This window comes from Bombyx mandarina, chromosome 11, assembly GCF_030267445.1.
Source record: "Bombyx mandarina strain Sakado chromosome 11, ASM3026744v2".
Lineage (NCBI taxonomy): Eukaryota > Metazoa > Arthropoda > Insecta > Lepidoptera > Bombycidae > Bombyx > Bombyx mandarina.
The window spans coordinates 261,068-549,425 of record NC_143218.1 but is presented as its reverse complement, the minus strand read 5'-3'; the positions used below and the strand labels follow the sequence as shown (position 1 = coordinate 549,425).

The following is a 288,358-nucleotide window of genomic DNA, read 5'->3' as shown; positions in this document are numbered from 1 at the left end:
CGAATTTCGACTACTGCGGGACCTCTAGTCTTATTAAAATGGAGTACCTGCTTTGAGACGCATTGCTCCAAAGTCCCGTCCTTCGAAGCGAAACACGTAACAACTTAGTACGAATATAACCAAGCATAGGGCATTACATGTACTTTTAGGTTCTGAATTTGACTGATTTTTTATGTGTGTTATACCTCAAAACTTTTCTCTTGGTCAAACGATTTCGATGATGCTTGTTATATCCGAAAGCTGGTTAGGGCTTTTATCAAGATCCGACCAGTAGTTTTTAGTTATCTTTAATAATGAATACATTCAAGAAATTATCATTTGTTATACCAATTAGTTGAAAACTGTATTATTATTATTGAAAATTGAAAATTTTTCTTTAACAGAAGCACCAAAAGATGTATTGTTTATAAAGGCGAAAAACAATGAAGACATTGAAAAAACAACCAAAGCGGAAACCAGAAGACATGGCACTGATACGAGAAAACTCAAAATCAAATCCTTGAACTGTGCGGAGCTGGACTGCAATAACACACAAGATTCGGTGTGCGGCAGCAAATTCGAGCATAAGCAGTTGAAATACAGACTATTTTTAAACGAATGCTATTTTCGTAAAGTCAATTGTGGCTTTAAACACGAAATCAACAGTGAGTTTTCAATAATGTTTTATACCTTTTTTTTTTTCCTTCGAAAAGTCTGAAAAATATATTTTCCTTTCAAGTCACTATCTTCATTTTTAAAGGACATTGTCTGTCTTGAATACTGTTCTCTGAAAAACTAGTCTTCTTCTTTTATCTTTTCCTTATCCCACTTTAGGTGGGATCGGCTCTCCTAATTCATCTGAACCAGGAATTTCTATTCTGAATTGTCACACTGACAAGCTGGGCCTTACGCATCGCTGATGGCTTACTCCCCTTCAGGAAGACCGCAAATTTGTCTGTCACACTTGGCAATAAAGGCCGATCCCCCACCCCGTCCCTTAATTCCTATTACGATCAAATTTGTGGCAATAGTATTCTATAACAGTACCTGAATTTGCACAATCACCCCTTTTCGACCAGCAAGCTATTATGAGTCTAGATTTTTTGTTTTCCGACAAGCTAGTCCAGTCCAACCAGAAATTTCAATTCTAATTGTCACACTGACAAGCTGGGCCTCTTTAAGTATTCGGGTCATATTTGTCCATCATGTACCCGCGGGGCGCCCTCTTCGGAGCTTTTATCAGGCCGGTCCAATGCCGGCCGAACGGCGTAGTCCTTGTCCCTCCGGACTTACGGACTTACGTCACGGGCAGGGACCCTTCAAACTATACTCACTCACTTCAAAGGTAGAATTGGGATCGTGGTGTTTCCTTCTTATCTCTGCTTTCTATTTATGTTAACGCCTACAAAATTTTACTGAGCAATATTGAAATTTTTATTTATGTTCACCGACACAATTTTAAAACACTCTAATTATTAATGGCCGCGCCAAGCTGACTTGTTCGCAACGTAAAAAAATAACAAAAACCTGTATAAAGGAAATACAAGCACAAAATCGATTGTGGAAGTCTTATTGAAGAAACCCAAGCATCCAACAATTTATTACTATATTTATCCCTTCCTTACAATTTTCTCTCACCCGTACCTTAACGCTCGGTTGAGCAGAGTATGGCTATTGCCATACGTGCCGTTCTTACTCATTATACATAAATTAAAATTCACTCAGAGATAACGCTTTAGGAAGCAAAAACTAGCCGATCGTCTATTTCCAAAGGGCGATGGCAATATTTGTCGCAGGGTACTGCAGTCTATCCCTGGTTGCTATCGTACAAGATTGTTCTATTTTGTGACCATTTATGCACATGATTTGTCCCAGATTATTTATTTATTGGAGTTTACTCCTTTAGAATCGATTTACATATATAGGCCCGGGGTATGAAAATTATGGGGACCAAAATCGTACTAGCATGTCACACGAAATGCGTTATGCGCATGTCACACGAAATGCGCGCCGGGCTGCTGCGCCGGCAGTCCGCCACAAAGCCTCGTACTGATCGCGCGTTTCTCTCATTATTGTATTTTCATATATTTGTTAGTCGTTTGTTTTGTGTCTCGTTAATTTGTTAATAATCTGTAGTGTATCGTGTTGTCGTAATATAGAACTATTTCTCGTATTGTTTCGTTTAATTTTTTATATCCAGTAAACTCCAGTCGTGCGTCGGAGCGGACACACACACTTTTTTTTAAGATTAACAACCGAACAACCAATTTCCGAAACAGTAATTATTTAACAGACGCAGGTTTATCGCAACGCACCGACTATTGGTAATTAGTAAAATGATCAAGTTACAATTATTATAAACATCATTTATCAGGATATCAACAGGTCGATTTGGAGAAATGCAACAATACAGCCGCACGATATAATGAAAGACCGTTACCACTCAAACCGATTCCTGTGAGATCGGATGTGGCCAACTGGAATAATACAAGAAGATTTGGGTCGAGACGGTATATGGGTTTTTTTATTTTCTCTTGTGTTATGGGTTTCAGGAATACGTATGGGATAAGCACACCCAAGCAAAACCGTGGTCCACCTGGAAAACTCTGTTATATTGCTATATAACGGCTGCCCCACCCGGACATACCCATGTGCCCAATACGTCCATCCGCCGCTAATTACGCAAATATAGAGTTTCTGCGATCTTTTTTACTACGATGTTTATATATCTCTTAACAGAGATGTTAACTGCTTTTAAATTCCCCCTTGAGTGAACGAGCTAGTGAATATTACCCTACTTTTCCCGGATGGGCGACTGGCGTGAGTGCCGTGGAGTCCTTTAGTGGGTGGACCTCTGTTATCTTCTACTCTGCCTTAGCATCTTCGCCCACCAAATCCCACACAGCGCGGGAGCCTCATAGGAGGTTCTATTACGGGGACAGTCAAGCAGCTCTTTTAAAAAAGGAAATTTTAAATTGACACTTATTTCACATAAATTGAAATTTAAAAGAAATTATATTATACAAATTAGAAAGAGTCTTCTAAGCAAATTTAAATAATAATCTGCTTACATCAGAGACTGCCTAGTCTGCGATTTTATTGATATTAGGTTGGTATTGTATGTACGTGTACCAGCTCAACCCCTCGGACAAAAATAGATAGGATTGTTATACCGATCCGAGTGGGCTCTCTATATCTTCCAATACCGGTTAATAGCTTTTCATCACACGACCTTGTCCCTTGTTATAATCAATATTTCTATTCAAATATTTGCAGAATTTGAACACCTACATTTACGGTCCCCATGACTTCGGAGCGAATCCAACTCTGTTATATCTTCCAGGTCATTAAGCATGGGCATAAATGGGCGATATTGCACGCACACTTGTCCGGCATCATGCCCGGATTCCTATGATCCTCAATGCGCTGTATCCCAAACTGGGCAGAAGAAGGTATTCGCAAACCACTGCAAAATGGACTACAATTCCTGTTTGTACGGTGTTGGTAAGTTTATTCCTTGTAGCCGATTTTGCGGACCTGCCCTGTCCTGCATTGTCAATTTGATTTTAAGAAGTTACAAAAGGTCACAGATACTTATAAAAACCTCAAGTCTTTAGATCGAAGTCATGTTTATAAAACAACGTCTGTTCGTAGCAGACCTTTTCAAGATAATGATGCTACTTGTACGCAAGTTGATGGACAGCGTATTTATTTTGTACATAGTAATATTATTTCCTTGGGGGTGTCTTTTCTGATTTTCTGACTCAGAAGGTTTCGAAGTCTGGTAAGATCTTATCACTCGATACTTGCTCATTATTGTGCCTGTTACGTCACTGATATTTCTGTATGATAAAGTAAAGAAGACGTGAAGAACAGAATTCCCCTACACAATGCTTTGTATTGTAAGGCCCACATGTATAGGTACAAGCACCCTGAATACGTAAGCTGCTGGTTATACGTTCGTATACAATTAGACTTCGAGGTCTTCAACCTCGTTTCTTAGTTGTGACTACAGGTCTAGTCTAGTCTGTTACTCTGGGTAACAAGATCAGATTGGTCTACAAATAAAACGTAATTATTTCAGCCTGGTACATGCGACCTCTCTCCGAATGCGTTGGCGGCAAGAAAGCTGACCTACAGCAGAACCGAGCTTTCGTAAACTGGATGCAGAGAGTTGGCATTGTTGACAATAAAGGAAGACTGGTTTTGAGTTGATTTTAAAGTTCTGTTTGAATTAGTGAATTAGTATTAATGTTCGAGCCCGTCGCGAATATATCTGCTAGGAGTTTTAAACTAGCAAGGCTAATCTAATCTGGGAACAAGTCATACACGGCAATCTGCCCCTAAACTAATATTCCTTGTTCTGTGAGATCCAGAGACTATTATGCATACTTATATCAGTTTTAATAAATAAATACATATATCAAATATTTAGACATAGAGAAAACAAAGCTGTACATCGCACGAATTAGGAATTTAAGCTACGACCTTCACCCAAATAGTTAAGGGCGCTTAACGATGCTAACCATTCACCATTGGCTGGCTTATAGACAAGACCTTAAAATTTCGTACTAATAAAACAAGACACATTTTGAACATGGCGCACAGAACCCTTTCAAAATTAAAAGCTGCGATCTAAGCCTAAGTCTCTTCGACAGGCTTTTAGCAAGACCTATGGACTCGGTAGAGTGCCAAATATTTAGACTAAACCTAAATCTCTATCTATCTATGTATGCATGTATGTATATGTGATTGTGTATATATATTTTTTGTGTATGTATTCGTAACTTAATATAAATTTCATTACCTACCACTATTTACTCTGCACTACCTTTGGTTGACTGGTAGAGAATGCCTTAGGCATTAAGTCCGCCAATGTAAAATTTACATGAAGTGTAATAAATAAAGAAATAAATCTAGATTTTCCTTAAAAATAAACACAATTTAATATATTTTTTTACTATCAAAACACACTGTTACGACGTTGGGCTCGGGATAAATGAAAATTCTTCACCGAAATACTAATTAAAATCCATTTTATTTATTACGACAATAAAATTAGGCTATACTATTAAAATTCATTTTTCCGCTATCTTGAGGGGATCTATTCGTTGCTTCGAATCGAACTGCTTCGCGTAACTCACGTCTTTATGGTCGTTTCGACTGTCTATAATTTTCCAGAACATTCCCGATAGAAATAGAACATTCGAACATCCGTTTTAGCTATTTGACGACAGATGGCGTTATTCGTACCGACATTAAAAAACCATACCATATTTGGAACGAGTCGAACGAACGATTGGTACATAGTCCAGCGCGTTAATTAGTATGTTCTTGTCTGTACTCCACTTCAGTACATACGGGCAATAATATTATACATAATAATACATCAGTTCATAAGATCACACGATCGATGAGAGAAATCGCTAATTGTTAGGAGCTAAGCTGCGATATACTTTCTTTTTATTGCTTAGATGGGTAGACGAGCTCACAACCCACCTGGTGTTAAGTGGTTACTGGAGCCCATAGACATCTACGACTACTAACGAAAATTTGTGGTAGTAGTATCATACATGTGAATTTTTGAAATTTGTGGTAGTACATCTACAACGTAGATGCGCCACCAACCTTGAGATATAAGTTCTAAAGTCTCAAGTGTAGTTACAACGGCTGCCCCACCCTTCAAACCGAAACGCATTACTGCTTCACGGCAGAAATAGGCAGGGCGGTGGTACCTACCCGCGCGGACTGACAAGATGTCCTACCACCAGTAATACGATGATATATATGTACAAAATCATTGAACAAAACAAATTCGTTTTGGCTAAGCTGCTATAGGCAAACAATTTGAAGGCAGGTATACCAAAAATCACTTCCAAATCGTAATCAAGAGCTATGCATCCTCAGCATCCGTAAGCAACAAGGACCTTGAAACGCACGAATGTCATATCTATAGGTTTTCTAAATAAATAAGCCTCATCCAGTAGTGAATAAGCATTAAAACAACAATATAGTGCGGAAATGTATAATGCAGCCTGTTCTGCGAAGCCCCTTTTGCAGACTAGATGTAATTAACTTTGTTTTAACGGGATCTTAAATTCCAATTACCCGGGATTACACCCACTAAAGCCGGGGTTTTCGGAGATAAAGGAATGTAAATTTTGTTGAAGGTGTTAAAGATAAAGGACTTGCATTCGATTTGAGGGCACGGTGAATTAAGTAGGCAGCAACCTGTCTGCTGTGCTCGCGTGTAGCGACGTGTGTGAGAGAGTCAGTGTCGACAAGGCACACAGTGAGAACGTCACCGAAGTGTGTCTGCTGTGCTCGCGTGTAGCGACGTGTGTGAGAGAGTCAGTGCCGACAAGGCACACAGTGAGCACGTCACCGAAGTGTGTCTGCTGTGCTCGCGTGTAGCGTCGTGTGTGAGAGAGTCAGTGCCGACAAGGCACACAGTGAGCACGTCACCGAAGTGTGTCTGCTGTGCTCGCGTGTAGCGACGTGTGTGAGAGTCAGTGTCGACAAGGCACACAGTGAGCACATCCCCGAAGTGTGTCTGCTGTGCTCGCGTGTAGCGACGTGTGTGAGAGAGTCAGTGCCGACAAGGCACACAGTGAGCACATCCCCGAAGTGTGTCTGCTGTGCTCGCGTGTAGCGACGTGTGTGAGAGAGTCAGTGCCGACAAGGCACACAGTGAGCACGTCACCGAAGTGTGTCTGCTGTGCTCGCGTGTAGCGACGTGTGTGAGAGTCAGTGTCGACAAGGCACACAGTGAGCACATCCCCGAAGTGTGTCTGCTGTGCTCGCGTGTAGCGACGTGTGTGAGAGAGTCAGTGCCGACAAGGCACACAGTGAGCACGTCACCGAAGTGTGTCTGCTGTGCTCGCGTGTAGCGTCGTGTGTGAGAGAGTCAGTGCCGACAAGGCACACAGTGAGCACGTCACCGAAGTGTGTCTGCTGTGCTCGCGTGTAGCGACGTGTATGAGAGAGTCAGTGCCGACAAGGCACATAGTGAGCACGTCACCGAAGTGTGTCTGCTGTGCTCGCGTGTAGCGTCGTGTGTGAGAGAGTCAGTGCCGACAAGGCACACAGTGAGCACGTCACCGAAGTGTGTCTGCTGTGCTCGCGTGTAGCGACGTGTGTGAGAGAGTCAGTGCCGACAAGGCACACAGTGAGCACGTCACCGAAGTGTGTCTGCTGTGCTCGCGTGTAGCGACGTGTGTGAGAGAGTCAGTGCCGACAAGGCACACAGTGAGCACATCCCCGAAGTGTGTCTGCTGTGCTCGCGTGTAGCGACGTGTGTGAGAGAGTCAGTGCCGACAAGGCACACAGTGAGCACATCCCCGAAGTGTGTCTGCTGTGCTCGCGTGTAGCGACGTGTGTGAGAGAGTCAGTGCCGACAAGGCACACAGTGAGCACGTCACCGAAGTGTGTCTGCTGTGCTCGCGTGTAGCGACGTGTGTGAGAGTCAGTGTCGACAAGGCACACAGTGAGCACATCCCCGAAGTGTGTCTGCTGTGCTCGCGTGTAGCGACATGTGTGAGAGAGTCAGTGCCGACAAGGCACACAGTGAGCACGTCATCGAAGTGTGTCTACTGTGCTCGCGTGTAGCGACGTGTGTGGCAGAGCCAGTGGCGACAAGGCACACAGTGAGCACGTCACCGAAGTGTGTCTGCTGTGCTCGCGTGTAGCGACGTGTGTGAGAGAGTCAGTGCCGACAAGGCACACAGTGAGCACGTCACCGAAGTGTGTTTGCTGTGCTCGCGTGTAGCGACGTGTGTGAGAGAGTCAGTGTCGACAAGGCATATAGTGAGCACGTCCCCGAAGTGTGTCTGCTGTGCTCGCGTGTAGCGACGTGTGTGAGAGTCAGTGTCGACAAGGCACACAGTGAGCACATCCCCGAAGTGTGTCTGCTGTGCTCGCGTGTAGCGACATGTGTGAGAGAGTCAGTGCCGACAAGGCACACAGTGAGCACGTCATCGAAGTGTGTCTACTGTGCTCGCGTGTAGCGACGTGTGTGGCAGAGCCAGTGTCGACAAAGCACATAGTGAGCACGTCACCGAAGTGTGTCTGCTGTGCTCGCGTGTAGCGACGTGTGTGAGAGAGCCAGTGTCGACAAGGCACACAGTGAGCACGTCCCTGAAGTGTGTCTGCTGTGCTCGCGTGTAGCGTCGTGTGTGAGAGAGTCAGTGCCGACAAGGCACACAGTGAGCACGTCACTGAAGTGTGTCTGCTGTGCTCGCGTGTAGCGACGTGTGTGAGAGAGTCAGTGCCGAGAAGGCACACAGTGAGCACGTCACCGAAGTGTGTTTGCTGTGCTCGCGTGTAGCGACGTGTGTGAGAGAGTCAGTGTCGACAAGGCATATAGTGAGCACGTCCCCGAAGTGTGTCTGCTGTGCTCGCGTGTAGCGCCGTGTGTGAAAGAGCCAGTGTCGACAAGGCATATAGTGAGCACGTCCCCGAAGTGTGTTTGCTGTGCTCGCGTGTAGCGACGTGTGTGAGAGAGTCAGTGTCGACAAGGCACATAGTGAGCACGTCACCGAAGTGTGTTTGCTGTGCTCGCGTGTAGCGACGTGTGTGAGAGAGTCAGTGTCGACAAGGCATATAGTGAGCACGTCACCGAAGTGTGTTTGCTGTGCTCGCGTGTAGCGACGTGTGTGAGAGAGTCAGTGTCGACAAGGCATATAGTAAGCACGTCCCCCAAGTGTGTTTGCTGTGCTCGCGTGTAGCGACGTGTGTGAGAGAGTCAGTGTCGACAAGGCATATAGTGAGCACGTCCCCGAAGTGTGTCTGCTGTGCTCGCGTGTAGCGCCGTGTGTGAGAGAGTCAGTGCCGACAAGGCACACAGTGAGCACGTCACCGAAGTGTGTCTGCTGTGCTCGCGTGTAGCGACGTGTGTGAGAGAGCCAGTGTCGACAAGGCACACAGTGAGCACGTCACCGAAGTGTATCTGCTGTGCTCGCGTGTAGCGGCGTGTGTGAGAGAACCAGTGTCGACAAGGCATATAGTTAGCACGTCAACGAATTGCCGTGCTTGCGTGTAGCCTCGGGTGTGGGAGACACAAAGAGAATAAGTTATCGAATTGTACAAAAACAGACAGTCCCTTTTAGTTTAACAAAGAACTTTTTCCCTTTTAAGCCTCGGAAAAGATAATAGAGAATAAATGATGTTTAATCCATTAAATATTCATTACGTCATGAATATTCTAACATCTCGTTAGTAGCTTTAGGAAGCGGAGTTTTTGTGTTCAGCTTATGCCGGCACTGTGTTAGTTCACTACTGACGTTTCTATGGGCAGACAGAATTATTTAAAATGTTTTCATAGCAAAGACACTGGATTTTGTGTAAATAAACAAAAATAAGTACTAATACGTACTTTATGAATGACTTTAACTAATCAAATAGCGTTGTGAGTAATGAGAGGCATTTAACTAATTAATTTTCGGAATTAGCTGGTCGCAGGATATTTTATGAGGGTAGCTCACGCTATTATTGTACCGCGAAGCAGTAGATAGATTATACGATGGGGCAACCATTACACAAGAGGATTGAGACGGTAAATTCTAATTAAGTCATATTGACATTTTTATTTTTGGAACAAATCACGCACAGTCATCCGACTCCAAATTAGGATTGGGTACCAGAAACTGGTTTACATACTTATAGTATCTATATATTATTACGTGAAGCAAAAACTTTGTATCCCTTTTTACGAAAATTGCGCGGACGGAGGAGTATGAAATTTCCCACACTTATAAAGAACATAGAGGAGTGCAGAATGTTATAATTTTTAAAAAATAATACATTAAAATACATTAAATCAATAAAGAAAACATTACACACACTACCATGTATTTGACACACACACACACACACACACACACGTATTATATACTCTTTGATTATTGTCAAACTTTTGTTGTTGCTTAAAGTATGTGGTCAAATTGAGAATAGGTTAATATTGTTTATCTATAATATTTTTTGTCTATAGTGTAATCTTGGCGAAATCTGTGACTATAGAAGTATAATAGTCTTTGATAGTAAAACTATAATAATAAATATCATGCATGCGTGTGTGCGTCAAATACAGGGTATGTAGTGTGTGTAATGTTTTCTTTATTGATTTAATGTATCTTTTATGCATTATTTTAAAAAAAATATTAGCATTGTGCACTTCTTCTCTGTATTCTCTGTAAGTGTAGAAAATTTCATACTCCTCCGTCCGCACAATTTTCGTAAAAAGGGATACAAAGTTTTTGCTTCACGTATTAATATATAGATGTTCAAACTTATAATTTCGATTAATTATAATCGAATTTCGACTACTGCAGGACCACTAGTATATTTAAATATATCTTCTTCCTTATCGTATCACTCTTGTCAGAGCGGTCGTGGTCGTCATTCAGTAACATTGCTGTGGGCAGATGTTATGCGCGTCGCGAGTAACCGCCACTTTTTCTGACTTTTGGTGAGCCTGGTACATGCAAACAACCGCCTGCCGAGTTGACTTAGTCGGTCCACCGCATGGGCAACTTTCCACTTAAATATATACATGTTCATATCAAAACTAGACTTTCCACTATATGCCTTCGTAGGGTGCTGGAATTCTTCGGAAATATTGCTCGTAAAGAGGGTCACAATCTAGAGCAGCAGATAGTGACAGGAAAGGTAGATGGTAAACGTCCCAGAGGACGCAGTCCCACGAGATGGTCGGACCAAATACGATCTTCTCTAAATATCAACTTCCACAATGCCCTTCATGAAGCTAAGGACCGCAGCAGATGGAGTGGAATAGTAGGGGTGAAACTGATGCAGCGGGGGATTTACGACCCTCAGTAATGAGAAAAACGACGCGAGGAGGAAGAGGATATACATTTTTAGTTAATAAACACCATGACAAAGAACAAATAAACCTGTTCATCACACGAATGCTTGCCCAATGCGGGAATCGAACCCGCTAACTACTACTACAACACGAAGTCAGTCATCGAGTGACATTGTAATCGTCATTTGATAAATTAGCATTGAAACACAATATTTAACAATTACGATATTTAAATTAGAACATTTAACATCATATTATCACTTACGAAAGATGAGATTATTAGCTGCCAACAAGTCTGGTTTTTTTTTGAAGTTTTGACTACACATTCCGAACAAGAAAGGTAAGCATTATTTATTCTTCCTTCAACAACATAATATGTAGTTTGAAACGCAATTTTTATTTTTATTGCTTAGATGGGTGGACGAGCTCAGAGCCCGTCTGGTGTTAAGTGGTTACTGGAGCCCATATACATCTACAACGTAAATGCCGCCACCCACCTTGAGATATAAGTTCTAAGGCCTCAGCATAGTTACAACGGCTGCCCGACGCTTCAAACCGAAACGTATTATTGCTTCACGGCAGAAATAGGCAGGATGGTGGTACCTACCCGTGCGGACTCACAAGAGGTCCTACTACCAGTAGACCTCGCACCATCACACGACTATTATTGACTCTTACGTCTTAAAGCCTTCATGCACAGACTTTTAGAAGTACATTTAAAGAGACCTACTCTCATTGGTTGGAACACGAATTGAAGAAGAGACACGTACGAATGCGGTGAGGGCGGCTAGTATATCAATCGTCATATAGAAACGCCAAACTCACAAAGTATATTACGCGCTACACAACCCTAGCGTAATCAGCTGTGCCCTAGCTTCATCTCGTCACGACATACGAGTGATTTTTCCCACGAACAGATGTTACGCGTCCAAACATTATTCTCAAAGTTGTCCAGTTTGACAAGCACTGTGTATCGTAACATTTTTAGCAGTTCAACACCTCAACAGTCTAGTTACGATCTTGGCAAGACACCAAACGGTCTGCCGTTTGATTTATATTTACACTGCGGCCATCCGTCTGAACCACCACTAAGTATGATTATTATTAACAAACAGAAAAATCCTATTCATTTTCAGAGCTTTACGCGATCAATACGTGTTTAATGTACAAGTAAGTTAATCTTGCGTTTCATCATCATTTAACGGTAAGCAGCGGCTTGGCTCTGCTCCTGGCATTGCTGAAGTCCATGGGCGACGGTAACCACTTACCATCAGGTGGGCCGTAGGCTCGTCTGCCTACAAGGGCAATAAAAAAAAATTAAAAAAAAATCATCATCAGCCCACAGTTGTCCTCTGCTGGACATTGGCCTCTCCCAATCCACACCACTGGTCTTGGTTTTTCACTTGCCTCATCAACCTCTTGCCGGTCACCGTTCGGAGGTCATTGCATCACCTAGCCAGGGGTCATCCCACGCTACGTTTTCCGTTGCGCGGTCTCCACTCAAGAACTCGTCTGCTCCAGCGATTATCCGTGCTACAGCATATAAAGCCAGCCGACTGCCACCTCACTTTCTCATCTTGCGTTTAAACCACTTCAAAATTTTGCCGTGTCGATTTGAAGCTAGTAGGTAGATTAAAGGTAAAAGCGGATATAGAGGAGAATGACCTCACCCAGAAGAATACCGAAGACCGGGCAAAGTGGAGGAGTTTAAATAAGAAAGCAGTCCCTGGCACTAGATCGGGATAAGACTAGGAAAAAGAAGAAGAAGGTGGACCAGCTCATGTCTTGCTCGATATTTATTGGTTCCAGAGCCCATAAACATCTCAATGCGAAGTTCACGACACACCTGGAGACTTTCCATCCTAGCTGAACCTTTGCTAGCCCACCTGTCTAATCCTTCCTTCATAAAATAAAATAAAACCTCGAAACTTGCATCGAAGAATGGGCATTGACCATTTTTATTTATTGATTGATGATTGAAAAACAATTTCGCGAAATAGGTTTATTACCATTACTTTTAATCAAACACCAAAGAATTCCCACAAACGACATCATCGTTGGCTTCATTGAAACAGAACTTTAACCTGTATCTTTTATATATGTACATAAGTATATACTGAGATTTTAGGCGGGAACGCGAGGAGTGATATTGTGTGATTTGTTTTATTTTGTCTATTTAGTGTTTCTTCAGGCTTAAATTTCTAATAACGGTGGTTTATTAACTGTTTAGTATATGTGAAAGTGCAAAAATGTGGGAAAATCAAACAAAGCCGCTGAACGTAACTTCTCGGGATCCTCCAAAAAGTTCAGTGAAAAAGTCTCAGTAAATGACCACCATTTTACTGAGATTATATTTCATCCCATATCATCTCATCTCATTTCATTTAATTTCATCCCAGTTGATTAATGTCTCAAACTAATCATCTTCATTTCATTTCATTCACTCCATTTTATCATTTTTCATAAAAATAAGAATATAAACTAAAATAAGATATGACTTAAAGGTCTTAGTTACCAGGTCATAAAATCCGAGGATCATAAAATCAGAGGAGTATGGAACGAGAAATAATGTTGCGCCGACCCCAGGTGACTGAGAGAAGGACAAAAGAATGATTAATCATGATTTTATTATATTCTGCACGACGCAATATTGTTATTAATTTATTGATAACCTTAAAACCCTTTTCTAAATTCAACTCAAAGCATAAAGGCAGTCATGGCTTGAACATTTCTAATACTTGTCTACTATTACGGTATATAACAATGCGAACGTGGTTTCAGAGATATTGTGCTTAGTTCATATAAAAAATAGATATTATAGAGATTAAATGAAGGAGTGAAATTGATGGAAGGAGTACCATGTCACAAGATAATGTGTGCATGATGTATTTTCTTTCATGTTGTCCTTATAGGCATAAGGCTCACCTGATGGTGAGTGGTTACCACTCACCTGATGGTGAGTGGTTACCATCGCTCATGGACGTCAGCAATGCCAGGGTCCAGGGACAGAGTTAAACCTACCTTAGCTGTTCTTTTACACCGAAATATACTATTGACTTCCAAGATTGTGGTACCTATCGGCGTAGACTCAGGAATCCTACCAACCCTATCAATATATAACTCATTTATCTGGTTACACCTGAAATACCCTCAGACACAGCCCACTGAGTTTCTGGTCAGATCTTCTCAGTGGGTCGCGTGGCGTTAGCCATCATACAACACAAGATATTTGACAGATGCCTTAATCTCGCTTACGACATCCAAAATAAGCTTGCATATGTACAAGTTCCGAATAACAACGTTCGGACCGTCGGTCTACCGAACAATTACACCCGCTCGGTGGAAGATCTTCTTCAGTCGTCTATACCCCACAGATCGCGTTTCCGATCCGCTGGTACATTCAGCGAAGCCCTGCTCTGGCTAGGGCTAGTGTTAGCAACGTAGCTAGCTATGGTTAGAGCCCCGTGAGCTCACCTACTCGCCCGGCTACGCTGGCATAGCCTCCTAGATTAGCAGCATAAGTAGGAAAAACTCATTTTATTTACCATATAATATATAGTAGGTTTAACAAACTAATTGTTGCTGCAATATTTTCTATATCATCCTTGGTTGTCTGGTAGATAATACTTTAAGCACTAAGTACACCAAATTACATTAACGAGCAGGAATTATCTATATATATATATAAATGAATTGCTGTTCGTTAGTCTCGCTAAAACTCGAGAACGGCTGGACCGATTTGGCTAATTTTGGTCTTGAATTATTTGTGGAAGTCCACAGAAGGTTTAAAAGGTAGATAAATATGAAAATACTCGGAGTTAAATAAAAATAACAATTTTGTTTTTCCTTTGATGTGTCTCCCGTCGGACGGATTCCTTTTGTTTGTTTTAAGTTTATTTTATACATTATCGATTGAGGCACTACGAAGTCTGCCGGGTCAGCTAGTTATTAATTAAAAAAAAACTCTGAATTGTGACGATTAGATTAGGGTTGATGATAGTATTCAATAGGATATGTCAGTTGAATCCAATATCGATTTTAAAACACAAAGGGTTCCAGCCCTAGGGGAGGGCTTGGAACCATAAATTTCGTATTTCGGTCTAAAACCACCCACGGTAAGTGGCCCTAAATCATATGAGCGAATTAAATATGTCAGACGCAAGATGGAAAAACTGTGTGCTTTGAAATAATCGGTTCAAGGGAAGTTTGGCCTGTGGTTCGATGTTTGAGTAATTATTATTTTTTTTATTCATTTTTTTCTCTGTTTTACTTGGCCGTGAGGTTTGAAGCTTGAGGCGGAGCGTCGAAAGCTCAATTGATGCGACAATTTCGTTTTTATCATTGTATGAATATTTTTGGACATAATATATTTGCGGAAATACTGAGAAGAAGCGAGTGACGATGTGAAAGGGACTATAAGCAAAGAAGTCTCCATATCCACACACAAATTAGAGATTATGAAAATATTCAAAATAAAAGGCTGGGGTCTCCTGGTCAATGACCCTGGAAGAGTCTGGACGAAGCCTGAACTGGGCTTATCTGGGGTCATAATTTGCGGAGAGTACGCAATGGTAGGCAGCGGCTTGGCTGTGCCCCTGGCAGATGTCCACGAGCGACGGTAACCACTTACCATCAGGTGGGTCGCACGCTTAAAGGCAATAAAAAAAGATGTGTGGTGTCGTGGGACACCGGATAAAAACAAAGTTCCTTAATATAAAAATATTAATTTTAAGTTATATTCGAGGTATAAAGAAAATAAGACTGGAGGTTTCGCAACAACGTCATTCGGTAACGTGCGAACTTATTGTGGTACACTTCATTCACGGTTGTTTGCATAAGAGTTAGTGTATTGCGCAAACGAACGCTCTCAGATCGTGGTCAATGAATGATAAAAATATATGTTATTTTTTGTACGTTATTACCAAGTTAAGTCGTACCCTGTGTGCATTACTAATAAAAATCTTACGTTACGGACGTTTTTTCCGGTTAGGGTACCCCTTCGCATCGCCCCATAAGGAACTTCGTTCCAAAAACATAAAAAAACACATATAATTTTTATTATTATTGAATTTCCGGTTAAAAATAGCTAGTAAGCTAGCACTACCTACTTCTTTATCTAAATGTTGAATTATCAATAATTCATAACATCGCTGCCCGCCCTGGCGGTGTACCGTGCAGAACAGTTCACGGTTGAGCTGGTAATTCTCCGAGACTTGGCGACGAGACGTGACGCGGTCCGATCCCGGAACGAGAGCGGACGAACTCGCTTTGATACTTTAACAGATTTAGTGTGGCTTCGTATTTGTATCGCGTGAACATGTACCGATTCGTGTACGGCTCTGAGTGAGCGAGTGTCTTGAAAGACGGGGAGTGCTCTGAGGAATCGTTTAAGATAATACCAACATCTCATTTTTACCATCGCACCGCCTGCTACCAGAGTAGAGTTCATTCATACTACCTGGAGCCACTGAGTTTGTCGACAGCGCGCTTCCAGATATTGTTTGCCACGTAGGTAACGGTATACAGCGGCTTGGCTCTGCCTCTGGCATTGCTGAAGTCCATCAACGACGGTAACCACTCACCATGAGATGGGCTGTACGCTCGTCTGCATACAAAGGCAACAAAAAAAAACGAGTGTCTTAAAGGGAGGGTGCTCTGAGGAATTCTTTGAGATGATACAATCATCTCGTTTTTACCATCGTACCGCCCGCTATCGGAGTAGACTTCATCCATACTATCTGGAACCACTGCGTTCATCTAAAGTGCGTTTCCAGATATCTTTTTTTGCGAAGTACCATCCTACTTTGGAAAGAGCTCCTCTTTACAGCGCTATAACATATCCTTCTTCAAACGAGGCTTGGGGAGAGTACTCAACGGTAGGCAGCGGCTTGGCTCTGCCCCTGGCATTGCTGTATTTACTGCAATAGTGTTTTTAAATTGTGTCCATTTTGAATTGTATCAATTAGGATATAATTTAAACACACAAATACTATTATTAATATTAGAATTGAATTAGCAAGTATCAAAACAATTTAGTTGTAGTATCGACATCCGCGAGGGCCGCTGCTTTCTTATCTCGGGCTGTAGCATGAATTTAAATATTTAATTAAAAACTTTACCCTTCAGGGCTGCCAACACCCATTACAGTATTCATAAGATATTGTTCTACTGCTTTACATATTTTATGACTAATTTTCGACAAAAGATATAAGAATAATAGCGTTCGTTTTACTTGTTGTGCATATAAATTTCATTTGCCACTATGTGCCTTGTCGACACTGACTCTCTCCCACACGTCGCTACACGCGAGCACATTAGACACAATTCGGTGACGTGCTCACTGTGTGCCTTATCGACATTGACCCTCTCCCACACGTCGCTACACGCGAGCACAGTAGACACACGTCGATGACGTGCTCACTGTGTGCCTTGTCGACACTGACTCTCTCACACACATCGCTACACGCGAGCACATTAGACACAATTCGGTGACGTGCTCACTGTGTGCCTTATCAACATTGACCCTCTCCCACACGTCGCTACACGCGAGCACAGTAGACACACGTCGATGACGTGCTCACTATGTGCCTTGTCGACACTGACTCTCTCACACACATCGCTACACGCGAGCACATTAGACACAATTCGGTGAGGTGCTCACCGTGTGCCTTATCGACATTGACTCTCTCACACACGTCGCTACACGCGAGCACAGCAGACCCACTTCGGTGACGTGCTCACTGTGTGCCTTGTCGACACTGGCTTTCTCACACACGTCGCTACACGCGAGCACATTAAACACAATTCGGTGACGTGCTCACTGTGTGCCTTATCGACATTGACCCTCTCCCACACGTCGCTACACGCGAGCACAGTAGACACACGTCGATGACGTGCTCACTGTGTGCCTTGTCGACACTGACTCTCTCACACACGTCGCTACACGCGAGCACAGTAGACATACGTCGATGACGTGCTCACTGTGTGCCTTGTCGACACTGACTCTCTCACACACATCGCTACACGCGAGCACATTAGACACAATTCGGTGACGTGCTCACTGTGTGCCTTATCGACATTGACCCTCTCCCACACGTCGCTACACGCGAGCACAGTAGACACACGTCGATGACGTGCTCACTATGTGCCTTGTCGACACTGACTCTCTCACACACATCGCTACACACGAGAACATTAGACACAATTCGGTGACGTGCTCACTGTGTGCCTTATCGACATTGACCCTCTCCCACACGTCGCTACACGCGAGCACAGTAGACACACGTCGATGACGTGCTCACTGTGTGCCTTGTCGACACTGGCTCTCTCACACACATCGCTACACGCGAGCACAGCAGACACACTTCGGTGACGTGCTCACTGTGTGCCTTGTCGACACTGGCTCTCTCACACACATCGCTACACGCGAGCACAGCAGACACACTTCGGTGACGTGCTCACTGTGTGCCTTGTCGACACTGACTCTCTCACACACATCGCTACACGCGAGCACAGCAGACACACTTCGGTGACGTGCTCACTGTGTGCCTTATCGACACTGACTCTCTCACACACGTCGCTACACGCGAGCACAGCAGACACACTTCGGTGACGTGCTCACTATGTGCCTTGTCGACACTGACTCTCTCACACACATCGCTACACGCGAGAACATTAGACACAATTCGGTGACGTGCTCACTGTGTGCCTTATCGACATTGACCCTCTCCCACACGTCGCTACACGCGAGCACAGTAGACACACGTCGATGACGTGCTCACTGTGTGCCTTGTCGACACTGGCTCTCTCACACACATCGCTACACGCGAGCACAGCAGACACACTTCGGTGACGTGCTCACTGTGTGCCTTGTCGACACTGGCTCTCTCACACACATCGCTACACGCGAGCACAGCAGACACACTTCGGTGACGTGCTCACTGTATGCCTTGTCGACACTGACTCTCTCACACACATCGCTACACGCGAGCACAGCAGACACACTTCGGTGACGTGCTCACTGTGTGCCTTATCGACACTGACTCTCTCACACACGTCGCTACACGCGAGCACAGCAGACACACTTCGGTGACGTGCTCACTGTGTGCCTTGTCGACACTGGCTCTCTCACACACATCGCTACACGCGAGCACAGCAGACACACTTCGGTGACGTGCTCACTGTGTGCCTTGTCCGCACTGACTCTCTCACACACGTCTCTACAAACCACATATTCTTTATCGTCGACTGTGTTGCTACCCCTGCCTGAAGCAGCCCTGTAATTAGACCTTAATTAAAAATAACATGCAATTTGTCGAACGATTGAAATCCACCCGAGCGTGCGGTTCCGTTGAGAATACAAAGTAATTACAAGAGATATCTTGGGGAGGGCCGCCAGTAATTCCGTCAGTCATCTTTGTCTATTACCTTATCGTATCTTCACGGTTGATATCGGCTGTTGTGTGAACAGTGAAAGTGCGGGTTCTTTGATGTTCGTATGTAGAGTGTTTAAGGATTTCGCGAGCCGCCTAAACGATTCAAGTCTTAATTGATTTTACGGCTGCCTTTTCATTTTGGGATGCTTACTTACCAACCCGCATGCCGATGACAGAGTCTACTTTTTTTTTATTGCCCATGTAGGCAGACGACCGTACGGCTCACCTGATGGTAAGTGGTTACCATCGCCAGGGGCAAAGCCAAGCCGCTGCTTACAATTAAGTACTCTCCACAAGCCTCGTTTGCAGAAGGATATGTCATAGTGCTCGGGAAACACCATGGAGGGGAACTCATTCCAAAGCCGGCCGGTACGTGGCAAAAAAAATCTCTGGAAGCGCACTGTGGATGAACGCAGTGGCTCCAGGTAGTATGGATGAACTCTACTGTAGTATGGATGAACTCTACTAAATACTAAATTACTCTACTAAATTAAGTAGTACATTTTACCACATTAAATTTTGAATAGCGTGGCGAATGTATTCTCGTACGTATAAAACGTGGTTACGGTTTTTCGAACGGAGCTAGCTCATCCTTAATGAATTAACACTTAATATTGAAATATTTTCCTCGGCTTTCGCGGGTCCCGTGGGCATAATTAAAGCTGCTTCAACGGCTTAACCTCCCGTTTATTGTTGCTGTATTTAGAAAGTTTCGATTAGTTTGCAGTTACGTGATCGCGGACGTCCAAACGCGTTATCCGTTGATATTTGAATATAGTGCCGAGTGCCAACTACCGTCTGATTTTCAATAAAAAATACATATTTCTTGACATTAAAGTTTCTATTCACTTGTAGCATGAGGAATGGCTGTTTTTTCTAAATTCTTAAGCGACCAAGCATAGGATAAGTTTAAATTAATAAGGTTAAATAGGATAAGTTTTATTACTTGGATGGATGGACGAGCTCACAGCCCACAGCCCACCTGGTGTTAAGTGGTTACTGGAGCCCATAGACATCTACAACGTAAATGCGCCATCCACCTCGATATATAAGTTCTAAGATCTCAGTATAATTACAACGGTTGCCCTACCCTTCAGACCGAAACACATTACTGCTTCACGGTAGAAATAGGTAAGGCAGTGGTGTGGTGTAAGGTGGTGGTAAGGTGTAACATATCCATCTCCACTTCAGCGTTCTAAATTTGCGTGCTTTTTTAAATTATATTAATCTCTTTATCATAAAGACTAAAACAAACGAAATGCTCTAGGAATCATTTCAAGAAACATTCGATTGAATTTCTACCTGGTAACAGCCGGTTAACCTCAAACGGATCCGGTATTAGCAAAGAAAACACCGCACGTACGTCTGTGTGTTTGCGTTGGCTAATTGGAACGCACCGACGCCTGCGGCGGTCTAAGGGTAGATCGAATTATGCATAGAATTGTCGATATATATTTTTTTGGGGCTATATCGTCGCTCACGGACGTTAGAAATGCCCGGGGGACAGCCGAGTGGCTGCCTATTGTTGAGTACTCTCCACAAGCCTCGTTTGAAAAAGGACATGTCATAGTGCTCGGGAATAACCGATTCGGGTAGGTTCCTTACAGTGCCGGGTGACGCGCCGAAAAGAAAGATGTCTGTAAACGCACTGTGGATGAACGCAGTGATTTTAGGTAGTATGGACGAACTCTGCTCTGGTGGCGAGCAGTCCGACTTAAGGTACGAAAAAGTATAGACACACCTATTTATTTAAGCTCCTCTCATTATACCAAACGAACATTACTTCAACCATTGTTCAAGTTTAAATAACAGCTCTAACGTATTTCATCACGATTGGCTCGTAAATGCACCGCGAACAAACATACAATAAAATTCCATAATTATAATTATAACCGACAACAATCAATGCGATACTGAGGGGAAGAAAGGCCTTCCCTTTCTTCCTCTCAGAAAGGGAAGCAGAAAAACGAAAAAGAAGGAGGAGAGAGACTAGGGTAGTTTTTAGCTTACATCAAAAAGGAAAGATGCTCTATATTCTACTGTGAACCGAATCTGAAAATAATCTTACTATTTGAAAAAACATAATCTTAGAGCCCGTTCTTAAGTTAAGTTTATGCATATGACTATTCGCGATGATCAGAATGGGGTCACCTTAATTAATTACCCAGGGCACTTCAAAACCTCTTCCAAAGTCACACCAAAAGATTTTAAGCTACCGAGGTTTCCGAGATACCAAAAAAAAAAACATCGACACTACCACATCCCTATTTGCTTCTTGTTTAAATATTAATCGAGTAGGACAAAGGGTCGATTGTGGAGCCGCGGCTGGCGCTATAGCTTTGTTCTCGTTTCACAGTCATGTTCATAGAGGCAGCAGTTATTACATATTGGAGGCTTGCTCCCTGATACCAGCGTGATACCGCATAGATCGATCGTGCTGTCGGAAATTAAAAAAAAAAATCGGTTGTCTGTAAAGTCGGCTTACTGACGATAGTTGAACGTGACAACGTCATAAGAAAATACTGATGGAATGAATGGTTTCATTTTTCAATTATCGCAATTATCGTTGCTATAAACAATTGACACCACATTCACTTTTCACTGAACTTCATACTAGACGAAAACATGTAAATGTAAATTGTATAGCAGCTGTTGTAGATGTCTATGGGCTCTATTAACCATTTAACACCAGGTGGACTGTGAGTTCATTCACCCATCTAAGCAATAAAAAAACACGTCCTTATTTCGATGAATTTTGAAAACATTACTTAGCGCTGCAGTGACCATTCCTCCGACCCGATGAACCACATGCGCATCAACGTTCAAAGAACCTGTCATCGGAGATCTGCTCTCTTTGTCATTATTTCACAAAACATATTGAAACGTTAAATACAGTCGCAAATGGCGTTGAAATCCCCGATTTCCTATTAACTGGCAGATGTGAAAAAACCACAGAGGAGCTGAGCGTGGGAGGCGGGAGGCTCCGATTCTGTCCATAGCGATATTTTTCCCATTCACTGACCTTTAATTACGCCGTGAACAGATTGTATCTTAATCACAAAGTAATATTGCTGATTGTGTCTTCATTATTGATTTGAAGAGCTTTGACTGCGCGTATTTGTTCGCTTTTTTATTGTCGACTAGCTGACCCGGCAAACTTCGTAGTGCCTCAATCAATAATTAAAAGACCTAAACTTTTGTATAAAATGAACATAAAATAAACAAAAGGAATCTGTCGGACGGGGTGACATCAAGGACAAACAAAATTGTTATTTTTATTTAATTCCGAGAATTTTCATATATAAATACCTTTTAAACCTTCTCTGGACTTCCACAAATAATTTAAGACCAAAATTAGCCAAATCGGTCCAGCCGTTCTCAAGTTTTAGCGAGACTAACGAACAGCAATTCATCTTATATATAAAATTCTCATTTCACAATGCTAGTTACCATACTCCTCTGAAACGGTTTGACCAATTTTTATTATATGCATGTTCAGTAGGTCTGAGAATCGGCTACTATCTATTTTTCATACCCCTAAGTGATAAGGGTTGTCCACCCCTAAAATTTATTTTTATTTTTTGACATTTTTTTTGTTATAATGAGGCATTACCTGGGTGATGGGAGAGATGTGCTCCGCACTAAACGCTTCACTTTCCCCCCTTTGCCTTTTCATGAGTTTTGTCTCATGCGAGGTTTGGACGTTGGTTGTTGAGAGACAGGAGGTTTTAGTCGGTTCGACTCCGACATGCCCCGCCCTTCATCCCCAGTGAAGGGCGGAAGTCCGGCGATTTCCTCCTGACAAAAAAAAAAAAAAAAAAAAAAAAAAAAAAAAAAAAAAAAAAAAAAAAAAAAAAAAAAAAAAAAAAAAAAAAAAAAAGGTATGTTGTTGAATGAGGTTTTGTTATTTTTATACTCCCTAATCGTTCACAGCGCTACATGCCTCTTTCACTCATTTACCACATCCTTACACACTTACAATAAGTTACTTTTTTCCTACACTAGAAATTCCCTATAAATCTTATATATGACAAAACAACGTTTGCCGGGTCAACTAGTTTTTATATATATAGAAGATTTAGACAGAAGAGTACACAGCCCGACCGATTGTAAGTACCAACGCCCGTGAATATAAGAAATGCAGAGCCGTTACCTACTGATACTAAAACAGTTATAATAACAGGATAACTTTTCGATGAATATTTTAATTAATGATAAAATATTTTATTCTCATAACAAAAGCATACATTTTTTACAACATAACGTGTTTCTCTCGTATAAATGAAATCTTAAACGCATTTAATATGAACGTAGAAAAAAGAGGTTTTTTTTTTCTTCTTTTTTAATTAAAAATTCCTTTTTAACGAAACATTCAAAATCCCGACCCCCGTCGAGGGCGGACTTGCATTTTTCACGTGCCGACTCGACGGGGTTAATTGACACATTCAACCCCTTCGGAATTACAAGGGTAGGTTGCGGGCAGTACACGATCCGTGGGTCGGGCATACTGACTGCCTCGAAGTGAGCTGTCGACGATAAAAAGTCTCTTAGGATTGGCGCGCACGAAATTCTACAAGTCAATTACTCGAAGTTATTAAGTATTAATTGGTGGTATTTAAATAGAAGCTTTTAAATAAAATACATAAATAATTAAAAATAATTTTATGGTTTAATCTCGAGTTTTTTTTACCTGATAAATACGTGAAGCAAAAACTTTGTCCCCTTTTTAACGAAAATTGCGCGGGCGGAGGAGTATGAAATTTCCCACACTTATAGAGAATATAGAGAAGGAGTGCAGAATGTTAATATTTTATGAAATTATGCATAAAAAATACATTAAAATAATAAAAAAATCATTACACACACTACCATGAATTTTTTTTTTTTTCCATAGGAGAAAATCGCCGGATCCCCACCCGCGCGGCAGTGGGGGTATGTGGGAGTTGAACCTCACTAAAAACTCCTGCCGCTCATAACCGACGCCCTACCTCGGGCCGGGCCGGAGCCCAGTCGTGGCTATTGAGACGGCGGGACAGGGTTGACGCAGAGCACATTACATCCATCCCACCGTCCCACGGACGCCGGACCGGCGCGGCGGCCGCCAGCGACACGACCACCGTTCCCTCGTTCAGCGGGCCGAGAGCTCGCCTTGATGGCGCCGCGTTACACCTTCCCCCAGAGCGGTCGGGGGAACGCGGTCTACCATCACCCGGCTTCCTACTGCAGGTGAGCGTGCAAAGCACGCCACCCCACGTCTGGGTCTCTCCCCGCACAAAACGGGTGGGATCCCTAGCTCTTAGGGGGCCAGGTCACGGATACGACCCCGGTCCCGACCCCCTGCTCGGCGACGGCGGGTTTCTGCGTAGTGAGGAGAGCTTTGCCTCACTCGCCCCGCCGCCTCCTTCTGCGAGATACACTACCATGTACTTGACACACACACGCATACATACTATTGGTTTACCGTCAAACTTTTCTTCGTCTTTGGTCAAATTAAGAATAGATTATTATTGTTTGTCTTTAATATTATTTGTCTATAGTGTAATCTTGGCAAAATCTGTGAATATAGAAGTATATTAATAGTCTTTGACAATAGAACCATAATAATGTTCAAACTTATAACTTCAATTAATTATAGTCGAATTTCGACTACCGAAGGACCACTAATTTAATTAATTAGAGCCGAATAAAGATTAGTTTTTTTTTTTAACATTTATGAATGGTTTTGGGAAATCAACGAATTAGTTAAAGATTCCTTGAAATGAAAATAAATTGTGGCCTAATAAAGAAATGCTTCGACTATCGACCGTATACTGTATGGTCCTGTCTTGTTGCCCGCAAGTTGACAGACCTGAATGACGTCACGGTTCTTCGTCGCGGCGACCTCGAGAGCAGCCTCTACTAATTGTAACATCAACGTAAATATACGAAAGAAGTGAAAAAACATCAAAGAAACACTTCTCCCGCTCCCCTAATTTGATACGGAGACATTGTCCAGACACACAATTTGACAACTGACGTTCTGGTTAAGCGAGGGGACAATTGATCCGTGTTGAGTTATCGATAAACTTAAGTACAGTGCGCAAAGTTAACTCAAATTTGTATGGAGTTGGAACAGCTTCCCTTCGTTTGCCGCTAGGGGCGCTGTTCCAACTCCATACAAATTTGAGTTAACTTTTACGCTATCGAGAACGTTAAAAAGTTCGCACTGAGCACACTGGTCAAGCAGACATTGAACAGATCTCGCGGAATCTTTAGTCAAATACCAAAGGCTTTAGCTGGTGGCACGGTATATGAGTCGACTATTATCAAAGCCGGCAATGTGACTTTTGGACAATTATTGGTAAATCAGAAAAACGAATTATTGACTTGTATTCCATTGGCAGTCACAAAACTCTTCTGAACGACATCTTAGATAAATAACAGGTTAAGTATTAACCTTTATTTAATGCAGTTTTTGAACCGTATTCTTTGAAGGAGACGATTATATTCAAATCAATCTGTATTAACGTATCAATAACATTTTCTTGTCCAAATGCACAGATTGCCACCTTTCACGGCCCAAACGTTGTTAAGCAGTTACCGGAGCGAATGGACATCAACAACGTGAATGCGGTTAACTGACCTAGAGATATAAGTCCTAAGATTGTGTGAAAGGCAATAAATTATTTTCTTATCGGTTTATTATTCTTTTTTTTAATTTCGCCCCGTATTTCGCTCGTGATACCACCACCTTATTAGGTATATTAAATTACCATAATTTAAAAAATATTGCGGATTTAATTTTTATTACACGATATTATTCCTTCATCACGTACTTTTTTTTACGAAAATTCGTAATTATTTACGATAATTTAATTTAGGCATAGTCGAAACACCGAGCGTATATCAAATCTTACGACTTCATTCACAATTATTATTGAATATACACATCGACGGGTAAAATGCTATTTTATTTAAGCGTCATAATAATATGTGCAACTTTACAGGAGAGCCATTTAAAGTTTAAAATTTGGAAAAAATATGCAGACAAAAAAAAACTTCTTCAGCTATTTGAATGCGGTAAGCAGAATTGAAGTTCAATTATGAACATCGAACTGTTAATGCTGATACCAAATAAAACGAACTTTAATTTACATGGATAAATATCGCTTATATCAAATAGTTTTTCACCCCTCCGAAAAGGCTGGACCGGTGTCGAAGAAATATTCACGATACCTTCAGATGGCCTGTGAAGTTTGGCAGCGATCAGAATCAAAGATCGTCCATCAAACCAAAACTCGGTTTGGTTAGTCATCGATAAAACTTAAAAAAAAAACACTTTCCCATCACTACGGTCTCGACGTTGTAATTTTTTCATCGTTTTAACGCCAGATGTCGCTTCGTCGCAGTGCGGAACCGACGAGGGAAAAAATAGTCTGAACCAATGCGTTATTGCGTATATTATACGATCGTTAGGCAATTTAACTACAATCGATTATTTCTTTATTGTAAGTCGTCGTGGCTTAAAGGATAAATCGGCCGGTGCATTCGTATCGAGCGATGCAACAGTGCCGGGGTCGTGTGTTCAATGTCCATGTTAAGCCTACCGCAGTAAATTTTGGGAACTCTACTCTTGAAGTCGTAGACAAATATATACCCCTGGGATAGGCAGTTCGATTAGGTAAGTCCAACTTCGAGAGAGGCCAGTAGGCGGATCCAACTGGGCTGAGCAGCGTCCAGTAAATTAAAAAATGTGTTCTTCTTCTTTTTCTCCACATTATCCCACTAAGTGGGGTCGGCACAGCGAATTTTCCTTTTATCAACCGACATCTCAACACCCACTCCTTTCTCTCTCATATGGTTATTCACACACTCCATGCACGTTTTCTTCGGTCGACCTCTTCCCCTTCCACCTTGCATTACCATTTACATACATCTGCTAGTCACATGCATCTCCTCTCTACGCATCACATATCCATACCACGCAAACCCTCCACTCTTTAATTAATTAATTATCGGGGCTACTTTCACACTTCCTCTCATATAAATAAAAAAATGTGTTCTCGTACAAAATCCCTCAGTGCCTTACAAGTGCCTTACAGACAAAGGTTTACAACCAATGTGTGGATCTTTTTAGGAAACTTAGTGTCATGCTGCGAGCTATGGAGAGGGTTATTTTTAGTATCTCTCTACGAGACTAAATCAGAAATGAGGAGATCCGTAGAAGAACCAAAGTTGTTGACGTGCCTGTAGGATTAGCAAGCAGATGTGGCAGTGGGCAGACCACATAGCGCGAAGATCGGACGGCCGATAGCGCAGAAGGATCCTCAAGTGAAGACCGCGTACTGGCAAGTGCAGTGTGGTACAGCCACCTACCAGATGAACCGACGACCTGGTGAGAATCGCTGGGTCACGTTGGATGCAAGTGGCAACGGACCGGCCGCACTGGAGATCAGTTGGAGAGGCCCAGTTCCGCTGTTGACAGTGGACAGGCGGAGGTTATTTAAATTTAACAACAAAATTGCACTAACACATTCGCCGTGAATTTATGAATTTTGACAGAAAATGAATTTCGACTAAAAAGCTTCTAACAGCAATGTTATTGGCCAATGGTAACAATCTCATCTGAGCTGGCCGGAATATATCGTATCTTACTGGTGGTAGGACCTCTTGTGAGTCCGCATGGGTAGGTACCACCACCCCGCTTATTTCTGCCGTGAAGCAGTAATGCGTTTCGATTTGAACTTATATCTCAAGGTCGGTGGCGCATTTACGTTCTAGATGTCTATGGGCTCCAGTAACCACTTAACACGATGTAAGCTGTGAGCTCGTCCACCCATCTAAGCAATAAAAAAAACTGTATTTATTTAATGAAACGTTTTTCTTTTTTTATATAATGTAATTCCCAAAACATAAGTTAAACGATATACATAATATGTATGTATATGTAAATGATATTAGGAATACGGGGAATATTTCTCCCCACAGCACATGTGACTCGATATGATATATTCATTTCGTATTCTTCATATTAAGGTTCGTCCCCTTGCATTGACAATTCATATGCGAAAACGAGAAATCGTTAGAAGCTAGATTTATGTGAAGAAAATAAATTGATAAGTGTGAAAATAGTAATAAAAGTATAGTATTCTGTAATGAAAGTACCGGAAAAACAATCTATTCTCTTTTTCAGCGATTCGCTGAGGCCAACAGACATTTTTTTTTCCTACCTATGCTGATAGCCTTGATAGGCTATTTCGGCTTCGCCCTAATGTGTAGGTGAGCTCACGGAGCTCAAACTGTGAGTGTCGCTAGCACTGGCCCTAGCAAGAGCATTGCTTCGCAGAATCTACCACCGGATCAGAAAGGCGACCCACTGAGAAGATCCGACGAGAAACTCAGTGGGCTGAGTCTATGGGTTAATTCCCTCGTCGAGCCCTTCATCGCAAGCGATGGGTTCGATGAAGACGGTGACCGGTGCTTGTGGTACCTAAAAGCACCGTTAATGGATCGGGAGGATCCTTAATGACGTGTAATCGCTAACATTACAAGGTGAACGAATCAACAATATCTCTAATATTGTTACCGGAGACATCAGAATTGAATACCGCCACCAATGAATACATAACACATGAATTTTTAAGTTGGAGTATAATTAAATGGGATGAAGTTAAACTAGAGGAGATGAAATGAAAGAGTCTCAATATTATAACCTTCTGACACTTCTGTGGATTATTCGGGAAGACCCGAGAAGCCATGTCCGATTTTACTTCATTTTCCACACTTGTACACTTAAACATAGTGTTTTTCTATTGATATAACCTTTAGGTACCTGGTCAATAATGTTGTCCATTATTTTGCGTTTCAGCCGCGTCTGGCACCCCGCATCTACCCGGAGCTGCTCTGATGTAATAAAATGCACTAAAATGAGAATTCTTTACATTTTAAACAGATTGAACAGAAATAAAAATAATAGGGTACTTCTATGTTCAGATCCGAATTTGCATTTCGAAGGGGAGCGTCTTAAATATACAAGATTGAATCATTCTTACAGTTTAACTTTTTTATTTTATTTTGTGCGTTGAGCGAAACGTGGATAGCATAAATTACGAATTTTGTATTTAAACAAGACGTAGATATTTCGATCGTTCTATGAGGGCTCAGAAAGTATGCACGACCAATAATTCCAACAATAATATGTATGTTCCATGAGGAGGGTTCTGAGGAATTGTTTGAGATGATACTATCATCTCATTTTTACCATCGCAACGTCCGCCACCGGAGTAGAATTCATCCATACTACCTGAACCTGCTTCCAGATATTTTTTGCCCCGTACCCTCCAGCTTTGGAAAGAGCTCCCCTTTGTGGTGTTTCCCGAGCTCTATAACATATCCTTATTCAAACGAGACTTGTGGAGAGTACTTAACGGTAGGCAGCGGCTTGGCTCTGCCCCTGGCATTGCTGAAGTCCATAAACGATGGCAACCACTCACCATCAGGCGGGTCATATGCTCGTATGTTTACTAAGGTAATATCTTATTACTAAGAAGAATTAAAAAAAAACCACAATAACATGTTATTTGGCCTATTATTATCCGATCACAACCGAAATACTACGAATTTTGGAACGACGATGCGGAGGGGTACCCTAAACGGGAAAAAATGTCCGTAACGTAAGATTTTTATTAGTAATGCACACAGTATATGACTTAACTTTGTAATAACGTACAAAAAAATTACATATTTTTTATCATTCATTGACCACGATCTCAGAGCGTTCGTTTGCGCAATACACTAACTCACAAATGTTGCACGTAAATACGTCACCTGTATAGCCCCAGATACATTGCTATTATGTATGTCGGTGACGCGAACTCACAAGATTTAACCCATCCAAAAACCGTCCACGGTCAGGTATATTCCAATACGTTTATATGTAAAAATGTGTGTCGGTAACGCGAGCCTATAAGATTTCCCCCGACTAAAAAATGCTCAGCGCGGCTAGAGAAGTTTTCACTTTAATAAAATTGGAACATCCACATTATACCTTCGTGCACCTTACGTCTGATCTGTGAAATTGTGTTCGTCCTTGCGTGTGATTCCGTGTTGGTTTTTATTCGTGAAGAACGCGAGCGGAACGAGTATCGAAATATTGTAATGTACTACGTACAGTGCTCTATAGCGAATAATTACGTATAATTTTAGGTGAAGGCTGTTTTAACGCAATATTTATTTACTATTTACATAGCTGCGTTGCGTGCGTTGATAGATGTTGTGGCGGTAGCCATTAGAGAACACATGTTATTTGAGAGCTGCCTGAATCTTGCTTACGACATTTTCATGATAAGCTTGCTTAGATAAAGTTCCGAACAACATTTGGACCGTCGGTCTATCGAGCAATTTCACTCGTTCGATGGAAGATCTTCTATTGGTCGTTAAACCTCCCAAAAAGTAAAGACAGTAAAAAAGTTGGTTTTACTGGTGGTAAGACCATGCGTGAGTCCACATGGGTAGGTACCACCGCCCTGCCTATTTCTACCGTGAAGCAGTAACTGCGTTTCGGTTTGAAGGATGGGGCAGCGGTTGTCACTACACTGAGACCTTAAAACTCATATCTAAAGGTAGGTGGCGGCATTTACGTTCTAGATGTCTATGGGCTCCAATAAACATTTAACACCAGGTGGCTTGTGAGCTCGTCCACCCATCTAATCAATAAATAAAAAATAAATAAAAGAGGGTAGTTTTGCCACGCGAGCTCATTTACCCGTCTATTGATTGAATACGTTAAGAGATAAAAACAGAAACAAGAAGAATAGAGAAATGAATGTTAATTTACAAATTAAACACTTGTATCAGATTCGTAGTTTTCGTCAGTTTCTTTGTGAAACGGTAATGCAACATCAACTACGCTGACAGCGCCGCGGCGCTCGAGGTTAATGACCCTCTATGTTAGCTGTTTCATTTCAGATAGTACATGACTGATAGTACTTGTATAAGGACAACGTTGCTAATAAGTTTTAAACGAATCATAATTTAGACGATTGAAAGATATTATTACATTTCATGCACATTTATATACATTGCTTAGTTTGCGTAATCATTGGTGGTAGAACGTCTTGTGAGTCCGCACGATTAGGTACCATGGTTGCATTGTAGAACTGACACTAAGAACTAATGTCTCTGTGTGGCGGTATTTACATTGTGAATGAAAAACAAAATCACCTAATTTTTAATTCACCAAAAAACTGTATAACTTTGACTTACACTAACATCATCATTTACGTAATCTTTATTGTTATTTTACTATATAAACAATTTTAAAAATAACACGTTTAAAACTCCACAGGACCTACGGACGTCCGCGATCACTTTTAAAACTTTAAAATATTCAAAAAGTCTGTTATTAGGACAATAAAAATCGCGAGATTAAACCGTAAAAGAAGTTTGAATTATACATAAACTAATTCTACAAGTATTAGTACCGCCTGCGGGATTCGAACACCGTTGCATCGCTTGTAGGCAGCGGCTTGGCTCTGCCCGTGGCATTGCTGAAGTCCATGAGCGACGGTAATCACTCACCATCAGGTGGGCCGTATGCTCGTCTGCCTACGAGGGCAATAAAAAAAATAAAAAAAAGATACGAATGCACCGGACGTCTTTTCATTTAGGCCACGATGACTTCAAAACACTACATACTATAATAGTAAATAAATTATAATAATACTAAATAAGCTAGAACTACAAGTTCAACTAGTGCGAGCGTCGCTATGAATATTGACGCAATTATTACCCTGTACAGTTCCACTTATATGCCCGAATAGATGAGTATTTCCTTTTTTGCACGCGATCTCAAACAAAACGTTCCTCGTTACAAAGATATTTCAGAAGCTATAAAATGTTCTTAGTAATTAGGTTTTATCGCTTTTTTTCTTCCTTAAAGCTTTGGCGTTTGGTACAAATCAAAAACCAATGAATATAACTAATACGTTATAGCACTTGGGAAAAATACGTCGCGTATTTTCGTCGTCTATTCTATAGAGTCTAAAGATTAAACTCTTCAATCAGAGCATCCTGCCAATCATGACATATGGAGCCGAAACGTGGACACTCATGATTGGACTGGCCCACAAGTCTAAAGACGCTCAGCGAGCTCTGGAGAGGGTTTAGAGTTTCTCTGAAGGTTCGGATCCGGAACGAGGTGATCCGACAAAGAACCAAATATATCGACATGAGACAGTTGATAAATAAGCTGAGTAATAGGCTGGCCATGTTAGCCGGAAAACCGATAGCCGTTGGAGTAAGCTTGCTCTTGAGTAGACTGTGAATTGGCAAACGTGGTGCAGGACGCCCTCAGGCTCGAAGGAGTGATGATCTATGAAGGGTGGCTGACAAAAGCTAGACGAGAGAAGCCAAGGATTGTGCTCAGTGGCGTGCAATTGTAGAGGCTCATTCCCGATCCTGCAGACCAAATGGTAAACAGTCGACGTCGCCCAAAACACGTTATTTCGGATCCTCCCGATCCACTAACGGTGCTTTTAGGTACATCAAGCACCACTCATCGTTCCGTCGAACCCGTCGCTTGCGACCGCCGGATCTTCTCAGTGGGTCGCCTTTCCGATCCGGTAGTAGATTCTGCGAAGCACGGCTTGCTAGGGACAGCGTCAGGTTTGAGCCCAGTGAACTCACCTACTTGCCCGGTTACGCTGACATAGCCTCTCAAGGCTATCAGCTTAGGTAGGATAAAAAAAATAGGAGAGGCCTATGTCCAGCAGTGGACTGCTATACGCTGATGATGATGATGTTGAAAGCATTGCACCTACAAAGGAAGCACCTTCCATACGACCCTTGGTTGACCCAGGGCAAAGGCCCACCTCAGGCAAAAACTCCGCCGCGTTAAACAAATAATGTTTAACAAATTGCTAATCAACTCTTATAGCTTGGGCCGTATTTTAAACGGGGGAACTTTTGTCAAGTGTCCGGAGGATCGCTAATAAGCATACAAATGGAGCCCTTTACAAACTTCAAGCTAATCACTGTTCTTAGGGGTAGACAGAGGCAGGGCGTTACAAATACAGGCGCGTACCTACTTAAATATCTATTTTAACAGCCTCAGCTTATAAAGTCCGGGAATAGCTCAGTTAAAATCTGAGAAAAACAGATCAATATACTGTTATTTTCGTTCGTAACAAGGAGCTGTAATAATTGTTTATCTTATTATAATTTCTTTTACATAAATCTGGTCCTGACAGTAACAAACACAAAAAAAGAACGTAACGAACAAAAAATCTAATCTTTCCTCTTCATTATATTCATGGTTTACACACATGGTTTACACATTGCCGTGAAGCAGTAATGCGTATCGGTCTGAAGGGTGGTAGGGCAGCCGTTGTAAATATACTGAGATTTTAGAACTTATATCTCAAAGTGAGTGGTGCATTTACGTTGTAGATGTCTATGGGCTCCAGTAACCGCTTAACGCCAGATGGACTGTGAGCTCGCCCACCTATCTGAGCAATAAAAAATAAATAAATAAAAAATATACTTTTTACTGGTGGTAGGACGTCTTGTGAGTCCGCACGGGTTGGTACCACCAACCTGCCTATCTCTGCCGTGAAGCGGTAATGCGTTTCGGTTTGAAGGGCGGGGAAGCCGTTGTATTGTTAAAAGTGAGACCTTACAACTCATGTCTCAAGGTGGGTGGCGGCATTTACGTTGTAGATGTCTGTGGGCTCCGGTAACCACTTAACACCAGGTGGGCTGTGAGCTCATCCATCGATCTAAGCAATAAATAAAAAAAAACATAAAAGATAGATATATTTTATACTGTCGCAGACTTTTATTAGGACTATTTAAAATAAACATTTCTATTTTACATTACATACTTTACTACACGTATTGTGAGTATTACTACTTGTAACAAACATACATCCATACATTCTTACAAAATTTCGCGTTTATAATATCAGCAGGATTTAAAACTAACTTTAGCGATAGAGAACGGCTCAACTGTGCGTGGCCAAGGCTTTGCTGACCTCCTCGAGCTAGACCACAGAGCATCAAAAGACTAAAGACTTAAGTTATTCTTTACCAGCTAATAAATACAGTAAATACATTAATAAATAAATTAAAAACATGAAAATACATAGGTACACACCTTCTATTCTATTATATTCTATCAGCCCACGGAGGTCCACTGCTGGACATAGGCCTCCCACAAGCCTCGCCACAAAGACCGGTCTTTTTTTACGTTTGAGTGATTATTGGTGGCCCAGAGGCCTTTCCAGTTTTACCAGAGCAAGTGGGCGAGCAAGGGCTCAGCCATGAAGGGTAGGATTTGCTAACAGCTACCCGAGCGCCTCCAAAGGAGACCTAACACCTCAAGAGTAGCTACTTCGCGAATGAATCTACTACCGGATCAGAATCGGGACCCGCTGAGAAGATCCGGCGAGAAACTCAGCGTGCTGATGTTTAGGTTAGGTTGCACGTCGAACTCTTTGCCGAGTTCGACGAGTACGGTTACCGGGGTCCCTACTCCTAGGGTTAGAGCTAAAGGTGTCTAATGCAAGGGTTATTGGATCTGATGGATCCGTAACGACGTATCTAGGGCTAAAGATCGGTCCTGAACTGCTTGTATACAACGGATACTCGCGAACCTCAATAGTTCATCGGTCTTCCGGTACACGGTTGCCACACAAGAACTTTTCAGCCCCAACGGCCTGAAAGCAATGGACCCTGCCCACTGCCACGTCAACGTCGCAATCCTTTGAACTATGCACACATGCTTAAGTTTAATTATTTATTTTTATTTTTATTTGAGGAATGTTTTAACGTAAACTTTATAATAAAATAACCTTAAAAATCCAAGATAGTCTGTATTTTTTTCTAAAAGCACCGGTCACGTTCCAATCTAAAATTCACTAACAGTTAATGGGATAATTGTATTTTGAAACTAAGTAAAATTACGTAAGCACGAGATAAAACCACAAAAGCCTTTTGAACACGCACTTTTTTTTGTCAAAAAAAAAGCTTATATCCCCCAAAAGAAGTGGGTTCGTAAAAATAATATTTTCTTCACTTTGTCTGCAGTCGAGTGATAGCGGTCACTTTGATCCTATTGTATCGGTACAGTCGAGAACGAAAACATTAAACATTCCAATTTTTTTTTCTTTGGGTGCCGCCATATTTTGCATTCCAAATTATTAACATACTATTTTACACAATATCTAAGTACAATTGGTCATACAATTGGTAAGTGACTATTGTCGTACAATTTTAGCCTACTGAGTTTCTCGCCGGATCTTCTCAGTGGGTCGCGTTTCCGATCCGGTGGTAGATTCTGCGAAGCACTGCTCTTGCTAGGGCCAGTGTTAGCAACCCTCTCGGTTTGAGCCCCGTGAGCTCACCTACACGTTAGAGTGAAACTGAAATAGTCTCTCAAGGCTATCAGCATAGGTAGGAAAAAAAGGAAAAAAACGCACAATACATTTCGACTCCAGCAGTTGAACGAAGCGGCCCTCTCTGATGACGCCAGTCACGCCGTCATATATTTAAAGCTACATATATACTAATATACCTATATAAATCTACAGTGGCTGTAAAAGCCACTGTAGATTTATATACCCGTAAAGGGTGTTCCGTTAAAACACTTATAACTGCTGGACCATGCATCCGATTGACTTGAAATTTGGTATCCATGTAGAAAATACATGTACTTAATGGATAGGATAATATTTATATGAGTGTTGGACTCCCTAAAAATAATGACAATAAATAATAATGTTAATTTTAAATGCCCAGCGGAGGGGGTGAGTACGGCTAGTAAGTTCGAAAAAGTATTAAAAAAAACTTAGTTTTTTTTTTATTGCTTAGTTGGGTCAACGAGCTCACGGCCCACCTGGTGTTTGCTGGTTACCGGAGCTCATAGACGTCTACAATGTAGATGCCGCTACCCATCTTGAGATATGAGTTTTAAGGTCTCAGTATATTTACAACGGCTGCCCCACCCTTCAAACCGAAACGCATTACTGCTTCACGGCAGAAATAGGCAGGGTGATGGCACCTACCCGTGCGGACTCACAAGAGGCCGTAACACCAGTAATAATTTCAATAAAAAGCACTGTGCGCGTCTGTACCTACACCCTTCGATGTTTCGTCAAAGGGCCTGCTTGACCGCAGATAAGGGTTGTAATAATACAAGGGACACCTGTTCCTGACGGGGTCACAGCCCGCCATTCCGCCATCTTGAATTCACATCAAAAAGTATTTAGAACGCTTCTGTTAGATGAACCTGTAGAGGAATCTAGTTTAATTTTCACAAACCTCAAAACATTTGATCGTCTAGAAAATTCGAAAACGTATCAACGAACCGATAAGAAAATGTTAATTTTTTTAATTTGTTAAAGATTAATAGTGTTACATTCGGTAAATAAAATTACTTTCACGGTTTTATCTCGCGACTAAGGTCGTCCGTGTGTACCTATAGAAAAACGTAAATGGTAAAGATTAAAAAAATCAGCAATTACATAACGATAATATGAAAATAATTTTACCTAAGAATGCCCATTTAGTATCCTACTTATTAACGAATTACCAATGCTAATTATGTTTTGGTGTGTCATATAATACTGATGGAAGGAAGTCTGGTGAGTCCACAAGAGTAGGTACCGTCCTGCCTATTTCAGCCGCGAAGCAGTAATACATTTCCGTCTGAAGGGCGGGGCAGCCGTTGTACTGTAAAAACTGAGACTTATAACTCAGGACTCAGGATATACCGCTGAATTTACATTGTTGATCCGGCAGCCACTGAATACATCAGCTCACGGGCTGGGCCCAAACATCTAAACTATAAACAAAAATTACGTATAAGCTCTCCCTCTCGCACGCCCCTGATGAGACACCACGGCTCGTATTCTGAGCTCAGACCGAGCGTTCTGGTGTTTTCAAAAACTCTCATCATAATAAAGCTGTAACACATTCGCGGCACGAAATTTAGGAGTGCATAAAGCGTGCCCAAATCCACACACCCCGTATATACAGGAGGCTCGTTTTCTTCTCATTTATGAACGTGAAAATCGAAATGAACAAACTGACGTGTCATAGTAATTTTGTTACTTTTGATTCGATTTCGCCGAGCCCTGAATCTATACTAATATTGTAAAGCTGAGGAGTTTTTTTGAACGCGCTAATCTCAGGAATTACTGGTCCAATTTGAAATTTTTTTTCCGTTATAGCTAGCCCGTTTATTGAGAAAGGCTATAGGCTATATTATAACATCACGGTAAGACCAATACAAGTGGAGCACCAATAAAGAATTTTCAAAATAGGGGTTTAAATAGCTCCTTCACATTCTATAATTCAAAAATATCTTTACTTTCTACTTAAATGAAATGGGGGGGTTAAATTTTGCGTTATGCCAAAGTAACTATTCCACGCGGTTGGAGTCGCGGGCAAAAGCTAGTGTAATTATAAATCGAGGTGTGAAAGACTAGTAGACTAGTAAACGTTTACTTTTGCAATTAAAAGTTCGTTTTTATTGGTACTAGAGGTCCCGCAGTAGTCGAAATTCAACATAATTAATTGGAATTGTATAATAAGTTTGTACACTATTATGATTGTATTTTTTACTTCCTATAATTACAAATTTCGCCAAGGCTACACTATAAAAAAATATTAATAAAGACAAACAATATTTATTCTATTCTCAATTTGACCACAGACGTCAAGAACAAAAGTTTGACAGTAAATAGTATGCATGCATGTGTGCTTTAATTACATGGTATGTAGTGTGGGTAATGTTTTCTTTATTGATTTAATGTAACTTTTATGCATTATTTAAAAAAAATATTAGCATTGTGCACTTCTTCTCTATATTCTCTACAAGTGTGGAAAATTTCATACCCCTCCGTCCGCGCAATTTTCGTAAAAAGGGATACAAAGTTTTTGCTTCGCGTATTAATATATAGATTAGTATCAACAATTCGATGTTTTTAAATGAACTCCAATTATGTTTTTCTATCCTTTATCGTATAACTCTGGTCGGAGAGTTCGTGGTCGTCATTCAATATCTTTGCTTCACGAGCAATCGCCACTTCTCCCGGTTTGTGGTGAGTCTGGTACACTCATGCAAACAACCGCCAACTCCCGACTTGACTTGATCGGTTCATCGCATGGGCAACCTTCCACGCGGTCTGGTGCCTTCTGTTTTGCCCTTAACGATAAAGCGCTCCATGGAGTAATTTCCTTACTTATTACACGATGCTATATTCCTTTATCATGGAAGTCATTCGTGAGCTTCTGTCAATTCTCATAGATCTTAACTCTATCTATAGTTAAGTTACATACATAATTTCGCAAGGCTATAACGTCTCCATGTTCAAAGTTTGAAGTGTCCTTTGTAAGAGATAACGGTTTAGGTGCGGCCCAGGCTTTTTGGGTTTCTCGAGCCACTTACCGTTGGCTCTTAATGCTGTTCTGCTTTCAAAAGCAAAAAGAAAGATTACGATAATTTCTCTGCTTTGGTCTCTACTGCTCACAACAACAAACTCGGTCCCTCGCATTGGCAACCTTCAATTATGTTTACCGCATTCAATTAGCTGAAGAAGATTTTGTTTGTCATAATATTTTTTCCAAATTTTAAATTTTAAGCGGGTCTTCTGTAAAGTTGAAAAATTTCGCTTAAACCAAATTATCTTTCACCCGTCGAAATAGTTTTACGACTTTGTCTAGTGTATTTTGGACATACTAGTTCCCTATCGGCCTATTCGCGTGGGGAAGGTTACATCGAGATAAGAGTAATGCTGGGGCTACATTAGCGAGCGAAGGTACGTGTCGCGTTGACGCGATACATCGTACCGGGTTGTGTTGTGGTGTGCTGCTGTGCGACAGAGACGTATTTTAAATACAGTTGAATGAATTTTTAATACCAGCCAGATGTGCCGCGTAGTGCACCGGTGACCTACACGGCAGTCAACGTGTTAAGAGTTAAAATTCTTTTTTTTTTGTTTTGTTTTCAGTGTTCAGTTCAGTTCATTGAAATAACAAATGTTTCACTTTAAGCTTACAGGAATAAGCTGGACGGACTTTCCAACAGTGCACGCATATCTAACTGTAACTAACAAATAAGCTCCGGGACAATAGCTCGAATTCAACGAAATATTAAGTAAGCTACCTATAAGTGACACGCTGTATTACACGATGTTGCCAACTCAAAAGACGTTATAAAACCACTCGTGACTCGCTTTATTACACTTACGTGACTCTTTCTCGGCTGGCAACATTATTTATTCATTTCTACCTGCCGTTTTTATTCTTTGTAATACATTCAAGTTTTACAATATATACGGAGCCGGCGACGCTTCTCCGATCGAATTTTCAATACGTATACGGATTTTAGGTTTTGTTGTTTTGGATGGACGGTTTTTTGGAACGAAGTTCCTTATGGGACGATGCGGAGGGTTACCCCAACCGGGAAAAAACGTCCGTAACGTAAGATTTTTATTAGTAATGCACACAGTGTACGACTTAACTTTGTAATAACGTACAAATTAGTAACGCACACAGTGTACGACTTAACTTTGTAATAACACATTACAATGCGTTTGGCGTGCCATTTTCTATCGCTTAGTCGAAAATTTTATTACTACTCCTACTACTCATTCAGTGATTGGAGTGGCATTAAAAATAAACTAGCCAAACCGTTGATTCTGGGCGAATGAGAGTTAGAACTAGTATCCAAAGGCGTGTCTCTATCCCATCCCAATACTCACAATGTAGCAGATTGATTGAAAGTTAGCCCACAGAGTTTCTCGCCGGATCTTATTTTATTGTTGTTTTAATATTAAATTATTATTGTCGATATATAATTGCATAAGTTGATAAAAAATGCTATGCAATAGCTTTACCGCGGCAGTCTCCGAGTGCCAGACGTCTTTTTTTATCATTCATTGACCACGATCTCAGAGCGTTCGTTTGCGCAATACACTAACTCTTATGCAAACAACCGTGAATAAAGTGTACCACAATAAGTTCGCACGTTATCGAATGACCGTGGATTGTTGCGAAACCTCCAGTTTTATTTTCTTTATACCTCGAATAGTACTTAAAATTAATATTTTTATAATAAGGAACTTCGTTCCTATCCGGTGTCTCACGACGCCACACATATTTTTTTTATTTGCTTTTCTCCGCGATGCGATCCTGGCCCTGCTCTGAGCGACCGCTCAAACCGTTTGCCCATCTTCTTGTCGATGAACTGCATCAGATCTAAACAATTTATTGCTTAGACAGGTGGACGAGCTCATAGACAACTATCAACAAAGTAAATGCTCTCATCCACCTTGAAACATACATACTTTCTCTCTTACATTTTTTACGGTAAAACGGCTACCATGCCATTCGAACCGATAGGCATTACTGCTTCACGACTAAAATAGGCAGAGCGATGGTACTTAACCATGCGGACTCATAAAACGTTCTACCACCACTAATAGTGTTTTTATTCTTGTGATCGCGGACCAGGATACAATGGTCAGATCATTGATGCATCGCATGTTTCCATGTTAATCGGATGTCTTGACGACAATTACATTTAGACCTTTCGTAATTGATTTTTATTGCACGATCGTAAAAGCTTCTTCATCGAAGAAGTCATTTGTGAATATGTGTAGTACGTATGTAATTAGAACAATTGATACCTGCCTGCGGGATTTGAATACCGGCACAGTAACCCACTGAATTTCTCGCCGGATCTTCTCAGTGGATCGCGATTCCGATCCGGTAGTAGATTCAGCGAAGCGCTGCTCTTGCTAGGGCTTGTGTTATCAATTCTGTCAGGTTGAGCCCGTGAGCTCACCTACCCGTCCGGGCGTAAGTGGAATAGCCTCTAGGCTACCAAAAACTAAGGACTAGGGGGAAAAAACTGACACAGGTGCATCGCTCGATACGAATGCACCGGCCGTCTTAAGCTTTAGGCCGCGACGACTTCTGGATTTGTTTTCTAGAAAATTCTCCAGTATCTACTTCCCCTATCCACTGACGACTATGAATCGTGAGATATCTGTATACACACATATTATTATACGTAACAACCCCATACATTTCCCATGCTTCATAAATTTTAATCCACTCAAATTTTATTCATAGCTTTCTCTACGCCCCGTTCTATTTTGTTTCCGAAATACTTATACATATTGTGTGCTGGTTGCGACAATTGAATGTATTTAAAAGAAAATTTAAAAAACAACAATAAGAAGTAAATAAACTTTGAATTCGCATGTTTCAAAACTAAATCGTTAAATTGTGTATTTTCATTAGTTTCACTCCTTAAATAGTCATTAGATGGTGAACTATTTACAAAATCAGAACTGTTTATAATTAAAATTACTTTTAAGTTTTAGGAACGCGTTCTTTATTGACATCACAATATTGCTTTCAAAGTTTAGAATACTTTACAGATTTCGTGATCGCGGACGACGCGGAAACTTTGGAAATATGTTAATACTAGCCGTACTCGCTCGCTTCGCTGTGCATTTAAAATTAACATTATTATCTATAGTCATTATTATTAGGGAGGCCAATACAAATATAAAGATTAGCCTACCCATTAAGTACATGTATTTTCTACATGGATACCAAGTTTCAAGTTAATCGGATCCATGGTTCAGTAGTTATATCGGAGCATCCGTAAAAACCACTAGATTTATATTAATATAGAATATACCTATATAATATCATAATATCTTGCACTGAACTAAAATTCGCATGTCAAATCAAAGCATACACGCTTCTTTTAATTTATGTAATAACAGATTTTCACTACATAATATGCTTGGTGAATAACAGGTTTCTTTCTTTCTTTCTTTCAATGTTGTGAAATAACTTCTACTTCTTCTTTTGAATCGTGCCACTCTAGACAGAGTGGCCATGATCGTCGTGTAGTATTGGAAGGGGCAGACTTGATGCATCTCACGATGTCCCGCCATCTCTCCCTGCTCGAGGCCATTCTACTGCACTCATTTAGGGGACCTCCCACTGCAGTTTTAATTAGATCGGTCTACCATATTTGTTTTTTTTTATTACCCTTGTAGGCAAACGAGCATACCACCTGATGGTGAGTGGTTACCGTCGCCCGTGGACTTCAGCAATGCCAGGGGCAGAGCCAAGCCGCTGTCTACCATGACATAATAATTATATACATAATTTAATAACTATACCTCGTGAGTGTTGTTTAAGTTCTAGGAAAAAGGACAAACGAAGAAATAAATTGTAAGCGTTACCTTCATGACACTTATTAATAATTTTTTTCAGTTTTCGCAAGCCACAGACAATTAAAATTTTATTTTTACGTTTTAATCTCTCATTTTTATTGTCATTACCTAGTCAGGTCATAAGTATTGTCACACAGTAAAAACTTTTCTTTTAGAATGCTGGCCACAAAACAGTTTATTGAATTCGAATTTAGAATTGTTCATGAAAATAAAAATGTATACTTTATAGAATTTTACTCATTTTTAAATATGGAGTGGACGCTTAAAGAAGACCGTGTTGCAGTTATTGCGTTGCATCGTTGCGGTTACGCGTCAATTCAAATTTTTAACATACTGAAAAATTTGAATGTAACCAAAAGATTCGTTTATCGTACCATCAAACGATACAATGAAGACTCTAGTGTAGATGACAGGTCAAGAAGTGGTCGCCCTCGGTCTGTTAGGACTCCAGCAGTGATAAAAGCTGTGAAGGCGCGAATTCAAAGAAATCCCAAACGTAAGCAGAAACTGTTGGCCCTTCAGATGGGGTTAAGCAGAACCACGGTGAAAAGGGTGTTAAATGAAGACTTAGGGCTTCGGGCATATCGAAGAAAAACAGGACATCGTTTGAATGCTCGTCTAATGGACCTGAGACTGAAGAGATGCCGCGCTTTGTTGAAGCGGTACGCCGGAAAAAAATATCGGGAAATTCTTTTTTCGGATGAAAAAATTTTTACCGTAGAAGAGAGCTACAACAAACAAAATGATAAGGTGTACGCACACAGTAGTGAAGAAGCGAGCAACCGTATTCCGCGTGTCCAACGAGGTCATTTTCCATCCTCGCTCATGGTATGGTTGGGAGTTTCTTATTGGGGCTTAACAGAGGTACATTTTTGTGAGAAACGTGTAAAAACGAATGCAGTTGTATATCAAAATACAGTCCTGACGAACCTTGTGGAACCTGTTTCTCATACCATGTTCAAAAACAGGCACTGGGTATTCCAACAAGATTCGGCGCCAGCTCATAGAGCGAAGAGCACACAAGACTGGCTGGCGGCGCGTGAAATCGACTTCATCCGGCACGAAGACTGGCCCTCCTCCAGTCCAGATTTGAATCCGTTAGATTACAAGATATGGCAACACTTGGAGGAAAAGGCGTGCTCAAAGCCTCATCCCAATTTGGAGTCACTCAAGACATCCTTGATTAAGGCAGCCGCCGATATTGACATGGACCTCGTTCGTGCTGCGATAGACGACTGGCCGCGCAGATTGAAGGCCTGTATTCAAAATCACGGAGGTCATTTTGAATAAACTTTAGTGTCATAAGAATCTATGTTTCGTTAAGTTCATTTTGGTATATAAATGGTTACATAATGAATAAACTTGTTTCAATTATTTTACATTAAACATGTGACAGAATTTATGACCTGACTAGGTATACTATTTCGGGCGTTTTAAATACTGTACGGTTTTCGTGAGCGGGTGTGAACCAACTAACCAATACGTGCCGATGATACTTCCAAAAACACACGTCACTCTAAAAAACACTTATCTTAAAACCGGATGAAGTATCTATACCGGATGAAGGATTTATAGCGAGCCGAGCGAAAGTGCCGTTATCCGGTTTCTCCCGGATAACACGGACTTGTATGTAGTGATTTATTTATCCAAATAAACTAAAGCGGAGGCCAAAGACGGTTCTTTGTAGGTGTGAATGCCTTTAACATTTGTAGGCTGGTTTCAAATGGCAGGTATTTTGTGTTTATTTAATGTTTTTTGTGTACTGTGTATCCTATTTAACTGGTGGTAGGATCTCTTGTGCATCCGCACGGGTAGGTACCACCGCCCTGCCTATTTCGGTCGTGAAGCAGTAATGCGTTTCGGTTTGAAGGGTAGAGCAGATGTTGTAACTATACTGAGACCTCAGAACTTATTTTCAAGGTGAGTGGCGCATTTTACGTTGTACGTGTCTATGGGCTCCACTAACCACTTAACACCAGGTGGGCAGTAAGCTAGCCATCCATCTAAGCATAAAAAAATAATTAAAGATTACGACAATATATCTCCTTTGGTTCTATACTTTGGTCTGGTCACACGTTCGAGACAAACACGTTCTAGAAGAAAATTGCTTTAGCAGTTGTAAATCAACTTTGTCGGTACTGGAAAGAGCTAAGGAATGACCTACAGAAAAGAAAGTATGTATAGTTTAAAAACTTAAAAACTTAAAAAACACAAATAGCAAACCGAACTATTGACTGACTAATTGACTTCATATGTTTTTTTATTCATTTTGGTGATAATGCAAATTTTCGAATTAATCGGACTTCTTGAAGTCGGTGAAAATGACTTTCAATGATTTCGTTACATACATACAAACATACCAAGCTCCACCCTACTGAGTTTCTCGCCGAATCTTCTCAGTGGGTCGCAATTCCGATCCTATGGTAGGTTCTGCGAAGCAGTGCTCTTGCTAGGGCTGCTGTTAGCAAATCCTCTAAGGGTGAGCCTGTAGGCTCACCTACCTGTCAGGGCGTAGCTGAAATAGCCTCTTATGCTACCAGCGAATAAGTAGGGGGAAAAAAACGAAACTAATACAGGCGTGTTCAAAAGAATAATTAATAAATAAAGCTTACCGAATCGGTGACTTTGACGGAAGGCTTAATTAAGTAAGGTATGCCAGGAACAGGGCCGTAAATAGAAGGCATCATTGCTGGTGCGAATATCACTTTGACGGGCTGACTTTGACAGTCGCACTTCACTTTACTAGAGCACTTTGGTTGGTCACCGACACTTTCGCACGGGCACTTTGGTTTTTCAATTTTGCGTTCGGTCACGTTGTCGCGTACGCCGTTCTCGATAGATTTACTTTGACAAGCGCATTCTGGCACATCGCTTTGTTTGTTCGAACAATCACAGGATGGCATAGCGGTTTGACGTTTATTTACGACAATATCTGCTTTGGAACAGGTTTGCTGGGTAGTTTTACTGTGACAGGAGCTTTCTGCACGACAGCAGCAGTGGTGGCAATTCACAGTGCTTTTGCAGTCGTTGGACGCTACAAGTTTTACCATTTCACCGGCTTCTGGTATATTCGGATCATTTTCATCTCTGGAATTCTTTGGTTCGTACAGTTTAGGTTTCTTAGCGAAGTCTTTGGGTATTTCCAGAAGCGGCGCTTTCCTCTTTATAGTCGGAGTTTCCAAAAGATACTTGTTGTTTTTATCGTTTCTTTGACAAGTAAACGGATGGACTAATAAGGTTTTTGTTGACTTTTGAAGTAACCCTGAGGCCCCTAACAGGGGCCCGTTCGATTGATTGTTCGCAGCCAATTTGACAGTTTTTGTGTAAAATCCAAGCTAATGTCGCCAATTCATCAACTCTTAAAGTTTAACAAATAATTTAATTTTTAATGTCAGTAGGTTAATTGTTTATTGTCGCATTTTTAATTAAAACAAATGTCCCTCTTAACGTTTTTCACTTGATCACGAAATATATCGTTATTATACAAACGGTTTAAAATTTTCAATCTTCGATTTCAAGTTATAAACTCACTGATTTACGTTGCACACTGTAAATTAGTGAATCCATTATATCGTCACAATTATACTTCACCAAATAACATGGCTATTTCGTATCAAAAGTTTCTCCATCACAATGTTTACAAAAGGATTGAACTTATTTGACCTCGAATAGCGGTCATGTTTACAAACAAACAAAATTCACAAACAACATCAGTATTATTATAGAATATTCACAGTGAAACTTTGAGTGTCGTCAACAGATGAGGTCGTACGCATTTTTGAGTTAATTTCGCGTGAGCATTAAGTGATAAGTTATTAGTTTTGATTGAAAAATCTCCGGGAGCTTTTCGCGGGCGTGTGAGCGTCTCGACGTTCAGCTTTTCACTAAAGAAAATAGGAATAAGGGGAGTGGTCTTAAAGGAGGAGTTTCAGACCACGCCCAGCGTATTCATTTTCCTAATATATTTTAGTGTCTAGACTATAGAAAATGGCCGTTGAGACAGACAAAAGTATAAAACAAAAAAAAAGCAGACTTTAACATTTTTCGCTCGCCTGATGTTAAGTGGTTACCGAAGCTCCAAAGATGTGAGCGCAATTGTACAAATTAAGATGAGTTGAGAGTTCAATTGCATTAATGCAAACCTCGATTAATCTTTAAAATCGACACGCATAAGCGACACTACATTTGACTATTTATATATTAATACGTGAAGCGAAAATTTTGTATCCCTTTTTACGAAAATTGCGCGGACGGAGAAGTATGAAATAACCCACACTTATAGACAATATAGAGAAGGAGTGCAGAATACTAATATTTTTTTTTAAATTATGCATTTGTAATACATTAAATCAATAAACAAAACATTACACACACTACCATGTATTTGACACAGCCATACATACATACTCAGTCTGGCCATAAATACTGTTACAAAGGAAAACAAAAAAAAATGGCAATATACAATGGCAATATGGCAAATAACATTTATTACTTTTACAGTGTGTTAGTTTAATACATAAATATAAAACAATTTAAAGTATAAAAAGCTTATTCGAAGTGCTCTCCATTGGCTGCAATACATTCCTTTAAACGTTGAGGCCAGTTATCAATAGAAGCACGCACTCTTTCCATGGGAAAATTTTTCACTGCCAATCGTACGGATTGTTTTAGGGACTCCAAATTATCATGGCGTTTAGAGCAAACCGTACTCTCTAAAACTGACCATAAATCATAATCCAGCGGATTAAGATCGGGACTAGACGACGGCCAGTCTTCAGCTCTAATGAAGTCCGAAACGTTCGTTTCCAACCAAGACTGCGTAGACCGAGCTTTATGACCTGGCGCCGAGTCTTGCTAGAAGGACCATTCTTGATTATTGAACATGGTGTGGTTCACTACCTTCTCAAGAATGGTATCTTGATACACTTGTGCCGATGTTTTGATACCTTTTTCACAAAAGTATGGCCCAGTCACTCCTTCATAGCTAATACTATTTATTTATTTATTTTATTTATTGCTTAGATGGGTGGACGAGCTCACAGCCCAAATGGTGTTAAGTGGTTAATGAGCCCATAGACATCTACAACGTAAATGCGCCACCCACCTTGAGATATAAGTTCTAAGGTCTCAGTATAGTTACAACAGCTGCCCCACCCTTCAAGCCGAAACGCATTGCTGCTTCACGGCAGAAATAGGCGGGGTGGTGGTACCTACCCGTGCGGACTCATAAGAGGTCCTACCACCAGTTAAACCCCACCAAACCATCACTGAAGTCGGATAATGCCCACGTTACACTCTGTCGACTAATTGAGAAGCTTCCTTAGAGCTTTGAACATAAATACGGTCATTTTGTTTGTTAAAATGTTGCTCAATTGTAAAAATTTCTCATCCGTAAACAAAATATTTCTATGACCTCCCTTTGGGTACCACTTCAGTAGTTGTTTCGATTTGACCACCCTATTCTCTTTTAAATTATCAGTTAAGAAATGACCAATACGTCTCTTATAGGCTGCAAGTCCTAAGTCATCTTTTAAAATACGCGACATGGTTCTGGTGCTATCTTCATCTCCCGAGATAAAATGTTTTGCTTTCGGACAGGATTTCTTCGAATTCCTTCCCTTACTGCTTTGACCACCTTTTTCGTACGAACACTACTTAGACGGCCAGATCTTTTTCTGTCACAAGCAGAGGAGGTCTCATTGCACCTATTAATAGCCCGGTACACAAACATTTTACTAATACCAAGCGTATAGTTTTGAAAATTGCATTTGGCTCCATACCTACTTTGTGTAATGCAATTACAGCGATTCGGTTCTCTTTATCACCCCACTCCATTTTAATATCGCAAAATATTGTACAATGTATTGGCGCCAAAATGAGGAAACTCAATGAGCAATCATATAAAAATGACAGATTTCAAATTCAAATGTAATATTTTGTTTATTTTTAATTGTTACAGTATTTATGGCCACACTAAGTATATACTCTTTGTTTATTGTCAAACTTTTGTTATTGCTTGATTAAAGATGTCTGTGTTCAAAATAAGATTAAGTTAATATTGTTTATCTTTAATATTATTTGTCTACGGTGTGGTTTTGGTGTAATCTGTAACTAGAACCATAGTAATGTTCAAACTTATAATTTCAATAAATTATAGCCGAATTTCGACTACCCCGGGACCACATATGTATAATTAGTTCTATTTAATTACACTTTATGTTATTGTATACATTGGCGGGCTTAATGTCCCAGGCATGGTCAACCGAAGGTAAAAATATATTACATTAAATAAATATATAATAATATGACGGCGCCAGGAATGGTTGAGCGTCAGTTCCGTCATCATTCGTATTCGGCAGAACTCCGTTTATTGCAATAAAAGTCAATGAAACCTTTTGAATAATAATTATTGATTCTCTCAAAATATAGTTTTCACAACGACAGGGTAAGCCGACAGTTTCGTTCTGACTGACCCGGCTGGACCCGGGTTGTAAGACCTCTTGTGAGTCCGCACGGGTAGGCACCACCACCCTGCCTATTTCTGCCGTGAAGCAGTAATGCGGTTTTAATGGTAGGACAGCCGTTGTAACTATACTGAGTCCTTAGAACTCATATCTCAAGGTGGATGGCGGCATTTACGTTGCAGCTGTCTATGGGCTCCGGTAACCACTTAGCACCAGGTGGGCTGTGAGCCCGTCCACCTATTGATGCAATATAAAAAAATCTAAATTCACATTACACTAGCGCTATTTCGCTGAATCTTCCAACAATAACTTGCTGTTTACACGCTTTTTTTTTACAATAAAATAATTTTTTCTTACATTCTTTTTAATTCAAATCTATTAAAATTTATTTTCTATTTTTTAGTTGGATTTTCTATAAAAGCGTATTTTGTTAGTTTATTAAACTATTATTTATTTTATTTCAATTGAGTAGACAGCGAGGACTACGCCAAGATCAATTTTTTGTTGACTTTTTCTAAACAATACTGGGGCCATCCTCTTACACGCACGACACGTCCAACTTCGTCGCGTTTAAGCTGGCAATTGCTTCAGTAACTGAATTAAGAACAGTGTAATCAAAAGGTTCTAACTTATTTCTAAATTTGCTTCTGAATTCAGTCGACTAAATTTAGCCAAGTGTAATAAGCCTTTTACCTCTAATTTTTCAAATGACGCACACACCGCGATAACGCGTAGCGCTAGTATGGCGCTCAGTTGGTCGCGCGGTCACCGGACTGCTTGGCGAGAGATTACAAAATACAAACCACAGAATTGAAAATTCCACCCATCGAAATCCACCCGAATCTCCCGTTACGATACCAATAAAAATTAACGTGTTTTCGATACGGTTTTACAGAGGGCCGTATTTATATAGAAACTAGCTGACCCGGCAGACTTCGTAATGCCTCAATCGATAAACAAAAGACCTAAAGTTTTGTATAAAATAAATTTAAAACAAACAAAAGGAGTCCGTCCGACGGGGGACACATCAAAGGAAAACTGTTTGTTTTTATATAATTCTGAGCATTTTCATATTTATTCACCTTTTAAACCTTCTCTGGACTTCCACGAATAATTCAAGATCAAAATTAGCCAAATCGGTCCAGCCGCTTTAGAGTTTTAGCGAGACTAACGAACAGCAATTCATTTTTATATATATAGATAAAAGATGTCAACGTCCTCGTCGAAACCATCGCTTGCGACGAAGGGCCCGACGAGCGAATTAACCCATAGACACAGCCCACTGAGTTTCTCGCCGGATCTTCTCAGTGGGTCGCGTTTCCGATCCGGTGGTAGATTCTGCGAAGCACTGCTCTTGCTAGGATCAGTGTTAGCCAGTTTGAGCCCCGTGAGCTCACCTACACACGTTAGGGTGAAGCTAAAATAGCCTCTCAAGGCTATGAGCATAGGTAGGGAAAAAAAATCATTATTGTCTGCTAGCGACCTCTCGTTTCCAAACTTGTGTAACTAAACAAATAAACACGATAATTTAATTTGTTGCTGTTAGCGGCATTAATTTTGCGATGGTGAATGCGGGATAGCTCGCGGCCAAAAAAAACTTAACTTTTCCAATATAGACTACACCACTATTAGAATTTACTAATCTAATGAAAGTATCTCTAAATAAAAACTAATTTTCTAAATTAACGTGAAAAAAAGCTAATATTCGTAATCTAAGTTGGAGAAATCTAGTAAAAATACTAAGTAAAATTGTAGAACACAAAGCTATATTAATATTTTCTTTATTCAGAGGATAATAATAATACCGTTGATAAAATTGACAAAAGATGAAATCCTAACATTTAATTTAACTAGTAATAAGAATTATCAGTAACAAAGATATTAAGGTTATTTTTTGTTAATAGTTGAACTTAGAGTAATGGCGGTAATTAGGTAGACACGAAATTACGCTGTGTATATTTCCAACAAATTCGAAATTATTTTTAATATTGCAACGAAAAGATTACTAAATGCCTGAACGTACGTGTATATTATGAATTATTCTATGAAATCCTTTACTGTAAAACACAAAACTGTATTAATTCACAATTACGCGCGAAGCCGGTACGAATTTTTATTTTTTGTACGAACTGTTTTTATAATAATTTACGTTTTAAATTTACACTGAATCACTCATATTTGATTTCGTAACGGGTATAATCGGGCCGATTTGATCATAAATGTATTTTAGCTGTGTTTTATTGAATTTTAAAGTTTAAAAAAATGCCGCCTTGCCGCCAACTGCTAATGATTTCGTGACTCACTTTTTCGAATGTTGCACAAGCTGCGTCGATGCGTGGCGCTAGTGTTTTTATGGCCTGGTATGGAGTGAAATTAAATGAAGATGATTAATTTGAGACATTAATTAACTAGGATGAAATTAAATGAAATGAGATGAGATGAGATGATATGGGATGAAATATAATCTCAGTAAAATGGTACCTAGTAATTTACTGAGATTTTTTCAGTTGACTTTTTGGAGGATCCTGAGAACTTACATCCAGCGGCTTTGTTTCATTTTTCCATATTTGTGCACTTTCACAGATATTAAACAGTTAATAAACCGCCGTAATTACACATTTAAACCTGAAGAAACACTAAAAAGACAAAAAAAAGACAAAATAAAACAAATCACACAACTTCACTCCTCGCGTTCCCGCCAAAAAGTCCTAGTGTCGCCTTCAGTTGGTAGCGCCTAAAGATTAAACACGTAAGTCTCGCGCATAGATCGAGTCGCGCGGTTACCGGGCTAGTTATCGGGAGATATCGAAATTTATATCCCAAAATGAAACGGACACAATAAAAATGTAATTAAGGTAAAAACGAGTAAATAAGGATTACGAGTTATGTCGCGATTGCAATGTGAACAAAAGAACGCACGACTCATTGTTAACTTGAACGCTTCCGCTATGGAAATTTTGATCTAAAAAATTTACTCCGTTGTCGCCGTAAAATAAAAGTCAACAACGGCGAATTAAAGGTCGATAGTGGAGGCTGACGATAATCAATCTACCGCTGAAATAGCACCAACTGTCAACCTTGGCATCAAAACAATTTTGCTCCATTTACGTCAAATTGGGACGGTAAAAAGTATTGACGAATAATATTATAATTTTTTTTATTAGTTTCTCATAGCTGGACCAAATCTGCACACATAAACATTGAAATTATATAGAAAAAAGATGTGGTGTCGTGGGACACCAGGTAGGAACGAAGTTCCTTCGGCTAATGTAGAATCGACACAATTTGCAAAAAAAAAATCGTGCTCAATTTTATGTAGATTTTCTTGATTTTTCTCTTAAATTTTGCTGATTAGTTTTTATTTAAGTATAGGAAAGTATTTAGGAAATTCAGTATTTTAGGAAATAATAAATTACGTAAAATAGAAAGAGAATGGATGAGAGAACGAAAAGAAAGAGGGAGAAAGAGAAAGGTATTATACACTACTCGCTTGTGTATGCGACTGTCGCGCCTGCGCACGTCTCATTTAACGGTTTTATTCCACGCACTTTTTTCCACGGATTTTTTCACGGAGTTTTTCTTACGGATTTACTATCACATTTCTTTCAGTTCGGTCGCGCAGCAAAATCCCTATCCCCTCCAAGCCTGCCGTAAGGAACTTCGTTCCAAAAAAATTATTAATTATAGAATTCACTCTTCTGGGTGTGAAAACATCTTGCATAAGAGCGGCTGTGAATAAGATAAAAATATCGATAATAAGATAACATAAAACAAAAAAGAAACAAAAAAAAAACTACAGATAAAAACATACAAAAATATTTATCAAATTAAAAGACTAATGTGTTTATTTAAACTAAATCGTAAGTATCGTAATCAATCGTACATAAGTAAGACCTAACATGATAATAGACCACTGATGTGTGCAGCATCAATGCTTTCCCAAGTACTCAATCTAGATTGGACAACTTAAGAGTTTTATACGCCAACGTCTCAACTAAACAAAAATTTATTTAAATACAAAACATTCAAATCACGGCCGTTCCCGAAATGCACGAAATCTATATCTATACTTATCTATATATTAATACGTGAAGCAAAAACTTTGTATCCCTTTTTACGAAAATTGCGCGGACGGAGGAGTATGAAATTTTCCACACTTATAGAGAATATAGAGAAGAAGTGCACAATGCTAATATTTTTTTTATATAATGCATAAAAGATACAATAAATCAATAAAGAAAACATTACATACACTACATACCATGTATTTGACGCACACACGCAAGTATTCTATTTATTGTCAAACTTTTGTTCTTGACGTCTGTGGACAAAATTGAGAATAGATTAAATATTGTTTGTCTTTATTAATATTTTTTTATAGTGTAGCCTTGGCGAAATTTGTGATTATAGAAGTATAAATTACAATCATAACAGTGTACAAACTTACAATTCCAATTAATTATAGTCGAATTTCGACTACTGCGGGGCCTCTAGTATAAATAAATCTACAGTGGTTTTTACGGATGTTCCGTTATAACTACTGAACCATGCATCCGATTGATTTGAAACTTGGTATCCATGTAGAAAATACATGTACTTAATGGATAGGCTAATATGTATATGAGTGTTGGACTCCCTAATAATAATGACAATAAATAATAATGTTCATTTTAAATGCTCAGCGAAGCGGGCGAGTACGGCTAGTCTATTTATATATTTAGTTAAACAAGAATTGCTCGTTTAAAGACATCAATAACTCTTCGAAGGTCCTAAATGAAGCTACAATGAAGCAGGGTAGGGTAAATTGAACTCATTACACTGTCTGCTTCGCGGTCTGACTTGAATAAGGGTGCGTTCACGTTGCGGTCCCAATGGGATCCCATTAGTGATATATTTATTTTATTGCATAGATGGGTGGACGAGCTCACAGCCCACCTGGTGTTAAGTGGTTACCGGAGCCCACAGACATCTACAAAGTAAATGCCGCGATCCACCTTGAGATATGAGTTCTAAGGTCTCAGCATAGTCACAACGGCTGCCCCACCCTTCAAACCGAAACGCATTACTGCTTCACGACAGAAATCGGCAGGGCGGTGGTACCTACCCGTGCGGACTCACAAGAGATCCTTACACCAGTAAAAAAATTCTCTTATATTCATGGTTCGCTAATTTTGAGATAATTACTTAGACATGAAAAATAGATATATGCTGTCGCGGGCTTTTTTCTAGGACTACTTAAGAAAAACATTTCCTAAATACATTTTAAACTACACGTATCCAACGGTTATTGGGGCGCACACAAGATTCTCTCGCAGATGGCAGATTTTATGCCTACTTACTTGACATTTCTCGTTATATTTTGGCTAATTCACACTATATCTTTATAAATTATAGTCTATGTGATTTTTTGATATGTCGGCTATGCTAATGTAAAGCTTCATCAAAATCCATCCAGTAGTTTTTGCGTGAAATAGTAACAATACCATACATACACTCTTACAAACTTTCGGGTTTATAATATTAGTAGAATTAACCATTGTAATTGACCGTCTAGTGAAGGCTTATGTCATAGTACTAGCTGATAATCCGTGAATACTTAAAAAAACCTATGATTTTCGACACAATGAACCATCACTAAAGTATTTCTATACTCAGTATTTATAGCTATCTTTATATTAATACGTGAAGCAAAAACTTTGTATCCGTTTTTACGAAAATTGCGCGGACGGAGGAGTATGAGTTTTTCCACACTTATAGAGAATGTAGAGAAGAAATGCACAATCCTAATATTTTTTTTAAAATAATACATAATAAGATATATTAAAACAATAAAGAAAACATTACACACACTACATACCATGTATTTGACGCACACACGCATGCATACTATTTATTATCAAACTTTTGTTCTTGACGTCTGTTGTTAAATTAAGATTAAATATTGTTTGTCTTTGTTAATATTTTTTATAGTGTAGTCTTGGCGGAATTTGTGATTATAGAAGTATAAAATAAAATCATAATAGTGTACAAACTTACAATTCCAATTAATTATAGTCGAATTTCGACTACTGCGGGACCTCTAGTAAGATATAAATACCTATTAGCAAAAATATTGTTAACCTTTAAATCATGTACTATTTTACATTAATGTAACATTAAACTGGTCCTTAGGAAAGGGCGAGGGTTACCGTTCAAATTAACCGGCTATTACGTCACACGGGTCAGTTTTAACCAAAGTTAAATTGCTTTCCCGAAAACGACTTCTTTGGATTACAACAGTACCTGAGTATAAGGTCGAATTGATCTGAATCTCATATCAGAGATGCGACTTTGCCAAAACGCAAATCCTTAAATAATAGATTCATAACAGAATTAAATATGTATCCAACATTTACTACTTTAAATACTACTTAAAATAATATGGTTTTTTGGAACGAAGTTCCTTATGGGACGATGCGGAGGGGTACCCTAACCGGGAAAAAACGTCCGTAACGTAAGAGTTTTATTAGTAATGCACACAGTGTACGACTTAACTTTGTAATAACGTACAAAAAATAACATATTATATTTTTTATCATTCATTGACCACGATCTCAGAGCGTAAAGTCTATTTGCACAATACTGCCGTGTACCATACTCTTATGCAAACAAGCGTGAATGAAGTGTACCACAATAAGTTCGCACGTTACCGAATGACCGTGGGTTGTTGCGAAACTTCCAGTTTTATTTTCTTTATACCTCGAATAGAACTTAAAATTAATGTTTTTATAATAAGAAACTTCGTTTCTATCTGGTATCCCACGACACCACACATATTTTTTTCCAAATAGATAACTAGACACAGAGACGTGCGAACGAGCTCGCGGCACACCTGATGTTTATTAGTTACCGGAGCCGATAGACATCAACAGCATAAATACCGCCACCCATTTTGACACATGAGTTTCAGTTCTACAGGCAGATCTCCTACCCTCTAAGCTGCTTAGACACAACTGTCTCGCGAGAGATTTCTCTATTCTCTCTTCTCTCTATTCTCTGCCTACTTAGGCAGGGTGGTGGCACCTCTCCGTGCTGCCTCACAAGGTGCTCGACCAGTGATTGCGCAAATCATTCCGGTTCGGTTCCGAACACCTGCACTGTCGCATTGCTCGATACCAATGCGTCGGGCGCCTTATCCTTTAGGCCACAATGAAAAGTCTTTAGAGCAAGTACATCAATTCTCACGTTTTCTATTATCGTCCTTGTTTGCAGACAAGTTTACGACCCGCCTGATGGTGAGTAGTTACGGTTGCCCATAGACTTCAACAATGTCAAGGGCAGAGCCAGGCCGCTGCCTACCGCTTAACACACTCCACAAGCCTCATTTGAAAAAGGACATGTCATAGCGCTCGGGAAACCCCGTGGAGGGGAGCTCATTCCAAAGCCAGATGTTACGTGGCAAAAAAGATCTCTGGAAACGCACTGTAGGTGAACACAGTGGCTCCAGGTAGTACGGATGAACTCTACTCCGGTAGCAGACGATGCAATGGTAAAAACGAGATGATGGTATCATCTCAAGAAATTCCTCAGAGCTCTCCCCATGGAACATACAGTACAAAATGCAGAATGAACTGAAGTCCCTCCGCAGACCCAGAGATTCCAAACGAACCATGAGAATAGGATTATCGACTTGCCGTATGTCATACAAACTTTATACGAAGGCTTTATTTTCTGTAAACACACTGAGCATTATCTTTCGATTCTATAAATAAATGTGGCCTAAAGTGACATCATCTATTTCAGTGTTCTGGAGTCAGGAAGTCATTACATTATTGCCAACGTTACGAATAATTAACAATTGTCGTAGTAGCAGACGACAGCCCACAAGTTTATCCCCGGATCTTCTCGGTGGGTCGGGATTTTTATCCGGTAGTAGATTCTGCGAAGTACTGCTCTTGCTAGGGGCCAGTGTTAGCAAACTCTCTCAGGTTGATTCAGTGAGTTCACCTAACCGTCTGGACGTAGCTGGAATAGCCCCTTAGGCTACCAGCGAATGGGTAGAGAAAAAAACGTTAGGCGAGAAAAAAGGCGTTAGGTACCGTACGATTTCGAACCGCCATTCTAATATATTTGAGACTACGACCTCATGTCTCAAAGGACAGCGAACATTAACCATACGACGAACGCAATTCCCCCTTGACCTGTGTGCTTAGTGCGAGTTTTTTAACGTTCTCGATAGCGTAAAAGTTAACTCAAATTTGTATGGAGTTGGAACGTTTGCCTATGTTTGCCGCTAGGAACGCTGTTCCAACTGCACACAAATTTGAGTTAACTTTTACGCTATCGAGAACGTTAGAAAAACTCGCACTAAGCACACTGTTAGCCATAATGTAGCCATAAATTTCGTTCCGCAGCAAAAAATGTTTCGACGCAAAAACATCACCCCCAAAATGAAACTACAATTCCAAAATACATACATATGTTTTATTTGTTTACCTATATAAATAACATCTTAGAATAAAGACTAACAATATACGTGCGACTGTAAACAGTCAAACATAAGGTTTCAACTTCACAAGTGACCCTATCTAACGGGGAGGAGACTGAAGACCGGGCTCAGTGGTGTGGATTGGAAGAGGCTTGTTTCTACAGGACGACTGTGGGCTGATGATGATGATGAAACAACCCTCTTATATAGGGTGCTGCTTTTTTATTAAAAAAAACACGTGTGGCACTCGGGGACTGCCGCGGTAAAGCTATTGCATAATACTTTTTATCAGCTTATGCAATTATAATTAGACAATAATAATTTAATATTAAAACAATAATAAGATAAGACCACGCTATATTTATAAACATGAACAAAAGCAAGACATTAACTATCTTCTTCACTAATAAGCTAGACCGCGCGAGAGAGAGAGATGGATAGACTTTTCATGATGCGCATGCAGTGCGACGTCACACCGCACTCTTGTTTACAAACACTACACAAGCGCAACGTGTGTATGTGTTGAAACAGAGCTACATGGTAGGCGGAGTGTGGGATGCTAGGTTTTATTTTCGTTACGGAATTTCTTGATTCGGTCGTCGCGCTCAAAGCCCGCGATAAAAGCTATGCAATAGCTTAAAAATGTTTATAGCGACCCACAACGACTTTGTAAGTTTGTACCGCTAAATCAACAATATTGTGCTCAGAGTATATTAATTATTCATAATAGTGATGTATCAAATGAAATCTCAGTAATATTTATTTATTGCTTTATTCAATCTTGAATGAGGGCAGAGAACTTGTTCGCCATCACCGCCGTCTCAGCGCTGTCGTCGTCATCATCGTCGTCATCGTCATCATCGTTGTCATCTGTGTCGTCATGATCGCTGCCGGCGTCGCTGCTGACCACGGGCGACGACTCGCCAGCGTCCCCTTCGCTCAACGATTGGACCCACTTCACGTATTTTATCTCATCGCACTTCTCGAAATATTCTGTAAATGACGATCACAATCAGTATCAATCCACAATCCACCTATTGTACAAATCTATCTCCTTTTTTGAGTGTTTTTAAATGGTAAATGTTGTTTTGGTGTGCAATAAAGTGTACTCTCTCTCTCTCTCTCTTCGTCCCCACCCAGTTTCCCTGTCCCTGTCCCTGTCCCTTCCCCTTCCCCTTCCCCTTCCCCTTTCGACATTTTAAAAAACTTAGCACCCGTGGAGTACCGTGCTGGGGCTCAGGGATGTAGCCCCATTGGGGTCCAAGGGCGAGAGGTCTGACGGGCGTTTGGGGGGGCGGAACCCCCACTCATAAAAAAAACAATTTAACTGTTTTTTAATTTTTAAATAAATTACTTCTAATTGAATAAGAACTGTCTGATGAACACATCTTTGTTTAATACTTCACTATAAAATTGTATTGCCTTTTGTTTATTTCACTTTTACACTAAACACAATATTGCAAATTACCCGAGAACAACCATGGCGGAGAATTTTAGGTGCGTGAGAGCAGACGTAGACACTAACGCGCATGCGCACTTTTCAGTACCCAGGGACGAAAAGTTACACTTTCTTCCCTGTACAGCGGGACGAAAACCGAACTTTTGGCGTAGGTAGGAGAAAAATAAAATATCAGAAGTAAAACTATAAATGAGAAATTAACAAAAGAAAAGTTACCTTTTTTTTCAGTGTAGCCGGGAGGCCGCAGCCAAAGGCATATTCTACCGTCCAGCGCCATCCTGAGCAGGCTGTTCGCTGCTCTGTACGTGTCCAATCTGTAACAAGTGTTAATTATATTTCTTGATCACTAGTCGACAATATTCAAAGTTGAAGCGAGAAAGGCACAAATAAATAAATCAATTGATTGTAAAGTCGATCTACAGACGATAGTTTTATGTGATAACGTCAGTAGCAGAACTATTCGAACGTCGACCGCTAGATCTCTTGTTATTAGTTTCTCATTGCCCCTGTAAATGTCAGTAACACATTAAATATCTTATATTTTATTTTTTACTAGCGACCCGCCGCGAAACTGTAATTTATTATTGATTTCTCCACTACTTAATGGATGTTATTATACATACAAAACTTCCTCTTCAATCACTCTATCAATTAAAAAAAAACCGCATCAAAATCCGTTGGGTAGTTTTAAAGATTTAAGCATACATCGGGATATAGGGACAGAGAAAGCGACTTTGTTTTATACTATGTAGTGATGAAGGATTTCAAGCAATATATTATAAATGGTGAAGAGGTCGTTTCTCTTATACGCAGCATTCGCTGTTACAAGAGCAATTTCATTTAATGATAAAAATGAAGACAACCACAATACTGTAAAACACCGCAAAAGAAGTTTCACTTCTTTCACGTGTACCAAGTTTCACGTTATAATTTCTTTAATTAAAGTTAAATTACGCTACAATACTCTTTGCTTTACGAACACCCGAGTTCTCATTACCTGGCAGATTTCGCTGTCAGATAACTGCGTTTCTTCGCCCAGCCATCGCAGATGTCCCTGGGCGACCACGTGTCGTCGTTGTCCGGGTGCTCGATGCGCAACAGCTGCGGTAGATTTAGCCTCTCACCCAAGTACCTGCAAACAGGCCGGGCTAGTGTCAGTTATTCAGGAGACCAACTGTTGTTAAGTGGTTACTGGACCTTGAGATATAAGTTCAAAGGTCTCAGTATAGTTACATCAATATAGTTACAACGGCTGCCCAACCCTTCTATTCAAGGCGAAACGCATTACTGCTTCACGGCAGAAATAAGCAAGGCGGTGGTACCTACCCGCGCGCACTCACAAGAAGTCCTACCACCAGTAATTACGCAAATCATAATTTTGCGGCTTTGATTTTTATTACACGATGTTATTCCTTCGGCGTGGAAGTCAGTCGTGAACATTTGTAAGTACGTATTTCAATAGAAAAATTGGTACTTGCCAGCGGGGTTCGAACACCGGTGCATCGCTACACACGAGGCACCGGACGTCTTATCCTTTAGGCCACGACGACTTCAGCATCGAGCGGCTGGGGCTGGCTTACCTTATGGCGGTGTACGGCTCCCTGAGCTGGGCTATGGGATATGAACCCATCAGGATCTGTATGGGCCTAGGCACCTTCGACGGAAACACCAGCCCGGGACAGTCGCAGAGACGTACCTTCAACAAAATACATAAAGAGGGATGAAAGACTATTTGGGGTTAAGCGAACTTTTTGCAACTTTACAGGAGAGCCATTTAAAGTTTAAGCATTAGAAAAAATATCATAAATAAATAAAAAAGTTCAATTAAAAACACTGAATTGTTGATGCTTATCTATATAATATATTAATACGTGAAGCAAAACCTTTGTACCCATTTTTACGAAAATGGCGCGGACGGAGGAGTATGAAATCCCCCACACTTATAGAGAATATAGAGAAGGAGTGCAGAATGTTAATATTTTTTTTAAATTATGCATTAATAATACATTAAACAATAATAAAAACATTACACACACTACCACGTATTTGACACGCATGCATAGTATTTGTTTAATGTGAAACTTTTCTTATTGCTTATAATCTGTGATCAAATTGAGAATAGATTAATATTATTTGTCTAAAGTGTATGTAGTTGCAGTAGTTGGAAATCGTATTAGAAGTTTCACTTCGAAATATATACAATTTCCGAACAACAACATTCGGACTGTCGGTCTACCGAGCAATTAGCTTTCAAACAGCTCAGTGGAAGATTTTCCCTTTATCGTATACCTACACTGTCGTCGTGGCCTAACGGATAAAGACGTCCGGTGCATTCGTGTTGAAGCGATGCGCCGGTGTTCGAATCCCGCGGGCGGGTACCAATTTTTCTAATGAAATACGTACTCAACAAATGTTCACGATTGACTTCCACGGTGAAGGAATAACATCGTGTAATAAAAATGAAACCCGCAAAATTATAATTTGCGTAATTACTGGTGGTAGGACCTCTTGTGAGTCCGCACGGGTAGGTACCACCGCCCCGCCTATTTTCTGCCGTGAAGCAGTAATGCGTTTCGGTTTGAAGGGTGGGGCAGCCGTTGTGACTATACTGAGACCTTAGAACTATATCTCAAGGTGTGTGGCGCATTTACGTTGTAGATGTCTATGGGCTCTAGTAACCACTTAACATCAGGTGGGCTGTGAGCTCGTCCACACAGCTAAGCAATAAAAAAAAAAAAAAAAAAAAAAAACACTGGGCACGCACCTGCGGCGTCAGGTACACGGTCTGGAAGTGCTTGGTGTGGCCCGGGGTCCGCGACACGGAGACCACCTTGCGGCCCATCACGGAGTTCATGAGCGAGGACTTGCCGACGTTGGGCTGGCCCACGCAGCCGACGGTCAGCGTGCCGTTCCTGTACCGCTCGTGAGCAAAGTACGTGGTGTCGGCCTTCTGGATTATCGCTTCACCTTTATAATAACAATAATAATACTGCACGTATTGTGAGATTTCTCACTCTGGAGTCCTAACCACTGGTGGCTTGTGTCGTAGACACCACCATCAGCAGCAATCTATTTCTATACAGTGTTTTTAAAAAATTGTATTTTTAATATATTTTTAAAAAAATATTGTGTAATTAATAAGATTTTAAATAAATATAATAAAATGAAAAAATCGTATAGAGATCTTTGGTCGTCTTATAAAGGTCTTAAAAGCCATTTATCAGGCGGAAACAAGATCCGAGCGTTTAATGGTTGGGTCATGCATATTGTTACGCCGGTAAGAGTAACGCCATCTATCGCCGAATAGCCGAAACGGATATCAAAGGATCTAGTAACATCTAGAACGATCGATAAGTACAACGCCATCTATTGTCAGATAGCGGAAACACACATCGAAAATACTCGACTTGTGAGGAATGTTCTCGACAATTCTAGAGATGTATCGACTATAAAAGCGTTGCAGAGAGGGCACGCAGTCAGTCAGTAATCGGCTCTACTTGAATCGAAACAATGAACGGATCACCTGAAGCGAAGCGGAAGAAGTGAATTGAGAATCTTAAAGTGTTCGTTAGGTGTTTGTGAAGTGTTTTAAGCGTTAATAGTTTTAATTTACACTTCGGTAGAATTTATCCCGAAATCCAGCGCGTAACAATATGTTAACATATTCCTTTGGTATATTAAGGTGGACGCAATCAAGCCGGAATGTTGCTAGCACTGGCCCTAGCAAGAGCAGTGCTTGCCAGATCGGAAACGCGACCCACTGAGAAGATCCGGCGAGAAACTCAGGTCCAGAGACTGACATACATACTTATATACGTTTAAGCATATAAATATTATTATATAGATAATAAACACCCGGACAAAGAGCAAACAAATCTGTTCATCACACGAATGTTTGCCCAAGGTGAGTATCGAACCCACGACCCTCGGGACCACTGCCCCACTGCACCACCGAGTCAATCACACAAGGTAAGAAATTTCACTGCACACAATCCCGCTTATTACTATCGCGACGCTATCATATATTCTAGTTTAATAGGTGAGACACAGACCTCAATTGAGACTCATGACGGGTGGCGGCATTCACGATATGATATCTATCGGACTACTTAACATCAGATGGGCCGCGTGTACGTCCATCTTTAGCACCGTGAAAAGCTCACCAATCTCTTTTTCATCCTCGTCAAAGTCGATTTCCGTCTCGTCCCGTATCTTCTTCTCCCACGATGAAAGATCCACTTCTCCGTTGACTATGTCCTTGCATGCTTCTAGAATCTTCGTGGCCCCTTCCGAACACATTCTCTGTCTCCCTTTACGACGACGGACCTGTAGACCTGAATAAAATTAACATCTGATTAATAGATTATTTACATCCGTTTACTGGTAGTAGGACGTGTTATGAGTCCGCACGGGTAGGTACCACCACCCTGCCTATTTCTGCCGTGAAGCAGTAATGCGTTTCGGTTTGAAGGGCGGGGTATAGCCGTTGTACTGTAAAACTGAAACTTTCTAATTTCTAGCTAACTAATTTCTCAAGATGGATCCTTTCGGTGAACGCTTAACACCAGGTGGGCCCGTGAACTCGTCCACCAATATTAGCAATAAAAATAAATAAAAAGATAATTTGTGCCAAATACGGTATGTATGGTACACTTTATTAGATTTTACTAGACTTTATTAGATTTAGACTTAGAGATAATTCTTTACAGGCTCTTGTATAGGAAACAACAAAGAAACGTGTCAAGTTCAGATATAGTTCAGCAAGCTGTATGTATCTACACAGAGCCCTATGGCAATTGTAGATTTTAACGGAATAAAAAATAAAAAAATACATGTGTTCACCAATTCACACGTGGTAAAGTGAAACCTTCAAAAATTTAATTATCCTAAATGTCCTATCCTAAATATAAAATATGTAAAATTTTGTCATTAGTAAATAATTATTGTAAATCATCTTTTATAGTATGAGGTAGCGCCCTCTGTGAATTGATATTTTAACTTCATGTATAATCCTAAATTAAAATTCACTACAAGAGGTTTCATACACACTTTAGTATTAAAAAATCTCATAGATGGCGCTGTATTAAAAAAAAAAACACTACACTGAAAACATCTAATGTGTTCTATCTCATTCTCTCGCCGGCTGAATCCTATACATTCATGTGTTTGTGTCTCTATGGACTTATTTTTTCGTTTCATAGAGTTTGAAATCACAACGTTTCTAAAGAAGTTTCACTTCAAAAACAGTTAAATTGACAGAAAATACCTGCTTTATCGCTTGACGCTCCCCTCAGATTGTAACTGGGGCACGAAGTGAAGTAAACTACCCTCAATCCAGGATATTTCTCCACGAAATACTCCTTCCAGGCTGCGACCACGCCGGCCGGCACCAAGTCTATCTTATTCATTACGACTATCATATTCTTGTGTTGATCTTTCACTATGTATTCGTATAGAGACGGCGGGAACATCATGCCCTAAAACGATATTGAAAAAAAAAGACTTATTCAAAGGACAATGCCCAAAAGTGGGCCAACTTCATGACAAAACTATTTGTACTTGAAAAACTATGCCTTATTTTTTCATGTTGTTTAGTTTATGTATCAACATTTCTTTCACCCTGGCATTGTTTTACAAAAAAATAAATTACTTATTTGATAACATCCCAAAACTGAGTGCCATAGTTTTTAAATTCGCCAATAGACAAAGGGAAAATTAGCCCATACAGCCTTATAGTAAACTTATATGCTAACAAACGAAAGAGTTGTCTGTGACTTGAACAACAAATTAAAAAAATTGCTAATGGTTATATTTCACAGACTTTTTAGTTTATTGTTGTTCAATTCAATATTTATGTATTGTAATAATAATTATTACTTAAAACCATGAATTATTTAATATTTTTAGATATTAATGATTCCATTAGTAAAAATCTCAATGGCCTACCATTACTCTATTCTTATTATATATGATCAGAGAGTTTTGGCAGCAACCCGAGTGAAGCGTCACTTGAAGTTTTATTTTATGTTATTTTAATAGCTTATTGTGATGTATAATATACAAATTGGGTGTTGTTTTGTGTATTAAATGTCAATAATCGTTGTTCACGATTATTGAGGCATTAGAATAAAACTGTGGCTAACATAGCAGTAACTGTTTTGTTTTTTCAAGATAAAAGGTCTGCGGAAATTCACGCTCACTCAATGTGCTATTCATCAAGTTGACGTCAATACTCCCAAAAAGCAATAAAAAGAAATACACCGGATTTTTATTAACATAAAAAATATAACTATGACAGACTAGGCTGTATAGGCTACGCTCTTTGCCTGCTTGTTGGGGAATTTAAAAACAACAACAACAATATCGTTGCCGGCTTCCGGATTTCATTTTATTATTATTACTAGCGACCCGCCCCCGCTTCGCTTCGGAAACATTAAAGCACACATGAAAGCAAAAAAAAAAAAAAAAACAAAAAAAAAAAAAGTAGCCTATGTTCATCAGGGACAATGTCGGCTTCTAATGGAAAAAGAATTTTTCAAATCGGTCCAGTAGTTTTGGAGCCTATTCGAAACAAACAAACAAACAAATCTTTCCTCTTTATAATATTAGTATAGATGAGGATATAATAATAATAAAATGATATAATAATATAATAATTGATTTCGAAGAAAACAATTAACAACTTAATTTTAGCTGCAGAAAAAAACAGATTTCTCTTAAACCTGGGTGAGAATATAAAAATCGTTTTCTGAATATGAAACGATATTTCTTTGTCTATCAAATTAAGTTAAAATCATCATCACCCGACAACTTTTTTTAGGGGCCCAAACGCCCATAGAAAATGGGCATTGTCCTTTAATTTCATTGTGAGCGAAGCTTAAAATCCAGATAATCTATATATTATTACGTGAAGCAAAAACTTTGTATCCCTTTTTACGAAAATTGCGCGGACGGAGGAGTATGAGGTTTTCCACACTTATAGAGAATATAGATAAGAAGCGCACAATGCTAATATGTTTTTTAAATAATGCATAAAAGATACATTAAATCAATAAAGAAAACATTACACAAACTACATACCATGTATTTGATGCACACACGCATGCATACTATTTATTGTCAAACTTTTGTTCTTGATAGAAGTATAAAATACAATCATAACAGAGTACAAACTTACAATTCCAATTAGTTATAGTCGAATTTCGACTACTGCGGGACCTCTAGTATGTCTTTATAGGCCACCAGTCACCTCATAAATTTCACAATGTTAATACCTTGATACATACAAGCTTGTGCTTTTAATTGTATTGTAAGGTGGAAGTCCTAATACTAGGCCAGCGGTTCTCAACCATTTTTTACTCAGTGACGCGACTAACATACTCTACAAATTCACGACAACCTTATATATATATACATATACTATCTTATATTATACTCACATGCAAATTTTTTATAGCTGAAGTGAATATAGTTATAGAGTTACATTTATTATACTATCCACCATTAAAAATTGTTATACAACTCATACCTAGCAAACAGTTATATATTTATCGCATATGGACCCTAAAGAAGCTATTACCGCATGTCAGCTTAATTAAAAATATGCTGTTTTTTAATCCTGTGACACATGATACTTGACTTACAACATTGTGGTTGAGAGCCACTGGAAGTGAACCATTAAATAAGCAGTGCTTTACTTCCAACATACCATTAGCTAACAATGATCTTTAGTGAGGGTATCTATTCTCCTTACAGTTAAGTAAATAATAAAACACAATATAATAAAAATATTCTTACAGCATATCTAACATCGACGATCAAAAGGAGAATGTCACACATTTCTAGAACCCTCCACAATTGACGCCATGTCTCCAGATTCATTTCAAAATAGGAAATGTCCTTCCAATGTTCCGAGGCTTGCAGTTTATCTATGTAGTTCTGTAAGAAAAAGTTAGAGTTCCACAAAATTTTTGAAGTTAAACTTCTTTAGGCGCGTTATGAAAAATTGATGAGAGTGAAATTTTACGATGCGCGCGCATCGTGACACAAAAATAACAGAATGAAGATGCCCACTAAATCGCTCATAACAATACGACCGACGTAACTTGGCGAGTCTGGCCTCAGGTGAACTTTCGCACATGTACACTCGTATAAAAAAGTGTTATTAGCATTCATTTTTTAGTAATATAAATGACAAAATTATTATTTAATATAATTCATACTAAATATTATTAAATTATTAACGTTAAATATTTATTATTAATTATTTAATATTTAAAAAAAAAAGAATTAAATTTAATAAAAATAAAGTATAACTTCTTACGTGCGTACATAAGTACACGCACCCTTTTTTTTTACAAGTAATACCATAAACAACTGTGTTATAGAGATTTTAATGAATAAATGTTCATTATTAGTGTCAATTTACTTATTAATAAAGAATAAGTCACCTTGAAATATCTATGCTCTTGTGCATCTAATTGTGCCGCTGTCATATTGAAGTCCCACGGTGGTCTTCTAGGGAAGGACAAGTCGACAGGAAAATAATCTAAGGAGTTAATCTCCGTTTCTTTCTCTGGAACAGGACTCAGAGCTCTCCTGAAATAATTAGCCAGCCTTCAAACCAGAATTCATGACAGCGTCGTGGCAGAAATAAGCAGGATGATTGTACCTATCCGTGGAGTCTTAAAATACTACCTAACAAAAGAAATTAGGCATATTATATTCTACCTTATCGATGGTATTGTAACAGTTAACCTATGTAGATTAGCTGTCTACAATACTTAATACGTTTTTAGTAGAGGTAGTTACAGACGCGGTAATACAAAGATATTTGACAATTGCCTGAATCGCACTAATGACCTTTACATACAAATTCTGAACAATAACATTCGAACCATTGGTCTACCGACAAATCTAGCCTGCTTGGTAGAAGATTATCGTTACACCCAAATTGGTGTCCCAACACTTACATGTAAATTTTAAAGTACAAACAATTTGAATTTAACAGAAATAGCCTCAATTGTTATACAAAAACTGAAAAAATTCTCTATTTTATTCATTTTCACTGAACTCACAGAGCATCTTCCTTTTTAATTTTAAGCTCATCTTCAGTTTCACGGTAGAACTTTAGTGCATATCTGTTTGTGTCCCGTCCTCCGCGTCCACGACTTGGCTGGTAGTTGACGGAGACCACATCGTATGCATTTGTTCCTGTCGATGCTGAAATAAAGGGGAAACAATTGCTGAACGCTATATGATGTGGCATCTGGTGTTAAATTGTTTTTTTTTGCTTAGCTGGGTGGACGAGCTCACCGCCTACCTGGTGTTAAGTGGTTACTGGAGCCCATAGACATCTACAACGTAAATACCATTCTCAGAGCTATCCTAATTCACAATTGCTGAAACTCATCTTGAGAATCAGCCTTGAAAGTATATACTTAATCTTATTTTCCTAGTTGTGTAAATCTAAGCAAACATCATAATGGCTTTGGAGCAATAGATAGGGATCACTGTGCACCATTAAGATCTCTCATAATATGCCACAACAGGGTAATTACACTAATAATAAGACATGGCAGAAACCCTCCACTTTTCTGTTTAACCTAAAATCACTATTCATCATTTGTCAAACAAAATAAAATCGTTTTTTCTGTATTAATAATGATATAAAATTAATTTATAAGCAACTATTTAGCAGTTCATTAAACAATAGCCTATAAATCAGCTTGACTCTTAGCATTAGCTTTGCGTTTTCGCACATCATCATTATCTTTAAAACTAACCTCTCCATTTCTTTATAAGTTACAACAAAATGCTCAAGTGACTAAATCAGTCCTTACTGAATGACGTTCTCAGCAATGACCCATCAATAAAGTGCTAAGACAAAATCTTGAATCCAGCTAACCTAGAGTAAAATTGGAATGTCATTTAGAATGTTTTAAAGTTTAATGTCGGCCTCCTGATCTAAAACTATCTCTTTAAAAAAATATCCCAATCTGTTGCTTTGCTTCAAAGTTTTAAGTTAAACAAACACACTTTCACTTTTTTAAGATATATGGACTTGGAACCCCCAAAAAGGCCAGTTACTTCTGTGGTAGTAGCTAATTCAATTTTGTATAAATTCAGGACGAATATGTGATAATACGTACTAGGCATAAGTAAAACCTTGTTCTGCTTCTTAGACTGCAGTTGTTGTTTTTTGGCCTTCCCGCTGAACGGGGTCTTCCGACGTGCTTGGGGCATGACGAGTAACTCTGTTAATTGTGGACAATGTTAATAAGAAGTAATCATCTTTACAACTGTTTTAATATTTTTCTAGGTATTTTAATTCTTTTATTGAATAATATAACGTCATAGTATTTTATCATTATACTTTTTCTCGCTCTGATGACCAGATTTGAAGATACAAAAGTAACGCTTACATGTGAAAGTTTAAAAAAAAAAATTGGTACTGGGTAATGTATTATTGATCGTATTAAACGATTAAGAATCTGATTTTCAAAAACCGTAACCGATTTTTAGCCGTAATTAAATCAAGAATTAATAAACTTAACTAATTAATAAAGAGAAAAACTAAAATTTGGAACACGAGGTCTCCTTGGAATATTATGATTGTACAGAAAGTTTCAAACTTACGTTAGACTCAAAACAAGCAATCTATTCCTAATTTCTCACTGAAGGGCGTGAGCTTATTATCTTCGTACCTATTTAATTGATTTTCGTGTGAATATGAAAATTATTCTACCGACCGGCTAATAATCATAAACATTTTTTTCACAGGATTGTCAATTGACAGCTGACCGACAAAATAAAGCAATAAAGGCATTGAACTTTGTTTTTTTTTCAAATTTAGGATAGTTTTTAAGGGATTTTATGACCTAGTAACTAAAACCTTTAGGTCAAGTCTTATTTTAATTTATTTAATTCTTATTTTTACGAAAAATGATAATATAGAGTGAAATGAAATGAAGATGAAATGAAGTGAGATGAAATTAAATGAAATGAGATGAGATGATATAGGATGAAATATAATCTCAGTAAAATGGTGGTCATTTACTGAGACTTTTCAATGGGCTCTTTGGACGATCCCAACAAGCTACGTCTAGCGGATTTCTTTTAATTTCCCACATTTGTGCACTTTCACAGATATTATACAGTTAATAAGCTACCGTTATTACACATTTAAACCTGAAGAAACACTAAATAGACAAAATAAAACAAATCACACAACTTCACTCCTCGCGTTCCCGCCAAAAAGTAAATGATAATTTTGACAGCTCACAGTTAGGATGCTAAAATCATTGACTTTGGATTATCGAACATAGATTTATTCTCATGGAACTAGAAATTGATAGTTGCATGGACAGTAAGCTATATGGTCAAATTAAAACAAAAAAGTTACATTACATTTAACTATTATGTTCAGCAACAAAACCCTTCAACACCAGTTTCGATACGTTCTTTTTTTTTCATCATTTATCCTATTCAATGCAATTTTTGTAGACGGGTTCACCTTTAGAATGAATTGAAACAAGGAATGAGATTTCTAATTATTTATTACTAATACAATGGTGTGCAACGTAAATTGTTTTATTATTATTCGTCATCATCACAAGATTCACTACTACTAGAACTGTCCCTTAACTCTCGAGTTAGACTCGTCTACTTGTAAATTCTTGTTCACAAACTTCATTACATTACCATTGAAGCAATTTTCACTTCTTCTCAAATATTAAGTGTATTATCTGTGCGTCTTCTGAGAACTGAGCACTGTCAGTGTCAACCTAAAGTAACCTAAAAAAACAAGAAGTTGACAATACACCAAACAACGCGAAAGTAGGAAAATAAACTTCTAATACAAATAAATAATAAACTTCGAAACGAAGTTGATCATTACATCAAAATGTTGCCGCTGTCTTTGTTACGGACAGCGCAGAACCACCCAATGCTTGTCGAATTGAAAAATGGCGAAACTTACAATGGTCATCTCGTAAGCTGCGATAATTGGATGAACATTAATTTACGTGAAGTTATTTGCACGTCGAGAGACGGCGACAAGTTCTGGAGGATGCCGGAATGTTATATACGTGGTAGTACGATCAAATACTTGAGAATACCGGACGAGGTCATCGACATGGTGAAGGAGGAGACACAGGTGAAAGCGCGCGGTCGTAACGAGGTTTCCAAGGGACGCGGGCAAAACATGAGGACTGGTGGCCGTGGTGGTAGCCGAGGCGCATTCGGTAACCGTGGCAGAGCACCTCCACTAGCGCGTGGCGGCGGGAACCCGCGACCACAGAACAAAAATAAAAATAAAATGTAAGATAAGTTTTTTAATAAATTAAGTTATTTGGCTAAGGAATAGTTTTGTTTCATTTAAGGTTCAATATTCCTCCGTACATACTGGTACAAAGTAGCCATATATTTGACCAAATCCAAGATTAGTTATTAGCCATAATTCTGATGCAGAATTAATTGAAAGTCAATAATATCCAAGTAATTTGGAAACTGCAGATGCACAGGTAGTTATAAATTCATCAATCCATTAATATAAAATATTTGAGCTACCCATATCTCTGTAAAATCTAAAATGGGATACAACTTTATAATTTCTTGATATTTTAAGAAAATACTTTTTTTTTATATCTTTAATTGGTTTTCACACTATTCAATTCGTGTCAATATATATAAAAAATCAAAGTATACTGAAATCATTTAATTACAAAAACACTTAAAGTAATAATACTATAGTATAATATGGCAATACCCATTATTTAATGAAATGGTAATAAACAGAGTAAAAAAAAACAGTTTAAAAGCAATATTTTAATGATGATCCTTGAAACTTGATACAGATAGTTATCACATTTGAATGGAACACTTATTTAATTTCTAAGCTGCTAAGAGATGAGGAGTTCCATAGTCAGGATGTTGATCCTGATTATCACAGTTGACAGACCATCAGACTATCTCATCAGAGTTGTCTAATTGTAACCATATCATTGTTAAACTTAATACCTCATTACGTTTTTCGTAATGTCTTCTAAATATTGAAAATTTAATTTAAAGTTAAATATTCATATTGCTGTTCACAATAAGAAATACTATTTTGAATTATTTGCAGCCCCTACATCAGTAACCCAAAACATCTAAAAATTTGTTTCAAAGATAACATAATCATTTGAGGAGTACATATTGAAGAGATAAATGATTATATTAAAATTATTCCTCTTGTAGAATGTTCAACAGTTTATCTTTTAACATCAATAAAATATTTCATCATAAAATGTGGGTACTAATAACAACTTATTAATTTTAATTTGATTCCTTTTTTTCAATGGATAGTCAATGAAAATCTTGTAATAATTAATCAATAAATAGGCAATAAAAAATTGAATTTTTGTATACTTTTCTGGGGAATGTTTTTAACAGGTACAGTGCAGTGCATACATGTGATAGTTTAGTAAACATTTCAATCATTATATCTATTAAGACTGCTTTTACGATTTAATATGGTGGGTCGTTCAAGCCAATGAAAACCGTAAAGTATTGAGCCAATGAAAACAATAACAAATGCGAGACAAGTACGAGTAAAAGTAAAATATAGTCCCAGTAATGTGTAATATTTTCCTGGTAATTTGGCACTGCTGCAAACCTCATGGTTACTGATAGACTGAGGACTGATGAATCTGACTCCCTCTTCCTATTACGATTTGGGTGGTGCCACTGCAACTTGAAGATTCACCCCGACAATACAAAATTACGGTATTCACAATAATTAAATATCGGAGTCATTTAAAGTCGAAGTTTTAAATAGTGTTTAGGATCCATTATAATTATTCTTATAAAAATGTTTATTTCATATGTTTACATGGTCACAACAGAGCGTGACTTGTGTTGATTAGTTTGGAACATTTGTAGACACATCTAATTTAACAAAAGACGGTCACTGGGAAGAGACACTAAAGTCTTTCAGAGGAAAAATACCTAAACTTTTTTAACCTAAATTGTGAACTACCTCCAAGGGTTGCACGTGTACCGACTGTACAATGTTCTGCATTAAATTAATATTTTGTTGGAAATAGTGATCGCGGTTCGCCAGTTCGATACCCGGATACGGATCCTCCTTCTTAACTGGTTGAGACCTTGTTTGCTGAAAAAAAAAAGAATTTTATTTTTCAACATAGCAAGCCTTATTTAACACCAATATATATGTACATCACAATATGAGCATTCACGTTATAGTGTTCTAGTACCTTGAGACATGATGTCAAAATCTGAAATATATTCTTCTCCCATTCTCCAGACAAATTAGAGCGCAAGAGTAGTTAGTGGAAAAAATAGTCAAAACATTGGATTACCAGTGAATAGTGATAGCTCCTATACAGAAATATGTCAGAGACAATTTCTCAATTTCCCCTATTTATCCAAATCGCTCTCATAGAGCATCTATTACTTTTTAGGACATGGCAACAATGCTCATGGTCCACATGAAAGGAACACTTTTTTCCGACCTATTCTAGTAGCTTCTAGGGATTCATAGAATTAGGAGGAAAACAGTTTAAATTTTTGGGCATGACGTTAAAACGGAATGTCTTTGACTACATTTTTTTTATAAAAATTTCCAGTGGTTATCCATCGTTATAGCCTACTATTGAATTTAGTGAGTGTTTACATTAGTTCATATGTAACTTTTTTTTATTGGCCTTGTAGGCAGACGAGCATACGGCCCATCTGATGGTGCGTGGTTATCGTCGCCCATGGACTACAGCAACGCCAGGGGCAGAGCCAAGCCGCTGGCCACCGCTCTCTTGTTGCATTACGACCTCACCTTGTTCCTCTTGCTGTCGTGCATCATCTTCATGTGCTTGTATATAGAGGTCTGCCAAGTGAACGTGGCCGGGCAGAGTTTGCATTTGAAGCTCTTCGCCGTCGACCTCTTCGTGTGCATCGCCCAAACGTGGCCTTTGAGTCGTTTCTCTGTCTTAAATAAAAAAATCTATATATTAATACGTGAAGCAAAAACTTTGTACCCCTTTTTTACGAAAATTGCGCGGACGGAGGAGTATGAAAGGAGAATGACCAAAAGTCGTCTAGCAAAGTTGCATGTTGCAGAATCAAAATAACATCGAAATAGTTTTTTCATTTGTTACAATCTATTTCACTACAGAAATGTTTTGTACAGGACCGTAATTGTGGTTTTAAGATTAATAGTAAATCAACAATTGTTCGCATCATTTCCGTATTAAAGTCATGACATGGAGTTTCGTTCTCTCTACTTAGATTACTCATGCATGAGTTTTTAGACTCAATCATCACAAAAATTATATCAATATCTTGTACAGTTAAATAACTAGGCATATTATATTCTTATATTTTACAACGTATTGAATTATGATTTTATCATTAAGTTAAAATAATTATTTTTTTGTGTTACGTTTCACACAGACGGAACTGTCAAGCTATATTATGATATTGTCGACTGACGAGTCAATTGTGAAACTTTTATTATTGTTTAAAGTCTGTGATCGAATTGAGATTAGATTAATAATGTTTGTCTTTAATATTATTTATCTATAGTACAGTTTTGGCGAATACTGTGTTTATATTATCGAATTATAATAGTGTTTGACAATAGAACCATAATAATGTTTAAACTTATAATTTCAATTAATTATAGTCGAATTTCGACTACTGCGGAACCACTAGTTAAAATTAATTCGCTTTGTTTGAAAAAAAACACATTACAGTGTATAGTTGTACTGTAAAACCTGAGAACAGTTAGAACTCATATCTCAAGGTAGGTGGCGGAATTTAGGTTGTAAATGTCTATGGGTTCTGTCTATGACATTGAGGTTGTTAAGAGAGTTTTAACTGTGAATGTGTAAGGCTTTAGAAGAAGAGGTAGACCTAAGAAAAAGATATGGATTGCGTGAAAGACGATATGTGTCAGAAGGGAGTGAGCGGAGAGATGGTGTGTGATAGAGGAGTATGGAAGGAGAAAGTATGTTGCGTCGACACTAGGCGACTGGGAGAAGGGCAGGAGAATGATGATGTCTATGGGCTCCGGTAACCACTTATCATCAGGTTAGCCCAGAGCTCGTCCATCAACCTGAACTAGGCCACGCTCCAGCTGGTATAAAGTGTTTACCGTAGTCCGTATCGCAATGTTAAGCGTGTCAAGCACTGGCAACATACCTGCGTTAAATATGCACAGACCTACCTTATAAGACTTCCCGCAGATATCACAGAGACGTTCGCTTTCCTCCTCCTTCTTTTTGCCGCCGTGAATATTATTGACGTGGGCCACTAATATTTTTGAAGTTTTGAAAGCCTGCAAACAAAACACGCAATGTAGACTGAGATACGTGTAACAATGAGAAACGACATTAAAACACTGAAATATTTTTGCAGTAGTTTTTGAGGCACTCCCCGATCATGAGGGAAACTTAAACTTTTCTTCTATCGATTCAACTTACCCTCAGTTTTGGAAATATGCAATTTATTTTATAATATATTTATAATTTATAACTAGCGACCCGCCCTCGCTTCGCTTCGGAAACATTAAATTTGATTATTGATAGGCGAAGCCCGCAATGTTGCGCGCGGTATGACAATAACTGCGGGTGACGCCGCGGGGCGAAGCTAGTCTAAAAAAAGTAGCCTAAGTTACTCCTTATATCATCAGCTACCTCTCAGTGAAAGTCCCGTCAAATCGGTCCAGCCGTTCCAGAGATTAGCCGGAACAAACAGACAGACAAAAATTGTTAAAAATATTATTTTAGTGTATGTAGCGTATATACATATATTCATATGTATGTAGTAAAAAGAGGCTATTTCAATATTACAAACAGACACTCCAATAATCAAAGTTATCGCTATTTTTAAATCTTTATTTCAGTAAAGAAACCCTATATATTTTTAGTAAGTATTATTTATAATCTATGTTAGTAGTATCTTAAAAACCTAACACATTACTATCTGACTAATTATTGCAATTTTTTTTGAGTCTTTCCCAAGTGCCTGTTGCAAAGGCTATTCATTATTATTAATTAGTTATGTTGCTCGGTATGATTAAATAATTAAATCGTTTTTTTTTTCTTACCTAAGCTGATAGCCTTGAGAGGCTATAACAGCGTCGCCTTAACTAGTAGGTGAGCTCACGGGGCTCATACCTGACGACGTTGCTAACACCAGCCCTGCTAAGAGCAGTGCTTCGCAGAATCTACCACCGCATCGGAAACGCGACCCACTGAGAAGAACCGGCGAGAAACTCAGTGGGCTGTGTCTATGGATCAATTTACTCGCGGGTTCGTGACCGGTGCTTGAGGTACCTAAAAGCACCGTTAGTGGATCGGGAGGATCCAAAATGACGTGTATTAAATAGTGATAATTATTCTTTTGTAACTAATATTCCAGAAATTCATCGGCAACACCTGTTTTAATTCTCATTTAATGAATCGTTTCATTATTTCATACAGACTTTTTATTGTACCACCACCCTGCCTATTTCTGCCGTGAAGCAGTAATGCGTTTCGGTTTGAAGGGTGGGGCAGCCGTTGTAACTATACTTGAGACCTTAGAACTTATATCTCAAGGTGGGTGGCGCATTTACGTTGTAGATGTCTATGGGCTCCAGTAACCACTTAACACCAGGTGGGCTGTGAGCTCGTCCATCCACCTAAGCAATAAAAAAAAAGTCATCAACCCCGTCACATACATACATATAGTATAATATGTTTGTTGTTTACCTTAAAACAAACGCTGCACTGATATTTTATGATCTTCAAATGTTCCCAGTCCACGTGGTCGACCATACACCATTTAGTTGCAAACTTCTTACCGCAGAAACTGCATTCGTGACTGAAAACAGAAAAAAGTGGATAAATTAAGTTACGACCACATCTGCGCTGGACCTGTGGTTTTTTTTTCTACCTATTCTGGTAACGTCAAGGGGTTCATCTAGATTCACCGAGCTAGTAGGTGAGCTCACGGGGCTCAAACCGGGAGTGTTGCTAACACTGGCCCTAAGTCCAGCCATTGCTTGGTCTCTCTCTCACTTGACTAATATCATATCGAGGGGCTATTTGGTTTAAGCGACATGTTTACAAGTTTACAGGAGAATCATTTAAAGTTTAAAATTTGGAAAAAAAAAAAGCTTCTGCTATTTGAGGAAACATACTTGAAGTTCAATTAAAAACATCGAGTTACTAATACCAAATAAAACCTTTTGCACCTTTAATTGCAAAGATAAATGTCGCGTATTAAGCAACAATTTCGCTTTCACGCCTCGATATGCTACCTGTTTTCAGTGATTTTATTCAACGATCCTGGCTGTATGGGCTACGTTCCTTTTGCCAGCCAAACTGGTACAATCGAAAAAAAAAAAAAAACGTTACACGTAGGAATCTGGCGGGGCGTGCTTCTTGCTCAGCCTAAGATGGTTGGCGTAGCAGTCACGGCTGGCGAAGGTCTTGTTGCACTCCCGGCACTCGTACACGGCGCCCGTGTCCTTCTCGCGGTGGTTCCTCGTGTGGCGGGCCAGGTTCCGCTTCCACTGGAACAGCTTCCCGCATATCGGGCACGGATACGTCATCCCCGAATGCACCACCCTGGAACGTCGCGTGAGCGGGTGAGAGGAATTCATTAACCTTATGATTGCCGTGTGACCTACGCGGCACATGATTATATTTAGGCAGCGGCTTGGCTCTGCCCCTGGCATTGCTGAAGTCCATGGGCGACGGTAACCACTCACCATCAGGTAGGCCGTATGCGTGTCCGCCTACAAGGGCAATAAAAATAAAATAAAAAAAAAAGTGGCACACTGAACTAATTATGTCAATTTCTACCGCAAGGCGAATCCTGCTATTTAGTTAACTAAGATTAGTTAGAGTTAACTGTTTCCTCAGTGCTAAAATTGTTGGTTAACTGTTAGAAGTCCAACGCAAGTCATCAATTGGTTAAGACGGTATTCAAGAAAATTAATGAAACTACCCCCATTGTTCTACTTAAAGTAGTTACAAGTATAATTTAATCGCACAACACATTTCGGCTCATAGATAATACACATAAATTAGTTATAACTCAAGCACTCAACAAAAATGTTTACGGACGTCGACCACTAGATGGCTTCGCTTCGATTAGTTTCTCATTGCTCCTGTAGATGGCAGTAACATATTACCTATCCTATATTTTATTTTTAATGAAGGATTTTATAAATTTTCAGAAACCATAAATTGATAAAATTTAATCAATTTGTCTATAACAAATAAATACATTTATATTTATAATTTTATTTTCCGTGTTTAGTTATACAACAATTACAATTAATTAAATGCCTTATAAGTTTAGGGGCATTTGCTACAAGATGTCGCTAGTTTCCATACAAAAAATATATGTCTTATAGATTTTTTTTATTGCCCTTGTAGGCAGACGAGCATACGGCCCACCTGATGGTGAGTGGTTGAGTGGTTACCGTCGCCCATGGACTGCAGCAATGCCATGTATCGCAGTTTCAGGGCCCTCTTTCGGCTCGAGCAGCAGAACGGTGTGGAGCTCTCTTTTATGTGTATTATCTATGGAGCTCTCTGTTGTTATAATTGTACACTTGGAATGTAATAAAAGGAATTTATTGGGAATGTGAGTCTTAATTACTGTCACTATGGAAGTCAATGGATAATGATAAAGAGAATGGGTCAGCAACCTGGAGGTTAACATTTTAAAAACACCATGGAACCAGCCACTCCGTCATTTTTTATCAATAAAAATATTGCTCAGATGGGTGGACGAGCTCACAGACCACCTGGTGTTAAGTGGTTACTGGAGCTCATAAACATCTATAACGTAAATGCGCCACCCACCTTGAGATATAAGGTCTCAGTATAGTTACAACGGCTGCCCCGCCCTTCAAACCGAAATGCATTACTGCTTCACGACTGAAATAGGCAGGGTGGTGGTACCTACCCGTGCGGACTCACAAGAGGTCCTACTACCATTAACTATACATAAATGCTTGGATATGGTAGGTACCCACGCGTGAGCCCTGTAGCTTTTCTTCGAGTGGAACACTTTGCTGCATCCCTTGCACGGTATATACAGTTTCTCCTTCGGCTTCTCCTCTTTATTTTGAGGCACTACTCTGAAACAATTTTAATCATTTATAATTTTGTTGATGATCAATTGAATAATTAACTATTTTAAATGTAAAACAAAATATACATTGTGTGAACAAAGCTAGGCGATGTTGCTTTGCCCGCATCGACTAACTGGCCGGTGCAGTGGTACCGCTGCTAGGGTCGTGGGTTCGATTCCCACATTAGGAAACATTCGTGCAGTGTGCAGGTTTGTTTGATCAAAGTAGCAAAATTATCATTATTTTGTCCATATTTATAAACGAGTATTTATAAATATATTATTAATAATTTTTTTACCTAAGATGATGGTCTTGAGAGACCATTTCAGCGTCGCCTTAACTAGTAGATGAGCTCACGGGGCTCAAACCTGACGACGTTGCTAACACTAACCCTAGCAAGAGCCGTGCTTTGCAAAATCTACCACCGGATCGGAAACGCGACCCACTGAGAAGATCCGGCGAAAAACTCAGTGGGCTGTGTCTGTGGGTTAATTTACTCGTCGAGCCCTTCGTCGCGACGGGTTCGACGAGGACGGTGACCGGATTTTCAACCGATAACTACACTGACACTTCGCCTTGAACAAGGGAGTGAAGCCGCCGGTAAGAGCTATTTCCACAATATAAATATAATACATAGTATTAAGAGTTCTATCTCAAGTCTGGCGGTGGCAACATTCATATGTAAGGTTTGTTGTAAAATAATTAATTTATCATTTTAAAGTTAAGGCAATTTTCGGATTGCCAAATAGCAACACTGTTGGTGAGAGCAATGGCAGTTGCTATAAGGTCTTGTAACCATTGGCCGTAAATAAATTAAGCAATGGCAGTAATGGCGACGTGACATAATAAAAAAGGCGGTAGTCTAAAAAAAAGGAAGAAAAAGCAGTGTATTCTGTAGCGAGCAGATATCTAAAGATTGTACAAGTGGAATTACAAATAAAGCAATGCATAATTAAGCGAACTATCACTACAATCTGTGTATTTATAGGCACCACAAATGTCCCCATAGCAACTAACAATTATATGTATGTGTTAGCGGTAATTATATTGCAATGATGCTACGTCAGTCTCGGGATTTTCGGGCTGTCGATAGCACGTTAGGTTAGGTAATAATATACGTTACTCACTTAACTGAACACGTGTCTTATTAATCCTTGCCCGATATAAAGACTCAACATATTCATTTCCTGGCTGTAGAAGCTAAGTCTACACATATCTACGCGTTCCGGTGACCACTGAACACCGTCTATGCTAATATTTGCACTCAAAAAGTATACTCACCTTAAATGATATTTTAATGTCATCTTACTGGCGAAGACTTTACCGCAGCAGTCGCACTGTGGCTTCTCCTGATGCCAAGCCGCTTTGTGGTAATTCAATTTCGATTTTGTCCTAAACAGAAATAAATATATTAACTGGATTTCTACTGAACTAGGATTCTGTATTCTTCGAAAGCAACTTCATCGAGTGTTACATAGTTCGGAGCCAACCAAGCACAGGTAATAATAGTTAAGCTCGTGTGACACTAAAGCATCGATGTTTAGTTTGGAGCCAACTAAGCACAGGTAATAATAGTTAAACTCGTGTGACACTAAAGCATCGATATTTAGTTTGGAGCCAACTAAGCACAGGTAATAATAGTTAAGCTCGTGTGACAATAAAGCATCGATGTTTAGTTTGGAGCCAACTAAGCACAGGTAATAATAGTTAAACTCTTGTGACACTAAAGCATCGATGTTTAGTTTGGAGCCAACTAAGCACAGGTAATAATAGTTAAACACGCGTGACACTAAAGCATCGATGTTTAGTTTGGAGCCAACTAAGCACAGATAATAATAGTTAAGCCCGTGTGACACTAAAGCATCGATGTTTAGTTTCGAGCTAACTAAGCACAGGTAATAATAGTTAAACTCGTGTGACACTAAAGCATCGATGTTTAGTTTGGAGCCAACTAAGCACAGGTAATAATAGTTAAACTCGTGTGACACTAAAGCATCGATGTTTAGTTTGGAGCCAACTAAGCACAGCTAATAATAGTTAAGCTCGTGTGACACTAAAGCACAGATGTTTAGTTTGGAGCCAACTAAGCACAGGTAATAATAGTTAAACTCTTGTGACACTAAAGCATCGATGTTTGAAAATTAAAATAAAAAGATAATAATAAAAAAAATAGTTTAAAAAAAATTTATTCAAATTATGTGAGGACCCCTCTTTAAATTAAATTGAATAAATAATTTTAATTATAATATGATCCCATTTGTAACTTAATTTAATTTTATAAAATAACGTATATTTAAACAGTTTCGGTTTCCTTCGTTCCTCTATGGTATGTTACCAAAATAAATTGATTATAGGTATAAAAGAATTAATAGCATAATGGATTTTAATGCGGATTTTTTTAATAGATAGAGTGATTGGAGAGGAAGGTTTATATGTATAATAAAATCCATTAAATAGTGATTAAATCAATAATAAATTACAGTTTTCGAAGCGAAGCGAGGGCGGGTCGCTAGTCTTATATATAAAATTCTCGTGTCACAATGTTAGTTACCTCCTCTGAAACGGTTTGACCGATTTTTATTAAATTTTATATGCATATTCAGTAGGTCTGAGAATCGGCTACTATTTATTTTTTATACCTCTAAGTGATAAAGGTTGTCCACCCCTAAATTTTTTTTTTTATATTTTGGACATTTTTTTGTTTGTTATGATGGGGCATTATATGGTTGAATGAGGTTTTGTTATTTTCATATTCCCTCATCATTCACAGCGCCTCTTTCACTCATTTACCACATCCTTACACACTTACAATAAGTTAGTTTTTTTTTCTACACTAGAAATTCCCTAGAAATCTTATATATGGCAAAACAACGTTTGCCGAGTCAGCTAGTATAATATAAATTAAAAAATAAATCTAACTAGCTAACTAACTAATTTCTCACCCGAATTCACTGCCACAAATCGAACAGACGTATTCTTCTTTCATACCCTCGTTGTGGGTATAAAGATGCTTCGACATAATCTTCTTGACGGTTGTTTTGTAGGCGCACTTAACACACATATACGCGATCTGGTGCAAGGACCTGTGCAGCAGTAAATTATCCTTCGTGAGCAGATAAACGTTGCACACGTCGCACTTGTGGCTGCCGGCGCCCTTCTGAAATTAACGAGCCGTTACTGGACGTTGATTTCAATAGTTTCATAGCAGAAATAGGCAGGACGGTGGTACATCACCACCATCAAGCCATGTCAAGTGGAGACCGTACAGGGATGCAGCATAATGTTACGCCGGTATGAGTAACGCCATCTATCGCCGAATAGTCGAACGAATATCGAAAGATTCAGAATGCTCGAGAATTACAACGCCATCTATTGACAGATATCGGAAACTACGGCTAGAGATGTGTAGAATATTCTCGATGATTCTAGTTTTTTTTTTTTTTTCCTACCTATGCTGATAGCCTTGACAGGCTATTTCAGCTTCGCCCTAACGTTTGTAGGTGAGCTCGCGGGGCTCAACCGGAGAGTTGCTAACACTGACCCTAGCAAGAGCAGTGCTTCGCAGAATCTACCACCGGATCGGAAACGCGACCCACTGAGAAGATCCGGCGAGAAACTCAGTGGGCTGTGTCTATGGGTTAGTTCGCTCGTCGAGCCCTTCGTCGCAAGCGACGGGTTCGACGAGGACGGTGACCGGAGTTGATTCTAGGGATGTCGTATCGACTATAAAAGCGTTGTAGGGATGGCACGAAGTCAGTCAGTAATCGGAACTACTCGAAGCGAAACAGCGAACGGATCACCTGAAGCGAAGCGGAACAAGCGAATTGAGAGTTTTAAAGTGTTCGTGAAGTGTTTAAGTGTTCTAAGTGTTGAATACAGTTTTAAGTTGTACTTTGGTGGAACATTTTTATTTATCCCGAACTACTGCGCGTAACAATAATGAGAGTATATGCTGTGCCGACCATGTCAAACACACATGATTGTGTGGGACAAGGGCAAGATGCAGGATTTTTTCCGTTGTAGCTCACGGCCCATCTGGTGTTAAGTGGTTACCAGAGCCCATAGACATCTACAACGTAAATAACGCCACCCACCTTGAGATTTGAGATCTTAGGTCTCAGTATAGTTAGAACGGCTGCCCCACCCTTCAAACAGAAACGCATTACTGCTTCACGGCAGAAATAACAGGGCGGTGGTACCTATTCGTGTGAACTCACAAGAGGTCCTACCACCAGTAATTACGCAAATTTCAATTTTGCGGGTTTGATTTTTACTACACGATGTTATTCCTTCACTGTGGAAGTCAATCGTGAACATTTGTTAAGTACGTATTTCATTAGAAAAATTGGTACCCGCCTGCGGGATTCGAACACCGGTGCATCGCTACATACGAATGCACCGGACGTCTTATCTTAGAGGCCACGAAGATAATGGTAGCTGACCCCTGTGACCTCATTATATAGGACCAGTGTTAGCAATTCTCTTAGGTTGAGCCCGTGAACTCACCTGATCATCACAATAAATAGCCCCTTAGACTACCAGAGAATTAAAAAATAATGACATTCAAAGATTCCCTTACATAGATAAATACAGGTTAATCTGGCATTATCGCACTGTTTAAAATGACTCAACTGAAAGTTTTAGCTTTTATGCTTATATACACTCACAGGTCTGTGCTTTCCTTCCATATGATCACACATGAGTCTCGCCGTGTTGAAGCCGATTAGACAGTCAGAGCACTTATACTTCAACGATTGAAAGTATTCGTTCTCGACATCATTTTTTCTCACTACCCACATTTCGCTTTCTTGCATGTGACACAGTTCAACTTGGTTCACGGGTAGATTCTTCAATTTGCGGGATATTTTTTCTTTTTTCTCAGGCTGAAATCATAAGAGAAATCTTTGAATGCAGATCTAGATGGATTCTAAGCTGCACACTGATTTGTGGACTAACAATGAATGTTTCACAGGACTACATATCGATAATGTTAAAAATTGAACAATTTGTGTAAGTAAATTTGAATAATATTCTCTAACTGTCTCACACTATCAAACAGTCATGATCATCATAGCCCACTGAGTTTCTCGCCGGATCTTCTCAGTGGGTCGCGTTTCCGATCCGGTGGTAGATTCTGCGAAGCACTGCTCTTGCTAGGGCCAGTGTTAGCAACACTCCCAGTTTGAGCCCCGTGAGCGTACCTAGCCTCACCTCAATTTCACTAGCTCGGTGAATCCATCATCAGCCCACAATATCATCATTGCAACTACATACATTTTATGATAAAACTCACTTTTGCCATTTTTCTATTCTTCTTTCTCTTTTTCTTTTCCTGCTTTTCCTTCTCCTCTTTTAACAACAAAAGATTGACGTCTTCCTCGGACGAGACTCCAGCGTCTTGAGATTGAAAATCATCTGCATAATCTTCCTCTTGATCTTTTTCCACTTTCAATTCTTCGTTCAGCAATGCATCAGGTTCTGAAATTTTTGTTGTACAGATAGAAAAGCCAAATATGTTGCCAAAAGGAGAAACCCCATTTTGGGCCTAAGCGTTACACGAATGGAATATGTGCCAAAAAATTCGTCTATTTTGCTTGATTAACCTATTGAAATCTTAGCTTCATTGACAATGGCCAAGTGTAGAAAATAAGTTGAATTCAATTTTTTGTTTTAAACAATCTTTGTAAACATCTGCAACACTTATTTCAATATACGTAACTAGCTCCACAAACGTGCGGATTAGAATTAGAGCATCCATAAAATAGGATCGATTTAGTGGAAATCGAGTGTAAAAAATAATTAATACTCTTTTGCTTTAGGATAAATGACTGTTTTTATAGGTATTTTAATCAATGTAAATAGAGTATGACCATAGAATCGTGACACAACTACTTACAATGACGGCAATTCAAAATATCTACAACTGACAACATTAAATATAGCATGAAAGGGTAGTTTTCCATTTTTTTATTAATATGACTATGCCATAGAAAAACACAAATGTATCAAATAGTGTTATGTTATCTTTAATGTTGCCAACTGAAGATATTTTGGATTGCCGCTATTTAGTTGTGCCATGATTCGCTGGCCAGACTATAAACTTAATCTCATTGAATAACGTAACGTAAAGCTCCAAAATCTACTAACAAAAATCGTTAAAAGAAATAAATAACTGTGCCATTTAGCTATGACACGAAATCATATCGGCAACTGCGGCAATTCAAAATATTTTCAACTGGCAATCTTAAATATAACATGAAAAAGTCGATTTGGTACTTTGAGTTTTTCTATGGTGTAGTTACATTAATAATTTTACTGGTGGTAGGATCTCTTGTGAGTCCGCGCCTCCCGCCCGCCTATTTTTGCCGTAAAGCAGTAATGCGTTTCGGTTTGAGGGGCGGGGCAGCCGTTGTAACTATACTGAGACCTTAGAACTTATATCTCAAGGTGGGTGGCGCATATACGTCGTAGATGTCTATGAGCTCCAGTAACCACTTAACATCAGGTGGGCTGTGAGCTCGTCGATGGGTATCTAAGCAATAAAAAATAAAAATAAAAAAGGCATGAAATAAAATGAAATGAAATGTGATGAGATAATATGGGAGCACGTAATGATTTATATTTTATATAAAAAAGTTATGATATAAATATAGTTTTTCATATAAAAAAGTTTTCATTAAAATTAAAACAAGACTGACCTAAAGGTCTTAGTTACCAGGTCATAAAATCCCTTAAAAAAATCATTTCGTGCGCAGCGCGTTTCGCATTAAGTTGTTTTTAATTTTTGGCTTTCGTTCGTTTTCGTAAACAACCTAACGCGCGATTTCTCGTAACAGGTTCCATTTTTATTTTAAAGCAACCTGTTGCTGCAACAGGTTTCGTAAAAAAATACTCATCTTTAGTAGGAAACAGCCTCAAAAATATCGTTTTTATTAAAATATCTCGAACAATAAACATAACCTAAAATGTAAACATTGTCTGATTTTACCAATTTGGCCATTGCTGGGAGACCTGAAAATTGGGCTCATGAAACCTTCTTAGGTATTGTAACTTGTGCCCAAATTCTAGCACTGTAACGCCAGGCCCAAGTTTGTATGGATTTCGGGTTTGTCCTTTACATCTCAGAGCGGACATCATTCAAAGAGGCCTTAAGTAGAACTAGCTCAAAATAAGCAGTGATATCCACGAAATTAATGTGTCGTTACTGATCACAAGGTAAGTAGGAACAGCAGGAAAGAATAAAGATAGGAACTACCATCGTGCCACCTTTTACTATAAAGCAATGAATGTTGTCTTTTGAAAAACTCAACACATAATAACACATGAAGAGACTTCAAGTAGACATCTTGATATGGGTATGGTGAACATAATATTTCACATCATGACGTCTATAGGGTCTGGTGAGTACTAAGCTACCGAAAGCTGTTCAAAAAACAATTAATAATATAAGTTTACTCCTATAAATTACAGAATATTATTATATAAAAACAAAAGAGAAAGCAAAAATATTGGGGTCTGAAAAAGGTTATGGTCTCAACAATGCCTAATAGTGATTTAATCAGTAATTTGAAGTCGTCGTGGCCTAAAGGATAAGACGTCTGATGCATTCGTATCCCGCAGGCGGGTACCAATTTTTCTAATGAAATACGTACTCAACAAATGTTCACGATTGATTTCCACAGTGAATAACATCGTGTAATAAAAATCAATCCCGCAAAATTATAATTTGCGTATTTACTGGTGGTGGTAGGACGTCTTGTGAGTCCGCACGGGTAGGTACCACCACCCTGCCGATTTCTGCCGTAAAGCAGTAATGCGTTTCGGTTTGAACCGTTGTAACTATATTGAGACCTTAGAACGTATATCTCAAGGTGGGTGGCGCATTTACGTTGTAGATGTCTATGATCTCCAGTAACCACTTAACACCAGGTGTGCTGTGAGCTCGTCCACCCATAATAAAAAATAAATAAAAATAAAATTACTAGGGATGCCTATTAGATTTTAATGGAAAAAACTAAGATTGTCCCTAAAATCATTTTAAAAATATTTTATCACATTAAGAAAGTCTTACCAACAAATGCATCACCATTCTCACGTTCAATTTTCACTTGAACTTCATTCGACAGATTACTTTCATTGTCTTGTATTGTTGTGAGCTCCATTGGGGTCATAACCAGTCGCGAAGTCGCATGTTTTGTTAAATCCTTCGGTGAATTTAGAAACATGTACTGTAATAACAAACAATGGTAAAAATTTCTTTATATGGCTGCACTTTACTGCTCATGTTAAAATACAGTTAGTATTAATGGCAACATTCAATGGGCTACATCCAGAAATCTGTTATGAATGCGAACAGGAAGGTTTTTACCAGGAAAATCCCAGTGCATCTTTACGTTTAACCATTCTAGAAATCGGTTGCCTACACTTACGACTGATACTGAATCATTTGATAGTACAACAAACAAACTTCAAGGGTTTTTTCACATTTTATAGTTAACAATATTGATTAGGTCTTTGTACCTTTTTTTCTTTATTTCAGATAACTTATCAGAAAAGTAACAATACGAATGGTACTAATTAAAGTCAACCTTAACCAAAACATAAATTCTTATGATAATTGATTACAGCCCGGTTTCGGTAGATTGCTGACTAAGTTTTCCACTTCTAAATGCACACAATTGAAACGGTACTAATTTCTGCTTTATTATTTACACATACAGACTTAATTATTTTTAATCAAACTTTTTTTTATGAACATTAAGCAGCAATAATTACAACTAACTTATTTTTATATCTGTTAAGTATATATACTTCAGTATGTGTATGTATATTCCTTAGAGATTAAGGAATAACTGGGTTGATTTTGATGAAATTTTCAGGGAATCTTCAGATTGACCTAGCCAGTGATCCTGTGAAAATCAGTAGCTATTTGATCAAAGATCAGCCAGCAAAGCAAGTCCGATTTGACTAGTAAAAATATAAGTTGACAATCTTAATTAATACAGTAAAAATAATTAAGTTTCTGTGCGTCAGATGCATCTTAATGAATACTATATATTAGGAAACTATAATTGTTATTATAATAATTTTTTTATCAAATTATAACAATAGTTTTTTTTTACCTTTTTAGAATAATCATAGAGGATATCGTAGGATTTTAAAATTTGTTCTTGAAATCTTTTTATAGTTCTGATGGCAGCAAAGCACTCCCAGCATACTTGAACTGTTAAACCGTCTGGTACCTAAAAGTTTGATTTTATTAAATTTTTGGTGAATCATACACATTTTAATGCAACCATACATTGATGGTATAGTAAAAACTCTTTATTCGTGGGGTATATGTTCCATTAATATACGAATACGGAAACCGTGTATAAGCAATGGGAATTTAAATATATGGGATTATATTATACATAGGGGATACATTTCGTACATGATAAAATAAAAAATATGCACATATATAAAAAAAATTGTTTAATTGAAGTGTTTGATAATATTGAGTAACAATGACGCATTTACAATGTGTTTATACCGATTAGATCTGCAAATAAAGAAATCTTTAGCTTGGTAAAACTGGAATGGCCTCTGGGCAACCAGTAATCTCTCATACAAAAAAAATTCCAATCCTATTGGTTCCTATTCAGTCTATTCTGTTTCCTATTTCAGTTTTTTGAGGTTTTTTTATGCAACTTAATTTTTTATGTATATTATTGCTTTAGATTGGAAGACAGATCATGGGTTACTCAGTGTGAAGTCAGGTCAGTGGTAGTGACTGTTTCATTCTTAGTTAATGGAGAGATTATATGTTAAAACAACATTGTCACATTTACAAGATAAATCAGATATTTCAGTTTTGTGAGGTCCTATTAGAAGAAGCAAGTTGGAGCTTCTAACTACTTCATAGAATCATTGTCATCCCGGAAGGATATACAGAAAAAAGTATGTTTAATTTTTTTACAATCTAATTTCAAGGACCTCTTTCTAAATTTCAGGTTTATTTGAGCAGTTGCTAATACTGTTGTTAGTGATTGTTGACACAGTGAATGACAACACACATGACGAAGTCTCATACTTTGAGACATGAGTAAATTTCATGAACCTCAAACCTTATTATGTAGTCAAAAGCTTGTTTTTTTTTACACTAAAGGCAATGCAAAGCAATCCCGCCATTGAATTTTATTCGCGGATTCAGTTATTACTTTTAACTCATGGCTTATCGACAATAATGCGCTCAAGAAAAACTGCTTTAAAAAAACATTTTTTTTAAGAAAAATGTCGTATCCAATGAATTCTGTTCTTGTTTATTATTAAAAAAACTCTTGATTTATGACTAAAAGAGTAGGCGAACTGACCAAGATATCCTTTAAAAGTCTTAATGTAGATAGATTAGTGATAATTGTATTGAATTACAGTACTTACGTCGATATTTCCTAATAGTTTATAGCATTCCTTAACATCGTTGCAACAGAACATCCTGCGATTGTAGTTCAAACAACCGACGCAGATACCATTTACATTGTAACCTTCTATGTTAATATTAATTTCTTTCATTTTCGTTTGGGCTTTTTCTTTTTACAAAAAATTAATAAATATTTTTCAAAACAATGGAAGCTTCACAGCTTTTTCTTGGCCATTTTGATAGATTTTTTTTCAATTTGACATTCAATTGCAGGTGACTGAAGTTAGCCCCTCAAAAAAACTTTTCTTTCCTGTTTTCTACTTATTTTCTATTAATTCGTTTGTTCATCATTTGTTCTTGATTGTTCACTGTTAATAATTGTTTGTTCTGCATTTATTTATTTAAAAAAAAATATTAAAAATATATGTACAAGTTAGCCCCCCGATTGCAATTTTTAATATTTTTTCGTCCTTAATGACTCGTAAATATTCATTTTAGATTGTTCTTATATAAAATACGTTTGTTCTCTTTCGAAATTACTCATTTTTTGTTTAATTAACTATTTGTATTAGTTGAATAAATGTATGCAAAATATGTGTACTGCGCATGCGTCAACTATAATGCCTCAACTTTCTACGCGGTTTTAATCGTGAAAAAAAAAACAATTAAAAATCCTGAAGGATCAATTAATTGGTATACAGTTTAATTAAAAAAATTTAAAAATAAATAAATGACATAATGTGCATTCGCGTAAAGTTAGACCAAATACATTTTTTCCATCCTCTTACCTATCGTATTAAAATGTTATTTTACTAATGTTAGGAATATAATTTCGACTGTGTAAAAAAGTTATTATAATGTATACCTACATTATCTCTTGAAAGATAAATAATGAACATATTTACTTATTTGTTTATATTACCTATGTGAACACCCTATCTTTATTATACCTTCATAATGATAAGTAGGAGGATGGAAAAAATGTATTTGGTCTAACTTAACGCCAATGCACATTATTTCATTTATTTATTTTTGAATTTTTTTAATTAAACTGTATACCAATTAATTGCTCCTTCAGGATTTATATTTGTTTTTTTTTTCACGATTAAAACCGCGTAGAAAGTTTAGGCATTATAGTTGACGCATGCGCAGTACACATATTTTGCATACATTTATTCAACTAATAAAAATAGTAAATTAAACAAAAAACGAGTAATTTCGAAAGAGAACAAACGTGTTTTATATAAGAACAATCGAAAATGAATATTTACGAGTCATTAAGGATGAAAAAATTTTAAAAATTGCATTAGAGGGGCTAACTTGTAGGTATATTTTTAAATATTTTTTTTAAATAAATAAATGCAGAACAAACAATTATTAGCAGTGAACAATCATGAACAAATGATGAACAAACGTATTAATAGAAAATAAGTATAAAATAGGGAAAAAAAAATTTTTTTAGGGGCTAACTTCATTCACCTTTCAATTGCGCCTGTAAAATGGATATAGTCTATGCCGCCGTTTTTCCTGTCATTACTTTACTCTATCTATCTATCTATCTCTTAAGCTTATGGCCATTACTTTACTCCTTCATCACACTGCTGCGTTAACTCTTTTTGACGTCGAATATTGTAATAAAGAAGCAACAAGCAACAAGAGCCTTATTTGATAAAATAATTTGCAGAATATGTTCTTCTCGATTTAAATGGAAATAAGAATTAATTTTTTTTGACAGTGGAATTCTATGTCGTGCTGTCAGGCAATGACCTCTAATTTAACTAATGAAGTATTTTAAATTAACACAATTTCGTTCGTAGTCCTGTATCCTGTATCTGTATCACTTTTTAAATAGATTTTGGTGACTACTATGCTGAATTTCAATAAATAAATAGATCACAAGAAAAATAAATCACACATGCTCCTAAACGATATAAAAAGAACCGGGCTGGTAAAGATAATTATATTTGGGTAGGTATTATATTATATATGTAAATAAGCACGCAGAAAAGGAGCAAAACATTTTTTACTTCAAAAAAAGAGGTTAACTGTGTTTAATAGTATTTAAGATACATATAACTAGCTTCCCCCAATCTCTCCCAGACCCTAACTAGAGCGGGGATAGGACGCAAAAAAAAGGTTTTAAACAACAGAAATTTTAACATCTTTACTTGAAGCCCATATTTTATGTACGGTAGTAAGTTGCGTTATGAAACAAAAAACAATAGAAAGAAAACAGACTCGGTCAATATTTTTATTTATTAATTGAATAAAGCGCTTAGAGTCATACATCACTGTCTGTTTTTGTAATGTATTAAATGATCGCAATCTCTCAATCTCTTGGCGGCTTGTTCGGGGGTTAGGTCCCGTTGCGTTTGCGCTAGCATCTCGAAGCCGACCATGAACTTTTTGATGGTGGCCGATCGTAGCAATGGCGGCAGGTACAGAGCGTGAAGTAGCCAGTGCGCTGAATCACCAGGAGTCGTTCCCGGGCCCGTTGGAGCTCCTGTTTTGCACGACAATTAGAATTATATTAGTGTGATATGTGCCACTCAAAGTTCCTAGCTGATCGATATCGCACGTAATATTCTGCTGCTGTATGTACGTAAGTAGAAAGTATTCAATGTATTTGTGAGCCCACTGAGTGTCCTGTCGGATCTTCTCAGTGGGTTGCGTTTCTGATCCGGTGGAAGATTCGGCGAAGCACAGCTCTTGCTAGGGTTAGTGTTAGCAACGTCGTCAGGTTTGAGCTCCGTTAGCTCACTTAGTAACTCGGTGAATCTAGATTAACTCCTTGAGGTTAGTAGAATAGGTAGGAGAAAAAAATATTATTTATTAATTACAATGTGAGGACCTGCGGTCCGTAAAGCAACACCCTCATAACGGTCTAGTGGTAAGGCGTCTTGTGAGCCCACACGGGTAGGTACCACCATCCTTTTCTGCCGTGAAGCGGTAATGCGTTTCGGTTTGAAAAGTGGAGGAGCCGTTATACTGTAAAAACTGAGACCTATAAACTCATATTTCAAGGTGAGTTGTGGCATTTACGTTGTAGATGTCTATGGGCTCCGGTAACCACTTAAAATGAGGTGGTCCGTGAGCTCGTCGTGGCAAAAACTAAATAAAATGTACCACCACCCTGCCCTTATTCTGCCATGAAGCAGGAATGCTTTCCGGTTTGAATGATAGGGCGGCTCTTGTATTAGAGAACTGAGACTTAAATCTCATAATTTTAAGTCACGTTATGTTCTATGTATAACACAATGAATCCTTTGCTCAACAAGATAAAGTCTTCAAACATTTGATAAATAAAACATACAGCCAATAAACACGTTTTAGATTGCGAAATATTAACCGTGCCATCCCATGCTGTACGGGAAGCTGCACTCGAACAAATTATCGTATTTCGTGTTCAATTGCTTCATGATTTCGGCTAAGCCTTTCTTCTGGGCGGGGTTCAAGTCGGTCAGCCGCTGTGGGGCACCGTTCAATGGCAACAGCATCGTTTCGTAAGGCCAAACCGCCCAGTACGGGACTATCGCCACCCATTCTGAATTTTTTAACACTATCCTCTCCTGAAAGTTCAACAGAATTCTTATGTTATTTGAAAGGTATTTGCGTGTATTGAACGAGCACGTGTTGAAAAAATTCAATGAAAAAATAAAAAAATAAAATTGGATAAAAATCGAATAAGCAGCGTAGACGTTTATTGAAAAAAAAAGAATGCAAGCTATGGCCAGTTCGTAAAAAAAATACACCTGTTTTGTTTTTTATGAAGCCTCTCAATGGTGTAATCGTACCTTAAATTCTAATTCTTGTTTCAAATAATCGACAAGCAGAGAGTTTCCGTATTTTGCATAATATTCGCTTTGGCATCTGAAATAAATATTCACAAAGTTGTGTTAGAAACAGTATATACCTCAATTTTATGGTTAATTTCCGAAGGAGTATTTTCTTAATTCTGGTATAATTGATATTTAACCCTGTTTTTAAACTACAAATACTGTTTTCGTTTGAGCCGTCTCTGAGGAAACATTGAGATTTTAAAAGTACGTAGAGCCATGAAGGCGGTTTTTTTCAGTTTTCGTGCGAAAAAGCTAACGTGCGAAAAAAATTGTTACCTATCCTTAATCCTGGGCTCGTTCGGTAAGAAGCTGGACGCCCATATTTGGCAGTGAGGATGCGGATTAGAACAACCCATAATGGCACCCTTGTTTTCAAATATTTGTACCCATGTATATCTTTGACCTAATTCGTTCAGTTGATTTATCCATCTGTGAATACAAAATGTAGGTCTTAACATGGAAAATAGGGATAATTGGAAAGGAGTTTTTCATAAAACGTGGGAGTTATTATTTTTCAGTATGGCAATTGGCTTCTGGCGACGCCATCCTTGATCGACGCTCCTCACTTTCCCGCCAAAATGTTTACATACTGCTAAGTTGATTGCGACAAAATACTGTGTTATTAATTTTTTGTTGATAAAATGATGTAGTGAATTTTAATAAATATGGCGCTCACTCTTCGATGACTTCTTGAATTTCTTCAACTTTCATTAGAGGTATGGTCATTGTCGAATCGGGATGAAAGCACATAACTCTGAAAAAAATAAATAAATATTAAAAATGTGACCCATGACGTATTTTGTACGAAGAGTATATAAACGTCAGTTGTTCATGGATGTGGCACCCCTCCCGACTAGGCGCGTCAATACCCCCGCCCCCGCCGTTCGCCCGACCACGATGTTCGACCAGCCCATACCGTGGGCCCCGAAGGTCAAATATTTAGGCGTCACCCTCGACAGTAGGATGACATTCCGCCCCCACATCAAGACGGTACGCGATCGTGCCGCCTTCATTCTAGGACGTCTCTACCCGATGATATGTAGGCGAAGTAAAATGTCCCTTAGAAATAAGGTGACACTCTACAAAACTTGCATACGCCCCGTCATGACCTATGCAAGTGTAGTGTTCGCTCACGCGGCCCGCATACCCTTGAAATCATTCCAAGTCATTCAATCCCGTTTTTGCAGGATAGCCGTCGGAGCCCCGTGGTTCGTCAGGAACGTCGACCTCCATGACGACCTGGACTTAGAGTCCACCAGTAAGTATCTGCAGTCGGCGTCCATGCGCCACTTCGATAAAGCGGCACGACACGAGAACCCTCTCATCGTGGCCGCCGGTAACTACATTCCCGATCCTGCGGACAGAATGGAAAGCAGTCGACGTCGCCCAAAACACGTCATCTCGGATCCTCCCGATCCACTAACGGTGCTTTTAGGTAATTCAAGCACCGGTCACCGTTCTCGTCGAACCCGTCGCTTGCGACGAAGGGCTTGACGAGTAAACTAACTCTCAGACACAGCCCACTGAGTTTCTCGCCGGATCTTCTCAGTGGGTCGCGTTTCCGATCCGGTGGTAGATTCTGCGAAGCACGGCTCTTGCTAGGGTTCGTGTTAGCAACATCGTCAGGTTGAGCCCCGTGAGCTCACCTACTAAAGTTAGGGTTACGCTGACATAGCCTCTCAAGGCTATCAGCCTAGGTAGGAAAAAAAAAAAGGAAAAAAAAAAAAAAAAGGATGTGGCAATTTGTCGAGATTTGTATTTTTTTTGCATAAGCCGGTAGTACAGGGGAAAACACTGTGTATTTGCACATCAAGCCAATAGATAACAAATTTAAGGAATTTTAAGGGTAAAAAAAACATTTTGATAGCAAACCGATTAATATGGATTATTTTATCCTACTTTTCCTGGTCGCAATATTCAACCACATTAATAAAACTATTGTATTGTCATCGGCCATTTTCAAGTCAATCGGACGTCTGAAATTAGTTAGAGCTACGTTCAAATATTCCGGTACATACATAGTTAATATAAGCCAAACCATTAAAAGATGTAGAGAAAAACTGCAAAAACGCGCTTAAATAGAAAACATAAATAATCATTGATTTTAATAGGATCTTAGATTGAAGTTATGTGATGGTGGTATAATATATGGTGGTGGTATAATGTGGTGTCATCGGTTTCTGATGCGAGTGCAAATTTTTAAATTAATCGGAGATCTTGAAAGTTTGTCAAAATTGCTTTGGTTCTAAGATTCTATTTTAAAGATACAACACCAAGGTAAACCGTGCTTGTTAAAAGCTTTATTAACATAGACCGTGGTTATTATCTATGGAGGTAATTGACAGTGACGTGGCGATCTTAATCCGCGCCCGGGGCACAATAACTTTTTAGCGTAACATTTTCCAGAAATCACTTAAAAATATATACATATTCAGCAATTTTTTGTTTTGTGGGCCATTCTGCGCCCCTTTGTGGGGCATGATGCTTGATTGCTCCCCCTCGCTACACCACTGGTGCTTGAGATACCTGCATGTTCCTTTGGCCGGTGCAGATTGGAACAATGGGTGTTCCGGTTCTGGAGGCTCTGGCACATCCTCGAGAAGCGCTGGGAAGTCGTTCGGGAACACGTATGTGGATGTATAGTTTGGGTTTCGCTGGAAATTGAAGAATATTGAGAATTCATTAACCCATTACCGTAATTCTTAGATTATCTCTTTCGTCCCATGAAATATTAATTATTAAGATGTTTTAAAACGAATAGCGTTATTGTTTACCAAAATTTTATTGATTTTTTTTACTTATTCACTGTTTTCATGGCTAAAGGACCAGATGTGCAGGGTACTCAATCAAGCGATGAGATTATGATGATCCAATCTCGCGGGCAGTTAATAAATTTTGATAACACGTACTTAACACCAGTTCAGCGTTTTGCGATGAAGGAAAAAATATATCAAACCGTTACGTTTCTGGAATTTGCTTAATTAATGGTACTAGGGTTTTTGTGTTGAGTCCGCCATCTTGTTTTTTATGGCGCGAAATGCAAATGCCCTTTTTTTCTTTTTTTTTTTTTCCTACCTAAGCTGATAGCCTTGAGAGGCTATGTCAGCGTAACCCTAACTTTAGTAGGTGAGCTCACGGGGCTCAAACCTGACGATGTTGCTAACAAGAACCCTAGCAAGAGTCGTGCTTCGCAGAATCTACCACCGGATCGGAAACGCGACCCACTGAGAAGATCCGGCGAGAAACTCAGTGGGCTGTGTCTGAGAGTTAATTTACTCGTCGAGCCCTTCGTCGCAAGCGACGGGTTCGACGAGAACGGTGACCGGTGCTTGAATTACCTAAAAGCACCGTTAGTGGATCGGGAGGATCCGAGATGACGTGTTCAAATGCCCCTAGTGACAGTAATACACAAGATTCCTTTTCGCCTTAAACTTGTGGTGTACCATCCGAAACTACTAGGCTGAAAAATTTACCTTTCCACTGGACCGTAAACCACCAGCTCTGAGCGGATTATTCGGGTCTGGAGGCTGATCTTCCGGGGCCGCTTCCGTCTGCCCGCTCCAAGGTCGAAGACACCGATGCGGAGACACCAATACCCATTCGTCTTTCAGAGGGTTGTACCTGATGTGCTGGTGTTCTGAGGGATAATTGAAGACAGCCGTTTATTTTTCTCCAATGAACAATGGCTCCGAAACTGCTTCATCAGCTTCTGATGGCATTGGTATGTTAAATTATTTATGAATTTGATAAAAAAAAAAATCCTACCTAAGCTGGTAACCTAGCGGGCTATGCAAAGAGGGGGTGAGAGATTTTGATCTGGTACACAATAAAACACGAGAAATAAGCCGTAAAACTAGTTTTAATTACGTATGTAGATGACTCACGAAAACCGATGAATATACTAAAGTTTTTATTTTTTATTTAATTTTTTTATTCCTTAGGTTTGTGGATAAGCTCACGGCCCACCTGGTGTTAAGCGGTTACTGGAGCCCATAGACATCAACAACGTAAATGCCGCCACCTACCTTGAGATATAAGCTCTAAGGTCTCAGAAAAGTTACAACGGCTGCCCCACCCTTCAAGCCGAAACGCATTACTGCTTCATGGCAGAAATAGGCAGGCAGAAATAGGCAGGTATAGGCAGGGTATCTACCCGTGCGGACTCACAAGAGGTCCTACCACCAACAACAAGTCTAGAAGTTGCAAAATTAAATAAATGATCCCAGTCAATCGTCGTAGTCATAGTCAATCGACTAAGATCCCCCTTGACACGGCGACTTGTCATCAAAACTAACAAAAAGCTTTACAAAGCTCACCTTAAAATAATTTGAGTAATTAATTCAATGTAGTAAGCATCGTTTTTTAGTCACTCACTAAAAATTTTAGTCGATCGAGAAGATACCAAAAACGTGGCACGTCCCTAGTGCTTAATTAGCCTTCCAATGATTCACGATCAAGTTCTAATGAAATTTAATTAAAGATTTTCGATAAAATATTATGATGTTATTCTAACCTGTTGACTTAAATTCCATTTTGTTTTAAGAGCGCGTGCACTCCCTGCCAAGTGTGATGTTAGACTAGTGATATATTAATGAATCGAGATAAGAAAAGTAGAATATTAATATCCAGAGCGTTTGCTTCTGAGAGTATTTTGCCTAAAATATATTTGGTGACGTTTGGTTTTCACAATGTTGCCAATGCGCAATTTCAGTCTTAGATTCCGCGCTTCGGTTGTTTGTACGTGTAATTTTCAATGCAAAATTTTTTTGTTTTTTTTTTGTTTTTATTTTTTTATTGCATAGATGAGTGGACGAGCTCACAGCCCACTTGGTGTTAAATGGTTACCGGAGTCCATAGACATCTACAACAAGTCAACGAGTGAGTTCTAAGGTCTCAGTATAGTTACAACGGCTGTCCTGCCCTTCAAACCGAAATGCATTACTGCTTCACGGCAGAAATAGGCAGGGTGGTAATACCTACCCGTGCGGACTCACAAGATGTTCTACCACCTGTAATTACGAAAATTATAATTTACAGATTTTTATCACACGATGTTATTCCTTCACCGTGAAAGTCAATCGTGAAGGTATCTTTTTCAATCTCTGGTACCTATCACACAGGGAATCCTGAATTGAGTCCGGATGACTGTGCATGATTTGATTCCCAGTAATTGAAGTAGAACTTCTTTAGGTGTGTTGAGAGTAAAATTTAATTCGCGACAGATTCGTTACGGCTCGAGAGAAAAGATACAATTTAGGTCGAGGGAGAGTGAGAAAATAGACAGAGCCTCTCGCGAACCACTCGACATTGCAGAGAGGGAGAAAGCGAGCTAGGTCGTGTCTCTTATACACATTCCGTTTACGGGCGTCGGCCACTAGATGGCTAGTTATTAGTTTCACATTGCTCCTGTAGATGGAGTAACATATTAACTATCTTTTATTTTATTTTTAAGTGGTTGCATAGCTTTTATCGCGGGCTTTGAGCACGGTGACCGAATCAAGAAATTCCGTAACAAAAATAAAACCTAACACCCCCACTCCGCGTACCATGTAGCTCGCGTTCAACACATTCACACGTTGCGCTTGTGTAGTGTTTGTGAATAAGCATGCGGCGTGACGTCGCACTGAATGCGCATCATGAAAGTCTGCCCATCTCTCTCGCGTGCGGTCTAGTTTATGAGTGTGAAGGGGACAGTTAATGTTTTGCTTTTTGTCTCATTTTATTATTGTTTTAATATTGAATTATTATTGTCTAATTATAATTGCGTAAGTTGATCAAAAAATGCTATGCAATAGCTTCACCGCGGCAGTCCCCGAGTGCCACACATTTTTTTTATGTAGTATTTCAAAAAATATATTATACATGGTGAAGAGGTCGTTTCTCTTATACACAGTATTCCGTATTACAAGAGAAAATGAACAGACATTGACAGAAACAGTGTCGAGAGCCATTCAAATAAAATTGCTACATCTACTAAATAATCTTTGCCAATATTGAAGTTAGGGGTTATAAAACATCGTATTCTCCATTTATCGTACAACATAAAACAATAAAAAGATAAATAAATCGTGAAAACTTAATTTTCGGATTAACTATTTTATAAATTTGTAAGTATATCGTATATCAGAGAGATGACGCGTTAAATTGCTACAAAGGGCAATATGGAAACTCTGTCATAGCTTCTTCTTCTTTCTGCTCTTATTCCTCATTATACGGGCTTGGCGCAGCATGTCTTCTCATCATGCTGCATAGGGATTTGGCATGAGTTATCCGACCGATATCAACTGCCGGATATCAACCCTCAGGTTATATCTTCAGTAGTATATCCACTCCGACGTGCCGTAGGGATGGAGTCTTCTGTTACTTCTTTTAGCGTTTCTTTTACTTCATATGTCTTTGGTTCTATGCTTGCACAATAATCATAAATATTTACAATTAAATTTAGATTTTCATATGCGAGCATGCATTAGAAGAGAAACCTTTAATAATAATTAGACACAAAAGTAAGCTCCTAACGAAAACGAAACAAACAGAGAAACACGTGAAAACATTTTAACCGACTTCAAAAAAGGTGGAAGTTCTCGATTCGACTGTATTTGTGTTTTTTTTTGTTTGTCACCTCAGAGCTATCTACTGTGTGAAGCGATTTCGTTGATATGAACGTTTTTTATTTAAAATTTGGCCAGTTCTGAAATTGGCATCCTTGAGAAAATCATATAAGTCTTAAATTTGCACTAAATGGACTAGTAGAATAGTCTAGAATTGACGCCTTGAATTAAATTGAGGAGCGAATGACTATTTGGTTTAAGCGACATTTCACTTAATAGGCGACAGTTACTTTGTAATTAGAAGTCCGTTTTGTTGGTATTAGCAGCAACAGTTCGATGTTTTGAACGCTAATTAAGTTTATTGTGTAACTATACTTGAGACCTTAGAACTTGTATCTCAAGGTGGGTGGCGCATTTACGTTGTGGATGTCTATGGGCTCCAGTAACCACTTAACACCAGGTGGGCTGTGAGCTCGTCCAACCATCTAAGCAAAAAAAATAAAATATTCCATTCGAATTGCTAAGAAGTGTTTTGTGTTAGGTTTTTTTTTAAATGTTTAACCTTAAAATGTCTCTCCTGTAAAGTCGCAAAAATGTCGCTTAAGCCTCTTAATTAACCTTTCACCCTACGTAATAGATTCTGAACTATTTGTACTGTCGCAAAGCTGTTTGTTATTAGTTTGCGTGAAGGCCTTTTGAATTCCCACTAAAATTCAGCATTGCAGTATACGCTTCTGCGGTTGCAATGCGCGAACCTTTTTTATGTAAAACAGCGCCATCTAGTGATAGATTTTTAAAGCATTGAAAAACGAACTAATTGCTTTTAAATTTATGATAGTAAAAATAATAGGGAAAGGTCTCTTTTAACAATAAATTACCGTTAAGTGATTAGCGGGGCTCATAGACATCTACAACGTAAATGCCGCCACTCACCTTAAAATATAATATATACCTTGTTTACTGCTTCACGGCAGAAATAGTGTCATTCCCGATCCTGCGGACAGAATGGAAAGCAGTCGACGTCACCCAAAACACGTCATCTCGGATCCTCCCGATCCACTAACGGTGCTTTTAGGTACTTCAAGCACCGGTCACCGTTCTCGTCGAACCCGTCGCTTGCGACGAAGGGCTCGACCAGTAAATTAACTCTCAGACACAGCCCACTGAGTTTCTCGCCGGATCTTCTCAGTGGGTCGCGTTTCCGATCCGGTGGTAGATTCTGCGAAGCACGGCTCTTGCTAGGGTTCGTGATAGCAACGTCATCAGGTTTGAGCCCCGTGAGCTCACCTACAAAAGTTAGGGTTACGCTGAAATAGCCTCTCAAGGCTCTCAGCTTAGGTAGGGAAAAAAAAAAAGCAGAAATAGGTAGGGTGGCGGTACCTACCTGTGCGTTACTCACAAGACGTCCTACCACCAGTAATGTTTATCGAAATTATCGCCCTCATTGTGTAAATTTTATAATTTTTCTAAAGTTAATTAATACCCTTTTGGGACACATTAAAGTAATCACTGGCCTCAGAATACAGAAAAAAGTTTTTTCTGTATTCTGAGTCACTGGCGCTATATTTCACCACTAAAATACAGAGGTATTTGTAGTTTTATAAATAGCCCTACCTATTTACAGTGTTTTTTTGTTAGTAAAAAAAAACATGTGTGCAATTCACACGTAGTAGAAATTTTAACGAAACCTCCAAAAATGTTGGCTTCAAGATAATTTGTAGGGCTTGGTAATGATAATAGTGATACAAAAGTTTGATAATTATTTTTAATTTTATTCGTATATAGATTTATTCTGAATGTATTAAGTACGAATATTAGGTACGAAGCAGAGCACTTAAAGAATCACGAATATAAGAAGCACTATATAATTATTCCTATCTCATTTCCTCTCACGTTAAATCTTATGAATTTATATGTCTGACTCTTTTTACTGTCGCTGTTCCGTTTCAACGGCTTTCGAATCACAATATAATGCTAAAGAAGTTTTCACTTAAAAAAGTAAAAATTTATTTTAGCGCCATCTAGTAACAACACTCGGAACCATTTAAGAGTCCGGAAGCAAACACCGCTTACACCCCATCAGCTGAAGTAATGATTATCTCATCCTATATTTATGCGTATGTATGTTTGACCGACTGACTTACTTAGAAATTTGGTATTCTCAGCCTTCGTAGGTACTGCAATGCGCGACGGCTGTTACGTCACGACCCTCCCCTATCGGACATGTAACAAAACGCGCCTTTGCTGCCTTGGAAAATAAAGTGATTTTATGATAACTAGTTAGTGGTCTCCGGTAGTCGAAATTCGACTTTAATTGATTGAAATTATAATTTTGTTACACTATTATGATCTTATTGTCAAAGACTATTATACTTCTATAATCACAGATTTCGCCAAGACTACACTGTAGACAAAAATTAATAAAGACAAAACAATGATCTTTTCTCAATTTGACCACATACCTACTATAACTGACAGACTGCAATAAGAAAAGTTTGACAATAAACAAATAGTATGCATGCGTGTGTGTGTCAAATACATGGCAGTATGTGTAATGTATTTTTAATTGATTTAATCCGTTTTTTGTGCATAATTTAAAAAAATATATTAACATTCTGCACTCCTTCTCTATATTCTCTATACCTAAGTGTGGGAAAATTCATACTCCTCCGCCCGCGCAATTTTCACAAAAAGGGATACAAAGTTTTTGCTTCACGTATTAATATATAGATATTGACTACAAAAATTCTTTAACGAGCTTTCTTTTTCTCGGCACATATATGAAATGTTAGAACGGGTATTTAATTTATAAACTTAAAATACACAAATCACTGTAATTATTTTGAAACTTTAACATCAATGTATTCTTTGACGGCAATTCAAACAACGGTTAGGTATGGTAGGAACAAAATGGCACTATATATTTTTTTATTGCTTAGATGGGTGGACGAGCTCACAGCTCACCTGGTGTTAAGTGGTTACTGGAGCCCATAGACATCTACAACGTAAACGCGCCACCCACCTTGAGATATAAGTTCTAAAGTCTCAAGTATAGTTACAACGGCTGCCCCACCTTTCAAACCGAAACGCATTACTGCTTCATGGCAGAAATAGGCGGGGTGGTGGTACCCACCCGCGCGGACTCACAAGAGGTCCTAACACCAGTCATATTCTTGTCAAATACGTCAATTGCAGCGAAGATTACGACGTACAACCTAACCCGACTGCATTTACTGCCGGATCTTCTCAGTGGGTCGCGATTCCGATCCGACGGTAAATTCAGCGAAGCTCTACTCTTGCTTGGGTAAACGTTAGCAAGTTTCCTTAGGCCTGACTGTGACCTCGTCCATCAATCAGGGTGAAGCCAGAATAAACCCTCGAGTCTACTGGCAGATAGGTGGCCACAAAAAGAAGATACAGCGTATTAAGCCAGCACAATTAGTTACTTGATCTAACATTAAGATAGAATTATTTATTTTAGATCCTCTTGAACCTTAATCAGAAAAAAAAAGATAAAAATTGAGGTTACACAGCAAGCCGCGTAGTATTGTGTCCGTCAGCCCGAATCTTGATATGACGACTGTGCTCGTTCAATTAGAAAGAGACAGACATAAAGAGATTTGCCGACGGAGCACGTTAGACGTTTTCGTTACGTAACGATTTCTACTCCTACCGCAATCCACATTTCTTCTTTTTTCTCTACCTTAGCTGATAGCCTTGAGAGACTATTTCAGCTGCGCCTTAACGTGTAAGTGAGCTCACGGGGCTCAAATCGGAAGTATTGCTAACACTGGCCCTAGCAAGAGCAGTGCTTCGCAGAATCTACCACCGGTATCGGAAACGCTACCCATTGAAAAGATCCGAAGAGAAACTCAGTGGGCTTAGCCGCAATCCACGATAAGGAAAAAACGTTCAAAAAATTATGAAGAATATAACAGGTATATTGAAGGAAACTTATAACATACCTAACGCTTCAAGTTTTAGATAAAGATAGAGAGAGAATGCCCTGTCTCATTCCCGAAAAGCGAGATCATCACGGAATTAATTCACTAACTCTTAAAACAATTGTTATGGGTTACTTTTTTTTTGGTTGTAGGGTCTAGAAAATCAGGGTGTCGTAAAAAGCGACTATGGAATAGACAGCAGCATTCTTTGAGCGTCATACCAGGGTGCTGCGGTCGCCAGGCCGCGTTTACTGGTGGTAGGACGCATTGTAAGCCAGCATGGATTAACTTGAGACACACAGCAAGAGGTGACGACATTTTCTTTCCCTACCTATTCGTTGGTAGCCTAAGGGGCTATTCTAACTACGCCTGAACAGGTAGGTGAGCTCACGGGCTCAACCTAAGCGAATTTGCTAGCTAGCTCTAGTAAGGGCAGCGCTTCGCTATATCTACCGCCGAATCGCGACCCACTGAGAAGCGGCGAGAACCCGAGATGGATTAGGTTCTCATGCCAAATTCCTATGCAGCGTGATGAGAGAGCAACCTGCGCTGACCACACAGAATGTGGGATTAGGACAAGAAGAAGAAGAAGCACGTAATGAAACAAAAGCAACAGCACCAGTTTCGTTCACGGTGTGCATTGCAGTATCAATGTAATACTAATATCGCTGACGATAAAAACTTATTTACATTTCTTTCAGCAAATTCAGATCAGCTGCCAATTAATTACTTATTCACCAGCCCCATACAGAAGTTTTTTTTTTGTTTTTTTTTTTTTGTCATACCAAAAATGTCTTTAGTGAATTTACGAAAGGAAAGGAGAGAAAAAAAATAAACGAGCGAAAGAGAAAAAAAATCGGGTAGCTTTAACGCAGTTGCGCGCGCACTCCGATCGACCCAATAGATATGTGTTATCGTGTAGTCGCGGAGTAGCAGTGTTGGCTAGGCCGCCGCCACGGCCGGTCTTAGATGGGCGAGCTACAATATCCAGGCGCTGCCAGCGTCACGGACGACGAGAGGCAATACCGCGCCCCGTTCAGGCGAGCGCCCCAGTACAGGTGGCCAGCGCCCGCGCCCCCACAGCCCTCGGCCTTCGCCCCGTGGCGTAGAGCGCCCGCTCCGCCGCGACCGCCCGACTACAGACGCAGTGCGTCTTACCCAGGAAAGCCTGATGAAGGATTCCAGGTAAAGTCACGTTTTAAACGTCATTTCAAACATTAATGGAGTCACTCAGAAAAATATCGAGTTAGGGCGTTTTCAGCTTTTTTTTTAAGTCAACTAATCGTAACGTTTCGTGACGTGATATCAAAGTAACGAAGAAATTTTTACGTTGTTTCCCATTGGTTTTAACACAATAACATTACAATTTTTTTTATTTTTTATCGTTTCCACTATACTATAATATTGTAATGATTACAACGCGTATTTGTATCGGTGATTTTTCTCTAAAGTTTCCGAGATTTTGGCGTGGATGTGTGGGTTATTTGTCCACGTCACATCAGATACATAAAATGATACGCCATGAAATGGAAAATTAGAATTACGTAGGTACGTAGCTTTATTGAATGAAAAACGTATAGTGTCAGGTGAAAATGCAACGTGATAATTAAAAGGTTTCCCCACCGGCCGTGAAGCGGCATGTAATTTTATGTTTTATTATTGTTTCTTTGACAATAGATTGTTTGCAATTTAAAAGGTATGGTCGGTACGATTGGTTTCCGACGCGATATTACGAATAAATCATTATTTAAAAGCCTTTATATACATTTAAGTATGCCTTAAAGAAAATTAACCTAAATTTTGTCCTTAAAAATATGAAAGATCTGAATTTTTATTTCACAGAGAAGTGTAGCGTTAAATTTATATTTATTTAAAATCATTTTGTTTCAAAATCCACATGGAATCCGCCTTCAAAATCAAATTTTATCTTAATATTGATGAAAATTTAATTACGAATCATATACCTACATAATTATTGATATGATGTATCTGAAATGTTGTTAATAACTGCCTATTTTCTTTTTGAAGCAGCGAAAACACAGTTTCAGTTGCATTTTTAGTAGATTACTGGCGAAAATCAGAAAAAAAATTACGTTATTCATCTTAACAAAAAAATATACTAAAATCATCGTAGTTACGTAATAATTGTGTTATTTAAAATGTTTATTACATTAGTTTTTTTTAAAAATAAAAACGTAAAACATAAACAACAATAGTTTGGACTGTCAGCAGTTTTCTTTTATAAAAATCAAAATCATTGTTAGATGATGTGTAGCTACAATCTTCAGACGGGTGTTGGGATGAAGTAGGAGACATCTCTCTATCTCACTCGCACTTTCACGCCGTAACATTCATTCTTAACCGACTTCAAAAAAGGAGGAGGTTTTCAATTCGACTATGTTTTTTTTATGTTTGTTACCTCATAACTTTTGACTAGGTAAATCGATTTGAATGATTCTTTTTTTATTAGAAAGCTGACGCTTCCCGTGTAGTCCCATTACAATTTAGTCCAGTTCTGATAATGGTATCCACGAGAAAATCACATAAGTCTTAAATTTGCATTAAGTACGTGCGCGACAAATAGATGAATATAACTCAATATCACGCCAACCGAATTCGATGATTATTGTTTTTAGTGTATATTCATTTGTTTTGGAATATATATTTTTTTCTATTTGAAGTCGGCTTTCGTTAAAGCATGTCTATTTACAATTGTATTCATTATACCGACAATTAGATTAAAAAAAATTGCAATTCATCGATTTCCAAACCGAAATTTCATTTTCCTACCAACCTTCAAACAAAAATCGGAACGCAAACAATAATTACAATTTTATGTCTTTAAACCTACATGGCTGTTGTCTATCGTTTCTATGGCTGTTTATCTAAAAAATAGTTAAAGGTTTTTGTTTTTAATTAGACTATATTATATTAGTTATCGTATATTTTAACCGATACCTCCTTCATTAGTACATCGATTTGATTTTTTATTTATTTTAAAGATACACTTACTGTTCAAGATTCTGTTATTTTAATTAATTACGACATGAATAAGAAGGTGGTTCCCAATTCGACGGTATTTTTTTTGTATGCCGTTCACTTCTGAGGCAAAGAAATTTTTAAATATTTCTATATTTGAAAACGACTGCTTTTGGTACTTATCTTCTGGGTCCCAATTAATTTAATAAATAAAAAAATAATAAGATCCCATCAGTGGTCTTTGCATTATCTTTAATAATGCATACGAATATAGTCTTCGGCTACATAGGTTCAATCAAAAAAATCGAACCGTTAATTCTAATTAATTAATATTACATGTATTATTAATGCATAATTTAAAAAAAAAGCTAGCATTCTGCACTCCTCCTCTATATTCTCTATAAATGTGGGAAATTTCATATTCCTCTGTCCGCGCAATTTTCGTAAAAAGGAGTACAAAGTTTTTGCTTCGCGTATTATAAATCCTACTAGAGGTCCCGTAGTAGTCGAAATTCGACTATAATTAATTGGAATTGTAAGTTTGTACACTATTATGATTGTATTTTTTACTTCTATAATCACAAATTTCGCCAAGGCTACACTATAAAAAATATTAACAAAGACAAACAATATGTATTTAATCTATTCTCAATTTGACAACAGACGTCAAGAACAAAAGTTTAACAATAAAATATAATATACATGCGCGTGTGCGTCAAATACATGGTATGTAGTGTGTGTAATGTTTTCTTTATTGATTTAATGTATCTTTTACGCATTATTTTAAAAGGAGTACAAAGTTTTTGCTTCACGTATTAAATCCTATATATTCGTAGATATTGTATAGTCAACGGTCCTTGACGCGTGTGTTAATTTTAGAGTTCATCTGACATCTTGAAGTCGATGGAAATGACGTTCATAGATTTTGTTACAAACAAACATACATACCTAATGAAAACATGATAAAAATCCACGTTTGTCCTACAGAGCCCAAAAGATGGGGTACCTACCAATGTAGGGGAGGGTGATGGGAGAGATATGCTCCGCACTAAACGCTTTACTCTCCCCTCTTTGCTTTTTCATGAGTTTCTGTCTCATGTGAGGCTTGGACGTTGGTTGTTGAGCGACAGGAGGTTTTCGTCAGTTCGACTCCGACATGCCCCGTCCTCCATCCCCAGTTGAGGGCGGAAGTCCGGCGATTTCCTCCTGACCAAAAAAAAAACTACTAGTGTAAAGAATGCACCCCAACTAAAAGTGATATTGGTAGCGTGTTTAATACACTAGCGTCTTTGTTTTTGAATAGTGATTGCGTACGGTCTCCGTGGAAAAAACCGGATAACTCACGTTGCCTGAAGCGGTCACCGCCGTGAGAACCACCTTATAACCCATAGACACAGACCACTGAGTTTATCGCCGGATCTTCTCAGCAGGTCGTTATTCCGATCCGGTGGTAGATTCTGCGAAGCACCGCTTTTCTTCTCCTACCTTATCGCTGGTAGCCTAAGGGGCTATTCCAGTTACGCCCGGACGGGTGGGTGATCTCATGGGCTCAACCTGAGAGTCTGCTAACACTAGCCCTAGCAAGAGCAATGCTTCGTAGAATCTACCACCGGATCGGAATCGTGACCTACTGAGACGATCCGGCGAGAAACTCATTGGGCTTACTTGGAAGGGCCAGTGTTAGCAAATTCTCTCAGGCTGAGCCCGTGAAGTCACCTACCCGTCAGGACGTAGCTGCTTGGGCTACCAGCAAATAGATAGGGGTTTTTTTACGCTTACTTGGAACGTAACTTTGAAAGACAGACGACAGTAGACAGGAATGCACCACGATTCATAAGTGTAGTAAGAGCCGTGTAACGTGATGTCAGAAAATATCAAATATTATTAGACAAATAAGTTAATAATTACAATTAGAATACCATAATACGTTCATTTCTTATAATAAAAAATGTTGTAATGAATTTTTAATTACAATTTACAAAATAAATAGTAAAACTGAACACTTGTATTGATTAAATAAAGGTGTGACCTCGTACGGTGTGTCTGAAAACTCTCGGCTAGATGTAGGTCGGATCTGTGTCTGTTTGTGTACGAGACGAGCTCGGGATCAGTACAGAGCCGCAGAGGACTGTCTCTATAGTAGTGTGGTATAGGACCCTCGGCTAGATGTAGATCGGATCTGTGTCTGTTTGTGTACGAGAAGAGCTCGGGATCAGTACAGAGCTGCAGAGGACTGTGTCTATAGTAGTGTGGTATTATAGGACCCTCGGCTAGATGTAAATCCGATCTGTGTCTGTTTGTGTACGAGAAAAGCTCGGGATGAGTACAGAGGTGAATCAAGCTAAAAGAATCCTGAAGTCATCAATATTAATGTAGCAAAACTCATTAAATTCCAAAAATAAACTGTATCATTGGTAATGATCACGCAACCTGCTGGCAACACCGGTATTGTCATCGTTAATTCGAATGTTCGCATAATTTTTAATGTTGCCATTTGCACGTCCGACGCCGGCTGAAAATGCAAACATTCGCCGAAAACAATAGCGTTGTTTGTAAATTTTTTATGCTTTTCCTTTTTTTTTATTTGTAACTGGCGGCAGGACTCTAGTAAGCACTTTGAGTGGAACATCAAGAATGAAATTATTTTTGTTCCATTTTCTACGTACATTTGATGGACATTAGAAAATTTTAGGAAGTAAAACGAATTGAACATTGGTGAGGACATCAGCAGTGTAGCCGAAGTCAATTACATATGCATCATAAAATATAGCTCGGAAATATTTTATTTTTAATTAAAAACAAAACAAGTGATTTTTTCACTAATATTCCAGATAACTGCAATACTTGTAGGCAGCGGCTTGGCTCTGTCCCTGGCGTTGCTGAAGTCTATGGGCGACGGTAACCACTCACCATCAGGCGGGCTGTATGCTCGTCTGCCTACAAGGGCATTAAAAAAAATTCATTCGCATTTCATGATTCGTTTAATTATTTCATACAGACTCTTTGATTTTTATTTAATCTTTACTTTTTTTTCCTACCTATTCGCTGGTAGCCGAAGAAGCTATTCTAGCTACGCGCGGATGGATAGGTGAAGGTGAACTCAAGGGCTCAACTCGAGAGAATTAGCCAACACTATAACACACTATATTATAGTCCTAGCAAGAGCAGTGCCTCGCAGAATCTACTACCCGATCGGAATCCCGATGCGCTTAGAAGATCCGACGAGAAACTCAATGGACTGTGCCTATGGGGATCCAAACACAAAATGGATATAGTTCCAAGTCTCTCTTTTTAAATAACTACCCACAGGCGGCCCTACCACCGGTGCAGGGTATGGGCGCAGCTGCGTTATGGGTCACCAGCAACTTTCAATGAACGTGTCACATTTGTACCCTATACCATTTTGACTGCGCGCTTATTAGAGGAGCGCTAGGGTAATAATTGCACACGGGCGTTACGCGGACTAGAGGCGGCTTAGTAACTACTACTCCTAAGTCCCAAGCCCAATGAGTTTCTCGCCAGATCTTCTCAGTGGGTCGCGATTTCGATCCGCTGGTAGATTCAGCGAAGCACTGCTCTTGCTAGGGCTAGTGTTAGCAAATTATCTCAGGTTGAGCCCGTGAGCTCACCTACCTGTCCGCGCGTAGTTGGTATAGCCCCTACCTACCAGCGAATAGGTAGGGGACAAAATAATAGTTAAAATGTACATTAGAATACTCACGGCTACATTTCACTGTGATTTCATGCCTAGTATTTTATATATCGCTGCAAAATGAAAAAACATGCTTATGCCGAAAATTCCCGTCGAACCCGTCGCTTGCGACGATGTGCTCGGTGAGCAAATTAACCCACAGCCTACTAAGTTTCTCGCCGGATCTTCTCAGTGGGTCGCGTTTCCGGTCCAGCTGTCGATTCTTTGAAGCACTGCTCTTGCTAGGGTTAGTGTTAGCAACGTCGTCAGGTTTGAGCCCCGTGAGCTTACCTGTTTGTTAGGTTACACTGAAATAGCCTCTCAAAGTTTAGGTAGGAAAAAAATGCCGAAGATTCTGTTAACAAAATACTGCGATGTGCTCTACTTTGTTTCCCTATGCGTTGCATCCGCGGCCCAATGACTTGTTCCGGCTAGGGCCGGAGGGGAAAATTAAATTAATTTAAACGAAGCGATCGACAGTAACTATGATGATTTCAATGTCAAAATAAATATCAAACTGTTGGTAGGACGTCTTGTGAGTCCACACGGGTAGGTACCATCGCCCTGCTTATTTCTGCCGTGAAGCAGTAACTCGTTTCGGTTTGAAGGGTGGGGCAGTCGTTGTGATATACTGAGACCTTAGAAATCATATCTCAAAGTCATATACAAAAATAAAAATACTGTGACTAATACTGGTGGTAGGACGTCGTTTGAGGCCGCGCGGATGCGTACCACGACCCCGCCCATTTCTGCCGCGAAACATGATTGCGTTTTAATTGAATGGCAAGTTAGTCTTTGTCCTGTAGAATCGAGACTTAGAATTCGCGTCTCAAGTCTCGCATTTACTTTGTTGATGTCTATGGGCTCCGGTAACCACTTAACATCAGGTGGGGCATGATCGCGTTCACCCGTATAAGCAATAAAAAAAATGTCTAGCTCTTCCTTTAATCGGGAACGCCGTTTACAACAGTAGCGTTATTAGGTCTAGCGCACTTTAGAACCATAAAGACGGATAATATTGGTTTTATGTAGTTAAATTCATGTTAGTTTATATAGTCATATTTTTTATTTATATCTTAGATAAGCCAACCGGCTAAGCAGTAAGCTGAGACATCTACAACATAAATGGCGCTACCTACCTTGAGATGTGAGTTTTTACAGTTACAACGGCTGCCCCACCCTTCAAACTAAAAGGCAATTGCTGCTTCACGGCAGAAATAGGCTAGGCGGTGGTACATACCCGTGCGGACTTACAAAACCTCAAATTGAACAGCATTGTAATAGAAATTAAAGACGGTACTGAATGCAGTAGAGATGTGAATGTTGGGATGGATGTGTGGAGTAACGAGAATGGATAGAATACGGAATGAATATGTTAGAGGAAGTCTGAAAGTGGCATCTGTAACAGAGAGGCTGAGAAGTGCGCGTTTGGGATGGTATGGACATGTGATGAGACGATATGAAAATGAGGTTGTTAAGAGAGTGTTAACTATGAATGTGGAAGGATATAGAGGAAGAGGAATACCTAAGAAGAAATTGATGGATTGCGTGTAAGAAGAGAGAGAGAGTGAGCGAAGAAATGATAGAGGAGAATGGAAGGAGAAAACATGTTGCGCTGACCTCAGGCTACTGGGAGAAGGGCAGGAGAATTTTAATGACTGAATGCGGGTAGTCGAAGATTATTTGCCCCTATAACAATATATAACAATAACATTAAGACTGGTACTGGTGGGTCCACAGTTTTTGTTGTATCTTCTAAAATATAAAGAAATCACTTAAAAACCAAGCTGAGTTGACCTACATTGTCTGGTCTTGTTTCAAGGCGACTGAATCCACCCTGCTCGGCCCGTGTGACCCACTTCCGCAATGCGGCGTCCCCATTGGCTAATGCTACGACAGTGTTGCCGTTTTTATAAATCATGTTCTTTTTTGGTAGTTTTATTTATTTATTATTTATTTGCAAGTGTTGAAACAGTTTATAAAGTTACTTTTGTTTTTGTTTTCGTACAGAAATAGGTTCCGTTTGATCAGAAGGGCTGAAATAGATTGGAACGGAGATTGCACATAAGTCATTTTAATTTTGTAAAACTAATTGGTGGTTCGCATTAGCGATTATAGTTGAAGTCGATGTTTGCTTAGAAGAAAAAAACGCTTGTAAGCAGATAGGTGATTGGTTACTATCGCCCATGGACGTCAACAATGCCAGGTTCAAAGCCAATCCGCTGTCTGACCTATAAACATTACGTCTGACCTATAAACATTACGTATTTTATATATTAAGAATTTCAGTATACTCGTGTTTTCTTGTGTGTGTATTCCGGGTAAAGAAAATTCCTTATTTCGGGCCGCTATGCGCTGAAGTTCGTGATAGGCAAATCCGCGTTGCTTATCTAGTGAGCGCGCTATAAATCAAAACATATGAATTTACGTTTTAACTACACAGTTTTTATTTATCAACAACATTAGTCTTATCAGGGACAGAGAGGGGGAACGAACAATCAGTGTGTGGTTTTTGTCAAATGATAACGGGATAATTTTTTATTTATTACGATTTGTTTTTTGTTTTTTTTTTTTTGTTTAATGTATAATTTTAAATTAAATTGGTTTTTAAGTACCTTTTATTTAATAGTGTTGTTGGCTGAATTATCGCGCGTAAGCTGAGGCCTATGTGTATAATGATACGGAATGTTCTAAAAGTGGATAAACAGAAACAAAAGATTTCATTGCATTTTCTGTACATACAACATTAAGAAAACAACATTTAAAGCCTTTATTTTCCACAAATTATTATTAACAAACTATTCTTGAATTAAATAAAACTGATCTCGTTTTTTTTCTCAACGACAGATAGTTTAGTCAATATATACCAATATATAAGAAAAATCCTTATTTAAAAAAGCTAAAAAGTATTTTTGGAACGAAGTTCCTTACGGGACGATGCGGAGGGGTACCCTAACCGGGAAAAAACGTCCGTAACGTAAGATTTTTATTAGTAATGCACACAGTGTACGACTTAACTTTGTAATAACGTACAAAAAATAACATATTTTTTTATCATTCATTGACCACGATCTCAGAGTGATCGTTTGCGCAATACACAACTCTTATGCAAACAACCGTGAATGAAGTGTACCACAATAAGTTCGCACGTTACCGAATGACCGTGGGTTGTTGCGAAACCTCCAGTTTTATTTTCTTTATACCTCGAATAGAACTTAAAATTAATATTTTTATAATAAAGATCTTCGTTCCTATCCGGTGTCCCACGACACATCTTTTTTTTTTTATAAAAATTAGTACATAAAAAAGGTTTTTTTTACATGTATATCACGATAGCCCAAATAACGATATATCTACAAGATAACACAACATTTGTTTGACCCTTTGACTGCCGTGTAGGTCACTGGTGTCCTACGCGGCGCACTGAAGTAATTATGTCGATTTCTCTTCTATATCTTTTTACTACGACGCTGGATTATCTAGTAGAGACTGGAAAAGACGAATCCGCAGATACTGAGAATGAATCTTTTTCTGAGAGACCTAAAAGACTAAAAAACATACAATAAAAACAAAAGAAGGCAAAGCTTAATAACATAAATCGATATACCTACATAATTACTTCAGTGCCCCACGTAGAGCATTGGTGACCTATATGACAGTCATAGGGATATGAAGTTCCAACTCCACTAATGCAGTTATTAGACGCCTGCAGCTCTAGCTCTAGGGGCGTTTTTTTTTTGCATAGATGAGTAGACGAACTCACAGCCCACCTGGTGTTAACTGGTCACCGGAGCTCATAGATATCTACAACGTAAATGCGCCACGTACCTTGAGATATAAGTTCTAAGATCTCGCGATAGTTACAACGGCTGCTCCACCCATCAAACCGAAACGCATAACTGCTTCATGGCAGAAATAGTTAAGTCGGTGGTAGCTGCTTGTGCGGACTCTAAAGAGGTTCTACCACCAGTAATACCTAAGCAATAAAAAAAAGTACAAACTGGAGTTAATTGAAAATTACAATTTTTTCGTTAAGTTAATTCGCTTGTTCCGCGCTCTCGCTCGCACGCCCAGGTTCAGGCGGAACGTGACACTTTTTCGTGCGTGCAAGCGGTGTTCATCGATTTATAAGACTTTATCAAGTCAAAAAACCATCCGGATAGTCAATCTTCCCGTTTGTCTGTACGTCCAAGTCATCAAATAAACTAAATTTGGAAACGTATCCAAGAAACATTCGGAACAGAATGGCTCATACGTAACAAACACATGTAGGTCTTATCTGTTCGGAAAGAGTAATAACCGATAATGTTGCAAATTTTTGTTAATTTGTTCACGAGTCAACGAACAGAAAGTCGTATTCTGAACCCGAATAGTCATGCTTCGAACAAATATATGATATAGTTTGCTTGTTGTTTGGCGGGTAGTCATCATACAACACAAAATATTTTTGACAGATTTACTGGTGGTAGGACCTCTTGTGAGTCCGCGCGGGTAGGTACCACCGCCCTGCTTGTTTCTGCCGTGAAGCAGTAATGCGTTTCGGTTTAAAGGGTGGGGCAGCCGTTGCAACTATACTTGAAACCTTATGTTGTAGATGTCTATGGGCTCCAGTAACCACTTAACGCCAGGTGGGCTGTGAGCTCGTCCACCCATCTAAGCAATAAAATAAAAAAGATGCCTGAATCTCGCTAACGACATTTTCAAGATAAGCTTGCATACAGGACCGTATTTAAACTTAATGCCGCTCCTGGGTACCGGAAAAAAACACTAATATATTTTGTTTTTCAAAATTAAAATACCTAGTTTATTGCAGAAACTTTATTATATTATGTTATAAGTTCCATAAACATAAATAATTATTTGGTTTTTTTTTCCAACAATTATAAATTTGGCACTAAGGGTGACTCATAATTATATTACATAAAAAAAAACTAATTACATTTCTTTAATTTCAGAAAATAGAAAAGTCGATTATTATTTTAAATCTCCAAGGAAATAAATTGATTAAATTATTTTGATTATTACGTTTTACCAAAACTGCCAAAATTATAATTCACAAATAATGGATGAATTGAATTTCTTGAATTATCAATTAAACAGATAATTATTAATTAGTAGAATTAACTAATTATATAGAGCAATCTTTCAAAATTTTGCCGCCCTATAAAATATGCCGCCCTGGGCACTTGTCCCGACTGACCTTAGTGTAAATCCACCATTGCTTGCATATGTACAAGTTCCGAACAACAACATTCGGGCTCCCCGGATCTTCTCAGTGGGTCGCGTTTCCGATCCGGTGGTAGATTCTGCGAAGCACTGCTCTTGTTAGTGCCAGTGTTAGCGACACTCCCGGTTTTAACCCCGGTGAGCTCACCTACACGTTAAGGAGAAGCTGAAATAGCCTCTCAAGGCTATTAGCATAGGTAGGTTTGATAAAAAAACATTCAGACCATCGGTCTGTCGAGCAATATCACCCGCTCGGTGGAAGATCTTCTCTCTGCCGTTAAGCCTTCCACAAGTTATGTAATTAAACTCGATGGCGCAGAAGTTGGAACCCCTGATGGGATTCGATTCCCATGTCGGGCAAACATTCGTGTGACTGACTTATTCGGTGTTTTTCTGGGTGTTTAATTTCTTTTATGTATTTATTTATTTTTATAATAATAAATAATAATAATAATAAATATTTACTAACAATCACGCCACGTCAACTGGTCCCGGGGTAAGTTCGTAAAGAACTTGTGTTACAGGTACCAGATAACGGAAATAAATTTAAGATTTTTATTATACACATACATATATTATTTAAGATACATCCGTAACCCTGGAAAAGACATTTATATTTATCATTCAAATATCCTCCCTTGGCGGGATTCGAACCCGCGACCCCCTTGTGTAGTGACCATGTCACTTACCACTACACCAGACGGCCGTTTTAAACATAATATATTTTTTTTTTTTTTTTTTTTTCCTACCTAAGCTGAGAGCCTTGAGAGGCTATATCAGCGTAACCCTAACTTTTGTAGGTGAGCTCACGGGGCTCAAACCTGATGACGTTGCTAACACGAACCCTAGCAAGAGTCGTGCTTCGCAGAATCTACCACCGGATCGGAAACGCGACCCACTGAGAAGATCCGGCGAGAAACTCAGTGGGCTGTGTCTGAGAGTTAATTTACTCGTCGAGCCCTTCGTCGCAAGCGACGGGTTCGACGAGAACGGTGACCGGTGCTTGAAGTACCTAGAAGCACCGTTAGTGGATCGGGAGGATCCGAGATGACGTGTTTTGGGCGACGTCGACTGCTTTCCATTCTGTCCGCAGGATCGGGAATGTAGTTACCGGCGGCCACGATGAGAGGGTTCTCGTGTCGTGCCGCTTTATCGAAGTGGCGCATGGACGCCGACTGCAGATACTTACTGATGGACTCTAAGTCCAGGTCGTCATGGAGGTCGACGTTCCTGACGAACCACGGGGCTCCGACGGCTATCCTGCAAAAACGGGATTGAATAATTTGGAAAGATTTTAAGTGTATGCGGGCCGCGTGAGCGAACACTACACTTGCATAGGTCATGACGGGGCGTATGCAAGTTTTGTAGAGTGTCACCTTATTTCTAAGGGACATTTTACTTCGCCTACATATCATCGGGTAGAGACGTCCTAGAATGAAGGCGGCACGATCGCGTACCGTCTTGATGTGGGGGCGGAATGTCATCCTACTGTCGAGGGTGACGCCTAAATATTTGACCTTCGGGGCCCACGGTATGGGCTGGTCGAACATCGTGATCGGGCGAACATAATATATAATTCTTCTGTGCGTATATATGTAACTGAACTCCTCCTGACAGATTTTTGTGTGTTTGTGTTCAGTTGGATTCGAGTAGGCTTTAGTTTCACATTTCGGTCCACTATATAGGTGTTGCGTTTTTTAATTTATGAATTTTCATTTTAAAAACATATTCGGATTTTACGCGCGTATACAGAGCAACATCTGTCGTTTCCGCTGGGATATATACCGCCACCCACCTTGAGATATGAGTTCTGAGCTCTGCTGTCGGCTGTCCCACCCTTCAAAAAGAAACGAATTACTGCTTCACGACAGAAATAGGGGTGGTGGTATAACGCAAATTGTAATTTTGTGGGTTTGATTTTTATTACACGATGTTATTACTTCACCGTGGAAGTCAATCGTGAACATTTGCTATGTTCGTATTTCATTAAAAAAATTAGAACTATATATCCAATAAGTTTTTTTAACATTAACAATGAAACTAAATGCATAATATTACTTACTATGCGATCGGCGTATAAATATCAGCGTCCCTCTCTACCCTACAAGGTTAGAAAGAGACGAACGTCACACATAACTCGTAGCCTTGGAGCGATAAGGCGATGCTGAAAATTATTTACAGGTATGTTTTTGTGTGGACGCTTTTGTTTGAGATTTAGCGGTGGTTGGGCACGCCGCTATGGAATGAGCAATATTTCATACATTGCGGTTTGAATACTGGGAAGATTTGGAGTTAGATTTTTGCATGGTGATACCGGTGATGTGTCTATGGGCTCTGGTAATTATTGAGGGTTTATCTATTCCGCGAGACAGCTAAGTCGCATTTCTAGAGCATCGTTGTGATTTAAAAGTCGATGAAACAAAAAAGCGACAATAAAAAGAGACAGACTCATAAAGTCATAAGATTTAACGTGGGAGAACATGAGATAGAAAGCATTATACAGTGTTTCTTATATTCATGGTTCACATTCTTATGCTGCAAAGGGATTTGGCTTGAGTTTCTTGGGGGATTGAGACCCTTGGGGGTATATCTCGTAATATCTATTAGATGCTGCGATACTGGTAGTAGAACCTCGCGTGAGTCCGCACGGATAGTTACTACCATCCCACCTATTTCTGCCGTGAAGCAGTAACGCGTTTCGGTTTGAAGGGTGGGGCAGCCGTTGTAACTATACTGAGACCTTAGAACTCATATTTCAAGGTGGATGGCGGCATTTACGTTGTAGATGTCTATGGGCTCCAGTAACAACTTAACACCAGGTAAGCTGTGAGCTCAGCCACCTATCTAAGTAATAAAAAAAATACATTTGTAGTTGTATAATATGCGTGCTATTATAAAAAAAATGTTTGCATTAAAAATAAATCTAATATATAAAATTATCGTGTCACAATGTTCGTTCCCATACTCCTCCGAAACCGCTTGACCGATTCTCATGAATTTTTTTATGCATATTCAGTAAGCCTGAGAATCGGCTACTATCTATTTTTCATACCCCTAAGTGATTAGGGTTGTCCACCCCTAACATATTTTTTTTTATTTGGACATTTTTTTTTGTTATAATTAGGTTTTATTTTAAGGAATTATAATGAAGTTAAAAACAGCATATAAAGAGAGCAAGAGGGCAGCAAAAAAGGCTGTAGCTATTGCCAGGGCCAAGGCACAGGATGCTTTGTATGAGTCACTAGAAAGACCTGAAGGACAAAAACACATTTATAGGATAGCCAAAGCAAGAGAGAAGGATGGAAGAGATTTTAACCACATTAAGTGCGTGAAAGATAGTGCTGGAAGAGTGTTAACAAATGATGAGGAAATAAGAGATAGATGGAAGAGGTATTTTGAAAGGTTGATGAATGAAGAGAATGACTGGAGTGGTGAACTGCAAAATGTTCCAATAAATACTGGGGTAGTAAGGGAAATAAGTATGCAAGAAGTACGAAAGGCTGTACAAGATATGAAGAATGGAAAATCTATTGGACCAGATGGTATTCCAATAGAAGTGTGGAAGTTTCTGAAAGCAGATGGATGCACGTGGCTGACTTTATTCTTCAATAAATTGGTTCAAGAAGAGGCCATGCCTGACGAGTGGTGCAAAAGTTCACTCGTGCCTGTATTTAAGAGCAAAGGTGACATACAGGTATGCGACAATTATAGAGGAATAAAGCTCATGTCACATAGTATGAAAGCTTGGGAGAAAGTGATAGCGAGAAGAATGAGAGATGAGAGTGAGGTATCACAAAACCAATTCGGGTTCATGCCGGGACGCAGTACAACGGACGCCATTTTTTGCCTGCGCCAATTGTGCGAAAAATATCGCCGTGCAAGTAAAAATGTGCACATGGTGTTTGTTGATTTAGAAAAAGCGTATGATAGGGTTCCCCGTGAGGTTTTGTGGTGGAGCATGAAAGTGAAAGGAGTGCCAGGGAAATACCAACGGCTTGTTCGAGCTATGTACGGTAGAGCTAGTACGTACGTACGCTCCGCAGCTGGCGATAGCGACGAGTTCAGTGTGGCGGTAGGCTTACACCAGGGATCAGCTTTAAGCCCTTACCTGTTCATCCTAATAATGGATGCCCTAACATCGGACATACAGGAAGAGGCGCCTTGGTGTATGCTGTTCGCCGACGACATTGTTCTCGTTGGAGAGGAAGGGCCTGAGATACAGAGGAGATTGGCAAAATGGAAAGAAAGGTTGGAAAACGTGGGTTTGAAGATCAGTCGAACAAAAACCAAGCACATGTTTTGTGATTTTGGTGGTTCTTCAGACTTCACGCCAATCGCCTTAGATGGTGTATCCCTGCCAGTCTGCTCCGACTTCAAGTACCTCGGCTCTATACTCCAGAACGACGGCAACATAGACCGGGACGTCACAAATCGAATAAACGCTGGTTGGATGAAATGGCGACAGGTCTCTGCAACAGCATGCGATCGTAGAATGCCCCTTCAGCTCAAGGGTAAAATTTACAAAACGATCATTAGACCTGTCGTGCTGTATGGATCTGAGTGTTGGGCGACGAAAGTTAAGCATGAAAGAGGAGTGCATGCGGCAGAGATGCGAATGTTGAGATGGATGTGTGGAGTGACAAGAATGGATAAGATAAAGAATGAGTATATCAGAGGAAGTTTGAAAGTGGCCCCGGTAAACAACAAATTAAGGAGCAGACGGTTAGCGTGGTATGGACATGTGATGCGTAGAGAGAAGATGCATGTGACTAGGAGATGTATGGAAATGGTAGTGCAAGGTAGAGGGGGAAGAGGTCGACCGAAGAAGACATGGATGGAGTGTGTGAATGACGATATGAGAGAGAGAGGAGTGAGTGTTGAGATGACGGCTGATAGAAGAGAATGGAAGAGAAAAATTAGCTGTGCCGACCCCACATAGTGGGATAAGGTGGAGAAAAAAAAAAAAAAAAAAAAAAAATGAGGTATTATGTGGTTGAATGAGGTTTTGTTATTTTTATTATATATTCCCTCATCGTTCACAGCACTACATACCTCTTTCACTCATTTACCACATCCTTACACACTTACAATAAGTTAATTTTTTTTTCTACACTAGAAATTCCCTTGAAATCTTATATATGGCAAAACAATGTTTGCCGGGTCAGCTAGTATTCTTATATAGTTGTTGCAAAGTACAACTGCGCGCCGCCCATAATTGTGTGAGTGACCAATCTGTATACGCGTCAATGTGGGCGTGAGAACAAGTACGGTCAGCAAACAAAAATACAATAAATCATATTATGGATATTACCCATTTTTATATTTTAAGTATTTTTTAATTTACCCATTAGGAGTGGTCAAAATAACTAACATCATTAAAGTAACTACTAATTTATTATAACTATAATTGATTCCAGGTGATTGAAAATTAAAATAAACACAACAAGAAACGTAATCCTAAACAATACCTTAACTGTACACGAAATAAAAAAAAAGACGTGTGGCACTCGGAGACTGCCGCGGTAAAGCTATTGCATAGCATTTTTTATCAACTTATACAATTATAAATCGACAATAATAATTTAATATTAAAACAACTATAAAATAAGATCCGGCGAGAAACTCAGTGGGCTAATTTTCAATGAATCTGCTACATTGTGAGTATTCCATTTTGACCGCGCACTCACTAGAGGGCGCTACATGGGATAGAGACACGCCTTTGGATGATAGTTCTAACTCTCATTCGGCCAGAATCAACGGCTTAGTTAGTTTATTTTTAATGTCACTCCAATAACTGATTGAGTAGTAGGAGTAGTAATAAAATTCTTCGACTAAGCGATAGAAAATGGCACGCCCAACGCATTGTGATATAATTTTCTATTTTACAATTCCGTTTGTCGCCGATAGATGGCACTTGACGCAAAATCTGAATCGCGCTATCGTTGTGTTACCCACGAAATTATATCACATATTTTGATAGTACATAAATCGGTGTTTAGACTTCTTACTTTAAACACTTCACAAGCGCAACGTGTGAATGTGTTGAATGCGAGCTACATAGTAGGCGTCGTGAGGGGTGGAAGGTTTTTTTCGTTACGGAATTTCACGATTCCACTCTCAAGCCGCGCTCAAGGCCCGCAATAAAATCTATGCAATAGTTTAAAAATCTCACTCAGTTATAATTAATAATAAATCATGATTAATAATACCAAAAGGATCTTAACGAAATCGTCTAAGCGAATTCATGAGAAATTCGTCGGAGAATCATAAAATAGGTTATCTCTAAGCACTTGTGTGTTACGACAATATCGTTATCGCACAGTGATAACGCGGCCGTGTCTCGTCTGCATGTGTTTCGGGTTTGAGTCTGTGGAGGCTACAGGCTGCGTCCCCGGCATAGCTCTTTATTTATTTATTGCCCTTATAGTCGGACGAGAATACGGCCCATCTGATAGTGAGTGGTTACCGTAGCCCATGGACTTCAGCAATGCCAGGGACAGAGCCAAGCCGCTGCCTACCGATAAGTATCCAGACAAACGATCCAGACGTGCACCACGATCTGAAAATTTGAAAATTCATCATCAGTCCCCTGCTAGATATAGGCATCTCCAATTGCTCACCTCTGAGCAGGATCCTCTGCTTTTCTCATCCAGCTCTCGCCAGCCACCCTGCACCACCACTCACTCCACCGAACCTGAGGACGCCCTGCACTAGGTTTGCCAATTTGCGGTAAATTGGGGTATAACAAATGGTTTGAAGTTTTAGACTGGTATTAAGAGCGATTCTGTGTCTATAACCCGCCAAATAATGGCTCTACACTGACATTTCAATTCTTCTTTATAATTGAAATCTCAGTTAAAAATTCTCTGTATGTAGGATAACATCAAAACGGTCATTACATTCTTATAGGACATGTTTTGATTGCCGGATAATTCTGGTACCCAGATTCTGATATAAAATCATATATCGTCAGTTCGTGGTTTAGTCATTCGTATGTCAGTAAATATATCGATTGTGGCAGAGCTAATAGTCGTGATACCCTAAAACCGTCTTTACTCCATTGGAACAAATGTCTAATTCCTTCCTTTCAGTCGGGACTCTGATGCAAAGATAGACGAATCACTGATTTCAACAGACTTTCTTCTTCTTGCTCTTGTGTCTCATGAAGCCTCATTAAGTTAAAGCAACATTTCCTTTTGTCATGCTGCATAGGGATTTGGCACGAAGTGTCTGACCGGCTCCTCCTCAACCCTCCTCATGTTATATCTCCCAATGGTGTATCCACTGAATGCGCCGTTGACAGGTACTTTCTGTATCTTCTTCTAGTGTTTCTTTAACTTTCTTTAATTATAATTTGCCTAATTACTGGTGGTAGGACCTCTTTTGACTCTGCACGGATAGGTACTACCAGCCCGCCTATTTCTGAGGCAGTAATAATGCGTTTCTAGTTGTATCTATATTGAAACCTTACAACTTATATCTCAAGGTGGGTAGCGTATTTACGTTGTAAATGTCTATGGGCTAAAGTAACCACTTAACACCAGGTGAGCTGTGAGCTCGTCCACCCATCTAAGAAATAATAAGATAAATAAAAAAATTACAGTATTTTTTTTTTTTTTATTCTCAAACAATACCACCGTATATTCTCCGTTGGTATGTATTTTCTTTTTAGTTTTCTCATTTTAACAGACCATACGTATTCAATAAAGCGATCCAAATGTAGACATTATTTATTAAGCCGCAACATACCTCTTTTTAAAGATGCGAACGTCTTCATTTAAATCAAATCTCCAACGACACTTTCTGCATGATTCCTTCGGAACTCCATCATGTTTATCAGCGCTCGAAGATAAGAAAATCTTATCTCCATCTCGTGTTTTATCACGAAAACCATTTTTTTTTTGTACATCTAAAACGCACATATTTGCTATAAAACCTTTCATTTTCTGTGGTTAAACGTTTATCTGTATCTTTGGCAATTTTTTGCTTAGAAATTTAGGCGCCAATAATGTTCTAAATTACAACCTGCGATAATATTTGACGAAGCGAAATCAGTCGCTTGATAAACGAATTAAAAAAGTGTACCCATTAGACTAACAATTTATATGGCTAGTATTGTGGTATATAAGTCAAATACATTGTGAAGCTACCTGCCAAACGAATAAATAACTCTTATGCACCAATATATATCTATATATTAATACGTGAAGCAAAAACTTTGTATCCCTTTTTACGAAAATTGCGCGGACGGAGGAGTATGAAATTTTCCACACTTATAGAGAAAATAGAGAAGAAGTGCACATGCTAATATTTTTTTTAAATAATGCATAATAGATACATTAAATCAATAAAGAAAACATTACACACACTACATACCATGTATTTGACGCACACACGCATACATACTATTTATTGTCAAACTTTTGTTCTTGACGTCTGTTGTCAAATTGAGAATAGAATATGGTTTGTCTTTGTTAATATTCTTTATAGTGTAGTCTTGGAGAAATTTGTGATTATAGAAGTATAAAGTACAATCATAATAGTGTACAAACTTACAATTCCAATTAATTATAGTCGAATTTCGACTACTGCGGGACCTCTAGTATTAAGAAAATAGTCATTACTTATCTAGAGTTTTACATGAGTAGTAAGCATAATTAAAATTACTTTTACGTTTTAATGTAGGTAATAAATCTTAAAATACTTGTGACAAGTGAAGCTAGCACAGACAATGTATTCAACTAGCCGATTAGTTCAGAGTCACTCAAAGGGACTATTCCAGCTACACGCAGACAGGTAATTGAGCTCATTGGTCCAGTCTGAAGGAGTTTGTTAACACTGGCTCTAGCAAGAGCAGTGCTTCGCCGTATCTCCCACCGGGTCGGAATCGCGACACTCCGAGAAGATCTGCCGAGAGACGTAACTCTATTTCGTCGTTCGCTAACACGGAAACTATATTATATTCGAAACTTCAAAAATAATGCGAATAAAAACCGTAAAAGTAATCTTAATTTATGCCTCGGGTAAAATTCGAACAAAATTACTATTAGTATTTTCTTACCGAACTACCCATAGAGTGATCGTACCGATTTCTTGGCTTTTATTTTTTTGCATAGCTTTTATCGCAGGCTTTGAGCGCGACGACCGAATCAAGAAATTCTATAACGAAAATAAAACCTAACCCCCACTCCGTCTACCATGTAGCTCGCGTTTAACGCCTTCACAAGTTGCGCTTGTGTAGTGTTTGTGAAAAAGTCTGCCCATTTCTCTCTCGCGCGGTCTAGCTTATGAGTGTGAAGGGGACAGTTTTGCTTTTGTTAATGTTTATAAATATAGCGTGGTCTTATTTTATTATTGTTTGAATATTAAATTATTATTGTCTAATTATAATTGCATAAGTTGAAAAAAAATGCTATGAAATAGCTTTACCGCGGCAGTCCCCGAGTGCCACACGTGCTATTTTTCATTTCTCCACAACGTGACTTACATTCGACCGCTCTCTGTATTAAGTATGCATCGACAATGACAGCGTTAGTGGCAAGTCGTGCGCAGTTGATCCTTGAATTAATTTATAATAGATAAGCAGCAATGGAGTTAATGAAACGAACACGAGAATGTATGCAGATTGGCGTTTAAATATTCAAAATGGTGTTACGGTTATGATTAAAGGAGGGTAGGATTACGCGCTCCATGGAATTAAAAGTTTATCAACGCTTACCGCAGTGGTAATTAGTAATAGAAGGACGTGACGTGGGGCTAAACTAATGTATATCGCGAATCTATCGCGAAGGCGTTTCTGATTTGAAGTCGTCGTGGCCTAAAGGATAAGACGTCCGGTGCATTCGTATGTAGCGATGCACCGGTGTTCGAATTCCGCAGGCGGGTACCAATTTTTCTAATGAAATACTTACTTAACAAATGTTCACGACTGACTTCCAAGGTGAAGGAATAACATCGTGTAATAAAAATGAAACCCGCAAAATTATAATTTGCGTAATTACTGGTGGTAGGACCTCTGTGACTCCGCGCGGGGGGTACCACCACCCCGCCTATTTCTGCCGTGAAGCAGTAACGCGTTTCGGTCTGAAGGGTAGGGTAGCCGTTGTGACTATACTGAGACCTTAGAACTTATATCTCAAGGTGGGTGGCGCATTTACGTTGTAGATGTCTATGGGCTCCAGTAACCACTCAACACCGGGTGGGCTGTGAGCTCGTCCACCCATGTAAGCAATAAAAAAAATTATATATATATATATATATCGACCACGTTCCGGTATTGGCGTGATGCCTATGAGCTCTTTGAATACCAAGCCGTCATCAAGCCAATAAAACCCATTATAAACCACACATGCCACACAAGAGACAGATGAAACAATAAACACGCAAAAATCTCTAAGAAATTTTCGAGCTCAACAACAACTTCTAGCTCTGAGAGTTGCTTATCACAATATTATCAATGTACGAGAAACGGATCTTATCAGTAGACGTCGGATATTTCTGGCGAATCACCTGTGCTACTTGCTATTTGCTGCTTGTGAGTCGTTTTCAATTTACGCTACTCTTCTTCTCCTCCTACTCCTTACGTAGATCCTACTCCGAGGGTCGTGGCTTCCTTTGATAAATCTCTGCTGGATTACCCTGTGCAAGTCCTGCCTATCTTCAACTACGCGGATGGCTTTGTAACCTGAAGTGTTCTCATCTCATCGTTCTCTTTCTCTTTCACTCATCAATTAACACGGTTTTAGGTTTTTATTACCTCTCAATGCTATTTTCTCGGGTCTTCGACGGGTCGAAGGTACAATAATGACGTCACTGTTCATTAAAATCCAAAGCATTCCCTTCTCAATAATATGTGTAATTTAAAAATACATTCTTAAACAGGAAAATAAACTAGATTACGATAAAAAAAAATACAACCTAAAAACATTATCATTCGGTCCTAAATTAGAATTCCCTGTGTTTATTTCCTGTCATTCTTACCAAAGAATGACAGAAGTACTTATATACGTTTAAATGTATATATACATTTAGAGAAAACTAGCGGCCCGCTCCGGCTCCGCTCGGGTCCTTAATAAAAATTTCAACGACTTTTTTTTATTTTTTTAAATAAAAGAACGCTTACTGCGCCATAACTATAATAGTTAGACATATGCTGTTGCGACACTTTTTGTAAATAATAATGTGTTCTACAAAGTCGTAGTACATTATTTTATTCTGTCATCAACAGTTTTCGCAGGGCACGCGATGAAAAGAATATTTTAAGTATTTTTTTTACACCTTAGGATAACCCAAGGGTCGGCTGGTGGAGGGAACCCAAAATACTACAGGGACGGGGTTTTTGTGCAAATCCTCCTTTTCAAATCAAAGCCGCAAAATTATAATTTGCGTAATTACTGGTGGTAGGTAAACATACATGATATATTTTTATATATTCCAGAATTTCTCTAAATTAAACGGTTGTCTGGAAGAAACCGCCTTTAGCGATAAGACCGCCTATCGATATATCTGCTTTTTGACTGTTTTTGAATATAAATTGTGTTTCGGTGTGTAATAAAGTGTATTTCTCTCTCTTTCTCTCTCTCTTTACTTGTATAATTTTTCTGTATGTCTGTTCGTCACACCATTTTAAGCTGCCGGACATATTTTGGGAGGGCGTGTCAGGCTTTATTTTTAATTTTCACGGCAGATCTTTAGGCTCGCCAGTAATATTGTACAAGATACATTAATAATAACAAAAAGCTTACGAATAGGTTTTTTTAGTGTTACGATACAGCTTTAATTGGTGACGCGCTCATAATTCACTTAGTTACGAGGTTACAGGAACCTATGAAGATCTAGTCAGCGTCAAACACAAACTTGAATCATCAAGCAGAAGCTCAAAGCTTTTCATGAAAGCTGACCTACCATTCGAACCGGTAAATTTGTAGCCGCCTTTATAAACTAAATCATAAATTACGCTTTAATCATACTGTATATGGAAATTTAGAAAATGACCTACCGAAAAACCAAAAATGCTTTCCTTAAACGTCCCTCTGAAAACTATGAATTATGCCAAAACCTATTTTAAATATTTTTACACAGGGCATAAATTGCCTTCAACAATGTCACGGGGGAAGACACGCCCATTCCTGAACTTTAAACTCTTTAGGCTAAGGTTGGATTTTGCCTGTACATCATCAGCATTCGTTGCGCATTGGCGTTGTGACGTCACACTGCGTAACCGAATATAGGTCAGTAGGGCGGCACAGGGAAACGTCCAAGTTGCCTTGAGCTTCCAATTCTAATGGCCGTTATATGAATTAAGGTCTCGTTTAATTTGGCTACAGCAGGTAGTAGCGCCATTATACTTTGAACCCGCAATTCGAAACAATGCTTCCAGTTGCAAGCTCTCTTTAATTTAGACCCTAGTTCGATGGAAGTCCACTTAACGTAGAACCTCCGTGTTTTGTACAAATAAAACCAAATAAGAATGTTTCAGAGAGGTCTTCCAATTTGGATTTTTCGTGTAACACCATTAATGACGGGCTCTCGTATATTATTACATCAAAACAATTTTACAGTACGTAGAGGTCGACTTAAATTGGATAATACGTCAATTACAGGGTGTGCTATTTGGCAATGTATTATTAATAGAAATTTTGTTATTGTGCTCAAAGACGCTGTTTGGATTTAAATTTACATACATATGTGTGTATACAATAATTAAAAACGGATTATGGATTTTCTTATTGGCTTAGACGGTTGGACGAGGTCACAGTCCACCTGGTGTTAAGTGGTTACTGGAGCCCATAGACATCTACAACGTAAATGCGGCACCCACCTTCAGATACAAGTTCTAAGGTCTCAAGTACAGTTACAACGGCTGTCCCACCTTTCAAACCGAAACGCATTACTGCTTCACGGCAGAAATAGGCAGGGTGGTGGTACCTACCCGTGCGGACTCACAAGAGGTCCTACCACCAGTAATCATGAACATGACCTAGTTTTTGGTCAAGTTAACATCCCCAATAACAGGTGACTTGCTTGCTATACATAGAAACGCCCTTTGCAACTAAAACGGCTAGATATATAATCATCTTTTTCGTCTTCGGTTTCCTAATGCTGAGTATAGGCTTTCCCTTATTTACGGCATAGTATTCTGTCACCCGCCGCTCCAGTCCACGATTAATATACAAACACAATCCACGGAGTTTCTCGCCGGATCTTCTCAGTGGGTTGCGATTCCGATCCGGCGGTAGATTCTGCGAAGCACTGCTCTTGCTAGGGCTAGCTTTGGCCAGTCCTCCTAGGTAGAGCTCCATAAGCCCCCAGTGCTACCAACGATTAAGTAAGTGCAAGACAATCGCAGTTATACTTAAAATACCAATTATAATTTGTACATCTGGACTAATCCCAAACACTACTAAGCACATGTAAATTTCTTGGAACCTTTCTATCACAGCAAGAGCTAAATGGCTTAAACACGTTTTTACTGATCCATTAACCTCAGCACTGGACGCCTTCCGCTCTAAGACTAAGAGCAGACTTAGGGACCCCGGTAACCGTACTCGTCGAACTCGGCAAAGAGTTCGATGTGCAACCTAACTCATACGTCAGCCCGCTGTGTTTCTCGCCGGATCTTCTCGGCGGGTCGCGATTCCGGATTTCGCGGATCCGGTGGTAGCTTATGCGAAGCACTGCTTTTGTTAGGGCTAGTGTTAGCAAATTCTCTTAAGTTGAGCCCGTGAGCTCACCTATCCGTTCAGGCGTAGCTGGAATAGCCTCTAGCGAGTGGGTAGGGGGAAAAAATACAAATAAAGAAATCTCAGATCACGATTTGTTACAGGACCGAAGCGGCTTGGACAGTATGCGTTCATTAGAACACTATTTAACGGACATCATGAGGGCAGACACGTCTGAAAATATGAAAAGTAAGTTTAGTTTTAATTGCATTATCTATACTATTCTATACTATAATATTGTAAAGCTGAAGAGTTTGTTTGTTTGAACGCGCTAATCTCAGGAACTACTGGTCGGTCGATTTGAAAAAATATTTTCACATTCTACGTAAATGAAGAGGCGGGTAAAATTTTGCGTTATGCCAAAGTAACCATTCCACGCGGACGAAGTTACGGGCACAAGCTAGTTAATAATATATTTGTTTTGTCTTTGACTGCAAATATAGTTAGAGAGGCAACCCTACGAAACAATAATTGCGTTCAAATTGACTTAAAACTCAAAAAGGAACGAAGAAAATTAAAGAGTAATGAAGGGAGGAATGAAGTTGAATGCTGCGCGAATACGCGACTGGATCTGTGGCGAGGATTGGGGGGTCCTATGTCCAACAGTGGACGTCTGTGGGCTGAAATAGCAACACAATATAGGGATGGTGAGGATTATTACTTGCCTACTATGCTTACGTAATTAAATATAAGCCCACTAAGTTTCTCGCCGGGCTTTCTCAGCAGGTCGCGATTCCGATCCGGCGGTAGATTCTGCGAAGCACTGCTCTTGCTAGGGCTAGTTTTAGCAAACTCAGGATGGGCCCGTGAGCTCAGCCACCCGCCCGACTAGATAGGGAATAAATAGAATAATAAAAATGAATCACATGATGTACTTGAAAAACAGAACTCCGTGACAAAAAGATATGATTACGAAAAATTAATCTGTTTCTTTTTGTAATGTGTATACAGAATTTTTGGAACGTAATAATCGACGTACTGAAACTTTTAATAAATGTACAAAATGTAACGGCCTTGTCTCTACAAATATCGCTAAAAAGGACATCACGCCACCGACCCGTGCCGACGAAGACTATGTTTCACAATACCTATCTCTACGTAGAGACGACGCGCGTTCACGATTTTAACCGACTTCAAAAAAGGAGGAGGTTCTCAACTCGATTGTATGTTTTTTTATGTTTGTTACCTCATAGCTTTTGACTGGGTGAATCGATTTTGATGATTCTTTTTTTATTGGAAAGCTGACGCTTCCCGTGAGGTCCCATTTCAATTTAGTCCAGTTCTGATAATGGTATCCATGAGAAAACCTTATAAGTCTTAAATTTGCATTAAGTACGTGCGCGACAAATAGATGAATAACTCAATAACTCAATATCACGCCAACCGAATTCGATGATTATTATTTTTAGTGTATATTAACTTGTTTTGGAATATATTTTTTTTTTATCTGAAGTCGATTTTTGTTAAAGCATGTCTATTTACAATTATCGGAGTGTCCTATTCGAGTTATCATTAAAATTACGACGGCCGTATTTGAGAGCGAGCTATCGTGTAATGATCACACATTAATTATTTGTTTATTACGATTATGGTATTCCCAAAATTATAAATCCATCGACCCAAAACTATGTCGTATTGCGACGTTGTTCTGTGTGCTCAGTTCGAGTTTTGTAACGTTCTCGATAGCGTAAAAGTTAACTCTAATTAGTATGGAGGTGAAACGCTTTTTTTTTTATTGCTTAGATGGGTGGACGAGCTCACAGCCCACCTGGTGTTAAGTGGTTACTGGAGCCCATAGACATCCACAACGTAAATGCGCCACCCACCTTGAGATATAGTTCTAAGGTCTCAGTCGGGTACCAATTTTTCTAATGAAATACGTACTCAACAAATGTTCACAATACATTTCCACGGTGAAGGAATAACATCGTGTAATAAAAATGAAACCCGCAAAATTATAATTTGCGTAATTACTGGTGGTAGGACCTCTTGTGAGTCCGCGCGGGTGGGTACCACCGCCCCGCCTCTTTCTGCCGTGAAGCAGTAATGCGTTTCGGTTTGAAGGGTGGGGCAGTCGTTGTAACTATACTGAGACTTTAAAACTTATATCTCAAGGTGGTTGGCGCACTTACGTTGTAAATGTCTATGGGCTTCAGTAACCACTTAACACCAGGTGGGACTAGAGCTCGTCCACCCATCTAAAAAAAAAACGGACCTGCACAGATAAATGTTGCGTATTAAGCGAAATGTCGCTTAAACCAAACAGCCTTTCAACCCTCGTTAAGTATACAAGCGAAGCTAATAAGGGTTAAAAATGTCGAATACATAGAAATTATCGGTTTGCACTTTAGAAAATGCGATCGGAGTTCGAGATCTAAACGATTTTATTTTTGTAAAACCAGTACGAAGCTATAGTAATTCTAATTGTTTTCAACTTGACACAGTTCCTATTGTTGATAGTGTTCGCCAACCAAGCATTGCGGCTGTGACACAGATATAAAGATTATGGACTAGGCAAACAATAGAAAGAGACAAATGTATCTAGAGTAATCTAGACTATATAAATAAGGAGCGATCTATGTTTTGCAAAAATTTTTTTCTAGTTAATAAGGACGATTTGTGCCGCGTAATAGTTATACCATAATTAATTTGTAATGTCTATGGACTTCAATGACCCCTTTACTCTAGATTACTAGTTCACTTATTTAAAAAAAATACAAATTTAATTTTTGCTTATTGCTATTCCAAGAATAAGTAGCTGTTATACATAAAATCCGTGACATTTCCCGGTAAACGCTTAACGCGAGGTAGACCTAAGTTAGTCTACCTATATAAGGAAATCGGCAATCTATTAACCAATTTCTTTGTTAAAATATCAAATTAGACTTTAGTTTTACAGAAAATGACCGAAATCACACTACAAAACATGTTTTTTTTTATAGCTTAAATCGCCACCCGCCTTAAGATATAAGTTCTAAGGTCTCAATATAGTTATAACGGCTACCCCATCCTTCAAACTCTAACGGCTACCCCATCCTTCAAACTGAAACGCATTGCTGCTTCACGGCGGAAATAGGCGGGGTCGTAGTACATACCCTTGCGGACTCCTAAGTAATTCCGAAAATTATAATTTTGCGGGTTTGATTTTTATCACACGATGTTATTCCTTCACCGTAGCACGTATTTCGTTACAAAAATTGGTACCCGCCTGCGGGATTCGAACACCGTTGTATCGCTCGATACGAATGTACCGGACGTCTTATCCTTTAGGCCACGAAGACTTGTTTTTAACAATCTCGCCGTCTCTTTCTAGAAGCCAATGCAGTCTCTTCCATTGAACGCTATATCATTCGAAAAACTTACGCAACGCTTCGTAGCCTTGGTCATGTTTCGGGTCGGAACAAGGCCTCCTAACAAATGTCATCGTTTTTGTATTAAAACCAACGAACTAAATAAGATCACTTAGTTAACGTTAATTTATTATTACGAGCTTTTGTAACTCAGAATCGGGTATATTAGCCGGACGCTTTATATTAGCTTCACTTGTATGTATGTTTGTAACCGGCTCCTTCAGACGCGATTTTGACCCACTTTAAAGGGCCAGATTTCATTCAAACTTTGTAGATTTATCGAGGACTGATGACAATACACTAATTTGATAAGATTATTCCATTATTCAATTTGCAAAATAAGATTTTTGCCAATTTATATAAGTAATTTTTATCTATAGTCGATAAGGCAGGAATTGATATTAAAGTACTTAATAGTTTTAAAAATACGCTTTTATAGAAAATTCAACTATAAATAGAAAATAAATTTTAATAAATTTAAATTGAAAATAGTGCAAAATATATTTTATTTAAAAAAAAGCGTAAGGTGCTTTTTAAGATATTATTGAAATAATAATTTCTTACTTCTTCTACTCATATCTGTCAGAAAAATATTTATAACCCATAACACCATGCACCATGTATGCCTTTCGCAATCGCATTACAATATTTTCTCCTTCAAATGTGAACCGAATTTCTTCTTTATTTAGACTTTGACAATTATAGTAATTTAATGAAACGGAAGGGTAATTTTTGAAGTTATACTTCTTTAGGCGCGTTACGAAAAATTGATGAGAGTGAAATTTTACGATGCGCGCGCACCGTGACACAAAATTAACAGAATGAAGTTGCCCACTAAATCGCTCATTACAATACGACCGACGTAACTTGGCGAGTCTGAATATAGCCGCAGGTGAACTTTTCGAACCGTACCGAGAATTACCGAATTTATACGATGTCAAGAAAAGGGATGTCCAATATGCGTGTTTGAGGATGTTGTTTAATCGATTTTTTTTTCAAATTGATTAAAATAAAAAAATAAAATAAAAAATAAAGTATAACTTCTTACGCGCGTACATAAGTATACGCACCCTTCTTTTTTGTTTTTCGACACAACAAATCCATATTAATAGTGTGTTTGTTAGTCCTTTTTTCACATTGAAACGAATCATCAACTTGACGTGATTTTTTTAAAAGTATTTAGTGTTTAGTTCAAAAGTATTTAGTATTTAGTTCAAAAGTATTTAGTATTTAGTTCAAAAGTATTTAGTATTTAGTTCAAAAGTATTTAGTATTTAGTTCAAAAGTATTTAGTATTTAGTTCAGAAGAGTGACAAAGGCTATAATATTTTATCCCGAAAAAACATTTCACTTGTACAGGAAATTCATTTTATTATCTTTAAAGAAATTACGTGATTTTCACCGTTAAAATTCAAAGATAGATACTGATTCGCGTCCACGTCTTGGAATATTTCATCATTTTATCAATATGTAATTCGTATTTAAATATAATTTCTAAAAAACACAATTTATCAAAAAAAAAACCGAGCAAAGCCATCGGTCATCGTCTAGTGTAGTATCTAACACACAACTCATTGGCAAATTTCTCAGACCACGCGAGCGAAACCGCCGCCAACAAAATAAACGTTAATATGAGTATTTGTTATCATTAAATAATTGAATTACCGTTTTAAACAATAAAACAGGGACTGGACTCTTTTGGCTTAATTACGCTAATAGCCTTACCCGGTATTTGGTGGTTGTGACTTATGTCAAAAATGTTCAGGACGACCCTTTGAAGGGAAATGATCGCGCGAGAGTTACCACCGCCATGCCTATTTCTGCCGTGAAGCAGTAATGCGTTTCGGTTTGAAGGGCGGGGCAGCCGCTGTAACTAGACCTTAGAACTTATATCTCAAGGTGGGTGGCGGCTACGTTGTAGATGTCTATGGGCTCCAGTAACCACTCAACACCAGGTGGGCTGTGAGCTCGTCCACCCATCTAAGCATTAAAAAAAACCTCATGGTTCGGGTGGGGTGGTGTTGTCCACGCGGATATTATCACAAATACGTTTCTCGAAATTTCCAAGATTATCGCGTGTCGCTCACGAATTTATCCGTAACTAGAGGTCCCGCAGTAGTCGAAATTCGACTATAATTAATTGGAATTGTAAGTTTGTACACTATTATGATTGTATTTTATACTTCTATAATCACAAATTTCGCCAAAACTACGCAATAAAAAATATGAACAAAGACAAACAATATTTAATCTATTCTCAGTATTTCTCAGTTTGACTCTGTTGTCAAGAACAAAAGTTTGACAATAAATAATTATAGTATGCATGCGTGTGTGCGTCAAATACATGGTATGTAGTGTGTGTAATGTTTTCTTTATTGTTTTAATGTATCTTTTATGCATTATTTAAAAAAAATATTAGGATTGTGCACTTCTTCTCTATATTCTCTATAAGTGTGGAAAATTTCATACTCCTCCGTCCGCGCAATTTTCGTAAAAAGGGATGCAAAGTTTTTGCTTCACGTATTAATATATAGATTACATCTATTATACGTAGATACCATAGATTTACATCGCTTATTTATGATTTTCATTTGAAAATTTCGTATTTAATCGAGATCCCAGAATGGCATTTTGCGTTTTAAATAATTTTATTATTCATTAATTCATACATTACGCAAGTAAGTTTTAAATTAACTGAAAAAAACTTACTAATTATCTTTACTAGCTTATAGATAACAGTTAAAACAATGCAAAATAACCACATTAGCTGCTGACATTTCAGTTTTGGATGCTAGACAAACTAAAATTAACATAGACTCGATTCTAAAATTACTTCACCTCGGGATTAACCGTCCAGAAATTTCTGAACCGCGGCTCTTTGCAGCTAAAGCCGATCTGGAGGTCGTCGTTATTCGGTCGATTTCGACATAACCGCCTAAGCTACTTAATTACAGAGACGCACGAACGGTTTGACTTTAGTACTGAGTGCGGAAATTTAATTTAGTCGTATTTTCTGGTGTTTCGGTGCTGTCAGTTTTCTTCTGATTTTTGTCAGTAAGTGTTCAAAAGTGGGTGGAGGCGGTTGCTTATTTCGGTTAAAACTAAAGTGTCCGGTCGTTTATAATAGAAACAACTAAAAAAAAAATAAAACTAAAATCCTGGAGTGCAGTGACCTGTGTTTTTTTTGTTGTGTATGTGGAAAAATGTGAATTATTAACTAACGCGATAAGGTTCACTTTTAATTAAACTCAAAAAAAAATATTTTACAATTATTATAAATCACACTTTTTATTTTAGCGTAGCACAATTAATATAATTATTCAACAATAATATAATTGGGGCCGTTTTTTTTAAATACTCACACTATGGAATTTCCATATAAATAATATACAAATCGAATTGATTTCAGTAAAGGCAAACCAACAAAAGTTTATACATAAAATTGTGCGTGTCTTTTAATTACAATTTCCATTGGCACTCAAACTTTATTGAACTGAAATTTATTTTATAATTTAACTTTTTTTTTTCGCCCCTCCACTTAGTAGGTAGCGTTAGTAATGCTAATAAATAGCGTAATAGATACCAACACTTCGCTTATTACTGCCACGAAAGCTGTCGACAAAAATTTTTTTTGCTTAGATACGAGGACAAGCTCACGGCTCACTCGGTGTTAAGTGGTTGCCGGAGTCCATAGACATTAACAACGTAAGCTTTAAGTCTCAGCTCAGCTTTTAAGGCTGGTAGTACGCTGCATAGTAAATAAACGGGGTGGTCATACCTACATATGTACGTACATGTCCGTGTGGGCTCAGTATGCTTAGTTCGAGTTTTTTAACGTTCTCGATAGCGTAAAAGTTAACTCGAATTTATATGGAGTTGAAACGTTTGCCTACGTTTGCCGCCAGGGGCGCTGTTCCAACTGCATACAAATTTGAGTTAACTTTTACGCTATCGAGAACGTTAAAAAACTCGCACTAAACGCACTGAAGACTGTGACTTCCCATTTAACCATTCAATGTCCGGTGAGCCGTGAACTAGTCTGTCCGTGTTGAGCAATATTTGCATTGCTTACTTGTGCGACAATTTGTGATTTAATTTAATTAATAATTGAAAAAATATTTCGAACTCTATCGAATGCGTTTTTACGTTATTTTGTATGTATTTATATTGAAGAATAGGTGAGTCCCGCGATGTTACTCGCGGTTATTGTCGTACCGCAGGTGACGCCGCGGGGCGAAGCTAGTCTAAAAAATCCTCCTTATATCATCGACTATCTGTCAGTGAAAGTCCCGTCAAAATCGGTCCAGCCGTTCCAGAGATTAGCCGGAACAAACAGACAGACAAAAATAGTAAAAAAAAAAGTATTTTGATGTATGTACCGTATATTATGTATATTATTATATTCATATGCATGTAGTAAAAATCGGTTATTTCAATATTACAAACAGACACTCCAATTTTATTTATATGTATAGATCTACTCTACGCGTTCTGGTTGGTAACAAAAAGGGCTTTGGATTTTTAATAATAAAATTGAAAACTATGGTTTGTAAATAATAATTGATATTTCGCATCTATACAATTGAAGAGGCATAATCCAAAATTCTTGTTTTTTTTATGTGAAACATCTATAGCCGCACGTAAAGCCGATTTCTGGCGTGGCGACGCATGCCGTGGCGACGCGTCGCCATGCGCAATCGACTGTGCGATTCTCTCCCACTCGATCCGGCGTTAAGCCATCTCTCTCGCTACACTGAGCTCGGATACCTATAGTGTATACTCCGTAGTGTATACAGTGTTGTTTACTACAGTGCACATAACCTGTGTTTTACTTGAAAACAAATTATTTTTTCGTAATATTTTATTTTATCATTATAACATATTTAGTTCCTATCACAATCTGTTCATTTCTGCATATTAATTTTACAAAATAATGTCGATGTTTCACATCTGCCAGGCGTCCCGTGACGGCTCACATTTTTTTTTTAACGCCAAAAATGTAATTGAAAAATTGTAATTTTTTTCACTTTCGATTTTAATACTTTAAGTCTTAAGTCGCATACCTTAAATGCGCTTGATTTAAATGAGACGGAAAAAGTATCTTTGTCCTTTTCTAGACTAAAAGAGACTTTAATTTTATGAAATGATAGAATACAATGTTTATAAATCGCTCAAACTATAAAAAAATCATTTTCTTAAAATTTTTAGTTATGCCACTTACTTCAATTCGAAAAAGGTGCGATTTGTTAATTATTAATGAGTTAGTTTCTTAATGTCTTTAAATTTTCTCGAAGTTTCTCTAGTGGCGTAAACTTTTGAAACCAATTATTTTTTGTACAATGAAAATAATCTTTCCCCAAAAATGACATTAAAATCGATTACGTTCTGTTGAGAATAGTTTGACAGGTGGTAATTAATGATTTGGGCACTAAAAAACAAAAAAAATTTTTTTGTCAAACAAAAAAATTGGTTGATAAATAAATGTGTGATACATTTCAAATTTGCTGCTCCAACCAAAGCGATGTCCAAACTGCTTAAAGAGTTAATTGATTATGGTAGATAGATTGTAGATAGTTATGGTTTTAATTACCGGCTTCAATTGTAACATAAATAAATTTTAATTAATTTGAATTAAAAATAGTGTAAGAAAAAGTGATTTTATTGTAAAAAAGCGTGGGGTGCTTTTCAGGATATTATCAAAATAACCCTTCTACTCATATCTGTTCATAAAATATTTATAACTACTGATAACATGCACCCCTCACTTTTTTTACAATAAAATCATTTTTTCTTACACTATTTTAATTCAAATTAATTCAAATTTATTTTCTATATTTTAGTGGGATTTTCTATAAAAGCGTATTTTGTTAGTTTTTTTTTAATTTTTTAGTTGAATTTCAATTTTTCATTTTTTGTTCATTACTTATTTTAATATTGATTTGTCATCGGTCCTTAATAAGTATACCAAATTTCGTTATCCGACGTTTTGAAGGGGGTCAAAATCATGTTCAAAGATTCCGTTACATACTAACATACTAACATACATACGTCTGAAGCTAATAAAAGCGTATTAAAAAAGAAATTCCAGAAAAAATAATTTAAACTAAAAACAATATCGAAATCGGTTGGCGTGATATTGAATTATTGAGTTATTCATATATTTTTCGCGCACCTACTTAATGCAAATTTAAGACTTGTATTTTCTCATGGATACCATTATCAGAACTGGATTAAATTGAAATGGGACCACATGGGAAGCGTCAGCTTTCTAATAAAAAAAGAATCTAATAAGAAAAGAAAAAAAGAATCGATTCACCCAGTCCAAAGTTATGAGGTAACAAACATAAAAAGAAACATACAGTCGAATTGAGAACCTCCTCCTTTTTTGAAGTCGGTTAAAAAGGCCGGCTAAATTAGAGCCGCCAATTCACACATCGCGCCCGACCTTGCGGATGCGCAGTGAAAACGTATTGTTACGCAACGTGTAGTGCTGCGACACGTCGATAAGGGGTTTCAAGGTCGATATATCGATTGTGGAGGTTCGTTTCGTAATTGATTTTGTATTGTTACGCGCTAGTGATCTAGTGTTGTCCGTTGTGAGTGCATTAAAATTGTCGATAAGAATAAATCGCGGGTGTTGAAAACAATTGGCAGCTGCTTGGCTGTGCCTCTCGCTCTCGCCTCTGGTGTTCGTGGGCGACGTTGACCACTTACCGTCAGCTAGGCTGTATGCCCGTCTGCCTATAAAGACGATTATCTTGTCGGAGACGGTAAAATATAATTGATAAATCTATGCACGTCACTAGTGAATCTACCCGATTTTTTTATGATATTTTTGAAAGATCACTTTGCAAAAACAATTTAAATTAGTTTCACAACGAATTTTGATGCATTTTTATTGGATTTCGGTCAAGGCGCCACTTAATTATGTTTATCAATCTATTTCGACGTTTTTGGTACAATAATAAATAAATAAATAAGATGTTAACATTTTGATGTGAGCTAATTAAATAATTATTTACCCTTCATTCACGGACTTCCCTTTTCCTTATTCTTTTTTATACATACATATTATTGTTTTTCCGCTAGAAGTATGTGATTTTTTATTTTTTATTGCTTAGATTTGTGGATTAGCTCACAGCCCACCTGGTGTTAAGTAGTTACTGGAGCCCAGTATTTACGCAAATTATAATTTTGCCGGTTTAATTTTTATTGCACGACGTTATTCCTTCACCGTGGAAGTCAATCGTGAACATTTGCTGAGTACGTGTTTCATTAGAAAAAGTGGTACTCGCTTGCGGGATTCGAACACCGGTGCATCGCTAGATACGAATGCACCGGGCGTCTTATCCTTTAGGCCACAAAGACTTATATTTTTATTTATGGTTTATTTGACACTAGTGATCCGCCGTCGCTTCGCTTCGGGGCCCATTATTTACGATTGATTTTATTGAATTTTCTCTTATACAAATCTTAACTTGAGCTAGTGCTTTGAAAATTCACATTACGGATAAAACGATAACGATAATGGCTTACACATAAAAGATAGATATATGCTGTCGCGGACATTTCTTTAGGACTATTTAAGATAAACATTTCCTTTATACATTATATACGTGTAACTCCAACGGTTTTTGCAGCGCACGCCAGAATGGCAGTTTTTTTTCCTACTCACTTGACACTTATCGTTATATTTTGGATAATTCACACTGTATCTTTATAAATTATAGCCTATATGCTATTTTGATGTTTAATATATATTAATGTAAAGTTTCATCAAAATCCATTAAGTAGTTTTTGCTTGAAAGAGTGACAAACATACTTCCATACATTCTTACAAACTTTCTTTTCTTTTCTACCTAATCTAGTAACCTTGAGGGGTTATTCTAGAGGTTCTCTATTCTAGAGGTTATTCGGAGAATATCCGAGCGAGTAGGTGAGCTCACGGAGCTCTAACCTGAGGACGTTGCAAATACTAGCCCTAGTAAGAGCAGTGCTTTGCACGTTGAGTTTATTATATTAGTAGGATATTTGGACTTGTGTCCATACGTAAAATTAATAACAATAGAAAATGTGAAAACGTGTGTTGTTTATCCCTCTTTCACGTGGAAACGAAGCAACAGATTGACGTGGTTTTGTTTTTAAATGATAGTATTAGTTACTTAGTACCCTCTGAATTTCCCGGGAAACTCTTTAATTATCTTTAGATAAGAATGTTGATAATTTTCCTTGATCACGCATCCTAAGCTACGCGGACCGCTAGTATAGGTAATATCGCACCTTTAGAACTATAGAAACTATTTCGAATTTTTTAGATTTCGTCGATTCAAAAATTCAATTCAAAAATGGACCTAGAGCGACCCTTATCAGCGACTCTTGGTAATCAAATGACCAGAAGTAGCTTATAAAGGGACAAAGCTATCCATCGGTCTCTTTCACTCCGTCCCCTTCCTCTACATTTTTTTCGTTTTGAGAAATTTAATCGTTGTTTTCCAAAAAACACATATTTTGAGTTGGGTCTTCATAATTAATTCTAAAGGCGCGATATATAAACAAATACGATAGGAGGGTTTTTGTGTCTTTAAATCACATGATTCTTCTTCATCGTTGCCTCACTACTGAAGATCGCGATCACATGTGACTTTCAACCAAAGTAGTTTCTTATTAAAAATTTCAATAACTTACATTGCACAAAATAATACAGTAAATATGTACAATCTCAAAGAATGATTACAAGAAAACGTGCGTCGATAGTGTTTCTATTTCGTAAATTGTGAATGGTTCATTTATTGATCATCATCTTAGGCCTTAGAGTACAGGGTGGGCCTTAACCTGGTCCAGTATGCCTCTCCAGACTGCTCAGTTCAGGACTTTCTCCTTTCAGTTCCTGACAACTTTGAGGTCGTGCTCTGCGCTATCTAACCATCGGAGTTTGGACATGCCACGACATCAGCGGCCCTTTGGTTTACCATATAGTAGTCGTCTTGGCATTCTGGTCTCGTTCATTTATTGATGTACCAATTATGAATCCCAAGTGGAATTGGAAATATTTCTGACGCCTACAACTTGTCTTTAGCAGGCGCTAACTTTTCTTGTTTCCCTACCTACCTATGCTGATAGCCTTGAGAGGCTATATCAGCGTTATCCTTACATGTAAGTGAGTCTTCGGGGTTCAAGCCGAAGGTGTTGCTTACACTGGCCCTAGCAGGAGCAGTGCTTCGCAGAATCTACTACCGGATCGGAACCGCGATCCCTTGAAAAGATCCGGCGAGAAACTCATTGGGCTCAGGCGGTAACATCGCTTCGAGTTTTAACGCCAAACACTTCTTATAAACGAAGTTACGCGATTACGATATTGTCTAAAAACACGTATCCATGTAACGATAAACTTATCGATTCAAGATAGCATCTCTCGTTGATTCTCAATGCTATATCACGTCACGGAATTGACTGTCGGCAAAAGCCACAGTAACTAGCCTGCTGTGTGTATGCCTAGTGTGCTTAGTGCGAGTTTTTTAACGTTCTCGATAACGTAAAAGTTAACTCAAATTTGTGTGCAGTTGGATCAGCGCCCCTAGCGGCAAAAGTATGCAAACGTTCTCAAGACGGGTGTCTTCACAGAAAATTTGCATTTTATCATCATACTATCTTTTCTACTATTTATTTTGATTTAATCTTCAAAGTAATTTTAGTAAGACCTACATATTCACGGTATACTTATAGAAAATATATATAAACTAGCGACCCGCCCTCGCTTCGCTTCGGAAGCTGTAATTTATTATTGATTTCTCCACTATTTAATGGATGTTATTATACATATAAACCTGCCTCTTCAATCACTCTTTATCTATTAAAAAAAACCGCATCAAAATCCGTTGCGTAGTTTTAAAGATTTAAGCATACATAGGGACAGAGAAAGCGACTTAGTTTTATACTATGTAGTGATAATTCACGTTCTTCCACGAAACCGTTCCTATATTAATTTGTCTGTTGCGTTCAAAAGTGTCAAGATTATGTTTCTCGTGCTGTGAACGAATTCTCGCGGCTTTAGAATGATTAACGAACATTTTGTGAGCAGCATGACGTACTACGGTAAGTTTGTTTTTGTTTTTTTTTTTAATTAGAGGGTAGGTATGTTTCTGCCGTGAAGCACTAATGCGTTTCGGTTTGAAGGGTGGGGCAGCCGTTGTACTGTAAAACGGAGACCTTAGAACTTATATCTCAAGGTAGGTGGCGCATTTACGTTGTAGATGTCTATGGGCTCCAGTAACCACTTAACGCCAGGTGGGCTGTGAGCTCGTTCGCATACGTAACAAAATTCACAACCTAATAGTGTTCTCGTTGCGTCGCTATTTAGGAGGTTGGGAAGTATATTCTAAGGTATCAGTATAGTTACAACGGCTGCCCCTCCCTTCGAACCGAAACGCATTACTGCTTCACGGCAGAAACAGGCACGGCGGCGGTGCCTACCCGCGCGGACTCACAAGACACCCTGCCACCAGCATAAATGGTGCCGTCGAAGCTGAAAACTGAAACGTCAATATACTTAATTGATTTATTACGAAGGATACATATAACTTGGACGCCTCTTGAATCTAGGTCGTGTACTGCTGTGGCCTACATATCCGAGTTGCCATGGTAACGGCGGCCATGTTGTCCCCTATATAGCAACGCGCATGCGTGCCCGGACACCGAGGCGTGGTTTTACGGTCACGTCAATGCAATAAGTGATATTTTTATTATATACAATAAAATGTATTGTCCTTAGGCGCCCGTAAATAGATTCGACCTACATCTAGACTAGAGGTATTCCGGTACAACAGACAGTCCCCTGCAACTATGAATTGGTCACCAGCCCTTCTAAAATACAAATCGACACATCCGACCTACATCCAGCCGAGGGTCCTATACTACACTACTATAGATAAATTCATCTGCAGCTCTGTACTGATCCCGAGCTCTTCTCGTACACAAACAGACACAGATCCGACCTACGTCTAGCCGAGGGTTGACACAGTCCTCTGCAGCTCTGTACTGATCCCGAGCTCTTCTCGTACACAAACAGACACAGATCCGACCTACATCTAGCCGAAGGTTCCTATCCCCACTACTATAGACACAGTCCTCTGCAGCTCTGTACTGATCCCGAGCTCTTCTCATACACAAATCCGACCTACTTCTAGCCGAAGGTCCTATACCACACTACTATAGACAGAGTCGAAGGCATCTCTGCACTTTTCGTGCACAAACAAACGCAGATCCGACGCACATCTAGCTGAGTGCTCCAAAACTCTAGTCTTCGATAACAATTTTATAACGTTACACTTCGAAGCGGAAAAAATAGCAGCTCTTTTCTATGTTACTTCGGTTCAGATGCGCAGCGGGTAATCGGGTCGGTCGAGCTCGCGAACTGTATAATTCGACCTAGTTCTATTCAGGTCATGCAGTTTGAACACAATCTTCTATAAGCGTACTGAAACGTTGGTATTGTTTGATTACAACCTTGTATCCTCGCTTCCGAACGCGTAAAGAGCACCTTGAATTTGACGCGTTTGGATCTGTTCAATGAAATCTTTTTGAAGTGAAACTTCTTTAGAATCGTTGTGATTTCAAAATACCCGATGAAACGAAAAAATAAGTCCATATATCTTATTTCTATTTAGTTTGTTATTAACAGATGTCGCTGCACGTAAATTCAACAATTCCTGAATCGCGGTGACAAGATGTTACACAGTTGATAGAGGTGCTCGTATTTCTCATACTAAATCATACTCGCCTGACGTAGAGATGCCGTGAGCAATGAGCATCCAGGCAGTTCCCCGAGGGTGAAGCTGCTCCATTGCACTGCACTGCGGTGTGGTTTTGACCCTTGCGATTATATTTGTTTTGTAAGAGTTTCACTTCTATCGTGTGTGAATTGCACACACACACACACACACTTTTTTTTAATTGCTTAGATGGCTGGACGAGCTCATAGCCCACCTGATGTTGAGTGGTGGCTGTAACGTAAATGCTGCCATCCACTTTGAGATATAAGTTCTAAGATCTCAAGCAGTTACAACGGCTGCCCCGCCCTTCAAACCGAAACGCAATTCTGCTTCACGGCCGAAATAGGCAGAGTGGTGGTACCTAAACGTGCGGACTCACAAGACGTCCTACCACCAGTCAATCAAGTTTTAGCGGGATGACGTGACCAAAACAACCTAATCTCGGACAAGATTTTCAATGTCGCCAATGGTGTTCAAGCTAAGCGTCAGTAGCCACTTAAACAGAGAGAGGCTAGTTGATGTAAAAGATATGAAGACATCATGGACAAACAATTTCACGTCAGATAACCTTTACGCAATTGGATAATGAAAATCGAAGCAACTATATATAGCAAAAACTTTGTACCCCTTTTCATGAAAATTGCGCGGACGGAGGAGTATGAAATTTCCCACACATATAGAGAATATAGAGAAGGAGTGCAGAATGCTAAAATGTTTACAAAATTATGTAAAAAAAAAGACATTAAATCAATAAATAAAACACTACACATACTACCATGTATTTGACACACACACGCATATGTATACTCTTTTGTTTATTGTTAAAGTCTGTGGTCAAATTCAGAATAGATTAATATGCTATTCTATTCTGCTATTTCTGCTGTGAAGCAGTAATGCGTTTCGGTTTGGGAGGTGGGGTAGCCGTTGTAACTGAACTGAGACCTTAGAATTTATATCTCTCAATGTAAGTGGCGGCATTTACGTTGTAGATATCTGTGGGCTCCAGTAACCACTTAACACCAGGTGGGCTGTGAACTCGTCCACCTATCTAAGCAATAAAAAATAACCAGTTGACTGACGTCTGAATCGCTATAACGACATTTTTAAGATTGCATAAATATAAGGTCCGACTTATAATCGGGTCTCCTTTCTGGTTGAGCCTTTGCTCGCCCACATCTCCTGTTGAAACCGGGAAGGCATTGAGGCCAACAGTAATTCTACCTTCCTAAAAAAAACATTCGGATAATTAGCGCATTCTTAGCTTTAGACTTTCTAATTGAAGGATATTTTTTTAATGTAAATTTTTTTTGTTTATTATTATATACTTAGATGCTTTAAATATGTAAGTCTGTAAGTTTGTATTGTTAAAAGTGAGACCTTACAACTCATGTCTCACGGTGGGTGGCGGCATTTACGTTGTAGATGTATATGGGCTCCGGTAACCTTTTAACACTCAGGTGGGCTATGACATCGTCCAACCATGTAAGCAATAAAAATAAAAATCAGGTATTTTCCGTCGGATAGGTCCTAAACAAATACCGACTGATTTAGATTAATTTTCTTAGTTTTTCTTTGGAATTTCTTGACTCGCTCGCGACGTGTTATACGCATGCGTTGATTGACTTGCCCGTTCATTGCCCCCACCGTGATTTCATCCCTAAAAACACAGTTCCGAGGAAAAACGCCACACACGACACGAACCTGCGAACAGTAAACAATTGGTTATCATTCAGTATAATGTACATACAAGTAGAGGAAGTTTTAATTCTCATCAACCTCAGAGCTTTCTTCTAGGTGAATCGATTTTGGCGATGTTTATATTTTATTTATTTATTATTAACATAGAAGTAGAAACACAATCATATTGTGCATCTGTGCTTGAACTAGCTGATAAAACCTGTATCTCAAGCAGCAGTGCTCCTCGTACAAAGAATACAAGAGCTTTATTTCAGATACTCAAAAATAGAAAGTTAATAGACAAGAATTAAACTGAAATTCATGGATTGCATAAAAGTGACAAGATGTGAGCTTAAAAATATAAAAATTAACAAAAAATATTGAAATGAATGTATTAATGTTGTGTGTAATGAGTCTGAGCATGAGTGAGTGTAAGAGGGTGTGTGTGGGTGTAGTCAAAAACATAGTTATTTAACAAAATTTCAGTGTCCTCATAGTTGTAATTGAGCAACCAATTAAATATAGAAGTTCTGCATTTCTTACTGTTTAGGGGATAGATATATTATGTGGTGTGGTCTGGTCACGATGGATTAGACGAGAGTAAATAATACGTCCATTCAGTTTGAAGGTCCGGTTTATTGTGTAAAATATGTATTTAGTTACAAGACAGTAAGACAGTAGTGCTGAAGAAGCACTTTAAATAAGGCTGTATACATACTTGAATGTTTACACACTACATAAATATATTAAGGTGCTTATTAATTTTATTATAAAGAGTGGGACCTAAGTAACAAAAGAACCTATTGATATATTGAAAGCTATTGTTTCTCTTGTGGTCCCATTTAAATTTCATTATGATAACAACTGTGGTCGTCGTGGCCTAACGGATAAGACGTCCGGTGGATTCGTGTTGAAGCGATGCACCGATGTTCGAATCCCGCAGGCGGGTACCAATTTTTCTAATGAAATACGTACTCAACAAATGTTCACGATTGACTTCCACGATGAAGGAATAACATCGTGTAATAAAAATCATACCCGCAAAATTATAATTTGCGTAAATACTGGTGGTAGGACCTCTTGTGAGTCCGCGCGGGTGGGTACCACCACCCTGCCTATTTACTGCCGTGAAGCAGTAATGCGCTTCGGTTTGAAGGGTGGGGCAGCCGTTGTAACTATACTTGAGACCTTAGAACTTTTATCTCAAGGTGGGTGGCGCATTTACGTTGTGGATGTCTATGGGCTCCAGTAACCACTTAACACCAGGTGGGCTGTGAGCTCGTCCACCCATCTAAGCAATAAAAAAAAAAAACCTTTTATTTCCTGCCAAAATACAAAGTAAATATAAATCGGTAAGCATTTCATGTTTATTTATCTTCACTAATGTTTGGAACACACAGGAACCCATTAAATATGGTGAGGGCCTCCTCAAAGTCCTCGCGTTTGGTTCTATTTTGGGCTACCTGTATCCATCTAGGGCCAGCAATAGCATTTAGTATCGTCCTCAACCCTTTTTTCTTTTCCCTTGTAGCCCTTCCCATGCAGTTATTCTTGCAGTTACCCTTAACTATTCATGTTTAATTAACTCCGACTAACATACATTGATGATATTGTCTTTTTACTCTTTTAAAGTCGATTGTCATATCTTCACTCTTCAAACTGTTTCTGTTTTATTTTTTATCAGGCATCTGTGAAAAATTTTATTGATCATCAAACTATTAGAAACGTTCTTCTTTCGTTTATGAATATCAATAACAATACAAATGCGTAAACGAATTGTGACACAAACGAATCTAGATCTTGAAACGTCAGAGATTAAAGTCGAATTTTCGATCGTCGAACGGACGCCGGCCACAAATAAACGTTCCCAGTTCATCGAACCCGGACTCCGATTTGCCTCCAGGGTTATGGGTCCCGGAAACAGACAGACGAGACAACAAAAATCACAACTAGATGCACTATTATTACTGGTGGTAGGACCTCTTGTTTACTGGTGGTAAGACCTGTTGTGAGTCCGCGCGGGTAGGTACCACCACCCCGCCTATTTCCGCCGTGAAGCAGTAATGCGTTTCGGTTCGAAGGGTGGGGTAGCCGTTGTAACTATACTGAGACCTTAGAACTTATATATCAAGGTGGGTGGCGCATTTACGTGGTAGATGTCTATGGGCTCCAGTAACCCCATAACATCAGGTGGACTGTGAGCTCGTCCACCCAACTAAGCAATAAAAAAAAAACAATAACATCGTATAATGAAAATATTATCTTCCAAATCGTATGTGGGCGTTACTAGGCGAACAACGGTGCGTATGTGGGGCTCAGAATTGATTGTCGGTAGGCCATATTAGTCCTAGAACATATGGCCTTTGAGGCTAAACTCGAGTGACAATCGCGTAATGAAAAAGTCAGTGGATAGGCATCTCAGCGAAATAAACCGATGACCTGGTAAATCGCGGAAATCCCCCTGGACACAGTCAGCTAATGTGCTGTTTTTTAACGTTCTCGATAACGTAAAAGTTAACTCGTATTTGTATGCAGTTGGAAAAGCGCCCCTAGCGGCAAACGTAGGCAAACTTTTTTTTTTTTTCCTACCTATGCTGATAGCCTTGAGAGGCTATTTCAGCTTACCCTAGCTTGTGTAGGTGAGCTCGCGGGGCTCAAACCGGAGAATTGCTAACACCGCCCTAGCAAGAGCAGTGCTTCGCAGAATCTACCACCGGATCGGAAGCGCGACCCACTGAGAAGATCCGGCGAGAAACTCAGTGGGCTGTGTCTGTGGGTTAATTCGCTCGTCGAGCCCTTCGTCGCAAGCGACGGGTTCGGCGAGGACGGTGACCGGTGCTTGTATTGCCTAAAAGCACCGTTAGTGGATCAGGAGGATCCGTGATGACGTGCTTTGGGCGACGTCGACGGTTTACCAAACGGTCTACAGGATCGGGTATGTAGTTTCCGGCGGCCACGACAAGAGGGTTCTCATGTCGTGCCGCCTTCTCAAAGTGGCGCAGCGATGCCGACTGTAGATACTTACTGACGGGGTCGAGCTCCAGGTCATCGTGGAGGTCCACGTTCCTCTGGAACCATGGTGCTCCGACGGCTATCCTGCAGAATCGGGATTGTATTACCTGAAGGGGTTTCAAGTTGGTGCGGGCCGCGTGAGCGAACACTACGCTTGCATACGTCATGACGGGGCGTATGCAAGTTTTGTAGAGGGTTACCTTGTTACGGAGGGACAGTTTGCTTCGTCTACAAAGCATTGGGTAGAGTCGTCCTAGTATAAACGCGGCGCGATCGCGTACCGTTTTACGTGGGGACGGAATGTCATCCCTCTGTCGAGGGTGACGCCTAGGTATTTGACCTTCGGGGCCCACGGTATGGGCTGGTCAAAGAGAGTGATGGGGCTAACGGCGGAGGTGTTTACGCGCCTACTGGGGAGTGGGGTGCTCGAAGTGGTATTCGGAGGGCGACCCCTTTTGAATAGCACCGCTGTGCTTTTCGTGGGGTTAATGTCTATTCGCCACTTCCGGAACCACTGTCCCATGGTGGTTACTGCGGTCTGGAGTCGCCGATGAAGCAACGACATCTTCCTACACGAGTAGTAGATAGCCGTGTCATCGGCGAAGAGCGCTAGATGGGTCTCCGGAGACCGGGGTATATCGTTGATATACAAACTAAATAGTAACGGGGAGAGTGCGGAGCCTTGCGGGACTCCGGCAGTCAGATGACGGGGACGAGAACGAGTTCCCTCTACTCGATATCGAAACGAACGGTTCGACAAGAAGTCTCGTATGATGAGCACGAGTCTGTCTGGCACTCCCATGTTGTACAGTTTGTAGATCAAACCGTTGTGCCAGACTTTGTCGAACGCCTTCGCTACATCGAAGAAGAGGGCGCCGGTCGGGATTTGTTTACGCCTATTTAGCCCTATTAAGATGTGCTCCGTGAGGCGGTGCACTTGTTGTACGCACGAGTGTTTGGCGCGGAATCCAAACTGCTCGTCTATTAGAATTTTGTTCGCGGTAACGAAGTCCCAGAGGCGTTTCCGAAGGAGCCGTTCGTAAATTTTGCCTATCGCTGGGAGGAGACTAATCGGTCGGTAACTAGCGGTTTCATTATTCGGTTTGCCCGGCTTGTGTATACCGATAACGTCTGCTTCTTTCCATACCGCCGGAAAGATGCAGTGCGTCATAGCAGCATTTAAGATGGTAGCCAACATTGTTATCAGTTGGACTGGTAAGAGTTTTAACGCGCGGTTGCGGATGCCGTCGGAGCCGGGTGCCTTCTTAGGTTGAAGGTTGTCTATTACTTCTCTAACTTCGTCAGAGGTAATGGGGGTAACGCGTCCGAGGGTGGCAGGGAAGCTCTGCGCTCGACCTCCCTGTCGACTGCCTCGGTGTGTTCGGGGTCCGCGTATTGAGTGCTGGTGGTGCACTGCTCTTGCAGTGCATCGGCCAGCAACTCTGCCTTGTCATCGTCATCGAAAGCCGGTGGTTGGCCTGAAGGGCGTACGAGAGGAGGCATAGTAGCGGTAGTTTCGGACTTGAGAGTCCTTGCTAGTCGCCAGTATGCTTGATGAGAGGGCGCGAGTCCTTCTAAGTAACTATCCCAATTCTCATTTCGGGCGTCGCTTAGGCGAGATTTTACATCCCGCTGTAGACGACGCATCCGAATCCGGTTTGAGTGCGTGGGAAGTTGATCGTAGGCCCGGATTGCCGCGTTTCTAACTCTTAGGAGGTTCCTAAGTTCGGGGGACAGTCTGATGCGGTGGAAGCTATCCTCCACATCGACTTCTTTTGAGGATCTTATGATCGCGGAAGAGATGTGATCCGTGATGATGTTTATGGATTCGACTGTGTCCTCGGGGGAGGGAGTTGAATCCGGGCCGCAGGGGAGGATTGGTGGAGCGGCATCGGCTAAGCATTTGCCCAGCTTCTTCCAGTCCACCATGGTCCTCGTAGCTGTGACTGGGTTGTGGGGGCGACCGAGCTGCATAACGACAGGTCGGTGGTCTGAGTCGAGCTCTGACATTGCTTCGATGGAACGCAAGCGCAGAGTTACGTTCCTCAGCAGTGCCAGGTCTATAGTGCTCGGACGGAGCGCGATGTTATACGGATAACATGTTGGAGTTGGGGGACCGACTACTTCAAAGGTAAGGTCGTCTATAAACGCGTCGAGACGCCTACCATTTATGTTTGAACTGTGGCAGTTCCACCTAGTGTGGTGGCAATTTAAATCGCCTGCCAGGATGACGGAGTCTCCCATGCCGAACAGTGACTCGATGTCACTGCTCAGAAGGGGCTTGTCCGGGGGGAGATAAACGGATGCGATGACGATCGGCTGGTGTCCCGTCAGCGAGATACGGCACACTGACGCCTCGATATGTGAGAGCGAGGGGGTATCGAGAGGGACAACGTGCAGGGCCCGCCTATAGTAAATGGCAGTCCCGCCTTTGGAGGCGGTGAGTCTGTCATTCCTAACCATGACGTAATTCGCGACTTTCGGGTCACGACGCGAGGGCTTCAGGCAGGTCTCCTGCACTAGCAGAATATCTACAAGATTCGTAGGCAAACGTTTCGCCTCCATATACACATTTGAGTTAACTTTTACGTTATCGAGAACGTTAAAAAACTCGCAATAAACACACTGCTCTACAGTCAGAGTAAATAGCAAATGGTTCCCAAACTGCACTTAGTAACGTGGACGCCATCCAGTGTGAGATGAGGTCGAAGGTTGGATTGTAAAATTTACCGGCCCGCCTTTCAAAGCGAGATTGCTGACTGATTCGTGGCCGGAATACCTAAAAAACGCGTGTGTTAGGGTCGCCGCAAACTGGCCACTAGCCACATCCACAATCGCCGTCACTTGAAGGTAGAAGCGGCTACAAAAGAAGCTGACGCGCGCGACAGCCACTTGTGGTCCATGTTGGACAATTGCGGTCGGTGGCCGCTACTTTTTTTAACGCGTGCTTGCAGTATCTTAATAGACTCCAACGAAAAAATGAGAGAGGGGTGGGGAGTCGCGCGAGTCAGTGGCTTGTGTCGGCGTTTTGTGGCCGAGTCGACCACTAGAGGCGAGCAGTGGCAATTTGTGGCGTGTGGCGACCACCGGCGTCTACAGTGTGCGGCGAATCCATGCAAAATATACGAAAACAACAAGAAATAGGTCGGTGGTTGCGTTTTGTGGTTGTGGCTGGTGGCCGGTGTGCGGCGACACTTACTTCTTCGGTTAACCCGAGACGTAGATATTATATAATTGAAGACATCCTGGGCTACGGGATAAGACGATGATGATCGCGTTTGATTTTCACGGTGATGGAATGACATCGTGTAATAAAAACGAACCCGCTAAAATGGTGGTCGAGGCGTATTGTGAGTCCGCACAATTATTTTAAAGAACACATCTTGATTCAGTAAAGTTGGTCCTTCTTCTACTTTCTTTCCTATTACTCACTGCAGGGGGTAGGGCTCGAATCAAATCCTTCCATTTACATCGGTAGTGGACCGTCTGTTCTAGCTCCTCCCATGTAATGCCCAAGACGCCTATTTCTGCCGTGAAGCAGTAATACGTGTTGTTTTGAAGTGCGGGGCAGCCGTTGTATTGTAAAAACTGAGACTTAGAACTCATGTTGCGAGGTGAGTGGCGGCGTTTGCGTTGTAACTGTCTATGGGCTCCGGTAACCACTTAACACCAGATGGGCCGTGAGTTTGTTCACCCATAGAATTTAAAAAAAAAAAAAAAAAAACGCATTTTTTATTGTCACCATATTATTTCTGACGAACGAAACGCTAATATTTATGTGCAATTTAAACACTACTACCGATTTGTCTTTGTTGGCATTAATAACATAGCTTATTTTGCGTTGGCAATCACATGATTTATTTTAAATGGCAAGTACCGACATATTTTAATGCGATCGGGTTTTAACTGCCCTGCCTTTAAATATACGTTCTTAGTTCACGGAACATATCAGCTGGATCTTTTGGAGAGCTTCCTCACGGGAATACGGCTGTTTTACAAAGTATATCCGTCTGATTTTCAATGCTAATTATGTTCTGATACTAGCTATTTCCCTTTTTTCCGTACTGGTAGCCTAAAAGGCTATTCCAGCTACGCGCGGACGGGTAGGTGAGCTCACGGACTCAACCTGAGAGAATTTGCTAACAATAGCCCTAGCCAGAGCAATGCCTCGCTGAATCTACCACCGGATCCGAATTGCCTCTCTCTCTATCTTTCTCTCCTATGCATTTGTAAAGTATTTAAATAAGGATTTTCGTCTTTCTTTTTAAATGCGTATCTTCGTCACGCGGAGGCATTTGCGTTCTTTGATCAGTGTGCCTAGTGTGAGTTTTTTAAATTCTCGATCGCGTAAAATCGCCCCTAGCGACAAACGATAGGCAGCAGTTTGGCTCTGCCCCTGGCATTGCTGAAGTCCACGGGCGACGGTAACCACTCACCATCAGGTGGACCGTATGCGCGTCTGCCTACAAGGGCAATAAACAAAACGAAGGGAAGCTGTTCCAACTCCATACAAATTTGAGTTAACTTTTACGCTTTTTTTTATTGCTTAGAAGGGTGGACGAGCTAACAGCCCACCTGGTGCTAAGTGGTTACTGGAGCCCATAGACATCTACAACGTAAATGCGCCACCCACCTTGAGCTATAAGTTCTAAGGTATCAAGTATAGTTACAACGGCTGCCCCACCCTTCAAACCGAAACGCATTACTGCTTCACGGCAGAAATAGGCAGGGTGGTGGTGCCTACCCGTGCGGACTCACAAGACGTCCCACCACGCGACCGACAAGCTAAAAACTCGCACTAAACACACAGATAGCGCTTTAGGAGCGAGCAGCGTCGCGTTATATAGACAGGGCAGTACATATAGTAATTGTAGTAGCGCGTTATATAACCGACTAGCTGAGACCACTGTATTTCGGAGGTCACGCCTAATGATCTGTTTCCTTTAACGTGCGCGCTAACGGACCTAGTTTAAAAGTTTTATTCGCGGATCGGAGTCCGTCCGGCGTTATATCTGCCCTCAACTTTTTTTTTCCTACCAAACCTTGAGAGGCTATTTCAGCGTAACCTTAACTAGTAGGTGAGCTCACGGGGCTCAAACCTGACGACGTTGCTAACACGAACCCTAGCAAGAGCGGTGCTTCGCAGAATCTACCACCGGATCGGAAACGCGACCTACTGCGAAGATCCGGCGAGAAAAGCTCTCGTCGATGGTCAACCTAATCCATGCATCAGCCCGCTGTGTTTCTCGCTGGATCTGCTCAGCTGGTCGCAATTCCGATCCGGTAGTAGATTCATTCGCGAAGTAGCTGCTCTTGAGTTGTTAGGATTCCTTCGGAGGCGCTCGGGCAGCTGTTAGCAAGTCCCACCCGTCCTGGCTGAGCCTTTGCTCGCCCACCTGTCGTGGAGAAAATGGAAAGGCCTCCGGGCCACCAGTAATGCTTCAATCATTAAAAAAAACCTGGTGAAATATTGCTTAATGTAGATATTAAACTGGAAATCTATTCCGATAACAAGTTTCTGAATGATTCAGAACTAAGTCTTGTTTTTGATTCGTAACTAAATGATACTTTGACTGCACAACGTTTATCGATAAAAACATTCACGTTCCCATCGCTAGTTGTAAACATCGTAAGGCTTGTCGGAGACTCGCGATTTGTAGATATTGTCCAAAAAAAATTGTCGATTTTTGTATAGATTGGTAGGTATTGGATAGATTGTAAGATTGCAAAATTTGGCGATTGTTTTTGCATTTTTGCATTTTGGTTTTTGCAGGGACTGATGGATCTCGTCACGTAACGAAAAAACGTTACGCCTCCTTTATGCGCTATTTTCCCTCTTTCTCTAATACATCCGAATTCGTATGTGCGAATAGTTAAAAGCGAAGAATTGAAAAAGAGTATACGCATTTTTGGACTGAAAATAGTATGTAAAGATAATATTGTTTATTTTGTATGCTTGTTTTTTTTATGAATAAACACGAAACATATTTTCAAAAATTATTTCACGTAGGTATTGAAAGATACGTCATCAGCGGGTAACATCAGTCGTAACCTATTTTAAAAAAAGTTAAGGGTCAATACGAAAATTTTATTAATACATATATGTATTTGCATATACCACATATACCATATAAAACTTTTAGAACGGTCGCGTTGTTAGTATATTTTATTATTTTAATAAATGTTAAGCTCTCCGGCTATATTTAACCAAAAAGGGTATATAATACACATATAATGTAGGTATAATTTTATTTTTAAGACTCGTAATTCCTTTCGAAATTTATCAAGAGGTCAGAAAAAACTAACCTAAACCGAGTCGATAAAGTCGTCGTAAAAAAACACAGCGATCAGTCTCCGGTCTGTGGGTAGCTGATGATGGGATTGCGTCACATTAGCGCGGGATGCTGTCGCAATACGACATTGTCAGGTGCTGTACTTTAGCATCTTTGATTCAACTAGTGGTACCGCGGTCGAAATTCGATTATAATTAATTAAAATTTTATTTAAACATTATTATGGTTCTATTGTCAACCACTATTAAACTTCTTTAATATAATTTTTTTTATCTTTTTTTTTATTGCTTATATGGTTGGACGAGCTCACAGCCCACGTGGTGTTAAGTGGTTACTGGAGCCCATAGACGTCTACAACGTAAATGCGCCACCCACTTTGAGATATAAGTTCTTAGTTCTCAGTATAGTTACAACGGCTACCCTTTAAACCGAAACGCATTACTGCTCCACAGTAGAAATAGGCAGGGTGGTGGTACTTACAGGTGCGGACTCACAAGAGGTCCTACTACCAGTTAAGATAATAATCACAGATTTCGCAAAAACTACTCTATAGATAAATAATATTAAAGAAAAACATTATTAATTTATTCTCAATTTGACCACAGACTAAACAATAACAAAAATTTGACAATAAACAAAGACATTATTCAAATACATGGTAGTGTGTGTAATATATTTTTTTATTAATTTAATGCATTTTTTATGCATAATTTAAAAAAATATTAGCATTGTGCACTTCTTCTCTATATCTCTATAAGTGTGGGAAATTTCATACTCCTCCGTTCGCGCAATTTTCGTAAAAAGGGATACAAAGTTTTTGCTTCACGTATTAATATATAGATATAGAAATTATGAAGAGTAGAAAGCACGAAGTACTTACGAAGCAAAATCTCAGTGCAAAAAGGAATGTCCTTCGTAAAAGGACCAATTACGGTAGCGTCACAATAAAAAGGAAATATATATTATAATATTTATTTTTTGAAATTTCCCTCGATTATAAAGAATATAGAGGAGTGAAGAATGTTAATATTTTTTTACATTATGCATAAAATAACATCACACACATTACCATGTATTAGACACACACACGCATGCATACTATTTGTTTATTGTCAAAATTTTCTTATTGTTTATAGTCTGTAGAGAAATTGAGAATAGATTAAATATTGTTTGTCTTTATTAATATTTGTCTAAAGTGTAGTCTTGGCGAAATCTGTAATTATAGAAATATACTAGTCTTTGACAGTAGAATCATAATAGTGCACAAACTTCTAATTTTAATTAATTATAGTCGAATTTCGACTACTGCGGGACCACTAGTAAAATTAAATTTAATAATGGATGGATTACGTGAAAGACGATATTTGTAAGAGGGGAGTGAGCGAAGAAATGGTATATGATAGAAGAGTATGGAAGGAGAAAACATGTTGCGCCGACCCCAGGTGACTCGGAGAAGGACGGCAGAATGGCGATAATGACTATTTATTTTTAATCAGCACGCTTGACTCCTTTCACGACTGCTACCTTCACATCACACATCGCTCACTGCGTTGGTGCTGTTGTGGTGGGTTTTTGGCTTGTAATTTGCTGTACACAGCACACTTCCTCAACTTATCCCCAATATAAAACAATTGTCCTTACCTTTTTTATTGCTTATATGGGTGGACGAGCTCGACCACCTAGTGCTAAGTGGTTACTGGAGCCCATAGACATCTACGACGTAAATGCCGCCACCTACTTTGAGACATGAGTTCTAAGGTCTCCGTTTTTACAATACAACGGCTGCCCCGCCCTTCAAACCGAAACGCATTACTGCTTCACGGCAGAAATAGGCAGGGTAGTGATACCTACCCGTGCGAACTCACAAGAGGTCCTACCACCAGTAATAAAGAATTTCTGGAACCCTCGCAGCCGGGATATATTCATAGTCCCAACGAGAATAAGGACTATTGCAACGCTGTATTGTGTACAATGACACGACACACGACACAGTTACAAAACTAGGTCGCTAGATTAACATCAAACGGAAATGTTCCATGAGTCCTGTGAATAGTAAACACGAAGTGCATCGAAAAACTACGAATGTAATTGAATAATCAATTTCGAAAAGGGCACATCTCTGAAAATGTAAAATGTTCAGGAAATGAAAAATGTGTGCAATTCACACGTGGTAGAAGTGAAACCTTCCAAAATTAAAATACAATTATCCTAAACGTCTTAAGTATATGTAAAATTTTGTCATTAGTAAATAATTGTAAGGTAGCGCCCTCTGTGAATTGATATTTTAATTTCACGTATAATCCTAAATTAAAATTCATTACAAGAGCTTTCATACACACGTTAGTATTAAAAAATCTCACAGATGGCGCTGTATTATATAGTATGTATATTTCTGTCTCATTCTTTGCTGGCTTCATCCTACACATTTTTGTATTTGTGTCTCTTACCTGTCGTTTTTTCCGTTGCATCCGGTTTGAAATCACAACGATTCTAAAGAAGTTTTCACTTCAAAAAAAACTGATTATTTTCTGAAGCAGTGTAAAATTTAAAATATTATCTTTCGAGATATATTGTAGTGTTAATCAGCAATTGAAAATTACTGGAATTATTATAAAATGGGTGTAGGTAAGCCTCAAAATTACATGTATATGAAAAAACGTATTTGACAAAATATGCGACATGTGCCCTTTTCGATATTGCATATTCAATTGAAAAATAGCTAATCGACTGGTTGTGATTGATTGAAGAATCTATATATTAATACGTGAAGCAAAAACTTTGTACCCCTTTTTACGAAAATTGCGCGGACGGAGGAGTATGAAATTTCCCACACTTATAGAGAATGTAGAGCAGGAGTGCAGAATGTTAATATTTTTTGTAAATTATACATAAAAAAGACATTCAATCAATAAAAAAGACATTACACACACACCATGTATTTGACACACACACGCATGCATAGTATTTGTTTATTGTCAAACTTTACTTATTGCCTAGAGTCTGTGGTCAAATTGAGAATAGATTAAATATTGTTTATCTTTATTAATATTTGTCTAAAGTGTAGTCTTGGCGAAATCTGTGATTAGGGAAGCATAATAGTCTCTGACAATAGAATCATAATAGTCTACAAACTTATAACTTCAATTAATTATAGTCGAATTTCGACTACCGGGTTATTACCGGGTACTACTAGTTAATATTAATACGAATCATAAAAGCTATAAAATGAAAACAAAACCGTAAAAAGTGGTTTAAATTAACCTTTTGACTGCCGTGTAGGTCAGCGGTGCCCTACGCGGCGCACTGAAGTTATTATGTCGATTTCCGTCACTAAGCACTTAAGGATTGCCTAACTTTCCCTTCTTTTGTTTGTTAAGGTATGTTTTAATCTTTTAAGGTCTCTTAAAAATATGTTCATTCTCAGTATTTACGGATTCGTCTTTCTCAGAGTCTACTAGGTATTCCGGCGCCTTGGCCAGCCGTTGTAACTATACTGAGACCTTAGAACTCATATCTCAAGGTGATTGGCGGCATTTACGTTGTAGATGTCTATGGACTCCGGTAATCACTTAACATCAGGTGGGCTGTGAGCTAGTCCACCTATCTAAGCAATACAAAAAAATGTACAGAACGTTATAGAATAAAACGAAATCTCGATAATTTAATACGTATTTCGTGCACTGTACTTAATCGGGTACTTAATGGCGAAGCAGGCAATGGACGGCGTCCGCCACATACTTTTTTTTGCTTTAGATTGCTGTTTGAAGTTTTAAGAACTGCAACGGCAAGTGATCATTTTTTTTTATTAAAGTTCGTCCAGTAACTAACACCTCAAGATTTAAAGTAGCATTACGTAATTGTAAGAAGAAAAATTGGTTTGGTGTCTTCTACTTTGCCCTGAGCGACAAGGCGCTCTATGGAGTGATTTCCTCGTCGGGAGATATATCCAAAAAATGATAGTATGTTTGCATGAGTGTACCAGGCTCTACACAAACCGGGAGCAGTGGCGATTGCTCGTGGACCGGATAACATCTGCCCACAGTAATGATACAGAATGACAACCACGACCGCTCTGACAAGAGTGATACGACAAAAGAGAGATTTATTATTATTAATTTACTCTTTGGATATCGTTAGTGAGGGTTTAGTATACTTTTTATGAATTTTCTGTGTTTGAGTTTCACGCCAGATCTTCTCAGTGGGTCGCGTTTCCGATCCGGTGGTAGATTCTGCGAGGCACTGCTCTTGCTAGGGCGAGGGTTAACAACACTCCCGGTTTGAGCCTCGTGAGCTCACCTACACGTCAAGGCGAAGCTGAAATAGCTACTCAAGGCTATCAGCATGGGTAGGGAATAAAAAAGTCGATCGGTGGTACTGCGGTCCACTCGGTGTTGGAGTCCTTAAAAGGCGATTGTAAAAACAAAAAAAAAACTTTCTGATTTAGAAGATTTCATTATAATTCATTTAAATATATTCAAATTAAATTCATTTTACAACAGACAATACCGATAAATAAAATGAAAATTAACAAAGTAAAAAGTTTATATTACCAAAGTTCAAAAAGGTTTCATTCAAACCAAATTATGCACGACAATCACTGACCTTCTTAAAAAATAACTAACAATTCACATATTTTTATTACAATTATCTTTTAAAAAAACAGAATTAAAATTCTTGACAATTAAATCCATTTAGCTCTGTGAAAATAATTGCACTATGTGATAAAAATTAAAAAAAATACAATAGTACTGGCATGGCCAACGCGATTTCGAAAAAGATATTATCAAATTTCGAAATCGATTGTCGATTTTTTTCAATAATCTGTCATTCGTCAAAAGAAGCAGTCCCGGGCGCACATTTTCAAGCTAAAAAGAAAGACAAAAATAGATTTTTCCTGTGAAAAGTACTCTTGATTTTAACGTTTTTTCTTGTTTGTGATAATATATAATGTCGGTGCACACGATACCATTGATAACACCGTTTATAAGAGGACCCAGGTTCCCCTACCGGAAGAGTGAGTAATATTGAATTTCATTTGAAATCTACAAAATCTAAAATTCTATATCGAGAGGTGAAAGGTTATTTGGTTTAAGCGACATTTTTGCAACTTTACAGGAGCGCCATTTAAAGTTTAAAACTTGAAAAAATATCATGATAAAAAAGCTTCATCTTTTCGAATGGAGTAAACATAATTGAAGTTCAATTAAAAATATCGAGTCGTCGATGCTAATACCAAATAAAACGAACCTTTAATAGCAAAGATAAATGTTGCGTATTAAGTAAAATACCCTTTAAACCTTTCATCCCTCGATATTAGGCATTGTGTATAATTTTAAAGAAACATATCTTGATTCAGTAAAGTTGGTCCTTCTTCTTCTTTCTTTCCTATAATCCACTGCTGGAATGTAGGGCTCGAATCTAAGCCTTCCATTTACATCGGTCTTGGGCAGTCTGTTCTAGCTCCTTCCATGTCATGCTCAAGACTCCTATTTTTGCCGTGAAGCAGTAATGCGTTTCGGTTTGACGGATGGGGCAGCGATTGTAACTATACTGAGACCTTAGAACTCATGTTTCAAGTTGGGTTTTTTTTTTTTTTTATTGCCGTATATGCAGACGAGGATACGGCCCACCTGATGGTTAGTGGTTACCGTCGCTCATGGACGTCAGCAATGCCAGGGGCAGAGCCAAGCCGCTGCCTACCGTTTAATACTCTCCACAAGCCTCGTTTGAAGAAGGACATGGCAAGGACATGGACAAGGACATGAGTGGCGGCATTTACGTTGTAGATGTCTATGGGCTCCGGTAACCACTAAACACCAGGTGGGCTCGTGAGCTCGTGATCTATATAAATGAATAATTAACAAGTTATTTTCAACTACTACCAAACGTTGGAATTTTTAATTAGGAAGTAACGAAGGAAATGTAGCTTATTTAGATTGTATCCTCACTCATTGAGAAATTAAGAGATGTTGCGTGTAAATTCGCAATGATTTAATTTAAATAATTGATTGTTTAAAAAAAATCTTTAAGTTTCTATACAAGGCTAGATATTCTGCATAGGTATAGTGACATACCTATTGTTAATAATCATATGTATGCGAGCTAATTGTGAGAATGTCCTTAGTGGGTTTAAGGTTGGCTTGCTATTATATATCTTTTCAGTTTTCATGGCGACGTCCGATTAACTTGACATTTTCCACGGGCATCCAGGACCGATGTTTCATTCCCGATCCTGTAGACTGAATGGTAAACAGTCGACGTCGCCCAAAACACGTCATTTCGGATTCTCCCGATCTACTAACGGTACTTTTAGGTACCTCAACTACCGGTCACCAATGCTCGTTGAACCCATGGCTTGCGACGAAGGGCTCGGCGACTACATTAAACCACAGACACAGCCCACTGAGCTTCTCGCCGGATCTTCTCAGTGGGTCGCGTTTCCGATTCGGTGGTAGATTCTGCGAAGCACTGCTCTTGATAGGGTTAGTGTTGACAACGTCGTCAGGTTTGAGTCCCGTGAGTTCACGCACTCGCTCTGTTACGCTGGCATAGCTTCTCAAGGCTACCAGCTCATACAATAGCTTTTATTTATTTTACCAAATAACCTGACTAGGATATTTAGGATTAATACGATTAATTTGATTCTTATTTCGCTTTGTTTTTAAGGCGTATTTCTTGAGTTTTTTAACTACATTTTATTTTAAGCGTTTGGTTTTACACCTTGGCTTGACTATTTTTTCCCCTACCTATTGGCCGGTAGCTGGCTATTCCAGTTACGCCCAGACGTGGGTTTGAGCTTGACGCCTTTTGAAGTAGCGGCTTTATCAAAATCGTTTAGCACCGGATCGCACGGGCGGTCATGAAAACAATCTCGGTATTATTAATTCCCGGGATTTAATAGTTAATTAATCTATATATTATCTATAGTATTTTTATAAAATAATAACCGGAAGACGTATTACGTACGTAACGTACACATGGGTCATCCGGCCTCAAACTATGTACTGTAGGGACCAAGACTAATATACATATTTCATTCGTTTGTATGTCTATAGATATTAAACACGCAAACAAAGAGAACAAATCTATCTTATAACGAACAATAGTAGCAAAAGTTATAAACGTGTCTATAAATTGAGATTTTCTGTGCTCAGTATCTACGTATTATAATTTTAGGTCTAAAATAGGGCTTTGTTTACAGAATCTTATCGAGATTATTTTAAACCGACATCAATATAGGCGGTTGCCAGTTTTTGTAGCTAGCACAATATTTAAATGACGATGAATAAATTAGTTGTCTATGAATGTGAAAACTAAATTATCTGAAACGTTTGAAAAATGGTCAAAATAGCTGGTAAGGACTGGATGCGAAAGGCAAGAGACTGAAAAGAATGGAGTGCATATGAAGGGATCTATCTACACTCAGCATTGGATGGGCACAGGTTGTGAAGAATAAGAAGAATAAAAACCGTATAAATAAGAATGGCAAACTCGGACCACCCGTCGCTTGCGACGAAGGGCTCGACGAGTAAATTAACCCTCAGACACAGCCCACTGAGTTTCTCGCCGGATTTTCTCAGTGGGTCGCGTTTCGGATCCGGTGGTAGATTCTGCGAAGCACGGCTCTTGCTAGGGTTCGTGTTAGCAACGTCGTCAGGTTTGAGCCCCGTGAGCACACCTACTAGCTAAGGTTACGCTGAAATAGCCTCTCAAGGCTCTCAGCTTAGGTAATAAAAAAAAGTGCTGGTCCCTTAACGATTCGGGAAGTAACATGACCAGGTTTTTTTTTATTGCTTAGATGAGTGGACGAGCTCACAGCCCACCTGATGTTAAGTGGTTACTGGAGCCCATAGACATCTACAACGTAAATGCGCCACCCACCTTGAGATATAAGTTGTAAGGTCTCAAGTATAGTTACAACGGCTGCCCCACCCTTCAAACCGAAACGCATTACTGCTTCACGGCAGAAATAGGCAGGATGGTGGTACCCACCCGTGCGGACTCACAAGAGGTCCTACCACCAGTAATTACGCAAATTATAATTTTGCGGGTTTGAGTTTAGCTGTAGGCACCGGCTTGCTCTGACCCTTGCTGATGTCCATGAGCAGCAGTAACCACTCGCTATGGGCCAGGTGGGAGGTACTCTGCCTATAAAAGAAGGCCCTGGAAGAGAAGTTTATGTCAAATTCTTCTTAAAAAATCTTAATTCTTATCATAGTTCATTTTACAAATCATGTCATGAGTGCAAATTTAAAAATCCAGACCTTAAGACGAGGAATTATGGTAGCTATTGGTTTTTTAGTCTTGTCAGGCATGAGCACTCGGAGTAGTAGTGAATTTTGTGAGTTATCCGTGTAAGAGAATGTTACATGGTGCATGTTAAGTCCCTTTACGATATGTGGTCTAGTGTCGTCCGTATATTTTATTATATTATTAGTACATGTAACCCCGGTTGACCTCTAACCCGCCTGGTTAAAAGGTCAAAGCTCCCTGAATCTAGAATGTCCTGCCGGGAATCGCGTAGGTCACGATACACGATGGTTGTTTAAGGGCGGGTTGTACTTGCTGTACAGCTAATAATAATGTATATGGAAATTTGCTATAAGTATTTTCAGTAAGATCACATGAAACTGGTCATTTTATTTCGTGAGTTTGTCTGAGCACCGTTTTTTTGGGCCGGGGACCGAACCTCATACGAATTCCCCGCGTTATATGGGGCTGCCAAGACAGTAGCAGCCACCCAATAAGCAACTCTCCTACACTATCCAACAAGAGTCCAATACGCGCCCACACAAAACCCAGGAGCTATAGGGGTTTACCGCGGTCAACACTTTGCGTTCGCAAGTGAAACAAGTTTTTCATTGACTTTCCAAGTTTTCTAGGGAGAAATTCGCAATAATTGCAGGTAGTTTGGTAATGCTCACCGTGTGCCTTGTTGGCAGAGTTGACTCTCTCATACACATCAGTACGCGCGAGTACAGTTGAAACCGTGAAGTAGTATGCCAACATTGTATCTTGTCAACAGACTGTGTCATTTCCACTTTAATTCTGTAACATGTTTATTATTATTTGTGTGGTAGACTTCGCATAAATACAGCTGACTCGAATGTTCAATTCATAATACCGCTAGTATTCGGGACGCCTCTTTACGTTTCGTATTTACGTGACTAAGAGTCAATGACATTATGAAAATTGGTTCGTTTTTTGGCCGGCAGCCAAAAGGCGAAAATATTTAGACGTGAGCTCTCTGGTCGCCACACGTAATTCTTTGTTGATGATTGATGGCACCAATCGACAATTTCGAATGAAACTGAAAATATAGCGTCCCAGCGGACAAAGTGAAATTGCAAATTAAATCGCGTTTCTCAATCGCAGTCACTCAATCCCGCTGTAAATTTCTTCAAATATCTCTTGTGACTTTTCATCAATCTTTGATGATTAAATAAATCTTAATGGTTTTTTTTTCCTTAAAAATTCGTATTCAATTGGGATCGGAGTTTGCCGTTGAATCTTGGACTTGATATTGGAGTGCTGGATTTTCGGATTTGATATACTAATTAAATATTTCTGTGTAAAGATTCATGATTTATTAATACCCAGAAACTGTCGTTCGTTTTTTAGAACCTCCCAGTTCAGTTAAGTTTCAAGCAAATGTTTTTTTTATTGACATGCGCTCAGAATGAGAGACAGCGGTTTTAGCGTTTTGACGGAGCGCTTACTGGAGAGTGTTGGGGTAATAATTGCACACGGGTCCTATATGGTCTCAAAGGCCGCTTTTGCTGAGAGTGAAGACGGAACTGCTTCGTAATCGCTGATGCATCGATCAGTATTCTTCAAATGATGTACCAGATTCGTTGCAAAATTGAAGCAGTCCCCATAATAATATAATGGCGTAATATTCCATTAAGGGTGTATACAAACATTTGTAAGCACTTGGTAAAGTTTGTGTCGACGTTACCCATTGACTTTCTAAATAGATTCAGTTTGTTAGTCACAAATTTGCGTTGAAGAATATTTTCTGTTCGCAAAATTCAAAATACAACGTTTTAAAACAATTGTTACAGACTATGTTTGTAATGTTTGGGATAGATTTGTAGTTTTATGTTATTAGTCTGATTTGAGCGTCGCCACATTACTAAAGCCTCGAGCGCTTGAGGACGAAATAGTATTGATTTTTCCGAGGTCACCTTGAGGTTGTTGTCAGTTGTCAGTGAATTAACATTTGTATGAGATTATTATGAGGCTTTGTCTAATGACGTGAGGCTTTTAACTGTACGAAGGAAAACTGGGAGCATTTCAAGCAATGATAGTTTTTATTTGATTATACCAGAGACTGTAATAAGCAATCGTTCGTTAAATACGAAGGCGACCACGAGAGATCTTCATCACTATGCTACTCTGACAATGGCTAGAGACTTTGATGAATCAATTATAATTAAGACCGGTTTTTATACTTTTTTTGTGCTCATAGTTTGTTTTTTTTGTTCCAGGCAAGTCGCCTTTCTTTCCCGGAGTGGAGGAAGGTGCCGGTGCTGCTGGGGCGGGGTCGCCTGCCGTCTCCGGGGACCAAACGCAGGATGTCGTGACCCGACTCAGCGCCGCCGGTAAGTGCTCCAAATTTATGTGATGGAATATATTTACTGGTGACGGGGCGTCTCGAGAGACCGTACTAGTAGGTACCACCATTCTTCTGCCGGGATGCAGCAATGCGGGTAGGTACCACCACCCCACCTATTTCTGCCGTGAAGCAGTAATGCGTTTCGGTTTGAAAGGTGGGGCAGCCGTTGTAACTATACTTGAGACCTTAGACCTTATATCTCAAGGTGGGTAGCGCGTTTACGTTGTAGATGTCTATGGGCTCCAGTAACCAATTAACACCAGGTGGGCTGTGAGCTCGTCCGACCATATAAGAAATAAAAAAATGCGGGTCCTGTTTGAAGAGAGCGACGTAGCCATTGCACTAATGAATTTAGAAGTCATGTGTCAAGGTGGTTGTTTGGGAATAGCATGTGGTTGATGTTGATGTCTATGGGCTCTGGTAACTATTAAGCACCAGTTGGAGCTGTGCAACCCGTTAGCTCGTTGACCCATCACCATTTTTTCCTTTCCTCCGATCCGGTGAGGTTACAAGATTCTAAAATTGAGCTGCGTTTTCCTTTCATGCTGAGTGAAGACATTCCATTTGTATAGAATAACGAATCACGAAAAACAGTTAGAATTGGTATTTATTTTAGTTTAACATTAGTCAAACAACTCGGAAGTTTAATAAAAAATGCGACCCATCTTCAACTGTTGACCGAGAATTGTTGTGTCATGAATGGCTGGATTTGTTTTTATGATCCTGCCAATTTAAGCCAGCAATCTATCACGTCAAACAATAGAATCAAGGTTCTGATCTCTTGTGATGGGAGGGACTTATTCACATTAGACTACGAGTTCGCTCAGAAATCTACGCAGTATACAAGAGAGCACGGTTTGGCAATCTTGCTTTTTGAAGTGAAACTTCTTTATGGGTCTTAAGAGTAAAATTTAACTCGCGCCAGATTCGTTACGGTTAGAGAGAAAAGATACAATTTAGGAAGAGAGAGAGTGAGAAAATAGACAGCGTCTCACAAACCACTCGACCGTGGAGAGAGCGAAAGAACAAAGCGAGCTAGGTCGTTTCTCTTTTACACAGCATTCCCTATTACAAGAGAAATTTGATTTAAGGATGAAAAATGAAGAAAACCACAATACTACACACAGAAAAAGAAGTTTCACTTCTTTCACGCGCATCAAGTTGTACGCGCACCATTTTTTTTATTGTCGACTGCATCATTCCACAGTCATCTCTCAGCTTTGTCAGTTCTAAATGGGAAAGGACTGATTTTTGTTTTGGTTTTAATGTTTTATTCTATATATTTCTGCTGCGAAGCGTCCGGTTGCTTTGAAGTGTGGCATAGCTATTTTAATATACGATCCACGATACCCATGACCTCGCCGTTCAAAACAAACGACAGTATAAATTGTAGAACATTTTTATTCCCACAAATGTCATTTTCTCTGCGTATAAATGGTGACTCATTAGGTGTTTGTTGAATATGTCATAATAATTGGTTTCTCCTTGTTTGTAAAATGCCCATTACTTTGATTTTTATTTGGCCGTCATTTAAAGGGATTTACAAGCAAACAAGGATCAGAACCTTTCAATGTATAAAACTAATTGGCTATGGAATATTTCTCGTTATATTCAGATCTAGTACTAGCTAGTAACATGTATTAAGTTTAGTCATTAAAGCTAGGTGATTTGGGAATAAAGTGTGAAAACCTTTGAGTGCCTAATTTTTGTTTCTCGTAATACCAATTTACTAAGTTATCACTGCGTCTCAAGACGAGGAATATCTTTGACCACTATCTTACCGTGACAAATGACAAGTGAGACGTGGTCCTTCGTAATGGGCCTTATCAAAATACTCAGTCGCTCAACAGGGCCTCTTCATTGACGGGCTATGTTAGGAGTTTCCCTGCCAAATTGAATCATTAATGAGGAGATTCGCAGAAGAAGAAAGTAACTAATATAGCCCGTAAGATAGCAAGATTGAATTGATTATCGGTAGGCCACATCGGTCGTAGAACATATGGCTGCTGGAGCCAAGCTTGAGTGGCAATCGCGCACTGGAAAAGTCAGTGGGTAGGCTCCCGCGAGATGGACCGACGACCTGGTAAATCGAGCAAATCCCCCTGGACGCAGGCAGCTCAGTGGGCTACTTACGGCGGGTTTTTTAACGTTCTCGATAGCGTAAAAGTTAACTTAAATTTGTATGCAATTGGAACAGCGCCCCTATCGGCAAACGTAGGCATACGTTCCAACTCAATACAAATTGTAGTTAACTTTTACGTTATCGAGAACGTAAAAAAGCTCGCACTAAGCAGACAGGACCGGTCATTGTGGCGAACCTGGCTAATGTCTAGCTGTGGACGTCTATGGACTGATGATGATATTAATTATAATATCTAACTTAGTTACCTATAAATTCTACGTATCATTTGTCACTCTAAGAATTCTTTGTCTTGTGTAAATCTTTCATGATAATTTTTGTGTTTTTTCAGGTCTTTCGATGTGCGTGAGTGCGCTCGGGTCGCCGGCGCGATCGTCACCAGTGTCCGCCGGCTCTGAGCACGGCGAGCGATTTAGCCGTAAAGTATTTGTCGGCGGATTGCCACCAGACATCGACGAAGGTAACAGATAACACAAGTTCATGTTCAGTTCTGATGAATATCGCGTTCTCTCTGTTAAACCAGTAGTCACTCTGTTCTTGGTGCATTATGTAACCAAATTTATCGCCGTCTTGGCCATTCTCTAGTGCGTAGTTTCTCTTGTAAACTGGTTATCATTTCGGTCTATTCTGTGCGGATCCCCCATTGTAATCGCACCACGGCTCGGCTCTTGTTGTTTTATCTAATAGTTATCAGGCATCGTCACAAATGCGGTCGGTGTGTGTTTCCCTTTGTCGCGGAACTGGGTCATCGCGTTGTTGTATTACCGGCCCCTGAAATCTCTCTTCATTGGAATTGTAATTTCTTTGTTGTAAATGTCTCTTTGATTGGCGTTGGAATTGAGTTTGTGAATCTTTGATTTTTGCATTAAAATGATTTCTGTATACGTTTTTTGTAGGGATATCTGTGTTGTGGTCTTGTATTGTTGGATGGATGAAATTGTTGTATTTCCTTTTTCTTTGCACACTTTATTACTGTCACAATGTTATGATGAATCTGCTAGCTCGGATATCTTATTCTTGAATTGTAGTGATGTGAGTAGGACAATCTGAAGCCATTGGCGTTATGCAATGTTGTATACAAATGAAGGGAATGACCCCGTTCTTTACTAGATCAATCGAGAATAAAATAAAATGGGAGATTGACAGTATAAAAATTACAGCAGATAGTGGATATAAAAATGAAAAACACGATACTGATGAAAGATACTTAGAATAGGAACACGTCTGGTAATATTTGAACATCTGTAAAGAAAATGAATTCCAGGAAATTGAAACAAAACTAGAAAAAAATTAATAATTATCAATATACAGACAGCTAGGTCTGAAAATTCTGAAAACCTATTAACAATTGTGGAAACCTAAACAATGGTGAATTTAGGACTAGATTTACTAGCAGTCTTCCGTGACCACGAAAACTGTAGAGTATTCGAAAGGAAAGATACAGTTTAGTGACAATAAAGGTGAAGGTATACCGTAAAAGTATTGATTATCTACGAGTCGTGAAAACGACTTGTAAGCGAGACATTTTATTTAGACCTGATATATTTGTGGTAACAGCTCACAATAGGCTTTGATCTCGTCTCGAAATGGGTTGATAGCTTTCACGGGGGAGACTGCCCTCTGGACAACAGCAAGCTTTAAGCTCTATAAAACCAATATAAAAACAGTGTACATGAATTGGTCTACTTAGAACTGCAATGCCCTTGTAAAAATCGATAAACTCGAGTATTTTAAAAAACGTTATTTGATATTAATGAATGGCCTCGCTAATAGCTGTATTACCTGTAATTAGGTACACATCCTTGGTTTCTAAATGATTATAATGCCGGAACGTTTGGTCGCCTAGCGATGGCCGCTACAAACATGTGATTATGAGACGCCCGGTGATGTACTCTGCGGCCTTGGTATGAAGCTGTCTAGTTGACAGTGCTTTGAATGCATGTTTCCTTAACACATTAAGTGTTTGCTTTATTAACCGACTTGAAAATACGAGTCTATTAATTCGACTGTATATTTTGTGTGTCATCTCAGAAGTTATTTTCTCGGTGAACTGATGTTGATGGTTCATTTAAGCTTAGTAGTGGTCGCCTGGTAGTCATGCCAACGCCAGTGCTTCGCAGAATCTACCACCGGATCGGAAACGCAGCCGCCTGAGAAATGAAAGTTGAAATTTTGTATCATGTCCGTCTTGTTTAGGATCGAGGGGACATCTGATGCAGCAATTGTCCGATCCAATCTTTTATATCGATAAGCGATGACTTTGAACTTTATCGTATATTTGTTTGAATCAGTACCGTGGTTTCATTTTGATTTTGTATTACTTGGGCTTGACTCTAACCAAACTATATATTGAAAATGTTATTATTGCCAAAGTGAAGTTTGGCGAAATTGTAGACCCAAAAATTACAAGGGTATCGGATATCAAAACGGAACTCTTTTAAAACTTTGCACTAACAAGATTCAAGAACAGAATTTTAAACGTGTCTGGATACAACAGAGCTCTTACCGCTCAGTGCCATGTTCATTGCTCGTTCGAAAAAGGGCATTTATTAATCTCCAATAAGGGTAGTTGCCACTGTAGATGCGTAGATTGAATGGTGCGACTCTGATGACGCAATTATCTTTTGTTTCATTTCCAGACGAGATAACGTCTTCATTTCGTCGCTTCGGGCCGCTGGTGGTAGACTGGCCTCACAAGGCTGAGAGCAAAAGCTATTTTCCGCCCAAGGGTTACGCGTTTCTGCTCTTTCAAGTAAGTGTGTTTATTGACTTATTCGTATTAGCGCTTTGTTGCCCTGATTGGGGGTAATCTTCTTGTTGTTTAAAGAGAATGAAGGATTATCTTGTCTACTTATTGAAGTGAAACTTCTAATGCGACTTCTAACAAGGTTGCGTTACACGCTTAACGCTCCTGGGGAGGGGTAATAGACAGATACAGAGCGAGAGTGAATGCGTGGCACCCGAACCCTATTACAAGAGCAATCTGATTTAAGGATGAAAGATGAAGAAAACCACAATACTACACATCGAAAAAGAAGTTTCACTTCATTCACATGCACCAAGCTGCACGTGCATCGTTTTTCTAATATAGAGTACTTACAAGACCAGACTTGGAGGTTTCCGAGGCTATCTTTGAGTCAACCAGCTCATTCCCCTGCAGGATGAAAGTTCGGTGGCTGCTCTGATGGAAGCGTGCATCACTGATGAGGACAAGCTGTATTTGTGTGTGTCGTCACCGACCATCCGCGACAAGCCGGTCCAGATCCGACCGTGGCGGCTGGCGGACGCTGACTTCGTGCTGGACGCGAGCATGCCGCTCGACCCGAGGAAGACCGTCTTCGTGGGAGGTGTTCCGCGTCCACTTAAAGCCGGTATTGTCCCATTTACAGCTTTTCATAGAAGTGATTGGTCATCTGTTTTGTTTTTGCTCCGAACATCTGCATACCGTCAAGTCACACATAACCTAGTCACCATACGTCGTAGGAGGCTCGGCACCCTACCCGAAAAAAAAGTGGTATGGTATTGTAACATTTATAACTCATCATGTCGAATGTTAATAGTCTGCCACAGATACTATAAGTATGCGAGGAACGAATTTGCCAAGTAAAATTGTATAAAAAAAATATAAAAAAAATCTATTTTCTTGAACCCTCAATGTAAAGCAACATAGCTCGCTGCGTCATGTGGTATCGTGAGGGCGTTGATCCTGCTTTCAATTTTATTGCATTATTATTACATTGCGCGTCATATAAATACATTTTTCCAATGTTGGATTTGCTACTAGTATCCATTGTGGGTTTTTCGAAATACTTTGGATCTCTTGTTTAATATAGTTTTACGAATCCCACCGTAGTACGTACAGAATACATTATAATAATTATTATAATTATTATTATTATAATAATTCAATTATTTTTTATTGCTGAGACAGGTGGACGAGCTCACAGCCCACACCTGGTGTTAAGTAGTTACCGGAGCCCTATAGACACCTACAACATAAATACTGCCACCTAGCTTGAGATGAGTCCTAAATTCTGTTTTTACCGTACAACGGCTGCCCTGCCTTTCGAACCGAAACGCATTACTGCTTCACGGCAGAAATAGGCAGGGTGGAGGTACCTAGCCGTGCAGACTCACAAGACGTCCTACCACCTGTAAATGGCTTTAAAAGAATTTGTTTGTCGTTTCAGTCGAGCTTGCGATGATCATGGACCGGCTGTACGGCGGAGTTTGCTATGCCGGAATCGACACTGACCCCGAACTCAAATACCCGAAGGTGAGGGGGGTGACATTTGACAGATAATTGTATTTACTTAAATGTTTGGTGCGTGCCAATGATACAATTCCTACTCTGAAAATTGAAAAAAAAAACTCGGGAAGCTAAGTGCATTGCACATAAATTCAAGGATTTGGAAGGATTTGCATATAAATTCAAGGAATTTAACATAAAAAAGTCACAATTCGGTCCAGCCCCTAAGTGACTTGAGTGACAAACATATCGACGCTTGAAAGGCAAACGTGACTAAGCGACAATGCGAGAACTTTACAGTAGACTAATTTAAAGTTGAAATACCTGAAAAAATGTTTATTTTAACGAATCTAGCTGTAGGATTGAAATGATTTTAATAGACCTAGAAATATATATTTTTTGCGCATCGAATATGGTTATTGCCTATCATTTATGTACAAAACAGTTATTGCCGCTTAGTTATGTTTTCCTTTCAAGCGTCGAATGTATAGAGGAATTTTTGTAGAAGATTATATTAAAAAATCCCTCTAATCTACGATTATTGTCTCTAATCTACACTACAAAAAGTTATGAAGGCTTTGGCGTGGGAGATGCAAAGTGATTGCACTTAAACTTGGCGTTTGCGTATTACCAGGGCGCCGGACGAGTTGCGTTTTCGAACCAGCAGTCGTACATAGCGGCCATCTCGGCGCGGTTCGTGCAGCTGCAGCACGGCGACATTGACAAGCGCGTCGAGGTCAGTGTTGCCATTAAAATAAATTATTTATTTTGTCACAGAAGAACCTACAAAATGGTACTTTTTTTTTCAATCATGTTTTAGGAGTGCGATCTACGTAAAATAAATAGATATTTGGGTTTCCTTAATTATTCTCCGACATGTGCACACATTGGGTTTACACAATAGGTTTCACAGATGTTGTAACATCTGAATGACGATAAGTCTTATTTTACACAAATTTAATTACATAATTTTCTTTTCTGAATTAACTATTCTGTCGCCAAGCTACAACTACTTATATAGCTTAATTAAACACGAGCTGTTTGCAACGACAATGTTAGTCTTAAATTGTGGATTCTATACCGTCAGCTAAACGCTTTGAGGTATTGACATTGTTTGTGTATTTTATGTGAGATGTGCATTTGATGCGAAATGTTAATTTCCAGGTGAAGCCGTACGTGTTGGACGACCAGATGTGTGACGAGTGCGCCGGAGCGCGGTGCGGCTCGAAGTTTGCACCGTTCTTTTGCGCCAACGTCACTTGTCTACAGGTGAGATAAGGATCTGTTTATCGCATGAAGAGTCGATCATTTAGGGCGCGCTGGTATAGCTAGATGACTTTGTTTTTTCCGCATCGATCACGTTAAGACACTTCGTTGTAGTTTGAATGTGGGGTTAATCGATTAGGTTGGAGTCTCAATAATTGGCAACAATAATGTGATAGATACTTATCGTGTGAACTAAAACTTGCAAAAGGTCTGAGAGTGACGGTGAGCCCGTTGACCGTTTCAGTATTATTGCGAGCACTGCTGGGCGACGATCCACTCTCGGCCCGGGCGCGAGTTTCACAAGCCACTGGTGAAGGAGGGCGCCGATCGACCGCGTGCCGTGCCCTTTCGCTGGTGTTAACAATCTACGGCGACGACGACTACCGACGGACAACAGACAGCCGAGTCTGCGTATGTAACTTGACGTTCTATAGCTTGACGATTGACTGGTGCCAGCCATAGCGACTAACCTTTCGTCGCTGGCAACAACATCTGGGTCTCTATGTAAATGACTGTGTTTTTGTTTTTCTATGATTTGCCAACTGTCTCGCCGCTTGGCATAATTGTCGGCGTCCGAACTGTAAATTGCCAACGTCTGTGCGGGGATGCTGCAAAGATGTCGGCAATCGGTGAGACTTGGCCGAGAAGGTCTTGTTTGAGAAATTGCGAACAAAACACATTTGTGTCCAATAAATGAAATTTAACGTTCAATTAGAAATGCTTTAACGTTTATCATAAATAAAAAGCAGCACGTGTTTTTTTTTAATATTGCCTTTAAGTGGCCGGCGTCGATCATTTTTCAAACAAGACCTCTGAATTTTTTTTCAACAGACAATACCGTGAAACTACGATTTTAGTAGAAAATTTTAAAACTCCGCAACATTATCACGGACGTGACTCGCGAATTACGGACTAGTATCGAGATGTTTCTAAATTTTGGACGCTTGTGGTTTTCGCGTCTAGAATGCTGCATTATTTACTACTAATAATTATTAATGTTAAGCAAAATATATAGATTCAAGTACAATAATTACTACCATTTTTTCCTATAAACTCGCTTTCGACATTAATGCAACCAAGTTTAGTCGATTACGGTACAGTTGCTATTTTCGTGAGCGGGTTTGTTGAAAATGGTTTTCTTATATAAGCAGAATGTAACCTGAATTAGCTAGCATCTGTCCGTTTGTTGTTTGCGGCGACGTATATTGCGCGCGGTCGCATTTTAGATTACGTGGCCGTGCACTCGTTTAGATATTAAACGTTGAGAGACGATTGGTCTTGATTTCTTGAAGATTTCTCCATTAAGAGCACCGTAGGAGGAATTGGGCTCGAACTTGGATGAGCAATAGTCTATTCCACGAGCAGTAGGTGCGTTCTCCTTTGGGTGCTCTATGAGGAAGTCACAAAGCAAAACTGTACCTGTGTAGCTAGTATAAATTCTTGTGTTTTTTTAAAAATTAGTTTTCGTTCGGTATTGTCGACTGGGAGTCGAACGTTGGTGCGTTCTCGAATATTCTGTGGTTGTTGTTTGTTGTCTTTTTTCTTTCGTGTTACTACTGCGTTTGATGTATACTGGTTATTTGTGTTGATTGATTTGAGAATATGCCTTGACATTTTCATGGTTAAGTTTTGTATTTTAAAAAGGTTGTAAAGGCTATTATGGTAATGGGTTTCGATGTTTTTTTTGTTTTGATGGATTCTTGATTTTATGGCATTGTTGTAAGCGCTATGATGACGGGTAGACTCTTGCCACGAATCTGGAATGTTCGGAATCCACTAAAACTGACAATCACGGTAAGATCCCGATAAAATCGATAAGTGCAAGGAATATAATATTGTAAATCAGCCCTTTCTAAATATGACTAACAATTTTGTTCCTTGGACGTGTTGTAATAATTTGTGCTGTCAAAATAGTTGCTGAGAAATTTGATAGATTTTGGTGATTGAATCCTGGTAATTTATAAAAAATTCGTATAGGCATTTCTCAGTCGATCAACGCGAATAAACTACTGTTGTTTGATCGTGTTTTTTTCGTTCTAAAGAAATGACTCAAGTTGATCAATTTTCGATGATTTGCTTTTCGAATTAAAAGTAAACTACACATTAAAAAACAAATTAATACTATCTTTTTGAGTAAATTTGAATAAAGCCTTTGACGAAACGCGCGATCAAACTTGATAATGACTTTTGTTGTCTCTTGTCATCCTGGGAGGCGTTTAGTGGAGGGGGAGGAGTGTTAGTACAAAATGGAGGCACGTTATGACGACGAGGCTGATTTACTTGGTTTTGTGGGTACTTTAATTTGGTAATTTTTTTATCTCGTCGTCAAAAACGAGTCTTAGTCCTTTTTGAAGAGTTACCAATAATTGGGCTGTAGATTTTTTATGTATGTAGCGTATTTTAATATAATATATATATATTTAACCAAATGAAATATATTTTCGATTCGCCGGGATAGTGCAATGGACTAGTAGGTTTTGAAAATTTAGTGTAAAAAATAGTTTTTTTTTTGTACGTATAAAACTGTTGCTAAACATTTTGAATGGCAACGACACTTGGGATTTGTAGCCCGCACGTGGCTTCTGTGTTGCAACACCATTAATTGTAATTTTTATCTTTACATTTATACGTCAATCAAATTGAGAAGCAATATATTTATTTAGGCCTTAGTGTGTTAGTTAATTTGAGAGGCGCTCGTGCATGTCGTGGCGTTAGTGAATTTGACTTTATTAGACTTTAAAATTATATAAATAATGTTTAATGATTCCGTAGACTAAAGACTAAGACTAAAACATAAATTAAAAACAATAGAAGGCAAAATTAGGCAATCCGGACGCTAACAGAAATCGACATGATTACTTCAATGCACCGCGTAAAACACCGGTGACCTACAAGGCAGTCAATGTGTTAATGATGTGTAGTTAATTTTTATTTGGCAACATTTTATATGCACATAAAATGTAATTAAAAAATTGTGTGTGTATTTAGATTATTTTTATTTTCCTTGTTTTTTGATGTGAGTTAGTGGTAATTTTGGCGATTTGCAGCGCGTTCTGATGCAGCGATTAGGACGCTCATTAGCTGTGCCCGGTTCGGTTGGGAATAATTCTGAAACTGTAGAATAATTGGCATTGAAGAACTAGGCTAGGGGTGTTTTCGTCGCGAATGAGAAGGGTCGCAGATCGCCTCGAGATGACGAATATTTTTCTATATTTTTAAATTAGAGGACCAATTATACTTTGCGGGGATGCTTCTGTATTCGTAGCGCCCGTGAGAACTCATTGAATTTGGTGTTTCACTTCAGTTTGATGAGTTATCTACTTTCTAAATGTTTCGTGTGCGTTTTGGGTACGCCACGTTGAATCGGCCAAACAAAATCTAGGCATGATGTTTGTAGTTTAAAAAACAATCATTTTTTCTCCACTAATAAGCGGTGTGGCCTGCGCGCTTGTGTGATATGCCCCGGCCGCTTGCCTGTATCGTCAAGTTGTACTTAATATCCGTCGGACTGTATCCCTGAATCACCACGGATATTGTAGACTGTAGTTAAAAAGACTAGCGATTTTTGGATGGTTTTTTCTTTAGAATGTTACTGTAGTTTCCTCGTGTCTTGGGCTCTATGCTTAAAGCGTGCCTTTCGTCTGTCCGTTTGTTGATGCTACCCCTCCTGAATCGGTTTAGTTTTGGGCACAAGAGCTCTTGCAGCTCTGCGTGATGACCTGCGAAATGTTAGGTTTTTCACTTTCCTGGTAATTCTTTGAATCGACTGGTCACGTATTACCAAGCTCGTGAACTAAATCTTAAACTCTCGATGTCATCGATTTTTCTTTTTGAGTTCCGTGCTGAGCGCTACCAATGTTCGGGATTGTTGATCGACCGTTACAAATTTTATTAGAATATTTATTGTTTTTTTACCTCTATCTGGTTACAAAATAGAGGTAAAAAACAATATAATATATTCTAATAAAATTTGTTACAAAAATCTGTCTGGTTACAAAAAATAGGCATATATTTTTGAAACGATACGTGATTTTCGGATTAAAGAAACAATTTTTTCTAAAGTTTAACTAGGTGCAATTGTATTTATTAGAGAGGGCATTTTAGTGAAATTTTCATTGACGAAGTCGCACCGTGAAACTTGACGTTGAAATTAATAAATATAAAGATCACTTCTATAATAATATATAGAAACTTAGACGAATAGTTTGAAATTTTTATATATTTTCTTAGAGCTTAGGTAATTTAATAGTAATAATTATAGTATGAATTTTAATACGTAACGTTTCACGGTGGAGCCGCGCTGTCTCTGTTGTAGTGAAATTGATAAAATATATAATAGTCGAAGTGTGAATATGAAAAAAGATTTTCTTCTCGTAAGTGAAAAAGTTTAAAATAGAGCATATTTTTTAAATTACGCCCTGTGCGCACGTATTTCCATCCTTCTTATTTCATAACCGATACAATGTTTCCACATTCTGTTTTCATGGTAGAATTTGAAAATTTATTCCTTGCAACTCTGAACGTCTTTATTTCTGGGGATTTGTGCGTTTTCATTTGTTATATTAATAGTTGTGTTTATTTGATTTGGTGGGATTGCTCAAATGATTGTTCTCGAAATTGCGCCCCCTTGACGTCCCCTCCCCTCCCCCCTTAATGAAGTTCAACAATGGCGAAATGCTTCGAGGAGCGTGTTGTGTGAATGTCGTATAGCACTATCCCATTTTGTATTTTTGTATTTTTATAAAAAAAAAACGATAATTGTGTATAATAATTCGGATTCGGACGTGATTTTTTTTGAGCGCGCAACGTTGGTACGCCTGTGCACGCGTGGTCTGTCGATGAATGACTATGGTCTCCCAACGACTGGTGACTTGTGTTTTGAAGATGTTGAGGTTGAGAGTTGTGTGCGAGCCGTGGTTTAAATGGAGTTTTTTTTTTAATGTTTAGCGTTTCACATTGACGGGAGAGAGTTTCTCGCCGCCTTTTGATGCGTTCTCGTAGTGGTTTGTTGTCGTAGAATTTTTAATTTCAGGTTTTTCAGTTAATTTGGAAGGATGTTTAAGTTTTAACTACGGGATTGCCTTGTTCGTTTATAGGTTGACTTTGGTTTTTTTTTTAATTATCGCTTTGTCGTTCTGCGACGCGGTTTTTTGGAGTTTTTGAAGCTGCGAATGAAAAATTGGGGCGTTTTTTGCGTGGCGTTTTGATTTTTCAGTCGTCGTCTCCTACTTACGTTGTTATTGTTGTATGTTATCCGTTTTTATTGTGTACGTGTTTATAATGAAAATTCTGTTTGGATAATTTTGTATGGCATATCACAGAGTATAGTTCGCACTGCGGGGGGCAGTTTGTCATACGTATATATTATGTATATATTTAAGTATTATATTATAATATTGTATTCAATATGTTATTAAGAAAGAATTTCGTATATATATATATAATATATATACTGGGTGTTAGGAGACCGCTTCCAAAAACGAAGACAGACGATAATACTAATGACACCTTTAATGATGGAGTTATTTAGACAAATGTTGTAAATAAGTATTTGTGGGATCGCGCGAGTCTGCGCTGCATCAGCTGTTTTTGATTTTGTGTTTCACTGCTGGTTTTTTTTAGTAATGTGTTTGTTATGAAACTATCGTTTCATTCAGCTGTACTAACATGATGGAGCGTAAATAATGCTAATAAAACGTTTTTAAAATATTATAATTTTTTAAATCAGGATCGATTTTTTTTCCGTCCCGTCATCAAAGGTGTCATTAGTACTATCGTCTTTCTTCGTTTTGGGAAGCGTCTCCTAGCACACAGTATACATTTTTTTAAATGAAATTTGATACTTTTTAGCTAAAATGAAACTGTTCGAATTGTTGTTGTTGTTATGAAAGTGTACGTCCCCTCGTCGTTCTCTCGAGTGAGTTTCGCACCATTTCACTTGCATGTATATAGAATCGTTGGATTTCCTAGTAAAAAATTTAAAAAAACCTTAAAAATCCGCAAAAAAAAGTAAAAATTTTTTGATACTTCTAAATCGGAGCGGATCGGCGTATTAGTGAATTTCTCGTATTTAGCGTTTCGCGCGAACGGGAAGCGTGTGTTCTCTCGTGCTAGAATATTTTAGTGAAAATTTGAACGGTTTATATAAATAAATAAATAATACGATGATAGAGGAGTGTAGATTCATTACCTAGATGAAAATTAAATAAAAATAGTACCTAAATAATTAATGAAGTTAGACAAATGTTTTTAGTTTTTTTTTTCGATGTCTGTGCGCGCGCCATTTCAATGCCCAATCCGTTGACGTTTGGTGGTGTTGCCAGTTCGCTCTACCGGACCCCCGACGTCGCCTTGGGCCTTGAAAGCTCGCGGTCTTCAATGAAGGTTTATCACTATATTTTTTAATAATTCTGAATTTTCTCTTAGTGATTCACGCCGCGAATGGTGCATTTAAAATTATTTTTTTAAAACAGGATTTTGCAGTCGCCGTCTCGATATACTTTAATAAATAATAAATGCAATATCCCATTGGTTTGGTTTCAGATTTGTACTTAAAATGATTGTGGATATTTATCTATTTGCTCTTGAAATTTGAGTAATTAATATTGTGACCTACTTGTTTGTCTGCGTAGAGGCATTAAATTAATGAAGCCTTAAATATGTCGAGACGACGACACCATTATTGATTCCCAAATGAAAGTATAATATATTTTTATAGAAAATTGTTTCTGTCGAGTGTTTCATAGAATCAGTTTTGTTGATTTGTGGTCGTGTTTATTACATTTGCAATGGTCGTCCGGCACGCTGCCTCTGGTTCGGTTTGTTTTTTTTCATTCTTAAAAACAATTTTACCTAGTGACAACTTAGTGAGAGAATATGTAATTAAGATTAATTTTTAAGCTTTCCTTTAGCGATAAGCACTCTATGGGCAAAATGCTTGTGATCTTCTCGTCTGTCAACACAGTCTGTTTGTTGTAATTTTTGATTTTGCGGTAAATATGTTAATGAGATGGCGGCAGCAAGCATATGTCACAAACTACTCTGTTTTGCTGTCGGTGGGTCGTTCAGAAATTGCACTTTGACGGACGAAAAGATCTCGGTATTATGCGAGACCGAACCGGACTAGCAGTTTTGATTTGGAAGTTTTGAGCATTTCAACATGTTTAATCTGTTTTTTTTTCTCACTTTTAAATAATTATCTATATTGGCGTTGTCGAATTTGCTTTTATATTATTACTTATTTTAATTCAGTTTAAATAAATGCATATGAATTCTTTTAGACTATTGTGAAAACTATTAAAATGAATTTGAAACTTTTCCTGTGTTTCGTTTTGACTGGGAGGTATTGTTTTTATTTTATTTTATTAGTATTACGTTAATTGGGTACACTTTTTGCCGTTTGCGTTGTAGTTTTGACCAAAGAGGAGCGCGTGATCCAAAGACGTTTCAACCAAAAGACATTGCCGGCTCGGAACGTGCTCTATAAGTACACTGCAGTAGGCGTCTTTAGCTCTGAGTGCGTGTCACTTTAGCTCGCTAAATTACATAGACATGGCAGTTTTGATTGCATTGGCGAGTCGGCAAATTTGTAATTAATTTTGCGGGAAGTGGCTTTAGTGATGTCTGACACCGGCTTTGGTTTTGATGTATTTTGACTAATTTTTTTCTTATTTATTTTTTTACCGTTTACTTTTGTATTATTTTTTTTATTTTTAATACTTTCGTTTTCTAGTAGTAGTTAGTAGAATTTGGTTTTTTGTTTTCCAGTATTTTATTGTATGTATTTTTACACTGAGATCTAGGATAAGCTTTTTTGCCGATACGAAAATGCACGTTGGCTGTAACAATATTTATATAAGATGTATTTATGTACTGTAATTCGAATAATAGATTTATCTAGTGTTTGTTTGAAATGCAATATTTAGAAATTGATGACTTGAAACTTGGCTTTACTGTGTATTTTTTTTATTTTTATTTAATTAAATCAAGCCTTTGGTCATTTTATCGTTTTAAAAATGATTGGTGACTTTGTAAATGACACTGGCGTTGCGATGCGCGCATGAATTAAAAACAAAAAAAAACCTATCTATTTATGTAAAATTTTATTACGTACTATGTAAATTAGTTTAAATATTACACCATACGTTTTGTTTTTAGTTGTATTTGTTTGTTTGTATAGCGTTAGAATTCACGCTTTGCCGGGGACGTATTTCTCGAGAGAATGTGGCGATTATTTGTCTGTATAGAATAGCTCAGTATAAATAATTTTAAAAACAATTTCATTGATTTTTCAATTTTCAAGTCGGTACAATAGAATTTAAAAAATTTTGGGCTAGAAGGCTCAAGCTGAGCTGAGCTGAGCAAGGCTGAGCCGTATTTCTTGACGATCGTGTATGTGTGTGTGTTATGTTGTTTTCATTCGATAAAATACGTTTCCCGGCAAACATTAGATATTGTAAAATTGAGAATCACTTGAATTTTTATATGAATTTTTATTACATATTATAATTACGATATGGTATTTTACTAAATATTAGTCCATTAAATCTTTGAATAGCCGTTTCATTTATTTATTGCTCCCCCCGCCGTTACTACACAAGTGTACGATCAAAGCGATAAGGTTGATGCTTCATTGTTTGTAGCATGTTGCTTGAATTGCTAGTCGGCAGAAATCGTTGAGGGCGCAAAATGGAAATAGTTTTTTTTTGCTTAAATGGTTGGAAGACGTAACGTTCCAATTGTTGTGGTTACCTGAGCCCATAGACATCAACGTAAATGCCGCCACCTGTCTTGAGATGCGAGTTCTAAGGTCTGCGTTTTTACAGTACAACGGCTGTAACGAAACGTATTACTGCTTCACAGCATATACAGGCTAGGCGGTGGTACCTACCCGTGCGGCCTCACAAGACGTCCTACCATCAGTAGCTAATATGTTCATCTGTGCCCCAGACATCGGTCTTTACCACAGATTAGCGAAGCATGCGGAATCTACTATTAGTACACAGATCCATGTCTACGTTACACGAGCTGCTAGTGTACCAATGGCTTTATAACAGTATATATATAACGGCCGTCTGGTGTAGTGGTAAGTGACATGGTCACTACACAAGGGGGTCGCGGGTTCGAATCCCGCCAAGGGAGGATATTTGTATGATAAATATAAATGTCTTTTCCAGGGTTATGGATGTATATTAAATATATATATGTGTATAATAAAAAAATCTTACATTTATTTCCGTTATCTGGTACCTGTAACACAAGTTCTTTACGAACTTATCACGGGACCTGTTAACGTGACGTGATTGTTAGTAAATATTTATTTATTATTATTTATATTTATATGCATGTATGATATAAAAATAAAGTCGACGTAAATTAATATATACAACAGTGTGCTTAGTGCGAGTTTAACTCCTCGATCGCGTAAAAGTTGACTCGAATTTGTATGGAGCTGGAACAGCGCCTCTAGCGGCAAACGTAGAAAGCAGAATACTTGCACTAAGCACTGAGGAAAAGTACTAGCTAACATCGTTATGTGAGTTGAGTTAGTGCGCTCCGTCTTTTTTGCAGTTGATCATTAGTGAGAAGGATATAGAAATATTTTGAAGCCGAGTGAAACGACAAGTATTTATTGCTTAGGTTTAGCTGCTGCTTAAATATTGATATTTCCGGTAATCAACTATTCTTTCAGGATACCGGGTTCAATGAACGATCTAAAACTTTATATATTGTGTACACGTGTCAAATCAAGAGGTTAACCTATTTAACCTTGAGGAAAATTTAAACCAACAAAATATTCACTGACTGACTCGATGGTGCATATAGTTAGCGCTCCTGACTATTGCGCCGAGGGTCATGGGTTCGATTCCCACATCGGGAAAACATTCGTGTGATGAACAGGCTTGTTTGCTCTTTATCTGGGCGCCTATTATCTATGTATATTTAAACGTATACATAAAGTATATAAGTACGTACATAAAGTCAGTCTTTAGTACCCTCTCCTCCTCCTCCTTGCGTCGATAATCCTCAGTGTTGAGGGTCGTGGCCTCCTCTAATAACTTTCTCCTGCATTATCTTGCGCCATTCCTGCCTGTCCTAGGCTGTGTGGATAGCAACGTGGACTGAGGTATTGAGAGTGGAGCGTATTTGGTCCGAGCAGCGCATTGGATTTCTGCCATTTTAGTACCCATAACACAGGAAATCCTAAATTGGAGCCAGATGACCGGGCGTGATTTATTCACAGTTGTAATTTAAGTTATAAAATTCAACAACGACGAAGATCTTGAATTTTTATTGAATGCGTGATAATCCATTACTGGCGGACGACCGACGTACCATAGATGATTTTATGGGCAATAGTTATACTGATGCTGCCTACCCGAGATTCATAATTTCCCATAGAAACAACCCAGTAAGTTTCTCGCCGGATCTTGTCAGTGGGTCGGGAAAGCGAACAAAGAAATCAACTACTACCCTCAACGCACATCCTCGCCGCCACAGTCAGGAGCGCTAAATGCACCACTGAGACAATAAACACTATTATTTAGCTTAAGTGTCCGGATGAGAAAAGAGGGGGTTGGTATCGGTATGTCACCTATCCAGCCATAGTATAACGCGGAGCAACAGGCAGCAGTCAACTAACACGCAAATAACGCTACAACGCGCTTCCTATAACGCGGAGCCAATCTAATGTCTAATAGGGGGATTACTTACTGTAGTTGGTCGGTGAGTCGCTGAGTAAAAAAGTCTAGAATCATTGCCAGTACTATTTAAGGACCGTTCATACATTATATAATTATTTACCCACAGACACAGCCCACCGAGTTTCTCGCCGGATCTTCTAAGTGCGTCCCTATTCCGTTCCGCCGGTAGATTCTGCAAAGCATTGCTCTTGCTAGGGTTAATGTTGGCAACGTCGTCAGGTTTGAGCTCCGTGACCTTACCTATTCGCTCGGTTACGCTGGCATAGCCTCTCCAGGCTAACAGCTTAGGTAGGAAGAAAACACACTATCAATAACACGTTGACTGCCATGTAGGTCACCGGTGCCCTACGCGGCACACTGAAATAATTATGTCGATTTCTCTGTTCGGTCTTCTTACTAAGGCGCCGGAATATCTAGTAGACTCTAGGAAAGACGAATCCGAAGATACTGAGAACGAATCTGTTTTTAAGTGACCTAAAAAACTAAAACATACATTAAAAACAAAAAAGGCAAAGATTAGACGCTCAGTAATAGAAATCGACATCATTATTTCAGTGCGACACGTAGGGCACCGGTGACTTACATGGCGGTCAGCGTGTTAAAACAATTGGTACCTGCAGCGCGATTTAAAAACCGTCATAGCATCACACAATGCAATTACACCTTATTCCTTTGACCGCGGCGATTACGGATCTTGATTCCCTGATTTATATCACATTTGGAGTGTTTTTATTTTGAAGCCTAGTGTTTACGCATCAACCCCTCTGTTGTGAAGTGGGTTGTTTTTTTTTTTCCTACCTAATCTGATAGCCTTGAGAGACTATGTCAGCGTAACCTAACAAGTAGGCGAGCTCACGGGGCTCAAACCTGATCATGTTGCTAACACTGACCCTAGCAAGACCTGTGCTTCGCAGAATCTACCACGTAAGAAACGCGACTTAGTGAGAAGATCCGACGAGAAACTCAGTGGGCTCTGTCTGTGGGTTAATTTACTCGCCGAGCCCTTCGTCGCAATCGACGGGTTCGACGAGAACGATGACCGGTGTGAATTAAGATAGAGCGGGAGGGCGATATGGACGGGGCTAGCTCCGCGTCGAGTAAAATTCGCAACTATCTTCACTTGTCAACGTGACTTCTACACTGAAGTTGTAACGTAATGTTACAACTGAAATCGTCTGCAAAATAAAAAGATAAAAAAAAACCTTAAAACCAAAGTATTTATGTTCAAAGCAGTTATTTTATCGACTGTACCGCTGAGGTGAGAACAATAGTTCCCACCTCGCCCCGAGACGTAGGTTCGGCTGGCGCAGACACTGCGCAGCCGCCGGAGTCGTCACTAGATTTCCTTATTAGTCTTACGTTTGTATTCGAGTTCAGTTAAAGTTCGTTTTCAAACCAGACGACTTACCTACAAATAATTTATTTAAAAAAAATATTTAGTACAGCAATATCGTGTGCTGTTTAATATTAACACGATTAAAATAAACGGATTCGACCCCGCTTTTAGGGGTTCATGCCTAGCTGCTTTTTCACGCTTCTTGCTTATTGCTTCACCCGATAACTGCGTGTGCTGAAAAGGTCATCTCCGCCCAGTAACCCGTACCCTGGTGATCTAGCCAGCCCAGGAAACCTCCAGAAGTCCAGACGTGGTGCTTCAGCGGGTCAACCCACGTCCGTTGGCTGCCGGAATTCAGGAGGGTAACCTACAGAGGGAGAGTCAGATCGGCCGTACAACCACGCCCTACAAATTTGTGTGCTCAACTGCCTGTTTTTTTTTTGTAATAAATATTTTTTTTTACTGAGACACTAGTGTTTTGTTTATTCCTAAGGGAAAGACTATGCAGTTGTCGCAAAGTATGAAACCGACTTCTAGCTACAACGACGCGCGATCTCTTATACTATTTTTCTTTCGAATTGAAAAACATAAGCATTTGATGGTATTTCATAACGTAAGGGCATTAGTTAAGAATTACCCAAAATCAGGACGGAGATACTCCGCAGTAATCGCAGTCATCATCACTAGTATATAGACAATATTAAATAAATACAGGACAAAACTTCTATCCTCCCATTAGTCCTATATAGTCCTTAACGGTAGGCTAGGCTTGGCTCTGCCCCTGGCATTGCTGAAGTCCATGGGCGACGGCAACCACTCGCCATCAGGTGGGCCGTATGCTCGTCTGCCCACAAGGGCAATAAAAAAGAAAAAAACGTAATATCCTATATAATATTCTCATATTATGCCCATATTATTATCATCATCACATTTCGTTATAAAATCTTTAATTAAATAGAAATTATAAAAGCACCAGATAGTGGTTGAAACACTAGACCAGATGTAACACCGCTATGGTACTACATGTAAAATTTTATTACTTAATATGTATTTGAAAAATCTTCACAGTTCCACTTGTGGTTAATTTTGAAATAGCATGCTCTTATCAGTGTACGGTTTGATTTGCTTTTTACAAAAAAATTATCTAATGTGTATTTGTTTGATGCTTGACCACTCTCTTTTTAATTATTTTAATCAATCTTAAATCAAAATGTGAAATACAATATGAAATGAATGAAAAAATTGATTTTTATTGATAATTTTCAGTTTCCAATATGAAGGTAAATTTGAATACACTTCACATCTTTTCAAAACTCGAGATTCATTATAAATAAATACAATATACCAAGATTGTGTAATTTTGGGTTAGAGGCACTAAAACAACATAATGTATTTTCATGTAAATTTCTTCAATATATAGGCACAGAAGTTATATTTTACAATAGCAATTATCAGTTCATTTGTAACCTATAATTCATGGATGTACTTTAAAAAGTAAACGAGTAAATTAAAATAACATAAGAGTGAGATGTTATCAACTAATTATCGATAATACATTTGTATACCCGGTAACAGACCATTTATCTATATATTATCGTGCAGCTACCGTTCCCGAAAACGAAGGCAACTGGCAGTCCTTGTGCATCAACGATTCTGATAACCTCACAGCTGGTATTGGCACTATAATACAAAACTCGCTTGTTATTCAAGTTCCTGAAGCATCACAACCTTCAGTAAGGAATGCCACTAACAACTCTGAGACATATGAGTTTGAAGATGTAATTGTATAATAGGTATCCAACAATTCAAACTAAAATGTGTGGCTACTTCACAGTATAATTAGTCAGAATTGCCGTAACTGCTTAAGGGTGCTCACATTGTGCCACAGTAAAATGCATTCATTGTGAGTTCAAGTGAGCAAAATGAGTTCGTGCTAAAACAATGAACACCAACCAAGTCATGGTGAACAACACCAAGAAGAAGTGGGTTCATGAAACAATCCAATACTTAATATAAGTTTCTATTCTCTGAGGAGCTGCATATTGATGCTTGCCTCGTTTTTGGGAATGGGCCCTTACACCCTGTACTTAACAATTCATAATTGAACTAGACACAATATGTTTTCTTCAATCATAATCTCCTGTGAATCCTGTTCACGTGGCTCTGCAACGACTCGGCTGCTTTAAATTTAACAGAGCAAACCCGACATTCAAACATAACACTCTGATCACAATGTTTGTTCCTCATGTGTTTTGCGAGGCCGTCTTTGCTCGTGAACTTCTTCTGACAATGTATGCAAGAGTTCTCCGCAAGCTGCTGCTTGAGTTTCAGATGTCTTCGCAGACAGTATCGCGACTTAAATGTGATGGCGCAACTGTCGCATTTAGACTTACTTTTTATTTGGTGGTGAGTTTGACAGTGTAGGTCCAGATTGCTCTTCTTGTTGAAGACTATCTGGCACTCGTTACATTCGAAGGTGGCCGTTTTCTGTTGTATTTCGTGATTTGATGTCATGTGACGGAAGAGTTGCGAATTCTGCGTGAATTTCAAACGACAATACTGGCAGGTATAAATATAATGTTTTTCGTCGATTTCTTCGTTCTTTCTCGTTCTAGGACGAGTTATGCGTATTCTGGGACCAGTACGTGGTTTCTTATTCATTATGAAGAGTTTATTTATATTTGTTTGTCAGTAAGATGACTGCATTTTGTTATTACAACACGTAGGCACTGTTGTATTGATTGTCACAATAAGTTCGCGTTGATGGTATAACGTTTCTTTACTATTTTATTTAAACGAAATATTAAAGCATTACACGCGATAACTGTGTGTTTGTTTACGATTTTGAATGTTTGTTTTCTGTCATGAAATTTATGAAACTTGCCAAAATTAATTTAACGTTTTTTTTAATTTCTGTAACTGTCAAAATACACAACGGGTTTATACCTACGTTTGCCCAATGCCAATGATGATGTTTACAAAGTTCATTAACCGTACTTTCACTTCTTGTTGAAAATATTTGAATAACAATAATAAAACTTTGACAAAGATAACAATGAATAACTAGAGGTTACTTAATGCATATATTTTTAAAGTCTATAAAATCATTTAAATAAATTTATAGTTTCTTCTCAAAGATCCAGTTTCTATTAATTAAAACGTTTACATTTTTTTTTCAATTTTACATGGGAATTACTTAAATACTGCGTAATTTGAACCGTTTTCAACGTTTTTACTCTAAATCCACACGAAATTATATTTGATAGACGAAGCCAACTTAAATGTAAGGTAGTATAATATGTATCATCTTTAACGACCAGGCAGAGTCATGCTATCAAGGTAATGTTTACTGTTTGTGTTTTTGTTTGCTTGGACATAATAAAACATAATATATCATGCAACAATTTAATGAAAACAATTTCCTTTCATGTTTTCCCATTACTTTATAGCAAACCCAAAACAACTGTGTTGTGGAAACGTTCTAAGTTTGACTCTCGTACGACAGACACGATATAAAAAATATGAACTATACGAATGATCAGCACTCTTGAATAGAGCCATTTTTATGAAACTAGCTATTTAGGATAATCATGCCTCTGTGATGTGACAAAAAAAAATTAAGTATCTAAAATGAGTACTAGACCCAGGATAGTAGGCTAGCAGATCATTTCTGAAAGTAATGTTTCATATTAGATTTGATATTAGTAGTTTAACGAATATTTTTGATATCGGTGATTTGGCTATAGCGGCCAATGTGGAGCCTACCTACTTTTGGAAGCACATTATATTGTTTGTAAATTATTGGCCTTAAGTGAATACTAGACTAAATTATTTTATGAGTACTTATTATTGTACGATTGACCACAAAATTACTAGTATAATTAGATCACTCGTGGGTGATTAACATGATACTTATATATGTAAATTTAACAAAAGCGTGCGGGTTTACGGCAACTATAACAAAATCATTATGCTAAAGTAAATAGACTGTTGTGTTGTGACATTCCACAGCTGTTACTGCAGTGCAAGGTCATCCATTGAAAATTTTAATAATTATTTACGGTACATAATGGCGCTTGTCGAATTATTTTAGAATAATTGTAAACAAAAAAAACGTTACACGTATTGTACTACGTCAGCATTGAATAATCTATGGTCTTATATTTTGTGGAGAATGTTTTTGTCATAGGGAAATTCATTATTTTTTAATGGCATCCTTTGAGTAGCAAATAAAAACAAAGTACTTGCTTCGGCAGTACATATACTAAAATTGGAACGATACAGAGAAATAAAGACAAACGATGGTTTTTGTACCTTTTTTAAATTTAACAGACACTGTAGAAGTACTCGTGACCTAAAGAAAAGATAGTAGGGTAACTCAGATCTTAAGCGATGTGACCGCAAATCCCTCCGTCGAATACTAATTTATGTAACGTAATTATATTTTAATCATGCTTGACTTCCAAGGTGAATTAATAACAGCCGGTAATAATATTTAAATCTGTAAAAAAATATAACGTTATTATAATTTTAAATCATAAATCTCAAGGTGGGGGCGGCATTCACATTGTGATGTCCATGTTGGCAGGTGTCCACTAAATACCAGATGGACCGCGAGCTCGTTCTCTATAAATGCATTAATAATAATAAAATACTAGTTATTTTTTTTCGGTGGAATAGTAGTATGACGAAAACTTTGAGTTCTCGGTTCAGCCACTTTAACTTATAGTTTTATTTCACAACATCAGTTTCCACCCATCACTGATGCATAAGACGGCTATGACAATTAGGCTTAGCAGCAAATTTTGAAAACTGAAAATCTTTTATTAATTCTCTAACATCAATTTAATGATCAAATTCAATGAATGAAACTAACCAAAACTTTGAGGCGTTAAGGTTTTTCATAACATCAATTTTCAAGGTAAAATTTATAAGCAAAAACATTTGGAAAACCCTATATTAAAAACTTGAAAAGTACCCTAGTTTTTAAGGAAAATAGTTCGTCGGACCACACTGAGCACTGCGGAACAATACGTTTACCATGTCTGTCAAACTGCGCCTGTCATGTCGTGAAACTAACATCCTGTCATACCATGCCCGTACATTAAAATTACACCAGCAATCAACATTAAAATGCACAAAATCAAGACAAACAGGTAAATCTATAAAAAAAATTCATTTCGTGTTCATTTTGGTGTAAAATAATATATTTGATATATTTGCTTGATCATTATAACCTCTTTCCTAATGCGTATTGTGATCTATATTAATATTTGTTTTTTTGTTGATATTTTATGATGTACAAAGGATATTAAAGTATAAATTACGTATTAACAGTTTCTATACGCGTTAACGAATACAATGCTAGGAACTTAGGTCCTTTAATCTAATTTGATAGAATTAAAATAATTAATTAGGTTTAAAGAACTTAAATAAGTATTGAACAAACTCATTAATTGAATAATATAATTGTTTAAGATACTGGCCATTCTTTAAAATTAATTTTATTATAATTACTATAGCCACAAGGTACATTTGTTATGTTAATGGAATAAAAAACTTTTTTGAAGTTGCCAATATCTGTGTGGGAAATTTCTTGTCCTTCATGGTCTGATATTTGCGTTTGCCAACAGCTCTGTTTAGTAAAAAAAAGTTAAAAGTCAACAGCCGCTTATCTTTCAATGGATAATGGATATCTTTACTGTTATTGTATTTACAGACTATGACATGAAGTATCAGTATAGATCATTACTGTTTCGTTTGTTTTAATCTATAACTCCGGTTGACAAGAGAGGTTGTATTTTGTTCGTCATAATATATCATGTTCAGTGTGTTTTCCCATGTTCATGATAATTGAACTTATAACTAATCTACTTAATAAGTAAGCATTGATGTCCATTTAGGATATGAAAACATTTACAACATTTATTCATAAGTCATTGATATCTTGTAGATGTCATGTCCACCAAAGATGCAAGCACAATTGATTTTCATTAAATTTCTAGAACACTATTATAAGGCTCCATTCATATGTGGTCGCCACATTATTTTGCTGCAACAGTCAAGTTTTCTTTAGCTATATGTGAGAATGTATATTGTGCACAATCTTATCTAATATCTTGACTCATATGCGCCCAGTGTGGGCAAATAAGTTTTTGCACTATAATTTCTATGCATACAATCATCTCATCCAGCATAATCTGAATTTTTTTTTTCCAAAATATATGGTACAATACTAGGAGCTTATGTAATGAATCGTAATTAAACATGGACTAAAATTGAAAATTGAATTGTAAGATTTTAAGCAAATAAAACATCCCAAAGTGAAGTAAATGTTCCTTCTCAAACCGGAGCTATTTCAGTATATGTAGTTGCCAATCTTTTTGTATTGCTTAGATTGATCGATTAACTCATGGCCTAGCTGGTGTTAAGTGTTTACCGGAGCTCTTACAGTACAACGTAAACCTACCTCGAGATTTGAGTTCTAAGGTCTCCGTTTTTACAGTACAATGGCTGCCCCATCCTTCAAACAAAAACGCATTGCTGCTTCACAGGTGAAATAGGCAGGGTGGTGGTAACTACCATGCGGACTCACAAAACGTCCTACCACCAGTAAATTGTTCTTTGTATTTAGTCATTAATTCATTCAGAATTTTGTTCTTATCATTTGAGCCTGCCACATGAATTACAGATGTGGCCTTGCTCACATATAAATTTACAAATAAGATACAAACTAACATGAAATAAACATTTTCAATAAATTATCCGGACAGACTGAAGGATAGAATAATGACTTATTCAATAGGTAATTTTCCCGTTGAATGAAGAAAAAGTGTTGTTTCGTAAAGGGTTTTTGTTATAGTATTTGTGCCAATTTTATGTATTATACATATATTTCAAAATAATCCATGAAGGTAATTGATAATGCTGCTATAGCATAAATTGGTACGCCTAGTTAAATAATATGTGTAGTTTAAACTCTAAAAGACACACACTTCAATAGCAAACCAAACTAATAATTAATTTAATCTTTTTTTATGTTACTGGTCAGCATATTAGAGTTAGGCTATAAAATAATTATATTGTAATTGGTTCTTGATGGTTGTTTCTTAATGAATTTACAAGTTACAAATTAACTTAATTTAACATTACCGTATGTGAGCCACACCCAATGATGTTATATAGAAACTAACTAGATGCAGTGCAGTGTTTAGGGTAAAGCCAGTGAATACATTGATCAAATGTTCATTGTTGAGGTTCATTGATGCTCCTTACTGCTGAAAATAAAAATGCTTTTCTAACAGGCTTTTATTAGTTCACTTATCATATGTTTGTTTGTAACTGAATCCTTAAAAGTAATTTTCAACGAATTGAAAACATCAGATTAGCTCTTTTTTTTCTACCTATGCTGGTTACCTTGAGAGGCTTTTTTTTTTTTTTTTTTTCGGCCGAGGGCCGAACCTCCTACGAGGTCCCCGCGCCTAGGGGGCGCGCGGGGTATGTGAGACTCAACGATCTGCAGGTGTTGAGAGCAGACCGCGGGCCCAATGAATTTAGGTTAGTGGGTGGGCCCTCTAGTCGTTTACGACTCCCCTGCACTCTTACACCCGGCGTCCGATCTCCGTCCGGGGTCAAAACCCGGTCAGAGTAGGGGGGTTCCCGCGGTCAACACTACAACCAGACACGCGGCGCCACCCCGAGGACGCCCGACCGACGGGTCGTCGAGGCGATAGTCGACGACCAACGACATCAGTCTCCGCGGTACGGCGGCCCTTCAGGCCGCCCGGGCGATGCCGCTGGTGTTCCGGGATACTCCGCTGGGCCAGAACCAGCCTGCCGGGTCGGAACGCGATACACCGCCGACCGGGTTGCTCTTCCACAGTATGTTCGGCGACGACAGCGATGACGAAAATGCGGACCGCATCGCAGTCCGCAGCCGCCGACGCGTCGTCCCGTCCTCCTGGTGCCAGCGCGCTAGAGTGACGGTAGCGTGCGGCGCAGTCTCAACCCCCCTTAGATCGCCCCGTGACCATAACCGGGAGGAGACTGCCTCCTCATAGGGGCCGGAGCTGGACAAACGCCCTCCTCCGACCCCCGGCTCGACGGCGGCGGCACGGCGCCGAGAGGGAGGAAGAGTTCTCCCTCTCCCGTTCCGCCGCCTCCTTCTGCGAGATGGTGGACTCGCAGAAGTCGAGCATCGCCTGCCAGGACTCATCGCTGCCGAGCATCGCAGCCACGACGGTCGGAAGCGACAAGTCCGGTCCTATTTTTGCAACGAGGACGCGGCGCTGCTCCGCGAAAGCGGGGCAGCACGCGAGCGTGTGCTCCGCCGTGTTCTCGTTGCAGCCACTGCAATGGTGGCACTTCGGCGTCGGCTCCCTCCGGGCGACGAGGTGCAGGTAGCGACCGAAACAGCCGTGTCCCGTGAGCACCTGCGTCGCTCGGAAGGTGAGACGTCCTCGGTCGCGATTCACCCAGTCCGAGAGGACCGGGCGGATCGCCTCGACAGTCCGTCGCCCGTAGGCGGGATCCGCCAGGCGGCGAGACCACGCCTCGAGCACGGCACGCCGAGATTGAAGCTTCCGCGCTCGAACTTCCGCCGCGCCGGGACGCGGCTCCCCCCTGGAGCGGAGCTCACATCGCCACGCGTCCCAGGTCCCAGGGAGGCGTCCCGGCGAGCACGCACGCCGCCTCGAACGAGACGGTGCGGTACCCACGAACCGCCCTGACCGCAATCGCGCGCTGCGGACGTCGCAACGCTGCGACGTTGTCACGGGTCAGGGCGTGGCACCATACGGGAGCCCCGTACAGTGCCATTGACCGCACCACCCCCGTGTAGAGGCGGCGCACCACCATGTCGGGACCCCCGACGTTCGGCAACAGCCGACTCAGCGAGCCGGCGGCTGCCATCAGTCGGGGACCCAATCTTTCGAAGTGAGCACGGAAGCTCCAACGACCGCCCAGTACGAGAGGCTATTTCAGCTTCTCCTTGACGTGTGTAGGTGAGTTCACGGGGCTCAAACCGGCAGTGACGCTAACACTGGCCTTAGCAAGAGTAGTGCTTCGCAGAATCTACCACCGGATCGGAAACGCGACCCACTGAGAAGATCCGGCAAGAAACTCAGTGGGCTGTGTCTGTGGGTTAATTACTCGTCGAGCCCTTCGTCGCAAGCGACGGGTTCGGCAAGAATGGTGACGGGTGCTTGAGGTACCTAAATGCACCGTTAATGGATCGGTTTTGCTATTTAAGCATTTTTTTGTGTTGTTTTAAAAACTATATATTTGGTCAATTCTATAGGACGCAGCGTTTAAATAATGACTAATATAGTACATTACAAGGAAATATATTTATGGCTGTTTATCAATTTATTTGTTTTCAAAGGGTCACCTGTAGGGGATCAATTAGTAAAACTCAAGTTGATTTGTTTTGAAAATAAATTATAAGCATGCCTTTAAACAGTACCGAAGAAGCCAATTGGCTTATACCTTGAACCAGGCCGTGCTTATACTGAAGGTAGGGCGTCGCGTGAGCTCCCCGGATAGGTAACCACTGTACTATATTACTGTGATTTCAAAGTCAAGTCTCAAGTTGGGTGACGGCATTTGCGTTGTTGATGTCTATGGGCTCTGTTAATTACTTAACGACAGATGAACCGTTCGTTCCATCGGATCCCTATTTATTCAGTAATGGTGGAAAATATCCACCGCATTACGGGAAGACCTAAAGACATTCCGTCTTAAAAGAGTAGGATAATAGTGTTTACAATGCAATTGAATGCAACACATGCTCAAAAGGAATCTTCAACTACAGGAAAACGCATCTAGTTTCGCATTTCATTACCCAAATTGTAGAATACGCAAATAGTGATACATAAAATAAATCAACTAATATAAAATATTATTTTGTTACAGATCTTGAGATGCAATTATATTTTTATTTTTTTCTTTCTTAAAAACCTTATTGTTTCTTTTTATTCACGGAATCATTGACAAATCTCATTTTGGGAGTTTACTTAATTATTTCAAAATTATTTTGGACATTTTGGAGTTTGTACGGGCACTCAACATCAGACAGTTCCACCCTCAAACACAACACAAGCGGAGGGGCAGACTGAATCTTGGCACTACCAAGAAAGTCGCAGAATTCACAGCAGATTAGTTTTATTTTGACTGCAACTATTAATTTCGCGTTGAAATGGCCGAGAACGTTGAGGACATCACAAAGAACATATCTGAGCTAACCGTGCTATCATTTCGGAAGCTTGATGACGTCAAAAAGCTGGCAAAACACTTTACTAAGATCATCAATCATCCTATAACAGAACAAAGTCCAAGCATTCAACGTTACCTAAAGAACTTACAGGAAACGCACAAGAGGATAATTTTTCAAAAACGCGACAGCGTCGAAGTTGAATACATTTTACGACTGAGAAGAAAAGTAGCCTGCAACGGCAGAGGTTTAACAGTCTACCGGTGAGCGAAGTTCCCGAATTGCTGAAAAACGAATTCATAGTTGTCGAAAACGCGAGACAAGTTCACATATGCACAGACTGTGACGTCGAGATAGAGTTAAACGATGAAGAGCCACTCATGGAATCTTTGCAGAAGCACTTCAATCTTGAAGTGCATCTTCCGAAGTTGAAACGGGAAAGCATCGATGTCGCTGAACCTGTAATACTGCCAAATATGTCGAGAAGACTGTCGGCGCTGGAATGTGGAGAAATGCCAGTATTAAGTCTAGAACAACTAAGACTCCGGAATCCCGTGGAAAAGTTGGATCGTAATCTCTGCAGCAAATTAACTAACGTGCTGCTAAAAGTGCTGCCGGATACCTCGGAAGCAAGCATCGCCGAAGCACTGAAGATTTACCAGGAAACATACGACAAGCTATGCCAGGACGTCTCGAATATAGATTTTACAAATCAAACCAGCTCCGTAGCTCCCATCATAATGAGTATTCGTGACAACGTTTACCAGAATTTTTCGGCCGATGCAAACAAAAACACAGACAACGATGAAAATGAGCAATCGCCAGAGAAACCTAAAGCTCAGACAAAGAAATACAGGTATTACGGACCGATCGAAGCTTCTATTGTGAAATTACTGTTGAATCACAAATTAGTGTCGTTGGTTGATGACCGCACCGGGAAGCTAGCATTCTTCTGCATCGCCTGCGAGTACTACACGCTCAGATTCCACTACGATAGCGTTCTCAGTCACGTGTTCAGCGAAACTCACGTCCACAACCTGTCCTGTATTATGCAATCCGACAAGCACATCCCGTTTTTAATGAGCGAAACCACAATTGAGAGCATCAAAGAAATGAACGCGAAATTTCTTTCTGGTCATAACATCACAGCCACCGCATCCGGACTTAACTGCCGGCTCTGCAAACAAAACATAGAGACCGCCGAAGCGACCATACTCCACTTATTAGACGAGAAACACTTAGCCATGCTCTCAGACGATTTGTACTTAAAAATGAAAGCGACGAGCCCGAACGGGCAAATTCCTGAAGAATGGGGACCAAAGGACTTGAGCTGGTCCAAGTATTTGGCCAGCGTGGGCAAACCGGTTAACAACCGCGACCACGTTATCATAGAGAACTTTATTAAACCTTCCGGGAAAATAGGCAATTTCTGCACCTGCTGCGATATGACGCTGAAAGGGCCCCGACAGGTCCTGTTCAACCATATCCGTCAGAAGAAGCACCTTCGTAACGCGGCACCAAAGAAGCTCGCCCTCCTCTACAAAAACTACTGCCGCCCCTCCGAGTACTACGCGTCGTTCGGTAACTTTTACATTTGTTCGATTTGCCCCGAATACGTGGCGGTGCCTTCGTTCGCGAACATCGTCGAACATTTCGAAAGCAACGAACACATGGAGACCGTAGCCAAACTTCTCCGTCTGGCCGTGAACAACGAAGTCGACAAACAATTTGCAGCACTGAATAAAATCGAAGATCTGAAATGCGTTTATTGCAACTTCGATTTTCGGGATAACCGTGAGGCCGTCAAACATGCGCTTTCTAATGTGTACCACCAGAGCGCCGTCGCGGAGACGAAGCTGAACGCGAACAGAGCGGATATCATAAGCGTTTACATGAAGGGAAATTACATCTTGCACAGCGAAGGCGCTTCCTTTACGTGCGTCAATTGCAATGGCGTATTCAATTCGATTCGGTCGCTTTTGATGCATTTAGTGCACGCCGAGCACTTTGCTTACAGACCGCCGGCGGAGTGCACCTTCCGTTATTATCTCGAATTAAAACACAACATTAACATGCTGGCGAAAAACAAATACGTTTATTACTCGTTCGGGAGGTTCAAATGTGGCGTTTGCGACGCGGACATCGAGGAGGGTGAGAACGCCAAACGACATGTCCTATCGCCGAAGCATAGAGAGAATATGGGTGCCACATACATCAATGAGGACGCGTCCGCCGTCGAGTAAGGTCAGTGTTGATGTGAACCATTTTCTTTTTAATTTCTCATCTGAAAACGGATCCAACGTATCTTTTACAGATCCTTCTTGGTGATCCAAATCTATTTGTTTTGTATGTGTCTTTGTATGCTGACGAGGAAATTACCCATCTGATGGTAAGTAGTCACCGTCGTTCATGTACATCAGCAATGCCAGGGGCATAGCTAAACCGATGCCTACAGCAAGAAGCAAAGTCCGTCATTTTGATTAATTATCTTAGTTGTAAATCGATATATGTATTATATTGTTGTGTAATAAGTTGAAAAATGTGTTTGTTTGTCCTTCTTTCACGTCGTAATTAAGCAACGGATTGACATGTTTTTTTTTTAAATGGTAGTAGTAGGTCAGGAGACTGACATAGGCTACTTTTATCCCGAGACATCTATTCCCGCGGGAAACTGCACTGACCCTTTTCCTTAATGACGCAGGCGAAGCCGCGGGTAACAACTAGTGGTTAATAAACCACAATTTACACGTTTAAACCTAAAGTGTGGAGGATAAAGCATCATCTCAGTGTATTAAAAAGTGTCCGCAGAAAGAAAGCTAATTAAGGTGGCGCCACCGTAGCAAGTGGAAAGATTTAAAAAACAGCGCCATAAACTATAAGAGTAGGACACGAAATTACGAAGGAAATGAACACTTCCTACGTAAATATGTAGAAATAAAAATGAATACTTGGGATTTAAAATACTGCATATTTTTTAACTAAACAAGTCAAGAAAAATATTAAATTTTTCGACCCAGCACACTTCGCTCTGCTATATTGAGCAGTAACATTGCTATATTCATAATATCATTTCCACTTCCTACACTAGCGCTATTTTTGTGAGTTTTCCAACAATAGCTTGCTGTTTACAGATGGACACATTTTCAACTTTTTTTTGCATTTATTGTTTCGGATTGTTTCTTTTGTTGGTGTACAATAAAGAATACTCTCTCTTTCTCTCTTTCTTGTCCCTTAAACACGATTGTGCTCCTTACTTCTTTCTACCCTCCATAACTTGAAGAAAGAACAAAGTAATTGACATGACTATACAGCCAAGATTCCCCGCGTAAAAGTTATGCCAATGTTAGATTAAAAAAACCTTTTGTTTTTTTTTTTCAGATGCTAAGCAAATGCTGTGGAGGTCATAAATAAAAGATTAAGTTTTTTTTTTCCTCTTTATTATATACAATATGTAAAGGAGAAATCATAGACGTTTTACATGTTTTAAATAAATAAATGAAATGGTTTCTGCGGTTGTTTTATTTGACCATAAGCTGTATTCGCTGCTAACACCCGCTGTACCTCAAAGGTCCGTTCTTTTTGAATAGACATGTTAATAACACGCTTTTATTAGTTCGGCTTAGGTATAGTATACATGTGTTTGTTCGTAACGGAACCTTTTACACAGACTTAAAAACATCCGATTAATTTGAAAATTTGTACACGCCTTAAGAACCAATGACGCTACAATCTATACTAATATTATAAAGAGGAAAGATTTGTTTGTTTGTTTGTTTCGAATAGGCTCCGAAACTACTGGACCGATTTGAAAAATTCTTTTTCCATTAGAAGCCGACATTGTCCCTGATGACATAGGCTACTTTTTAAAAAAAAAAATATTTTATTTTTTGATTTCATGTGTGTTTTAATGTTTCCGAAGCGAAGCGAGGGCGGGTCGCTAGTCATTTTATAACTTCGCTCTAATATCCTGACCGGTAATTGACAGGATGACAAAAAAATATGAAATTAATTATTGGTTCCGTTTTCAATATTTATGCGTATTTTTTTTTTTTTAGGGTGGGAATTAAGCTAATTTTCAGTCGAGACTTTTCATTCATTTTACAATTAATGTTGTCTATAGCTAATTAACTTTACAAATAGAGAGTGGCTGAACAAATCACGGGCTGATGTTCCGAGCCTCAAAGAGCCATGTACGAATAATTGTCCACTATAGGTAGCTACAGGTTGTATTTACTGAAATAGTACTGGTTATTTTATTCCATAGATGAGTGAAAGAGCTCACAGCCCACCTGGTGTTAAGTGGTTACCGGAGGCCATAGACATCTATGACGTATACGCCGCCACACGCTAATATATGAGTTCTAAGGCCTCAGTAGGTATAGTTATAACGGCTGCCCCACCCTTCAAACCGAAACGCATTACTGTTTTCCGTGAAGAATGATTTTTGGGATAAAAACGTGGCCTATGTCATACTACATACCTAATACTATCACTCTAAAACATGTCCATCTGCTGAAGCTGCGGATAGGAGTTGATTTGTACTAATACATACATACCAAAGTTATAGTTCCTAACTACTTTCAAACCCATAGAAGCCTTATAGGTCTTTGTGGCACTTGATATTGGAAGAAACTTACTGTGATCGAAAAAAAAGTGATACATAAGAAGAATATCGCTAATAAAAAGTGTGTGTGTCCGCTCCGACGCACGACTGGAGTTTACTGGATATAAAAATTAAACGAAACAATACGAGAAATAGTTCTATATTACGACAACACGATACACTACAGATTATTAACAAATTAACGAGACACAAAACAAACGACTAACAAATATATGAAAATACAATAATGAGAGAAACGCGCGATCAGTACGAGGCTTTGTGGCGGACTGCCGGCGCATGTACTAGCATGTCACACGAAATGCGCATAACGCATTTCGTGTGACATGCTAGTACGATTTTGGTCCCCATAATTTCATACCCCGGGCCTATATATGTAAATCGATTCTAAAGGAGTAAACTCCAAAAAGCTTTATTATTAGGGCCTATCCAGTCCCCTGTCTCATTTACGACGAAGGGTTCGGCGAACAAATTCAGCCACGGACACAGCCCACTGAGTTTCTTGCCGGATCTTCTCGGTGGGTCGCGATTTCGATTCGTTGGTAGATTCTGCGAAGCACTGCTCTTGCTAGGGCTAGTGTTGGCAATGTCTTCAGGTTAGAGCCCCGTGAGCTCACCTACTCGCTCAGTTATGCAGGCATAGCCCACTAGGTTAGCAGCTTAGGTAGGAAAGAAAAAGGGTTGATTTATCTAAGTTATGATTATGACACTGATACATAAATATTACGAAGAAAATTGAAAACAGGTATGTACCTATAGTAAGTTATTGCACTATTTACATATTTATAATTAATTTGGGTTTAACTCAAAAAAAAAAAACTTTTTAATATCTGCAGGTATTTAATTAAATTCAAAACGTGTTTTATTACAATTTATTAGTATTCAATTACCAAATCATAATGACAGGTAGCTTTAAATTTAAGACAAATTAAACATTTTGATTTAAATAACTCAAGTGCCAGTGATACCAGCCGGCAAATCTTTTAAAGGAATAAGTTTAGGTGCGCTCGTGTTGTCACAAGTACAGAAACAGTTCTGCCCTTGAGGACCATTTGGCAGAATTAAAACCTTCAGATTCATGCTGGTTTCCAAAGCTTGCATTATTTCTGCAAAAAATAATAACAATACCTGTACAACAAGCCTGTATCAAATGTATCCCTTTCTCCTTACCAAACATGACAAAAAAGATTCGTTTTGGCGGGAATCTTAATAATATAAATTACTGTTTTTTGTGAATTTCAGTGATAAACTATTTATTATTTTAAATGAAACAAATGATAAAATAATGTAGTTTGCTACATAAACATAACTGTTTTTTTTAACTTGTGTTGGGTTAGAAGTGTTAAAGTGTATTATAATTGATAATTAACTTTCTTACTGTTTATTTGTTTAATGAATTTTAATGATGTGTGATTTATTGGTGATGTTTATTTTACATGTGAGTTGCAAAAAAATCCGAGTGATGATTATAGGTACGTTTGTTCTTCTTTGTTCTATGTATTATATTAATAATTGTTTATTCGTAAACCAAACATTACCCATATTATAACATGGTTAAATAATCACTTTGTGTGTGTGTGTGTGTGTGTGTTTATTTGAGTTTGCTGATTGTAAATTGTCTACATAAATATGCGGATAATAAAAATTGTCGTGTTTCACGAAATATCATACAAAATAAATTTATAGTCTTAATAAAAAGTCGATGTTATTCTTCCATAATCGATTTGTATGTTACGTTTTTTTGCATAAATATTACTATGAGATATCAATTACAACAATATTTTCTCTTGGAATTGATTTTTTGGTCACGAGGAAATCGCCGGACTTCCGCCCTCCCCTGGGGATGAAGGGCGGGGCATGTCGGAGTCGAACTGACTAAAACCTCCTGTCGCTCAACAACCCGCGTCCGAACCTCGCATGAGACAGAACCCATGAAAAGGCAAAGGGGGGAAAGTGAAGCGTTTAGTGCGGAGCACATCTCTCTCATCACCCTCCCCCTCGGGACGCCGGACTGGCGGTCGTCGGCGCCACGACCACCAGCCCTCTCGGTCGGCAGGCTATCCGGAGCCCGCCTAGATGGCGCCGGTTAGAATGGGTTATCCTACGGAATACCCCGCTGGGTCAGAACCAGCGTGGGTCGAGGATAGCCGGCCTTCCATCACCCGGATGCTCTTGCGTGAAACGCGTGCAGAGCAGCTTGCACGTCGTCTTCTTAGGCCCCCTTCGCCGGTCCCCAGACCAACATGTAAAGGGGACCCGAAACCCTTAGAGGGCCAGGGCTTGGGCGAGATCCGCCTCCCTGGCCCCCGCCCGACGGCGGCGGGCTTGCGCGTCTCTCACGCGCCCCGCCGCCTCCTTCTGCGAGATGGTGCACTCGCAGAAGTCGAGCATCGCCTTCCACGACTCGTCGTCGCCGAGCATCGATGCCACAACACTCGGCAATTGGAATTGATCTAGACATCAAAATTCATATAAAGTAGTAAAAAGCAGTAATGAATAGTATGAAATTATTGTCATCACCGTATGTGTTTCCCGAGTGCTATGGCATCTCTTTCGGTACAGTAGATAACGTCTTAACTGTGACTTCCAGCTGTCTTGAAAGACACTGACCAATCATCATCAGACGATCAGATGATCATCAAACTAAAGTTCGCTACGATTGAAAACTACTAACCTTTCTTGCCTTGATTCAAGGCCAATTTGCCTCCAGTACCAGGCGGGGTAGGCTGCAAGTCAGTCGCCGGCTCCTTCTGCCCAGGTCCTGCAGGCGGCTTATTGCAAGGCACCGTCCTATTAGGTTCAGTGCTAGATCCATCTGCATGTTCATTTTTCTCGGTTTGCGGAGTACATTTATCTTTGTTTATTTCTGGTGTAGTCGGTACTGTTTTTATGTTCGATTTGGAAGTTGCGGTTTCTACAGGGTTTGTTTTAGTTGGTGCTGTAGATGACTCTGGAACAGATCGGGTAGTCTGATATACATTCGTTGCTTCAAGTGGCTTAGTTGTAGATGCCTCTTGTTTTGTCGTTGTCAATTCCAGGTTAGATTTTGGATTTTTAGGAGTGTTTTCTGTCGTTACTTTTACTATAGGAACGACCGGTTCTTGTTCTGTTCTTCTCGCTTGCGAAGGTTTAGGGGTTTGCGTTATTTCATGTGGTGTTTGAGGTTCTTCGCCAGTCTCGGGCCCAATCGGTTTCACCGGTTTCTCTGGTAAATGAACTACCTCCGATTCTTTTGGTGGAACGACTTCTTCTGGTTCTCGTGATTGTGTAAATTCTGTTGTAAATCCGGATGTAGACTTCGGTGTTGTCGTTTCTGTTGTTATAATGTATTCAGAAGGTGTTGTTTCTGTATTTTGTTCCATTACATTCGTTACGGATGTTGCGATATTAATCGGTCCTTTTTCTGTCGTCTTGATTTGTGAATCGGATTCAAGTTTTGACCCCGGTTTTAGCGGTTTCTGCGTTATTTCTGGTTCTAATGTTTGCGACGTCGCTTCTAATTCATTTTCTGCCACTGATGTCTTATATTCTGTTGGTTGCTTTGTTAATTCCTGTTGTTCAGGTTGTAATGTCGTACCAGACTCTCTCGGTTGCTCGGTAGTTTCTTGTTGTTCTGGTTGCACCGTTTTTTCATCTTCTCTTGGTTGCTCTGTTCTTTCTTGTTGTTCTGATTTCAACGTTGTTTCGGATTCTCGTGGTTGATCGGTAGTTACTTGTTGTTCTGGTTGCGACGTTGTATCATTTTCTCTTGGTTGCTTCGTTGCTTCTTGTTGTTCTGGCTGCAACGTTGTTACAGATTGTCTTGGTTGCTCGGTTCTTTCCTGTTGTTCTGGTTGCACCGTTGTTTCATATTCTCTTGATTGCTCTGTTGTTTCTTGTTGTTCTGGTTGCACCGTTGTTTCATATTCTCTTGATTGCTCTGTTGTTTCTTGTTGTTCTGGTTGCAACGTTGTTTCATATTCTCGTGGTTGATCGGTAGTTACTTGTTGTTCTGGTTGCAACGTTGTTTCATTTTCTCTTAGCTGCTTCGTTGTTTCTTGTTGTTCTGGCTGCAACGTTGTTAAAGATTCTCTTGGTTGCTCGGTTCTTTCCTGTTGTTCTGGTTGCACCGTTGTTTCATATTCTCTTGATTTCTCTGTTGTTTCTTGTTGTTCTGATTGCACCGTTGTTTCATATTCTCGTGGTTGATCGGTAGTTACTTGTTGTTCTGGTTGCAACGTTGTTTCATATTCTCGTGGTTGGTCGGTAGTTTCTTGTTGTTCTGGTTGCAACGTTGTTTCATATTCTCGTGGTTGGTCGGTAGTTTCTTGTTGTTTTGGTTGCAAAGTTGTATCAGATTCTCGTGGCTGCTTCGTTGTTTCTTGTTGTTCTGGCTGCAACGTTGTTAAAGATTCTCTTGGTTGCTCCGTTCTTTCCTGTTGTTCTGGTTGCACCGTTGTTTCATATTCTCTTGATTGCTCTGTTGTTCTTGTTGTTCTGGTTGCACCGTTGTTTCATATTCTCTTGATTTCTCTGTTGTTTCTTGTTGTTCTGATTGCACCGTTGTTTCATATTCTCGTGGTTGATCGGTAGTTACTTGTTGTTCTGGTTGTAACGTCGTATCAGATTCTCGTGGTTGTTCCGTGGTTTCTTGTGGTTCTGGTTGCAACGTTGTATGAGACTCTTTTGGTTGGTCAGTTCTGTCCTGTTGTTCTGGTTGCAACGTTGTTTCGGATTCTCGTGTTCGCTCGGTAGTTACCTGTTGTTCTGGTTGCAACGTTTTTTCATATTCTCGTGGTTGGTCGGTAGTTTCTTGTTGTTTTGGTTGCAAAGTTGTATCAGATTCTCGTGATTGTTGCGTGGTTTCTTGTGGTTCTGGTTGCAACGTTGTATGAGACTCTTTTGGTTGGTCAGTTCTGTCCTGTTGTTCTGGTTGCAACGTTGTTTCGGATTCTCGTGTTCGCTCGGTAGTTACTTGCTGTTCTGGTTGCAACGTTGTTTCATTTTCTCTTGATTTCTCTGTTGTTTCTTGTTGTTCTGATTGCAACGTTGTTTCATATTCTCGTGGTAGATCGGTAGTTACTTGTTGTTCTGGTTGCAACGTTGTTTCATATTCTCGTGGTTGATCGGTAGTTACTTGTTGTTCTGGTTGCAACGTTGTTTCATTTTCTCTTAGCTGCTTCGTTGTTTCTTGTTGTTCTGGCTGCAACGTTGTTAAAGATTCTCTTGGTTGCTCGGTTCTATCCTGCTGTTCTGGTTGCACCGTTGTTTCATATTCGCTTGATTTCTCTGTTGTTTCTTGTTGTTCTGATAGCAACGTTGTTTCATATTCTCGTGGTTGATCGGTAGTTACTTGTTGTTCTGGTTGTAACGTTGTTTCATTTTCTCTTAGCTGTTTCGTTGTTTCTTGTTGTTCTGGCTGCAACGTTGTTAAAGATTCACTTGGTTGCTCGGTTCTTTCCTGTTGTTCTGGTTGCAACGTTGTTTCATATTCTCTTGATTTCTCTGTTGTTTCTGGTTGTTCTGATTGCAACGTTGTTTCATATTCTCGTGGTTGATCGGTAGTTACTTGTTGTTCTGGTTGCAATGTTGTTTCATTTTCTCTTAGTTGCTTCGTTGTTTCTTGTTGTTCTGGCTGCAACGTTGTTAAAGATTCTCTTGGTTGCTCGGTTCTTTCCTGTTGTTCTGGTTGCACCGTTGTTTCATATTCTCTTGATTGCTCTGTTGTTTCTTGTTGTTCTGGTTGCACCGTTGTTTTATATTCTCTTGATTGCTCTGTTGTTTCTTGTTGTTCTGGCTGCAACGTTGTTTCATATTGTCGTGGTCGATCGGTAGTTACTTGTTGTTCTGGTTGCAACGTTGATTCATATTCTCGTGGTTGGTCGGTAGTTTCTTGTTGTTTTGGTTGCAAAGTTGTATCAGATTCTCGTGGTTGTTCCGTGGTTTCTTGTAGTTCTGATTGCAACGTTGTATCAGACTTTCTTGGTTGGTCAGTTCTGTCCTGTTGTTCTGGTTGCAACGTTGTTTCGGATTCTCGAGATCGCTCGGTAGTTACTTGTTGTTCTGGTTGCAACGTTGTTTCATTTTCTCTTAGCTGCTTCGTTGTTTCTTGTTGCTCTGGCTGCAACGTTGTTTCATATTCTCGTGGTTGGTCGGTAGTTTCTTGTTGTTTTGGTTGCAAAGTTGTATAAGATGCTTGTGGTGGTTCCGTGGTTTCTTGTTGTTCTGGTTGCAACGTAGTTTCGGATTCTCGTGATCGCTCGGTAGTTACTTGTTGTTCTGGTTGCAACGTTGTTTCATTTTCTCTTAGCTGCGTCGTTGTTTCTTGTTGCTCTGGCTGCAACGTTGATTCATATTTTCGTGGTTGATCGGTAGTTACTTGTTGTTTTGGTTGCAAAGTTGTATCAGATTCTCGTGGTTGTTCCGTGGTTTCTTGTTGTTCTGGTTGCAACGTTGTTTCGGATTCTCGTGATCGTTTGGTAGTTACTTGTTGTTCTGGTTGCAACGTTGTTTCATATTCTCGTGGTTGGTCGGTAGTTTCTTGTTGTTTTGGTTGCAAAGTTGTATCAGATTCTTGTGGTTGTTCCGTGGTTTCTTGTTGTTCTGGTTGTAACGTTGTTTCGAATTCTCGTGATCGCTCGGTAGTTACTTGTTGTTCTGGTTGCAACATTGTTTCATTTCTCTTAGCTGCGTCGTTGTTTCTTGTTGCTCTGGCTGCAACGTTGATTCATATTCTCGTGGTTGATCGGTAGTTACTTGTTGTTCTGGTTGCAACGTTGTTTCAGATTCTGGTGGTTGTTCCGTGGTTTCTTGTAGTTCTGATTGCAACGTTGTATCCAACTGTCTTGGTTGGTCAGTTCTGTCCTGTTGTTCTGGTTGCAACGTTGTTTCGTATTCTCGTGATCGCTCGGTAGTTACTTGTTGTTCTGGTTGCAACGTTGTTTCATTTTCTCTTAGCTGCTTCGTTGTTACTTGTTGTTCTGGTTGCAACGTTGTTTCATTTTCTCGTGGTTGGTCGGTAGTTTCTTGTTGTTTTGGTTGCAACGTTGTATCAGATTCTCGTGGTTGTTCCGTGGTTTCTTGTGGTTCTGCTTGCAACGTTATATCAGACTCTCTTGGTTGGTCAGTTCTGTCCTGTTGTTCTGGTTGCAACGTGGTTTCGGATTCTCTTGATCGCTCGGTAGTTACTTGTTGTTCTGGTTGCAACGTTGTTTCATTTTCTCTTGATTTCTCTGTTGTTTCTTGTTGCTCTGGCTGCAACGTTGTTACAGATTCTCTTGGTTGCTCGGTTCTTTCCTGTTGTTCTGGTTGCACAGTTGTTTCATATTCTCTTGATTGCTCTGTTGTTTCTTGTTGTTCTGGTTGCAACGTTGTTTCATATTCTCGTGGTTGATCGGTAGTTACTTGTTGTTGTGGTTGCAACGTTGTTTCATTTTCTCTTGGCTGCTTCGTGGTTTCTTGTAGCTCTGGCTGCAACGTTGTTACAGATTCTCTTGGTTGCTCGGTTCTTTCCTGTTGTTCTGGTTGCAAAGTTGTATTAGATTCTCGTGGTTGTTCCGTGGTTTCTTGTAGTTCTGATTGCAACGTTGTATCAGACTCTCTTGGTTGGTCAGTTCTGTCCTGTTGTTCTGGTTGCAACGTTGTTTCGGATTCTCGAGATCGCTCGGTAGTTACTTGTTGTTCTGGTTGCAACGTTGATTCATATTCTCGTGGTTGGTCGGTAGTTTCTTGTTGTTTTGGTTGCAAAGTTGTATCAGATTCTCTTGATTGCTCTGTTGTTTCTTGTTGTTCTGGTTGCAACGTTGTTTCATATTCTCGTGGTTGATCGGTAGTTACTTGTTGTTCTGGTTGCAACGTTGTTTCATTTTCTCTTGGCTGCTTCGTGGTTTCTTGTTGCTCTGGCTGCAACGTTGTTACAGATTCTCTTGGTTGCTCGGTTCTTTCCTGTTGTTCTGGTTGCACCGTTGTTTCATGTTCTCTTGATTGCTCTGTTGTTTCTTGTTGTTTTGGTTGCAATGATGTTTCATATTCCTGTGGTTGGTCGGTAGTTTCTTGTTGTTTTTGTTGTAACGTCGTATCAGATTCTCGTGGTTGTTCCGTGGTTTCTTGTGGTTCTGGCTGCAACGTTGTTACAGATTCTCTTGGTTGCTCGGTTCTTTCCTGTTGTTCTGGTTGCACCGTTGTTTCATATTCTCTTGATTGCTTCGTTGTTTCTTGTTGCTCTGGCTGCAACGTTGTTACAGATTCTCTTGGTTGCTCGGTTCTTTCCTGTTGTTCTGGTTGCACCGTTGTTTCATATTCTCTTGATTGCTCTGTTGTTTCTTGTTGTTCTGGTTGCAACGTTGTTTCATATTCTCGTGGTTGATCGGTAGTTACTTGTTGTTTTGGTTGTAACGTCGTATCAGATTCTCGTGGTTGTTCCGTGGTTTCTTGTGGTTCTGGTTGCAACGTTGTATCAGACTCTCTTGGTTCGTCAGTTCTGTCCTGTTGTTCTGGTTGCAATGTTGTATCAGACTCTCTTGGTTGGTCAGTTCTGTCCTGTTGTTCTGGTTGCAACGTTGTTTCGGATTCTCGAGATCGCTCGGTAGTTACTTGTTGTTCTGGTTGCAACGTTGTTTCATTTTCTCTTGGCTGCTTCGTTGTTTCTTGTTGTTCTGGCTGCAATGTTGTTACAGATTCTCTTGGTTGCTCGGCTCTTTCCTGTTGTTCTGGTTGCACCGTTTTATCATCATCTCTTGATTGCTGTGTTGTTTCTTGTTGTTCTGGTTGCAACGTTGTTTCGGATTCTCGTGATCGCTCGGTAGTTACTTGTTGTTCTTGTTGCATCGTTGTTTCGCATTCACTTGATTGCTCGGTTGTTCCCTGTTGTTCTGGTTGCACCGTTGTTTCAGATTCTCTCGGTTGCTCGGTTGTTTTCTGTTGTTCTGGTTGTAACGTTGTATCAGATTCTAGTGGCTGCTTTGTTATTTCCTGTTGTTCTGGTTGCAACGTTGTTTGAGTTTCTCTTAATTTCTCGGTGGTTTCTTGTTGGTCTGATTGCAACGTTATTTTAGACTCTTGCGGTTGCTCGGTTGTTTCTTGTTCTGGTTGCAATGTTGTTTCTTGTCTTTCTGGTTGCAAAGTTGTTTCGGATTCTCTTGTTTGCTCGGTAGCTTCTTGTTCTGACGTTGAGAGCGTTTTTGGCTGTTCTCCCGGTTGCTCGGTAATACCTACTTCGGATCCGTTCGGTGTTGTTAATTGAATCGATTCAGTTTGAGTTTCGGTGATTGACTCCGTGCTTGTCGTGGTCGGTACCGCTGTCGTTGTTTCGGGCTTTTGCGTTGTGGTCGTGGTGGTCGTGGTTGTAGTGGTTGTAGTAGTTGTAGTGGTCTTTTCTATTCTCGGCCTGTTGTGTTTGATATGATCGATCGCCTTGCGTATGTCTGAGGAAAAATTATATATGAAAATTCAGAAGAGTAAAATGTGTTTGATGGCTTTCAGTTATAGAGACTTTGATCTACTTAACTACTTTACTAACTAACTACTACTTTGACCCACTTAAGGTGGCTTTCGCACGGGTCATCTGAACGGGTCCTATTCATATTCCAAGGACATACGAACGGTTTGATATGGTGTTATTTTATTGTCGTCTATTTCCTATGAAACCTAAGTCCTTCGTCACCACCCAAACAGTAAGGTAGTCGTTTTGTCCATACGTAATTGCTGGTAGCTTCAGTTGCTACGCGCGATTTCGTAGCTGAGCTTACCTGGGGCTAGACCTGGGACGACTCGCTAAGACTCGCCCTAGCAAGCAGCGCTTTGCCGAACCTACCACCGCATTGGAGAAGCAATCCAGAAGATCCGGCGAGAGACTCTGTCGGTTAGGTCTATGGGCTAGGTTGCACGTCGAATTCGGCGAGTTCGACCAATAACGGTGAACGTTGTTTGGGTGATCCGATAGGACATGTTTAGGGCTAAGGCGTCTTTGCGGTCTTCCGTACCTTGGGTCGGAGAGGTCGCCCGAGGCTTTCTCGAAGAATACGACTTCTAATAGATATTATTCTAAGATAAAAGGAAAGTAAGATTTTCATACCTGGCTGACCTGTAGCCCTTTTCAAGTCCTTAAGCGCGTCTACAAAGTCTGCAACACAATTAGTACGTAGCATCTTTATGTCATATTCATCATATATTGTCAACATGTTGACGTCCCTAGGGCGTCTTTGCGGTCTTTCGTAACTTTTTTTTATTGCTTAGGTGGGTGGACGAACTCACAGCCCACCTGGTGTTAAGTGGTTAATAGAGCCCATAGATATCCAGAACGTAAATGCGCCACCCACCTTGAGATATAACTTCTAAGGTCTCAAGTATAGTTACAACGGCTGCCCCACCCTTCAAACCGAAACGCATTACTGCTTCACGGCAGAATAAGCAGGGTGGTGGTACCCACCCGCGCGGACTCACAATTGAAATTCTATTCGCGATTGAAATTGTAGTTTAGCATATAATAACAATAATAAAGCCTTTCTATTTCAAGTAAATTTACATAACTTAAAATCTACGTATGTGTTAGTTTTTTTATTTTTATTTTATTATTTGATTCTAATTTAACTTTTAGTATAGTTTTTATCACTTACTTAGTATAGTTAGTAGTTATGTTTACTTAATATTATGTAGCTATGTTTAATCTACCGTAACCCCAGATTGGGTGAAGGCCTCCTCCAGTGATGCCCATTTGATTCTGTCTTCAGCTACTTTTTTCCAATTTGCACTAACTTTAATAACGTCGTATATAAGCGTCGTCGTATATAACGTAGCATATAAGACAACAAGAAAATTCACTTACTGTACGTATCCGTGTACTCTTCTAATAAGATGACGACCTCTTCGAAGACTGTAATAAAAAAATATGTTTAATAAATGATTAGTTTAATCGAAATTCAAGTTCTAAGCTCAAATAAGTAGGATGCGTTTTCTGAAAAATACATGCGTTTAATATAACTTGTGCAGCTCACAAAAACTAGTAAATTCTGTCACTTAAGATATTGATTGAACAGTTTTTTGAATGGATTCAGTCTATTTTCATTCATGCTGTTACTATTCGAGATTATTAGTAACTAAATATTAGGTACCTAACTATAAATCTATGTGAAAAAAATTGGCGAGTTTATTCAATCGAATGCGTGCTTAAAAGATTATAGTTTAAAAACAAAAAAGCTTTTGTAGATAGCGAATTAGAAAAATAGAAACTAATTTTCCGTTAATAAAAAAACGTGGGGCACTCAGGGACTGCCGCCGTAAAGCTATTGCATAGCATTTTTTATCAACTTATGCCATTATAATTAGACAATAATAATTTAATATTAAAACAATAATAATAAAATAAGACCACGCTATATTTATAAACATTAACAGAAGAAAAACATCAACTGTCCCCTTCACGCTCATAAGCTAGACCGCGCGAGAGAGAGATAGGCAGACTTTTCATGATGCGCATGCAATGCGACGTCACGCCGCGCTTATTCACAAACACTATACAAGCGCAACGTGTGAATGTGTTGAACGCGAGCTACATGGTAGGCAGAGTGGGGGGTGTTAAGTTTTATTTTCGTTACGGAATTTCTTGATTCGGTCTCCGCGCCAAAGCCCGCGATAAAAGCTATGCAATAGCTTAATAAAAACTAAAAAAATCTGTACTTACAGAATCTTTTGCTGACTGTGATAATCAACTCGAAGAATTTCACGACGTCTGTTAAAGACAAAGATAGTAAAAGTAAAAAAAAATGTATATGTAGAATAATCGGAGAAAAAAATAAGCTATATATGTATATGTAGCTTATTTTTTTTCTCCGATTATTCTTTCAGCTTACCTGCCCACCATAACAGGGTGAATGTCGCCTTATTGTCTACCTAATCACCAGTAGCCTTGAAGGACTATTTTGGCTTCTCCCAGTGGGTGAGCTCACGCGCTCAGTCTGAGAGAATTTGGCCTCAGATAATCTGGCCTTAGCAAGAGCAGTGCTTCGCTGTATCTACCACCGGGTCGAAATCGCGACTCAGTGAGAAGATCCGACGAGAAATTCAGCGGCCTGTATCTATGGGTTGAGATTACGTCGAGATTGGTGCTTGAATTGCCTAAAAGCACTGAGAGTGGATCGAGAGGATCCGAAGGAACATATCTGATATGGCGGCGGCTGTTATTCTCTGTCCTGGCGTAACTGCCGCCTGGGTATGTTTTGATGGTACTTGTGGTGGACTTTATAAGACCGGTGCTACTTTAATATGAGCTACGCCTCGTTTCCTTATCTCAATGATTAAGAATAAATAACAAAGAACTCACCCATTTGCGTTATCTCGTGTATCGCTTCGATCACTTCGAAGAAACCTATAAAAGTAATATAAGCGTTTTATTATGAGCAATCGTAAGAGAACGCTTCTGTTATCGCTGAACGAAAAATATATTTATGTCTTTAAAAAGCTCAATTGTACTTTGTGGGTATCGCCAAAGGGAAAATCTTCCACCGGGCACCTTTTTTTTAGGAACGAAGTATTATTGTTGGCTCGGAGACTTTTCCAGTTTTACCAGGACAGGTGGGCGAGCAAAGGCTCAGCCAGGAGGGGTGGGATTAGCTAACAGCTGCCCGAGCGCCTCCGAAAGAGACCTAACAACTCAAGAGCAGCTGATTCGGGAAGGAATCTACTACCGAATCGGAATCACAACCCGCTGAGAAGATCCGGCGAGAAACTCAACGAGCTGATGCATGGATTAGGTTGCGGCTACCAAGACCCCGAAGCCTACCCCTAGTGCTAGAGTTGCAGGGGTCTAATAATATTATAGTTAGTGGATCGGAAGGACATGTCTAGGGCGTCGATGGTGAGTGACCCCTGGATGAGCTGGAATCGGGGAGTAGTCAGTGGCGGCAACGATGAAGCGATTATCATGCCGACCACGGCTCGACGTGTAATCCTTATCGCCGGGTACTGTAGCAATTGGCCCATGTAAAGTCAGTTAATACTTACTTCGTTTATTCGATATCTTGGTGAGTAATGCAGCCGCCACAGTCACGTTGGTCGTGCTCGTGATCCTCAGGATCGTCTCCAAGAATATAACGACGTCAACGTTCGTGTACTTAAACACGGTGTCGAAGAAGAAAAATATATCTGCGTCATGAACAAACAAATAGTTGTTATTCAGTAAACTCTGATTTGTGACAGAAAGAGATACATGCAATACAATCGGTATTAGGATTTTTTTATTACTAAAATGGTTGGACGAGCTCACAACCCACTTGGTGTTAAGTGGTTACTGAAGCCCATAGACATCTACAACGTAAATGCGCCACCAATCTTGAGATATAAGTTCTAAGGTCTCAAGTAGGTATAGTTACAACGGCTGCCCCACCCTTCAAACCGAAACGCATCACTGCTCCACGGCAGAAATATGCGGAATGGTGGTACCTACCCGGGCGGACTCACAAGAGGTCCTACCACCAGTTGGATTATTGGTAGTCTAAAGGTATTTCCAGCTTCATCTGGAGGTATAGGGCTTTTTAACAACTGCCCAAGCTCTGCCAAAGGAAACCTTGCGAATGCATCTAATACCGAATCGGAATCGCAACCCCTTGAAAAGATCTGGCGGGAAACTCAGCGGGCTGATGCTATGGCCCTGCTTTTACGTCGAGATCTTTGACGAGTTGGGAGTTCTGAATACGGTTACCAGAACCCTATAACTGTTCCTAGTGCTAAAGCTGTAGGCGGCTAATAACTATGTTATTGGATCGAGCGGATCCGTAAGGACGTCTCTACGGTGACGGTGACTGGCTCCTGAATGAGCCGGTTTCGGGGAGTAGTTAGCTAAGGCCACGGCGAAGCGGTTATCATGTTATAAATGGATTTCTAGATCTTGGGCAGAATTTGCTTTTGAATTTTTTTATGTGCAAAGGTTTTTTGTATTCTTTACTTGTTTATGTGGGTAATTCATAAGCAACCACAACTTTTACGATGTCAATGTATTTCTCTAAAAATACCTTCAATACAGTAAGTGTTTGCTTAAAGGAAAATTAGACAGACATAACAAATATTATTTACTTATTTCTTTGAGGCTGAGCCCCGTGAGGTCGCTGCCTACACACCCGGCGAAGCCAGAATAGCCCCTTGTGGCTACTGGCAGTATGTAGGCAGAAAAAAGTGTCCTATTAAAAATCGTATTTAACTCACCAGTTATAAATGTTACGCTGGACAACACATCCCACGCGGCTTCCACAGCTGTGAAAAGTAAACATGATCAAAATAATTAACAATAGGTACCTACCTAATAAATAAACAAACATAAATAAACTCCATTCTTATACTGTGTGGGTACAAGGAAAGTGATTAGAAACTCATGAAACTCAAACTCAACCTAGTTAACAAGAACGTAAATGCCGCCACCCACTTTGATACATGAATCCTAAGTCTATAGTACAACGGCCGCCATACCATGAAACCCGAAACGCATTATTTCATTTCGTCCCCGTGCTAGCCATTATTAGTGGCGAGACCTTTCCAGTTTCACCAGGACAGGTGGGCGAGCAAAGGCTCAGCCAGGAGGGGTGCGATTTGCTAATAGCTGCCCGAGCGCCTCCAAACCTTACAACCCAAGAGCAGCTGATTCGCAAATCAACAACCGGATCGGAATCGCGATCCGCTGAGAAGATCCGGCGAGAAACTTAGCTGGCTGATGCATGGGTTAGGTCGCCCGTCGAAATATTTGCGGAGTTTGACGAGTAGGGATACCGGGGTCCGTAAGCCTGCTCATACCGTTAGAGCTGAAGGCATCTAATGCAATAGTTATTGGATCTGATGTATCTGTAAGGACAAGTCTAGGGCGTCGACGGTGACTGGCTCCTGCGTGATCAGGATTCGGGGAGTAGTCAGCGGCGGCAACGATAAGGTGATTATCATGTCGCATTGCCTTATCGAAGTAACGTTCCGACGCTGACTTCATGTGTTTTCATATCGATTTGAGGCCCAGATCGTCGTGTAGGTCAACGTTCCTCACGAACCACAGTGCTCCGATGACTGAACTGCAAAAGCGGGATTGTAGGGGTTGTAGAGTGTCTATGTGTGTGCGGGCCGCGTGACCGAACACCACACTCGCGTAGTCATGACGGGCCTTATGCAAGTTTTGTAAATTGTCACCTTGTTCCGAAGTGACACTTTACTACGCTTACAGATCATGGGGTAGAGTCTGCCGAGGATAAACGCGGCGCCGTCGCGAACTGATTTTATATGCGAGCGGAATGTCATGGCTGCATCCAGGGTGATGCCGAATGTCCTGAACAACTTGTTGTTATACTTAGCATTATCTTCCATTACGGCATTAGGAGTCACTAAACTAATCGCATACGAGAACGACTTTCCTACACTTACATTTAGTTGCAGTAAAAGCTAGCAGCTTCCTGAAGAAATCTATTATGTTCTCATGCCCAGACTTAATCCGGATTTGATTGAGTATTTCCAAAGTTGACACTGAAATGAACAATATAATTTTGTTTATTTTTTTTATGATTAATTAATTAATTTATTGCTTAGACACGTGAATTAATAGAATTAAGGTCTGCTATCTCGCAATAGTTCAGTACTTACATTTTTTACGACTTTACTCATTAATCGCGGATTTCATTAATGAACGTATGTTCAGTACGTGTTTCATTAAAAAATTTGATACCCGTCTGCGGGATTCGAACACCGGCACAGCCGCATCGCTCGATACGAATGCGCCGGGCGTCTTATCCGTTAGGCTACGGCGACTTCAAACTTTTAACATAAGAAATACTAAGATTGAATTAATCTTGCTTTTTTTAATTATCATTATATTATTTCAGACTGTACTGTAGCACAATACTCAAATGTCGACAAATAAGAAACACCCCAATACATTGTCAGAAAATTTTAAAACATTCGAAATGACAGCAAAATTAATTCAATATAATTCAAATATATAGAAAATATTTTGATTTAAAAATAAATAAATATGGATATTTCAAAGAAATAGTGGTCGTTTAAACACATTTTAGATTCCGAGTACCTATTCGCATCCAATATGGAGGAAAATATGGATAACGTGTAAAAAACATTAATTACTTCGTCTTATTGTGAGTTTGTTGATGACAATGGCCGCTTCTCTGATGTTCTTGGTCTGCGTCACGTCGAGAAGAGAATTTAAGAAGAACAATGGGTCCTGAGTCTTGCTCATCTTGTTTATATTCTGTGCTACAGTCACGAGACCTATAAAAAAAGAAGGTATTAATAGATCTAATCATAAAATATATAGAATTTTAATAAAAAAATTAAATTAATATAAATCGACTTTGAGATAAACATGGCAAATAAATTTAACAATAGGATCACGAAATTGACCCACAAGTGACGGATCATAAATAAAATATCGAGGGGTGAAAGAGAGAGATTGAGAAGTTCGCATCTTGTGTCCTAGACCAGTGGTGCCCAAACTTTTTTCGACTACGACCCCTTTAGTAGAGAGAAAAAATATTGGCGAACCCTAGATAGGGAGAGACTGGTGTATTAAGAGATGCCAAATCGCCGGAAAAATATAAAAATGACGACCCCCAATAATCATCTGGCGTCCCCACATTGGACCGACCCCTAATTTGCGTACCATTACCCTAGATGACCTACGGACAAATGTATATGCATCATAGTTCGTTCCAGCTTATTAGCTTATCGTAGAAGTTGTTGGTGCACAAAACATCGTACCTTAAAACGCTGGCCTGCGGTAATTGGTCAGCCAGCATTTGAAGTCGTCGTGGCCTAACATAATACACAACATACATACATAATTATTGAATATTCACTTACTATCAGCATCAAATATCTTGCCCAATATCTCTTTTGCCTCCAATAAATTGGTGCAGTCGCAGATTTTGTACAACTCCGAAATTACCACCGTGAGACCTAAAATTAGAAGTACGTTGAGTAAAATGACGTTGTGACACAACGGCATTTCTTCAAACGAGTCTTCCGAAGAGTGCTCAGTGGTGGGCACCGGCTTGGCTCTGCCTCTGACGTCCAAAAGCTACGGTGACTCCATCAGATGGGCCGAAACTTGAAGGTTGAACATAATAAGGTACAAGGCCATAAAAGGTAAAATACAGGGTGGCCCATAAGTCCTTTGATATGAAAAAAAATTTATTAAAATAAAACTAATTACATTATGAATTAAATTTTTATTTACATAAAAAGCTTAAAAAACGGGAATTATTTTTTGAAAATAACATCTCCTAAATGTAATCCGTTGCGATCACGGCACTCTTGCAAACGACGTCTAAAATTGTCGATGACTGCGCGGCACGTCACTGCTGAAATGCTTGTCATTTCTCTGCGGATGTTTTCTTTTAGGGCCTCAATTGACCGCGGGTTTGTGTCGTATACTTTAGCCTTAAGGTAGCCCCACAAAAAAAAATCCATCGGGGTCAGATCTGGACTACGTGGAGGCCAGGAAATGTCTCCTCTCTTAGAGATAACTTTGCCAGGAAAAAGTTGACGGATAACGGGCATAGCAGTGTTAGAGGTGTGAGAAGTGGCCCCATCCTGTTGAAACCACGTCCTGGCATTAAAGCCTGAAAAGTTTTGCAATTCTGGTATGAAAAACTCTTCGATCATAGCCACATATCGCTCCGACGTAACAGTAACTGCGCGCCCTCTGCCATCCTCAAAGAAGTAAGGCCCTAGGATACCATGGGCTGACATAGCGGCCCAAACAGTCACTTTCGGACTATGTAAGGGCTTCTGATGCTTAAGTTTTGGATTGATGGGGCTCCAATAGCGGCAATTTTGTTTACTAACATGCCCGTTAAGATGGAAATGAGCCTCGTCAGAGAACATTATGTTATTGAAGGAAGTAAACCGATTCAACATTTCATTCGCATAATTTTGTCTTTGAATACCGTCAGTTTCCTTTAATTCTTGAACCAACTGAATTTTGTAAGGGTGCATATGTAAATCTTTCTTCAAAATCCGTTGTAACGATGTCCTGGATACGTTTAATGCTCTGGCGCGCTTACGAGTTGACTGTGTCGGATTTTCGCGAATAGACTGTGTCACTGTGTCTATGTTTTGTTCCGTACGTGACGTCCTTGGGCGACCCAACCGCGGTTTATCTAACGTCGAACCGGTCTCCTCGAACTTAGCAACCCAGTTCTTAATCGTTTGAAGAGTTGGAGTGTCGTCAAAGTTGTGTAAACCTTTGTGTTCTCGAAATTTACGCCGCGCAACGGTTGCCGAATTGTCGTTTTTATAAAACTCGCGCACACAAAACGCACGGTCCGCTCCGGTAAAACGCTCCATCGCGACTAAATTCCCAGAAACCGAAGTTACTCCCCCCGCTTCCCCTGCACCGCTCACGCGCGCCCTGTTCGTTTTATTCAAATTTTACTTTTCAAAGGACTTATGGGCCACCCTGTAGTACGTAAAAGACCCAATTTGGCTCTGGCATTATTGATGTCCATCATCGACAATTACTCACTCATGTCCACTCACCATCCTGGTGGCAATACTCATCTGGCTACTATGGCAATAAAAATACGTACGAACCAAAGATTAGACAGCAAAATTAATTAACAGAATTATAAGATTCATCCCTTCCACCTTTATGATATTTTAAGGGGTATGTCCTTATTCCGAGTTTGATAAGATTCCTTCTAGACAATGACCGTACCTTTGACAAAGATTAATTAAATGTAGGCAGAAAGAATAAGGAATCTGTTTTTTTTAATAATATAAATCACTTACTACTTCTATTAATGGATTCCAACAGTTCTTCGATAGCATATTTGAATACTGAAAACAAAATTAGTAATTAATAAAAAGTTAATATTAATATGGATCCCTAATGTTTGTGATTTAAATTGTAACCTAAAAAAATGGGACGCAATTCATTAATAATTATCTTCAGTTTTCACGAAGCGTAGACATGATTAAGCTGATTTTTAATATAGTAAAATCTGTCGGTAATCACATTTTTTCCCCAACCTATTCGCTGATAGCGTAAGAGACTATTCCAGCTACGCGCGGACGGATAGGTGAGCTCACGGGCTAAACCTGAGAGAATTTGCTAACACTAGCTCTAACAAGAGCAGTGCTTCGCAAAATCTACCATCGGATCGAAATCGCCACCCGCTGAGAAGAACCGGCGAGAAACTCAGCGCGCTGACGTATGAGTTAGGTTGCACATCGAACTCTTTGCCGAGTTCGACGAGTACGGTTACCGGGGTCCCTAAGTCTGCTCCTAGTCTTAGAGCTGAAGGCGTCTAGTACTGAGGTTAAGGGATCTGTAAGGACGTGACTAGGCCGTCGACGGTGACTAGCCTTTGCGTGAGCAGTTATCGGGGAGTATATAAGTAATAATATATTATTATATCAGTTTCTTGTTTCCATTGTACAGGGAACGCTAATTTGGAGCCAGGTATGTGTGACTGGTCTTTGTCCCTATTTCTTTATGTCCTTATTAAGTCAAAAAAAAAGGATTCGTCTCATAGAAACTTCATCAAAATTGGTTTGAGAAAAAACTGGAATAAAAAACATTTAAAATTCAGGTTAACAAAATGAAGTGTTTTGTTTTTAAACGTGATTTTAATTGGCGTTTCGCAAAAGTCTTTTTTTTAATTCTATTATTTTAGGCAATGGCAAATAGTGGCTAACAACTTTCGTATTTTTTTTGTCTTACAATAATAAATATATACAATACACATCTAGCCGCATTGGGATCGAGATTGAGACAGAAGGTTAGAGAGTCGTAGGGCGTTTTTTATTTCTTAACATACCCTAACAACCTGTTGTAGATCATCAAAAACTAAAAATAACAACTCACACGTTTGTTTCGTTACGAATTTCAAACGCAAAATGGCTTCAGAGAACGTCTTCGTCTGCATTATCTTGACGAATTTAAATATCGCTTCGCCGACGTCTGAAAATATTGCATAGATAACATTTTAATTTCAATTAAACCCCACACGTTTGTTTGTAGTCGACAAACACCGTTCGGTCATAGAAACGTGTTTTTTTATTGCTTAGTTAGATGGATGGACGAGCTGGTGTTGAGTGGTTACCGGAGCCCATAGACATTAACAACGTTAATACCGCCATCTATCTCGAGACATATTTGAAGTCGTCCTGGCCTAAAGGATAAGACGTCCGGTGCATTCGTATGTAGCGATGCAACGGTGTTCGAACCCCACAGGCGGATACCTATTTTTCTAATGAAATACGTACTTAACAAATGTTCACGATTGACTTCCATGGTGAAGGAATAACATCGTGTAATAAATATCAAATCCGCAAAATTATAATTTGCGTAATTACTGGTAGTAAGTAGTACCTCTTTGCGCACGGGTAGGTATCAACACCCTGCCTATTTCTGCCGTGAAGCAGTAATGCGTTTCGGTTTGAAGGGCGGGGCAGCCGTTGTAACTATACTGAGACCTTAGAACCCATATCTCAAGGTGGGTGGCGCATTTACATTGTAGATGTCTATGGGTTTGGGCTATGTTCTTCCATTCTTTCCTGTCCTCTACGCAGTGGATAGCGACATTTGCGTGCCGCCATAACAATAGGCGTGACTGCTACAGGTGTACCTAAGGTTGGTTCTATCTTTTAACGTCACGGCACTACGTTGACAACAGTAACTTAATTTCTATAGACTGCATCAGATATAGCAAAAGAAATAGTTCACGAACTACACTCACAATGGTCACAAAATACTCTAATTTACAATAATAATTCGTAGTTAAACAAAACATACCTCCCGTTCTTGTGGCCGAAATCAAAGCGTTCAAAGCGCCTTTCATATCTGTAAGCGAAAATGTATAATTTTAACTTACATTTGTAACTTAGAAGACGGCGTCAAGTGGAGTGGAGTGGATTGGAACGCAAATTAAATAAATTGACAACTACTGTTATAATGCTGCTTCATTATATCAGCACACAGACTTCCACTGCTGGACTTGGTCCTCCCTACTAAAGCACTCTTGGTCCCAGCAGCCATCTCTTCTATGAGAAATTTGCCTTTCGTCTTCCGAATGTAAGCTACCATTCGTGTGGGCCTTATACGGATCCTCCTGATCCACTAACGGTGCTTTTAGGCACCACAAGCACCGGTCACCGTCTTCGTCGAACCCGTCGTTTGCGACGAAGGGCTCGACGAGCGAATTAGCCCATAGACACAGCCCACTGAGTTTCTCGCCGGATCTTCTCAGTGGGTCGCGTTTCCGATTCGGTGGTAGATTCTGCGAAGCACTGCTCTTGCTAGGGTCAGTGTTAGCAGCTCTCCGGTTCGAGCCCCGTGAGCTCACCTACAAACATTAGGGTGAAGCTGAAATAGCCTCTCAAGGCTATCAGCATAGGTAGGAAAAGTGGGCCTTAGTATGAACGCGCAAAAGGCGAAAACTACGTCAAATTGCTATTTAATCAGAATCAAAACGTCGCGAATCACGCATATAAACGCACCTTAACTTGAAATAATGTAGCGACATAAAAAAAATCCTTCTTTTGCACTCACCGACTTCTTGTTTTAACACGTACAGGACTCTGGGTAGTTCAGGAGATCCGATGCCACCACTCAACTTTTTGACTTCCACCTTCACACCGTCTAAGCCTGAAACACCGGCTGATGGTAACTCGAGATTTTACTACTGACAGGTTTGTTTTAAACAGCTCCTTGGCTATGGGAACGGAATAAAGTGGCGGTGGCGATTACAAGATATTTGACAGATGCCTGAATCTCGCTTACGATATTTTCAAGATAAGCTTGTATATATACAATACAAGTACAATATCACCCGCTCAGTGGAAGATCTTCTCTTTATCGTCTAGCTACAAACTACAACTTAAAAAAAACAGTGCGCGTGCAACTTGGTGCACGTGAATGAAGTGAAACTTCTTTTTCGACGTGTAGTATTGTGGTTTTCTTCATTTTTATCTTTAAATCAGATTGCTCTTGTAATAGGGAATGCTGTGTATAAGAGATGCGACATGCTCAATATTTAAATTATATATTTTGAATTATAGATAGAAAAATAAATAAATATATATATGTATATATATTTTGGTACTTCATTAAAATATTGGACGCCACTCGTCGGTAAGACTCGCGCTGGCCTGTAACAATACTACTCTATACTCGGCCTGCGAATAACACGTACGATAGAGAAATGTATTAAAAATAACATCCATTAAAATTGTTCTACCTGAATTATTGTCATTTAAGAACAATATTTACTTATAAATTAATTGAATTAATTACGCTTACCAGTAGTGTGCGCAACGTGCTTGAAATAATCGCAGATTTCATGAGCATCTGTAATCACAAACAAAACACTTTATCAACTTAAGGTTGAGAATGCTAAAGATTTATCGGACCTCGAAAATTTCACCTCACGCCTCAAGGTCAGTCATCCTCCTCCTTGCGTTATAAATCCTCAATGCTGAGGATCGTGATCTCTGTGGGATTTCAAAATCGTCCGGCGGACTATATAACGCCACGTCGATCTGTCCATAGCGGCGTGGACCACTGGAGACAGATCAAGGGCGGATCGAATCAAATAGGCATTTAGTCTAAGGACCCACTTGGCACCAGGCGCAACCACCTGTGTAGATATACGGTCGAAGCTTCAATGTAACTGTATTATCCTGAACCGGAATGTCCTATCTTCGCGCTATGTGGCCTACCCACTTCCACTTCAGCTGGCTAACTCTAAGAACTCATAGCAAACGTGATAAAAATCATAAACGTACTCTTCTCTCCTGAAATCTTCTGCAGCGTCTCAAAGATTCCGTCAAAATCAGCGTGTCCCGTCAGCGTCTTCAATATCTCGAAAGCGTTGAAAACATCTGAAATATACAAATGAGACGTTTAAATCTCGATTAGCGACTGTAGGGTACCCAGCGAATTTATGGCGTAGTAAAAGTCGCAGATATCTACTAGGGGCGAGCAGTGGAAGACCAGCTGCGGCGAATCTCGGGTAAGCATGCCGCGATGGCGATTACTGATTACTACGCGTGATTACTACGATTTAACTGGTTAAGGACCGGAGTAGTCCCTGTGGGTGTATACTATAAGTTTGCCAAAAGAAAATTAGCGTCCCTTGGAACCGCCGCAACTCACCTGCCTAGAATACCCCTGACCGCAAGTTTGCAAGAATATGTAAGAAACGCGGACCACCATGGCTCATCTAGGCTAGTAGCTATAACATATTGAAGGGAGACTATTCGACAATACAATTGCATAATAAAAAACTAAAAGTAGGAATAGCTTATTTGAGTAATTCTTTATCCATTTATGCATTTAATTACTTTAGGCAAAAATCGCTAAAAAATCTCGATCCTTAATCTTTTAAATATCTAAATAACTAACGCTTCCGTTTTTTTTAAATATTTTATCTCAGTTACAATTAAAACAAATACAACAACGTATGGTAATTGCGTACCAGTAATAATAGGCAGGGCGATGATGTTGAACCACAACTAGGATTAAGGTAGGTAAGGAAATTTTTATTAAAAAATTTTCGTCCTCCATAATTAAAATTACTTTTACGATTTGATCTCGTCTTTTCTATTGTCATTAAACATTTTGGTGACCTCAAATTCTTAACGGTTTTCGTGGCCACGGTCGACCGAGTCGTGTTTATTCGTCGACATTTCAATGTTACTGTCAATTGAATTTTTTAGACGAATTGGACGGTAGTTATCAATATTACATTGACAATAATAGACGCGAGATAAAACCGTACAAATTAGTGTTATGTTAAAGAAATCTTATGAAGACTTAAAAAAATAAATCGACCGTGCGTTCTTCTTTGCATAAATATTCAATATAAACAAACTCACTGTCTTCATTCGTCAACTGCTTTAATATGTCGACAATAACTCTGACATCTGTAATAGGAGAAAACATTTTTATGTTAATAAGAAGGACACCTTTGACAAGCGTTCTTCGAAAAAGGGGACGCTTAATAAAGCTCTTATTGGCAATACAAAACCGTCCTCGCAAGAAACATCTCGGATCCTCCAGATCCACTCTCAGTGCTTTTAGACTCTCCAAGCTCTGGTCACCGTTCTCATGCAATCTGACCCTTAAGCACAAGCCACTGAGTATCTCGCCAGATCTTCTCAGTGGATCGCAATTTCGATTCTGTGGTAAATTCAGCGGAGCACTGCTCTTGTTTTAGCAAGCTCAGGTTGAGTTCCGTTTTGAACCCCGTGACCTATTCATCCTCATGTAGCTTAAGCTACCAACGATTAGCTACGGGTTTTTTGCTCAACAGACTAAGAACCCGAACATAGTTCTAAATTTGTTAAGGTTTTTCTAAGTTCCTAGGGCAATTCAGGTCTTTGTCATAGTACGCTGATGCTACAACTTACTAGATGTGTCTTCTAACAGATCCAAGAAGTCTATCACGAACTTCCAGCTCCTCGATCCTCTGCATCTTCGGATGAACTCGTGAATCTGATCTCGGTCTGTAAAAATAATAATTAATACGTTTTATTTTATTTAAATATGCAATAAAAATGCTTTTCAGGATATTATTAAAATATAAGTATATATAACTATTGATGCGCTTTTTTTTACAATAAAATCATTTTTCCTTACACTATTTTTAATTCAAATTTATTCAGATTTATTTTCTATTTTTAGTTGGATCTTCTTTTTAGTTTTTTTTTCGCTTTTATAAGCGTATTTTTTTAGTTTTTTTAAACTATAATTTTTTTGTATTTAATTCAGATTCCCCACTCATAGCTGAAGAAGGTCTTTCATGTTATAACTAATATTTTTTTCAAATGCTTAAACTTAAATGGCCCTTCTATAAAGTTGCAGAAATGTCGCTTAACCCCAAATAGTCTTACAGTCCTCGATTATAAATATTATTAACTAACGCGGCGATGCGTCGCCACGTCAGCAATCGGTTTTACGTGCCGCTATAGATGTTTCAAATGATGAAATTCTCTCACCTTTGAGTCCGGTTAAGTTTTCTATGTATTTGATGGCGGCTGCCTCGTCTGAAATAAAAAAAAAACGTGTATAATAACCGGCAAACTTCTTGAGCATTTGTTGACGTAGTGGGGGTAAGTTTGCGCATGGTACACTCACGTGCAAAAACATTATTTACTTTGCGTCATAATGCTATTAAATTATTAAAATCAACATATGTATTTATTTATATATTTATTAGAACATCAACAAAACATATAGGTTAATAATTGTAATAATTTAATATTGGGGTAAAATAGATATTCCTTCTATTAAGTCAAAACTAGAGCTGTTGCCAGGTCTTGGTTCTTGGTCTTGGTGGTTGGTTTTTTTTCGTTATCATAATCTTGACCATCATCATCATCACTGTTTTCATCACCCGAGTCGCTATCATCGTGATGAGTCGACATAGGGCTCATCGGCGTAGTTTACAACTCGGTCGATTCGGTCTTCTTTTTTGTCTATAATTAATTATTTTTTGAAGATATTCGATTCGTAGTAATCGAATGTTACTTTTTTCATTTACCAGCTTCCGATTATTTTCTGTTCTTTTTTCCATCTTTCATAATTCGTCGTAAGCTTCATTCCGAGCCATTAAAATTTATATCTTCTTTAAATTTTTCGAAGCCTTTCTTCGGTACGGCGTTTCGCTGCTTGTTACGTAGTTATTATGATTACATCTTTTTATTACAGATTGAACGAAACTATCCATTCCGGTAACTTTCTTCTTCCCTGATCTTTTCTTACCCGGAGTCCGAAACACGGCGAGCAAGCCAGAGCCTTTAGCTTCGTTAATAATGCACCTAACAGTACTCACTGATGTTTTTGTTGCTTCCGAAGTCTGTTTTAATTTTTCCATATCATTCTTCCCCTGTTTTATAATGAAGCAATATACGTCGTACACAAATTTTCTACCCTTTCTTTTAAGTACTACACCAGTTTGTCACGGCATAGTGTATGTTTTATAAAAAATCAACAAACACTCAACAAATAGCAATGGCAACAAAGTCCACAAGCAATTATAACAAATAACTTAACGATTAATAACGATAGACTTTCCACTGTACGCAAGCGTACTTTTGGGAGCAAGCGGAATGAGGGCGCGGTGCGGGACGCAAGGTTCGACTGATCTACCAATAACGCGCTCGATACGATTTCCCCTGCCGTCGCGCCTCACCCTCACCACCAAAGTGATCTAAAATTCGGTTCTGCGCAGTCAAGGTCATTTGCTCAAGAAGTTTGCCGATTAATATAACACTCGGGGACTGCTGCGGTAAAGCTATTACATATAGCATTTTTTATCAACTTATGCAATTATAATTAGACAATAATAATTTAATATGAAAACATAAATTAAATAAGACCACGCTATATTTATAAACATTAAAAAAAGCAAAACATTAACTGTCCCCTTCCCACTCATAAGCTAGACCGCGCGTGAGAGAGATGGGCAGACTTTTCATGATGCGCATGCAGTGCGAAGTCCATCGATATATTACCACATCGATGGCGAAGTCACGCCACGCTTAATCACAAACAATACACAAGCGTAACGTGTGAATGTGTTGAGCGCGAGCTACATGGTAGGCGGAGTGGGTGGTGTTAGGTTTTATTTTCGTTACGGAATTTCTTGATTCGGTCTCCGCGCTCAAAGCCCGCGATAAAAGCTATGCAATAGCTTTACATAAAACTTAAAGTTATAAGATTACGTGATTAAGTTTCAGCTCGTTCCTAAGAACAAATTCAGATATACCTATCGGAAGTTGCATATTTCGTGGCGTGCATTTTTGCATACCTTAATTCGAAAACGGGTGAACGAAATCGCTTCCCAGCCGATGTTAAGAGGTTACCGAATAGGATAGATATCACAACTTGATTATTGGCTCATTGCGGATGTCATTGGTGAAGCGAGTTAAAATCGTATAACGATATAAAATATCCTAAAAATGATTGAACAATAATACTCGTAAAATACTTCATTACGTTTTCTGTACAATATTGTTACGCCGGCAAGAGTAACGCTATCTACTAGCCGAATATTTGAACGTATATCGAAGGATCTAGTAGCATCTAGAACGCTCGAGAAGTACAACGCCATCTATTGTCAGATAGCAGAAACACACATCGAAGCTACTCAACTTGCCCAGAATGTTTTCAATAAATCTAGGGATATCGTATCGACTATTCTCGAGCGTTCTCGGTGTTACTAGTTCCTTTTATATTCGTCTCTGCTATTCGGCGATAGATGGCGTTACTCTTACCAGCGTAACAATATAAAAATTACGTAAATAAGTTTTTTCTTTACATACGTATTTCATTATTTTTTTTAAATTTGCCTGCGAGCTTCGGGCAACAGCGCAGTGGCATCTCTTGAAACGAATGCATCGGCCGGTTATAAATTTTAGATCGAGATGAATTCGAACATCGACTATAGATTGCTTACTTCAGAATTTCTCTGTTTTCATGTATTTTTAATCGACTACAGATGTAGCTTATTAATATAACTAGATGATTACCGAGCTTTGCTCAGCTTTTTTTTGTTTTATAACGCCATCTTGTTGTGTCTTTAAAGCAGTAAAAATAGTATTATTAGTCGCCAATAGATGTCGGGAAGAGCCATAAAGTTGATTATTGAAAACAACATTTTCTGAAAATAAATCGTAGCTAGATCGATTTATCGCCCCCGAAATCCCCTGTATACTAAATTTTATGAAAATCGTCGGAGCCGTTTCCGAGATTCAGATTATATATACCTATATATACAAGAATTGCTCGTTTAAAGGTATAAGATAGCCCAGGGGCGATATTTTTATTCGAGTTTCATATTCGTAATTGCAAAATGAATACTAACTGCATTTTTCATGTATTTTTAGCCGACTTCAGAAGTAGCCTATGAATAGGGAAGATTTTTTATTAGAGATTCAGATTCGTAATTGCAAAGTAAATACTACATAATTGCATTTTTCGTGTATTTTTAACCGACTTCAGAAGTAGCCTATGCATAGGGGCGATATTTTTATTCGGGTTCCATATTCGTAATTGCAGAGTAAATACTAACTGCACACGTAGGCGTCAACTATGTTTTATTATTTTTCCTACAATTTCCTATTTGTACAAATGGTACTGAAACGCGTCGACCTCGTGACAACAATGTCAACTGTTTAAATAATTATTAATATAATAATTAAGCTCATTTTGCACTTAATGTTTCTCATATTATCATTTTTAAATAATTGCGCAGTTACTTTAATGGAGTTACAAAATTAAAGTAATTTCACTGGGATATATCAATTTGTGTTTTTTAGCTTTTTCGTCCTTTTTTATGATTGAAGGATTACTGGTGGCCCGGAGGCCTTTCCAGTTTCACCAGGACAGGTGGGTGAGCAAAGGCTCAGTCAGGAGAGGCGGGATTTGCTAACAGCTGCCCGAGCGCCTCCGATAGAGACCTAACAACTCAAGAGCAACTGCTTCACGAATCAATCTACTACCGCATCGAAATCGCGACCCGCTGAGAATATCCGGCGAGAAACTCAGCGGGCTGATGCATGGGTTCGAACTCTTTGAAGAGTTCGACTATTCTCGACGAGTTCGGTTACCGGGGTCCTTAAGCCTGCTCCTAGTCTTAGAGCTTACAGCTTAGAAGGCATCTAATGCAAAGGTTATTTTGGATCTGATGGATCCGTAAGAACGTGTCTAGGGCGTCGACGATGACTGGCTCCTGCGTGATCAGGATTCGGGGAGTAGTCTGCGGCGCTAACGATATGTGGAATATGCGATATGTATTCATACGAAAATTATATACACATATACATACGGAAATAAGCCAAAATTGAATATATGTAGATTAGTTTCGAAGAACGGATCCGATATTTGCATACAATTAACAGAAGTAATTATTTCATCTGAAAAATTACAAATTACAAAATACAAAAATTATGTACACGATAGGACATTAACAAGATACGACACGACATTGTAACGATACGATATGCGAACGATAAGATGTACATACGAAACGATATGGATCTCTGTTTACTTTTTTTTATTTTTATTGCATAGATGGACGCGGACGAGCTCACAGCCCACCTGGTGTTAAGTGGTTACTGGAGCCCATAGACATCCACAACGTAAATGCGCCACCCACCTTGAGATATAAGTTCTAAGGTCTCAAGTATAGTTACAACGGCTGCCCCACCCTTCAAACCGAAACGCATTACTGTTTCACGGCAGAAATAGGCGGGGAGGTGATACCCACCCGTGCGGACTCACAAGAGGTCCTACCACCAGTTACTTAAACTAGTAGTCCCCCAGGAGCTAAAATTCGACTATAATTAATTAAAATTTTAAATTTGCACATTATCATGGTTCTATTGTCAAAGATTATTAGATTTACATAATCATGATTTCGCCAAGGTTACACTATAGACAACTATTATTAAAACACACACAATATTAATCTTTTTTATTTATTTATTTATTGCTTAGATGGATGGACGAGCTCACAGCCCATTTGGTGTTAAGTGGTAACTGGAGCCCATAGACATCTACAACGTAAATGCGCCACCCACCCTGAGATATAAGTTCTACGGTCTCAGTGTAGTTACAACGGCTGCCCCACCCTTCAAACCGAAACGCATTACTGCTTCACAGCAGAAATAGGTAGGGTGGTAGTAGCTACCCGCGCGGACTCACAAGAGGTCCTATTTTTTATTACACGACCATTATTTCACGTTTATTTCACCGTGGAAGTCAATCGTGAGCACTTGTTGAGTACGTATTTCATTAGAAAAATTGGTACCCGTCTGCGGGATTCGAACACCGGTGCATCGCTAGATACGAATGCACCGGACGTCTTATCCTCAGGCCACGACGACTGTTATAAATGTTATTAACTTATTAAAAACGTTATACGCGCGCTAAGACACATCCGTGGTCGATATCTAATAATAATAATCAAACTGCGCAAACAGTCGATTACCCGATGCTACACTTTATGTGCATTAATAGAGAGTCGATATATCGATGGCTTGCACTCAAAATTTAACCATTGTTTTGATAGAGCCCACGAGACGCGAGAACCCTACAAAATACAAATAAGTCACTCACTTCTAAGACCCGTTAAGTCATACAGTAGCTCACTGCTTTCCTTATGGCCTGTGGGAAAAAAAAACAATAAATTAACAACAAGATAATTAAACGTGAACACAGTAAAAGATCCTTATTTGCGCTTCCTTCCTTCGCGTTTTAAAAAAAACGATAGGTTCCTCAGTAGTCGAAATTCGACTATAATTAATTGAAATTATATGTTGGTACACTATTATGATTCTATTGTAAAAACTATTATACTTCTATAATCACAGATTTCGCCAAGACTACACTTTAGATAAAAGACAATCAAAATTTAATCTATATTATTTTCAATTTGACAATGAACAAATATTGTGCATGCGTGTGTGTGTCAAATACATGCTATTATGTGTATTTTTTTATTTATTGATTTAATGTATTTTAAAGCATAATTTAAACAAATATTAACATTCTGCACTCCTTCTCTATATTCTCTATAAGTGTGGGAAATTTCATACTCCTCCGTCCGCGCAAATTTCGTAAAAAGGGGTACAAAGTTTTTGCTTCAGTATTAATATATAGATATCAGTACCATTTGATGCGAATATTGAAAAATATATAAAGGCGGTCGATTTTTCAAAAACCTACTCCGCTCATCAAAAGCGGGAGGGCGTATATAAAATTGTAATAGAGAATGTTGTTTTACCTTTAATTCCAATTATGTTCCTGAGTTTTTCAGAAATGAACTCTTCTTTCCCTGTAAAGTAATATTTTTCGATCAGTTATTGTTCATACACGCTATGATTAGTTTGACATTTATTTATGTTTGTACGTAATGAGTATATCAGAAGAAGTGTGAAAGTAGCCCCGGTAATCAACAAATTAAAGAGTGGACGGTTAGCGTGGTATGGACATGTGATGTGTAGAGAGAAGATGCATGTGACTAGGAGATGTATGGAAATGGTAGTGCAAGATAGAGGGGGAAGAGGTTGACCGAAGAAGACATGGATGGAGTGTGTGAATAACGACATGAGAGAGAGAGGAGTAAGTGTTGAGATGAAACGAGATGAAACTCGCAAAATACCCGAAGTTGGTTAAATATGCAGATTTAAAAAAAAAACTGCCTCCAATAACGTATTCCAATTTGAAGAATTGGATAGAGGTTTCCATAAGCTTTAGTAACCACTTAACATTACCTATACCAAAGCCAGCTCGTTCACTCATCCAGTACCATATTAAGTAAATACAGTCCTAGCATAATTTACACATTCTAAGTTTTTTTTTTTGTTGTTACTTAGTTGGGTGGACGAGCTCACTCAGGTGTTAAGTGGTTACTGGAGCCCATAGACATCTACAACGTAAATGCGCCACCCACCTTGAGATATAAGATCTAAGGTCTCAGTATAGTTACAACGGCTGCCCCACCCTTCAATCCGAAACACATTACTGCTTCACGGCAGAAATAGGCGGGGTGGTGGTACCTACCCGTGCGGAATCACGTGAGGTTCTACCACCAGTAAATTGTTGATTAACTATAAAAACGAGAGGCCAGAACTTACCTAGACTCTCTTTCCGCTTTTTCTCTTTCTCCCTCTTTTTGTCGGGACTGAAGCCGCTGAAGAGGCCATCGAAAATGTTCGTTTTAAAGTTGAATCCGAGCAGCCCCGACTTCGCCTCCGTGGTCGTGCTCACATCTTCGTGGGATTCTGCGCTTCCCTCCTTCGATTCCTCAGAGCTGCCACTTTGAATTTTAATATCGGCACCCGCACTGGATTCGTTTGTTGAATGATTTTCGGTATGCTCTTCAGAATGCCGACTTCGACTGTGTTCGGATTTATACTCAGCGTCGATCTTGCTTTTCCGGGATTCGATGGTTGATGCATCACCTGTGTGCGCTTCCGTATGAGCTGTTGGAGGTGATTTTCGTTGATAATATTGAATGTAAGATGTTACAAATCGTTTATAGAGGTCCCCCAGCAGTCGAAATTCGACTATAATTAATTGAAATTATAAGTTTGTATGCTGTTATGATTCTATTGTCAAAGACTATTATGATAGTTCTTTAATCACAGATTTCACCAAGACTATACTTTAGACAAATATAATTAAAGACAAACAATATTAATCTATTGGCAATTTGACCACAGACTTTAAGCAATAAGAAATGCTTGACAATAAACAAATAGTATGCATGCGTGTGTGTGTCAAATAATGGTAGTGTGTGTGATTTTTTTTAAATTGATTTAATGTACTTTTTATGCATAATTAGAAAAAAAATTATAATATTCTGCACCCCTTCTCTATAAGTGTGGGAAATTTCATACTCCTCCGTCCGCGCAATTTTCGTAAAAAGGAGTCGTTTTTGGTTTCACGTATTATTATATATAGATGTTTGCAAATAACAGTCGGTACTATGTTACTGTGTTTCAACATAATGAAGGAGGTAGACAGATTTGTTTGCTTTTAGCGTCCTACCTGCAATCCACGACTGACTAACGAAGAGACCGCTTAATAATAGTGTTTCTAAACAATAAAAAATTGTGGTAGAACCTATTGCCGCTAAGGCCTATTTCTCCCGTGAAGCTACTGGTTTCAAACCTAAGCGCATAGTAACGCGGTTCGGTTCGAGAAAAATCGAGAAAATCTACAATTTTCAAAGCCTATCTTGAAGCGATTTGGGTGTTTCTTGTTATTCTTCTTATACTGTGCCGCGGCGCACCAGCCGCCCGGCGCCTTGTACATCAATACGTAATAACGCGCTTGATCATTATTTTGCTGCGATGTTATTTTAAAACTGCGATATCTTCTAAGATACTCATTGAAATCATAGGATGTAAAGGGCATATTAAAAAAATATACTTGTAATGTAATGAATAATGTATTTATTTCGATAACGATTAAATCGTTGTAAAAATACAAATAATTCTTTATGTTAGAACAAATTTGGTTGGCATGAAAAAGGTGACTAGTGAGCCAGCCTCAAAATATAGACGTATGCTGTCGCGGACTTTTTTTAAAGAGGAACTATTCTGTCATACTTTATTTTAGCGAAAATTTAATCATTTCCCCAGCGCACGCAGCGAATCTCTCAAAAGGAAAAAACGCGATTTTGAAACTCAATAAACTGGCAATCTAACTAATAAGAATTATTCAAATCGGACCAGTAGTTCAACCAAACAAACAAACTCTTCAGCTTTATAATATTAGTATAGATATAGATAGAAAATTGAAGATAGCACAATATTCGACGAAGAAGAACACATAAAATATATAACGAAACTGCATGACGAATTTAAAGTCATGACGATTGAAATAGAAACTTTTTGAAAGTATTTCTTATTCGTTTCTCAGGCCGCGTTTCTAAATATGTAATAATAAAAATACATACACACCTTTATGATTGTTATCAAGTCTTTCAACTTTTACTTTATGTAGTAAGTTCCCTAAAATAAAATAAAAACAATTTGTAATAATTTATCATTCTAAACTATAATTTATTACTTCTGTTACATATTGTATTCGTATTTAATTACTCACGTGAAGGTTCGGTGACTACTGTAGCGAGAATCTGAAACAATAACATACTTAAAATTTAAAATTTAAAAAAATACATCCTGCAAAGTTTTGCGTTTCATTTTACATCAACAAGTAAATACAATGCAGTCAATCATCCAATGAAGTTGAAGTCAGGGATGTTTCTTTCTTATTTTCATCTTTATGAAGATAAAAAGAACAGTTGAATTCAGCAAGTCAAGAAAGCTGTAAAGCGTCCAAAAGAAAGAATTGTGATAATGGAATAAAATGCTATGTTGAAACAATTTCGACAATTCTTTTTAAGCTATTGCATAACATGTATCGCGGGCTTTAAGCGCGGCGACCGAATCAAGAAATTCCGTAACGAAAATAAAACCTAACACCCCCACTCCGCCTACCATGTAGCTTGCGCTCAACACATTCACACGTTGCGCTTGTGTAGTGTTTGTGGATAAGCGCGCGGCGTGACGTCGCACTGCATGCGCATCATGAAAAGTCTGCCCATCTCTCTCTCGTGCTGTCTAGCTTATGATTTTGAAGAGGACAGTTAATGGTTTGCTTTTGTTAATGTTTATAAATATAGCGTGGTCTTATTTTATTATTGTTTGAATATTAAATTATATTGTCTAATTATAATTGCATTAGTTGATAATAAAATGCTATGCAATAGCTTTACCGCGGCAGTCGCCGAGTGCCACACGTTTTTTTATTATCATTTAAAACCAGGTTACTTCTCGTGTGGTCCCCTTTAAATGTTATCAAGATCGCACTGATTATTTTTGAGTTATCCTTAACAAAGCACATTAATTGAGTTAGGTTACATTGATGACGTTCTTATTTTCTTTTTTGAAGACGCTTTACTTTTTTTTTGTATTATTGGAACGAAATTCCTTATGGGACGATGAGAAGGGGTACCCTAAGCTGGAAAAAACGTCCGTAACGTAAGATTTTATGTTTGTTACCTCATAACTTTTGACTAGGTGAATCGATTTTGATGATTCTTTTTTATTAGAAAGCTGACGCTTTCCGTGTGCTCTCATTTCAATTTAGTCCAGTTCTGATAATGGTATCCATGAGAAAACCATATAAGCCTTAAATTTGCATTAACTACGTGCGCGACAAATAGATGAATAACTCAATAACTCAATATCACGCCAACTGATTTCGATGATTATTGTTTTTAGTGTATATGAGTCGACTATTATCAAAGGCGGCAATCTGACTTTTGGACAATGATTGGTAAATCAGAAAAACGAATTATTGACTTTGTATTCCTTTGGTAGTCACAAAACTCTTCGGAACGACATCTTAGATAAATAACAGGTTAACTATTAACCTTTATTTAATGCAGGTTTTGAACCGTATTCTTTGAAGGAGACGATTATATTCAAATAAATCTGTATTGACATATCAATAAAAATTTTTTGTCCAAATGTACAGATTGCCGCCTTTGATAATAGACGACTCATATATTAATTTGTTTTGGAATATCTTTATTTATTTATTTTTATCAAATAATTATTTTCTTTATACCTCGAATATAACTTAAAATTAATACTTTTATAATAAGGAACCGTTCCTATCCGGTGTCCCAAGACAACACACATCTTTTATTTATAATTACAACTCCTAAAAACATATTAAGACATTGAACCGACTGATTGCCTGAAACCTTTACAGGATATCGTTGACAGTTCGAATTGAGCGCTTAATTGGGATAATACAAAGATGTCGTCACGAAAATTGACGTTTCTCTTGCTGGTTTCTGGTTGAATAATACTGATTAACTAACTACCTTTGAATAGTGAAACTACGCACTCTTAAAAGAGGATGGATCATAATGTTACATACACATGTGAAGTTCCTATGACGCCCACGATACGCGAATCGACTGCGGATCTGCGACCATTTCAGACCATGTGACCATGAAATCTGGACGTAAGTTAATTCAAACAACTTGACGCTTAAGAACCACTAACTGCGTACAACTAAACTAACTAACGTCACAGCGCACGTCAGTAATCAAATTTTAAATTTCAAAATAAATTCGATTTTAGAACGTCTTCCTTTCAGTAGCTTGTGTGTAACAGCATGTTGAGTAAGCACTTACGTCACAGCGTACGTCAGTAATCAATTTATTTTTAATACATTCGGTTTTAGTACAATCTCCTTTTCTATGGGTGTAACAGTATGTGGACTAAGCACTCACGCCGCAATGTACGTCAGTAATCAAATTTTAAATAAATTCGATTTTAGGACTTAACCTATTCAGTGACTTGTGCGTGTGCGCTTAGCACTAACGTCACATCGCAAATCCGTAATCAAATTTCAAATAAATTCGATTTTAGAACATTCTCTACTCATTGATTTGGGCGTGTGCACTCAGCACTTACATGTGTCACAGCGCACGCCAGTAATCATTTATTTATTTATTTATTTGTTATAAACATCTCTTATTCTGTAATTTGTGTGTAGCAACGTGTGCAATAAGCACTGACGTCACTGTGCATGTCAGTAATCAAATTTTAAATTTTTACAAAGTTTCGAATTCAGAAGGTCTTCTATGCAGTTATTAGTGTATGACGGCGTACGCACTAAGCTCTAAACTAATTACTTACACTCGCCAGCACTATCACCCACAACAAACAGCACGTCTTCGCTGTCATGTTCGCACTTTACTAGTGGTCAGACAATATCTGTATCCACTAAGCCATAATAGTAGTTAAAAACATTTATATAATGTACTAAATAAACAAAGAACAGCTGTTCAAATTTTTCGTGTGTATTTATCGCGAAAAACCATACTTAATTGAAATGATCTGATTGGCTGATTTCTGTCGAAGAACGTGACGTCATCGGTCAAATAATCTAAATGGCCGCTTTGGTGGAAAGAGGCGAATGACCTTGGATTCGGAGGAGTCCTTCCTTTTAGTTTGAAACTTCTTAATTTTCATACTAACCTAATGGACTCCTCCCTTTTAGAGAGAGATATTTAATCTACCTATATCCTGTAAAAGCGAACCTAGAAATGTTAAAATTAAATTATGGCGAGCTACGAGACGAACCTGTTTCTGTTTTTTACGAGAAAAGTTCAGGATCAGTACAGACCTGCAGAGAACTATGTCTATAGTAGTGTGGTATATGACCCTCGGCTAGATGTAGGTCGGATCTGTGTCTGTTTGTGCACGAGAAGAGCTCGGGATCAGTATAGAGCTGCAGAGGACTGTGTCTATAGTAGTGCGGTATAGAACCCTCGGCTAGATGTAGGTCGGATCTGTGTCTGTTTGTGTACGAGAAGAGCTCGGGATCAGTACAGAGCTGCAGAGGACTGGGTCTATAGTAGTGGGTATAGGACCCTTGGCTAGATGTAGGTCGGATCTGTGTCTGTTTGTGTACGAGAAGAGCTCGTGATCAGTACAGAGCTGCAGAGGACCGTGTCTATAGTAGTGTGGTATAGGACCCTTGGCTAGATGTAGGTCGGATCTGTGTCTGTTTGTGTACGAGAAGAGCTCGGGATCAGTACAGAGCTGCAGAGGGCTATATGCCTATAGTAGTGTGATATAAGATTAGAATCTGGCCGTTGGTCGGATTTCAAATTGAAGAAAACTGTGTATCGCTTGAACTTTTGAGTATGCGTAAAGATGCAGCGAAATTGCATAACACCCGTACGCTTATTAATACCAAGTAATTGTACATTATTTGCAATTCGATTGCTGTTATCTTCATAAAATCGGTCACGTATTGATAGCTAGTTAACAGAACTGTTTGAACAGATGTACGAAATTAATTGTTTTGTTTGAGCTTATTTGTATGTGGATTGTGACGTCATGTCTGCTATTAAAATAATTAAATTAACTTTGAGAGGATCCGAGGGATAAAATTACAGGAAATCGTCGAAGCGAAGTCGAAATGAGATCTTATATATGCGTTTTTATTATTGAAAAGCTTTAGAGGTTTTTAACCGACTTCAAAAAAGGAGGAGGTTCTCAATTCGACTATATGTTTTTTTAAGTTTGTTACCTCATATCTTTTGACTGGGTGAATCGATTTTGATGATTCTTCTTTTATTAGAAAGCTGACGCTTCTCGTGTGGTCTTATTTCAATTTAGTCCAGTTCTGATAATGGTATCCATGAGAAAACCAAGTCTTAAATTTGCATTAAGTAAGTGCGCGACAAATAGATGAATAACTCAATAACTCGATATCACGCTAACCAATTTCGATGATTATTGTTTTTAATGTATATTAATTTGTTTTGGAATATCTTTTTTTTCTATTTGAAGTCGATTGTTGTTAAAGCATTTCTATTTACAATTATTTAATACATTTACTACACTGCACGAGAGTGTGAGAGGGTCTTGTTCGCGGACTTTATTTTGGGTCGCGCCTAAAGCTCCCTCGATGTACCCTAGCTAGTGCCCTCACGCAGGGTATGTACGACTACCAAGATGCTTGAGGCCATCTACTGAACGATTTCCCTGCATGTCGTGGCGTGCAACCTCTTTGACAGGACATAAGACCTACAACGACTAGACATAGACACAGACTAAAACAGAGACTTGACAAGAATTCGAAAAGAAATGGAACGAGGGCATACGTGACCAGCAGTGACGCAGTACATTTTTTGACTTCTTAAAAGACGGACAAAATAGACGACAAAAGAACGAATTGACCGTTCGTTCTCACATATAAAAATAGTTGACAAAAGAACGAACAGACCGTTCAAGTGACCTTCGACCGTTCATGTGGTCCTTCGACCGTTCACTGCACTCTCTCCCGAACTTCCGATGGCGAATCAATGACGTCTACTGGTGTTACGAAATACCTCGCTGGATCAGAAAGAGCTTCCCGGGTCGTAACGCCATACACCACTAGCCAGTTGCGGCTGTCTCAAAGGGAAAGGATCACCTCGTGCTGGCGCATTTACGTTGTAGATGTCTATGGGCTCCAGTAACCACTTAACATCAGGTGGGCTGTGAGCTCGTCCACACAGCTATGCAATAAAAAAAATAAAAAAAAAATAGTTCGGCGACGAGGATACGACTCTGCCCCTCCCAAACGGGGAGGCCGCTGGCGTATGCTCCGCCTTGTCTTTATCGCTGCCACAATGGTGTTAGTCCATCGTCGGCTTCCTTCTGGCGGCTCCCCCGATTGGAGTCTTCAGGCTCGAATTTTCCCAGGCTAACGGCTGATAATTCGGTTTTTAAGACTTTAATTTATTGGTGGGGGTAATTTACTTAAAGGACCTCTTGTGAGTCCGCACGGGTAGATAGATGCTTCGAAGTATAAATCCTGACAATATGTATTATCACTACACGTGTTCACATTTTTTATTGGTGCTATGACGTCATATGAACCTGCACGGGTAGGTACGACCGCTCTGCCTGTTTCTGCCGTGAAGCAGTAATGCCTTAACTCACTCATGTCTCAGGTTGATGTTCATGGTCTCCGGTGACCATTTAATATCAGGTGGGCCGCGAGTTCATCCACCCATCTAAGCAATAAAAGCAGTTTTACCAAAAACAAACTTGATTAAGTAATACTTCCAAAAACAACACACTGTATGTATTATTGTTTATTTATTTTAGCTGCATGTTTCAATGTAATAAATTGAGTAATAACGCGTGGGCATGTGTAATAATAGTGATCGTATTGCTTATTATTAAAAAGGTTATTATTTGTAACGTGATATAAATGAGATATTTTCTTTCTTTGAGCTTTTTTTATTGCTAAGAGGGGTGGATGAGCTCACAGCCCACCTGGTGTTAAGTAGTTACCGGAGTTGATAGACATCTACAACGTAAATGCCGCTACCCACCTTGAGATATGAGTTCTAAGGTAAGGTATAATTACAACAGCTGCCCCATCCTTCAAACCGAAACGCATTCCTGCTTCACAGCAGAAATAGGCAAGGTGGTAGTACCTACCCGTGCAGGTTCATATGACGTCATAGCACCAATAAAAAAATGTGAACACGTGTAGTGATAATACATATTGTCAGGATTTATACTTCGAAGCATCTATCAAATAGGTCGTGACTTCATCTAGTCCAGTCTTTCTCAAAGTGGGCGATAACGCCCCCTGGGGGGCGTTTGAAACCTAGAGGGGGGCGTTGAGGGGCCCAGGAAAAATGGGGGGCGTTGATGTGGGTTAGGGGGCGCTGTAAAATTTGTAATTTAATTTACTTAATTTACCCATTACCGTCCAATGTCAAATAGTATAGTAAGCCTAAACAGCTCACTTATTGTAAACATTGTTTACTATTTTATTTCTATATAATAATAGGTTGGGGAAAAAGTTTCTTCGCATTTTTTAAGAACATTCACAACATTTTTTAATATAGTTTATTCGCTTTTAACTAAAGTATGTCGCTACCATTTTGTTCGATAACTTTTTGCCATCTTGTAGGTAGGGACATGATCCCATTGCTATAGAAAATTTGGGGCTTCTGATCAAAATACCGCGACAATTGGTTTTGGCAGTCCTCTCGTGATGTTAACCTGATACTGCCTAAAGAATTCTGAAGAGACCGAAACAGGTAGAAATCTGAAGGTGCAAGGTCAGGACTATACGGCAGATGCATTAACACCTCCCGGCCAAGCTCTCTTAATTTTTTCCTGAGTGGCTAAAGATGTGTGAGGTCTAGCGTTATCGTGATGAAAAACCACACCCCTTCTGTTGATTAATTCCGGCCGCTTTCTCTCAACTTCTTGCTTTTATCTCATCAGTTGTTCGCAGTAGAGTTCAGAATCGATGGTCCTACCTGGTGGTAACAGCTCATAATGTATAATGCCCTTCCAATCCCACCACCCACACAGCATCACCTTGTTGCGAGTTAACCCAGGTTTTGCCAGAGTCTGTGAAGCCTGACCGGCCTTTGACCACAACCTTTCTCGTACGTTCTTGTCGTACGTGATCCACTTTTCACCACCAGTTATCAGCTTCTTCAAAAATGGTTCGATTTCATTACGTCGTAATAAAGAATCACAAATGAGTACACGGTTCATTAGGTTTCTTTCAGTGAGCTTTTTTGTGTACCCAGTTTTTTTCAAATGCGTCATAACTATTTTGTGGTCAATTCCCAGTTCTTCAGTTACGTCGTAACTACTGATATGCCGATCTTGCCCCACTTTTTCAAAAATGGCATCCATTTTATCCGTAATAGGGCGACCAGAGCGACGTGCATTTTTGACATCAAAATTTTCGGATTGAAAACGCTTAAACGAAATTTGTGCTACTCTCACAGACACTGCACTAGGTCCATAAACATCGAAATATTTTTTCACGGCTGGCGTTGCTTTTTTACCTTTTTTGTAGTAAAATTTTAAAATGTATCGAATATCTTCATTAGATTCACTCATCTTGACAGTACGAAAAATAAATAAAATCACAAATCTTCCTAATTTTAATTTGGAATTATCTTCTTTCGAACTTAAATTTTTAATGATACCAAAACCAGCCAGATACAAATAGTATAGCCAAGGAGATTTTATTACAAGTTCATACATTTTTAAGCTATTGCATAGCTTTTATCGCGGGCCTTGAGCGCGGCGACCGAATCATGAAATTCCTTAACGAAAAAAAACCTAACATCCCTCACTCCGCCTACCATGTAGCTCGCGTTCAACACATTCACACGTTGCGCTTGTGTAGTGTTTGTGAATAAGCGCGTGGCGTGACGTCACACTGCATGCGCATCATGAAAAGTCTGCCCATCTCTCTCTCGCGCGGTTTAGCTTATGAGTATGAAGGGGACAGCTAAGGTTTTGCCTTTATTAAGGTTTAATATAGCGTGGTCTTGTTTTATTATTGTTTTAATTTTAAATTATCATTGTCTAATTATAATGTCATAAGTTGATAAAAAATGCTATGCAATAGCTTTACCGCCGCAGTTCCCGAGTGCCACACGTTTTTTTTTTTTTTTTGTCAAGAGGAAATCGCCGGACTTCCGCCCTTCACTAGGGGATGGAGGGCGGGGCATGTCGGAGTCGAACCGACTAAAACCTCTTGTCGCTCAACAACCAGCATCCAAACCTCGCATGAGACAGAGCTCATGAAAAGGCAAAGGGGGGAAAGTGAAGCGCTTAGTGCGGAGCACATCTCTCCCATCACCCGGGACGCCGGACTGGTGGTCGTCGGCGCTACGACCACCAGCCCTCTCGGTCGGCAGGCTGTCCGAAGCCCGCCTAGATGGCGCCGGTTAGAATGGTCTATCCTACGGAATACCCCGCTGGGTCAGAACCAGCGTGGGTTGAGGATAGCCGGCCTTCCATCACCCGGATGCTCATGCGTAAAACGTGAGCAGATCAGCTTGCACGTCGTCTTCTTAGGCGCCCTTCGCCGGTCCCCAGGCCGACATGTGAGGGAGATCCGAAACATTTAGAGGGCCAGGGCTTGGGCGAGATTCGCCTCCCTGGACCCCGCTCGATGGCGGCGGGCCTGTGCATCTCTCACGATCCCCGCCGCCTCCTTTAGCGAGATGGTACACTCGCAGAAGTCGAGCATCGCCTTTCACGACTCGTCGTCACCGAGCATCGATGCCAGAACACTCGGCAACGACAAGTCGTTTCCTATTTTTGCGACGAGGATACACCGCCGCCCCTCCCATGCGGGGCAGGCGACGAGCGTATGCTCTGCCGTGTCCAAGTCGCAACCACAATGGTGGCACTCTGCCGTCGGCTCGGCTCCGATCCGGTGCAGGAACTCACCGAAGCAACCATGCCCAGTGAGTACCTGCGTGAGCCGGAAAGTGAGGCGTCCTTTGTCACGATTCACCCAATTCACAAGAACCGGGCGAATCGTCTCGACGGTCCTACGACCAGCCGAAGGATCGGCCAGCCGCCTGGACCATGACTCCAGCACGGACCGCCGAGATTGGGCCCTCCGCGCTCTGACCACACTGAGGCTGGGACGCGCCACGCCCCGGGCACGAAGGCTAGCCCGCCACTGGTAGTCAGCGGCGAGCGCCTCCGCCTCCAGGACCCAAGGCGGCGTCCCAGCCAGTACACACGCCGCCTCGAAAGAGATGGTGCGATAACCACGGATGATCCTGACCGCGATGGTGCGTTGCGGCAGTTGCAGCAACTTCGCTACCCCCACGGCCAGTGACTGGCCCCACACGGGCGCCTCGTATAAGGCCATTGACCGCACCACCCCCGTATAGAGACGGCGCGTCACCTGGTCAGGCCCCCCGATGTTGGGAAGAAGCCGGCTTAGCGCGCCGGCTAACCCCAACAAACGAGGGACCAGGTTCTGAAAGTGAACACGCAAGGTCCAACGACTGTCCAGAATGAGGCCGAGGTACTTCAACTGCACCCCGACCCGATACGGACGCCTCCAACCACGATATGGGCATCGACAGGTGGCACTCCCCGGGGCCTGTGGAACCACATGGCCTCGGATTTACTGAGTGTCACGTCGAAGCCCAATCTCCTGATTTTGCCGACGACATGCGCCACCCCAGCGGTGGCAAGACGAGCAAACTCAGCAAAACTCCCCCCCCGGGACACAACCAGCGTGTCGTCTGCGTAACAGATTACACTTGGGCCCGGGAGGAGGGCACCTCTCAGTACCCATTCATACCCGATATTCCACAAAAGGGGGCCGAGCACCGACCCCTGTGGAACACCGCGCACGACCGGGAACCTGTGCACGATCCCACCGTGTCCAGTACACGTGACCGATCTGTCCTCCAAGTAGGAAGCCACCAGTCAGCGAAGGTAGGGGGCACTCCGTGTCTTACCAGGGGCATTTTTTAAAATAAAAGAATGCTTATTGCGGCATAACTATAATAGTTAGACATATGCTGTCGCGACACTTTTTGTAAATAATAATGTTTTTTACAAAGTCATAGTGCATTATTTTATTCTATCATCAATAGTTTCCGTAGGGCACGCGACGTAAAGAATATTGTAGGTAATTTTTTTTACACCTTGGGTTAAATTATTGGAGTTTTAGTAAGGATACCTAATTTTTTTCAAAAAAGATTATAGCCTATGTCACTCGGAAATAGTGAAGCTTCCAAACAGTGAAAGAATTTTTCAAATCGGTTTAGTAGTTTCGGAGCCTATTGAATACAAACAAACCTTTCCTCTTTATAATATTAGTACAGATATTAATTATTACAAATAATAAAAACGCTGACTTAGGCGGCGGTTTTTGTTTGAACTAGTTCTAAATTATAAACTAAAATTCTATGAAAAATTACCCATATTTATCTATAATACGAAATGATATTAATTTATTTTTCGTAGTTTCCTTCCTTCTTGCGTCGATAACCTCAATGCTGAGAGTCGTGGCCTCCTCTAATAACTTTCTCCTACATCATCTTGCGCCATTCCTGCCTGTCCTCGGCTGTGTGGATAGCAACGTGGACTGAGGTATTGAGAGTGCGCAGGTGCATTGGAATCTTGAGCTCGGTAAGAATGGATTCGTTGGTTCTGTGTTCTGTCCAACGAATCCCGAGCATTTTCCTCAGCACCACATCTCAAACGCGTCGATGCGTTGGCGGTCGGCTTTCTTGAGGGTCCAAGTCTCTGCGCCGTAGAGAAAAATGCCACCCAAACACGGTCCGTTTGGGACATAGCTCTCTTTGCCATACTGATTCGCCTTCTGAGGTCCTTTTCGGAGGATCCATTACTAGCTATGACGAAGCCCAGATAAATGAAATCCTCTACGACTTCCAGGTTTAGCTTATTCGTAGTTTAATAAGTTATTATTGTTAGTAGTATTATTTACTAGTTGAAATATAAATTTTTAATTATCTTATGATGAGAATCTTATATTAATGAGAAAGATATTCAACAAACTATATACAATAGTTTCGTTCTAATAAATTAGCATAGTAATAGTACAGTGAACTAGCAATTTATTTTGGTAATTCTGAATTTAAACAAACATATCGATGAGAAGAATTCATTTTTACTTTGCAAATTTGTAAATACACGCTCTGTAGCAATGTACAGACATATAATAATATGAAGAAACAATAATAGCATCTACAAATATATATGTACTACGTGGTACTACATTTACTAAAATTAATACAACATTTATTAATTAAATTAATGAAATTGTGGTTTTAAAGTTTTAGGGGTGTATAAAAAATGGGGGGCGCTGAAAAATAATTGATTTTCAAAGGGGGCGGTAAAAGAAATAAGTTTGTAAATCACTGATCTAGTCCAATAAAATAACATCGTATATATTTCGCTTAACCTGTACTACCTAATATTTGTATCAATTTGGTACTGAGATGTCGATCGGAACTATCATGATAGGCATCATAATAATAGCACTAGGTATCTTTAAACCATCCTACACATAAATACGTACTCAACAAATGTTCACGATTGACTTCCACGGTGAAGGAATAACATCGTGTAATAAAAAAATCAAACCCGCAAAATTATAATTTGCGTAATCACTGATGGTAGGACCTCTTGTGAGTCCGCAGGGGTAGATACCACAGCCCTGCCTATTTCTGCCGTGAAGCAGTATGCGTTTCGGTTTTAAGGGCGGGGTAGCCGTTGTGACTATACTGAGACCTTAGAACTCATATCTCAAGGTGAGTGGCGGCATTTACGCTGTAGATGTCAATGGGCTCCGGTAACCACTTAACACCGGGTGGGCCGTGAGCTCATCCACCCACCTAAGCAAAGAAAAATTAAATTAAATAAATACATTTACATTTTAATTGAACGACATTCAATTGTTTTTGTTAGAACAGTTGCATAATAACTCATCCACTATCTTAGTTGATGCATCAGTGACACAATAGTGTTATATTTAGTTAGTGTAACGCAAATTAAAAGCAAATGATGTTTTCATATCGCACTTATTCAATAACAAAACCATTTACTAATGTGTCTACGATATTAATAAATCACTTAGTCATAAACAACGAATAGAAAAAACGTAGCCAAAATACAAGATTATAATTGTTAATTACGATAGAATAGACGTTTAATCATTTAAATAAATTTAGTTAGTATTGGTTTATCAAAAATCAATGTGTTATCTTAACGAATGTTTTTAAACAAATGTCCAACGAAACAGGCTTATCATGGCGCGCCGCTTTTTTGGAGTAGCGCTCTGACGCTTTCGTTAAATACTTACATATTTATTCGGTTCGAATTTTGAGGTCGTCCTAAAGATATACAATCCTCACATACCACGGTACTCCGACGGCTACCCTGCAGAATCGGGATTAGATGAGCTAGAGTTTATGTTTATTTAAGAACTTAAGGACTTCGATCGCCGTAAAAATTAACACACACAATTATTTTTTACATCTTTTGATAAATTTAACATAACTTATATCATAAAAATATAGCTCTGTCAACTGTCTCGCGTATCAAGCTACATTGTATAAACTGTAGGCAATAACATGTTATTGCATTGCCAATGATTCAAATACATAAACAGTTTTTTTTTCTTTATCCGGGCATACCTATTCACGGTCTTCCTGCTAATGACCTCTTGCTGATGCCCGTAGACCCTCTTACTCATGCCCGTAGATACAAGGGCGGATCCAGCTTTGGCGCCAGGAGGGGGTCACATAGTCGTGGGCAAGATAAGAACTTATAATTTAATTTTGATAACAATAGATAATAAATAAATCATGATGTTCTTCAATTAGTCCAAGTTAGTTCAAGTCCTGGAACTAGCTCAGGGGGGGTCATGACCCCCATGACCCCCCCCTGGATCCGCCGTTACGTAGACATCACATAAAATATACCACGGCCGCAACTTTTAAAATAAAAGAAGAGATGTCTTTTAACCGCTTTATTTAATTTTAATTACACATCTTTGGCATCTAATTTTACATGTAATATATATATATATTTTTTTTAATTACACATAATCAACAATAAAATTACCTTTAAAACTTACTATAATAGACGAGAATGTAGATACAGGCGATTGCGAATAAACAATTAGTGTTTATTTTTAAAGCTCCTTATCCTGTTTGTGTATCTGCATTATCAATTATATGAGTCGACTATTATCAAAGCCGGCAGTCTGACTTTTGGATAATTATTGGTAAATCAGAAAAACGAATTACTGACCTTGTATTCCATTGGCAGTCACAAAACTCTTCGGAACGACATCTTAGATAAATAACAGGCTAACTATTAACCTTTATTTAATGCAGGTTTTGAACTGTATTCTTTGAAGGAGACGATTATATTCAAATCAATCTGTATTGACATATCAATAACATTATTTTGCCAAATGCACAGATTGCCACCTTTGATAATAGACGACTCATATAGTTGAATTTAATAACTTCCCAGTGAGCTTGTAGGGTGAGGCGAGTAGTAGAAACAGAAATATCTTATACAATGATATAAAGACACATAATTTTTACAATTATCTTAAAGCATACTCATATCCAGGGGTGAAAGTGAATCTTTTCGGCTTAAGCGACATTTCGCTTAGTACGCGACATTTATCTTTGTAATTAAAAGTCCGTTATTGCTTAGATGGGTGGACGAGCTCACAGCCCACCTAGTGTTAAGTGGTTACCGGAGCCCATAGACATCTACAACGTAAATGCGCTACCCACCTTGAGATATAAGTTCTAAGGTCTCAAGTATAGTTACAACGGCTGTCCCGCCCTTCAAACCGAAACTCATTACTGCTTCACGGCCGAAATAGACGAGGTGGTGGTACCCACCCGCGCGGACTCACAAGAAGTCCTACCACCAGTTTTTTTTCATTTCCTGAACATTTTACATTTTCAGAGATGTGTTACAAATTGAAATGTTGCGTAATAAGCGAAATACCGCTCAAGTCAAATAGCCTTTCACTCGTCGATATGTATAAATATATATTTATCTATTCTATAAAGGTCTATGACGTAATTTAAAATTATCATTTTTATCACTACATAGCATAAAACAAAGTCGCTTTCTCTGTCCCTATGTATGCTTAAATCTTTAAAACTACGCAACGGATTTTGATGCGGTTTTCTTTAATAGATAGAGTGATTGAAGAGGACGGTTTATATGTATAATAACATCCATTAAATAGTGGAGAAATCAATAATAAATTACAGTTTCCGAAGCGAAGCGAGGGCGGGTCGCTAGTTATTTAATACAACCTTCCGTCGTAACCGAGAAGTGTGCGTGTAGCCTGCAACAATGACAAATCGTAGGTGTTTGCTTCGGGCGTCATCGGGCGCAATCGGGATTCCCGGACGCACCCGAGCTCTCAAGAGCCAATCGAAAATCGCGCGCGCGCCTACCCGCCATTTTTTTTAAATAATACGCTAAGAGACATGTATGTTTGGTTAACTTCGGATACGAAAAATTAATAATTGGATGTCTGTAAAGTCGGTTTATGGACGAGAATTTTACGTGATGAACAGAGATAAATGTGTCACAAGCCAACGTTTGGGCGGATTGTGCCTCTCTACACGGGTCCACACGTTGGCCCCAACGTTGCTAACAACGTTGAGCGGTTAAATTGGTGAAGTGTCCACATGTTGGCTGTTATACTAGTTCCTTTCCGTCACAGCCAGAGCCGGATTTAAACTTAACGCCGCTCCTGGGCACCGGAAAAAAAGCCGCCCTAATACTGGAATTTTACTTAAATTTATGGTTTATATATTTTATTTTTCAAAATTAAAATAACTAATTTATTGCAGAAACTTTATTATATAGATATTCCAAAAACATAAGTATTTGTTTTTTTTTTCTAATAATTATAAAAAATTTTCACATTCAAATATTTGCCGCCCTGGGCACTTGCCCCGACTGCCCCTAGTGTAAATCCACCGCTGGTCAGAGCCAACGTGAAGATGTGCGATACCGAAATTGCTCTAAGCGACTTTACAGTAACGAGTGCGTATAATTTATATTTGTTATTGAAAAAAGAAAGAAAAAGCCACGTCAAAGGAGATGAACCATGCGGGTGGCAATATTTTTCATGCGTCATGCGATGTGCTCACTTGACGCGTGTTGCAACAGGACTGAGCATAGATTATACACTTAATATATGGACTGAGCAAAGCGCCAACATGTGGACGGATCGCGAACGTTGGCACGGATTCCTTTGATAAAACCGATACAACTACCAACGTTGGGGCCAATGCAATTTTCTAGATCCACACGTTGGGCGAGTAGCGTTGGGACCTATGCTATGTTATGTCGAGCCGGCGTTTGGTTGTTCCGCGCTCTCGCTTTGCACGCTCAGGCTCAGATGGAACGTGACACTTTTTCGTGCGTGCAGCCGGTGCTCATCGATTTATAAGTCGTTATCACTTCAAAAACATAACACGTGTTTCTTCGTTCTCTGTCATTGTTACAACCGCTCTATTTTCGCCTGTGTACATTTGCAAAATAGCTTTTTGTTAATAATATTCGAATTATTCTGTACGAACGCGCGTTATCGTGGCAACTAAAAAGTACATGAGCTGCACAACTTTGATTTAATGAAGTAATCCTTCGACTGCTGTGTAGGTCACCGGTGCCCTACGCGGCGCACTGAAGTAATTAGTGAACAGAAATCGACACAATTGTGTTACTAAGGATTGCCTAACTTAGCCTTCATTTGTTTGTTAATGCATGTTTTAGGTCTCTTAGAAATAGATTCATTCTCAGTATCTTCGAATTCGTCTTTCCCAGAGTCTACTAGACAGACAGAGAGAACAGAAATCGACGTCATTACTTCAATGCGCCACGTAGGGCACCGGTGACCTACAAAGTAGTTAAAGGGTTGGATAAATAAATATATATTTCACTATATAGACTTAATATTTATTTGAGCTTCGAACGTGAATTTTAATCAAACTAACAACTAACACGCCATCTTAGAAGATAGTAGTAGTAGTATCTGAGTAGACTCAAAGAAGTCGAAGACCTAATTTCTCATTCTAATAGCTAAAGAGAACTGAAGAGAGAACGACTCTTGATTTTCATGATCTCATTAGAATACGCCATGAATACAAATATCTTATTGATCACAGAACAATTGAAACTTAATTTTTTTTATCGGTAAGAAAATTACAAATCTATATTTTATTTTCATTCTTTTTTTTTTGTACACGCTATCACAAAATTATGAATATGTATATATGTATATGTATTCTCTGAGTAAAAGTGAGAAAAATTATGAAGAAATAAAACAAAAACACGTTAAATAAAAATGAAACGGTTTATTTACGTAAATTACAAGAAAATAATAATCTTTGGTAAATAATAATTGAACAAAAGAAAAAACACACACGAAAATGTGTACTTAAAAACAAAAGGCAGTCATAATTTATTTGGTTCGAATTCGGGAAATACAAAAATGTCATCTGATAAAAAGAAAAAGGTAAAAATTCTAAAAAATAATAATAATAAAACAAAGAAAAAATGCCCTAAAACTTTTTTTAAAATTTATTATCTATAATTTATATATTATTAACATGCTTTTATTAGCTCGGTATGTATGTTTGTTTGTGTGTAACAAAATCTTTGACCGTCATTTCCATCGACTTCAGATTAACTCGAAAATTAGCACACGCATCAAGGACCGCTGACTATACAATATTTTTAGAACTTCGCTATGTGTGCTTAGTGCGAGTTTTTTAACGCTCTCGTTAGCGTAAGAGTTAACTCTTTGTACGGCGTTGGAACAGCGCCCCTAGCGGCAAACGTAGGCAAGCGTTCCAACTCTATACAAACTTTAGTTAACTTTACTAGCAAATAGTTTATACAACGCGTTGAATTTCTTCGCCAAATAAAGTGGTAAGCGAGATACACCTCTCGAGTGCAAAGGTTTAACGGAATTTTCGAGAAACATACTGTCGCTTGTTGAATTCAATACCGTAACTGATAAACGCGAAATTAAAACGGTAAGCCACAGTCTAGACCAGGGCTCTCAAACTGCGATACTTTAAGACAAATATATTTTTTGTATGGAGACTAGCGACATCTTGTAGCGGATGCCTCTAAACTTATATGTTGTTAAAGCATTTAATTATTGTACAACTAAACACAGAAAGTAAAAAATTAATAAATCTTTAATTAGTCTATTAATTAATAAGTCTTTACTTGTTAGAGAAAAATTGATTAATTTTATCAATTTGTGGTTTTCGAAAATTTACAAAATCCTTCATTAAAAATAAAATATAGCATAGATAATATGTTATTGCCATCTACAGGAGCAATGAGAAACTAATCGAAGCGTAGCCATCTAGTGGCCGACGCCACATTTTGTTGAGTTGCTTATCTATAACTAATTTGTGTATTATCTATTGTCTAGACGACCATTTATTTCAGAATATTGCGTAATTGGCAATATTAATGACTGTTTTAAGTTAATATTTAAGATTGCGCAATTATTGAACGAAAGTTTGAGCTAGTTTAATTTTTATTGCACCATATTTTTTCATTGCATCATGCAGTATTGCGCAACATTTTTCAGTCGGCGGTTCGCCTTGACAGCGTCTGAATACACATAACCATAGCACGAAAACATATCGACGCTTGAAAGGCAAACGTGACTAAGCGACAATGCGTGAACTTTACAGTAGACTAATTTAAAGTTGAAATAACTGAAAAAAAATCTATTTTAACGAATCTAGCTGTAGGATTGAAATCATTTTAATAGACCTAGAAATATATATTTTTTGCGCATCGAATATGGTTATTGCCTATCATATATGTAACAATCAGTTATTGTAGCTTAGTCACGTTTGCCTTTCAACCTCAATATGCAGTTCGTACTATTGTGTAGTATAATTGATCGTTTAGAATATAAGCGCCTTTCAAATAAATATTTCTTTCAATCAAATTTCAATATTATTGTAGGTATAGGGGTAGCCTAAAAAACTGGTTTCAATCACATTCTTGATATAAAATGTCAAATTGCCACAAAAACTATTAAGAAATACGGCACTCGACGCTAAATATTGCACTTCGATCTTTAGAAACAGAGAGAGAGATAACGCTATATGAAGCCGAGACTGTCTCTTACCAAAAGTCGATGTGCAACATTTAACGGCAGGTACTGTAAGTTTGTTGTTGCCTTCACTTAGGTCACGTTAAATATTATAAGCAGACATAGAAGTCAGTTGCTTCTCTCTGTGCTAGTATTAATCAAACAACAAATATATTTTTTCTCCGGAACAAAAAAAAACTCGCGGCCCGATGAATTCAACGCGGCTTACCTTAAACATACCTCAAACCGAAAGCCGTGAGGGAATCAGCTAATAAAAAAATTCAACAAACATTTTAACTTCATCAACGCTTCTAAAATTTATAAGCAACGAAGTTAGACGCTCACGGAGCATCAACAATTATGTACAATTAAAACTATACTCCAACTTCATTCACAATTCTAATAATAAATACATCTAGTGCTAGCTTCAACGTTTAACCACGGTACAGTCCGCGACGTTAATGTTCGCACATCGCAATCAGGCCCGGCGGTCGAACGAGCCATTTTGTGTGAAAACACGAAATGTAGCGTCACGATGAAAAAAGACGGATGCTTTTTACATTTTAAGCGTCAAATTTAGGGTAAGGGAAGATGACAAATTGCCTATACCTTATTACTGTGCGGCAATCAAGCCTTGAATATAGTACCGAAAGATTTTAATATCTTCCATCGCTAATTTGTTAATCACAGTACTTCAATAGAAAACCAAGTACAGTAAAAGCTTTTTATTGGCAGGTCATAGGTACCATAAATATGTCGTGAAAACGGAAACCGTGAATATGGAAAAACGCGTTTACAAAGGACATACGGTTGGATACCTACATATTGGAATCCTTTTTATCAATGTGTACATAGCGATGTACCAATTAGATTTGAGAATAAAGAAATCTTTAACCGGAAATACAGGAATTGGGATTTTTTTAATTCGCGAATAGTGAAAACGCGAATGGAGGAAGCGTTAATCAGGAGCTGTTAACTGTATGACGATGTGCACTGCTTATTGTCGCGAACTGTATATACTCTCTCAAAGTATAGTCTAGTCTCTTTAATGGACAATTATTTACATAACATCTAATGATACCCTAATTTTTGCAGACGAATAATATTTTTACAATCACTTTTACGATTTGATATCACGTTTTTTTTTGTTTATAATTTTTTACACTTTCCAAAAACCGTACCTAGTAGCGTTTGCTCCGTCGAAAGTTACATAAAAATATAGTTTGTCTGTAAAGTCGGTGTACGGACGACAGTATTACTTGATAACGTCATAAAGAAACATTGATGAAAAATTGTATACTTTTATGAATTTAATTGAATTATTATCACTGAATTATCAATATTTTATGTAATACAAAAGAGTTAACTGAAAATTATTATTTTTTCGATAAATTAACTCTTGGGCCTATCGTGCTTCTCTATCGCTTGTTCTGTGCTCTCGCTCGCACGCGCAGGCTCAGGCGGAACGTGACACTTTTTCGTGCGTGCAACCGGCGTTCATCGATTTACAAGACGTTATCTGTTATGCGTTATTTGTTAACAAGAAAAACTATCTGACTTCCAACGAAAGAAAATCAACAGTGTAGTTAATCGAAGCCAACTAGATATACATTATTGAGGGTAATTCAAAAACTACTGGTCTTATCTTGAAATAATTTCAATGGGACCACACGATAGGCACCATCTTTCAAATAAACAAAAAAAAACGGTACATCATCATCATCATCAATATAAATTCACCCAGAGAAACGTTCTCAGGTAGAGCATACATTTTAAAAAAATCAGCTGAATTGAGAACCTCTTTCTTTTTTAAGTCGGTTATAACGTCATATTAAACCGTAAAAGTACACCGTCGCGACAATGACCTAAGAAATACCAGAATACGACTATTATTTTATTTATATAAATATATTTGTTTATATATATGTTCAAATATTTAAAGACGACCAAAAAGCTTTTGGCGGCTTCCTTGAAGTCGAGCCGATCTTTGGTATATTCTTAAAACTAATTAAAATTAGACTCTATTCTCATTGACGTAACGTTTAGTTTCCAACGCTGGGTCGCGTCACTCGCCTATACCTGAAGCGCTCAACTACTCAGGATGTGTCAAAGAGCAGACTTCAAATTAGACACGACCTTCAGATATGAAGATACCGACACGAAGGCAAAAGAATTTCCAATATAACACGAGATCCATCTAACGTCAGCAGACGAAGTAGCTTCCCTTTAGACCAGTACTTAGGAGCAGGTCGAGGGTTTTTGAACAAATTAAAAAAAAATGTCAATAGCATCTGACCAGCTCCGATCGCAACGCGATTAAGCCCCCAAACTTTAATGACTTCGCGGCTGAAGGCGCCCAGACTGGGTGGTGGTTCATACCCGTGCGAGCTCAATACAGTCTTCCACCACCATAGCGATTAATACTAATACTCACTACGAAACACTCCCTCAACGAGGCCTCAATATACGACCGTATCATAAACGGAATGCAATACGAATTAGAGAGGGTAGTTCCCTGTTTGCACGAGGTCAACGACCCCGCGTATCAATTAATTTCTAAATGCAATGCAAATTTTTTTTTTGCGTGAATAAAATTATTAACAATATCAACATTGTTTCATGCGCAGTCTTTAATTATAATTTCAGGATTCCATTGCACTCTACATATAAATAACATAACGTTCATTGGATTTAAAACTAGCCCGGGTGGGTATTGGAACTTTTTCATGGAGACTCAACTTCGAGTCTAGATATGCTAGATCTATCTTAGCTTCTCTCTAAACTGGACCTAGACAGAAATCTGCTCCTAATCTACCTGCAGTTTTCCGTCTAGCAGTGAACATGGCTTAATGATACTAAAAATCGCAACCGGAGACATTTAAATATAGTCGCAGCCAAAATTTCGTTCGATTTGGATAACTGTTGTGATTCAAGTTCGCTAACTCGAACGACAGATGGCGCTGGAGTGCTTGCAACAAACTGGTGGGATTTATTTAGGATCACCCCATAGAAATTATTCGTCAGCAAAGCCGATTAAAATAAAGATCCCAAATTCATCATAGGATGCTTTTGGTAGAGCAATCATGGTCATGTGGAATCCTTATTTATTAAAGCCTTGAAAGCTTTTCTCCATAGTTCGCGTACTGAGGCTTAGCGCACGCAGTCGTTAAGTGAGGTTTTGGGTGAAGATATTCCCTTGATCAGTCCAACGCATGGGACTGGCTTCCCATGGGGATCCCAAATTACGTTACGACAAATTTGGGTTCCTTGCACGAACATAAAGACTTCTGTCAAACGTTTGATTCTTTATGTGGCCGTCGCCTCCTTCCGCGCCGTGAACGATACAATCGAACGAATCCCTTTGACTGAAGTCTGAAAAGAAAAGAAAATATATATAAACTAGCGACCCGCCCTCGCTTCGCTTCGGAAACTGTAATTTATTATTAATTTCTCCACTATTTAATGGATGTTATTATACATATAAAGCTTCCTCTTCAATCACTCTATCTATTAAAAAAAACCGCATCAAAATCCGTTGCGTAGTTTTAAAGATTTAAGCATACATGGGGATATAGGGACAGAGTAAGCGGCTTTGTTTTATACTATGTAGTGATATAACTAATATTAGAACTTCCATCCCCCTTAACAGCTAGGGGTGGGAAACTTTGACTAAATTATTAGCGGTCTCTGTAATCTGAATAGATTGGCTATAGCGTCCAATTTGAGAAAACCTCAGATAGCTTACTGACTTAACTCAACCAAACAAAGTTTTAAATTAGTATTTTTTATCAACAGGCAAAAACTAGAAATAGGAAAAAACTAGTGATAGGATTTGAAAGTATGAAGTTTCCCACACTTATAGAGAATATAGAGGAGTGCAAAATGCTAATATTTTTTTATTTCATTATGCATAATTGAATACAGGAAATCAAAGATCAACACATCGTAGTGTGTGAAATCAAAAAAACATTACACACACTACGATGTATTTGACAAACACACACGCATAATCTTTTGTTTATTATCAAACTTTTGTTATTGTTTAAAGTCTCTAATCAAATTGAGAATAGATTAATATTGTTTGTCTTTAATATTATTTTTCTATATCTGTGATTATAGAAATTAGAACCATAATAGCGTTCAAACTTATATTTTAAATTAATTATGGTCGAATTTCGACTACTGCGGGAGCACTAGTAAGAATGAAATTACATACCTTCTTCTTGGAGCCATTCATGTACTCCTTGTACATTTCCGATCGGATGTATCTCGAGTAGCTATCGGACTTCATTAGGTGATACACGTGAGCCTGCCGACAAAGGAACCCTGGTAATTTATTATCTTGATCCAATTGAAGCTATCTTTGATCACCAGATCAACTCCTCAAAAGGACACAATTAAACATATTATCTTGATACAATTGAAGCCTTCTTTAGCCATCAAACCAGCTGATCAAAAGGACACAATTAAACATGTCATCTTGATCCAATTGGAGCCATATTTGACCGTCATGCCAACTATACTTGCTTTAATAATTGCTTACAAAAATAATTTATTGTATATGATGCCGGTATGAGAGAACGTTGCGCCGACAAATGATACCAACTCTATCAAAAATCTTCCTTTTATTGTTCTTTTAAACTGATGACAGAAACATCAGAGCGAGCGTATAAAACCATATCCTTCGCGACTCTGAAGAATGCAGAATTTCATCTTATGGTCTTTTCCAACTTTTTTTATTTTTATTACATAGACGGGTGGACGAGCTCACAGCCCACTTGGTGTTAAGTGGTGACCGGAGCCCATAGACGTAAATGCGCCACCCACCTTGAGATATAAGTTCTAAGGTCTAAAGTATAGTTACAACGGCTGCCCCACCCTTCAAACCGAAACGCATTACTGCTTCACGGCTGAAATAGGCAGGGTGGTGGTACCTATCCGCGCGGACTCACAAAAGGTTCTACCACTCTAAATATTATCCGACTTTGGACTTAACTTCCTTCTCGCTGTTTGTTGATGTCCACGAGCCACGGCGGCCACTTACTTGCCGGCGGGCGGTGTGCTCGTCTGCCATCCACAAAGACAATAAACATGTTATTGTACGTCACGAACCTGCGCCTGATCGAAGCAGTACCGGTCAGCCGTGCCAGACTCGACCTGCGCGCGGGTCAGTTCCCTGGAACACGAACATTACGTGAAAATTATAAATAAATAAATAAATGATCGCATAGGAATTGTTAATCACGCGGACAGAGGACTATGAAATAAGGCATAAAATCCTTTAAAAAATAGACTTAATATTCTTTGTTTTTATTAATATTTGCCTAAAATGTAGTCTTGGCGAAATCTGTGATTAATATAGTAAGTTATTAATATAGTATAAAGTATAATAGTCTTTGATAGCCGACTTAACCTTATAGGTGTATGGCTCTAATAAAGAATAAAAAAAAAGCCGTTGACAATAGAATCATAACAGCGTACATACAAACTTATAATTTTAATTAATTATAGTCCAATTTCGACTACCGGGGGACCACTAGCTCTTTTTTTTCCCCTTGTAGGCAGACGAGCATACGGCCCACCTGATGGTGAGTGGTTACCGTCACCCATGGACTTCAGCAATGCCAGAGGCAGAGCCAAACCACTGCCTACCGCTAGTTCAAGTGCATACCTGCTGGCCGCGTCGATGTTGATGGGCGAGGGCGCGTCCGCCGCGAGGAACTCCTTCCAGATGTCGCGGGCGCGCGCCGCCACGCAGCGGATGGGCAGCGCCTTCAGGTCCTGCACCGCCAGCCAGAACCTGTCGGCGTCAACTGTATCGTGCGTCATGTTCTCAACTGTACCGAAAATGTTGTCAACTGTACCAAAAATGTTCTCAACTGTACCAAAAATGTTCTCAACTGTAACCAAATTCCTTTTTTTTTTCTACCCAAGTTGATGGTCTTGTGAGATCATTTTAGCGTAACCGTAAGTAAGTAAGGTTAGCTCACGGGGCTCAAACCTGACAAAATTACTAACACTGACCCTAGCAAGAGCAGTGCTTCGCAGAATCTACCACCGGATCAGACACGCGACCCACTGAGACGATCCGGCGAGAAACTCGGTGTCTGAGGGTTAATTTACTCGCCGAGCCCTTCGCCACAAGCGACGGGTTCGGCGAGGACGGTGACCGGTGCTTGGAGTACTTAAAGGCGACGATAATGGATCGGAAGGATCCGAAATGACGTGTTGTAATGTCGGAGACGGTCATTAGTTTGGTAGCAAAACGAAGAGCAGCACTATTCCCGAGAGATGACAACAAATGTAATGTCGTCAGAATTCGGCTAACTTCGTACTACGACAGAGCCTAGCCGATGAAGGAGACGCATAGACGCCATTTTACGCTCACCAACCAGCCTTCTTGAAGAGCGGTGCCTCCATCCTAAGAACTGTCATCTTATCAACAACATTTACTGGTGGTAGGACCTCTTGTGAGTCCGCACGGGTAGGTAGCTCCACCCTGCCTATTTCAGTCGTGAAGTAGTAATGCGCTTCGGTTTGAAGGGTGGGGCAGCCGTTGTAACTATACATGAGACCTTAGAACTTTATCTCGAGGTGGGTGGCGCATTTACGTTGTAGATGTCTATGGGCTCCAGTAACTACTTAACACCAGGTGGGCTGTGGGCTCGCCCACCCATCTAAGCAATAAAAAAAATTAAAAAAAACCTTGTTGAGACTTCGACCTCGTTCATGTCTCAAAGTGGGCGGCAGCTTACACGTGATGTCCGTGGACCACAAGTCTATGATACCAAAAAACTTGTCGCATACTTGAGATTCTCGCCGCTGAACTCTTTGGAGAGAAACTTCGCGAAGTGCTCCTTCCCGGCCGGATCCTGCAGCAGCTCGTGCAGCCCGAACGACCAGCGGCGGACCCGCCGCAACGGTAAGGGGTCCTTGCTGAAGCATCAGAAACATTGCCAACGTCTAACAACAGTAGGATATACAAGCCACCACTTAACACCAGGTGGGCTGTGGGCTCGCCCACCCATCTAAGCCATAAAAAAAAGCAATTATAAACCTTATTAACATTTTTTAAATTCACTTTTATTAGCTTCAGACGTATGTATGTATGTTTGTAACGAAATCTTTGAATATGATTTTGACCCCCTTCAAAACGTCGGAATAACTCGAAATTTAGTATAGGTACTTATTAAGGACACCGATGACAATTAAATATTTAAAAAAAAATTTGAAAAAATTATAATTTAAAAATTAAAAATAAATAATAGTTTAAAAAGACTAACAAAATATGCTTTTATAGAAAATCCAAGTAACAAATTGAAAATAAATTTTAATAAATTTGAATTAAAAATAGTGTAAGAAAAAAATATTTTACTGTAACAAAAAAGCGTGGTGTGCTTTTCAGGATATTATCAAAATAACCCTTCTACTCATATCTGTTCATAAAATATCAATAACGACTTATACCAAGCACCCCACACTATTTTTAATTCAAATTCATTAAAATTTATTTTCTATTTTTTAGTTGTATTTTCTATAGAAGCGTATTTTGTTAGTTTTTTCAACTATTATTTTATGGGATTTGTTGGCAGAAGAACATTCGCCCCACCTAATGGTGAGTGGTTACCGTCACCCATGAACGTCAGCAATGCCAAGAGCCAAGCCGCTGCCTACCGTTTAATACTCTCCACAAGCCTCGTTTGAAGAAGGACATGTCATAGCGCTCGGGAAACATTGTGGAGGGGAGCTCATTCCAATGGCCGGATGGTAATCGCTCCGTCTCTGTCACTCACGATTGCTTCTCCTGCTCCCACAGTTCGGTCGTGTAGTTGATCCAGGGGTTAGGCCACTCCGGGGGCGTCAGGAACGCGTCGTACTCCGCATACTGCTCGCAGTACGACACGAACCTGGAAAATGTATTAGTAGAAACGTTTTTATTTGTGTTTTTAGGGGGCGTGCCCACCGAGTGCTTTATTTACATTTTTTTTAAGAGATTTTATGATCTGTTAACTAAAACCTTTAAGTCATGTCTTATTTTAATTTATGTTCTTATTTTTATGAAAAATGATAATATGGAGTGAAATGAAATGAAATGAAGACGATTAATTTGTGACATCAATCAACTGGGATGAAATTAAATGAGATACGATGAGATGATATGGGATGAAATATAATCTCAGTAAAATGGTAGTCATTTACTGAGATTTTTTCGGCCAGCGGCTTTGTTTCATTTTCCCACATTTTTGCACTTTTACAGATAATAAACAGTTAATAAACTACTGTTATTGCACATTTAAACCTGAAGAAACACTAAATAGACAAAATAAAACAAATCACACAACTTCACTCCTCGCGTTCCGCCAAAAAGTCCCCTTTATTTACAATATCAGTTTGACCACAGACTTTAAACAACAACAAAAGTTTGACAATAAACAAAGAATATATAATATTAATTGAACTACAATTAAAATAATCAATCCAAAGTCAATTAAAAATGATTTATTTGCCGGAGACATGGTAGATAAATAATGGTATTTTAAAATTTTAACATTCCTCCAGCATGTTCTTACTTTAAATAAAAAGTATGCAAATCTATAAATTAATATGTCAAGATAAAACTTTGTACCCCTTTTTACGAAAAATGCGCGGACGCAGGAGTATGAAATTTCACACATTTATAGTTTATATAGAGAAGGAGTGCAGAATGTTATTTTTTTTTAATTATGCATAAAAAGTACACTAAATAAATTTAAAAAAAAACATTACACACACTACCATGTATTAGACACACACACGCATGCATACTATTTTTTTACTGTCAAACTTTTTTTATTGCTTATAGCCTGTGGTCAAATTGAGAATAGATTAAATATTTGGCTTAAAGGAATTTGTTTCCAAGCCTGTGAAATCTATTAAAAGAAGATTAAATATTGTTTGTCTTTATTAATATTTGTCTAACGTATAGTCTTGGCGAAATCTGTGATTATAGAAGTATAATAGTCTTTGAGAACATAATTATAATAGTGCACAAACTTATAATTTCAATTAATTATAGTCGAATTTCGACTACCGGGGGCTGGCTAGTTCAAATAAAAACGCGCAGTGGATTCCGTGCGATCGAGGTTGTTGACCCCAAAACATTCTGCGCGTTATACATTGTGGGCCCAGAACCGATATCTCATGCAGCTACCGTGTCGATGACCCCTACATGGATATTTTATATCGTCGCAGGCAACGCCACAGGACTCACGTTTCGGCGACTTTGCTGACCCTAATGTTGCGCCGTTCCATTCTCGCTCGCAGCATCCCTAGCTGCTTTCGTGCCGCCTCTATCTCCTGCTCGATGTTCACTGCGGGGTCAGTGGAACCCGACGGAATCTCCTTTGACGATTCCCCTTAAACAAACCGAAGGCGTTATTAATATATTATGTATATTGATTTTACCTTTTATCTCTACTTAGAACCAAGCACACAGGCTTGGTCATACTTAGACGTGGATTCAAGTGAGCAAAGATTACAAATCAGCTGTGACGTCTTTCGTCTATTTCACACTAGACCAGTGGCTCTCAACCGTAGTCTCGCAAGCCACAAATGCATCAAAGAATTTACAGATACGATAATTTTATTTAATACGACTTATAGGATCACATATGTAACGTGAAAATGATTTAAACGCACAACTGTTTCCTAGATATCAACTTAGAAATTACGTTTAGTAGAATATATGATGTATAATTTCATCATACCTTCACTTCGACAATTTTTTTTTTAATGTAGTTATTTTTAGTAAAATGTGTCGTGAAAAAGGTTGAGAGCCGCTGTGCAGGACGATATGTCCGCAGGGTAAGGTACCACCACTCTGCTTATTTCTGCCGTAAAGCAATCATGCGTATCAGTTTTAAGGGTGGAGCAGCCGTTGTACTGTGAAAACTAAGGCTTAGAACTCATGTCTTAAGCTGGTTGGCGGCATTGATGATTGATGTCTACGGGCTCCGGAGAGCACTTAACACCAGGTCGGCCGTGAGCTCGTCCACCCATCTAAGCAATAAAAAAAAAATACCATTCTCTTTGATGACGTTCTCCTGGTTGTTCCTCTGGATCTCATCTTCGCTTTCCTGGGCGTTCGTTATGGTCACGATTGGATTGTTCTGAAAAAGGAAATAATGGTCGTACAGAAACCTTTCCCCAATACGACAAAACGAAAGGCGATTCGAACGCAGCCCGCAATGTATCGCAAAGGCTGCGTTAGATCAATGACTTTACTTTACATGCTAAAATGATTCAGGTTTAAGTTTAGCCTATCAAATGTAGATCTTTATTGACAATACTAATATTTTTGGAGCAATTTGTAGAATATCTAGTATTGAACTATTGAGGCTTAATATATCTCTTTATTTGGACTAACCATATTTATAGCTTCTAAGTCATTTTATACCCGACAATTGAGCGCAATGTAAAAACATAAGACAAGAGTTCGCGTGTCAGAAATTACTAGTTCTGCGGCCTGTCTTCGGTCGGTTATACGAACTGGGCTAATAACTCAATTCTTTGAGCTTTTATTGAAGTTGACATACCTTCAAGTTGTTCTGCAGCACCAAGTCCTGACATTGTTTGAGACGTTTAGCTTTAAGCGCATTTATACGAGAAAGCTTCCTCGGATCTAACTCTGTAGTGTTCACGCAACCAGGCTGAAAGCACAGTGAGCTAAGCTTAAAATCTATTTATCTATTACATATTTGAGTTTTCTTTTTATACCGATGCGTTCACCTCTTGATTTTAAGCGTTAATAGAATTTTAACAATACTCTCAACAATATCAAAAGTTTTCACCAAGCCTTTATTAACTATATACTGTACTTGTCTATATATACAGTATATCTGAGTCTTCCAAAGTTATTTCCGGCGATTTCACGACGTCGGATTAGCTTGACAGGTTTACACACGCGTCAACAGCCGATCAACTCTGAATGATATTAGGTATGTTTATCGTTGAAGCAATTTAGACTTTAAGACAGAGTGCATTGACTTCATAAAGCTTTGAACGGAAGTTCCCAAGGATAGGGCTCACCATCGGTCGATGCACATCCCAGAAGGCCCTCTCCTGACTGTCTAGCACCTTCCTCTCCAACTTATCACGTTTCTTGTCAACCTTAAAAACAATAACAATACCCGTTCAAGATTCAAACTGGACTCGAGCGAAGCCCGTAAAGATTAATACCCATTTAAGGTAATTGTAACGTAAAATAAAATTAAATTAGTGATTATACTCGAATTTCGACTACTGCGGAACCACTAAAACCTTTTGTTCCTATTATTTAGATATACAATTAAGGTTCTTATACTACTGCACTTATGTCGTTGTAACTATACTTGAGACCTTGGAACCTATATCTCAAGGTGGGTGGCGGCATTTACGTCTATGGGCTCCAGTAACCACTTAACACCAGGTGGGCTGTGAGCTCGTCCACCAATCTAAGCAATCAAATTAAAAAAACCTTGCTCTGTGCCTCGGCTTGCATGAATATGAATTCCCATTTTCTCGAAAACATCTTCTGGAGTTTCGCTAATGATTCGGCCTCATAGTCCGCCAGCTCTAGCCGCGCCTTGTTCTGCATCGTCCGCTTGCAGAGGTACACCGCTGTAACAAAAATCAGCAGTCGTAATAAACACCCAGCAGTTGTCTGGGTGTTTATTATCTATATATATTGTGTATATATTTAAACGTATTGTCACTGTCTGTTACGCTGGTGAGAGCAACACCGTCTATCGTCGAATAGCAGAAACGAATATCAAAAGAACCACTGAACTCTAGAACGCTCGAGAGGTACAAAGACAGAGAGACATCTATTGTCAAATGGCGGAAACGCATATCGAAAAGACTCGACTTGTGAGAAATGTTCTCGATAAATCTAGGGATGTCGTATCGATTATAAAAGCGTTGCAAGGATATTACGAAGTCAGTTAGTAATCGGAACTACTCGAAGCGAAACAGCGAACGTATCACCTGAAGCTAAGCAGAAAAACTGAATTAACAATTTTGAAGTGTTCTGTGAGTGTTCTAAGTGTTAATACAGTTTTTATTTGTAATTCGGTAGAATTTTTATTTATCCCGAACCCCAGCGTGTAACAGTATATAAGCATGTAAGTCCATCTCTGGTATCCCATAACACATGGAATCCGTAATTGAGGCCAGTGGACAGTCCGTGATTTGTTCCCAGCTATTTATTATTTTCTAGCTGACCCGGCAGACTTCGTAGTGCCTCAATCGATAAATAAAACACGAAAACTTTTGTATAAAATAAACATAAAACAAACAAAAGGAATCCGTCCGCCGGGGGACACATCAAAGTAAAAACAAAATTGTTATTTTTATTTAATTCCGAGAATTTTCATATTTATCTACCTTTTAAACCTTCTCTGGACTTCCACAAATAATTCAAGACCAAAATTAGCCAAATCGGTCCAGCCGTTCTCGAGTTTTAGCGAGACACACGAACAGCAATTCATTTATATATATATAAATGAATCAAAAGCTCTCGTTGTCAGAAAGGATTCATTTGAACGAACTCACCGTAATCAGTATTCTCAGGCTCCCATTGGTTCGAAGGCCAGAAATACGGGGTCTGGAATCTTAAAAAATAAAATAAAATTATATACATACTTTTTTTATTACATTTGAGGGTAGACGTGTACACAGCTAATGGGATAGTTACTTAAACTTTGGTAACCTATGGGGCTGGTAGGTGACCTCACAGGTCTCTTCTGGGAGGATTTGTTAACGCTAGCCCCATAAGAATAATGCTTTGCAGAATCTAACACCGGATCGTAATCACGACCCACTGAATAGATTCGGCGAGAAACTCAGTGGGCTGTATCTGTGGCTTAGGTTGCACGGTTCACTAACGAGACAGTATAGAGTTCAACTTAAAAAGTTTATTTTGAAAACAGATGATTTTATTTTAACAAATCAGATGAGGTCAGTCAACAACCACAAACATCATTAAGATTTTAATAATAACTTATTATAGAGATGTGTATCTCAAGTGACCTCAAGGCGGAAGTCTCAATGTCTGTCCAACCCAATACAACTGGATGCATGAATGCCTTAAGACAGACCGGACTGCAATAGCTACCTGTGCAAGCAATGCATGCTGTGCACTGATGGTAGGGAGTCTTGTGAGCCAGCACAGATGGATATCACCACACCAGTCATTTCTACTGAGAAGTAACAATGCATTCCAGTTTGAAGGGTGGGTCAGCCATCTTCTATACAACGGAGACTTAGCACTCATGTCTCAAGATAAGAGGTGGCATTTACGTTCTTGAGTGGAGTGTGAGCTCGTTCCCGTCTAGGCAATAAAAACCCTACCAGTGTCTAAGAAAGTACTCACCTATAATATGTGTTATCGTTTTTAACAGTCAAACAATGATCGTCTATGGGAAATAAATAGCCGTGGGCAGCCAGGAGATGGGCAAGGTGCAGTGGTTCCCAGGGCTCGTCAAGTTGCAGATGCCTTGCCAGCCACGACACCAGCTCTGCGCCGGTGAACACCTTGAAAGAAAACCGTCAGATCTATGCATGTTCACATTTGATATTACCTTATGTATTTTATTATCATGATTATGACTTTTATTATATTTGTGATGTCTAGCATTAGACCTGAAGATATTTGACAGACGCCTGAATCGTGCTAACGAAATTAATTCAAGATAAGCGTATTATACTATTTACTGGTGGTAGGACCTCTTGTGAGTCCGCACGGGTAAGTACCCCACCACCCTGCCTATTTCAACCGTGACAGCAATAATGTGTTTCGGTTTGAAGGGTGGGGCTGCTGTTGTCACTATACTGAGACCTTAGAACTCACATCTCAAGGTGGTAGATGTATATGGCTCCGGTAACCACTTACCAAACAGGTGGGCTGTGAGCTCGTCCACCCATCTAAACAATAAAAAAAAACAAAAAAATACACAAGTTTCAAACATTAACATTTGGACAGTCAATCTAATGTACAATTTCACCTCCTCAGTGGAACATCTTCCCTTTGTTGTTTCCTAGAAGTCGTTATTATAGCTATCCGAGTATCAATTTGTAACTTACCGACGGAACTTTCGTCATAAAGCTTTTCACAGTTCGAACAGGTACTCCCGTGTTCTCGTCTTGCATTTTCTCAATCAAAGCTTCCATCTGTAGTGACATAAAAGAATTATTTATTTTAGATACATACTTAACATTAGGTAATGTGAGAAAGCGCATCATAAAAAGACTTGCAGCTGTGTGAAAAAGAATATGCCAGGAAGGGTGTCAGTGCAGAGATGATAGGTCTAAATGAAAATGAGGATTTCATGCCAACCTCGTATATAAGGATGACTTATTTAACATCAGTGGCTTTGTTATGCATGTTTATGATATGCAGGTACTTTAGAGCAGATGTGATTATTAGAACTTATATGATGGGTTTGATGATATGTGATGTGATTAATACCAATGCGTTTATTTAAAGGTGTACAATAGAGAATGGTCATGTTTCAATTCAAATAAAATGAAATCAAAATAATTTTATTCAACATAAATGAAAGTAGATATTGTTGAACGTCAAAAGAACTACCACCAATTTACAAAAACTAGTCTCCGTCCTGAGAAGAATTGGCAAGAAACTCAGCGGGCATGTGTTTTTTTTTTTAAATATTAGTTTTTTTTTATATTAGTTTTTTTTTATATTAGTTTTTTTTTATATTAGTTTTTTTTTATATTAGTTTTTTTTTATATTAGTTTTTTTTTATATTAGTTTTTTTCTCTATAAATAAGCAAAGCTTTTACGTATTTTCGGGTACTAATCACCTTTTTGTAAATCAAATAGTTTGGTGATTCCTCGGGTGAAGGTATTGCAGCCATAAGGGCCTGGACGCTCGGTGGCAGGTTAGTAATGGCATTATCTCGCTTCTCCTTGTCTTTCTCTTCTTTAACACACTTTGAGTTATTCCTGTAACAAGAACCGTTTATATTATAACTAAACAGAACTAACTACAAATGTGTTATCATAATAAACAAACAAATCAATATTACAAAATCAATAATGACCGACATACTTTAAGCTTAGCTTTTACGAGGAAGACGAAGGTACTATGCATCAAATATGGTAGTGCAATAACAAAAATTTATATTCGGTGATTAGCCAAAGAAATACTTTCTTTGGTTACATAGTCATCACATAAAAACTGAGTAATTTCACTAGTCTTAGAGGTGTATTTGAAAATTTCATTTCATGTTTATCATTTACTAGCGACCCGCCCTCGCTTCGCTTCGGAAACATTAAAACACACATGAAACCAAAAAAAAAAATAAAAAAAAATAAAAAAAGTAGCCTATGTTCATCAGGGACAATGTCGGCTTCTAATGGAAAAAGAATTTTTCAAATCGGTCCAGTAGTTTCGGGAGCCTATTCGAAACAAACAAACAAACAAAACAAATCTTTCCTCTTTATAATATTATTAGTATAGATATTTGAATGGCTAATTACATGTATAACATCGTTTTAGCTGTGTTTAATAATTATCACAAGCTATTATTTTTTAATCAACGAAGAAACAGAATATCGGCTGCTATAAAAATTGTTTTATAAATTGAAAATGTTGCTTTAAATTTAGGATTTTACAAACCTTGATGGACCTTGCTGACAGGGCTTCGGCGCCTTTTCCGTAGTATTCATCGTAACCATTTTCATTCATTAACGACGAAAAACAGTAAAAACAATTAGAACTTTTTAGTATGCCTTTTTTTTGTTTCCAATGAACATTACATACTTTCGGAAGTTATTTTCAGCACTTCATTCGTTTCTCGATCTACTATACTATTCTGAGGTGCAATGTATTTGTCTGGTGGCTTTATGTTATTAAAACTTTAAGCAGAGAAATTTAAAAATTACAACAGAGCACAGAAAGATATTATGCTTAGTGCATTTTTACGTATGAATATTATATGATAAAAATTATGATTTACTGCAACAATATTTGTTTTTACGTTTGATAACAAAGTCTATTATGTATCTTTAGTCGTAACACCAACGTTTTCACACAATTTCTACGAATATTTCCATTATGTTAACCACAGCCACTGGGTCAAGTTATTTTTCCACTTCACGAGATTCTACAGCGAGTATTGAATGCGAAACACTTCAGAACTTTAGCCAATAGTAAGTGAAATTAAAATTTAATCAATATTAACTACTACAGCACGATTTTATTATTAAATTTTAATTTATTAAATAAATATGTACACAATCTAAATCTCTCTCTCGCCATTTGTCATTTTTTTATTTAGAAAGAGAGAAAATTTTAGTCGCCTTTTTTAGAAAGAGATAAAACATAGGTCTCGATTTAAGTGTGCAAAACTAAAACGTTAGGACGTCATTGATATTATAGAAAACACACGACCAATATAATTTGGTTACATAGCATACCTACATAGCGCATGTGTTGACCGCAGTTATTGAACAGTTGCTATTTTTAGCCTGACAGGAAACTTGACTTGCATTTCCCGTAGTATTATAACTGTATTCATAATTACATTGAACGAAAACCATTCAAGACTAATTGAGCTGCTAATTATTTCCTATGAGTTTGTTGAGATGTTTTCTAATTGTTTAATTCCGCGTTGTTTTGTTTTAAAACGTACCGATAGATGGCAGTACACGTGACAAGTTTTAATTATATCGAATTTAATTTCAAAAAATATACATGGATACTTGTTAATACTTATTCAAATAGTAAAGAAAGAATTGTTTCTACTAAACTAAACTAAACTTTATTTGATAGATATTAATATTGAGCGTTGAAAACAAATCTTCATTTTAATAGAATAATAGTCTTAAAAGCATTGTTGTTAAGTATCAAATTGTATTGCATTCAATTGCCACGCTCTATCTAGTGTCCAATTTAGTACTATTTACGCCATGCTGCGCTAGTGTACCAAATTTTAACAAAGATGGCAATAATTTAATAAACACAATCATTGTTACTAAACTATGATAATGTTACACGTTTAGGGCTCGATATCCCATTTATTATTTTCAACATTTGGTTAGACACAGGTCGGGAAGGTATTTTTTTTTTTGCTTATGATTGAAGGATTACTAGTGGCCCGGAGGCCTTTCCAGTTTCACCAGGACAGGTGGGCGAGCAAAGGCTCAGCTAGAAGGGGTGGGATTTGCTAACAGTTACCCGAGCGCCTCCGAAGGAGACCTAACAGCTCAAGAGCAGCTGCTTCGCGAATGAATCTACTACCGAATCGGAATCGCGACCCGCTGAGAAGATCCGACGAGAAACTCAGCGAGCTGATTCATGGGTTAGGTTTCACGGCGAACTCTTTGTCGAGTTCGACGAGTACGGCTACCGGGGTCCCTAAGCCTGCTCCTAGTGTTAGAGCTGAAGGCGTTTAATGCAAAGGTTATTGGATCTGATGGATCCGTAAGGACGTGTCTAGGGCAAGGTATTACCTGGAGACATTTAATGTATGTAATGCTATAGTCGGAACTACCGCTTTGACCACTTCGTCCATAGAAAGATATTGATCGAAGGCCAAGATAGATTTAATTTAATTTTAAACTCTTAGTGGCTTAATCTGTAGTAGACATGAATTTGAACGTTTACCCACCGTTATTATAACTACTTTTACGGTCCAATCTCGTTTTTTTTGTATTGTCATTATATTCGAAATCGTTGTGGCCTAAGTGATAAGACGTCCGGTGCATTCGTGTTGAGCGATGCACCGGTGTTCGAATCTCAGGCGGGTACCAATTTTTCTAATGAAATACGTACTCAACAAATGTTCACGATTGACTTCCGCGGTGAAGGAATAACATCGTGTAATAAAAATCAAACCCGCAAAATTATAATTTTCGTAATTACTGGTGGTAGGACCTCTTGTGAGTCCGCGCGGGTAGGTACCACCACCCTACCTATTTCTGCCGTGAGGCAGTTATGCGTTTCGGCTTGAAGGGCGGGGCAGCCGTTGTAACTATACTGAAACCTTAGAACTTAAATCTCAAGGTGGGTGGCGCATTTACGTTGTAGATGTCTATGGGCTTCAGTAACCACTTAACACCAATTGGGCTGTGAACTCGTCCACCGAACTAAGCAATAACAAAAAAAAAAATTCGAATAGCTACTTTACTTTAAGTCCGTGACAACGAAAACTGTTATATAAAAATAATAAAAAATGCGATATTAAACATTAAAAGTGTTTTTAAACGTGTCTATTACGCCCGAAAACTGAAAAAAATATTAATTATGACACGTATGATACACCCCTAATATTCGCCCTAATAGGTACATATTATCCTAACTAAAGAATAAAAAGCTTTCTAATATATAATAAGCTTTAATTCGGCCTATTAATTTGACCTGTTTTTTTTATTAAAACTATACGATGAACAAAGGAGCGTGTCAGGCCGAAATAGGCAAGAAACGCCTTAAACAAAACATAAATAGGTACACAGCAACAATATAACGCAAATGTCACTAAAACTTAATACACATAACAGGAATATTTATTCCGTAATATGGTATGTACCGGTTTTCGTCGGAATTTCAAGGTTAACAATAAAAGTGAACGTTGCGATGGCGGGAATTGGATGACGTTTCACTTCGCAGCGAACCACAGTTCACTTATATATTTGGGTGTACCAACAAAACATTTAGATTACTTAACGAAGAATAAAAGGCTATTTGATTTAAGTGACATTTTGCATAATACCCGACATTTATCTAAGTAATTAAAGGTGCTTTTTATTCGGTATTAGTATCAACAGTTCGATGTTTTTAATTGAACTTCAATTAAGTTTACTAGTAAGATAATATTTTTTTTAAAATAATGCATACAAATTTCATTAAATCAATAAAGAAAACGTTACACACACTACCATGCATTTGACACACACACGCATGCATACTATTTATTTATGTCTAACTTTTGTTCTTGACGTCTGTGGTCAAATTGAGAATAGATTATAAATTTTTTTGTCTTTATTAATATTTTTCTATAGTGTAATCTTAGCGAAATCTGTGATTATAGAAATATTATAATAGTCTTTGAAAATAGAATCATAATAGTGTACAAACTTATAATTTCAATTAATTATAGTCTAATTTCGACAACCGGGTGACCGGGTGTACATTTAAAATCACGAATAAAATTAATAGTATTTTGTTTTTTTTATTATTCTCAAAATAACTTAAAATATGATATTCCAATTTTGAAACATAAATCGAATTTTGACGTGTGACATTCTTGTTCTTTACCGCCAAATTTTGTTTTGATTTTTTTTTGTTTCTTGAAGCACACGTTGTTTCGCTTGGAGCGTCAACAGATGGCGTATTAGAGAATTTAGAAAATAATTAAAAAAGGAAGTATCGACTGGATTTATGAGCTAACAGAAGATGACCGTGATACTCCGCTCTGAGGAGAAAGAGAATGAAATTCAATGGGACTGAATATACAACACCACTCTCATTAATTTGTTTATAGGTTTCGACAGCCAGATAGTGACAATTGCCAATCTTCTAAAGTACAATGATTTGAAGATCCCATTAAAACTGTATATCAATAAAGAGGATTCGTTCCAAATTTCTTTACTAAAAAAACATATGAGTAATGATTCGTGATTCACAGCTGTGTTTCAAGATTCATAATTCGTATGGTAGGTACCAAAAATGTCTTATATATTAAACAAAATCAACGAAATGAAAACAAAACTGATCGATCGTCATTTGTTCTCGATCGCAAAACCGAACAAAAGTGCGACATTAAATTCCTAAGGTCATTTACTTTCAATTGGCGAGGTCGTCCACCTTTCACAGGTAGCAAATCACAGCAGGAAGATATTAAGACGGAAAAACAATTATTTAAAAAATTGTGTATTGCCCTATACCACACTACTACAGACACAGTCCTCTGCAGCTCTGTACTGATCCCGAACTCTTCTCGTGCAAAAACAGACACAGATCCGAACTACATCTAGCCAAGGGTCCTATACCACACTACTACAGACACAGTCCTCTGCAGCTCTGTACTGATCCCGAGCTCTTCTCGCGCACAAACAAACACAGATCCGACCTACATCTAGCCGAGGGCCCTATACCACACTACTACAGACACAGTCCTCTGCAGCTCTGTACTGATCCCGAGCTCTTCTCGCGCACAAACAAACACAGATCCGACCTACATCTAGCCGAGGACCCTATACCACACTACTACAGACACAGTCCTCTGCAGCTCTGTACTGATCCCGAGCTCTTCTCGCGCACAAACAAACACAGATCCGACCTACATCTAGCCGAGGGCCCTATACCACACTACTACAGACACAGTCCTCTGCAGCTCTGTACTGATCCCGAGCTCTTCTCGCGCACAAACAAACACAGATCCGACCTACATCTAGCCGAGGGCCCTATACCACACTACTACAGACACAGTCCTCTGCAGCTCTGTACTGATCCCGAGCTCTTCTCGCGCACAAACAAACACAGATCCGACCTACATCTAGCCGAGGGCCCTATACCACACTACTACAGACACAGTCCTCTGCAGCTCTGTACTGATCCCGAGCTCTTCTCGCGCACAAACAAACACAGATCCGACCTACATCTAGCCGAGGACCCTATACCACACTACTACAGACACAGTCCTCTGCAGCTCTGTACTGATCCCGAGCTCTTCTCGCGCACAAACAAACACAGATCCGACCTACATCTAGCCGAGGGCCCTATACCACACTACTACAGACACAGTCCTCTGCAGCTCTGTACTGATCCCGAGCTCTTCTCGCGCACAAACAAACACAGATCCGACCTACATCTAGCCGAGGGCCCTATACCACACTACTACAGACACAGTCCTCTGCAGCTCTGTACTGATCCCGAGCTCTTCTCGCGCACAAACAAACACAGATCCGACCTACATCTAGCCGAGGGCCCTATACCACACTACTACAGACACAGTCCTCTGCAGCTCTGTACTGATCCCGAGCTCTTCTCGCGCACAAACAAACACAGATCCGACCTACATCTAGCCGAGGGCCCTATACCACACTACTACAGACACAGTCCTCTGCAGCTCTGTACTGATCCCGAGCTCTTCTCGCGCACAAACAAACACAGATCCGACCTACATCTAGCCGAGGGCCCTATACCACACTACTACAGACACAGTCCTCTGCAGCTCTGTACTGATCCCGAGCTCTTCTCGCGCACAAACAAACACAGATCCGACCTACATCTAGCCGAGGGCCCTATACCACACTACTACAGACACAGTCCTCTGCAGCTCTGTACTGATGCCGAGCTCTTCTCGCGCACAAACAAACACAGATCCGACCTACATCTAGCCGAGGGCCCTATACCACACTACTACAGACACAGTCCTCTGCAGCTCTGTACTGATCCCGAACTCTTCTCGTGCAAAAACAGACACAGATCCGAACTACATCTAGCCAAGGGTCCTATACCACGCTACTATAGACACAGTCCTCTGCAGCTCTATACAGTGATCCCGAGCTCTTCTCGTACACAAACAAACACAGATCCGACCAACATCCAGCCGAGTGTCCTATACCATACTACTATAGACACAGTCCTCTGCAGCTCTGTACTGATCCCGAGCTCTTCCCGCGCACAAACAAACACAGATCCGACCAACATCCAGCCGAGTGTCCTATACCACACTACTATAGACACAGTCCTCTGCAGCTCTGTACTGATCCCGAGCTCTTCCCGCGCACAAACAAACACAGATCCGACCTACATCCAGCCGAGTGTCCTATACCACACTACTATAGACACAGTCCTCTGCAGCTCTGTACTGATCCCGAGCTCTTCCCGCGCACAAACAAACACAGATCCGACCAACATCCAGCCGAGTGTCCTATAGCACACTACTATAAATACAGTCCTCTGCAGCTCTGTACTCCCGAGCTCTTCTCGTGCACAAACAGACACAGATCCGAACTACATCTAGCCGAGGGTCCTACACCACACTACTATAGACATGGTCCTCTGCAGCTCTATACAGTGATCCCGAGCTCTTCTCGTGCACAAACAGACACAGATCCGACCTACATCTAGCCGAGGGCCCTATACCACACTACTATAGATACAGTCCTCTGCAGCTCTGTACTGATCCCGAGTTCTTCTCGTACACAAACAGACACAGATCCGACCTACATCAAGCCGAGGGTCCTATACAACACTACTATAGACACAGTCACAAACAGACAATATCAATGTAAAGCCACTTGATACTTGTAACACATGAGATTAACCAATATGATCATATTTCGAAATATTAATTAATCATATCGGACGACGGAAAAAACCTTTTATCTAACAAATACCAACCTACATAATATATCCGAATTATTTTACAACATCCAAATTACAGGACGGATTTCGATGTAGTTGTCATAAGCAATTCGGAATCCTACTAAAATTAATTCGAAAGTATATGCGGATTGAATTGTTTGGTATTTTATTTTTGCTTGGTGAGGACCTTGATGTATTCATTGGTAATTTATTTTAATCATGTTGAGAGTTTATTTGTTTGTATTTAAAACTAGCTGACCCGGCAGACTTCGTAGTGCCACAATCGATAAATGAAAGATCTGAACTTTTGTATAAAATAAACTTAAAACAAACAAAAGGAATCCATCCCTCATCAAAGGTAAAACAAAATTGTTATTTTTATTTAATTCCGAGCATTTTTATATTTATCTACCTTTTAAACCTTCTCTGGGCTTCCACAAATAATTCAAGACCAAAATTAGCCTAATCGATCTAGCCGTTCTCAAATTTTAGCGAGACTAACGAAAAGCAATTCATTTTTATATATAGAGATTATTGATTATAAAACAACCAGTATGCAATATGCTCTTTGAAGGTGTGAACGAAGCACGCTCTCTGTGTATAAAAAGTGTCCGTCGTAAAAGGATTATTGCTTAGATGGATGGACGAGCTCACAGCCCACCTGGTGTTAAGTGGTTACTGGAGCCCATAGACATCTACGACGTAAAAGCGCCACCCACTTTGAGATATAAGTTCTAAGATCTCTAGTATAGTTACGACGGCTGCCCCACCCTTCAAACCGAAACGCATTTCTGCTTCACGGCAGAAACTGGCAGGGCGGTGGCACCTACCCGTGCGGACTCACAAGACGTCCTACTACCAAGAAGCCATTGTTAAACAACAAATATTAACTAAGCTGGTAGCTGAATGTTGTTATAAACTTTATACGAATCTATATAACTTTAGTATTATCATTTATTTGTTATTCTTATCGCGAATCGACGGAAATGTACTGTTTAGATACTCTGTCTATTGACTGCGACGATTTTTTTTTTGTAATACATCATCTACGTTGTGTCTGTGCTTATTTAACTGACTTAATAATCTGACGATGCCCTGATGATCTGATTAATTTGTTAACGACCAGAACAAATCACTGGATCTGTCAGTTGGAGTTTTGACAACACTAGACGTCCGCAGGTTTTTAACCCATAGACACAGCCCAATGAGTTCCTCGCCGGATCTTCTCAGTGGGCCGCGTTTCCGATCCAGTGATAGATTCTGCGAAGCACTGCCAGTGTCAGCAACACTCCGGTTTGAGCCCCGTGAGCCCACCTACACGTTAAGGAGAAGCTTACGTAGCCTCTCAAGGCTATCAGCATAGGTAGGAAAAAAGATGGCAGAAGATGTGACAAATATCAGAGACCAGACAGTGAAACCACTGCCAGAACCAATTACCGTAGAAACAGTTAATATACAAGTCGATCGATCCTTTATCTATGCTAATATATAAATTCTACAGTGGTTTTTACGGATGTTCCGTTTTACTACTGAAGCATGCATCCGATTGACTTGAAACTTGGTATCCATGTAGAAAATATATGAACCTAATGGATAGGCTAATATTTATATGAGTGTTGGACTCCCTACACCAGTTGCGGGGGCGTTAATGATGAGTATCTTTGGGGGGGTGAGAAATAATAATGTTAATTTTAAATGCCCAGCGAAGCGGACGGGTACAGCTGGTCTTCCATAAATCTTCTTCACGACAAATACGTATATTTAATTTATCGATAACATAAAATGGAATCGTCGCAATATTTAATCTGTAATTCTTGAAATCTGAAAGATAATGATTTGAAATCGTTTATTTTTTCACGGCAAGCTGAACCGTAAACCACCATTCGGTTAGAACGTTTTTCCCTGAACGTGGTAGCCTTTCATAATCTGATACCACTTAGTTCATTAAATGGAGTTGATTAGGCCGTAATAGTACAAGATAATATATATTATCTGTTAACAATTAAGATTAATAAATAGTGTGGGACACTTAAAATTACAATCGATAGTGATGAAGAGAATATTATCTGTTAACAATTGAGATTGATAAATATTATGGGACACTTAAAATTAAAATCGATAGTGATGTTCACTGCTTTAAACGAATATTATAGAGTTATTTTTATTTTGTTATAGCTTAGATAGGTAAACGAGTTAAGGGCAACTTAAGACATCCTTTCAACCCAATCAAGTAGAATAGAGTTAAATAATTATAATTTAAGTTGTTTTTATTTTTATGTAGATTATACTTACACCTAATATTTGTACGCTTTACTAGCAGGACATAGTGATACATTTATTAATATTAACTTATTAATCTTTGTTAACCTATGACCACAAATAATAATAAAATAAATAAATAAACCCTAAACACATTGCTGCTATACGATATAAATAGGCAGTGATGGTATCTTCTCTGAGGTCGATCAAAACATCCGTACCTAACAAAATTATCGTGAACAATTCAGCTGTTTTAATCTATTACATAACTTCTATCGAGGGCCTTGAGCGCGGCGACTGAATCAAGAAATTCCGTAACGAAAATAACCTGACACCCCCACTACGCCTACTATGTAGCTCGCGTTCAACACATTCACACGTTTTGCTTGTGTAGTGTTTGTGAATAAGCGCGCGGCGTGACGTCGCACTGCCGCATGCACATCATGAAAAGTCTGCCCATCTCTCCTTCGCGCGGTCTAGGTTATGAGTGTGAAGGGGACAGTTAATGTTTTACTTTTGTTAATGTTTATAAATATAGCGTGGTCTTATTTTATTGTTATTTTAATATTAAATTATTATTGTCGATTTATAATTGCACAAGTTGATAAAAAATGCTATGCAATAGCTTTACCATGGCAGTCTCCGAGTGTCACACGTGTTTTTTTTTTTATATAATGATACTTTAATTGATATTGCCTTATCAATATAACCTAATCGACATTGTATGCCAGTCAAGGCTAAATATAAGTGCAAACTGTAATAATAACTACAATGATATTAATTTATTGCTAAAGATTTTATTTATTTGTTTTAGAAATAAATCGGTTGTCTGTAAAGTGGGTTTACTGACGATAGTTGAACGTGACAACGTCATATGAAAATACTGATGAAATGGTTTCATTTTTCAAAAGAAAATTTAAATTTTATTTGTTTGATAGATATTTTATATAGACAGTTGACACCACATTCACTTTTCACTGAGCTTCATATTTGATGAAAACATGTAAATGTATTATTGTATAGCAGCTGTCCACGCGGATGCATCGCTCACTCAAGTAGGAGAGAGACAGATGTCGAACGCTCAGTAGGAGAGAGACAGATGTCAGTCCCCTCATACACTTATCGTCTTATCGTAACGCAATCCATCCATTTCTTCTTACGTCTACCTTTTCCTCTATATCCACTCCACATTCATAGTTAACACTCTCTTACCAACCTCATTTTCATTTCGTCTCATTACATGTCCATACTATCCCAAACGCGCACTTCTCAACTTCTCTGTCACGGGTGCCACTTTCAGACTTCCTCTGACTTATAGAGGGACGCATCAAATTTGTCCTCTCGAATGTTATGATAACGACCACTCTGTCAAGCGACTAAAAAGAGCTGTGCACCTCTGACCACGTGCCTTGAAATCCGAATAAATTCGAAGGTCAATAGCATCGAAGGCCCGAGATGACGGTTGGATTCACGATGCACTCCATGCTCTTCAGCAAACTCTTAGCATCAGGATCACTAGAGAGTCTTATGAGCCGGCATAGGTAGGTATCACCGCCCTGAAAATTTCTAGAGTAAGAGACGCCAAAAGAAGAAACAGAAGTCTACTGCAAAGGTCAAAGTAACGGATATACTCGTAGTACTGAAGAAATTGCCCGAGGGGGTTGATGTCAGGAGGCTAGTCGGACAACTCATGCTAAATTCCTATACAGCATGATGAGAGAACATGCTCCGTCGAAGCCATATAATGTGAGATTAGGACAAGCAGAATATTTGCAATTAAACATATTCATTACATTACAAATAACGACGTGAACAATTTACATTAGATGAACCGACGTCCTATTGAGTCTAAATACTCAAGGATTCGCTTGAGGCAGATGGTAGAAGGCGTTTATTAGCTTAAAGAGTATAGATGCGTCTGTCCGGATAAAAGTCTATTAGATTCGCAACTTTGTTATTCACCAAAATAATAAAACAAATTCAGAAAAAACATTCCTCGTTATTATTAAGATTCGTGACTGTCTCGCTACATTATTCTCTCAAGTAAAATTGTTCTCCATGTTCTGCGATCCTTGGCTTCGTGGAGGGCATCGTTAAGCTTGAAAAACATTAAACACATTAAAATATCCTTCAGCTATTTTGATGGTTGCGTCGCGATATCGATCCAGTAATAGATTCGAAGCACTGCTCTTGCTAGGGCTCGTGTTAGCCAATTAGTCACGTAAGCTTCTTTGTAAGTTCACCTACTCGTCCGGTAAATCTAGTATGAGTCCCTCGAGGTCACTAGAATAGGTAGGAAAAAAAATACGTTACCAACGATTAGGAAGGGTAAAAACGAAAGATGCGTTATGGTATTTAAATTGGTTCACGATTTACTTACGAGTTCTTATCACGCACGATCTTCAGGTTGATTCCTGATGTAGACTGATTTTTCAGTTATTTTTTTTTATATGGATAACTATGCATTATTAAAATGAAATTTCTGTGAAAACGGTACATGGGCATTAGCCTTTTTTATGATTGAAGGATTACTGGTGGCTCGGAGGCCTTTCCAATTTCACCAGGACAGGTAGGCGAGCAGAGGCTCAGCCAGGAGAGGTGGGATTTACTAACAGATGCCCGAGCGCCTCCGAAGGAGACCTAACAACTCAAGAGCAGCTGCTTCGCGAATGAATCTACTAAATTCTACTATCGAAGCAGAATCGCGACTCAGAAGATACGTTAACGTCTACGTCTGCGACTGTCGATCCGACGAAGGGCTCGACGAGTGAATTAACCCACAGACACAGCCCACTGAGTTTCTCGCCGGATCTTCTCAGTGGGTCGCGTTTCCGATCCGGTGGTAGATTCTGCGAAGCACTGCTCTTGCTAGGGCCAGTGTTAGCAACACTCCCGGTTTGAGCCCCGTGAGCTCACCTACATGTCAAGTAGAAGCTGAAATAGCCTCTCAAGGCTATCAGCATAGGTAGGGAAAAAAGGAACAAAAAGTAAGCGTATAGTAAAAACGTTGTTGATTCCTATTCCTTGCGCAACGACTGTAAGCGCTTAGAATATTAAACGTTCACAGTCGAGTCGTTGAACTTAAGTTGGTGCTGTGAACGAGAAACGCTATTAACTTTACTGGTTCACTCTCACATAGTCGTTTTTCTATGATCGTACACTGATTAAGTATTTGCCTATCCGGACAATGACTATCCACAAACTCAACCCTGGCTACGTCTCACTACTGCCACTATCCTACCGATTCTTCGTCTCCTTCCCAAATACTATCTAACTGCACATCCTAATTACTAGTTTTTAGGCATACCCCACCACAGCACTTGGTAGACGGACGACATGCGCGAGAATCGAGATGCGGACACCACAAACTGCTCGTTGTGGCGGATCTTAGGAGGCCTATGTCCAGCAGTGGGCGTCCGTGGGCTAGTGATCACGATAATGATATTGGACATGTTCTTGCCGCGAGGGAGTCAGGTCTTCCACTCTGAAAGGTGAGACAATCGTTGGTACAATAAAGGATTCAGTCACACATTTCGAGGTGGGTGGTGAATCTAATCTCAAAATAACAGGTACCAAACCTTCGGACTCGCAATGGACCCTCCCCTACCTACTCGCAAAATAATATTACGTAATTACTGGTGGCAAAATAATATTACGTATTGCGTAATTACTGGTGGTAGGACCTTATGTGAGTCCGCACGGGTAGGTACCACCGCCCCGCCTATTTCTGCCGTGAAGTAGTAATATGCGTTTCGGCTTGAAGGGTGGGGCAGCCGTTGTAACTATACTGAGACCTTACAACTTATATCTCAAGTTGGGTGGCGCATTTACGTTGTAAATGTCTATGGGCTCCAGTAACCACTTAACACCAGGTGGGCTATGAGCTCGTCCACGCATCCAAGCAATAAAAAAATAAATAAAAAAAAATCAGTCTCTGGTACCCATAACACAGGGAATCCTAAATTGTGGCCGGATCACCGTACGCGATTTATTCCCAGTTGTTATTATAAAAAAATATATATTATTTCAACTTTATTTTTATCCAATTAATACCTCTCAGGATAAATAAATAAAAAAGCCTTTTATTTCACCCGTGAAAAAACTAATACATTTTAAATATAAATTATAACTATTCTATTATTTTTATTTAATTACTTTCCATTAATTGGTTTTGTGTTTAGATTAGCGTGAACCCCTCTGTTCGAGGGTAAAGGCCTCCTCCAAAAAATAACCAATAGTCTCTGTCTATGGCCTTTTCCACCCACAGTCTATACCAGCCGTCCCTTCGATGTCGTCAGCCCATCTGTTTCTAGGTCTTCCTTTTTTTCTATATCTCGACGGCCTGGCCATGACGTCAGGCGAGAGGTTCATCTATCGTCACTCATTCTTGCTCTCAGGATATTAGAACGAACTTGTAAAATTATTGTATCGTCATCGCTGTTAATGTGTGTGCAAACAATTAAGGTAATCGGACGTCTTGAAGTCTGTGAATACATAAAAACAAATAATATGTACCGAGCTAATAAAAGGTTTTGAAAAATTTTTTTTTTTTTTGCTCAGGAGGAAATCGCCGGACTTCCGCCCTCCCCTGGGGATGAAGGGCGGGGCATGTCGGAGTCGAACTGACTAAAACCTCCTGTCGTTCAACAACCCGCGTCCGAACCTCGCATGAGACAGAACCCATGAAAAGGCAAAGGGGGGAAAGTGAAGCGTTTAGTGCGGAGCAAATCTCTCCCATCACCCTCCCCCTCGGGACGCTGGACCAGTGGTCGTCGGCGCCACGACCACCAGCCCTCTCGGTCGGCAGGCTATCCGGAGCCCGCCTAGATGGCGCCGGTTAGAATGGTCTATCCTACGGAATACCCCGCTGGGTCAGAACCAGCGTGGGTCGAGGATAGCCGGCCTTCCATCACCCGGATGCTCTTGCGTAAAACGCGTGCAGAGCAGCTTGCACGTCGTCTTCTTAGGCCCCCTTCGCCTGTCCCCAGACCGACATATGAAGGGGACCCGAAACACTTAGAGGGCCAGGGCTTGGGCGAGATCCGCCTCCCTGGCCCCCGCTCGACGGCGGCGGGCTTGCGTGTCTCTCACGCGCCCCGCCGCCTCCTTCTGCGAGATGGTGCACTCGCAGAAGTCGAGCATCGCCTTCCACGACTCGTCGTCGCCGAGCATCGATGCCACAACACTCGGCAACGACAAGTCGACTCGGCAACGAGGACACGGCGCCACCCCTCCCATGCGGGGCAGGCGACGAGCGTGTGCTCCGCTGTGTCCAAGTCGCAACCACAATGGTGGCACTCTCTCGTCGGCTCGGCTCCGATCCGGTGCAGGAACTCACCGAAGCAACCATGCCCAGTGAGCACCTGCGTGAGCCGGAAAGTGAGGCGTCCTCTGTCACGATTCACCCAATTCACAAGAACCGGGCGAATCGCCTCGACGGTCCTACGACCAGCCGAAGGATCGGCCAGCCGTCTGGACCATGACTCCAGCACGGTTAAAAATAACATACCAGTTCCATTGGTACTTCAGTGCCATCTGTTTAGACGAAACTGGAAAATAGGAAGACACGTAATGCATCTAATGGCAAACGAATGAATACTTAGCATTTGCAGTACAAAGCTTAAAGCATTTCTGTATAAGTCAAATACGATTATTTATTAACACCTATAGCAACCCTAACGCCTGCCGCGTCGGCAGCCGCGTCTGATCGCGCGCCGCGACCAATCAGGGACTCTCGTTGTCGGCACCCGGCGCGACTCAAAGAGTAGGTAGCAACCGAAGGGCTTTCCTTTTGGCAAGCCGCGCGCGCCCCTTTTCGTGCGCCGACAGTTCACCGCAACCACCGAAGTATACACACGAGAATACGTCCGTACCTCGCTCGCTACCATTCCTTTTCGAACTTGTTTGTGGGACCCTCTGGAGTATTCATACCCAGTGCTCCAGCTGGACAACACAAAACACCCTAATTGCGGAACTGGCTCATATCCGTCACAACGAAGAAAAATATGTCCTTCTCGATTATTTCTAGTGTTTGTAAGAGTTTGACACTGAAAACTATATACTATAAGTTGTATACAGTACGTTTTCGCAAAGTTATAGCATTTTAATGTACTTTAGTGCTGATGGGTCGAGAAAGACTTGCCACGCGCTGGTGGAAATATCGCTGGGGGCGCATTTCGACTAGTCGCCGCGCCAAACGAAGGTTTATGACTTTATTTCGCGCAGCTAAGGTGTTAACGGTATAATATCTAATTATATCAACTTATTTATAAATTTAATTACCGTAAAAATCGTGCCTAATTTTGAAACCGCGTACACGAAATAGAACAAAGTACACCGCAATCATATTACAATATATTTGTTACGTTATCTCAAAGATACGTCTGACCTTTTTTTCTAATACCTTTCACTTTTGGTCTGCGTCGATGACTATTAAGGTTCAATTCCAAGCTCTGCGACTGCGAAGCATAGAAAATAAGGAAAAGTGTCTTTATACATTCAATTTTAACAACAAAATCGGGTTGTTGAAGCATAATTCCTTTATATGAAAGGCATCTTCAAAATAATCATTAATTTCTTTATAGGTTTTCTTTTTGATGTGAAACGCTTAAAGCGATGGGGTTCACCCCACTTAGTTTCTTGGCGGCTCTTCCCAATAGATCGCGATTCCGATTCGGTGGTAGATTCAGCGAAGTACTGCTCTTGTTAGGGCCAGTGTTAGCAACACTCCCGGTTTGAACCCCGTGAGCTCACCTACACGTTAAGGAGAAGCTGAAATAGCGTCTCAATGCTATCAGCATAGGTAGGGGAATAAAATTACCTTAACAAAATAATTCCGATTTTTTACATCCGCCAGCTACAGCGCTACGGACTACAATTTTTTTGCAAATTTAACTTAACTGCAAAATTAAAACGTTCTGCTTTCCGAATGCAAACCGTTTTGTTGTTTACTCGGCTCGGAATGTAGTTGGGTTCGGAATGGCACATTCAATGCGAGGTTAGAGCGCATTACGCAATGCGTTTACTAAAAATCATAAGGGGAAAGCTAATATTGAGCTGTGTCTTGATAGGCAAACGTAAAACTACCGTAGCTGGCACAGGGCTCGCACCTACCGTCAGGTTCAATAAACGAAAAAAAAACTGTGGCGGGTAGCCATCATACAACACAAGATATTTGACAGATGCCTGAATCTCGCTTACGATATTTTCAAGTTAAGCTATATATATAAAAGCTCCGACCGCTCGGTGGAAGATCTTCCTTTCGTCGTCAAACCTGCACAAAACTATTTATTACTAGTGGTCCCGCAGTAGTCGAAATTCGACTATAATTCTTCGACTATATTTCTTTACTAGCGACCCGCCCTCGCTTCGCTTCGGAAACATTAAAACACACATGAAACCAAAAAAATAAAATAAAAATTTAAAAAAAGTAGCCTATGTTCATCAGGGACAATGTCGGCTTCTAATGGAAAAAGAATTTTTCAAATCGGTCCAGTAGTTTCGGAGCCTATTCGAAACAAACAAACAAACAAATCTTTCCTCTTTATAATATTAGTATAGATTATAATTTAATCTATTCTCAATTTGAGCACAGACGTCAAGAACAAATGTTTGACAATAAATAAATAGTATGCATGCGTGTGTGCGTCAAATACATGGTAGTGTGTGTAACGTTTTTTTTTATTGATTTAATGTATTAAATTCAATTCTGTTGTCAAACTGAGAATAGATTAAATATTGTCTCTTTGTTCATATTTTTTATAGTGTAGTCTTGGCGAAATTTGTGATTATAGAATTATAAAATACAATCTTAAGAGTGTACAAACTTACAATTCCAATTAATTATAGTCGAATTTCGACTACTGCGGGACCTCTAGTCTTCATTAAAACAAAATTTTGTAGCTTCCTTAACTATTAAAATGTCTCAGACTTATTAGTGCTGTTAGACTTTTGACAGATTACCCCTATAAGGTCAAACTTCGAACGGAAACACATTAAAATTTGATCTTTAGTAAAAGGCATAGGTTGAACTGGGTCGCTGTTTATAAAAAAAACCTTAAATGTCAAACGAAGGCGAAGATGACTTAAAATGTCAAGGTTGACGTAACAGTATTCAGCGTTCCGCGTTTTTTTTTTGTTTTTTTTTAAGGACGTGCTCATACGAGAATAATCCGAGATGTTTTTAATATCGATCGATATAGGAAATGAAACAAAAACGTTGTCTAAATAATAAATGCGATGGAATTTTCTAGAACGAGACAACATTTTGGATGAGCCGCGATCTCAGACTGTAAGGAGGAACTCTAGCGTCTAGTGATGCTAAAAAATTTACAAAGCCCTAATCTCAATTTGGAGCACATTTTTTCGTTTAAAAGACTTTTTAATAGTATTTTTAATAGTCCTATTCGCAGATTAAAGATGTTGCGATGGATGTGTGGAGTAACGAGAATGGAGAGAATACAGAATGAATATATTAGAGGAAGTGGCACCTGTGACAGAGAAGTTGAGAAGTGCGCGTTTGGGATGGTATGGACATGGAATGAGACGAAATGACTATGAGGTTGGTAAGAGAGTGTTATCTATGAATGTGGAGGGATATAGATAGACCTAAGAAGAAATTGATGAATTGCGTGAAAGACGATATTTGTAAGAAGGGAGTGAGCGAAAAAATGGTATATGGTAGAGGAGTATGGAAGGAGAAAACATGAATCGCCGACCCCAGGTGACTGGGAGAAGGACAGGAGAATGATGATGATTCGGAATTTAAAATCTTTAGTTAAATATGCGGCATATCAATTACTTACCCGACGATTCATTGTTGAGAAGCTTTACTTTATCGACCGGTTTGACACTAGTAGTAATAATAAACTATTAAACATAAACAGGTCTACAGTGACATTTTCTACAGCTTTTGCGTATTCCTGAAGCACGTCATCAGGTGGTGGGGCTTCTTGGGAGCTCAGACGATTAATACCACCACCCCGCCCATTTCTGTCGCGAACAACCAAAACTAATCTTTTGCGAAGGCCGGAGCAGCCTTTGTACTATTCAACGGAGATATAAAACTCATGTTTCAAGGCAGCGTTTGATATTGGACGTATCACCACTTAACACCGTGTGGGCCGTTCACACGTTCACACGTTTAATCAATTAAAAAAACCAGAACCCTAAAAAACACGCCAGAAAGTTTCTTACAAATCAAACTATATATGAAATAGCCAACAGTGATTGTACTTTTCACTTTTCAATGCATTGTTTTTTCATAAGCATTTCATAATACGTATTTAAACACGGATTTCGGCAGCGCGTTCCTTGAGACACGCTCAACAGGTTTTGTAATGTAAAGGCGCGTTCAGTGAGCCGACCATAACGTATTGCGCATTACTCCCGGGCCGAACGTTCTAGAATAATCTAGAATATCCATTAAATATTCTTTAATACATATGGAGCGTTTCCTCAAGTAGGTACTTCGGATACGTGGCCCGACGAAATCCTGACAACTTGGAAAAACTAATAGTTGTAGGTCACGTGGAAGGAAACAGAAGTCGAGGAAGATCGCCAACCAGGTGGACGTTGTGTTACTGGTGATAGGACCTCTTGTGAGTCCGCGCGCATGGGTACCACCGGCCTGCCTATTTCTGACGTGAAGCAGTAATGCGTTTCGGTTTGAAGGGTGGGGCAAGCCGTTGTAACTATACTGAGACCTTAGAACTTATATCTCAAGGTGGGTGACGCATTTACGTTGTGGATGTCTATGGGCTCCAGTAACCACTTAACACCAGGTGGGCTGTGAGCTCGTCCACTCATCTAAGCAATAAAAAAAAAGGTGGACGGACATTGTCAAGGAGGCCACAAACACCAGCGTCCCGGGCGCCATTAAGCAGGCCGAATGCCGGCAACATTGAAGGAATCTGGTGGAAAAACTAAACTAAGGTGGTCACGACCCTCAGTAATGAGGAAGCGACGAAGAAGAAGAATACATAATATTATGTCCTTTGACAGAAAAACCGTTTCCGAGATAATAAACTGGTATGGGTGTTATAAAAAAAGAATACCACTTTTTAAGAACGAAATATTACATTACGTTCGTAATAAAAATTGCTATTACGATTTAATATCTTATTATCTATTAAAAGAACAGATGACATTGACAGATAAAAATGAAAGGAATACATGTCATTGGACTGTTTCTGAAACTGTTTTTATTTTTATTGCATAAATGAGTGGATGAGCCCACGGCCCACCTGGTCTTAAGTGGTTACCGGAGCCCACAGACGTAACGTAAATGTCGCCAGCCACCTTGAGATATGTCCTTCAAACCTAAACGCATCACTGCTTCACGGCAGAAATACGCAGAGCGATGGTACCTACCCGTGCGGACTCACAAGACTTCCTACCACCAGTAATTTTTTTATATTATCATAGGTCTTTATATTGACACAGTTTTCGTAAACTGTAAATTATGACTTGATTAATTACACAAACTGTTTACTAAGCCGTGAAGTTTTAGAAACATGCAAACTAATTAAGTGAAAATAAAAATTGAACAGTTGAAACTGTACTTGAGACCTTAGAACTTATATCTCAAGGTGGGTGGCGCATTTACGTTGTGGATGTCTATGGGCTCCGGTAACCGCTTGGCACCGGGTGAGCTGTGAGCTCGTCCACCCATCTAAGCAATAAAAAAAAATAAAAAATAAAAATCGTAATTAGTACCTAGTTTGTAATTATCTCCGCGTCTCGCGGGAACTGAACATTTATTACACTGCCCTGCACATACCTCATTCTAAATGAACTTTATACTCTTATGAGTAATAGGATATCTTGAGTCCGCACGGGTAGGTACCGCCACTCTGTCTATTTCTACCGTGAAGCAGTAATAAAGGGTAGGGTAGCCGTTGTACTGTTAAAACTGAGACTTAGAACTTATGTCTCGAGGTAGGTGGCGGTATTTTAGTTGTAGATGTCTATGGGCTCCGGTAATCACTTAACACCAGTTGGGCCGAGAGGTCGCCCACCAACCTAAGCAATATAAAATAAAATATGTGTATGTCATTTAAAAACAAACTTAAATATCAAACCGAAGTATCGATTAATTTCCACTCTTTTTATCCTGTCCATGCCGGTCAGGATATCAGAGCGATTGTATCGTCAACGGTCCTTGACGCGTGTGCGAATCAAGTTAATCTAATCTAGAAATCGATATGAATGACGTTCAAAGATTTCTTTATACACAAACAAATATAGACTATAAGTTAATGAAAACGTGTTAAAAAAAGTCCACATTGACCAGCGACTTTGCTCGTGATACTGTTTTTGTTTTTAATACGCTTTTATTAGCTTCAGACGTATGTATGTTTGTAACGGAATTTTTGAACATGATTTTGACCCTAATTTTGAAGCCCTTCAAAACGTCGGATTAATTCTAAATTTGGTATACTTATTAAGGATATTAAGCATTCTTTGAATTTCAATTATTCCAATTTGTCATCGATCCTTAATAAGTAACTATACTAAATTTCGAGTTAATCCGACGTTTTGAAAGGGGTCAAAATCATGTTCAAAGATTCCGTTACAAACATACATACGCCTGAAGCTAATAGAAGCGTATTAAAAGTCCTCATTAACCAGCGACTTTGC

The 288,358-nt window shown here is 39.3% G+C and overlaps 11 protein-coding genes and 1 long non-coding RNA gene across 14 annotated transcripts in view; 5 read left to right on the top strand and 7 right to left on the bottom strand.

Annotated features, from left to right (window-relative positions):
- LOC114250479 (uncharacterized) overlaps positions 1 to 4,200 on the top strand; it is a 5,578-nt gene extending 1,378 nt beyond the window's left edge. Inside the window, exons 2-5 of the mRNA XM_028184368.2 lie at positions 384 to 644; positions 2,354 to 2,489; positions 3,323 to 3,483; positions 4,064 to 4,200. Of these exons, the coding sequence (XP_028040169.2) occupies positions 384 to 644; positions 2,354 to 2,489; positions 3,323 to 3,483; positions 4,064 to 4,194 (689 nt within the window). The 3' untranslated portion in view covers positions 4,195 to 4,200. The remainder of the gene's footprint in view (positions 1 to 383; positions 645 to 2,353; positions 2,490 to 3,322; positions 3,484 to 4,063) is intronic.
- A 53,968-nt stretch (positions 4,201 to 58,168) lies between these two features.
- Ns4 (Nucleostemin 4) lies at positions 58,169 to 70,130 on the bottom strand. 2 transcript variants are annotated; one of them, XM_028184371.2, is made up of 12 exons: positions 69,508 to 70,130; positions 69,021 to 69,125; positions 67,947 to 68,091; positions 67,320 to 67,467; positions 66,667 to 66,807; positions 64,136 to 64,346; positions 63,033 to 63,203; positions 61,634 to 61,836; positions 60,450 to 60,565; positions 59,867 to 60,001; positions 59,086 to 59,183; positions 58,169 to 58,403 (listed from the first exon to the last, which is right to left on the bottom strand). In XM_028184371.2, exons 2-12 carry the CDS (start codon positions 69,112 to 69,114, stop codon positions 58,186 to 58,188), a joined length of 1,680 nt encoding a protein of 559 aa, XP_028040172.2. In that variant the 5' UTR covers positions 69,115 to 69,125; positions 69,508 to 70,130; the 3' UTR covers positions 58,169 to 58,185. The 2 variants fall into 2 exon arrangements, with proteins under 2 accessions (XP_028040172.2, XP_089587689.1); XM_089731563.1 differs by having other exon boundaries at positions 69,576 to 69,686.
- A 515-nt stretch (positions 70,131 to 70,645) lies between these two features.
- On the top strand, positions 70,646 to 71,233 carry LOC114250472 (U6 snRNA-associated Sm-like protein LSm4). The gene has a single exon (XM_028184355.2). It carries the CDS (start codon positions 70,775 to 70,777, stop codon positions 71,192 to 71,194), a length of 420 nt encoding a protein of 139 aa, XP_028040156.1. The 5' UTR covers positions 70,646 to 70,774; the 3' UTR covers positions 71,195 to 71,233.
- Positions 71,234 to 71,574: 341 nt separating this feature from the next.
- On the bottom strand, positions 71,575 to 89,667 carry LOC114250483 (uncharacterized). The gene is made up of 13 exons (XM_028184372.2): positions 89,423 to 89,667; positions 88,126 to 88,245; positions 87,075 to 87,231; positions 84,297 to 84,481; positions 83,671 to 83,886; positions 81,946 to 82,160; positions 80,285 to 80,395; positions 78,905 to 79,009; positions 77,271 to 77,483; positions 76,623 to 76,734; positions 75,095 to 75,205; positions 73,703 to 73,855; positions 71,575 to 73,024 (listed from the first exon to the last, which is right to left on the bottom strand). The coding sequence occupies exons 1-13, from the start codon at positions 89,552 to 89,554 to the stop codon at positions 72,869 to 72,871; spliced, it is 1,986 nt and encodes a 661-aa protein (XP_028040173.2). The 5' UTR covers positions 89,555 to 89,667; the 3' UTR covers positions 71,575 to 72,868.
- LOC149501874 (uncharacterized) lies at positions 85,762 to 88,159 on the top strand. Its single transcript, XR_016323914.1, has 3 exons — positions 85,762 to 86,403; positions 87,543 to 87,689; positions 87,883 to 88,159. It is a non-coding gene; the product is annotated as an uncharacterized LOC149501874 (long non-coding RNA).
- Positions 89,668 to 91,639: 1,972 nt separating the features above from the next.
- On the bottom strand, positions 91,640 to 97,901 carry Galt (Galactose-1-phosphate uridylyltransferase). The gene is made up of 8 exons (XM_028184356.2): positions 97,755 to 97,901; positions 96,715 to 96,878; positions 95,768 to 95,895; positions 93,918 to 93,995; positions 93,518 to 93,670; positions 93,197 to 93,272; positions 92,752 to 92,971; positions 91,640 to 91,905 (listed from the first exon to the last, which is right to left on the bottom strand). Exons 1-8 carry the CDS (start codon positions 97,771 to 97,773, stop codon positions 91,691 to 91,693), a joined length of 1,053 nt encoding a protein of 350 aa, XP_028040157.2. The 5' UTR covers positions 97,774 to 97,901; the 3' UTR covers positions 91,640 to 91,690.
- A 6,754-nt stretch (positions 97,902 to 104,655) lies between these two features.
- On the top strand, positions 104,656 to 182,281 carry orb2 (cytoplasmic polyadenylation element-binding protein orb2). Its single transcript, XM_028184358.2, has 10 exons — positions 104,656 to 104,918; positions 129,455 to 129,539; positions 165,941 to 166,054; positions 168,540 to 168,668; positions 170,848 to 170,960; positions 171,369 to 171,579; positions 172,399 to 172,484; positions 173,092 to 173,193; positions 173,622 to 173,726; positions 173,968 to 182,281. The coding sequence occupies exons 1-10, from the start codon at positions 104,703 to 104,705 to the stop codon at positions 174,082 to 174,084; spliced, it is 1,278 nt and encodes a 425-aa protein (XP_028040159.2). The 5' UTR covers positions 104,656 to 104,702; the 3' UTR covers positions 174,085 to 182,281.
- A 4,869-nt stretch (positions 182,282 to 187,150) lies between these two features.
- On the bottom strand, positions 187,151 to 188,825 carry LOC114250465 (uncharacterized). The gene has a single exon (XM_028184344.2). It carries the CDS (start codon positions 188,421 to 188,423, stop codon positions 187,893 to 187,895), a length of 531 nt encoding a protein of 176 aa, XP_028040145.1. The 5' UTR covers positions 188,424 to 188,825; the 3' UTR covers positions 187,151 to 187,892.
- A 1,942-nt stretch (positions 188,826 to 190,767) lies between these two features.
- LOC114250463 (uncharacterized) lies at positions 190,768 to 199,478 on the top strand. Its single transcript, XM_028184342.2, is given in 4 exon segments — positions 190,768 to 190,918; positions 195,675 to 196,177; positions 196,180 to 198,216; positions 199,351 to 199,478. Coding segments are annotated over 2 exon segments (2,256 nt in total). The 5' UTR covers positions 190,768 to 190,918; positions 195,675 to 195,957; the 3' UTR covers position 198,216; positions 199,351 to 199,478.
- Positions 199,479 to 201,413: 1,935 nt separating this feature from the next.
- Positions 201,414 to 207,242, bottom strand: LOC149501873 (uncharacterized). Its single transcript, XM_089731196.1, has 2 exons — positions 203,268 to 207,242; positions 201,414 to 201,699 (listed from the first exon to the last, which is right to left on the bottom strand). Exon 1 carries the CDS (start codon positions 207,240 to 207,242, stop codon positions 204,978 to 204,980), a length of 2,265 nt encoding a protein of 754 aa, XP_089587322.1. The 3' UTR covers positions 201,414 to 201,699; positions 203,268 to 204,977.
- LOC114250484 (uncharacterized) lies at positions 205,598 to 236,929 on the bottom strand. 2 transcript variants are annotated; one of them, XM_089731195.1, is made up of 26 exons: positions 236,792 to 236,929; positions 234,177 to 234,207; positions 234,032 to 234,082; positions 232,199 to 232,546; positions 231,346 to 231,396; positions 230,679 to 230,726; positions 225,554 to 225,601; positions 224,966 to 225,061; positions 224,432 to 224,479; positions 223,340 to 223,435; positions 222,855 to 222,902; positions 222,105 to 222,200; positions 221,349 to 221,396; positions 220,419 to 220,514; positions 219,341 to 219,388; positions 217,409 to 217,504; positions 216,674 to 216,817; positions 215,960 to 216,058; positions 214,766 to 214,813; positions 213,569 to 213,709; positions 212,889 to 212,933; positions 212,250 to 212,297; positions 211,395 to 211,442; positions 210,645 to 210,692; positions 209,078 to 209,994; positions 205,598 to 208,969 (listed from the first exon to the last, which is right to left on the bottom strand). In XM_089731195.1, exons 1-26 carry the CDS (start codon positions 236,837 to 236,839, stop codon positions 207,218 to 207,220), a joined length of 4,587 nt encoding a protein of 1,528 aa, XP_089587321.1. In that variant the 5' UTR covers positions 236,840 to 236,929; the 3' UTR covers positions 205,598 to 207,217. The 2 variants fall into 2 exon arrangements, with proteins under 2 accessions (XP_089587321.1, XP_089587320.1); XM_089731194.1 differs by having other exon boundaries at positions 205,598 to 209,994.
- A 13,383-nt stretch (positions 236,930 to 250,312) lies between these two features.
- Positions 250,313 to 268,837, bottom strand: RSG7 (regulator of G-protein signaling 7). Its single transcript, XM_028184347.2, has 16 exons — positions 267,764 to 268,837; positions 266,946 to 267,087; positions 266,205 to 266,291; positions 265,495 to 265,655; positions 264,675 to 264,733; positions 263,599 to 263,741; positions 263,172 to 263,252; positions 262,679 to 262,792; positions 262,165 to 262,252; positions 261,355 to 261,499; positions 259,898 to 260,011; positions 258,912 to 259,040; positions 257,776 to 257,904; positions 257,217 to 257,280; positions 256,321 to 256,413; positions 250,313 to 255,476 (listed from the first exon to the last, which is right to left on the bottom strand). The coding sequence occupies exons 1-16, from the start codon at positions 267,826 to 267,828 to the stop codon at positions 255,411 to 255,413; spliced, it is 1,680 nt and encodes a 559-aa protein (XP_028040148.2). The 5' UTR covers positions 267,829 to 268,837; the 3' UTR covers positions 250,313 to 255,410.
- Between the last annotated feature and the right edge of the window lie 19,521 nt (positions 268,838 to 288,358).

Bases quoted from the DNA above. Each gene is read 5' to 3' on its own strand.
- Ns4 (XM_028184371.2), bottom strand. From the start codon at position 69,114: ATGCCCCAAGCACGTCGGAAGACCCCGTTCAGCGGGAAGGCCAAAAAA. The intron at 67,468-67,946 runs GTGAGTTCAGTG...TAATTATTTCAG, and splicing joins ATTAAAAAGGAAGATGCTCT to GAGAGCTCTGAGTCCTGTTC. The intron at 58,404-59,085 runs GTAACTTTTCTT...CGTCATTTACAG, and splicing joins CGGCTACACTGAAAAAAAAG to AATATTTCGAGAAGTGCGAT.
- LOC114250472 (XM_028184355.2), top strand. From the start codon at position 70,775: ATGTTGCCGCTGTCTTTGTTACGGACAGCGCAGAACCACCCAATGCTT.
- LOC114250483 (XM_028184372.2), bottom strand. From the start codon at position 89,554: ATGAAAGAAATTAATATTAACATAGAAGGTTACAATGTAAATGGTATC. The intron at 83,887-84,296 runs GTGAGTTTTATC...TTATGATTTCAG, and splicing joins AGAATAGAAAAATGGCAAAA to CCTGAGAAAAAAGAAAAAAT. The intron at 76,735-77,270 runs GTAACGTTTTTT...TTCTGTTTTCAG, and splicing joins GCCCCGCCAGATTCCTACGT to TCACGAATGCAGTTTCTGCG.
- Galt (XM_028184356.2), bottom strand. The intron at 93,996-95,767 runs GTATCTCAAGCA...TATTTTTTTCAG, and splicing joins CCGGCCAAAGGAACATGCAG to AGTTATGTGCTTTCATCCCG. The intron at 93,273-93,517 runs GTAACAATTTTT...TATTTATTTCAG, and splicing joins GAGCCCAGGATTAAGGATAG to ATGCCAAAGCGAATATTATG.
- orb2 (XM_028184358.2), top strand. From the start codon at position 104,703: ATGGGCGAGCTACAATATCCAGGCGCTGCCAGCGTCACGGACGACGAG. The intron at 129,540-165,940 runs GTAAGTTTAGTT...TTTTTGTTCCAG, and splicing joins CACGTCTGAAAATATGAAAA to GCAAGTCGCCTTTCTTTCCC. The intron at 172,485-173,091 runs GTGAGGGGGGTG...GCGTATTACCAG, and splicing joins CCGAACTCAAATACCCGAAG to GGCGCCGGACGAGTTGCGTT.
- LOC114250465 (XM_028184344.2), bottom strand. From the start codon at position 188,423: ATGAATAAGAAACCACGTACTGGTCCCAGAATACGCATAACTCGTCCT.
- LOC149501873 (XM_089731196.1), bottom strand. From the start codon at position 207,242: ATGTTGCAACCAGAACAACAAGTAACTACCGAGCGATCACGAGAATTC.
- LOC114250484 (XM_089731194.1), bottom strand. From the start codon at position 236,839: ATGACAGCGAAGACGTGCTGTTTGTTGTGGGTGATAGTGCTGGCGAGT. The intron at 224,480-224,965 runs GTAAGTTGTAGC...CTCCTATTACAG, and splicing joins TCTGTTAGAAGACACATCTA to ATGTCAGAGTTATTGTCGAC. The intron at 210,693-211,394 runs GTAAGTGAATTT...ATTGTGTTGCAG, and splicing joins AGAGTACACGGATACGTACA to ACTTTGTAGACGCGCTTAAG.
- RSG7 (XM_028184347.2), bottom strand. From the start codon at position 267,828: ATGAAAATGGTTACGATGAATACTACGGAAAAGGCGCCGAAGCCCTGT. The intron at 263,742-264,674 runs GTGAGTTCGTTC...TTTTTGTTACAG, and splicing joins GCCTGAGAATACTGATTACG to CGGTGTACCTCTGCAAGCGG. The intron at 262,253-262,678 runs GTATGTCAACTT...TTCCTTTTTCAG, and splicing joins TGCTGCAGAACAACTTGAAG to AACAATCCAATCGTGACCAT.